The following is a 282,110-nucleotide window of genomic DNA, read 5'->3' on the forward strand; positions in this document are numbered from 1 at the left end:
TGGTAGGGCGGAATATGAAGGACAAAAAGGAAAATTCTAAAACTGACTATGAGGTAAAGGCAAAGAACCTTTAAGTGACAGCATCCTCATCAGCATAGACTTCATCAACAACATTATGTTAATGCATTGAGTTGAATCATTGTCAATCAAGAATTTTATATTAGGCTTAGTTACATGAAAATCAGGGTGAAAGGGTCTGCTGTGCGTTAGAATGTGATCACAGGTGATCTAGGGCCTCTCTGATCTGGTTGGATTCCTGCCTCGTGAGTCAATCCTGTGATTGTCGCGTACCTTCTTGAGGTTAGAGAGGAACCAGTCCCATTTAGGGTCATTTTCCTTTGAACTAAGTATGAGGATCTTGACCTCAGACAAAGAAAAGCTGGATACTCACATGTATCTTCCAAAATAAGGGAGGAAGAGAACGAGGTATTTTCAGAAGTCAAGGTCTTAGAAATTACCATCTTCAGTGAGTTAAGTTTTGTCATTTGCAAAGGGAAGAAACTAATTATCTGCCACAGGGCATTTTATGACCTGACTACAAAGGATCTCTGGATTTTAGTGATTAGAATTCAGGTCCGTCTGAATTCAATCTCACCCTCTTTGTACTACCCAATGCAGCCTTCCTGAGCTTGGAGGTTAAGTAGAAGCGTTTACTCCTCAGAGGCAACGTGACATTGTTATTGGAATGACAGCAGACCTGGAATTGCAAACACTGGGTCCCGACCTATAGGAACATATGACCATAGCTAATGGCTCACGGTGTTCCCAGAGGTTGGGGGGCATCTGCCAATGATAGTAGAGAACTGATTTTGTGTCCAAAAGCAGATTATCTTAGCAAAGCCATCCCAGTGAAAAATCATGATCAGTTTGGAGCTTAACAGATATCAGGCTCAGATCCAGTAGATTGAAAGGGAGATCCAGCTTCACGAGGAATCCTGCAACACGACAGCACGTGCACACCGTAGCGTATGCTTGTCCCCCAAAGCGACATGTAGTTATTTATCTCAGTAAAGGGGATAGTCAGATCTTCAAGACTGTTGAATAGTGTCTGAGCTGACTGTGTTGTCAGGGAACCCCATGACCCTATGTCCTCCTGTTGGTGAAGGGTCCTTTGGGGTCCAGTTAAGAAACGATGTCCTGTCCTAAGCCCAGCTCCTAGGGTGTGTGTGTCTGCATGAGTGAGTGATTGATTCTATACAATTTAATCACATTGCAGACTCCTGAATCCTTTACCACTGTCAAGAAACACAATGGTTCCATCATCAGAAAGGTCTGCTGTGTTGCCCTTTAAAAACCCCATCCACCTCCCCTCCCATCCAGCCCCTGTTCCTAAACGCTCGCGACCACTCATCTGCTCTCCATTTAAAAATTTTATCATAAAAAAGTCAGGTAAATGAAATAATAAATATGGAAACTTTGAAAACTGACTTTCTTCACTCAGTCTATTCCCTGGAGAGTCACCCAAGCTGTTGTAAATTTCAGGTGTCTGGACAGTCTTCCGTGCACACGGGTAACAGAGTTTATCTCACCATTCACCTTTTGGACATCTGGGCTGCTTCCAGTTTACAGCTATTACAAGTAAAGCTGCTATGAATGTTCATGTACAACGATAAAAACAGTAAAACTTTTATTCAAAGAAAATATAAAATAAAATTTTCAGGGAATATGGCTAGGCAAAGATTTCTTAGACCTGACAACAAAATCATGACCCATAAAAGGAAAAAAAAATAAATCAAGCAATCTTATATTTTTGGTAATGATTTGTAGTCACAAAATGGTGTTACATGTTTTCAAAACTATTGTCTACATCTGTAGAGATGATCATGTTTTCTTTATTAATTATGTTAGTGTGATGAATTATACTGATTGAATTTTGAGTGTTAATCCAGTTTGCTTTCCCAAAACATAAGCAACTTGATCATAAGAGAATGTTTCATTTAGTTATTTTGCATCTCAGTTTATGTGAGAATGAAGTATGGTTTTTGTCTCTTGAAATATACTTGTCAGGACTTCATACTAGCCTACTAAACATGTTGGAAAGTGTTAACTGTAGAAAAATGAGTGTATGAATTATGTTGTTTTTTTACGTGTTTGGAAGAACTCACCAGGGAAGCTTGTAGCTCAGGTTATTTTTTTTTGTGGAATAAATTTAATTTTCAGATTAATTCATGTAATAGAAGATCATTCAGATTTTCCAGTTTTCTTTAAGACCATGTTGGAAAATTGTATTTTGGAGATATTTGCTCATTTCCTCTAAATTGGGTAAACTTGTCATTAATGGCCACTCACTAGTATTAAACTCTGCAGGATCTGTAGTGATGTCCCATTTTGTTTCTGTATTGTCCATTGGTACCTTCTCTCTTTTATCTTGGTCAATGCTACAAGGAATTTATACAGTTTAAGAGTATTCAATAATAAAAATTTTGGCTTTATTTTTCTCTCATATTTTTTCTTATAATTCTGCTTTTATTCTAATATCCTTTCTGCTAAAGGGAATAACTTGATATTCTTTATCTAACTGCTTGAGAGGGTAGCTTAGGCCATTGCTATTCAGACTTTCTTTTTCTTTCCTAATATTTTCATACAGACAATTTCCCCATTCATAGATTTTTATGTGTAAGTATGCATTATCATTCAAGTAAAAAGGAATCTGGCTTCATTTGTGGTTTTCTCCACTAACCCACTGGTTATTTCGAAGCGAGTTGCTTTATTTACAAATGTACAGGGATGTTGTCCATCTTTGCAGATTTAGGTGATTTCAAAAGTCCCAGAATGTCTGGCATGCTGTAAAGTTCTCCAGGCCGGGCTTCACCACCAGGGTCACGGAAGCAGCTCCCCCGCTGCCTCGCTCCTCGGAGCCTGGGTCTCGTCCTGGGCTATTGCTTGGCCAGGACAGCGTACACGCTGGGCTCAGCGGGGGGTTCTCCTGCCTGGGAGGACGTGGCTGTGGATGTCTCCCCTCCAGGAGTCAAGTTGCTCAGCTGGGCGTAAGTCACGTCCTGAGGATCTTCAGTAGCAGCATCCTGGGGAGTTGGGGGACGGGAGAAGATGCGTAAGAGGCTGGGGTGAGGGAACTTCTGGGGTCCTGGAGAGGAGAGGACACACCTGACTGCCATCCCTCCTCTCGTCTGTCCTTCATGTCCAGCAATTCCATTCCCCCGAATGGCGGGAAGGAGGGACGGCTGCTCCCCGCCTGACTCCTGATTTGTTCACCTGGGTGAAGGTTGCTCTCTGTGGGTCTCCATCTTCAGAGCTTTGCTGGAGAAAGACTGCGAAAGCAAAACTGACCTCCTTGTTTCTACTTTCGTTTCTCCTCATTTAATTTTTCACAAAGAAGCCAGAGAGTTTATTTTAAAACAGAAATCAGATCATGTGACTTCCTTGCTCAAACCTTCTGGTGGCTTCTAAAAATGCTCATTATGTGTAAAAGACCATCTTCCTCCCTTTCTGACAACACTTCCTAATACGTGAACCCCTGCTCATTGTCCAGACACACACCATCTCGCTGCCCAAATGAGCTCCTGCCTCTGGACTCTCCCATGTGCTGTTTCTTCTGTCTGCATTTAGTCACCCATCAGTTATTTGTATTATTTTCTCTTCATTCTTATCTCAGGGAGACTTTTCCCTCACAAACACACCCTATTCCCTTATCTTGCTTTATTTTTCTTGATAGAATTTGTGGTGATACATTGTGTGTATTTGCTTATATCCCTTTTGCTCTGTAAAATATTCTCAGTGAGGGCATTGTTGCTTTCATTCGTGTTTATATTCCTGGGATTAAAATAGAGCCTGTTAAATAATAGATTCCAAATAAGTATTTGTAAGGAAGGAGAGAGAGGCTAGGAGTATTGAAGGATATTCACTTAGTTTTTATTCTCTCTCTCTGTCTACACACACACACACACACACACAAGCACACACACATGCACATAGAGATGGCTCACAGGTAGTTGGCTACATGAGACTGAGGCTAGGGAAAAAGTCAGAGCTGGAAATAATTATGGATCATGTGCATATAGATGGTTCAGGAAAAAGAAACCCCATTGCACTGCTGTATCTGGAATTAGGGAAATTTGGCCCCATAAAACAGAGTTGTCTCATGGTGAGGATAATGAATGGCTGGGGTGCGTTTAATGTGGGAGCAGGAGCCAATCACCAACTGTTACATACAGCACATGTTGTCATGTGGTTCTGCTGCATCTAAAGTCATGGAACTGGAGGGAAGAGAGTCGACAGAGGAAAGGGAGAGCAGCGGGTTCTGGGGCAGGGATGAACTAGTCTATAGGGTGCCTGCCTCAGAGCAAATATGGAAAAGGCAAGCCTCTCAGGGCCCACTAGAACCATCCCTTGATAGCTGTGGTGCAGTGCACGCACTGTAGCGCTGTACCTGCCAGTCCTGATGTTCTGAGACCAAGGACACACCAACCACTCTAAGGTCCCAGGTCAGGGGCCGAGAAGAAGGGGTCCAGGTGGAATCAGGAAAACCCACTGAGATTGAGGTCACAGCTGCCAAGAGAGCAGCATGAGTCAAGAGGAAGGGAGAGGACAGGCACTGCAGGGGGACGGAGCAGTATCCAGTGGGTTTGCTGATGACCAGAGTGCTGTGGGCAGCTGGGCAGGAACGGGAGGCTCACCTGACTGACCAGCTGTCTGTCCTCCTCAGGCTTGCAGTCTCCCACGGCAGCGTCTGGAGTGGACAGGGCGGGGAGGGTCTATCTCTAGACAAGATTCCTGGCACACCCCACCCATTACCAGGTGGGGGACTGAGGCCCTGAGAGGGCTGTGGTGTGCCTGGGTCACACAGACTTAGACTTTTCATGCTTCCTCACCCTAAGCCCAGAGCCCCTCCCGGCCAGCCCCTGCCCCACCCCCTCAGGCCGGCCCCTCCTCTCCACTTACACTGGTTCTCCTCCTGGAAGTCAGCAGTGCTGGATCTGAGGAGATGAAACGGGCACTGGGCAACAGCGAAGGAGCAGCGGGCAGAGGCGGAAGGGCTGGGCCTTCGGGGAGGACTTACCTTTTCTGCAAGTCTCTGGCCTCAGCTCCTGGATCTGCAGCCCCTGGACAGAGTTAGAAATTAGCCACTAAAGCACCCCAGAACTCGACCCCAGAAGTACACTGAGATCTAGAGAGAATCCACACCTTGAAAACTTTATACACACCTTCTCCATTTGGAACTTAAGATAAACAAGACTAAAATGTAATATTCAAAACTTGCACATATACTTTAAATATTTCTCAAAAGCTAAAAGAATATTAAAAACTCTATGTCTTTTCCTATTAAATTTCTTCTTTCTAGATTATTTTATAATGATTTAAGCCTTAAGAAAAAATGGCAAGAACTGTATAAAGAGTCCTGGCATTATCTAGAAGTAGATTCCTGAATTATTAATATTTTATCACACATGGTTGTATATATAGATAGATCTAGATAAGAGACATAGATTTACTATGTATTTATCTACATACATATATGTTTATGCATAAATATAGATAGATAGATGATACATGCACAAATGAAGGGAGGGAATTGCTTTCTGGTATCTTGCACTATCACCCTAAACACACCAGTATGTGCCTCCCATAAACAGGAACACTCACCCCCATAAACACCATACACACCCACCACACAGGACATCTACACTGATACACCCCTTTCATCAACTCCACAATTCATGGTTCTCCATCTGTCCTACCCATGTCTCCCTTTCTTACTGGTCCTGGATCCTATCCAGATATATGTGTTGCATTTAGTTGTCATGTCTCATCTGTCCCCTTCAGTCTGGACGAGCTCCTCAGGCTTCCACTGATCCTATGTCCTTGACTGTCTTAAAGAACACAGGCGTTGCGTTCTGTAGGATGGGCATTGACCCGGTTCCATCCAATGCCACCTCGTGACCTGACTTGGTTCGTGCGTTCTTGAAGGAACACCCCAGGAATGAGGCTGAGCTCCTCTCTGTCAACGTTAGAAGACAGATGACATTTCCTGTCCTATCCCTGGTGATGCCAACCCTGGTCAAGCAGGTAACTGCTGGATTTCTCATTTTCCAAGTCAACAGTTTTTCCTTAGTATTTAATTAGTGTTGTGTGGGGAGTTGTTCAGATATTAGCACAATGTCTTGCCTTTCATCACACCTCCAGATGCCAGCCTTGCATCCATTGATAACTTTGACTATATCACCCACTCCGATGGTTACTAAATGTTATCTACTTCCATTACTCCTTCTACATTTATTAGCTGCCATTCTACTCTAAAGTTTTCCCTTTCTCCCATTTATTATTTAATTATTTACTCAGTCATTTATTTATTTCTGTGAACTGATGCATTTCTGTTTTATTCAGTGCAATTGAACACTCTCATGATTTATTTTGATGCTGAGATTATTCTAAATTTGGCCCAAGGTAGCACCATCAAGTTGGCTTCTTGATCTCATCATTCTTTGAGAATTTTTCTACTTTCAGGCTCAAAAGGATGTTCCAGGATCATCTTGTACCTTGCCTGTCCCAGCCCTGGAATCAGGAATTCTCTGAGGAGCCCTAGATCTTTGAGTGGAGGATGATATTTAGGAACCAAGATCTGGATGATTGGATGCCCGTTGCTGCAATTGTCTCTGGGTGTCCTGAGTGGACACAGCTGGGAAATGTACGTACATATGTCTGTGCACACACACACATAAACATACACATGCACATATAATTACTTCTACATCAATGGATGTGCACTCAATCCTCATTATTTGCAGATTCCATATGTGTGAATTTGCCTACCCACTAAAATTTATTTATGAAGCCAAAAACCAATCTAGTGTATTCATGGTCATTTTTGGACATGGGCTGAGTGGCAAATAATTTGAGTTCTCAGCTAAGGTGGAGAAGGCAGTGCTCTGCCTTCTTGTTTCAGTTCTCATACTGTAAACAAGTGTCTTTTTCTCAGTATGTTTAGTGCTGTGCTTTTTGCATTTTGTGCATGTGTGGATGTGCGTGTGGTTCTGTTGTTTAAAACACAGTGCTGAAGTGCTGTTCCTGAGGGTGAGAAGACTGCCAAGGACTTACAGAAAATGTGTTGGATAAGCTTTGTTCAGGCATGAGATGGTGCTTTGGGCCACGAGTTCAATGTTAATGAATCATCAATATATAGCATATAAGACATCTTTAAATGGAAACACACAAAAACAAGTTCACGTTTTGACTGACTGACTAAAACCTTGTCACCAGAGGCCCAGGAACTACCCTAGGGACAGTGGTTCAGTATTCATGCATTCAGTGTCTGTGGCGACAGTAAAGAACAAACCATGGAAAATAATGAGAATCATCTGTACATGTGTATTGAAAATGGGATCACATTGACATTTCCAATTCCAAGAGAACAGCAGAGAGATTTTTCTAGCCTTCCACCTTTCAACATTTGTAAAGCCCTTCACAGTGAGCAAATTGTGTCCATTTATCCCCAATATATTACATGTTTGCTCAAAACAACAAATATTCCCATCACCCCTACAGCCTCTCCAACTTGTCTCCTCCGTGCACCCCCCAGGGACCTCCTTCCTGGGCAGTGGGCTGGCGTCCCCTTTGCCAACATCAGCACACTTCCTGAGGTGCTGGACACGTACAAGCACCTCCAGTCCACCACCCTGCTTCCAGGAATGAAAGACTATGGAAGGGAAGTTGTGGTGGAGGGCTTTCTAGATTTGGCGGGGGAGGGGGAGGGTACTTAATTTGGAGACTTTTCAAAATTGAACAGTTTTAATCTTCTTGATACCATTTTTTTGTCTGTCTGTCTGTCTGTCTGTTTGTTTGTTTGGCTGGGGTCCTAAGAATCCACATTGTCTGTCTTTAGAGTAAGGTATCACCTCTCGGGTAGACCAGATCTCCCTGTCTCCTACTCACCTGATTTCCTGCGTTTTCCCTGGCACTGGTGTCGGATAAGGAGGAAGAGGAAGAGGAAGATGAGCAGGGCAATGGCCACTGAGACCCCAATCAGAATGTTCAGGTACCTTTGGAGACCTTTAGGGTAACAGTAACATCATGAATGAGCAGTGAGGCCATTTAGTTGAGCACCGACTGTGTGCAAGACACATGCTGGGAACTTTGCATTCATTGTCCCCAACCCTCACAACAATCCTGCAACATGGGGTGGCTACTTCCCCCATTTTACACATGAAGAAACTGAGGCTCAGAGATGTAAATCTCATGACCCCAGTTATACAGCCAGGACGTGGCAGCGCTGGGATTTGAACCCAGGACTGTGGGTTCTCTTGTGCTTTCCTCCTTTTGCCCCACCAGCAGAGACATGCTACAGGCTTTGTGGGCTCCTTGCCATGTGCTCCAAAACCCTCCTTTAGCTAGAGCTGATGGTACGTCCTCACAATCTCTGTCATTCCTCAATCCAACAGGGACTTCTAGGGACTTAAAGGGAGAGCTCAGAGCTGGGTCTGCACAGAGAGCCCTCTGTGTCCTCCCCAATCCCACAGCCCAGACAAGATCTGTCTCCCCTTCTGCTGAGCCCTGACACCCTCACAAGGAGACTGTGTGGCCACTGGAGAGTGCATTGATCTTGGAAGGGGCAGTTGGGATGATCTGCCATTTTCTGAGCTCCTTGTTAGGACAGACCCTATGCCAAGGGCTTTCACCTTTGGGTCTCACCTAAATCTCTGCAAACCTCTGAGGGAGACAGTAGAAGGCAGGTTTTATAGACCATGAAACCAAGATGCAGAGACAGAATGTGACTTGTCCAAGTCCTACCATCAGGAAGTGGCTGAGCTGGGACTGGAACCCAAGAGAGTCTGACCTCCAAACCCTTTTGTTTATGGTTTGATTTTTTTTTCCCTACCAGAGCTGCTTGGATAAGATGTGGCTGAGTACTACTGGGTTGAGAGAAAAGGGTTCAGATGCCTGCTCTGTTATTGCTCTATGCTCCTCTGCTGCCCCCCAGACCCTAACATTGCCTGCACTTAACTTCGGAAGGCCTGGGGAGCTTCCCTGTAGAGTCAGGACTGAGATCTTTTTGAGCCAGGATCTCCTCTAACACGTGGGGACACTGAGGCCGGGTGGGAAGGGGAGTTGTCTATGTTCACCATCCCTGGGAGTCCCCCCCAGTGGATCCCACCCCACTCTTCCTAATCCAAGTCCCTTCCCCACCGACCTCCTGGACCTGGAGCAGGGGCTGGAGGAAGAAGTGTGGCCTCTGGGCAGCCAGGACCCCGGAGATGAGGGGCTGTAGCCAGCGGGGGGACTCCCAACGTAGCTCCCTGTCTTGACCACCTCACCCATCATCTGACCAGGGCCTTGGAGCACCTGGGAGCCCTCTTTCCACACCCTGAGTGTCTCCCCTGGGACACAAGCCAGAACCAGGATTTAGATCAGCTGAGGGATTCTTGAGACAGGCCTGGGGGAAATCATAAACCGACCAGATGCCTCTGTGACTTACTGGACGTAGAGTTGGGCTCTGCAGGTGGGGAGCTGGGGCTCCCAGGGGCTCCTGGGAATCAGAACAAAAGAAGGGTGAGAATAGGAGCTGCCCCTAGAGACCCCATCTCAGCTCAAAGTCTTCTCCTCCTATAATGTAAGCCCCAGTGGCCTCCACCCACCTAACACCTCCTGGTGATGGCGACAGGAGGTGGGCAGGGGTGATTGGGTCCCTCTTGGCCTCCATGACTCTTAGGGGTCATACCTCTCTGGATGACCCTCCCTTGGAGCCCCCTCACTTCCTTCCCATCCAGAGCCCTTCCTGGGATTGGGGCCCTAAACTAACGATTGGCACATACAAGGGATGTGGGCAGGGGCTCCTCACCTGAGACCACGAGCTCCAGGGGAGCACTGGGCCGAGACAACAGGTAGGGGTTGGAGCTGCGTGAGCCATAGCACCTGTAGGTGCCCCCATGGCCTGAGGTCACAGAGCTCAGGATGAAGTTGGCCAGGTACGGGGGAGCTTGGTGCCAGGATCTAAGTTGCAGGGGAGGATCAGCTTCCCCCTCCTTGGACAGAAGGAAACTGTCCATCAGGCTCCATGATTGACAGCACAGGGTCACGTTCTCTCCCGAGGACACGTTGGAGCCCGGCTGGGCAGAGAGGGAGGGTGTGGAAGGGAGCTCCCCTAGAGAGAAGAAGGAGGGTGAGGGGCTGCCAGCCTCCACCTCGGTGCTGGACTGAGATTTCTCCAGGTCCCTCTCCAAGGACCTCTCAGTCTCTCTCTCACTGTGTCTTTCCCCCTCCCATCTTTTCTCTTTATGTCTCCCCCTCTCCTGTGACCCCACACCCCTAGCTCCGACCGTCTCACCCTGGGGACCCCCACAGGGCCTTGCAGAGTCAGAGTCCCCGGATGGACCCAGCTGGGCCCCTCACCTGCAATGAGGACGTCCAGGGGCTCACTGGGGGCCGACCACTCGGAGGAGAGGTTGTGTCCACCGTAGCATCTGTACCTGCCCCCGTGGGTGCTGCTCACACGGCCCAGGGGGAAGTCGGCCTGAGAGAGCCCCCCCTGGGGCTGCCGGCCGAGGCGCTGGGTGGGGACACGAGCCCCCTCCTTGGACAGAGCGAATCTGTCATAGCTGACATCAGAGCGACACTGGAGGGTCAGGTTCTGTCCCGAGGCCACGATGGGGCCCGGCTGGGCCAGGAGGGACGGCTTCCTGGACACACCTGGGGGAGACACCGTGGACTGCAGGGGACGGTCCTCCAAGCACCTCCCGCCTCGTCCAGGGCTCCAGGTCTAGTGTCTCACACACTCTGTGTCTCTGGAGCCCTGGGCTCCCCTCACCCATCCTCCCACCCGGGGCTCCCTGAGGACAAGACTCCCCTTAACCTGTCTGGGCCCTGAAGACTTTATGGGGCAGGGATGGGGCTTCCTCACCTGAGACCAGGAGCTCCAGGGGGTCACTGGGCTCTGACCACACATGGGGTCTGTCCTTGCTGTATCCATAGCACCTGAACGTCCCCCTGTGGCTGGAGCTCATGGGGAACAGGGCCTGGGTCTCCCCATTGGAGTGTCGCTGTGCGTCCAGGGTCCAGGAGCCCTCGTGTTCTCCTTCCTCAGACAGAACAAACCCTTCATATCCCCTCCACGAGCCACACTGGAGGGTCACGTTTCCTCCTGAGGTCACCACAGGGCTTGGCCAGGCGGAGACGGTGGGTTTCCCATAGTATCCTAGGAGAGGAGGAGGAGCTGCATAAAGTGGGGCCCTCACCTCCCCATTTCCCCAGGTGGGCTGTGAGAGGAGACACCCCCTGAGAGCAGACCCCTCTCCTGGGGGCAGAGCCTGAGGCTGGGACCCCCGAGTGTCCTCTCACCTGTTGTCACCACCAGCTCCAGGGGGTCACTGGGTGCTGACCAGGCAGTGGGGCTGCGATAGTAGCAGAGATATCGCCCTGCATAGGTGTCTGCCATGTGTGGGATGGAGAACTTGGCCTTGTTCCTGGGCTCCTGTGGGTTCTGTCTGTCCCAGGGTGCTGATCTTCCATCTCTCTCCAGATGGTACTCCTCAGCCTCTGGGGTCCCCTGACACCAGATGGTCACAGGCCTCCCCCAGGAGATCACAGAGCCTGGCTCAGCCCAGAGGGTGGGTTTGGGGAAGGTCCCTGGAAGGGAATCAAAGTTTGTCTTTAAAGGGCTTCTTCACTAACCTCATTCCCCCAAGCTCCAAGGCTCCTGCCAGATTTGTCACTGTTATTCCAGATCAAGGAGGTTGGAAATTGTGGGGATCAACTCACCCGCCTGCACTCGGATCCTCTGTCCATAACTCAGCCCTGGAAGAGACTCCATGTGAGAGATTTGCACCCTGAAGCCTGAGCAGATCCTCCCCTTGAACACCCAAGCCCTGGGGCTCCTGGTAGACCAGGGCCCGGCTGTGGGTGGGACCCCTCCCAGGCTGGGGCTTCCCCTCCCCTCTCAGATCTCACCGAGGCAGAGCAGGGCCATGAGGGTGGGGGTCATGGTGTCTCCTCCCACTGGGTCCAGCTGAGCTAGATGAGACCTCGGTGCCTGGCAGGACAGACAGACACACAGAGTGTGGCTGCTGGGAGGCTGGTCCTACTGGTCATGAGGTTGTCACAGCAGCTCCACAGGAAGGGGAACTGCCCCTCCCCAGGAGGTGGTTCTCGTTTCCCCAGGGCGGGGCTGAGAGCTCCAGGCTCTCTGGAGATGTTTTTGGACACATGTGAGGCCTTATCTGACCCATAAGCTGCTGTACACGATTCCTGAGGTGCTTCTCTGAGCCAACCATCAGCGCACATTATTTGCAGTGTCCAAGCCCTGGAGATACATCACTGAACAAGAGAGATTCCCACTCTGAGACTGCAGAGCTCAGATCAGCATAAACAGATTCCCAGCGGATTAGTTTCCTCTCGCTGCTGAAACAAATTAGTACAAGCATATTGCTTAATACAAACATCATTTTGTTCTGAATGTCAGAAGTCTGAAAATGCCTCCCTGGGCTAAAATCAAGGCACAGCCCGGCTCTGTCCCTTCTGGAGGCTCCAGGGGAGGGTCGTTTCCTTGTCTCCTCAGCTTCTAGAGGCCGCCTGCCCTCACTCGTGGCCCTTCCTCCATCTACTGAACCAGCTGCATAACAACTTCACATCTCTCTGCCTCTCACTCTCCTGTCTGTGTTTTCTTGCACTTACAAGGATTCTTGTGATGACATTGGGCCCACCCAGATACTCCAGGATAATCTACCAATCTCAAGGTGCAGATAAATACTTGGTTACTACTGTGTTAATTGTTAAAAAGGAGAAATACAGGAAACATGAAAATGCACAACAGAAGGGCCTGACTGAGACTTGCTAAGCTTGGTGGGCCGGGGTGGGCAGCCGTTGGCCTGGTGAAGAGTGGAGTCGAGACAGGCTGGAGCAGGGAGAGGCGACGAGTTCTGAGAATGGGGAGGGGGAAGGGGGGCTGAAGGAAGGAGGGGAGGGGTGCAGGGGACCCACCAGGCAGAGCTTGTCCATCACGAGAGGACCTGGGATTTCATCTCTGATCAGTGGTTCTCACCAGGGGACAAGTTTGTCCTCCAGGGAGCACGGAGCCGTGACTGAAGACATTTGGGCCGTCTTGACTGGTTGGGTGGGCGGCTGCTGACTGCAAGAGGAGAGGGATGCCAGACATCCTACAATGTACGAAGCACATCCCCAACAGAGAATAATCCGGCCCCAAATGTCAATAGTGCTGAGGTGGAGACCTCCTTTAAGGTAACAGGATGATTTTAAGGATTGAAAATTAAGAACTTTTTTAAAAAATTTTTTACATCATTTATATAGATTTTCTTGCAACTAATACCAAAAATGATGTAAAAAAACAATTCCCCATGAGAGAAAGGAGAGTGCTAAGATTGCTAGGTTTTTGTTTTTGTCTGAAATTTTGAGAAGTTGTTCATTTCACACAAACTGGCAGCTAGAGCAGCTTCTGGAAAGGCACAAAAGGTTGAACGGCTGTGTTCGTGTGTTCATGTGTGTGCCTTGTGTGTCTCTGTGTGTGTTCATGTGTGTGCCTGTGTGCATGTGTGTGTGTGCCTGGGTGTGCCTGTGTGTACCTGTGTGTCTGTGTTCTGGGGTTAATGCAATCATTGCCTGGGGACAGGGAGCAGTGAGGGAAGGTGCCGGACAGGTGAGCCGAGACCATCCCAGGAACATCCGTGCAGGTGGACGGCGGAGCCTGGACTCATCCAGAGGACGATGGGACCCTGGATGCGTTTTAGTAAATTGAGAATAGACGTTGCTGAGGACCCCCTGGGGCCACTGTTGAGCATGTGCTGGGGTTGGGATGGGGGTGTCGGGCAGGGAAGCCAGAGAGTCCGATCAGTGGCTCAACGGAACAGCTGGGGGTGGGGCGATTGGCTGTGAGGGGTGAGCAGGCTGGACACTGGGGGTCACTTCCGTTTCCTTTCTTGGCTGGGAGGGGTCGGTGGTGCCAACACATTCATGGAGAGACTGTGGGATGGAGGAAGTCAGGGGTGAAGTCTGAAGGAAACAAGAGGGCGGGGGAGCTCCTGGGGGGCTAACGGTTTTTGTTTTCTTAATATGGTTGCTGATTACATGGCTGTTTAGTAAGTAAAAGCCAGCAAGCCATAGATGTTGAGATGTGCACTTTCCTTCGTGTATATTTTGCCAAAGAAGGAAGTTACAAATGCTCTCCTTGCAGCCTTCGGAGAGACGTGTTGTTGGACAATTTCCTGGTGAGGAAGTTAAGCCTCAGTGGTAGGAAATGACGAATCTAATGCCACACACCACAAGGGCCAGAGATGCCTGTTGCCACTGAGGAGGTCTCGTTACGACGTCCAGGCAGGACGGTCAGTCCACGGCCACAGGATCACGTGTGCTTCCTCCACTCCACTTGGCGCTGAGTCTTGAGCTCCCTGTTGGAGAGGGACAGAGGCAAGGCTGCATCTTATCGGGGAGAGGTCATGCTGGGGGCTCCTTCTCACAAGGTCAGACTAGTGAGGGAGGGTCACTGTAGGGACGAGGGACAGAGCTACTGAACATTACAACAGAATCGCCTGAATGCCTTGAACTTGGGCAACACCACACGTGGATGGGTGAAAACGCCACTGAGGGGCTCTTACACCCAGAGCTTCCCATTGGGATCAGGCCATGGTCCAGATAAGGCCAGATACCCCATTTCAAGGTCTCCCCTTCCATCACCCTTAATTCTCTGCTCCCTGGTCTTATTTTCCCAAGGATATTTCCCAATTTTCCTTTCAGAGCCCCTACCTTCTCTTTTGTGCCCCCCAAATACCAGAACACAGCAATGAGGCTATCACGTTTCCACAAAACTCTGTCTGCCCTAAAGGAGGAATGGACAGACACAGGTAGGGCACATGCACACATGTACACCTGCACACACATTCACACACGATATAGCGTGTATTTCCAACTGAGAAGTTAAACACACTCTCCCCAAATATGACTCAATGATCCAAACACTATCTCACCTCTGGGAACATCCTCAGTACAAATTTTTGGGACTCTTTTTGTAGGAGCTGCAAGCTCAGATCATAGCTTTGAAAGACAAAGCCCTCAGAAAAAGGGTAAAAGCGCAGGACTCAGACATGTGTCCATTTACAGTCACCCTTCACTGCTGCCTCTGGGGCCGGGGGCACGGTCAGAAAATGGTGCCTTCTTCTCTCATGGGAAACTTCTATTTCCACCTTCTCTTGACTCATGTCACGAAGAAGACAGAGAAAATTAGCAAGTGTATAAGCTGTGGTTCTGTCTTGGTATGGCCAACCCAGGACAGACAGAAGTGAGAATGGAGTTGGGCCATCTGCTTAAAGAGAAGTCATTTAAAACTTCATGATGAGAGCAGTAACTGCTTCTGCACACACACGGTTCTGGTCCAGTTCTAGACCTCAGCTGCCACCCCATTTGCTGCCTGCACAGCCTGAAGCACACAGCGCATATCTCCACAAATACAATTTTGAAAAATCAACAAAATCAAAGTCTTGGCAAGATTTCATTCCTTCTGGAACATCTTGGAGAAATGTGTTCCTTGCCTTTTGCAGCTTTCAGAGGTTGCCTGCATTCCTTGACTTGTGGTGCCTTCCATCCTCAAAGCCAGGTTTCTATTCCCTTCTGTTGTCACAGCTCCTTCTTTGAATCTGACTCTCCTGCCTCATTCTTTGTTGGTAAGGGCCCTTGTGATTATATTGGGCCCACCTGGATAATCCCAGATTATATGTATTGGATCATGTCCCCCCCAGGAAGACATGTTCAAGTCCTAACTCCTAGTCCTGTTGATGAAAAACAATTTATAAATAAGATATTTAAAGATGTTATTATTTAATTTGAGGACAAATTGAATTAGGATGGGTCTTAATACAGTAGGCCTAGAGTCCTTATAAAGAAGGGAAATTTGGCCATGATAGTAGGAGTGAGGAGGAGACAGAAGGTCATAGTGTCAGAGACAGAGGTTGAGTTCTGGATCACTGGCTAGGCACTACCACAATGCTACAGACTTCAGAGAAATTGTAGCCTGCTGACACCTTGATTTTGGACTTCTAGCCTTCAAATCTGTGGATAATAAATTCCTACTGTTTAAGTGAAACAGTCTGTGGTATTTGTTATAGCTGCCTTGGCAAACTGAGACACAGAAAATCTTCCCAACTCAAGGCTCTGAACTTAAACCCATCGTCAAAGTCCCTTTTACCATGTAAGGTAACTCATTCATAGGTTCAAGGAATTAACTCATGGACATCTTTGGAAGGTCATTATTCAGTCCAGTGCACGCCTCCGGATCTTCTTTGGTCAAATCTGATATAAGCCACTTCTATTTGATGATGGAGTGCTTCTGAGTGTGCTCAGCTTTATGCATTGGTTAGTCAGTCAACTCGCAGTCCCTGGTGGGCAGTTCAGCTCGTTTTGTCACTGGGTGGCTCATAACCAAGCGTTCAGTCTCTACTAGGGTGGGCCCCAGAGCAGTCTAGCAACTCACTGTTTCATGAAAGGAAAACAGACTTTATAGTGATCCCTATAGGATTATAAGCTCCTATTCTGTGACTTCCCATTTCAGAGCAGGCTTGAGCTTTGAGTCTGTCCATCATTTTGAAACTCCACTCCCATCACAGCTGTGACTCTGTCCTGGACATCCAGGGCCCAAAGCTCCCCTTCTCCTACAGATCCCAGCACGGTCTTCTGACATGGTCCAGAGCTTTCAAGGATGAGGCTGAGCTGGTTTTATGCTACCCACATATTCAGTGTCTCTCCATGCATAAATAAATCATTATCCCTGTGAAATTAGGGAGTGTATTTCAGAATTTGCTTTCATGATTTTCTAGACAAAGAAAACAGGTTCAGCAAAGAAAATGTCCCATCGAATTATAAGCACCATCTGTTGAGTCACCAATACATTCTCACACAAAGACAATAACATAAAGTTTACACAAGAAATGAATAAATACGTAATGAAATCAGATAAATATTAATAACTCAAATAATAATGATAACTTAATTCAAAATATTTATTAATAAATGAATAACACACCACGAAGACTAATTAGGGAGAATTACAACAGTGAAATTCAAGGTTCATTCTAAAAGCACAAATAGATAACAATAAAAATATGACTCATTTTCCTTCCCCTCAGAGGAAGGCAGCACAGGGTGGTGAGTTTCAGAACCTGCCCCTGGCTGTGGGATGGATGAGAGGACAGATCGAGAAAGACACACTTTAGGAGGATGTGGCTGGTGGACGCCTGTCACCCCCAGCCGGTGTTTCAACATCAAAGCACAGGAAACACAACACAAGGAACAAGACAGCTGTTTCCCCACAGGTTGGACCCTGCATGGTCATAAATATGGTTTATGACTTCTCCTTTCTCAGAAACCAATATATACCTGCGACAAACTCCCAACTCTATATTTGAGAAAATTTACAAATATCCTTTAATGTATAGACAGCCAAATGCTTGGTTTAGAGCTGGATGGCCAGAGGTTTTGTGGTATCTGCCCATGATGCTATATTCGTCATTTGTGTTAATCTCCACGTCTTCCAGTATCACGGAATCCTGTTTGGATAAATGAAGCTTAAAGCAAGAACACGAATGGGGACTTTGGAGGTGTTTTCCTCTCAACAGTTGGTCATGGCTGGGGTTGATGAAGGAGAGTCTTTCAAGAGGAGAGAACCATGAGTTACAGCAAAGCAAGGGGCTTATTCAGTGATACCCCGTGAGTAGATCCAGGTGAAGTGTTTTCATTTTCCATAGTCTAAAACACAGAATTAAATCATAAAAAATAATCAAAGCATGCCCAAACATGAATATAAAGAAGGAAAAATAAAGATAAACATATATCCAATTAATAACATAGCTCTAGGATAAAACAAAAAAAAAGTATATTAACTTGTAAGGGATTGGAGTTTTTATGCATAGAGATACAAACATAGCATAAAAAGGTAATATGAGAATAAATCCCCCTGGCAACCTGGAATATGACTCCCTGGGAGGAATGTAGACCTGGCATCGTGGGATGGAGAACATCTTCTTGACCAAAAGGGGGATGTGAAAGGTAATGAAATAAGCTTCAGTGGCAGAGAGATTCCAAAAGGAGCCGAGAGGTCACTCTGGTGGGCACTCTTACGCACAATATAGACAACACTTTTTAGGTTCTAATTGTTAGATCCCAGAAAGAAAGGAACTGACGTGTAGAAGGAGTTTCTAACCCAGAGGCCCCACAGGTTATCTCACAGAAAACAGGTGCCCCATAAACTAAAGAATGAAGGCTGTTTAAGGCTGTCCCTGCCACAGTGGTGCCCCAACCCCAAAAGGTGGGTAAAAGCAAGATCAGATATTTCTGTAGGACAAACTACTGAAAAGGCCTGCTCTCCCTAGATAGATAATGTAGCTGCTTTTCTGAGAAGAATAATGGGCTAGAATCCTAACAACCTATCAGCCTAGAAGTTGACAGACACCCACCCAATCGAGGCCCAGAACACACTCAGCAGGAGCCTTCTCCCCCAACACCCTTCTCTCCCCACGTGGGTTTTTCCTTTAAAAATGCTGCTCTCAGAGAGGGCCGGAGCCATTTTTCCTTTCTTTCTTTTCTGATGGCTCCCACCTGCTTTCTTCTGCTTTTTTCCTCTAATAAACCTTAAACTCTCTACTTAAACCATGACTCGCTGTGTTTGTGTGGATTCTTGAACAGCTCGGAACCTAACACTAATGAATTGGAATAGCTAGCAGTAAATACCTGAAACTATCAAACTACAACTGAGAACCCTTGAATCTTGAAGACGATTGTATAAAAATGTGGCTTATGAGGGGTGACAATGTGATTGGGAAAGCCATGTGGACCACACTCCCCTTTGTCCAGTGTATGGATGGATGAGTAGAAAAATGGGGGCAAAAAAAAAAAAAAAGGCACCCAGTGTTCTTTTTTACTTTAATTGTTCTTTTTCACTTCAATTTTTATTCTTATTATTTGGTGTGTGTGGTAATGAAAATGTTCAAAAATTAATTTTGGTGATGAATGCACAACTATATAATGGTACTGTGAACAATTGAATGCATGCTTTGCATGACTGCATGATATGTGAATATATGTCAATAAAATTGAATTAAAAAAAGTAATATGAACATTTAGTGTTACATTGGAGTTGGAAATATCTGAATGAATTCACACCTTTCAGAACTTGAATATTAAATGATCTGTTTTCCAGTCTTCTCTGCTCCTGGAGGCGGCTCCTGTCCTTGGTTTGTGGTCGCTTCCTCCATCTTCAAAGACAGAAATGGTGGGTCGAGCTCCTCTCACCTCAAATCTCTCTGACACTGATTCTCCTGCCTCCCACTTCCACATTTAAGGATGGACACACAGATAATCCAGGATACTCGCCCTATTTTGAGGTCAGCAGATAGACTAGCAACTTTAATTCCATCTGCAATGCCCTTGGCCATTTGACCTGACATAATCACAAATCGGATTGGGGCGTGGGCTTTCTGAGGGTCCCAGGACCCACCCTCACCGCTCACATCAATTCCAGGCCATTTCCGAGCTGTGACCGCAGGGTCTGCTCGTAAGAATGGCGGTGGAATTTCCCTGAGAGTTGACTGAGAGTCGGCGATGGGAAACACAGCCTCAGGTCAACTTCCCCAGAGAGGCCTCTCCAACTTCCGAGTGATGTGCACACGGGCTGAGCTTGCACCGGCCCAAGCAGGGACCGCTGCCCGGCCTGCCGGGGTGGCCACGAGCAATGGTGTGAAGGTCAACCCCTTGCCTGAGACTTTAGAGGAGCTGTGCCTGTTCACAGCATTTCCTCCATTTTACACGGAAATAGCCTCACTTCGCATCTGTGGTCTGGGAATGCAGCTGCCTGTGCTATTGAAAATGAGGGAATTGAAGGTTTCCTTCCAGTGTTTATTCCTTCTTGTTTTGACCAAATTTCCAGGTCATGCGAGAGGTGAGGGTGGGTCCCGGGACCCTCAGAATGCCCACGCCCTAATCCGATTTGTGATTATGTTAGGTCAAATGGCCAGGGAGTGTGAGGGGTAAAATATGTATTTGACTGCTTTCCTCAATTGCAGCACATACTGTTTCTTTCAGAGGGAAGCAGCAGGTGTCCTTCTATACGATTTAAGCAAAGAAGCACAAACATCACACAACCTCCTCTTACACAAGAAATGAAAGGAATCCTGTATTTCTATTTCACATGAGGGAAAGCCTGGGGCAGCAGCTCTGGAATGACCCGGAGCTGTCAGAGAGGCTGATCTGCACTGGGGCAGGAAGGAAGGGACCTCAGGGGACGGAAGGGGAAGGTCAGGACATCCTGAGTGAGGGTCCCTGCAGGGACGCCGGCCCCCAGTGAGGACAGCGGCTCTGTCATCACACAAGGCCGGCCCCTGCCCTCTGACCCGACATTCGTTAGGGGGTGTCAGCAGTGGCCTCCCACATACTGACCACAGCGGACAGGAGCCCAGGAGGAGGCCCGTCCTCCCCTCAGGACTGCGGGCTGGGGGTGCCCCTCCCCTCACCACACCCAAACTACGCGGGCACCAGCACAGCCCAGAGGAGTCGGTGCTCCGGGCCCCCGACACTGGGAAACAGGGACACGGACGGATGGACGGACAGCGGCCTTGCAGCGGGAGGGGCCTTGGGAGCCGTGAGGGCAGCAACAGGCGGGACAGGGCAGGGGGTTTATTGATCTAATCCATGAGCCCACTTCAAGGGGTTACACAAGAAAACGAGTGTTTTAAAAACACCGCCCAGTGAAGAGGGAGCTGGATTCAGAGAACAAAGTGAAGTTCATTACAAAATGTATCACAAAAATAAAGCTTTGACCCAATGTTTGGTTTGACGTGGGGTGATAACGTTAATATTTCATTGAAAGTCGCGCCATCACTGACTTCCAGTGACAGGGAGCAGGGTGGGGGTGACAGGAAAGGATCCCCTGGACTTCTGATCCCAGACAACCGGTGACGAGGAGGTGCAGATCCGAGAGAGAGAGAAACCGTTTCAGAAAGAGAAGAAACGGGGGCGCGCGAGGCCTCGGGGTGAGGCGGTGCAGGTGTCCGGGGCTGTGAAATCCAGGCCTGGGCGTCAGGTGCCGAGACCCGAGGGGGCTGGGGACGGGGGCTGGGAGGGAGGAAGTGGGGAAATCTGCCCCGTGAAGACGGGAGCCCCGGGCGCCGGGGTCAGGAAATGAAGAAACGCGCAGGCTGAGCCCGGGGCCTCCGACGGGCCGGAGGGGAGGCGGGAGGAAGGCAGAGCGGAGGGGAAGGGACCCGCGGGCAGGACCCCGACGGCAGGGAGATTCCGGGGGGAAGGGTCGAGAGCGGCGCTGTCAGAACCAGGCGGCAAACCCGCGGGGCCCCGGCGTTAGAGCCCGCGGGTGGGCACCACCTGTCTCCCCGCCTTGGGTCCTGGGTGGGCTCCGCGCCGGCTGCGCCAAGCTCCCGCCAGAATCGCCCCGAGGGTCAGTAGGAGTTCAGCAAGGTGCAGTCCCGGGGGGAGGGGGCTGGAAACAGCGCAGCGCGTCACTGACGGTGGAAAGACCCTTCCCTGGGGACCCTGAGATCCGGCTCCTCCCCAGGATCCCACCACGGCCTGATGCGCCAGCACTGCCCTCGGGCGGAGGCTCCGGGGCGTTCCCAGGTGGGGGCCTCCTCTGGGGTGAGGCTCTGGTGTCACTGGGGCCCGAGGACGCGGAAAGGGCTGGTGGGCGCGGGGCCGCCTTCCCTCCCCCTCCCCAGGCTGAGCCGGGAGTCCGAGCCCTCCCCGTGGCCTCCCCTAACCCCATGCCCGGGCTCTGCGGCTCACACTGGGCTCCCCACCTCCTGGAAGGCCAGAGAGGGAAGGCGGCTTGGAACCCAGTTTTGCAGCTGAAAATACCGAGAATCAGCGGGGAGGCCGCTTCACCCCTGAGACGCCACAGGGAGGCGGAACCAGTGGGAGAAACAGGAGGGGAACCCAGCTGGCCTCTACGCACCCACCTGTCCAAGCCCCTTCCCGACACGGTGACAACTTCCCCTTAGAGGGTCACGGAGCTTGTGCTCATATTGTCCTTATAGCTGTTACTGTATTTTAAACTATAGGTACATGTATGTAGGCCCATTGCTCCTGGATGCTCTTTCTCTCGCATTGTCATACTCTCTGTGTCTCCCCAGAAACCCTTTACTCCAGGGGTACACACATGCGGTTTTGCCCAGGACAGATGTGGGGTTCATGTGCTTTCCCTTTCTGATCAACATTGCCATCCTCCTTTACTCTCATGGATTTTAAGTTCCTGCTCTTGATGGCAGACAAGGGACAATAATAAGACCTTATCTTCTACGGAGGCAGCGGCGGTGGGTGACAGTAGTTAGAGCTTTGGGGGCAGCTGCCTCACTCTCTATGGGACATTTTTCAATCGTCTCATTTTCTTCTCACCAAAATTGAGTAAGAATAGCATCTGCCTAGTGGTGCTTCAGTCAGAAGGAAAAGCTTCCCCCAGTGTCGGGCATTGCATCAGGTGGCTGTTGGGGTGCTGGGGGCCCTGGGACTCGGAGGATGGCACTTCCAGGCCCACTGAGACCCAGCCACACCTCCAAGCAGGGCAGGGGCTGAGCTCCCAGCCCCCAGCTCACCCTGAGCTCAGAGCCCCCGAATTTGCACAGAGCAGCTGGTCCCTGCTCCCTGGAGAAGCAGGGCTGGGTGCAGCCTCCTCACCTGGCCACAGGGTCAGGGGTCGCTGGAGGTTGACCTCATATAGAGGCAGCTCTGTGCCACCCCTTCGGCCCCCATTTAGGGTTGCAGGATCAGGTTCAATTATGGGGGATCTACCCCGCACTGCATGAGGGTGCCGGCCCTGGATACGGTGCGTCTGTCCCAGCACGCCACCACCGTGGTCAGGAGAGGAAGGACAAGAGGGAGAAGAGATGCCCCAACTTACAGGGGCTGCCCCTCCCTCGCTGACCTCTGGGATCCTTGGCCCCTCCCTGGAGCAGGAGAACCCAGGGGAGCTGGGAACTCCCTCCCCACCCCCCAGCAGTGCCAGCCCAGTCCCATCCTGATGCTGGAGCTGAGCATCCAGGCTGACCAGGGGGTCCAGAGGGAACCAGGGCCTAATGGCAGAGGGACCACGTGTGCTGAGGGGGAGGGGCAGGGGGGTTAGTGAGTGGGGGAGCAAGGGGGAGGGGAGGATGGGGGAGGGAAGAGGGGGTCTGTGGGGAGGTGGGGACCATGGGGGACAGAGCTCAGGAACTGGAGACAAACCTGAGGGCAGAGCCTGGGATGTTGGGGGGCCCTGGGTGGTGCCCTCATCTGTCACCTTCAGCTCCAGGAATTTGCTGTGCTCAGACCACATGAATCTTTTATAATAGATGCAGCGATAATGTCCTGCGTGGTGTTCACTCGCTGAGGTGATGGGGAATATGGCCTCTGTCATACGGAGGTGAGACTCCTTTTCAGACATTGTCTCATTGAAGGACCCTTCCTCCTTCTGCAGGCGGAATGTGTCCACCCTGCGAGGGCCCCGGCACACGAAGGTCACCGAGCTCCCCCGGTGAACCACAGGGCCCGGCTCGGCCAAGATGAACGGTCTGTGAAGGTGCCCTGGGAGGGGATCAGAGCAGGGACCTCAGGGTCCACCTTGGAGAAATCACCCTCCCCTTTTTCTCTGCTGTGAGGGACAGGTGTGAAGAACTATGGAAAGCCCACTGGGTGCCACCCAAAATCCACACCCTTTTCTTGTTGTTTTTTTTTCCTAGAGCAACAATTTATAGCTGGAAAACTTAAAAGTTACATGTGTTCATTTCTGAGGCAATGATATGTAACTAGAATTGTTTTGTGGGACTTATGGAAGGAAGTTTAAAGTAGTCCTGGAGGAACCTTTCTACTTCTTGCCTTTTCTCCTATTATCTGCCTTTCCTCATCCTTCCAGGCTGCACTTAGATGTGGTAGCTGGAGCAGCAGCAGCCCTCTTAGACCAGGAGGTGACCTTAAGCGTGGTGGCCATGAACCAAGATTATAGAGCAGATTATAGAGCACCTGCATCCCCGGTGACATCCTGGAGCTGCTGCACAATCTCGGGCCACACTCCCAGGGACTGCATTTCTGTGCAAGAGAAATGAACTCCAGCAGGCTCTCTGCTCTGTGCAGCTGACGTGACTCCCAATTGATATAAAGAGGTTTTCCCTTTGTTGAACATTCAGCGTCTGCAAAGCCCTGGTCATGGTGTTCTACATACATCTTCATCCTCACTGCCACCCTATTATGATTCCATGTTACAGAAAAGGAGAGGAAGGCAGTAAAGTGATGGGCTTGCCAAGATCTCAGGGTTAGTAAGAGGCAGCGCCAGGCCCAGGTCCCAAATGCATCCCCTACAAAGCCAGGCCCGTCCTCCTCCCAAGCTGCCTCCAAGCGGGACCCAGAAGCAGGAGGAGGGTGGGGAAGCCGCAGAGCGGGAAGGAGTAGGGGGCCAGGCCAGGGCACTGAGGGGCAGGAGGGCTGTGGTGGGGTGATACAGAGCAACAACGCCTGGGTGGCAGTCACACCCAAGACAGGTGCCCTCAGGTGTAAGGAGGACAGGTGACAAGGCTGGGAGGCTCCATGGATACTTCCCCTGGGGAAGAGATATTGGGGCTGGGCCTGAAGGACGAGTGGACGTCCCCTACGCTGGGGGGACAGGGAAGGCTGCGGGCATTGGAGGAGGGAATTGATGTGCCCAACAGCCCTGAGTTGGGAGGGAACACGGAGTGTTTGAGAAACAGAAAGAAAGCCAAGTTACCTGGAGAAAAAAGAGGTGCCCAGAAAGCCTGGAAACTAGACATGGTCAGACAAATGTTTTGATGGGGGATGTGAGCTGATGTGAAATTAAACGATGGAAGGGTTTTAAGCTGGAAAGTAGAAGCATCGTATTATGTGTCTTCAATACACCTGTAGGTGGAGAACGGACCGGACACAGACAGGTGAGGCTTGGAGATGACGTGGGTATCACCTGTGGGGCTACTGTTCAGGAGGGAGACACAGAGCTTCAGATAGGGAAGGGGGAGAGCGCCCTGGGCAGAGGGAGAACATCCTGGGGGTGACATCAGCAGATTCCGCGATAGATGAAATAAGGGTGAGGTAAGGGGGGTGGGGGCTGAACACTCAGCGCCGGGCCCTGGAGCCCCCAAAACCACTGATGAGAAAGGAGGGAGCAGCAGGAGGAGCAGGTGTGGGGGGTGAGAGTGGGGTCTGGTTTGGAGGTGGAGAATCCGAGGCATCTGGGAACCAATTGCCCTTGACAGGCACTTGGAGATGCTCAGAAGACAGACAAGGGATCCGAATTTGGGTGGGGGATGTTTTAAGCATCTCCTAAGTCCCTCCAGGAATTGTAATCACTCCCATCCAGAGCTGCCCTTAGGGTGCAGGAGGGGAGTGTTCTGCCCAAAACACTCACCTGTCTGTGCTCGGATCACCTGTCCCCGGCAGAGCACTGGAAGAGAAGTTCTGGTGAGCAAAGCACCCACCTGCCCGATTCCCTTACACGGGGGGCTCCAGGGTTGTTTGATGCAGGGAAGGATTTATGCATCCATGACCTCCAACTCGCAGAAAAACAACTTCCTTCCTCAAGGCCAGGCTCAGGCAAGTCCCCAGGCACTTCCAGCCTTCCTGGTCAGACTCACCCGTCCCCGGGCCCATCCCGGACACAGTGGAGCTGCTGGTGCCCGTGTGCCCAGGCTCAGGCCTGGGTGAGACGGGGCAGTCCTGCAGGGTCACTTTCCTCCCAGGGCCCAGCACATCCCAGGCTGGAGGCCAGACTGAGCAGGGAACCAGACCCCGACCCAGGGTCTCCCAGACCCCTGCCCTCTAGTCCCCTCCCCTCCTTTGCGGACTCACTGGTTCCCAGGAGGGGGAGGCAGCTGGGGGGCATGGCACAGCCTGCACAGCCTGCTTGTTCTTGCCCGTGGGAACAGGACAGAGCCCGTGGCTCAGGGACAGGTGCAGGAGCCACGCCCAGGGTGCGGATGTCAGCAGCCTCGGGAAGGGGAAGTGACCCCCCCAACCCCACCCCAGGCCTTTCTCCAGCTTCCTCAAACCGAGGCAGAGGAGGGCCTGGGTGTGCAGAAGGTGTTTCTACAGGAGATATTTCCTAACCTCAAAGATGAGATCATCTCATCTCGAGGTCAAGCTCGAGGTCAAGATCGTTATTAACGATCCATAGAAATTGCCAATAAAGATGGATGATAGACAGACAGACAGCCATAGATAAGTAGTTGCTAGAAAGAGGGAGACAGACAGGGTAGAGCACGGCTTGGAAACCGTCTTGCACTCTGTCCTGACACCCTGACTGCTCTCGGGCAACACGTCAGCGAACCGTGAGATTTCCCGCGGGCCACAGGGACGCCCCTGGCGCCTCACCGACAGCCTCCTCCCGCCTTCTGCGCCCGAGCACGACCGGCCCCGGCCTGTGGCGACGACGCTCAGTGCGCGTTTCCTCCCCGGTCCCCACTGGCTGTTCTCTCCGCCCTGGGCTCCGAGGCCCGGCCACACCTCCGCGATCCGGCCCTGCTTTCCCGGCTCCGGGTCAGACTCCGCCTTCTGGGGCCCAGGAGGGAGGCCGAGCCTGCGGGGGGGCCGGGCAGGGCGGCTCCGCGGCCTCCAGGGTTGGAGCCCAGACGGGAAGCCCCCGGGTCTGAAGACGAAAGGCGCGGAGGAAACACGCGGCCCGAGCGCAAACCACCGCACACGCCGGGGGAGTGCCGGGATTCCCGCCCGAGGCCCTGGGCCTCCCGGGGTCCCAGCTGTCACCCAACCCCGGGAAAGGGGGTCCCAGACACCCCGTCCCTGACGCCGCCCAGTCCGCTGTCCTGCGTTCCTTCTGGCTGCGGACGTCTGCACGTCCCCCCCGGCCACGGGGACTCCAGGGCGCGCTGCGTTTCCGGGACTCTTAAGGCTTCTTTAGAGCGCTGAAGGCCTTTGAACCTGAGCGGAGCCCACAGTCCTCCACGCTGTCCGTTGCCGGGTCCATCTAGGCAGTGAAATGGCCGGATTCTGACACCCGAATGGCCTTTTCCCCCGCAGTCCCGCCTTCCACCGCAGCCGCTCGCACCGCGGAGGGAGAGGAGGGTCCCAGCCTCGCGGGGGCTTCTGAGGCTGGCAGCGACCCAGGCCCGAGGACTGCGGGTCATCAGGGTCCAGCGTTCCGGGATGGCATTTATTGAGCGCCTACTGCATGCCACTGCCACCGCGACAGGCCCGGCTCAAGCAGGACTGTCCTCAGGCGGGTTCTTCCCCCTGTTCTTGGCGCCCCCGGGAGGGTCTGGTCCAGGAGAGACAGGAGTGGTCTGCAGCGTCCGCCCCCCTGTCCTGGGGCGGGTGGTTCAGCCTCCCCAAGGGCGGAGACCCAGGGCTTTCCCAGACTCTCAACCAGGAGAGACCCAGGCCCAGGTCGGTTTACTGAAGAAGAGACTTGAGGTCCTGGGGTCTGTGAGTCCCTGGAAAGAAAGGCCTGTGTCGTTGGGGCCCTTGGCTTGAGCTCCCCCAGGAGCCCAGACCCCCAGCTGACCCGGGACCTCTGGGAAGTGGAAGGTCACGGCCCCTGGCTTCTGCCCGGGTCAGGACCCAGAAATGAGCCGCTGACCCTGACGGTCATGTCACAGCGGCTGGAGACCTTCACATGCACAGGATGAAGCAGGCTCTTTCTACTCGGGAGCGACCACCCTCAATTCCCAAAGAAAGAAGAAAAGGCAGTAATAGAATATTTGTTGAAACTCACACATATGCAAGGAAACTCAAATACAGCAGATATCAAACACCATTTATTGCCTGTCAAATAGTCAGATGGGCCTAAATCGTGTTTCCCCACGTAGGAAAAGCTGGGAGGGATGGGGAGAGGGAAGGAACATCATTAGACAACCAACGTTTGGGATGAGCGGATGTAAATAGAATATGCTACCAACCTATAAATTGTTGTAGAAAACATAGCTCATGAAAGAAATCCTTGATGGATTAAATAAAAAGCAGTTTACAAAAGGGCCTATAAATTGTTTTTTCATGTTGGGGAAGAAAAAAATGATATATATGCTAGAAAAAACTGGGAGAGATAAGAATCGCCAGCATTCGTCTAACATTTCCCCTTGCCCAGGTGCTGCCTCATCCCATCGAGGCGTCATTAAAAGCCCTGTAACGTGCATTCCATTCGTTAGGAAGTCAAACTTGGAGAAGTTAAGTAGTGCTGCGTGTTAGTGAAGGTGTCTTCATAGGTGTGTATTTAGGTGGTGTGTGTGTGTGTGTGTGTGCGTGTGGCAGTCGTGATACACTCAGTTCTGCATAGGAAATAACATTGTCTTTATTTTGCTATAGTTTATCTGACATTACTCATAAGTGTCCACACTGATGAACAGGTTATACACACGTGCACACACACACCCCGTGTGCATGCACACACACACATGCGTGTACACATATGCAAACATAACCACGTGCACACACGCGCACACTGGCACAGAGTCCCCGGGTTTACAGCGCAGCCCCTGAACACTCTTTAGATTGAACCCCGCCTTCGGGGTTTGCCCTGAGCTCCATCCAGGGTGCGGGGGCAGCTGACAGCAGCACCGCGGGGCGGGAGCCGATGGCTCTGCTGCACCTGCTGCTCCGGGGCCTGGGCTGACTGTGCCTCCCCGGGTGAGGTCGCCAGGCTGCTGGGCCCCCGCTAACCTCTGACCTGATGACCCCGGGTCCGTGTCTCTGTGTTCCCGTAGTGCGGGTAGCTGAGCTTGTACCTCGGCTTGCCAGGCCTGGGCCAGGGGACCTGATCACCCCCTGGGGAGGGTAGTAGGTACGGGCGTTAGTGCCCTCTGCAGCCCCCCCGAGCCTGAGGAGCGAGGTCAGGGCAGCTCCCTTTTCCTCACCCAAAATGTCACGGGCAGGGGAGGCTTGCCGGAGGAAACCGCCTTTCTCCCAACCGCCCTTTCCTCTCTTCCTTATCTTGCCCACACACTCCCTTGTGCCAAGGCCACTCCTGCCACCGCCAGCGCGCATGCACCGTGGCCAGAACAACCCCCGCCCGCTGCAACAGCTCCTGCGTCCTCTCAGAACCAATCCTAGCCTCTCTTCCTTCAGTATTGCCATTTAAGGCTACTTCACCTCCTTTCCAGCCCTGCCCTTCTTACCAGCCTATATAACCTGTGATCACCCCTGAATAAAGCCTCTTTTGGCGCATACTCCTACTGGATGAAGAGTGTCTTGTCCTTATCGCCGCCCTCCACACCTTGCACGCCTCCCGCCGAGGACCCGGCCAAGTCCTCCGCCTCCCCCTCGCCTCCGGGAAAGAGCCCCCGCCGCCGGTACCCTTTAAGCAGCCCCGAGAGCTGAGGGCTCAGCTACCGGCCGCTCCTCCCCCCAGAAGCAGTAACCCCGACCGCACCGTAGGGCCTGGGGACCTCCTGGCTGACTCAGTTTCCCCAGCCCAAGGGGCTCACTGGCCCCTCCGAGACTCCGCCCCACCGCCATCTGCCCGGGGGTTCTCCCCTCCCCACCGTGACGTCCACAGGGTTCGCCCACTGCTCAAGCCGCCGGGAACCACTGGGGAGGGTCGCAAGCAGGAGGAGACCCCGCCTTCCGGCCACAGGCACCCTTCACCGCCAGGTGTGGAGCGAGGCTCAGCCTCCAGGGGCGCCGGGGGCCACGGGGCAGGAGGATTCCCGCCAGGTGGGGGGTCCCGGACCCCGCTTCCCTGAGTCCGGCCCCACTGCAGGTGGTCGGAGGGTCGGGAGACGAGCCCCTGCTGCCCCTGCCCTGGCTGTTCTCCTCTTCCCACGACCCCGAGATGGAAACGGTCCTGTCCTTTTCTAATTTCCCAGAATCCTATCGTCTTCCCGCCAGCTCCCACCGCACTGCTGGACCCACTGCTGGAAGCGGGGACCCTCGATTCTCCTCAGCCTGGTCGCGACCCCGCTTACCCCAGAGTAAAATAACGCACAGATCCTCCCCACCGGCGCTGGACCCCACCCGAGTGATCACCAGAGTCCAGCAGCCGCCCTCTCCTCCTTTGGGTCAGACGGAAACAAACAGGATTTTAAGGGAAAATGAAAACTTTCCAGTAGTTGAAAAATAACACTGTATGTGAGAGAGAAGGAGAGAATGTGTCCTCCTGAAACAGAGAGAAATCGAGTACAGGATGTCGCAGAAGACCGCAAGGATGAAGTTGACAGGGCTGAGAACCAGCTCTCAGGGACAGTCATCTGGAGCCGAAACAGACCACTAAAATCAGCACAAATTGACATTGAGTAGAAAGTGCTGGACACTCGCCCCTTTGGGCCAGGACAGACTCATCCGAGACCAGGGTGGGCGGCATTTGGGGCCTGGGTCAGAGTCCGATTCCCCCACATGGGTCAGCACCCCCATCGCTGGAGAGCTGGGCAACCCCGGGCAACGTGATGTTCCAGCCCCAGTTTCTCAGAGTAGAAATGGGACTAAGAACAGAACATATGGTGGGGATCAGTAGGAGGATGGAATGTGTTAGTAGTTGGATAAAGACATAGTAGCAATCACCCCAAGCAAGAGTAATTATACTTTTGTTAATTTTTTTAAAAATACTATTCTTTCATGCATTATAACACGTTTTAAATACTGAGCCTGTAACATGCACGCAGATTCCTTTTCTTTCCTTTCATTTTTCATTTTTAAAAAGACACAGGGAAGTTAATCCAAATAAGAAGCCCTCATCCCCTAGTGGTTTCCGTAGTAATTTTCCCTTCTTATCAGTGTTGAACGCAGTTCTGACCCTAAAATGTCAGCCGGACACGGCCCCGCCCCACAGCTGGCTGGGGCACCCCCAGCATGGGCTCCAGCCCTCCCCACACCCTGTGGGGGCACATTTGGGGCAAGTCTGTGGACCCAGGTGTTCCACTGTGAAGACAGGGAGCAGTTGCAGGGTCTTCAAACACTCTGGAGATCACCGTCAGTACTGAAAAAAATTGGCAGTTACAAGAGGGGTCTAAATCCATTAGGAAAGCAGGACGGTGGGTGGGGAGGGGAGGAAGAGGCATGTCAAGGAGCTGACCTCGGGCCCAGCCCCCCTGGCTCTGTGGAGGGGTGGGGGTAAGGGGGAGACTGGAGGGGGGATGGCGTTCACCACCTACGTAACGGGGAACCGAGGCACAAAGCAGATCCAGGGAAAAACAGGGATCTGTACTCTGAAGGCCACCAGGCAGGGAGATGGGAAACAGCCTTCAGATGCAACCACACCCTTTCCGGGACGAGGGCCAGGCCAGCTTGATGTGGGAATGTGTGGTAGGTAGGAAGGGGTTAACTCTGCAGCCAGAGCCTCCAGGGTGAGTTAGGACTCGAGACAGCAGAAGGTAGCTTCTCATCCAGGAAAACGACCGACCGAGGCTGTGTCCGGGTCAGCAGAGAGGCGAAGGGGGTGGCAGTGGGCTCTGCCCTGCGGGAACTCAGGGAAACAGGTGAGAAAAATCCGCCACCTCCGCCAGGTGGCCTCCAAGGTCACCCTGGACATGGGCAGCCACCACCCAAAGGGGAAAGGACAGTTGGTACCATGTGCAGCAGGACTCGTCCCAGGGCCACACCGAGCCGGGCGGAGGCTGGGAGAGGGTGTCTCTGCTCCGGGAAGTGAGGACACACTCTGGGGGCCTGGGGTCCACTGGGGGACGGAGTGTCACTGTCCACTGCCCCCCACTCCACACCCTCTGGGTAAAGGCTCCAGGGACCCAGAAACGAGCCAGACTCTGTCCAACTGCAGTCACGGCACAGAATGGAGGGAGAAGGAAATGTTCACATAAGGAGACAGAATTCAGAGTGGAGCTTTGGGACACGCAGGGAGACGGGAACGGAGGCCACGGGGAGAAGGGACACACATCCACTGGACAGCAAAGATGCCACGTCCAATCCCCATTTCCCGTGAAGGTCACCTAACATGGGGGAAAAAAGGCTTTGCAGGTGTGATGAAGTTAAGCTTCTGAGACTGTGAGATTTTCCTGCCTCACCAGAGAAGGACCAGTATAACCACCGGGTTCCTTAGAAGAGGGAGGAAGAGGGTGAAGGATGGAGGGAAGGAGCTGGATGGTGGAGGCAGGAGTTGTGGCCAGAGAGAGAGATGTGAAGACTCAGGAAGGGGCCATGAGCCAAAGAATGCAGGCAGCTCCAGACGCTGGAAAAGGCCAGGCATCCAGTTACCCTGCACAGCCTCCAGAGGGAACACAGTCTCGCTGACACCTTAATTTCAGATCAGAGAGAAACATTTCAGACTCTGACCTCCCCTGCAAAATAGTAAATTCGTTCAGTTTTAAACCACTGTTGGTGGCTGGTTGTTGCAGCAGCAGTAGGAAACAAAGACACCCACTCTAGACGGAGGAGTCCCTGCAAGCTTATGGAAAGGCACCGCATCTACCCTAAACTTGAAGGAGCAAGAGGCCAGGCCAGTGTTCCGGGGTGGGACCGTCCCTGCTGTGTCTGGGAGATGGCGTGGGGACTGGTGAGGACGAAGCCTGGAGGACGTATGGGAAGTGGGGAACTCCCCGTCTCACTCTGAGGGAGCTGAGGACCTGACAGTGTTCCATGGGGACCCTCCCCCTGATCTCTGCCTCATCCAGCCCACCGTGGCCACAGGCCTCCGTGCTGCACCCGTGTGTGCCAAAGACCGTCCAGCCACTGCTGCGTCTCCCATCAGCCGAGGGGTCCCCTCTCCCCTCCTTGCCCCCGTCCCCCAGACCCAGCCAGGGCTCACCTGTCCTTCCTCACCCACCTGCCCCCACCCCCACGGACCGGGGACTTTCGTGGGCGAGGCCATGTCGGCTTCACCACCACATTCCTGGGGCGGACCACAGGCCTCACGGGAAGGAGATCTCGGGAAATACTGACTGACGACTCGACCGAGGGGGCGTGGGAGGGATGTAGTGGGCAGATCATCCGAGGAGGGGGGCGGGCGTGAGAAACAGTGCAGGTGGGGAAGCATCAGCCTGTCTGTCAACCAAGAGGCTGGAATGGGCAGGAGCCGCCCTGGGCCGGTCAGGAGGCCCCGGGTTCCAGGCTGATGCACAGGACTGGAGGCTGCAGAGGGTGCCGTGGGGGTCCTGGAGGAGACGCCCCAGGCTCCCAGAGCAGGGAACACCCTCCTCAGCCTGCAGCCCAGTTCCCTTCTCAAGTCCTGACCCGGGTCCTGGCCCCAGGTGGGTTCCGCTAATCCAGCCGTCTGTCCCCTGATGTGGGCTCAGCTGGACAGGGTAGCTGGGTGGTTTCTGGTTGGCCGTGTGTTGGTGTGTGTTTGTGCATGTGTGCATGCTTGTGTGCATGTGTATGGGTATGCATGCACGTTTGTGTGTGTGTGTGTGTGTGCATGGATGTGTACATGTCTGTGGGCATATTTATGTATGTGTGCATGGAGTGTGCATGCCTGTGTGTGCATGTGTGTGCATGCTTCTGTGTAAGTGCACATGTGCACGTCTGTCAGCATGCTTGTGTTTTTGTGTGCATGAATGTGTGAGTGTGTATGGTTGTGCATGCATGTTTATATGTGTGTGCACATGTGCACCTCTGTGTATGGGTGTGCATGTGTGCAGATGTCTGTGGCATGCTTGTGAGTGTGTGTGCATCTATATGTGTTATACGTGTGTGCATGCGTCTTGATCCTGGGGGCTGTCGTAAGTGAGGCCAAGCTCTTTGCCCTCACCCGGCCACCCAGCCCATCTGAGGCCTCATCATTCGCTGCTGACACACTCACTCGATCACAGAACACCAGAGCTAAGTGACTGCTGCTGTAGCTTGGGCCTCAGAAAATATTTATTGGTGGACAGAGGAAAGCATGGCCCAGGGATTGGGTCTCAGTTTCCAGTTGGATGAGGACAACACAGTCTCAAGACCAGTGGGTACACTCCAGGAAGCCCTCCAGGGTTGGCTGAGAACATAATTTACATGGAGTCTCGGGGGGCAGTCAGGAATGTATAGGGGACATCAGGCCCAATGGGTGGCTGTAGCTGGGTCTCTGGGAGCAGCTCCGCTCCTGTGACAGGTCAGTGGAAACAGCTGCCGCAGGGTCTCTCCAGAGAGCTCATCAGCTGGGGGAGGGATCCCCTGGTGGGTGGATCTCTTAGAGGTGGGTCAGGGGCCTCCAGGCTCCACCTCTGTCCCAGGAGATGTGGCTGCCGGCTTTCCAGGCAGGGATCATGCCACTGGGAAGGCTCCCCAAGGGTGACTTCCTGGGTCCCCAGGGAGCAGGTGCACGTGGGCCCAGGGTCAGCGTCTGGAAATGGCTGCGTATGTGCTGGACTCGGCTGGGGGCCCTGTGGGCTGTGGGGACACAGCTCGGGCTGCCCCCTGTGTGAGTGTCTGGTGGTTCAGCTGAGCATACATCACCTCCTGGGGGTCTCCTGCAGCTGGAGCCTGGGGGAGAGACCCAGGGTGAGGTGGGTCCCAAGGAGGAGAGAGGCTGGCTATGCAGGGAGGACTGTGGGAGCAGCCTGCAGCCTGGCCCCCGATGGTCTCCACCCCAGAACCACACTACTGGAGCCCCCCACATGGCCTCAGGGTTGGTTGGGGACCCCTAGAATTTGGCAAGGGGGAATGATGCCACGTCACCCCAAGGCCAGGTCATAGAAGACACTGCAGCCTCTGCCCTGCCCCCCTCCCCCAGCTCCCTCGTCCTGGGGGACCCCGCTGCCTGGGACAGGCCCCGTGGCAAGGATCCGAGGCCTCCTGCCCACAGCCCTAGGAGTCAGCCGACTCAGAGGTGGGTCCCAGCCCCGGCCAGGCCCTCAGCCCACGGCAGCCCTGCTCGCAGAAACCTCCTGGAGACCCGGATTTGGAACCACCCAGCTCAGCTGCACCCGAACTCCTGAACCAGGAAACTCAGACAACTTCGTTAAGCTGTAAACTTGGGCTCCTTTGTTAGGCAGCAGTAGGCAGCTGATGCAAGGACTCACTGGGGGGCCCGCCTCTCTGTCCTCAGGGAGTCTCTCCTCTGCGGCCGCACCTGGAGGTCGGAGGACAGGTGGGCAGCACTTGCGTGGACCTTAGCAGGCAAGTTTGCCTCAAGTTGCACAGCATCAGCTTTCACCCTCACCCCATCTGGAACACCCTAGAACGTTCCCAAACACCCCCTCCTTCCCTCCTAGCTTCCTGACTCTCCTGAATCCCCACCACTCCTCTCCCAGCCCTCTCCCTCCTCCTGGCCCCTTACCTGGTGCTCTCTGTAGGGCATCAACACCTGGGCTGAGCCTGACGGGAAAGGAGCATTAGGGCACCTGGAGGCAGAGGGCTGGGGTCCTCGCCCTCGTTCCCGGGGCCTCACCTCTCCTGCGGCTTCTGCTCCTCGCTCTCGCTGCTGGGGGTCCCTGGACAGCCAGGGGTCCAAGCTCAGGCAGAGGCCTTCTTGCAGCTCCCGCCCACCGTCCCACTCATCCCCTTCTCCCTGGACCTACTGCGCTTTCCACGACGCTGACGGTGGAGGAGGAAGAGGCCCAGGAGGAGGACGCAGAGCAGAAAGGCCACGGACACCCCAACGAGAATGTAAAGGTGCTCAGACTGCAGGCCTGACGGGCCAGGGGTGTCTAGGAAAGATGGAATCAGATGCTGGCCACTTGCATTTATTGAGCACCTACTGCATACCACGCACAGCTGGGAGCTTTTCAGGCACCTTCTTATACATATAAAGGATAAGTACATATACATGTACAGGTATGCTTATACATATGTATACATATATATTTCACCCACAGCAAAATCCCACCACGCAAGAATTGTCCCCATTCTGCAGACGGCAAAGCTGACATTCTGAGTTCTGAAGTCCCTGTCCAAGAGTATGCAGCTAATTTTGGTAGAACTGGAACTCGACCCACTCCGAAGGCTGTGGTCTTCCCTGGCCCCGAGAGGCAGCCCCGGCCCGCGCTGCAGGCGGCCGGTCCAGGAGGAGGAGGGGGAGGGGGAGGGGGGAGGGGAGGGGGAGGGGGGAGGGGCTGCCTCCCAGGGCCGGCCGAGCAGGACCCCCACCCCCACCCCCTCCCCCAGGGGCCTCTTAGCGCTGCCCAAATGGCCCACGGCGTTCTTGGGAATGAGGAATCTGGAAGGATCGGAGTCCAGGCTGGACAGAGAAGGCTCGAGTCCCCCACACCTGCCCACGAGGGTCTCCCTGGATCGCCAAGCCCGGGGCTGACTCCCCACGGCCCAGCGCACCCGGCAGGCTCCCCTGAGCTGGTGGAGATGCTCTGATCTGTGCGGTCCAATGTGCAGCCACACGCAGCTATGCAAATTTACATTTAACTAAAATTAAGGGAAATTTAAATGTAGTTTCTCAGGCACGGTAGCCGCATTCAAGGAGCTCAGTAACCAGTAGGGGTACTGACCTCCTATTGGACAGTATGGAGGGACACTGGCATCCTATTGGACAGCACAGAGTGATGCTGGCATCCTATTGGACAACACGGTTGTGGACCATTTCTTCACCCCGGAAGCTGTCCTGCACCCCTGCTCTCCACCCTTTGTGAATCTTTGTAGAGCCTGACAATTAGGAATGGGGGGCAGAAACCACCCCTTCCGGACGTCCTTCTGGGTGCCACGGTGAGGGCAAGATCCCCCATCCCCAAATGACTGCCCAGAAGCCTCTGATGGTGGAGCCGCCATCTCAGGGTAAAGAAACCGCGACCCCGGCGGACTCGTGTGGCCTGAAGCCCTGCAGACGGCGGGCGAGTACACTGGGCTCCACCAGAGGCCCGGCCTGTCCTTATGTCCTTATGTCCTTATGTCCTTCCATATTCACCCCGCCCAGGTACAGGGGGCAACACTGCCTCACAGGTGAAAAGTGAGCCCCTGGGGAGCTTTCCGGACACGGGGAGTCGGGTGGGGGGGCACAGCTGTTCCTCTGCCTGGAGCGCCACCCCCTCCCCTCCCTCCTGCAGCCCCAGGGGCGGAATCTTCAATATTTTTGAGGAAAACAAAAACGGCACCCTCTGGGGAATCCTTCCTTGACCAGTTATTCCAAGACCCCTCACATTCTACATCATTGCTGCCTAAGCTTCCTCTTATGCCCTTGCCGTAATTTAAAATTCTCTCTGTAATTGCATATATGTTCTTGAAAATTATGTATAATTTAAATTAGAGATTTATAATTTAATTTAAATATTATCTTAAATTACTTATTATATAAGTATGTTTAATATATAATCTATACTATACAATATATAGTATAGTATAGTATATACTACAAATATATATTTAAATATATAAATATATTACTATATAATATAGTTTTTACATATTAATTATAATAACATACAATAAGAACATTATAATATATGCTATGTATTATATATTGTAAATATAATACATTATATCAGATATGATGTATATAACAATAATATATACCAAATAATACAATATTAATATATTAGAGATATTACTTATATGTGATATATATGTATGAATTCTTATATATTATTTATATACTTACACTATCTAATATTTCTATCATAAGGTATACTCTATGTACATTGTATTTAATGTTATATATAACATATAATCTATAATGACATGGTTAATATATAATGTTATCTATTGATATATTAATTGTATCAAATATGTAATATAAATATATAAATTAAATGGTAGCTCCATGATTTGAATCACACATTTATACACATCTCTGCGTCTCTACTGTTCATTCTTTTCCGTCCCTCCCACTGAAGGTCAGGAGGGAAGGGGACAAACCCCTCACTCTCCGGCCGCAGTGGCTGCCCCCTCCCGGGAGAGAGGAAATTGCTGTGAGCGGTAGTGAGGGCGACTGGAATTCGGGTTTCCCCTCCGGCGGGCACCGACCCGAGAGCTGCGCGTCCCCGGAACAGCCCCGCCGTGGGTCCTCTGGTGCCCGCCCTGCGCGCGAGGACCCGGGACCGCGCCCCTGACCCCGCGGGCACAGCGCCGGGTGGGCGAGGGGAGCCGAGCAGGTGTCCTGCGCAGAGCCCGGGCTCCCGACCCCGATGCTGCGGGGCGCGGAAAGGGGGCGAGGGAGAGGACAGAGGGGGAGAGAGGGGGAGGCGACGGCGAGAGATCTGCCCGAACCAGACGGGGAACCGGAATCCGAGCCGGGATCCGAGCCCAGGTCCGCCCGGGCCCGCCCCGCAGACCAGGACCCGCCCCGGGGTCTCCGCAGCAAAGCCCCGCGCCGCCCCGCCTCCCCCACCTGCGGCTGTTGCCCCTGGCCCCTGCCTGGCTCAGAGCCCCCAGCCTCACGCGGGCCTGGCGCTCGGGGCCCAGGGCTGGGCTGGGGAAGGGTCCAGAGACGCCTCCCGCCGGGTCCCCGCCTGCTCCTGGGGGGATCCGGAGAGAGAGGGGAGGGGGCGCTGGAGCCTACTCACCGGGGGGTGGGGTGACCTGACCCCCGCACTGAGTCGGGGAGACCAGGGAGGCAGGGGGTGGACGGACAGAGGGACGGACGGGGTTGGCAGCAGCCCGCGGCCCCTCGCCCCCATTCCCTTCTCAAGCCCCGCGCCCCTCGCTGCGGGCGCGTCCTCCCGGCTGACCTGGCACCCTGCGTGCCCGAGGCCTTGCCGCCTGACCCTGGGGTGCGGGCCCCGTATAAAGAGGGGCCCCTGCCGCCCCCGGCCGCCCCCTCCGACCCTCGGCGGAAAGACCGCGCTCTGGGTCGAGGGCGGGTGGGCGCGAGGCCCTGCCCACCCCGGGCGGTGAAGAGCTGGGGTCTGGGGTCTGTCTGCACTGGCTGACTTCTGCCCTGTGACTTGGGGCAAGAAGCTGTCGTTTAATTTCTGCACATTAAAGGAAGAGGGGGTGGGGGACCAGACTCGCCCCTCCTCCTGGGCTTGCTGCTAGCAGCCCCAGCAGTGCCAGATCGGTCCCATCCCCATGCTGGAGCCGAGTGTCCAGAGGGGACCCAGGACCTGAAGGCAGACGGGCCGCGTGTGCTGAGGGGGAGGGGGCAGGGGAGGGGGGACAGGGGAGGGGGCAGGGGGTTCAGTGGGGAGGTGGGGGCCACGGGGGAGAGGACCCAGGTACCAGAGACCAACCTGAGGGCAGAGCCTGGGATGTGGGGGGGCCCTGGGTGGTGCCCTCATCTGTCACCTTCAGCTCCAGGAATTCGCTGCGCTCAGACCACACGGACCTTTTCAGATAGATGCAGCGATAACGTCCTGCGTGGTGTTCACTCGCTGAGGCGATGGGGAATATGGCCTCTGTCTCATTGTGATGAGACTCCTTTTCAAACATTGTCTCGTTGAAGGGCCCTCTCTCCTTCTCCAGGCGAAATGTGTCCACGCTGGAAGGGCCCCGGCACACGAAGGTCACCGAGCTCCCCCGGCGGACCACAGGGCCGGGCTTGGCTGAGATGGACGGTCTGTGAAGGTGCCCTAGGAGGGGATCAGAGCAGGGACCTCAGGGTCCACCTTGGAGAAATCACCAAACCTTGAAATGCACTTGTCTTAGGTGTACAATGCAGCGATTTTTAAACTTAAGTAAATTTACAGAGTCGGCAACCATCACCACAATCCACTTTTAGAACATTTCCATCCCCCAAAAGGCCCCTCCCGCCCCTTCTGTGCCTTCTAGTGTCATCACTGCAGGGAATTTCCCCGACCGGACAGTGTCTCCTCCTGGGTCCACTCAGGGTCACCCCACAAGGGCCAAGCCACAGGGACCTGGACTTGTCTGCGGCAGAGCCCAGCTGTGTCCCTGCCCAGGGCCGCCCTGCAGGGGATGGAGAGGGGTGGGAGGGGATGCAAAGGGTGGGAATGACCAGGTGATGCGGGGAGGCGGGGACTTCAAGCAAGGGAAGTGGGGAGGCTGGAGCTGGTGGCCTGAAGGGCAGTTGATAAGTGCCCGGGTGGGATTGGGGGGGCAGCAGGTCGGTGCCTCGGTGGGATTGGGGACAGCTGGTCAGAGCCCAGGGGGGCTGGGGGGCAGCTGGTCAAGTGCTGGGGGCTGGGAGAGGGGTGCGGTGCCCAGGGCTCTGTGCGAGTCCAGTGGGGGTCGTAAAGCCCCAGCACAGGCCTGGCAGCAGACGCCCCCTGCCCTAATGCAAGTCCTCTGCTGAGCAGCCGCCTCTGCGTTTGTGCCTCTGTCCCTCCCCATTTCCTCTCTTGAAAACCCCCAGCCTTCCCCAACTTGGCTGAGGGGGTCGGGGGAGAGCGGGTCTCCAAGCAGAGAGAGTTAACACATCCGGTGGGGAGGAGTCAAGGAGCCGGGGGAGGCTCCTCTCATCATTCATTCATTCATTCACGCATTCATTCACTCATCCGTCCAAGATGTGTCAGGTCATCTCTCTGTCCCTCGACAGATGCCTCCCGGCGCCCCTGGTTCTGCAAACACGACAAACTCAGCATCCCTGCCCTCGTGGAGCTGAGAGTCCAGGAGACAGGACAGACGTTCATCAACTAACTGTCCTAACCCGCAGCCGCAGGCCGAGGTAAGTGCCCGCGGGGGTGCGGGCAGGGCCGGGAGGCGCGAGGGGGCAGCCGGCCTCTGAGGGCTCCGAGCCGCAGTCTGAGCACAAGTCACCCTAGCCGGGCAGGCGGGGAGGGCTGGGCGCTCAGGACGGAGGAATCGGCGTGAGAGGAGGGTCCCAGCCGAGCCGGGAAGCTGCTGTCTGAGGACCTGACAGAAAGGAGCGGCTAAGGGGGCCGGACCGCAGCGGGCAGGATGAACAGGTCCGGGCAAGACAGGGATGCGTGGGTCTGATTCTACCTGAAGGCACACTATGGGAGGGCATCACGAAAAATAAAATTCGCTTTAAAATTTTTTAAAAAAAGGTGAAAATTTAAATAATAAATGAAAAAAGAATGAAAATTTTAAAATAAAGTACTTTTATGGAAAGTAAAGTGAGCATATGTGTTTTGAAGTGCAAATAACGTCGCTTCGGTGGTGAAGAGGGAGCGCGGAAAGCCGGCCGGGCGCGCGCGGGAGGCGGCGCAGCGGGGACGGGGTGGAGGGAAAGTGTGGGAACAGACAGAGGAGGCTTGAGAACAACGGGGGGAAAAGCCAACAGCAACTGGTGGTGCATTACGTACTCGGGGACAGAGAAGGCGCGGTTGGAAGAAGCTCAGATCCCGCCCTTCGTGCCTCTAACATGCCCCGCCGGGGGCGCCGGGGGCCTCGGGCTGACGCGGAAGGCTCGGGGTCACCTCGGCGGTGCTGGACGTGAGCTGAGTTTAGAGCATGGAGCGGAGCTAGAGACCTTGGTGGAGACGAGCGGGAGAACTGGACTAGGGGTTTGCATTGGGGTCGTCTGGAAGTGGGGTATATTTTGTATATTTAAGCCCCCCACCCCCACCCTTAGAGTCAACGTGACCCCGCCCAGGGCTGCGCTGGGTGCAGAGCGGGTTGGGACGTGGGAAGGAAAACTCACCCGTCTGCGCGGGGATCGTCGGGCCCAGACAGAGCACTGGAAGAGAAACCCCACTGAGGAAACGCCCAGCACCCCGTTTCCCTGCATGCTGCTCTGGGGGACGCCTGATGGTGGGGAGGGGCGACTGGGCCCCCCACCCCTAGGATTTCCAAAACCCCTTCCTCTATGAGAACTCACAGTATAATCCTTGTTGCTCTGAAGGTGTCAACAGGCGCCGCTACCCCCTCTAAAAGTCTGACCCGTCCCACCCCTGCTGCCGGCTCCCAGGACGGAGCCTCTGAGCTCAGGCAGGGCCCGGGATGACGGCTGAGTGAGCACAGACCCCGGGGAGGAGCCCCCTGCCACAGGCCCAGAGCGTCCGGGATGGCGACTGAAGAGGGAGCTGGACCCCCGCCCGGGGTCTCCCACCCGCTCTGTCCCTCTCCTCCTCGCCCTTCGTTCCCAGACTCACCGAGGCCCAGCAGGGCGGTGGGGTAGGGGGTCATGGTCCTGGGGTGGAAGGTCAGAGCCCCGCAGCAGAGACAAGTGGACAGGATGTGTGGGCGACGTGGGGTTTCTTCATCAACCGCCGCTGGGAAAGGGGAAGAGCTTCGCTCCAAACCTGCCCACTCCTGCCCCAGTGAGACAGGGGGAGGGCCCCAGCTTCAGAAAGATGTTTCTTATCCAGAGGCTTCCAACCAGACCACCTCGTCCATAATCAAATCCCCAAAGTGTTAGCTGCCACCTGAACACATGGGAAAGGGCCAGAAATTTACCATCTTGGATTTCAGTCCCTAATCTATCTGCTCTGTGCACAACACTTCTTCATGAAAGACTAACAGATTCTACAAATAATTGGGAAATCTTCCAAGAACTTACTTAGAATGTTAAAAATAATGAATGTGAGTTCCCTTTTCTATCTTCCTCCAATTCTGTTCCTATTTCAACCCAGAATGAAGGATGTAAATTATATATACTTATATGTAAAATCTAAGAGCAATTAAAGGATTCATCAGCAGATTAGAAACAGCTGATAGAAAAACGTTATAAAATGTATCTAAAGAGACAAAGAGTTGGAAAATATGAAGAACAGAATAGGAGGCATGGAAGATGAAGTGAAGAGGCTCAACATACATCCAGTAGGAATTGTAGAAAATAGAGAAAAGAAAATTGAGCAGACATAATAGCTGACAGTTTTCCAGAATTGATTTTTAAAATACTGATTTGTAGATACAAGTTTCCCAACATATCACAAGCTTCATTTTTTAAAAAATCTACAGATATGGGGGAAAATACACCCTAATGTAAACAATGGACCATAGTTAATAGTACAATTATAATATTCTTTCTTCAACTGTAACAGAGGTTTCACAGCAATTCAGTGTTAACTAATGCAAAGAAAAATAGACAAGATTTTTCTGCAAACATACAACTTCTCAAATTAAAAAATTCTTTTAATATTTAAAAAAATCTATAGCTATCACAGTATATATGCAGAACATCAAAAACAGCATTCAACTCCAGAAAGAAGAGGCAGGTTAACCTCACAGGAGCAATAATTTGTTGACTGACTTGTCAACAGCAAAAATAAAAACCAGAAGATAGTGTAATGATCTTTTCCATAGAAAAGAGAAAATAACTGCCATCCTAGAATTCAGTGTCTTATTCAAAGAGAATGATCAAATAAAGACATTTTTAATTAAGCAAAAACTAAAGAATTTTTACCCCAGCACACACTGAAGGAAATGCTCACAGGTTATGTAGATGGAAAGAAACTATTCTTATGCGAAAAAGGAAGGAAAGGCAAAAATACAATGGTAACTATGTAGATGAATCTAAACAAACATTGACTGAATAAACAAGAATAATAGTGTATTTTAGGGTTAAAATGACAATATAGATGTATGTTTAAAGCATCAGTAGTCACATATAAGTCGAGTGACAGAGAAAAGTAAATGCACGGATACTGCTAAAGTGGTGCTCCCGTTTGCTAAAGCTGCTAAAATGCAATATACCAGAAAAAGGATTGGCTTTTACCATGGGGGTTTATTAGCTCATAAATGTACAGTTCTACAGCCATGAAAATATCCCAAGTAAGGCATCAAGAGTAAGATACCTTCTCTGAGGAAAGGCTGATGGCATCTGGGGTTCCTCTGTTACATGGGAAGGGACGTGGCTGGAGTCTGCTGGGCCTCTCCCAGGTTTAGCTTCTGGTTTCTTTGGCTTTCTCCAAAATGTCTCTCTCAGATTCTCTCTCAGGCTCTGTGGGTTCTCACTCAGCTTCTCAGGAGCAAACTCTGGGCTTCACCTCTTAACTTAGCATCTCCAAATGTCTTTCTGTCTGCATCTCCAAGTATCTGGGTCTGTGTTGGCTCTGAGCTTGCTCTCTCTCCCTGAGCTCTCTTAAGTACTCCAGTAAACTAATTAAGACCCACCCTAAATGGGCAGAGTCACATCTCCATGGAAACAATCTAATCAAAATGTCCCACCCACAATTAGTCTGCACCTACAAGATTGGATTAAAAAAACATGACTTTTCTGGAGTACATAAGAGTTTCAAAACAGCACAAGTGGCAATTCTGCCAGTAAACGTGTGATTTAACAAGATGGTAATAAGAAGGAAGAACCATTTTTTTGAACATGGATTCCTGACAACACGACTAGCTGTGAATTACATACAACTATAAAGAATTATATTACATTTGCTACAAACTACACGTAATTTGGAGCAAAACTTTTGTCTAAGAGTATGACAAGAAAACACTGGAATAATTATCCCGATGCGGGAGTTTGGACCAGAATGTAAACCAGAGCTTCTCAGCCTTGGCATTATTGACACTTGGGCTGGATAATTTTTTGTTGTAGGGGCACCTGAGCATTGCAGGGTGTTTAGCTGCAACCCCAGCCCCCGCTTGCCAAATATCTGGAGCATCCCCAGTTGTGACAAGCAAAACTGTCTCCAGACTTTGCCAAATGTCCCTAGAGGCAACATAGCCCGAGGCTGAGAACAAGTGATGTAGATCAGTGCTTCCCTCATGGAAAAAGACTTGCATCAAACAAAACAGAACAAAACAAAAACAAAATCGTGAGCTGAACTAAAGGGTAAAATTACTGATATAGTAAAAAATTGTGAAATGAATAAAGGTTAATGCATTAAATTTTATATTCTTTTCTATATGATAATTTGGAAGCTAATCATAATGTGACAATTATTATTTGAACTACAGAACAAATGCAACATTTATGAAAGATAATTTTACAGGTTTTGTCCCAACTTATTTTTAATTCAATTTAATTTTATTTTATTCTGGTACAATAAATATAACATGAGATGTCTTTTAAACATATTTAAGTGAACAACTTGATATAGCTTGATTACATTCACAATGTCACCACTATTTCTACAACTTTTTCCTCTTCCCTAAGAGAAACTCTGCACCCATTAAGTAATAACTCCCTGTTCTTCCTTCTCCCAAGCCCCTGGTAACCTCTAAGCTACTTTCTATCTCAGTGAAGTTGACTATTCTCAATATGTCACATAAATCAAATCATACTGTACTGGTCCTTTTATATCTAGCTTATTTCAGCACAATGTTTTCAAGATTTATTCATGTTGCAGCATGTCTCAGAACTTCACACCTTACAGCTGAATAATATTTCATTGTGTTTATGTTCCATATTTCATTTATCCATTCATCTGTGGATGGATACTTGGCTTATTTCTACCTTTTGGCAGTTGTGAGCAGGTGCCATCGAACATTGTTGTATAAGTATCTGTTTGAGTCCCTGCTTTCAATGTGTTTCAGTGTATACCTAGGAATGGAATTTCCAGGTCACAGTGTAATGCTATGTTTAACTTTCTAAGGAACTCCCAAAATGTTTCCCACAGTGGCTGCACTATTTTACGTTCCCACCAGCAAAGCACAAGGGTTCTTGTTTCTCCACATCCTCTCCAACACCTGCTATTTTCCATTTTTTAAATAAGAGCCATCCTAGTGTATGTGAAATGTTATCTCATTGTGGTTTTGATTTGCATTTTCCTAATGCCTAATGATGTTAAGCATCTTTTCATGTGCTTATTGGCCATTTGTATGTCTTTTTTGTAGAAATGTCTATTCATTTCCTATGCCCATTATTTAAATGGATATTTGTCTATTTGTTGAAGACACTAATTAAATCATTATATTTGTTTTATCTTTGGTAGAAAGTGACTTTTTTTCCAAGGGAAGGTAAAACTAAAGGGAAAAATAAAAGAATTGAGTTTCTCTGATTTATTATGATCTGTTCCATAAAGTAATAACTAATGAATGAACTGGGGATGGTCTTGCACATCTGCAAAATGTTATAACCTAACAATTTATCAGTTTGGTAGAAGGCGCTGAATTTTATTTTCCATCAAAAGAAGATTCTCGAGGGTGGGGCAAGAAGGTGGCATAGGGAGGTGTGGAATTTAATTAGTCCTCTGGTACAACTAGCATATAGCCAGGAACAACTAGCAAATAGTCTGGAACAACTCTTGGGAGACATCTGTGACTGAACACGCATCATACACTGATCTTGAATAGTTGGCACAGTTGTGATTGCAGCATAAGAACTGTAAGTAAAGCTCCCCAAACTGCAGGGCTGGCACCCCTCCCCCACTGGCATGGCAGGCTGAGCTGAAACTTCCCTGTGGGAAAAAGAAGCAGTCCACTAGGAGGAAGGGAAGGTTGCTCAACAAAGCTCCAACAAATTTGTACTACTGAATACAAGTCACGAGCACAGATAAATCTGGAGCAAGCAGGAAAGGAGCCCAAAGCTTCTCCCAGCAGAGAGGAGGCAAGCCTGATGTGGAAAAATACATAAATAAATAGAAACAGAGGCTTTTGGAGTCTGCTGAGCTCAGAATACTGAATACTGTGCCAAGAAAAGGGTCACAGAGAACTGGACACTAGCTCTGTTTCTTGACTGGTAGCTGGGTGCCAGGGACTGGCTCTGAAAAGGGGATTTATTTATTTTTTTCCTCTGTTTCCTCTCATTCTAAGTAGCTCATTAGCGAGAACCTCAGGCATTTTCAATTGTCAGTGCTGACCCAGGTAAGGGTGAGTTAAGATAGAGAGATAAAGGAAGAAATCAAATGTAAGAGATAAATCACTAAAGGGCTTATCTTCCCTAAGAAAATGGGGAGGTGGGGCTAGCTCAAGTGGCTGCCCTCCCTCAGAGAACTCAGAACCTAGGGCCTGGGGGAAAAAAACAACCAGAAACATCTTAAGCTTGGCTTCTGACACCCTTGGTCCCTCGCCAGGACAGGGTCCACTGAGAATGAAAGGCAATGCATCTCTTTTTGCTGGTAGGGAGCTGCAGACTGACAAGCATCACCTGCTAGACAGGATAGGAAAATCACAGAGTCTAGAGGCCTCACAGGAAAGTGTGACAATCTTCTGGGTCTCACCATCAGGGAAACCTGATACTGACTATAGCCTTTTCCTGAGACCTGGGCTTGTCTGGTCTGGGAAAATCTGATTGGAGTAATCAAGGAAACCAGATGCTTGACAACAAAAAATTACAAATCACACTAGAAAAGAGAAGATATGGCCCAGTGAAAGGAGCAAACTTACACTTTAACTGAGATACAGGCATTGAAACAACCAATTATTTGTTAAACAGATCTCCTAAATCAATTCAAAAATCAAATCAACAAGTTGAGGGAAGATATGGAAAAAGAGATGAAGGACATAAAGAAAACATCAGGTGAACGTAAGGAAGAACTTGAAAGTTTGAAAAAACAATTGGCAGAACTTAAGGGAATGAAAGCCACAATAGAAGAGATGAAAAACACAATGGAGACATACAACAACTGGTTTGAAAAGGCAGAAGAAAGGATTCAGGAACTAGAAGACAGGATATCTGAAACCCTACACACAAAAGAACAGACAGGGAAAAGAATGGAAAAATATGAGCAGGGTCTCAGGGAATTGAATGACAATATAAAGCACATGAATATATGAGTCATGGGTGTCCCAGAAGGAGAAGAGAAGGAAAAGGGGGCAGAAACAATAATGGAGGAAATAATCACTGAAAATTTCATATCTCTTATGAAAGACATAAAATTGCAGATCCAAGAAGCACAGTGTATTCCAAACAGAATATATCTGAATAGACCTCCTCCAAGGCACTTAATATTCAGACTATCAAATGTCAAAGACAAAGAGAGACTTCTGAAAGCAGGAAGAGAAAAGTCATCTGTCATATATAAAGGAAGCTCGATAAGACTGTGTGCAGATTTCTCAGTAGAAACCATGGAAGTGAGAAGGCAGTGGCATGATATATTTAAGATACTGAAAGAGAAAAACTACCAACCAAGAATTCTTATCCAGCAAAACTGTCCTTCAAAAATGAGAAAGAGTTTAAAATATTTTCAGACAAACAGACTGTTCCAGTTTGCTAATGCTGCCATTATGCAAAATACCAGTTATGGATTGGCTTTTATAAAGGGGATTTATTTGGTTACAAAGTTACAGTCTTAAGGACATAAAAGTGTCCAAGATAAGGCATCAACAATAGGGTAACTTCGCTGAAGGATGGCTAATGGTGTCCAGAAAACCTGTTAGCTCTGGAGGCATGTGGCTGGCATCTGCTTGTTCCCAGGTTGCATTTCAAAATGGCGCTCTCCAAAATGTCAGCATCAGCTTTCAAACGCTGTCTTCAAAATGTCTCTGTAAGCTGCAGCCAACATCAGGGGTCCACAACTCTAAGTGCCTCTGAGCTAAGCCAGCTAGCATCCGGGTCTGTGTCAGCATTTTTAAAGGACTCCAGTGATTAAATCAAGACCCATGCTGAATGGGTTGGACCGTACCTCCATGAAAGTTATTCAATCAGTTATCACCTATAGTTGGGTGGGCCATATCTCCATGGAAACAACTTAATCCAAATATTCCAACCTAATCAATACTAATACTTCTGCCCCCACAAGATTGCATTAAAGAATATTACATTTTGGAGGGCATAATACATCCAAACCGGCACACAGACACTGATAGAGTTTGTGAACAAGAGACCTGCAGGCAGACAGGAAAAGACAAGAGAAAGAGGTTTGGAGAAGAGAGCAGACATGAAGACTATCAGTGAGAATAAAAAGAGATGGGGGGAATATAATAAAATAATATATGACATATAAATTACAATAGTCAAAATGGTAGACAGTAGACATTATGTTGAATGAAATTAGCCAGAAACAAAGGATGGGTACTCTATGGACTCACTAATATGAACTAACATTGATGAGGGAAATTTGAGAGTTAAAGTTGAGAATGCAGGGTATCAGGAGATAGAAAGAGTTTGGAAATTGGGCATTTGATGCTGAAAGAGTACATAAGGGTAAACAAGATTGATTGTATAGCTCCAGAAATGGATACCATAGTACTGTGTGATGGTAGCACAATATTGTAAGTACTCTGAACAAAGATGAGTGTGAGTACAGTTGAAAGAGGAAGGCCAGGGGCATGTATGACACCAGAAGGAGAGATAGAAGATAAAGACTGGGATTGTATAACCTAGTGAAACCTAGTGGTCAATAATGGTGATTAAATGTACAGATGTAAGAATGTTTTTAAAAGAGGGAGAACAAATGAATGTCAACATTGCAAGGTGTTGAAAATTGGATGGCACAAGGGAAAAAATACAATCAATGCAAACTAGAGTCTATAGTTAATGGCAACATTGTAAGATGCTTACACTGTAAAAAAAGCAATATACCAAAGTTAAGTGTGTATAAGAGGGGGTTATAAGAGAGTGATATGGGATTATTGGTGGTGGTATTGTTGTCTGACCTTTTCATTGTATTTTACTTTATTTTTATTTTTCCTCTATCTTTTATATTTTTATTCTTCATTTTTTTGCCTCTTTTTCCTCTTTCTTTGCAGAAGAAATGGAAATGTCCTCATATAGATTGTGGAGGTGAATGTATAACTATGTGACTATACTGGAAATCATTGATTGCTTACTTAGAATGGATTATATGGTGTGTGAATAAAACTGTTTAAAAAATACAAGTGCTGGAGAAAATGTGGAGAGAGGGATATATCTATTCACTGCTGGTAGAGAAGTAGAATGGTGCAGCCCATCTAGAGGGCAGTTTGGTGGTTCCACAGGAAGCTAAGAATGGGGTTTGCCATATGGTCCTGCAACCCCATTATTGGGTATATAGTTGGAAGAACTGAGAGCAGGGACATGAATGGACATTTGCACACTGGTGTTTATGGCTGTAGTATTCATGATTTGCAACAGATGGAGGTGACCTAAGGGTACATCAACCAATAAATGGAATGGTGAACTGTGGTGTATGCATTCAATGGAATATTGAGCAGAAGCAAGAAGAAATGAAGTTGAGGACAGTATGTTTAGTGAACTAAGTCAGAATCCAAAAGAAAAACATTATAATGCCTTACTAATATGGACTAACTATAATGTGCCAACTCTGAGAATTGAATCTGAGGGCATAGGTTATCAGAGAAAGGCTTATGCTTAAGGTTCCTAGATTGTAAGCTTTTTCAGCAGTCACATCTATCCATGAGCTGTAATGGTTATTTCTAAATTCTGAGATGCTGAGCTCTTTGTGTATTACCTGGTTGTTCTGTGGAACTTTGGGTATCTGTGTGACACTTGAGACTCAAAGCCAGAGTCCAGCAGCTATGAATGTCAGCATTACCCCATACAGCAAATGTTAAAGAAGTTGAAAAAGAGATCAGACTTCAATTAGAGATATGAACAAAATGGACTTGGTTAGGACTAAGGTAAACCAGACTAAAGAATAAAAGATGATATTGACTGGGTTTTAAAACTTTAACTTCCATGTGAGACCAAAGGAATTGATGTATATTTGGTGGAAATTCTGTATTTTCTGTAGCACACTATATAATGTAACTTGTATGGTCAGTTTATTCAAACACCATCATTACATGGAACCTTGAATAGGGGGTGAGATCTGGTTGTTTTTTACAGGTTACCATGAAGCCCTGAGACATCCCATTGTAATTTGGGCAGAGAATAAAATGTCTTTGCAAAGCTCCCTTGAGGGACAGGGGGGAAATATGGAAATATTAAACTTCCCCACCTGGGGAATTCCTGATATTCTCTGGGGACCATCTGTTTAGTAGGCTGAGCCCTCAATCTTGGGGCTTGTCCCTATGAAGCTTGTTACTGCAAAAGAGAGGCTAAGCCTACTTATAATGGTGCCCAAGGTCACCCCCAGAGAACCTCTTTTGTTGCTCATATGTGGCCTCTCTCTCTCTAAGCCCACTCAGCAGGTGAACTCATTGCCCTCCCCCTACATGGGACATGACTCCCAGGGGTGTAAATCTCCCTGGCAATGTGGGACATGACTCCCAGGGATCAGCCCTGACACAGCATTGGTGGGATTGAGAACATCTTCTTAACCAAAAAGGAGAGGAGAAATGAAACAAAATAAAATTTCAGTGGCTGCGAGATTTCAAATGGAGTCAAAAGGTCATTCTGGAGATTATTCTTATGTATTATACAGATATCCCTTTTTAGTTTTTAGTGTATTGGAATAGCTAGAAGAAAATATCTGAAACTGTTGAACTGCAACCAGTAGCCTTGATTCTTGAAAACGATTGTACAACTATATAGCTTATACTTAGAAGTGACTGTGTGATCGTGAAAACCTTGTGGCTCATACTCCCTTTATCCAGTGTGTGGACAGAGAAGTAGAAGAAAAGGGGACAAAAAGTAAATGAATAATATGGGGGACAGGAATATGAGATGTTTTGGGTGTTCTTTTATACTTTTATTTTTATTTTTATTCTTATTTCTTGGAGTAATGAAAATGTTCAAAAAATTGATTGTGGTGATGAATACACAACTATGTGATGATACTGTGTACACTTTAGATGATTGTATGGTATGTGAATATATCTCAATAAAATTGCATTAAAAAAGAAGATTCTCCCATAGGAAAGCCAGTTATCAAGAATACAGTTCTTTCATTGAAAGTTAATTTAAGTTTTATTATAACTTTACAGAATAAATGTTGGAACTGACTAGTGATAAAGGATCAAGGATACATTTTGGAAATACAGTATTACTTTTGCTTTATTTTGTAGCAAATGAAAAAGAAATACCCTGAACTTTCTAAAATTGCTTTAAAAATCTCTTCTTCCGTTCTTCTCAACATATGTTTGTGAGACTGGGTTCTATTCCATAAGTGTTATTAAAACAAAACAGAAGCCATTTTAGTTTCCATTATACTCTGAAAGTAGCACTGTCACCAATCAAACCTGATTGGATTAGTTAATAAGCAAGAAGCAAGTTCATCTGTCACATTAAAAAATGTATCAATATATACATTGCTCATTCAAAGTATTTGTATAAGCATTTAATAAGGGAAATTGCTATTTTTCTCAAGAGTTTTTGTTTATTTCACCCTCAGAATGATAAAAGGTTAATAAGTATAACAGCAATTCTCTATGCTTATTGCCTCTATACAACACTTTCATTAAATACACTCAGTTTTTATAATTAATTTTTCCCTATTATGTTTGTTCTGATTATATTTATTGACATGTAATGTTATGTCTTTGGAATCTAGTAATTAAAAATGCATTCTTCTTTGTCTTTGTTTTTTCATAATTTAATTTTTTCTAGTAATCTCTTTTTAATTTTATTTCATAGACGTATCAATTCACAACTAATTGGAGGAACAAATGACCTCTCACCACAATACCTTAATCCCATAGATAAAAAAGAATTATACCAGAAAGTAGGATATCTTTTGAACTGAATGGTAATCAAAGCACAGGATACTAAAAGTGTAAGATTTAACTAAATTGTGACTTAAATGAAAACAGTAAATGACATTGAAACATTGATGAATGAGAAATAATAAAAATAGAGATGATGAACAAAATCAGAAGTTAGTTATTTGAAAAGATAAATAAAAAATAATGTATAAACCCTGGAAAGACTAATATCACGTGTGAACATGTATGTAACAATCCTAAATTAAATACTAGTCAGTTTTTGTATTTAATGTATTTTTATTCTCCTTAAGTGAAGATGCCGTATGTCTCTTCATCCTTTTTTATTATTGATTTTTATTTGCAAACACTGTAAATCCAAAAATACTGGTTTGCCAGTTTGAATGTATTGTGTCCCCCAAACGCCATTATCTTTGATGTAGTCTTGTGGGGCAGATGTTTTGGTGGTGATTAGGTTTGCTTGGAATGTGCCCCACCCAGCTGTGGGTGATGACTCTGATGAGATATTCCCATGGAGGCATGGCCCCACCCATTCAGGGTGGGCCTTGATCAGTGGTGCCATATAAATGAGCTGACTCAAAGAGAAGGAACTCAGTGTAGCTGTGAGTGATGTTTTGAAGAGGAGCTACAGCCAAGAGGGACACTTTGAGGAAAGCACAGGAGCTGCAGATGAGAGAGAGTTTGAAAACGGCTGTTGAAAGCAGACTCTTGCTCTGGAGAAGCTGAGAGAGGGCAAATACCCCAAGTGCAACTGAGAGTGACATTTTTGAGGAACTGCAGCCTAGAGAGGAACGTCCTGGGAGAAAGCCATTTTGGAACCAGAACTTAGGAGCAGACACCAGCCAAGTGCTTTCCCAGCTAACAGAGGTTGTCCGGACGCCATTGGCCATCCTCCAGTGAAGGTACCTGATTACTGATGCATTACCTTGGACACTTTATGGCCTTAAGACTGTAACTGTGTAACCAAATAAACCCCCTTTTATAAAAGCCAATTCTTTTCTGGTGTTTTGCATTCCAGCAGCATTAGCAAACTAGAACAACTGGTAAATTTGGTATTTCTCATTTATTCTACATAAAAAAAAAATCAAGAGATTAAAGGAGGGAAAATATGCCATAGTAATGCATTCAGTACATGTGAACACTTACTTATGATTTAAAAAATCTTAATATACTGGGATCAGAAGGTAATATTGTAAATCTGGCAAAGGATCTCATGCAGTGAATCTACAGCAAGTATCAACACTTAACAGTAAAACTTTGATAAATTTCCATTACAATAAGAACAAAACAAGATTTAATGCTATCACCACTCCCATTCAATTTTCCACTGGGGCATACTACTGCTGCAATCGTATCAGTAAAAAGAAAAACAATTTTAAAAAATAAGAAGTGGAGGGTTTTTCTATATTTCTTTCATTATTTGCAGGCAATGTCATTTTCTACTTGGAAAATTTAGAGTTCAACAGGATTTCTGATAAAATAAAAACATAAAAGCAATCAATAACATTTCCATAAGGCAACAGTGGTTGGTTAGAAAATTTAACGGTAAAAATATTGTGCATGATTGCAACAACAAATGTAAAAGAAGAAGTTTGAGGTACAAGAACTAGCTTGTGCTGAGACACATGTGACTGAAAGAGAACGCTGGATTCATTCTAGAAGCACCAGGTATTTTTTCTGGCCACAGAATAGGTGGCTTGTGGGGTTTTGTTGCTGGAGATGAGTCTGGACAAGGAGTCAGGGCCAGACAGTGAAGGATATTGAATTGCTGGGCTGGGATCCTCCCTGACACTGCACTTTGCTTCTCTCCCTTGGGCTGGCTCTAATTTGTGTCCTTTCCCCATGGTAAAGTGACTGTGAGTACAGTAGCTTTCAGCGAGTTACATGAGCCTTTCTAGTGAATTGTCAAACCTGAGGCTGGTTTTGGGAAGCCCGCGAACTTGCAGTTGGTATCAGAGATCTTGGGCAGACTTGGCAGTCTGGAGGACTGGCCATTAACTTCAAAGTTTGGGTAACTGGTTAAAGGGGGGAAATGTGAAAGATGCAAAGAAGGCAGGATGCCTAGCAGGAGATGATTTCCTTTCAGCTGTGAGGTGAGGGAGGGAGGAAGTGAGGGTGTTTCTTAAGCCTCTGGCTTGGATAAAACTTGGTAGATGGTGACTCTCAACAAAATGAGAAATATGGAAGGAGAAATGTTGGGGGGAGAACTGCTACCATCTCCAGGGAGGAGCCCTTCCCCACAGAGGACAGCAGAGATGTCAACCCACCCCATACAGGTGTCAGGGTCACCAAGAAAGACACGACTCCCCAGGCCCCGGGTGGAACAACGTCTGTTCACACAGAGATGAGACAAAGCCAGGTCAGCGTCAACAGTGGGCTGGCTCCCATGGCCGGTGGACCTCACTGCACAGCAGAAGGAAGGAGATGGTCTACCTGCACCTTCCCTTGTGAGCTGTAGGGACCAGATACGCAGCAGAGATAAGCCAGGTGCCATAAAACACGATATGTAGCCAAACGCTCTCCAGTGAGTGTTGGCCCATGCTCAGGGAAAGGAGGAAGGAATGTGCCCACAGGCCAATAACTACTAAGGAATGAGTTTTCTCCCCAGGCACTCCTGAGAAGAGAGTCAGCCCACATTTATTATCCTGGCCTAGGATCAGACAGTTCCTTTCCAGAAAAAGCAAGCCTGGAAACCTAGAATGTGTTCCATTTGGCCACTTTGAATTTGCAATTTCTTTGGAATGCCCAGCTTCAAGACATCGAGTCAACAGCTGAAGGTATGGTTCAGTGGCTCAGAATGAAAGGTCTGAGCTGGAGACAAATTTAGGAGATACCAACTATAGATGTTTCCTGAGCACATGGAAGTGAGTAAGGGTACCTGGGAGAATATAAAGAAAAGAGAGTCAAGGACTGAAGAACCAAATGTAACTCATTACATACAAAACAAAAGAAAGATTAAGTGAGAAAGGTGGCTAAGGAAGTTTCAATTCTGAGAACTGGCTGTGACTGAAGAAAAAGGGAAATTCAGAAAAATGCATAACTGCAGGTTATCAATACAAATTACAGTTTCTTTTGCAGAATAGGAAGAGCAATTCCTATACTACCAAGTTATTTTAGAAGAGATGATGTATGTGATAATACATATGTATGAAACAATGAATAATCTATGTCAGTGATGTATTTTTATGTGTATAGGTATGCATGTATTTTGGGTATGGAAAGAGCCAACTACCATGCCTGTGACTTCACAGATTTTCAGAAAGGTAGTTTATTATTATGTATGATTAAGAGCAGAGTTCTGGGTTCAATAAACAGTTTCTACCTTCTTTAGTAATGGAAAAAACACAGATTCTGGGTCAAACCAATTTGAGTTTAAATCCAATGCTCTCCACTTACTGGCTTTGTAAACTTGAATCTAATTCCCCGCAACACACACTTAGACTCAAGATTCCATAGTTAAATTGACACCTATGGACCCACAACTTAAAGAGTTGCTGTGAAAATTTAATTGTGTGATATTTGTAAAGCACAGGGTTTGACATGATTACATGCACTCATAATGTGCAATCCTGGTGCATCCAGAGAAGAAAACGTTCTCAATAACAAGTCAAGTCCAGAATTCTTCAATTCTTGCTTTCCTTATTCCTGTTCCAGTGTAGAGTAGAAAGGAAACTGCCTTTTCCTGATGAGGATATTCTGGGGTCAATTTGGACTTCACCTGCAAGCTGAGCTTTCCCACCTCCGGTGAATTTCTGTTTCCTTCTCTGAGTGTACCCAACACTCCTGACCCCAAACCTAGACATCCTCCCTATTTCCCCAACCGGATCCAACCCCAGGAGGGTGGGTCCCACATTTGCTCTCCGCAGCACTGATTGGGATGTTTCCATTTGATTCTCATTTCAGCACCACGGCCAGAGTCTATGAGGCAACGATGCCATTTTCTGTTATCTCTACTTGGCAAGTTTGCATAAGCTGAGCCCCCATCTTTGGCCCCCCTAAATTGAATCTCCCTGGAATAGTGTAATAAATGAGAATCAGGCATAACATGAAGCTAAGTTGGAAAAGGACAAGAGGATGGCAGTAGTTGAAGGCAATTCAGAATTCACTCACACTCTATGGTTTCTGGATAGGGGTAGAATTCTGAAACTCAGGCTGTTGTCCCACATTCAATAGGGCAACCACTGGCATGGTCCAGGGATTACCCAGTGTTGGTTCTTCCCATCCATCTCAGGACATTCCAGATACCTGGCTATTGGGCATGACCACAAGAGAACAGACTTGAGGGTCACATCAAACTGGATCTGCTGCTGGCTGGCTGTGTGTCTTTGGAAAGTTGCTTCACCTCTGTGAGGCTCACTTTGCTTTTCTGTAAAATAACTATAATAATGGTGTCTGCTTTATGGGGATGTTTAGAAGATTGATGATTAGCGATTATTATGTTATGCTTCTCATAGGAACCAAGTAGTTCAGTTGAGGGTTAAGAAGATGAGCTCTGAAGTCAGGTGGCCCAGGCTTTTATCACAGCTCTGTCTCTCATTAACTGTGAGACTTGAGGAAAGTTACCCACACACTCTGTTTTGTTGTTCATGAAATTGGGATAATGTGAGTACCTATCTTGTGTTTCTGTGAGAAACTAAGTAATTAATGCATGTCATCTGCAGAGAAAAGTCCCTGATATATAGTTATCACTTGTTCTATAATGTGAGTTATTGTTACTATGATTATATTATCATCAATGTCATTGTTTTCCTAGACAGAGCATGAGAAACGTCGATGCTCAATAATGACAGCAGCTTTTATGAATCATTGTTAGGATCCCTGGTTAAGGTCTGCAGACATCTAACACATTCTCTGGCTTACTTTCAGCTCCATATCAGTTAATAGATGTCTTATCAGCCTTCAGGGATGGCTTCCACTCATCCCATTCTTTCATTCATATATTCATTCATCAAACATTTCCTGGGATGCCTGTGTGTCACATCCTACGCAGGGAAGATGGTAATACAGAGGTGAGCTATATGCATCCACTGCCCTTGACAGACTCTGACATAGGAAATCACAATTTAATGATTTGGCTGTGCCACCATAAACCCAGGTGCCATCAGAGCAAATATGAGTCACCAAAGTTTTTTCCTAAGATGTGAGCAAAGGTTCCCTGGAAATGTGAATTTCTCAGAAGGTATCTGAAGGAGAAACAATTGACCCAGAGAAGGAGAGAAAGGTGGGAGAGATTAGAAAGCATCCCAAAATGAGAGAGAACTTGGTGTATTCAGGGAGCATCGGATAGTAACACATGGCCAAAGTTTCGTACAAGAGGGAGATTGAAGAAGATACCTCTGGAGTGACTGGCAGTATATTTATGTTAAGGACTCTATGATTTACCATGGAAGGGAGCAGGTGTAGGGTGATTTGAGGGTGAGTCATGGATGTTCAGGGAAGAGACACAGCTCTATGCAGCAGAAGAAAGAAGGGGAGGAAGAAGTGGAAAGAAAGAGGCTCAAGCAATCAGCCCGATACATAATCCGTTATGTGCTTCATGCCTGTTGAACAAATAATTAGATCCCCAAGGGCCTTGAATCCATATGGAGAGGCCTTGGATTTCATCCTGTGAGTATTGGGGAGTCCTGGGAGAAATCTGAGGCTGGGATACCTGGGAAGCAGGAAAGTTTGGGGACAAGGGGAGAATGAACTTTGACTTCCATGGTGGGCTTGATGAGTAGGAAGGATAGGATATCTTCAAGGGAAGGTGTCAACGAGCAGCTGGGCTGGACTGGAAACGCAGTCCAAAGCATGATCAGTGGAGGAGAAAGGAAGGAAGGAGTCAAAGGTAGGGAACAAGGCAGAAAAATATGAGTCTCAGTAAGTCCAGAATCGCTCTTACTCAAGTGTCTGGGGTGGACACATGTCACTTCTTATCATTACTCTTGACCATCCAACACCTTTGGACATCTGGCCACATCTGGTGAAGTCCGCCCCTTTTGAAACACCTTGCAGAGAAGATATAGACCTGTGAACGAGACTGCCTATCAGATGCGCCCACGTGAGACATCAGTTCGAAAGTTAGTGACATGGAGCATTAAATGCCGTGCAGAATCTCTTTATGTCACATCTAAAGCTTTCAGAAGCTCGGTGGCTGGTTCTAGCTTAAACGTCCAGGGCTGAGCACCAGCAATGCAAACGGTGGTACCTCTGCCGATCAGTGTCCGTGGAGAGAACGTCAGCGTCTCGGCCCCATGGTGGCAGAGGCAGTGTGTCCCCGAGAGCAGTTCTGTGGGATAACAGGATTGTGCTCCCGCCTGTAGAGCCTCCTTTCTGAATCTCAGGTCCTCCAGAGATGCACTGAGCTCCCCCATGTCCTTTCACATGATTAAATTCTGCTTAAATGAGCAGAAAGGGATTCTGTTGCTTGCAACCAATAAATCTACTTGAAACTGGAGATATTGTATCCCTGATGACAAAGTTACTTGTAGATTCTCACCTGCTAGGGGGATGAAGTCCTTGGCCTTGGTCAGGGATGACTGAGGAGCAGAAGGTCTGTGTGGCACACTTGAAAAACACTTTATTATAGTAAAATACATACAGCACAAAATTTCCCATTTTAACCTCTATCATGTTTAGAAGTCAGTGATGTTAATTACATTCATAATATTGTGCTGCCAACACCACCCATGACCAAAACTTATTCATCACCTCAAACAGAAATACCCATCAAGCAACAATTGCCATACCCGTCCACCCCAGCTCCTGGAAACCTTTAATCTACTCTCTCTCTTGCTTTTTATGTACTTGCTTATTTTAGGTATTTCGTATCAGTGAAATGATGCAATATTTGTCATTTTGTGTCTGGCTTATTTCACTCAAACGTGTTGCTTTCCAGATTCATCCATGTTGTTGCATGCATCAGAACTTCATTCCTTGTTATGGGTAAATAATATTCTATTGTATGGGTATACTACATTTTATTTATCCGTTCATCTGTGGATGGTTACTTGGATCGTTTCCACCCTAGGCTGTTGTGAATTACACTGCTCTGAACAATTGTGTACAAGTACATTTCGAATTCCTTCATTCAGTTCTTTTGGGTATATACCAACGAGTAGAATTTCCTGGTCATGTTGTAATTCTATGTTTAACTTTCTGAGGGACCCCCACACTATTTTCCACAGTGCCTGCACCATTTCACATTCCCACTGGCAATGTACGAAGGTTCCTATTTTTCTGCTTCCTCACCAACACTTGTTATCTTTCATTTTTAAAAATAATAGGCTTCAAGTGAGTGTAAAGTGGTATCTCATTGTGGTTTAGATTTTCCTTTCCCTTATGGCTAATGATGTTGAGCTTCTTTTTATGTGCTTATTGACCATTTATATATGTTCTTTGCAGAATGCCTATTCAAGTCCTTTGCCTATTTTTTTAATTGGGTTTTTGTGTTACTGTAGTAGAGATGTAAGAGTTCTTTATGTATTCTGGACATTCAACCCTTATCAGATACATAATTTTCAAATATTTTCTCCCATTCTGTGGTTGTCTTCTTACTTTCTTTATAAGCTCTTTGATGTACAAAAGCTTTTAATTTTGATGAAATTCAATATATCTATTTTTTTCTTTTGTTGCTCATGCTTTCAGTCTCATATCTAAGAATCCATTGTGTGTGGCCCACTTTTTTTTTTATCTTCATTTTATTGAGATATATTCACATACCATGCAGTCACACAAAACAAATCGTACTTTTGATTGTTCACAGTACCATTACATAGTTGTACATCCATCACCTAAATCAATCCCTGACACCTTCATTAACACACACACAAAAACAACAAGAATAATAATTAGAGTGAAAAAGAGCAATTGAAGTAAAAAAGAACACTGGGTACCTTTGTCTGTTTCCTTCCCCTATTTTTCTCCTCATCCATCCATAAGCTAGAAAAAGTGGAGTGTGGTCCTTATGGCTTTCCCAATCCCATTGTCACCCCTCATAAGCTACATTTTTATACAACTGTCTTCGAGATTCATGGGTTCTGGGTTGTAGTTTGATAGTTTCAGGTATCCACCACCAGCTACCCCAATTCTTTAGAACCTAAAAAGGGTTGTCTAAAGTGTGCATAAGAGTGCCCACCAGAGTGACCTCTCGGCTCCTTTTGGAATCTCTCTGCCACTGAAGCTTATTTCATTTCCTTTCACATCCCCCTTTTGGTCAAGAAGATGTTCTCCGTCCCACGATGCCGGGTCTACATTCCTCCCCGGGAGTCATATTCCACGTTGCCAGGGAGATTCACTCCCCTGGGTGTCTGATCCCACGTAGGGGGGAGGGCAGTGATTTCACCTTTCAAGTTGGCTTAGCCAGAGAGAGAGGTGTGGCCCACTTTTAATGCATGGGATTTGGGTGATAGTTTCCAGGGAGAGTATGAAGTGAGAATGGAATGGAAAGGGACAGGAAAGGAGGGGAGAATAGCTGATGAGGCCATGGATGCACCTCTGAGAAATAAACATTTAAGGGGAAATAAAAGACTGGGAAGAAATAGCCAGAGATAAGGAACAAGGAATGGGGCCATCATGAGAACAGTGGAAAGAGTCCATTTCAAAAAAGAGGGAGTAGGGAAGAGGCTGCAGATGTCAAATGAATAATTGGAGGTGTTCTGATTTGCTAATGTTGCCGGAATGCAAAACACCAGGAATGGATTGGCTTTTATAAAGGGGGTTTATTTGGTTATGCAGTTACCATCTTAAGGCCGTAAAGTGTCCAAGGCAAGGCATCGACAGTTGGGTACCTTTGCTGGAGTCCAAAAACTTCTGTTAGCTGGGAAGGCACGTGGCTGCCATCTGCTTGCTCCCAGGTTGTGTTTTGAAACGGTGTTCTCCAAAATGTGTCAGCTTCCAATGGTCATCTTCAAAATGTGTCTCTCAGCTGCAACTGCTCTGTGTTCCTTCTGTTTGTCAGCTCCTTTACATGGCTCCAGTGATTTAATTAAGACCCACCCTGAATGGGTGGGGTAACACCTCCATGGAAATTACCCAATCAAAGATCTTGTCCACAGTTGATTGAGTCACATCTCCATGGAAACATTCAATCAATAGGTTCCAACCTAATCAACACTAATGTATCTGCCCCCCACAAGATTACATCAAAGATAATAGCATTTGGGGGGATATAATACATCCAAACTGGCACAGGAGGGTTAGAGCAGTGCTCTCAGCTGGGTCTGATTCCCACCCACCCCTACTTACCCCCAAGGGACACTGGGCAACATCTGAGGACATTTTTGGTCATTAAACCTGGGATGGTGAGGTGGATGCTGCTAAACATCCTTCGATGCACAGGACCACCCCCAGAACAAATAATTATCTGACTTAAAATGTCAATAGTGCCAATATTGAAAATCCCTGAGTTAAAGTGAGACTTGCCTGCTGCTATCATAGCTCCGATTAGAGCAGTGAAAACACAGGTTTTATGTGAAAATACAAGAAGTCCAGAGAGAGAAAGACTGGTCATCCAGCAGCTGCTGGAGACATTTGGAGACCCAGAGTCTTTTTCTGAGGTTCACTGTGGTTTGCTCCCACCTTCAAGATCATTTCATGATCTGAGGTGGCTGCTGGAGTTTTGTCTGTAAATCCATATTCTAAGCAGAGGAAAAAGGGAGAAGAGAAGGACTTGACACTCTCCCTTTAGAAGACTTTCCTGGAATTGTCACTCAAAGCTTCTTCTTATGTCTCACTGGCCGGAATTCAGTCACATGGTACATCTAGCTGCAAGGGGGTCTGATAGGTCCTATGGCCTCCAGAATAAAACCAGAGCTCCCTTGCTGAGAAGGAAAGGAGTACTGGATGTTTCAGTAGACGACTAACAGGTCCTACCCACTGGAAGTTGCTTCAGAGATAGACTCTGACTTTGCATAGACTCGTGTCCAAATTCCTAGCTTAACCACATCTTGATCGAGCAACTTCCTCTCTGTGCATATTAGTTGCAAAATAAGAATAGTAACAGCTTCTTCCTAGAATTGGGTGTGAAAGCAAATGAATTCTTGGTTGTAAAATTCCTAGCAACACAGCTGCTACATGGAAAGTATTCCGTTCACTGTTGCTGTGTAACAAATTACCCCAAAACTTAGCAACTTCAAACAACCATTTTGTTTTCTTCATGACTTTATGGGTTAGAAATTCAGGAGGTTCTCACTTGGGGTCTCTCATGCAGTTGCAGCAGATGCAGGCTTGGGCTGCAGTTATCTGAAAATCCAGCTGAGCTGGACATTGAAAATGGCTCACTCACATGGCTAACTGTTGATGCTGGCTGTCCAGCTGGGAGCTCAGCTGTGCCTTCGACTAGAGCTGAGCTCTCGGGCACTGCAGTCTCAGAACGAATTTACACGATGGCTGGCTGCACCCCAGCAAGTGTCCCAGGAGAACCACATCGAAGCCACACGGACTCAGATGTCCTAGCTTTACAAGTTATTCAGCGTCATTGCCAGTGTATTCTATTGGTGAAAGGGAGCACTAGATACATTATTAGTGGGGATGTAAAATGGGGAAGCCACTGTGGAAATCTATTTGATGATTCCTCAGAAAGTTGAGCGTAGAATTACCATATGATCTGGCAATCTCACTCCCGAGTATATACCTAAAAGAACTGAAAGCAGGGACTCAGATTATTTGTACACCAGCATTCATAGCTGTATTGTTCACAATTGCCAAAACGTGTAAACAACCCAAATGTCCATCAACAGATGAATGCATAAACAAATGTGGTCTATACACATAATGGAATATTATTCACCAATAAAAAACAATGAAGTCCTTCCTCACCTGGATGGTTGCTGATGTTCTCACAAACATTGGGGATTGATGGCTTGATGTGCTGAGCCCTCCGTCTTAGGGCTGGCCCCTATGAAGCTTATTGCTGCAAGGAGAGGCTAACCCTGCTTATAACTGTGCCTAAGAGTCTCCCCCTGAGTGCCTCTTTGTTGCTCAGATGTGGTCCTCTCTCTCTAACTAAGCCGCTTTAGCAGGTGATCTCACTGCCCTCTCCACTACATGGGACCTGACTCCCAAGGGTGTAAATCTCCCTGGCAATGCAGGATATGACTCCCGGGGATGAATCTGGACCTGGCATTGTGGGATTGAGAACATCTTCTTGACCAAAAGGGGGATGCGAAATGAAACGAAATGGAGCTTCAGTGGCTGAGAGATTTCAAATGGAGTCGAGACGTCACTCTGGTGGACATTCTTATGCACTATGCAGATAGCATTTTTGAGGTTTTAATATATTGGAATAGCTAGAAGTAAATACTTGAAACTACCAAACTCCAACCCAGTAGCCTTGACTCTTAAAGACGATTGTGTAACAATGTAGCTTACAATAGGTGACGGAGTGATTGTGAAAACCCTGTGGATTGCGCCCCCTTTATCCGGTGTATGGATGGATGAGTAGAAAAATGGGGACAAAACTTAAATGAAAAATAGAGTGGGATGGGGGAAGGTGATCTGGGTGTTTTTATTTTTTTATTTTTATTTTTTATTCTGATTCTGATTCTTTCTGGTGCAAGGAAAATGTTCAAAAGTAAATTGGGGTGATGAATGCACAACTATATTATGGTACTGCGAACAGTGGATTGTACACCATGGATGATTGTATGGTATGTGAATATTTCTCAATAAAACCAAATTTTAAAAACTCTAAAAAAAAAAAAAAAAAGAAAGCCCTGATAAGATCCACCCAGAATGGGAATGGTCACATTGCCACAGAAATGATTTAATCAAAGGTCTCACCCACAGTGTGGTGAGTCACATCTCCATGGAAACAGTCAATCGAAAGGTTCCACCCAACAAGATTGGAGCACAAGATCATGGCTCTTCTGGGGTCCACAACAGCTTCAAACCGGCACATGGTCCGGTTGCACCCAGGACCCAAACACAAAGCGCAGGGTATCAGCATTTTTTGAGGAGTTACATGTATCAGGTGCATTAGTTGTGTTAGTTATGTGTCTCCAGTAGTTTACCTCACTGAACCCTCACAACAAATCCTAAGAATTTGGTATTATTGTATCCCTCATTTTACAGAAGAGGAAACTGAACCTAAGATGAAAAATGAAGCTGGGGTGCAAAGCCAAGCCTGACTGATGCTAAGGTAGGGTTTTTGCCACAATCCCACCCTGCCCACATTTAAAGTCAAAGCAGAAAGGACCTCAGGCAACCCCCCAATCCACAAATGGAAAACAGAGGCTCAGAGAGAAGGCAGTTCATTAGCTGGAAGTTTTCAGCGATGATTTCTTAATCTTTTCTTCTCGGCTTTTCCAATCCCTCCCAAGATACTCCTTTTCTTTACAGAACTTGCAACCGGCTCCCAGGAACCCTGCCTGGTGGGATGGGTGGAGAAGAGGCAGGAGCTGCAGATGGTCCAAGCTGTAGCCAACAGGAGAGGCCCTGGGAGAACCTCAGCTGGAAGGAGGAAGGAGCCAAGGCTCGGGCAGGGAGGTGCAGCCCGCCCGGCAATTCAGACACAGAGCCTGGCCCGGCCTTGGCACAGAGCACCGCAGCCCGTGCCAAGGGTCCTGAGCGCGCCTCTCACGGCGTCCGCTGACAGCGCAGTCCTTTCTCCCTCTCCTTCCCACCCTCCCGCATCTCTGTGCCTGTCTCTTTCTCTTTCTCAGTCTCTCCCTGTGTCTATTCTCCCTTCTCTCGTCCTCCCTCCCTCCCCGCTCTCTTTCTCCACCCCACCTCTTTCTCTCCCTCACCCCCTGGGCCTTGCCCGCCTCTGTCTCCAGCTCTCTTCCCTGTGCTTATGCTGTGTGGATGCCTGTCTGTGTTTCTGTCCTTCCGGGGCCTCAGCTCGTCTCTCTGATCTGGACCTCTCGCTTTCTCTCTCTCTGCCCCGCTCCCCTGCCCTGCCTGGGTCTCCGCCTGCTCTCAGGATCCAGGGGTGCTCTGGCTCCCCGCTGACTCCTGCACGTGCGCCCTGAGCTCCTGGAGAAGCCCTGCGTGGGCTCCGAGTGCGTCTCCTCACCTGCCACGGGGGTCCTGACAGCACCGACCTCACCGGCTGTGGCGGAGATGGATGCGATCACGCGGGAGAAGGGTTTCCAGCAGCGCCCGGCCGGCAGCGCGCTCGACGGCCTCCTGGGACTGGACCGTGTCCGGCTGCCCCTGCTCCCCGCGCAGCGGATCCGAGCACGCATGGCTTCCCACCCCGTGTCTCCCGGCGGCCCAGCCTCTGCCCCTCCGAGAACCCCAGCCCTCCAGAGCCCCCACCTCTCCTACAAACCCGCCCAGCCTTTCCTCTGCGCCGTCAGCAGGCAGCCCCCCAAACCCTCCTTGGGCGCTGCGCCTGCGCCGTCCACCACGGCCACTGACCAACTGCGGCTGTTTAAATCGTTCAACATTAAGTAAAATTAAAATTTCAGCCCCTCGGTACCACGAGCCACATTTCAAGTGCTCAGTAGCCACTGTTTTGGACAGCGGAGAACAGGACGGTCCGTCGTCCCAGGAAGTTCTCCTGGGCAGCGCTCCCTCTTCCTTCCCCTGGGGTCCCCTCTGCTGCCTCACGCCTTCTCCCCGATCTTCCATCTCTCCCGCTGCTCCAGGGTTGGCCTGCCCGCCTCAAATTCCACCTGCACAACTTATTAGCTGTGTTTGCTAAGTGGCCTATCTCTCTGGGCCTCAGTTTCCCCATCGTAGAATGGTGATAATAACAAATACACCCCCCCACACACAAAATTGTTGTAAGGATTAAATGCAATCATATATGGAAAATCAACTCCTGGACAATCTTAAACACTCAAGAAGTGTTGGTGGCCATAATAATCATTATTATTATTTACCATCTTTGTGACACTGTAAATAAACTCAAGCTTTCTTCTCAAATCTCTGTTTGCTAACGGTAAATGATTCCCAAAACACATTGTCTAATGGAACAAAAAAGTTACCTTTCACTTTTTGGTAAAACGTTACCCAAAATTACCCAGTGGGATTTCCTTTGTGTCTTTAAAACATGCTATGTTTCTTTGGGCACCATCTGTATCAATCATTCCCAGTCAGGGGCGATTTTTCCCCAAATGCCAGAGACATTTGACAATGTCTGGAGACATTTTTGGTTCTCAAAACTTGGGGGGCTTAAGGGAAGCTACTGGCTTCTAACGGGCAGAGGCCTGGGAGGTGACTAAACATCCTGCAATGCACAGCACAGCTCCTCGAAATGAAGAATGACCCAACCGGAAACATCAGCAGTGTTGAGGTTCAGGGACACTGGTTTGTTTGTGCTTAAGAGCCCAGCTCAGGTCAGGAAGAGGACACCCCAAATTAATTATAGGGGATGCATGAATAGGGACTAGATTGGATGAGGTCATCCAAGCCCTATTAGCTACATTCTAGGTTTACAAGGTGAATGTGTTCATCTATCATTTGTGTAATTGAAAATTAAATTAAAAAAAATAAAAGAGTAGCAAGTTCATCAAAACACACAAAAAACCTCCCTTTGACCCCACATGTCCTATCCTTCTCCCCTGCCCCTCACAGCAGGCTCCCTGAGCTATCACCCCTGACTTCTCTGCACTTCCTCATCTGCTCATCACCCTGCCTCCCCCACAGCAATCTGGCTCCCCCGTCCCTGCCCTCTTGGACCTGCTCTCACCCTGGTCACCGGCAGTCTCTGGGTTGTTACTAAATCCAGTGGAATTTTTTTTTTTTTTTAAATCCTACTTGGCCTGCTTTCGAGATAGCAGGGAAGGGGACTGGGCCTCCTGCTCTGGTTTCTGGAACTCACCTCTCTTCCCCTTTCTTCTCTTTCTCTGGCTGTTGCCAGGATCTTATCCAACTTCTTTTCCCTCTTCTTATTTCTAAATGTGGCTGTTCTCAGACACTTTGCCCCAGAACCTCTGCTATTCCCACACTTCGATCTAGCTACATAATTTGCAGGACCCAGTGGAAAATGAAAATGTGGGGCTCCTTGTTCAAAAGCACCAAGAATTTCAAGATGATGACAGCAGAGCCCTCAGCCGAGTGCTGCAGTCTTCTGAGCCTGGAGCCGGGTGAGCCCATGAGGCTCGCCTGCCCCGACACCAGTCCTGCTTCGATCTCTCCAGGGCACAATGTCCAGCTTCTCTCTCCCTCCTGCCCTTCCCCCAGGAAGCTCACTGCAGTAGGCAGAACAGCGTCCCAAGGACGCCCACGCCCTAACCCCGGTCACTTTGCATGGTGTATTTTTCAGGGCTCTCCAGAGAAACAGAACCAACAGGATCTGTGTCCTTACATACAGGAGACTGATTTTAAGGAATTGGCTCATGTGATTGTGGAGACTGGAAAGTCCAAATTCTGTAGGACAGGTGGTGGGCTGGAAATTCCAGTAAGATTGAAGTTGAGGTCTTGAGTCTGAAATGCATAGAGGAGGCCAACAGGCTCAAAGAGAAGTAGATTAGTGGTGTAGTTTTGAGGCAGAAGTTCTTCATTTTTGGAAATCCCAGCTCCTTGCCCTTAAGACTTCCAACTGATTGGATGAAGCCCACACACATTATCTCCTTTATTTAAAGTCAACTGATTGTAGGAGCTGACCCCATCTACAAAACATACCTCCACAGAAACATCTAGGCTAGAGCATGACCCAACAACCAGACACAAGTTGACCCACAGCACTAACCATCACACATGGCAAAAGGGACTTTGCAGATGTGATTAAGGCCATAGAACTCAAGGTAGGGATGACCCCACGGGCACAGTCTAATCACATGAGCCCTGCAAAGCAGAGAACCTTCTCCAGCTGGAGTTACGGGTGTGTGGCTGGAGGAGAATTCCGTGAGAGTCAAACATGAGAGGGACTTGACCTGCCGTTGCTGGAGAGGACGGCATGGAAGGACTAAGAGGAATTCCAGAAGCAAGGAAGCGGGGACCTCTTCCAAAAGAGCACGGAAGTGACTCTTCCCCAGGGCCTCCAGGAAGGAATGCAGATGGCCCCATCATCACTTTGATTTCAGTCTTGTGAGAACCGAAGCAGAGGGCCCTGCGGGACCCCCCCAAACTGGTGACGTATCAAACTGTGACCTAATCAACGTGTGTTGTCTTAAACCACCGCATTTGTGGTAATTCCTCAGGGCAGCAATAGAGAATAATAGATAAAAGGTAACAGACAACTCTACCACCATCCCAAGACCAGGGGAACCCACCTCCTGAATCCCTCTGGGTCCATCTCTTCCTCTCCATCCTTGTGTCCCTGGCACCAACCCAGGTCTTATCTTCTCTTGCCCCCTCCCCATTTTCCCTGCACCCATCCTTGCCGCCTCCGGTCCAGGGTGAGATGAGACACTTGTCCCAAGCACAGAATTTAACGAAGCGTTGAAAGACCCAGGGCCAAAGTCTGCCCGAGCTGATTAACAAAATACCACAGACCAGCTGCTTTAGACGACAGGAATTTATCGGCTCACAATGGAGGCTAGGAATTCGAAGCCGGGAATCGCAGGCCATGCCTTCTCCACAGTCTGTGGTGTCCTGGTGGTGGCTTGCAGCCATTGGGCTCTGCCTCCTTCTGTCTCCTCCAGGGGCTTCCACTTCCGAGACCAAAATTCCTTTGCTTAGAGGGCCTCCACTCACCAGATTAAGGGCCACCCGGATTCAGTTTGGCTTCATCTTAATAGGATCTTTACAGATTCTATTTACAAATGAGTTCACGGACAAAGGACTTAGGCTTAAGACTTGAATACATCTCTGTAGGAGACATGATCTACCACACCAGGTAACCAAGACAAATAATATCTTAATGCAACCATTTAAAAATCATATTTAAAAATTCATGATGAACAGAGTATCAACATTTTAAATAAAGGTAGGATCAGTATTTGCTTATTTTTTCTTTTGGCCTCAGGATCCAATAACAGTTCATCACAGCACTGATCCTGCCTTTATTTGACCAGTTGATATTTTATTCAGCATGGATTGATTCATGTTTTTTAAAATATTGCATTAAAGTATTACTTATCTTAAACAAAACGTGGTATATCCATACTACAGAACATTATTCAGCCACAGGAAGGAATGAAGTTGTGATGCGTGCAACATGGATAAACCTTGAAAACATGATGTTGAGTAAAAGAAGTCAGACACAAAAGGACACATGTGTGATTCCATTTGTATGTTTTGGTTTGCTAAGGCTGATGAAATGCAATATACCAGAAATGGACTGGCTTTCAACACTGGGGAGTTAGTAGCTTCCAAGTTGATAGTTCTGAGGCCATGAAATTGCCCAAATTAAGGCATCAACAGGATGGTAGCTTCTGCATGAAGAATGGCCACTGGCAATCCCGGGCTCCTCTGTTACACGGCGTCTGCTCATCCTTCTCTCCTGGGTTTCGTTGCTTCCAGCCTCTGGCTTCAGTGGTTTCCTCTCTGAGCTTCTGTGTGGGTTTCTTCCTTTTAGCTTCTGTCTCTCTTAGCTTCTCTGGAGCTTTTTTCTGTGTTTTTTTATACTCGTGTAAAGGATTCCAGTAAGAGGATTAAGGTGGGTCATATCTCAATTGAAATAACCCAGTTATAAAGTCTCACCTACAGTAAGTCTACACCCACAGGAATGGACTAAGAGAACTTGATCTTTTCTGGGGTACATTCAGCTTCAAACCATCCCAATGAACTATCCAGAATAGGCAAATCCACAGGGAAAGGAAGTAGATTAGTGGCTGCCAGGGACTGGTGGGGAGGGGAGAATGGAGAGTGACTGCTAATGGATACAGGGTTTCCTTTGGGGGTGATGGAATGTTTTGGAACTAGGTAGCAGTGATGGTGGCACAACATTGTGAATGTACCAAATGCGATTTTAAACTGGTTAATTTTAAGTTATGTGAATTGTACCTCGATAATAAAGTTACTCAATAAAAACAGGTCATTAAAATATCATTTATCTTGATTATTGAGTTTTTTGGCACTGACTCCTCCATCCCCTCCTTAAATTTTGCTCTGGATGCTTTTCCTGGGCCTGCTCCACTCCAGACAGAGCCCAAAAGGAATCTTTCTAACACCAGCTCTGACCCCAGCCCTCCTCTGGGCTGCCCACCGCCTCCAGGACAAAGTCGAAGCTTGAAATGGCCTTCAAGCCCCTCCGTGATCTGACCTCTTTTCTTGCCCCCTGAGAGGCTCTCAGGGTGATGAAATGTCCTTTGTGAGGACTGGGTGAAGGCAGGGACACTAATCCAGGGCCCCTACCCCCACGCCGCCGCCCAAAGCTGGGCCTCTCACATCACCTCCGTCCTCTTGCTGATTTCTCTGCTCTCCTCCCTCTCCCTCTCTCTCAACTCTCCCACCCCCGACAGCTGCAATCTGGAAGAAATCACTCTTCTAAACAGCCGTACTTCCCCACTTTCAGGAAATTCCAGGCTGGGCAAGGGGAGGGGCCGGGCTGGGGGCGCGTCCCGTCCAGTCCCCACGGCCTCGGCGCGTCCTCTGCGCACACCCAGTCCCGGCCTCCTCCCGCCCCCACACGCAGCCCGAGGGGCCTCAGCTTTTCCACCAGTGCTTTCTGATCCTTGAGGCGAACTTTTAGGCGAGGAGGTGGAATAAGGAAGGCTGGGAGGTGCCTGCGCTCCAGCCCTCCCTGCCCGGGACCCAGCCGGACTGGGCAGTGATCCCGCGCCTGCTTCGGCTCCAACCATGGCCCCCGAGAGGGGCTGACACTTCAGTTCCCGCTGCAGGTAGGGAAGGGGCCCGTTGCCTGCGCCTGCCGGGAGCCTGCCTGGACCCCCGGGTCTGAGGGAGGAGGGGGCTGGGGGCCTGGACCCTGGGTCTGAGGGAGGAGGGGCTGGGGGCCCGGATCCCTGGGTCTGAGGGAGGAGGGGGCTGGGGGCTCGGACCCCCGGGTCTGAGGGAGGAGGGGCTGGGGGCCCGGATCCCTGGGTCTGAGGGAGGAGGGGGCTGGGGGCTTGGACCCCCGGGTCTGAGGGAGGAGGGGCTGGGGGCTGGACCCCCGGGTCTGAGGGAGGAGGGGCTGGGTCCCGAATCCCTGGGTCTGAGGGAGGAGGGGCTGGGGGCCTGGACCCTGGGTCTGAGGGAAACAGGGGTCCCGAATCCCTGGGTCTGAGGGAGGAGGGGGCTGGGGGCCTGGACCCCCGGGTCTGAGGGAGGAGGGGCTGGGGGCTGGACCCCCGGGTCTGAGGGAGGAGGGACTGGGGTCCCAGACCCCTGGGTCTGAGGGAGGAGGGGCTGGGTCCCGGACCCCTGGGTCTGAGGGAGGAGGGGCTGGGGGCCTGGACCCTGGGGCTGAGGGAAAACAGGGGACCTGGACCCCTGGATCTGAGGGAGGAGGGGCTGGGGGCCCGGATCCCCGGGTCTGAGGGAGGAGGGGGCTGGGGGCCTGGACCCCCGGGTCTGAGGGAGGAGGGACTGGGGGCCTGGACCCCCGGGTCTGAGGGAGGAGGGGCTGGGTCCCGGACCCCTGGGTCTGAGGGAGGAGGGGCTGGGGGCCTGGACTCCTGGGTCTGAGGGAGGAGGGGCTGGGGGCCTGGACCCTGGGGCTGAGGGAAAACAGGGGACCTGGACCCCCGGGTCTGAGGGAGGAGGGGCTGGGGGTCTGGACCCTGGATCTGAGGGAGGAGGGGCGGGGGGCCTGGATCCTGGGGCCCGAGGAGGTGGCCCTGAGGACCCGGTCGCCTGGGTCCTGGGTGCCATTCTAGGTGCCGCCTGGCGTTTCCTTTCCCAGGTGAGAGCCCACCCGGAGAAAGGAGGAAGGAGGCGCGAGCGCGGGATTCGGCGGCGGAGCCGACCCCCAGCCCCCGAGAGAGGGATCCCGGCTGGGGCGGGGGCCTGAGAGTGCGCCCGCCGCGATCAGCCAGAACCGCAAGGTAAGGGGAGCGGTGGGCACGGACCCTGGGTGCCAGCTGCAGAAAAGAGGGACAGACAGCCAAAGAGTCCGGACCCCTCCAGTCCGGGCGGCAGCCACGTGGCCTCAGGAAGCGCGCTCTGGAGCCCGAAGGGGGCCTGAGGTCGCCAAATCCCGGGCCCCTCCGCGCGGCCTCGGCCCCACCCGACTCCCCTGCTCTCCCACGGGGCTGAGAACCAGTTGGGCCGGATCTGGAGCGGGTTGTTATTTCCGTCCTGGCAAGGCTGAGAGAGGTCAGGGGTGAGCCAGCTGTGCCCCCCACCCCTGCAGCTGTGGCCACTGCCCTGCCCCTGCAGGAAAGAGAGGGGTGGGTGGATCGGCAGGAGGGCGTGGGTCAGCAAGCCCTGGGTTCCCATCGTGGCCTGCACTTTCTGCCCGTTCCACGTTGGTCACAAACAACAGCCCCTCTGTGCAGAGGGAGCCTTGGCTGTGTGACCGGCTCTTTCCCAGCCTGACCTAACACAGCACCCAGAGCTTAGAGCTGCCACTCAGGCACCGCGTGCCCAGGCTCCAAGGCCTGGAGTGACTTGTCCAAGGTTCAGAGGTAGCCAGGAGAAGGGGGCATTAAAAAACGATGGTGATGAATGCATAAAGAAAAAGAAAAAAGATTTCTAACTCACTGCTGTCCTCTGGAATGGTTAAAAAAAAAAAAAAGAAAGGAAAACAGAGACAGTCAAAGGTGTAAAGGAATCTCTGGCTTTTATATCAAATCAAAACATTATTCTTTCCACAGACTGCAGGCCTACATAATTATATGGGTGTGTGTATGTGTGCCATAAGCAATATATTATCGTCATTAGACTCTGGAGTTTGTCTGCAGGACTTGGGAAATAGAATGTTAGCCTCATGTGTGCCCTTTACAACCCCTAACAGGACTTCTGATTCCCGTTTCTCAGAGTAGTAAACCGAGATTTTGATGGAGAAAGTTCAGTTCAGGGTCACACACACAAAGGAAATGACAAAATAGGAGCCCATGTGTATTTGACACATCAGAAACAGAGCTCTGAACCTGCTGCCAAGTGCTGGGAAGAGGTGGTGATGCCTGCCTGGCAGGGCAACGGAAGGATGGAGGGATAAGCCGTGTGGGGTTAGCTCAAACAGTGCTCTCCACGAGGCTATTATTCCCATTTCACAGATGGGGAAACCGAGGCTCAGAGGCGCCCAAGGTCCCAGCTGCTTGACCCAAATGTAGGTCCGCCTTATTCCAAAATGCTCCTGGTCACCATGCTATGCTGATTCCCTGAAGAACTAACATTTGAGTCTTCCTGTAGGCAGGCCACAGCGACGTGCTTCCCACACCCTTCCAAGTGATTCTCTAACATGACTCAGAAAATTCCTGTTTCTCAAAGATGGAGACTCCCGGGTCCCTGTGAACACAGTGCTGGTCGCTTTTAGAGGCCCCCAGACATGTTTTAATTTCTTTTAATATCAGAAGGAAAAAAAATGAATATAATCCAGCCTGGATTTTATTTGTCTTTATACCAATGTAGTCATACAGTAGTTTTAATATTGTATATGAATGTTTGTAATAGGTATTAATATTTTATCTTAATATTTTATATCTTAATGTTTTTGAATGGAGGAAGGACCCACGTGGCTTTGCCAAGGGCCCATAGAAGTCCCAATGTGGGTCTGCCTGCTGATTACAATTCGGGAGGCTTAGGGTGGGCCTGGAACTCTATAGTCTTGTATAACATTTTGTGATTTGAATTCTCTGATTTGAAAGATACTGAAAATTGAAAATATCATGTTCAATTTTCTGAATAGAAGAAGAGGCATTAGTGAGAGCTGTCAGGGAGAGGTCCGCTCAAGAGGTAGCAGACAGTGGAAGGTGTTTGGCCTCTGGAGTCGGGCAGAGCTGGCTTCAACTCGGGTTCCAGCTGTGTGCCCTTGGGCAAGTCACATACCCTCTCTGAGTATCTGTTTCCTTCTCCGGAGAAGGATCCAAGCTGGGACTCAATTGAGCATTTATTAAACATTTACTATGCTAAGACTTCTACGGGCAATATCTCACCAATTCCTGCAAATTCCCCTATGTTAAAAAAATGACAAGAATGGCATAAATTCGAAGCCGGAAACTTGTGAATTGTAAACAAGGTAATCTATTGCCACCTGGCTACACCAGATTTGATGATGAATAGAAATGCCCGCTGCCCTCTGCCCATTTCCTGGAACTTGGCTGTTTTTTATGCAGCTTCTGGGAGGGACTTTGATGTCCACCCAGTTTTTGTTTTAACAGTCACTGTTGTTATAATGAAAAACCTTTACATTTGAAGCCCAGCGCTATCCCTTGTATGATCTTGGATAGATTACTTAATACACCTCTGTCTGTTTTCCTATTTGTAAAATGGATAAATTAACATCACTTTCCTAGCAGGGCACATAGGAAAGCTCAACCAAAGGGAACTCTGTTTATAATACCGCCAGCCAATTGGTAGTGCTAGTGCTGGGGGTAGGAAACGCATCCCAAACACATGAGGAAAACAAAGCAGCCAGCTTTGCTTTTACCAACTAGCACCCTTGGGAAGTATTGATGCTAATGTGGAGAAACATTAGACCCCAAAGGAGGTGAACTCGGAGGCCGGCCTGCAGGCGGCCCTGACCCCCGTGCCCTCCACAGATGCCCGTGCTGAAGCAGCTGGGATCCGCGCAGCCCAAGAAGCGCCCGGAGCGCGGCGCCCTGTCCATCTCCGCGCCGCTCGGCGACTTTCGGCACACGCTGCACGTGGGGCGCGGCGGTGACGCCTTCGGGGACACCTCCTTCCTGAGCCGCCACGGCAGCGGGCCGCCCCCCGCGGGGGCTCCGCGCGCTCCGCCGGCGCCCGCCGCTCCGCAGCTCCCGGCGCCTGCCCTCCGCGCGCCCGCGCCCGCAGACCCGCTGCTGTCCTTCCACCTGGACCTGGGCCCCTCCATGCTGGACGCGGTGCTGGGCGTCATGGACGCGGAGCGTCCGGGCGCAGCTGCCGCCAAGGCCGACCTGGACGCTGGCTCCGGGACTCAGCACCCCAGGGCCCGCTGCCACCTCGAGCTGGACGACGTCGTCGGCCTGTAGCCGCCCTCCCCGCGCGTCTCCCCACTTCTTTATACATAAATGGCCCAGGTCTGTGCCGTGGGCTCCGTCTGTTCACTCCGCAAGGGAATAGAGTGGGTGGGGGGGCGGTGGTAAGGATAGCGGGGACGATGGGGCCCGGGCGCCCAGGTCCCCGAGGACGGGTCCGGGGCGCGGAACCCGCCTGCCGGGCTGAGATGCGGCGCCTTGAAGGGGGCCCGAGACGTGGCCCGGCCACCCCGCCCCGCCGGGGCCACCGACCTGGCCGCCCGGGCAGCCTCACTCATCCATCAAATATTGACTGAGCGGCGACGCCGCCTGCCAGGCCCGGGCCTCCGCCCTCTGTCCTGGGAGCGGCCGCAGAAAGAAGTGGCTGGGAGCCCTCGCACAGCCCCCACGGCGAGGGGCCAGGGCCGGCGCGCCCCAAGCCGGCGCGGGGGAACTGGGGCTCTGCCCGCCGGGTGGCCTCCAGCGGCGCCGGGGGGCGTGGCCGCGCATGCAAATATGCGGGCTGGGGGCGGGGCTGGGCTCCTGAGCCCTTGCTGCAACCTCGGCGGGGGTGGGGCGGGAGAGGAGGGCGGAAGCCGACAGGAGGGCCCTTAGGGGGCGTGGCCACACATGTAAATATCTTGGGCTGGGATCGGTCTTAAGGGGCATGGAGCTTGGCTTCCTGGTACCGGCAGCGGGCGGGGCCATGGGTGGGTGAGGTAACGTATGCAAATATTTTCTGATAGGAGGCGGGGTCAGGTTCCACAAGCCTCGCAAAAACCCGCGACAGTACTCCCTAGGGGGCGGAGCTTGACTTCCGGCAGGGCGGGGGGCCGTCCGCGGGGCGCGGCAGTCGGCGTCGGGGTCCGGGTCCGGCCGCCCCTATGGCGGAGGCTCCGTCGAGCCCCGCGCCCGCGCCCCCGCCGGCCTGCCCCTTCTTCCTGCAGGGCCGCTGCCGCTTCGGCGCCCGCTGCCGCCAGCCGCACCCGGGGGCCGCCCAGCCCGAGCGGCCGCGCCGCGGGGCCCAGGCCGAGGCCGGCGCCAAGAAGCCGCCGCTGCGCACGGCCGCCGCCGTCATCCAGCGCATCCGCTGGGACCCGCGCCTCGACGCGGCCGACTTCTCGGTGGGCTACGCCGACCGCTTCCTGGGCGTGCGCGAGGAGCCCTTCTCCGCCTTCTGCTGGGACGAGCCGCTGGCGGCGCTCGGGCCGGGGGTCCTGGCCGTGCCGCAGCACCGCGTGCGCTACTTCCGCTTCCGCGGCCGCCTCGTCTGGGACCGCGCCTCGCGCACCGACCGCGTCTTCGGCTCGGGCTCGGCTGCCGGCCGCGGGCCCACCATCCTGGACGCGCTGGACGGCGACGGCGGCGACGGGCCCGCCCTTCTGGGCGCGCTGGGAGATAGCGACGACGAGGACGACGGACCCACCGGCCGAGACGCGCCCAGGGCTGTGGCCCCTGAGGCAACGTTGGCGCGAGATGGTGCGGGTGCGGGGGCACGTGGAGAACCGGCCTGCACTGGTCCCGGAGAAGCCAGTCCAGAAAAGGCATTGACCACCTTTGGGGTAGCGAATGCCGCGAGGGCAGAGCCGGCGGGGGGAACCCGAAGCCAGGATTTGAAGTTGGTAGCGCCTGAGACAGAGGCCAGCGCCCACGCGGCCCAGGAGTCAGACTTGGGTAAAAGTACCAAGCGAGGGCACACAGCACTGGAACGGAAACAGAAGTTAACAGAAGCATCTAGAACCACGGAGCAGGCAGTTGGCAAGGCACAGGCCTCCAACGACCCAGAGCAGCTCCCAGGAGCCTTCGTTGAGAGAGGACAGCCCACCGGGAAACCAGCAGAGTGGGGACTGGGGGCCTGGCCGTCTGCAGACGAAGAGGTGGCAGTCACAGCCGGGGCCCCTCGCCAACCCCGCCCCACACATTTTGTGGCTCTCATGGTGACAGAACCTGGGCTGCAAGCAGAGGTGGCCAAGGTCCAGGAACGCCTGGCAGAAGCGGCCCCGCCCTGTGCTGCCTTCATGGTGCCGACCCACGCCCTGCATGTGACGCTGGCCCTGCTGCGGCTGGCCGGCACTGGCCAGGAGGCAGCAGCTGCAGCGGCCCTGAGACACGTGCTGTCAGACCCAGGGCTTCCAGCACCCCCAAAGCTGAGCTTTAGGGACCTGGTGCTCCTGAATCACCATGTGCTTTGTGCTCCACCTTCCCCTACATTGGACAGCTTGGTACAGGTGCTGAACCAGAGGCTGGAGGCCAAAGGGCTGAGTGTGCTACAGCCTCCCGGGGGTCTGCACCCCCACCTCACCCTAGCAAAGGTGCCCCATGGCTCCCCAGTCTGCCTCCCTGAGCCTGAGCTCAGTCTGCACCGGGAGCTAGGGAGCCAGCCTGTGGGGCAGCTCTGGCTGTGCAGGCTGGGGAGAGCAGGCAGGGCAGGGGGCGCCTACCAGCCCGTGGCTGAGATCCCCTTGGAGAGGACTCCTGGACCCACTCTGGCAGAGGCAAATGGGACTTCAACCCCAAAAGAGATCAGCAGCCAGGGCCCAAACCACCAAAGGATGAGATAGGGTCCAAGCAGGAAGGACAAAAGCTCTCTCTCCTTTTTAATTTTGGTTTCTCTCAAGCTTCCAAATGGTGCTCAGTGCTCCAAGGAAAGAATGAAGGAAGAAAAGGGGAAGGGGAGAGGAGGGGAAGGGAAGGCAGAGGAGGAACATCTGGAAAAAAAGCAGCCTGACAGTCCAGCTGTTTGCAAACTCATTGCACATCATCCAGTTACATGGCAGAAGAGGGAGGGACCGAAAAGAAAAGGGGGAGGAAGAAGAAAAAATAACTTAAATAAACACACACACAAAGAAAAGAAGGAAAAATGACGTGAGCTGGTGATCCATGAAGGCAGAGGGAAGGGAGGGGAGGGGGCAACCATTTTACCTGTGCTGAACCAAGGGGAGAACTGGGAGATGAGGGAGGGAGGGAGAGGGGAAAAAAAAATCAGAAGAAACATTGGGGGTAAGGGAGGAGGAGAACACGAAGACAACTTAATACGACTTGAGTCGAGGCAGGCCGAGCCGGTGGGGTCCCGCGGTGGCCTCCGGAGTCCTCAGTGCGGTGTTGAGGCGACGGGTCTGGTGGTGGCAGTGGTGTCGGCTTTCTGGGTGGGGGGCCAAGGGTGGGGCAAAGTCTCTAAGCAGCTCCCCTCACCCCAAACACTGAGGCCCCGGAGGGGTGGGCAACAAGAGTCTCTGTGACAGGCAGGTGAGGCGGTGGGCGGCTTTGCTGGGCACCCCCCGCTGCGGGCGGCACGGGCTGGACGGCCTGTCTTCTTCCACTGGCCCCCCCAGCATGGGGTGGACCAGGGCGCCGGGTCAGGTACCGGAGTACAAGCTCGAAAGAGAGAGAGAAAAAACACTGAGACAGCATTAGTAGAGGTGAAAGGCAGGCACAGACGACCCTACAGACCCCCAGCCCTCCGCTGCCCCCTCCCCTCCTCCCCCAATCCCATCCTTCTGAGGCAAAAAATAAAAACGTAGAAAAAAAATCTCTGTACAGACTCCCCGGTGGGAAACGGGGGCAGGGACAGTGGCTCTTCCTGGAGCACACTCCCCACAAATTAATTTACAACCCAAGTCCATGGCTCAAAAACAAAATCCGCCAAGGTGGTGCTGGGGGGCTGCAGCCCCCACCCCCGCCCCCATCCTCGCTGGGTGCTCAGAAGGCTGACAGCTGTGCCAGGCTGAGGCGGCAGTCGATGCTGGAGTTGTCCGGGCCCGAGTAGGCCAGGCCCAGGGGCTCTAGGAAGGCCTGGCAGGCGGCCTCGCCCTCGAAGGCCAGCGCGGCCTGCAGGTAGGAGACTGGCAGCGCAGGGCGGAAGCTGGAGACAAGAGGAGAGAGCGATGAGGCGGGTGGGCGGGCATGGGGAGGGCCCCACAAGCGGGAAGTGGGTGCCCCCCCACTGTTCGGGCACCCAAAGGGCCTCCATTACTTCTAACTTCCCCACCTGCTCCCAGCCTCCCCACCTCAGGGGCTTGGGGGGGCCCGGGGTGGAGCTAGTGGCCCCAATCCCAGGTGTGCCCCCCCTCACCCCCACTTACCTGTGCAGGGGGACCAAGAAGGAGAGGGGCTAGGAGGGGAAGAGCCCAGCTGGCTCCTGCGATGGCTCGAGGGCCTGCTTGGGCTGAGGGGCAGGTGTGGGGTCACCACAGCTACCCAGCTACTCTGGCGGGGCGGGACCTCGCCACTCCCCTGCCCTGGGCAAGGCCCTGGGCCTACGTCAGACTGCCTGCGGGAGCGCCCCAGGCAGCAGGGTCAGCCAGGCCAGCAGCGTCTTACAACGACAATTTTTAGTTAAAAACATTGACATGCTATTTATCAGGCACTTGTTGCGGACCAGAGAACAGCTGTTTTAAGTGCGTCCATGACACATGGAATCCCCTCCTGTAAGTCACCCCATCCTCTATGGATGCCGAGACTGAGACTCAGGAAGCTCACCCAGAAAATAACAGAACCAGTACTTGGAACCGGGCAGCCAGCCTCCAAAGCCACATTAATCTCGCTTGGGAGCGAAATCCCAGCAGAGCCTGCGGTGGGGGGCAGGAGGGCCTGCGCTGCCTTCCACAGCTGAGCTGCCACCCTGCAGGGACCTGCTCTGGGACCTGGGGAGGGACGCCGTCTGCCAAGGGAGGGTGGAAGGGAACGAGGCCCCACCCACAGGTGCGTTCATGGCCAATTACGTCAAGTAAGGGGACACGGCCATCAGCCCAGCTGTAAGCCCAGAGAGCAGCACTGGCCTCTGACCGCTGGAGACAGGTCTCCCAGGCCTGAGGGTAGGCCCTGGAAAGTGTCACCAGGGGACACCCGGAGAGCCCCGGGCAACCTTGAAGGTGCTCTGCTCTCCAGGTCAGATGCCAGGGCAGCCTCCTTGCTGCCTCCTTCCTCATCCCTTCGTGAGCCAGGACCCTCTAGGCCTAGCCTCCTGGGCTTTCAGAATCTGCCCTTATGTCCTCGGTCCCTGCCCTGCCGCGGGCCTCTCCTTTGACCCCACACTTGGTCCTGGAAAGAGCTTCCTAATCTTCAGGCAGGACTGTCCCTCCGCAGCTCACACAACCCCATGGGCTCTCTGTCACCTTCGTAAGAAAGACCAAGAGGACTGGCCTGGCACTCACGGCCCTCGGACCCACCATCTCTGACCAGGGTCTCTCAGCCTCAGCACTGCTGGCCTTTGGGGCTGGGTCACTCTGCGATGACCGTCCCACAGAGCAGTGCTGGGAACCTGCCCAGCAGACGCTAACCGCACTGCAGCTCTGACAACCGGGAAGCCTCCTGACACTGCCCAGTGCCCCTGGGGGGTCGCAACCCCCCGCTCAGAACCACTGCTCTAAGCCCAGGTCAAGCATCGCTCCCTGGCACAGCTGAGCTTCAAGTCACACCCAGTGAACAAGGGACACACGCAACCACCACCACCACGCCTGTTCTTTCAAAGGGGAAACGGGGTCAAGAGCAGGCATCATCTTTCCTAGTTCTCTTTAGAGTCGGGGAGCAGAGTGACAGAAGCAGCAGGAAGTGGACAGAGACCTCAGACTGAACCCAGAGAAGAAACAAAACTAGAGTCAAAGGAGCTGTGAGCACGAGAAGAGAGACGCACTGAAGAGGGTGGAAAAAAGGGCCCCAGGCCAGCGAGAGAGAGCGCGTGGGAGGAGGACAGCCACAGACAGGAACCAGGACACAGAGGAGGGTGGAAAGGGGAGCCCGGGCCAGCGCGAGAGAGCGCGTGGGAGGAGGACGACAGCCACAGACAGGGACCAGGACACAGAGGAGGGTGGAAAAGGGAGCCTGGGCCAGCGCGAGAGAGCACGTGGGAGGAGGAGGACAGTCACAGACAGGGACCAGGACACAGAGGAGGGTGGAAAAGGGAGCCCGGGCCAGCGAGAGAGCACGTGGGAGGAGGAGGACAGTCACAGACAGGGACCAGGACACAGAGGAGGGTGGAAAGGGGAGCCCGGGCCAGCGAGAGAGCGCGTGGGAGATGGAGGACAGTCACAGACAGGGACCAGGACACAGAGGAGGGTGGAAAGGGGAGCCCGGGCCAGCGAGAGAGCGCGTGGGAGATGGAGGACAGTCACAGACAGGGACCAGGACACAGAGGAGGGTGGAAAGGGGAGCCCGGGCCAGCGAGAGAGCACGTGGGAGGAGGAGGACAGCCACAGACAGGGACCAGGACACAGAGGAGGGTGGAAAGGGGAGCCTGGGCCAGCGCGAGAGCGCGTGGGAGGAGGAGGACAGTCACAGACAGGGACCAGGACACAGAGGAGGGTGGAAAGGGGAGCCCGGGCCAGCGCGAGAGCGCGTGGGAGATGGAGGACAGCCACATGGAGACGGACCAGAACACACAAGCACCAGGAACACAGATAGAAGACTTGGGGGGTAAGGAACAGGCCAAGAGGGAGGGGAGAGGAGGAGAGGGGACAGAGGGCTCAGCGCCACATACGTTTTGATCATCGCCTTGAGGGCAGCCTTTCGCTCCCGGTCTGCAAACTTGTCCACGAGATAGCCGGACATGCAGGGTGCGTGACAGTAGAGCCGGAAGAACCGGTGGTAGTTGCCAAGGGCCCAGGCCGCCCTGAGCGCCAAGGCGTGGGCCACGCAAGGGTCCGCCTTCAGCTCCCGCGTCAGGTATGCCAGCTCCGTCGTGATGTCTGGGGGCCCAGGAGGCAGAGGGAGGTGAGACGGGCTCGAGGCCGGGGACCGCACCCACCACCTGGCCCGTCTCCCACCTCCTGAGTTCTTGGTGAAGATGTAGTAGAGGATCCGGTAGGCAGTGAACTCCCCGACATTGCCCGGCAGGTTCTCAGCATAAAGCGACTTGAGCTGCGTCTGGCACTGATTAAACTCTTCATGGTCGCCCTGAGACAGGGACAGGAAAGGCTGTGGCCATGGGAGGCAGACAGGGGCCTGGGAGGAGCCCAGAGGGTCCTGGCACCTGCTTACCTTTTCCAAGGCGATGCGAGCGTGGGTCTCGTACACCTCCACCGTGAACTCTGTGCGCACACCCTGGACCTGGGGAGAGCAGAGGGTCAAGCCAGGGCAGAGACCGGGCTGGCCGGTGGGGAGGAGCCCAGAGCCCACGGGAAGCACCTCTGCCGCCTGCCTCACCGTCAGATCCTGCCGGATCGACTTCATCTGCTCACAGGCAAACGCATAGTCCTGCTTCTCCTTCCAGTGGGACTTGACCATGGAGAGGGACTTCTTCAAAACCTGGGGGAGGGAGGAACGAGGTTCGGCATGACTTGGAAGGGGGAGCAAAACATGCCAACGCCTGCTCTAGACCCACTAAGCTCGTGTTTTTTAAACAACGATGGCAACATCAAACCATGCTACGATTTACTACCAACATTTAAAAAAATAATAAAAATAGCATCAGAAGCATAGGGTGAGGACAAATGCCTCCAAACAGGGCTGCCTCCCGGAGTGGGGCACTAATGCCGTTTCCACTGCGGGCCACAGCTGGGATGCTGAAGCACCCAGCACGCCACGGCCACAGACCACAAGCCTGCCTTGGGAAGGGCTTTACTATCCTGATTTTGGAAGTGAGGAGACTGAGGCTCAGAGAAATTAAATAACTTCCCAAACTCGGCCACAAGAACCTGAACCCCTTCCCCAAACCACAGGGCTCCAAGCACAGGCTCCACTTCAGTTCACGGCTCAGGATCCAGACCAGCCTAGCGGGCCCGACCATGAACTCACAGGACATTCCCAGTGCCAGCCACCCTCCTCCACGGGGCACTCACCGCCACGGGGCGCACAGTGGAGGGGTCAGGGGCACAGGTGAGACGCAGGTAGTGCTTGGTGATGTCAGGGCAGGTGCCCACGATCTGCAGCTCCTGCCAGTCGGGGTCGGCCCCGCCGCAGTCCAGGCTGCCCATGTGCAGAACCAGGGGCTCGAGCCGCAGGCGGCGGGCGTGGCCGTGCTGGAATCGGGCCGCCCGCTTCTGCTTCTTCAGCTCGCGCTCCGGGTCCTCACATTCCAGAGCCGCCATCTTTTTGCGACTGCGCTTGGTGGGTGCAAGGTCGTGCCTAGGCCGGGAGGAGGGAGGAGTGAGCGGCCGGGATTCTCGCTGCACCCCCAACCCCCACCTTTGGAGCAGGCATTCTGGAGCCCTGCACCTCCCAGCCCCCAGGGCCCAGACTCCTGGCACCCCCTTTTCCTGGGAGTCTGGCTCACAGCCTTCTCCCCACTCAACCCTAGAAGCCCCCAGTCTTACCTCTTCCCCCGCTGCGCCCTGCCTCGGCCCCGGTCCATGTGTGCCCCCCGACCACCCCGGCCCTTGGGGGGTGGGTTCCTGCGACCCACAGGGTGACACTCATTCCCTGAGCAGGAGCTGTCGGAGTCCGAGTGTGAGTCGCTGCAAGGGAGAACGGAAGGTCAGGCGGTGGCTGCTCCTCTCCACCCCATGCCCCTCTCACGCCCTCAGCCTCCCTACCTGCGGCGGAAGTGGCGGGTTGGAGACCGGGAGGAGGAGCGGGAGCGGGAGTCAGTGCTGGAGGAGGAGCTGTTGTCCTTCATGAAGACATTGCGATTGCCAAACTTGGTGAAGCCAGTGCCCCGGGCTCGGCCAGCACCCCCAGACCCTGGTGCCCCTCGCTGGGACTGGGCACCCCCGCCCCGTGTCGCCGAGCCTGCCCCCCTGGGAGGGTGAAGGCTGCTAGGGGCCTCCCACCGCTTCTTCTTGGGGCTCTCAGCCACAGGCTCCCGAGTCAGCCTGAGGATACAGCAGGGGAAGGGTATCACCGATCCAGGAGCCCACTCTGGCAGCTCAGTGCTCCCCATGCCAAAATCAACCAACCAACCCAGGGAAACAGCCTCAGGAAAGGAGAGGCACTTACCCTAGGCGGCCCAGCTAAGAGGCTGCAGAAATGGGATGCAAACCCAAGGCTTTGTTTCTGGAGGCTGCTCTTGACCCCTGGATGATAATCCTGCCCAGCTCGCACGGCCCTCACCCTGCTCCAGGATCCCAACCCTTGGCCACTGGCTCTCTGTTCTGCCCTCCTGGCACCCCTCCAACCAAAGACTTCATCCTCCAGGATCGTTTTCCAGGTCTCCAACCGCCGGACCCAGGTGCCATGTAGCATTGCCCTGACTATCACCACCCTGCCCAGCAAGCCCCTCACATCTCCCTCTCCCGGCCGAGACAAACCCAGGCAGAGGCTCCCGGCTCCAGTCAATGGTATAGGCCGAGCCGTCCTGGAGCCGGGCCTGCAGCACCTCCTTGAGCAACTTCTCAGTGCGGTCCTTGTCCTCCTCCGACTCGCAGGCCGTGAAGCAGCGCTCCACATACTCCTTCATGGCCTGTGGCCAGTCGTCGGGCCTCCCGGACAGGCCCCCTCGAGCTGAGGGCCCACTGTGGGCGAGACAGACACACTCGGCTGACACCACGTGCAGATGTAGTTAAAGTGCTTCCCTTCCCCCATCTCATTCAGTGCTCACAAGCACCCCGAGAGGGAGGGGGCACTGTCCCACCTTCCGGGGGGGAGGCCCCGGGTGGGAAAATGTGCTCCTCTGCGTGCAGCAGCTGAACAGGGTAGAAACACAGATGAGGGCAGAGGCCGGGGCTTGGGACGAGGGGCAGGTGGGCTGGGGCATCACCTGTGGTTCAGGGCTTTCTCGGTGCTGGGCTGGGGGCTGAAGCTGCTGTGCTGCACCTCAGAGCTGGAGCCAAAGTTCTGGTTGGTGACAGCAAAGGGCCGTTTCTGAATGTTGAACTTCAGACCACCAGTCCCAGGGGCCGCTATTAAGGTAGCAAAAGCTGGGGTTAGGCCCTTCCCTGGCACACTTGGAAAGGTAACCTGCCCCCAGGGAATGCGGGAGTGAAAACTTCAGAGACAGAAGAAAACAGGGATTCTGGCACAGCAGAAGCCAAATTCCAGAAACAGGCTCCAATGCCAAACTCTCTTCGTTCCTGAGCTGCCTGATTGAAGCCCTGGGGCCATCACGATAATCAAAACTAAGAACCAGCAGGGCCTCAAGGCAGCCTTCAAGCCCAAGCTCCAACGCCCACAACCCCCTTGTCCAGCCCAGGACCAACTCACGCTTCATGCGGTTCCATAGCTGTTGGCCCTTCTTGGGCTTGGCCGGCTCGGAATAGGCGTGCTGCCCATAGGCCTGGCCCGAGGCGGCCCCTGCCTGGCTGTGCTGTGCAGATGGAGCAGTCCCGGGCTGGGGGCCGCTGCTCAGAGGGTGTGCCCCATGCTGGGGGTTCGCAGGCTGAGGGGGCTGGGCTGCCGGCAGCGGCTGAGGGGGTCCCTGGTAGGCCATGCCTTCATCCATGCCAGGGACTGGGGGCTGTAAAAGGGAACAGGTGCTGAGGGTGGGAGTGGAAATTAGCAGGCCAGCTCTCACGACACTCTGCTCCCATAGTCACACCTTTCACTCAGCTCTCTCAGTTCTGTGCAGGGGCCTTTCGGCACCAGGTCACTCTACGTCCTCAGGAGACCTAAGGTACCTACTTTTTTCAGCTGAAAAGACCCCGGCTTAGAGGCCAAACCACGTTCCCAAGGTCCCCAGATCTTTAGGGGCAGTTGCCAGCACTTAGAGCTACAGAGTCTTTCCTAGTAAGAGCGACTACTGACGGTACACCCACCGCAACAGTGTGCGTGCGTTATGTGCCAGACGAGATGCAAGCAGGAACGCAAACACAGTGACCTGAAATCGAGTTACCACTATTCCCCCTTTGAAAAACTGACTGACAGAGATCACATGACTTCTAAGTCAGTTCACCACCAGGAAGAGGGTGAGCTGGGACTCAAACCCAGGTCTACCCCAACCACACCTTACAGCTGCACTTAAAGACAGGCTGTCACACTACAAACCATTCCCATCACCTCTGCCACACCCCAGCCCCTGGCCTTGCCCAAGCCCTAAACCCAGACTGGGTTTAAAGACTGCTTTCTGACCCTCATTCTTTCTTCTCAGATCACAACTTGTTTGGCAGGAGGGAAAAGTAAAAGGGGGACAAACATGAGTGTTGCTGAGTGGTACCTGGTTCAGGGTCCCTTGGTGCTGGGGTGCTGACGGCTGCTGCGGTGTGGCTGAGCCATAGGAGTTGGCCATCCCATACTGGGAGGGGGAGCTGTAGCTCTGGTACATGCTCTGCCGAAGCCACAGGAGGGAAGGGGTCAGTAGGCAGGGCCAGTTCCTTCTGTGGTCTATACCTTCTCCTGCTCCTGCATGCTCAGGAACCGCCCACAAACTATGAGCCTCAACTTACCCCCTCCCCATCACATTAACACACCAAATTGTCTCATGTATTACAAAAACAAAACAAAACCCCTATCAATCCCATCCTACTCCAGCTAGCTCTCAGAAAAATTTATTCAACTAACATTTACAGAAGATCAGCTCTTTTAAGCGCTAACAGAGAACACAAAAATAAAAAACAGGACCCTGTGCCCTGCTGGAGTTTGCTGAAGACCTCCACATAAAACACACCCAGCAGGAGTAAGTGCCCTAAGAGAACGACAGGAAGGGAACAGACAGGCAGGGAGGGAGGGGATGTGCCATTTCACACAGGCTTGTCAGGGCAGGGCTCTCTGACGATGCGAGGAGGCAGCAAGCAGTGGAAATGTGTCAAAGAAGAGCTCTGCCACGGAGAGCAAAGCATGAATGGACTTGGTACGTTCTAAATCAGTGTGGTCATCGTGGAAACAGCATGGGAGAGGACAGGCGGCCAGAGCCAAGTTACCTAGGATTGTGTGGGCTACAGGAGGGACCTTGGAACTTTCCTTGGAATTGTCACTTCTGTCCCCAATCCACTGACCACTCCAAGGGCAAACTCAGGCCCCGCCCACTGGCGACCCCCACTGTGGCCGGCTCTGCACTCACCATGGGGTAGTAGTAGCTGTAGGGGTAGGCGTAGCTGTACTGCTGGTACCACTGGTAGTACTGCTGCTGCTGCAGAGCCGAGGCCTCTGCCTGGGACACGTACTGTGCAAAGATAGGTCCGTGAGCCATCAGGGTCGGCAGCAGGAGCCCATGTCCCACAGCCCCCCAAAGGGCAGCCTCGCTATTGGTGCTTAACTGCTAAGGAATGGGAAGTTCTCCAGAAACTTCAAAGAGTCGTTTAGACTCAGGGCACCTTGGGGACCAGGGCACACCTCCTTCATCAGGATGGACTTCCAGTGGCAAGGACCATATCATGCTGACTCCTCAAGGGAGGAGCCCTTGTTTCCCCATCAAACAAGGGCCCCTAGAATGTCTTCATTTCCCCCTCAGAGCACCCCATGCTAGGGTGTGTCCCTCCCACCACAGCCCCCTAACCCCTGCTTGGGGTTCCCAAGCCCCAAGGGGCCTTCTCACCTGTGCACTGACAGGTCCACTGCCGCTGGCTTTGGCGGAGCTGCCGGCAGCTCCTGCTTTGCTGATGCTGGCCAGGGCCTGGCGGGCCTTCTCCCACTCCGGATTTTCGTGCATGGGGGTCTCCATGCCATTCTCTCGGCCTGCCCCAGCCACCATGCTGTACTGAGAGGGCCTGCACAGAAGGGACCAAGTCAGCCTGCCCTACCCACCACACAGGTGGTGCCTGGCACACAGCAGTTAAAAATCAAATAAAGAAAAGGATAACCAACATTCACCGACTGTAACATAAAACCTGGCACCTAGCAGTTCATCCCAAGTTATCAAGTTATCACAACTTGAGAAAAAATTAGGAATCGGCAGAAAGATAAATGAGTACTGAGGGTTGGAGGCTGCCACCTAACTATGATCCCTTGGGTGGATCATCACATTCTGTGACCCAAGCACTGGACTGTGAAAAACGAAAGCTGAGAGCCTGACCCACGCCACACTATGACCAGTTTTCTTTTGTCCACCTGGCAGATAAAGGCCTCACTCCCGCCCCTCCCACCCCCATAACTGGAAGTGCTGTATCACTTCTCCCTACCCTGTGTGAGGTCCCACCCCAGAGGACAACACTAATCTTGCTCCTCCATCTCTCCAGCCCCACTAACCAATCCGTGCTACGCTGATCACCCACGTTGGCCGCCATCTGGACCCTGGGGCGTTCGGGGTGGACCTCGGGAGCCAGGCTGCTTTTTTCACTGTTTATGAGAGAAAGAGGGAGTTAAGACTTCTCAAAAAGAAGCAAGAAACATGTCATGGATTGTGGAAGAGAAAACAGACTTAGGAAAACTCAGGCAAAAAAAGGGGAGTTTGAGAAAGAAGCCTCTGGGGTAAAGAATGTGAACAGCATTTGAAATCTGGGTGTGGAATAACAGGGTTGGTGTATGAGGGGAAGCCCACGAACTCCCCGAAATGCTCTCAGTGGAAAAGAAAGGATGTGAAAACAGGTCTGAGGGCTTTTCCCAAAGGGACAGAGAAGGGTCTGAAACCCTCATAGAGAAAAGAGAAGGGTGTGTGGGAAACACTGAGAGGAAGGTGGGAGGAACTTCTAAAGGATGCAGTGGGGACACGTCAGTCAAGTGTTCAAAGGAAGCAGAACTAAGGCCAATCTAACCAGAAAAATCTTGAGTGACCCCTTAGGGCCAAAGGCTTGGAAAGATTTGTGGAAGAACTCTGTAAACATAAGGAACTCTCTGAGGGAGCTTTGAGAAAAGAGGGGAAGAGCTGGGACAGGGAAGAGAAATTGAAAAGGAAAAGAGTATTTCTGGAAATTACCCCTAGAAGCAGAGAGAAGTGAGGGCACCCGAAGAGAACACCACGTGGAACAAAAGGTTCTGAGCAAGCTCTTAGAGACTGATTTCAAAAAGGCCCCCTAAGGGCAGAGAAGGAACCTAAAGAGGAGGTTTCGGAAGTAAGGTGGGCCTGGGAGAGAGATAAAGTTATGGAACCTCTGGCTGGGGTCTGGGGATAAAGCTTTGGGATTGCTGAAGAGACCCAAAACGTCTTTAGGAAATTACTACTAGAGTGGGGTGGAAACGGCCAAAGGGGTGAAGGGGTGTTAGGGGTAAAGACTGAGGGGCCTAATGTCCCCGAAGGTATAACTGGGAAGCTAGGGTGGGCTCAAAGGCGAGCCTGCAGGAGAACCCTAAAGCCCGACGAGAAGCGAGGGACAGGGACAGGAGTCCGGGGCTGGGCAAAGCCTAGCGAAGAGACAGAACCCCGGGTGGAAACAGGGGGTCACGAGTGGGGAGAGTCCGAGGAGCGGGGGACCTGGACGAGACCCGGGGTGTCCTCAAAAGCTGAGCCCGGAGCTGGGCGCGAGGCCGGAGAGCCGAGCAGCAGCTGTCCGTCCCGCAGGCCCGGGGAGGCGAAAAAGGACGCGGGGCAGAGGAAGAGGCCGCCGGGATCCCCGGGACCGGCCTGGGAGCCACCGCCCCGGGAACACCGCGCCTGCGTACCACGACCCCTGGGGAAGAACGCAGAGCGCTGGAAGCCGGTCGCCCAGGGGAACGCGGCCCTCGGGGTGGAACCGCCCGGTCACCGGGACCTGAGAATTCCGGAGGGGGAAGGTGAAGAGCGGAAGTCGAAGGCGCATGCGCGTTAGTCGCGCCCGCGTCCCCGGCCTGGCGCGCACGCGCAGTTGCCGCCCCTGCCCACCCCACCCTGCCGACACTCGCGCGCCGCGGCCGTTACTACGACGGCTGAGCAGGCCTCGGTGCCCTCGGGGCCTAAACTTGGAGGGAGAATACGCCCCCCGCCGCCCGCCGCCTACGCTACCAGCCTCGGCCGCTTGCTCCCGGGACTCGTAAACAGTGGCGTAAGGCGACAGCAACTCAGCTGCGAGGCTACTCGGCGACCCGGCCAGCTCTTGTCTTCCTTTGGCTTCGATGACCGGAGCGCGGCGTCCTGACGTCACGCGGAGGCCGCGCCCCTCCCCTCTCGCCCCCTGCACAGCCAATGGGCTCCGCGAGCCGGATTTGAGCCCGCCCTCCCGCCTACGCACAACAAACGCTGGGCGTTTGCGGGCCAGCGGTGAGGACGGGGACGGTGGCCCCGGAGGGACAGTCCGCGCGTGCCTGGGTCGTTGACGGGCTCTCCGTCCTTCCGGGCGGCCTTATTTGGGCTCAGTTAGTAGTGATCATCTTTATCCCTGCTACGAACTAGCTTCTTGAGCGTTGCTTACAAGCGGGAACCCAGGAGAGAATGCTTAAAGAGGGGATCAGGAGCAGCCACCTCCAGGCAATGGGGCACGTGGCGGCAGGTCCGCGTGGCTGGGGTTGGGGGGCCCTTGGCGGCAGGAGAGGAGGCGGTGGGGGCCTGGAGTGAAGAGAGGTCCGCAGAGCTTGGCCGAGCGTGTCAGGAAGGGGACTTTGGACCCTCTGGAGGCCCGCGAGCCCCCTACCCCCACAGCCCCTCCATTTCCTCTTTTGTGCCATTGCTGAGCCAGGGTTGGCGTCTTAGTGCTTATCAACATCTTCAGTATCCTGTTTCTAATGATAATTTTTAAAGGCCTTTCTAAGTCAGACTTCCTGCAACTGACTATGCTTGGTGTCCTTGTTTATAAAAACGAGGATCACAATAGGGCCTCGTGGGGTTGTGCGACGATCAAATGAGTCAGTCACCACATGTAATCATCGTCTAAGTAACAGCTGCGTTTTAAATTATTATTTAACCTTATGACCAACTTGTTTTTCTCACTTAACGTGTCACCGACATACTGTCAGGTCCACAAAGATTTATTTCGTTCTCCTTCATGGCTCAGTAATATTCCATAGAAAGCACTCCTTCATTGACTCGTTTGGTAAATATGTACTGCGTGCCTCCCATGTGTCAGACAGTTCAGGTATTGAGATCCTGGGTGTGAACAAGAGGGAGGAAAATCCCTGACTTCCTGGATACTCGAGTGGGGGAAACAGACAATACAAAAATAACACATGTATCCCTTGAAAGTGTAGTATTTAGATGATGGGAGGGCTGTGGGTGTGAGGGCAGCGGGGTGAAGTTTTAAAGGGAAGGTTGGAGAAGTTGGTGTATGAGCAGATTCTGCAGGAGGTGAGGGAGAGCCTTGTGACTGTCAGAGGGAAGAACTTTCCAGACCATGCACTGACCACTGCATGTCCCAGAAGAGTCCCTGCCTCAGTTTCTTCAGGGCCTAAAGATACCTCCTCTGAGGCCACCTAGCAGAGACCTGAGACGAGTACATTCAACCAGGATGGAGGGACCCCACCCCAGTAGGCCCATCTTAGGGTGCAGATATGAACGCCATCTCTTCTGTTATTGTGCCAGTTTGTCCGTTGTTTTTATTCTTAATTTTTCTTTCTCGCTCCTCCAGATCTGACCTCTGCCATCCTCTGCCCTGCTCTGGGCCCCGGTGGCTGACTTAAGAACTGCACTGTGACCCAGGCACCCTTGCCCTTTGCCTGCCCTTTGCGTTGGACCCGGGAAAAGGGGTCGTGAAATTCGAATCCCTGGCCCCCTCCCTGGCTACGTGCCTCTCCCTGTGGCCACAGCTCCTGTCTGGCTGCCCACCCCAACGCTTTGGCTTTCTGCAGGTGCCGGGGTTCGGGCAGCATTGCCCCCTGCCCTCTCCGTCGCGTGCCGTGGGGTGGAGGTAGCTCCCAGCTGTGACCAGTGCTCTGTGTTTCTCAACCGTGGTTGGTTCCCTTAACCCTTTCTCTAAACTCCTTGCCAGTAACTCTGCGTATGCCATCCCTTTTCCTGCTGCACCCTGACTGATACAATGTTCGGTCAAGTTCAGGGACAGTGGATGGTAGCAGACCATTCCAGAGGTGATTTCCTTCCCCTTTGCCATCATTGTGACCTTTTGTCTTGGTAAATGTGTATCATTTTGTTGGTGTTAGCGTGGCAGATCTTTTTCCAAGTTTGTATTGCCTTAACAGTGAGCTTTCTGTTTTATTTTAGATTTAGTTAATTTAGTTTAGATTTACAGAAAAATTGCAAAGATCTTAGAGATAGTTCCCATGTACCCTACATCCAGTTTCTCCTAATGTTATGATCTTACGTTGCTATCAGACTTTGTCAAAGCTAAGAAACCAAAATTGGTGCGTTATTAAGTAAACTCTGGATTTTATTTGGATTTCACTTTTCCCACGTATGTCCTTTTTATGTGCTGGAGTCCCTTTCAGGATACCAGGTTGCATTCAGCAGCCTTTCACTCTTAACTTTTACATTGAAAGTGTGTTTCTTGTTGGGTCTTGCTTTGTCCACCCAGTTTGACCACGTGTGCCTTCTCAATGGAGTGTTGAGAACACTACACTCTACCTGACTGTCGATGTGGTAAGATTTAAATGTGTCATCTTGCCATTTGGTTTCTATCTTACTGTGCCAGTTTGTATATATTATGTCCCCCAGAAAAAGCCATATTCTTTAATGCAGTCTTGTGGAGGGAAGATTGATTAATCTTTTTTTGGGGGTGTGGCCTCTTGGTTGGATGTTTCCATGGAGATTTGACTCTGCCCAGTCAGGTTAGGTCTTAATTAGTTTACTGGAATCCTTTAAAGGGCGCTTGCACAGAGCGCAGAGAGATGAAAATGCTCTGGGATATGCTAAGCCAAGACCCAGATGCTTGCTGATGCTTTAAGATGCGAGCCCGAGTTTGCTCCAGAGAAGCTAAGGGAGGACAAAATGCCCTGAGAGCAGCTGAGAGAGGCATTTTGGAGAAAGCCATTTTGAAACACAACCTGGGAGGACGGGCTTGGCAGACGCTAGACACATGCCTTCCCAGCTAACAGGTTTTCCAGAAGCCGTCAACCATTCTTCAGTGAAGGTATCATGTTGATGCCTCAGTTTGGACACGTTTAAGGCCTTAGGACTGTAAATTTGTAACCAAATTAACCCCCTTTATAAAAGCCAATCCGTTTCTTTTATATATTGCATAATGGTAGCATCAGCAAACTGGAACATTTACCCATCCACTCTGTGCTGGTTTGGATGTATTATGTCCCCTAAATGTCATGTTCTTTGATGCAGTCTTGTGGGGGCAGACGTATTAGTGTTGATTAAGTTGGAACCTTTGGATTAGGTTGTTTACATGGAGATGTGACCCACCCAATTGTAGGTGATGACTCTGAATAGATAATTTCCATGGAGGTGGGGCCCTGCCCATTCAGCATGGGTCTTGATTAGTTTACTAGAGGACTATCTATGTAAGAGCTCAGACAGAAGGAGCTTGCTGCTGCAATTTACAGAGACATTTTGAAGATGGCTGGTGAAAGCAGAGTTTCGCTGATGCTTTGGAGGTATTAGCCCAGAGTTGGCCCCGAGAAGCTGACACAGACATTTTGGAGAACGCCGTTTTGAAACAACCTGAGAGCAGCTAAGAGTGACATTTTGGAGAGCTGCTGCAGCCTAGAGAGGAACACTGTAGGAGAAAGCCCTTTTGAAACCATAACTCTGGAGCAGATGTCAGCCACGTGCCTTCCCAGCTAATAGAGGTTTTCCGGATGCCATTGGCCATCCTCCAGTGAAGGTACTCAATTTTTGGTGCCTTACATTAGACACTTTATAGCCTTAAGACTGTAACTGTGTAACCAAATAAACCCCCTTTATAAAAGCCAATCCATTTCTGGTGTTGTGCAAAATGGCAGCATTAGCAAACTGGAACACACTCTTTCTCCCTTTTCCTCTTTTCTCTGCCTTCTTTTGGTATGAGCGTTTTCTATGATACCATTCTGTCTTCTTTACTGGTTACTAGACACAACTCTGTTGGTTTAATGGTGGTGGTTTTAGTTTGCGAAAGCTGCCGGAATGCAATGTATCAGAGATGGGCTGGCTTTTAACACTGGAGATTTATTAGCTTACAAGTTTACAGTTCTGAGGCCATGAAAATGTCCAAATCAAGGCATCAACAGGACGGTACCTTCTCCCCGAAGACCAGCTACTGGTGATCCCCAGCTCCTCTGTCGCGTGGCCAGGCACTTGGCGGTGTCTGTTGGTCCTTCTCCCCCAGGTTTTGTTGCTCCCAGCTTCTGGCTTCAGTGGCTTCCTCTCTGAGCTTCTGTGTGTGTCCTTGTCTCTCAGCTTCCCTGGGGCTTTGTTCTGTCTTTTATCCTCTTATAAATCCAGTAAGAGGATTAAGACCCATCTTGAATGAGGTGGGTCACATCTCAACTGAAACAACCTAACCCAAAGGTCCCACCCACAATAGGTCTGCACCCACAGTGGATGCAGTGGGTTAAAAGAACATGGTCTTTTCTGGGGTACATCCAGCTCAAGCCATCACGATGGTTTTAAGGTTCATGGTGTGCATCTTTGACTCAGCGGCCTGCCTTCACACGCATTGCACTTCCATTTCTCCATTCCTGTTGTACATTTTATGTTTGTGTTTGCTGTAAACCCCACACCATGTTGTTATTATTTTTGTTCAGATACCCAATTATCTTTGTGTGCGTGTTTGGGCCACAGATTTTATTTTAGAAGAACGAATGTTGGCAGCACAATGAATGATATTTTGCGTTTTTATTTAGGTTTGTTCTCTTTAAGTTTAATGTTAATTCCATGCTGCATTTCAGTAAGAAAACACAGATTCTGTATCTGTGGCTCCTGTCGGTTGAAATTAGTAGTTAGCATTAGCTTCAAATTACAGGTACTGAACAGAGGTGGTTGAGGGAGCAAAGAAGGGCCCGAGTTCAGGGTAAGGGGGCAGGGCGGAGGGCAGAAGAAACAAAGAGCTGAGCACACCTGCAGGATTTCCAAACCATCTTCAGCTCCAACCCGCTTCACAGGGAGAGGAAAGTAACGTGGCAGAAAGGAGCAGCACCGCACTGTGCCCTTCAGCCACATTTCACTGGAGTTTGAAACACTTTTTACAGGAAAACCAATACAGTAAACTCCCAAAACAGTCTTCAACCACCTGAAGCTAACACTCAGTTAAACTTAAACATGGGTATGAAAATCAATTTAAATGTTTAGAAAAAGGGAAATTGTTGCTTCATGTGCTGCCATGGCATGATTATCCTCTTCTCAGACGTTTGCTCTCCCTGCAAGTCCGCTGGCTCATGAATCTAATTCCCCCGTCGGGTGGCAGTCCTGCCAAGGCACGGAGGTAGTGCGGTAACGCTGCAAAGCTCCGGTGCTGCCCCGTTAGTGTCTCAAAGAACCTAAACGTGCGGACCAGTAAAACCCACAAATTCACTTTTGCTTTTAAGAACTTCTAGAAATTGTTAAAAAATAATGAGAAGAAACCTAAATCCTGAGTGAGATTTGTTGGTTCTCCATGACAGTGAGGAATTTCCAGGAGGTGAGGATGGGGAAGTGTGGGGCTCTCAGAGGTGGTTTCTTTTGCTGGCTTGTACGTCTCGTCCTGCAGTGCTTCTTTATTCAGCTTTTCACCATCACCCTGCATGTCTGAAGTTCCTAGTATCAGGTTTTTACCTAACAACCTCATGATGAGTGGAGAGTCTTTATAGTTTTCTCTACCCAACATATCCAGTTCTGCAACTGCATCGTCAAGAGCTGCCTTTGTGGTGATGAATGCACAAATATGTGATGATACGGTGAGCCATTGTGTACTTCAGATGGATTGTATAGCATATGAACATATCTCAATGAAATTGCATTTTAAAAAGAAGCTGCTCTTGCCAGCCTGCAAGCATGGTTAGGGAAATTCATAGTAAAATATGAAAAAATCAAGGGCAAGACCTAAGCAAATGGAAGATGCATCGATGGAAGTTCTGTGATTGCAGAATTACTGGCAACCTTTAAACCACTAGGTTGTTCTCCACAGCCCCCTCCCTGTCATTTCTTGCAACGAATTCAGCCAAAACCTGTGGTTGTCCCTTTCCATTTTATAACAAAGCCTTGGGCTCCTCCGAGTTAGCTGCCACAATGAGGTGTTTGTCCATTACATCCAGAATATCATAACATAAAATTTAGCTCAGGTGCAACCATTTGCTGATGTTCCCAAATCACTTTACTTTGGCTTCTCCCTTGTTTTCTTTTTGTTCAGTGCTGCCAGTTCTTCTCTAGGAGGCTCTTGTAGCTCAATCACATTTTGTATTTAGGAGGTTTCTTTCCTCATCTGTCGACTCCACATCCACCCCTGCTATTTTCTTCATTGATTCCACCTTTTTGTCGTCTTAGCACGCTCACCCCACTTTGCCTGGTACAAAGGATCATCCTGAGTGGCGGTGGCTCTGGCCGGGCCCAGCTACGGGGGGCAGCAGACTCTCCCTCAATTATCTTTTTTTTCTCATGTTTATTTTGGTAACAATATATACAACATAAAATGTCCTATCTTTACCACCACTAATTCAGTAGTGTTAATTACATTCACAGTGTGTGCTCCCATCTTCACTGTGCTGATTTGAATCTGTTACATACTCCAGAAATCCAAGTTCTTTTGGTCCAGTCCTGTGGGGGCAGACCTGTTGTGGATGGGGCCTTTTGACTGGGTTGTTTCCATGGAGATGCGACCCTGCCCATTCAAGGTGGGTCTTAATCCTTTACTGGAGTCCTTTGAGAGAGCTCATGAGGAGAGAGAGCCCAGAGAAGCTAAGATATGTAGTCCAGAGCTTTCCCCCAGAAGAAGCTAAGAGAGAAGCTAAGACAGAAGCCCAGAGACATTTTGGAGAAAGCCATGGAAACATGAAGCTAAACTTGGGAGAGGACCAGCAGACTCCGGCCATGTGACAGAGGAACCCCAGATGCCATTGGCCTTTCTTCAGGGAAAGTATCATCCTGTTGATGCCTTAGTTGGGATATTTTCATGGCCGTGGAACTGTACATTGTGAACTAATAAACCTCCATTGTATAAGCATTGCATTTTGGCAGCTTTAGCAAACTGAAACAACCACCATCCATTATCAAAACTTTTCCATCTCCTCAAACAGCAACCCTTTACCCATTAACCATTAACTCTTCATTCCTCACCTCCACCCCTGCTCCTGCTAACCTATATTCTAATTTCTCACGTGATGAATTTGCATATTCTAATTATTTTATATAAGTAACATCATACAATATTTGTCCTCTGGGGTCTGGCTTATATCACTCAACGTGAGGTCTTCAGGGTTCATCCATGTTGCGTGTATCAGAACTTCATTCCTTTTCATAGTTAAATAATATTCCATTGTATGTATATATCACATTTTGTTTATTCATCCACTGATGGACACTTGGGTTGCTTCCCCCACGTGGCTGTTGTGAGTAGAGTTGCTAATTTGAGTTTGGATCATGTGGTAATTCTATACTTAGCTTTCTGAGAAACCACCCAACTGTTTTCCACACCAGCTGCACTATTTTACATTCCCCCCAACAATTTCTCCACTCTTAATTACCTTTTAAAGAGATTTAAAAAGTAAGAAAAAGATCTCGTATATTTATCCATTTCTGGTGCTATTCATTCTTTGTGTAGATCCAATTTCCATCTGGCTTCATTTTCCTTCTGTCTGTTGAATTTCCTTTCTCCTGTAAAACTTCATTACATCTTCATTTTTGAACAATACTTTCACTGGCTGTAGAATTTCAGGTTGACAGTCTTTTTCCTTTCAGTACTTTAAAACTGTTGATCTGCCGTCTTTTCACTTGCATTGGTTCCAGTGAAAAATCTGTCATCAACCTTATCATTTTTCTTCTGTATGTAATGTCTTTTCCCCGCTGTGGCTGTGCATAAGATTTTCTCCTTATCACTGCTTTTGAACAATTTGATTATAATGTGCCTTGGTGTACTTTTCTTCATGTTTCTTGTGCTTGGTGTCTGTTGAGCTTCTTGACTCCATGAGTTAATAATTCTCATCAAATTAAAAAAAAATCAGGTCCATTCAAATATTATTTTTCCCTGCTTAGGGACAGCAGTTACACATACATGAGGCCCTTTTTGTTATTTTTTTTTTCTTTTTGTTTCATTTTGAATAGTTTCTATCACTGTGTCTTTCAGTTCATGAATCCTTTCCTTCTTCAATGTCTAATCTGCGATCATTTCCATCCAGTCTGTTTTTCATCTCAGCCATGGTAGTTTTCATCTCTAGAATATAGATTTGGGTCTTTTCATATCTCAGAAGCCTCTAATTAACTTTTTGAACATGTGGATTACATGTTACAAAGTCCTTCTTTACTAAATTCACCAACTGGGTCAGTTCTGAGTTGGTCTCAACTGATTGATTTTCACCCTCATTATGTGTCAGATTTTCCTGCTTCATTGAATCTTGCAATCTCTACTTTGTTGGATGCTGGTTATTTATTCCTATAACTATTCTTGAGCCTTGTTCTGGTGTGCAGTTAAGTTACTTGAAGCTACTTTGATCTTTTTAGGTCTTTAAAGATTTGTACTGCTCTGCTTCTTCCTTACAAACCTTTAAAAGCAGTATTTTTTTGAAGACTAATTATTCCCCGTGACTCACATAAGACCCTTCCGAGTACTCTATCCAGTACCTCTTGAATTTGGGGGCTTCTGGTCTGGCTGGCGGGAGCGGGCCCTCTCCCAGCCTTATGTGGGCACCAGGTACTGTTCTCTCTACCCTTTCATGTGGTTCTTGCCCATCCTTGGGTGGGTTTTTCACATGTACTTGGCAATCTGTACTCTGTTGAACATTCGAGGGGACTCTCTTCAATTGCCAGAGACCTATCTTTCTGCATCCCTTTCCTCTCTGGTGCCCTGTCCTGCAAGCTCCAGCTGCCCCAGCCTCCCCAGGCTCCCAGCTTCTCTCCCTCAACTAAGGAGCCCACCCATCTCTGCCTCTGTCCCCCCTCCCTGTCCTGTAGCCAGGGAACTCTCCAGGCAGTAATCTGTGTAGTCATAGGGCTTGTCTTTTGTGCCAGTTTGAATGTATTATGTCCCCCAAAATGCCATTATCTTTGATGCAATCTTGTGTGGGCAGACATATTAGTGTTTATTAGACTGTAATTTTTTGATTGTTTCCATGGAAATGTGACCCACCCAACTATGGGTGATAACTCTGATTAGATAATTTCCATGGAGACGTGGCCCCGCCCATTCAGCATGGGCTTTGATTAGTTTACTAGAGCACTATATAAGCTCAGACAGAAGGAGGGAGCTTGTTACAGCCAAGAGGGACACTTTGAAGAATGCACAGGAGCTGACAGAGGAGCTGCAGCTGAGAGACAGTTTGAAGATGGCCGCTGAGAGCAGACTTTTGCTCTGGAGAAGCTAAGAGAGGAAAAATGCCCCAAGAGTGACATTTTGGAGAATGCATTTTGAAATGCAACCTGGGAACAAGCAGACACCAGCCACATTCTTTCTGAGCTAACAGAGGTTTTCCGGATGCCATTGGCCATCCTCCACTGAAGATACCTGATTGCTGATGTGTTACCTTGGACACTTTATGGCCTTAAGACTGTGTAACAAAATAAACCCCCTTTTATAAAAGCCAATCCATTTCTGGTGTTTTGCAAAATGGCAGCATTAGCAAACCGGAACACCTTTGTTTTCCATTTCTCATTTTACTCCTGGTTTCTAGAGTCTTGAAGACCATTGTTTCAGATATTTTGTCCAGTTTTTCAGCTGCTGCAGGTGGGAGCAAAAAGATGTTACTCCATCTTGGTTGGAAATGGAAGGCCACATATGTATCACTTTAACAACAGATTTGCCTTTTTTTAAAGTCAAGCCAGATGTCCTTTTTTATTGGTTAAAGCTTCCTGATTAAAGATCACTCCCTGGCTCAGGGACAGGAGAAGTCAAGTGGCCCGAGCCTCAGGGTCCTTCGTAAAGATCCAGCCCCTACTGCCAATTTGGAAGGCCGGACCCTCGATCTTGGGGCTTGACCTTATGAAGTTTGTTGCTGCAGAGGAGAGGCTAAGCCTACTTAACATAGTGCCTAAGAGTCACCCCTAGGGAACCCCTTTTTGCTCGGATGTGGCTTCTCTCTCTAAGCCAACTCTGCAGGTGAACTCACTGCCCTCCACCCTAAGTGGGACCTGACTCCCAGGAGTGTAAATCTCCCTGGCGACATAGGATATGACTCCCAGGGATGAGCCTGGACCTGACATGTGGGATTGAGAAAGCCTTCTTGGACCAAAAGGGGGAAGAGAAATGGAACAAAATAAAGTTTCAGTGGCTGAGAGATTTCAAATAGAGTTGAGAGGTCATTCTGGAGGTTATTCTTATGCATTATATAGATACCCCTTTTTAGTTTTTAGTGTATTGGAATAGCTGGAGGGAAATATCTGAAACTGTTGAAGTGCAACCCAGTAGCCTTTAATCTTGAAGAAGATTGTGTAACTATATAGCTTACACTGTGTGACTGTGTGATTGTAAACACTTTGTGGCTCCCATTCCCTTTATACAGTGTATGGACAGATGAATAGAAAAATAAGGACAAAAAGTAAATGAATAATAGGGACGGATGGGGGTATGGGATGTTTTGGGTGTTCTTTTTTTACTTTAATTCTTACTCTTTTTTTGTGTCTGGTAATGAAAATGTTCAAAAATTGATTGTGGTGATGAATGCACAATTACATAATGCTACTGTGAGCAATTGATTGTACACAGTGGATGATTGTATATGTGATTATAGCTCAATAAAATTGATTTAAAAAAAAATCCAACCCCTGAGCGAGTGGCCACAGCTTCCAGGCTGGGTTTGGAGTTGCTACAGGGCAGTGTTGAGATCAAGGACGCCAGAATTGCAGCAGTGCCTGGGTCCAGAGCCAACCTGGGGTCATCAGCCCCTGAGGTCGTGAGAGGACACGGATGTGATGCCCGTGGCCCCCACAGCCCCTCACTCCACATTGCAGTGGATGTCTCCCTCCCCCACCTAAAGCCACGGATCGAAAGCGTCCTCGTGGTGCGTGCAACAGAAAGGACTAACAAGCATGGAGCATGGGTTTCCGGACCTGGGATTTTTCCATGTTTGGAAAGCAACACAGTGCATATTCTGCACCAAACACAAACCCCCAGCAGGGTCCACTTTGAAGGAAATCCATCAAACAATCTTGCAGGGAAGTAAATGAACAGTCGCTGTGTTAGGAGAAACCTTCGCCTTTTCAGAGCTTGCTGGCTTTTGGAATTGCAGATGAGAGACTGGGGCACTGTTTCGTGATGAAAGGTGGGGCAAGCAAGACCGAGCGGGTCAAGTCACTTGCCCGTATCAGTCAAGAAAGGCAGCAGCAGAGTCGAGACTGGGGCCCTGGGGGTGTCTGGCTGCAAAGCCAAGATCTCAGCTGTGGCCCAGTCTACACCTGCCCACTCTGCTGCCACTTGTCTGTGTAACTCCTCTATCAGGTTTTCCCTAAAATTCCAAACTCAGCCAAGAGCTGTTGTCTTCTGGAAAACCCTGTTGGATGACTCCTCTTTTTATGGACCCTAAAGTCACTTCCCCGGGTTTATCTGATAGAGAAATGGTTGTACCAAACAGCCCTTAATATACATTCTTCAACACCTGTGCTTTCATTTCTGTGAATAGATTCCCCAAAATAGGATTTCCAGGTCAAAGAGTAAGGACAGCTTTTATGTAATCCCCTGTTCCCAGATTATTTTCTGTATGGGGGTAGCAGTCGTGACCCCGGCAGCAGTCTTGGGGGCCTCCTGTCGCTCATTCTCACCGGCACAGAATACTAGAACACCTTTTAAATTTCTGATAACTGATGGTGGAAGAAATAGTTTCTGGGTGTTTCAAATGGCATATTCCCTAATTATCAAAGAGCTCATTCATATGTGTATTGGCACCGAGATTTTCACTCCACTGAATGTTCATGTTGTTTGCTCATTTTTAAATTGGCTGGTTTGTCTTGTCCTTATTCTATGGAAGCTTTGTAGATTATAGTTAGGGATTAAGGATGATATACCTTCTTGCACATGTGTTAAGAAACATCTTCTCCCAGACTCGCAGTTTTCCTCTTGACCTTTATATTTTTCTCATTTCACAGTTAGTCAGAAGTTTTCTTTTCTTTTCTGGCCTTAGGAAATCTTGCATAATGTTGTCTTCCTCCCCAGCACATAGAATACGCAGATGTTCTGCTAGTTACTCATGAAATATTTCTGTCCCCTGTTATACGTTTAGATTTTTAACCAACCTTGTACATAGAGGGTTTTCTTCCAGATGGAGAGCCAATTATGTCAGTGTTGCTTCTCAACCAAACGGCCCTTTTCACACTGACTTGAAATCTGTCTTCTGTCATATATATATCTGCACTTAGATCTATTTCTAGGCTGTCTGTTCTGTTCTGGGGAAGCCTGCCTCTTCCTGCGTCAGGACACGTATGTGACTTCCAGAATCCGGGGGAAAAAAGTTATGCTTTGAAAGCAGCTCACCCCTTTTTGGAACCACTGTGGGGGCCTAGAAGGTCTGCCCCAACACAGGCAGAATCGAACCCGGACAGTGGAGAAATGAGAGGGATCCAGCAGCTTGTAAAATAAAGTCTTCCCTTTTATTTCAAATTAACCCATTTCCAAGTTAGTGCCGCAAGTTCCGACCAGAGGGCCTGAGCCCACTGGGATGTGGGGAGGGGAGATTCGTGCCCCCCCCAGTTCAGTCCCTTCGAGGGTGGGACTGGCAGCCAGGGAGGGGGTTGTGGGGCTGCTGTTGGCTCCCCGGCCAGCCCTGGTCCCTGCCTCCCGCCCTCCCACACTGACTCCCAGGGCTGGGGGCAGATGGAGGGAGGGCTGGGGGCTGCAGCAGGGAGGCAGAGTTGTTGGGGTGTCCGTGGCCAGGGATGTTAGTGGTCAGAGCCCAGCTGGGCTGGGTTAGTGGGGTCTTCTCCAGCAGGGAGACCAGAGGGGAGGACACAGTGCAGCGCCAGAGTGCATCAGGGCCGGCGGGCAGCAGTGGGGGGCCTGCCAGTGTCCTCCAGGAGGCAGGGGACAAGTCTGCCCGCCAGCCCCCAGATCCCTCTGCTGTGACGTGGGGACCCCAGTCCTACTGTGAAGGGTGGGTTAGAGGATGAGCCTGATGAAATGTTGGTGGGTTGGGGTGTTGGGGGTTACTTCTCAAGTCCCCTCTCCCCTTCTGAGACTCCACGCTGCTGGAGTTTGGGAGAGGAGGGCAGAGGCCAGGATTCAGGAGCTGGGGGCGGCTGTCTGGAAGCTCACCGAAGAGGGCGGGCAGACTCCAGGCTGGCGGGGAGGAGGGGCTCAGATAGATGACTGCCACTGCACGAAGCGCTTGGATTCCTGCTGGAGATTGGTGAGAAGGGGGCTGCAGAGAGGGCTCCTCCTCCCTCAGACCCAGGGGTCCAGGCCCTCAGTCCCTCCTCCCTCAGACCCGGGGGTCCAGGCCCCCAGCCCCTCCTCCCTCAGACCCAGGGGTCCAGGCCCCAGCCCCTCCTCCCTCAGACCCAGGGGTCCAGGCCCCCAGCCCCTCCTCCCTCAGACCCGGGGGTCCAGGCCCCCAGCCCCTCCTCCCTCAGACCCAGGGGTCCAGGCCCCCAGCCCCTCCTCCCTCAGACCCAGGGGTCCAGGCCCCAGCCCCTCCTCCCTCAGATCCAGGGGTCCAGGCCCCAGCCCCTCCTCCCTCAGATCCAGGGGTCCGGGCCCCCAGCCCCTCCTCCCTCAGACCCAGGGGTCCAGGGACCCAGCCCCTCCTCCCTCAGACCCAGGGGTCCAGGCCCCCAGCCCCTCCTCCCTCAGACCCGGGGGTCCAGGCCCCCAGCCCCTCCTCCCTCAGACCCAGGGGTCCAGGCCCCAGCCCCTCCTCCCTCAGATCCAGGGGTCCGGGCCCCCAGCCCCTCCGCCCTCAGACCCAGGGGTCTAGGCCCTCAGCCCCCTCCTCAGGGCAGGTACCTGAGGGTTGAAAGGATCGTCATCGTCCGTGTCATCATAGTCGTCACTGGGGTGCCAGGGGGGCAGTGGCAGAGAAACAGCACGGGGACCCATCAGGAGGCCGCCCCCCCAGCAGCGGCCCCGGGCGCCGCCCCTCCCCTGCCCCTCCTGACCTGGGCGGGAACAGGGCCCAGGCGCGGGGCAGGCTGCAGAGCGCGGCGGCCAGGGCCCCGGCGGCCAGCAGGGAGGAGAGCAGCAGGAAGAGCAGGCCCTCCAGGGCGTCCTCGCACACGCCTCGCAGGGCCGCGCCGTAGTCCTGGGGTGGGGGCCGGGAGTGGGGGCGTCAGCGGGCGGGGACCCGGACACCCGCTGCGCCTCCGGGGCTCGGTGTCCCCCGTGGGTGCCGGAGCCTGCGCCAGAGCCGGGACAAACACCGCGCGGCGGGCGGGCCCAGCGCCGGGCTTGTTGCCTCCCGGAGCCCGCGGCGTCCTCACCCGGGCTTCTCCCGGTCCTGCCCCTGGGTTCTCACTGACTCTGGATTCAGGTTAAGCCCCGCCGCCATTCAGTGTGGCCAAACCTTAACTAATAACGTCTTCACTGGGTCCCGTTTACAAACAGGTTCACACCCGCGGGACCGCCCGTGGGGTCTTGAACGTGTCTTTTGTGGGGCACACAGTTCAACCCCCAGCAGGCCTTAAACAGCTGTCCCGAGGATAACATGAGGCGATTGGGGTACAAGCACCCAGCGCGTGGGAAGCACAGTGCACAGTAGACGCCGGGGTCAGTTATAACCCGCAGGTTTGAACCGATGCCTCCTAACCTCGGCCTCCAGCCTGGCTGTAAACCCCCACCCCACCCCCGTGTCCCCGCAGCCCCTCACTACCCACCTCCTGAACCTGCCCGGCACCTCCACCCAGACTTGCCTCTCCTCCAGGTCCCCCTCGGCAACCATCCCACCACCCGCCCAGAACCTGAGAAGGGCCCTTGCCGCTGCCTTTTCCTCCAAGGGGTCACCCAGCCCCTTGCCCTCATCTATAACCCACCACTAGTTACCCCCCATCCTGCCACTGCACCACCTGGGGGGTTGTCATGTATTGGATGTATCCCCCCAAAATACATGCTTAAGTCTTAACCCTCATCCTGTCAATGTGAACCCACTCATGAATAAGAGCTCTGAAGATATTGTTAGCTAAAATGAGGTCAAACTGGACTAGGGTGAGCCGGAATCCAGTATGACAGGCATCCCTCTGAGAAGGGGGAGTTTGCACACGGTAAGAGAAGAGATGCCATGCGATGCAGGCAGAAGTTGTGTTTTGGATTTCCAGCAAACCACCCAGAAAGCTACCAACTTCAGAAGTTGCATGGCCCTGCCCACACTTGATTTCAGACTTCAGCCCCGAGAATAATAAATTTCCGTTGTTCAAGCCAAGGAGTTGGTGACACCTTGTTACAGCGAGTTGGTGAAACCTTGTTACAGCGGCCCTGGGAAACTCAGAGGCCATCCTGGGCACTGGAGACTGAGCAGCGTCCCCAGCCTAATCACCAGATGCTGATAGTATTTCCCAGTTAGGGCATCCAACAATGTCTCCAGATCCTGCCAAATGTCCACCGGAAGTAAAACCATCCCCAGTTGTGAATCCCTGGTTTAGAATAACACTTTGCACATAATTTGCTCTCATTAAGTGTTAGCACTTGTGTCCATCACTCCTGGAAATCAGCAGGGCTACCACTGACTGGGCACCCAGCAGGGCCTAGTGGGGATTTAACAAGAGCCTGTTCTTTCCCAAGCACCAGGGACACTTTGATCAACAAGACTGAGAAGGTCCTGGCTCCCCTGGAATCTGTGGTCAGGAAACAAATGAAGACACAGATGATTTCAGATGATGATGAGGTAACAAGGCAGTGCTGGAGTGGAGGCTGCATTAGATGGGATGGTCCCTGATGGCAGAGACTGGACCAACAAGAAGGAAGATACAACACTCGGGGAACAGAGCTCTCCAGGCAGGTGGAATTGCAAGTGCAAAGGCCCCAGGTGAGAAAGTGCAGTGGATTGCATCTGCAATCAACAAAGGAGATTGTCCTCACCAATGTGGGTAATCTCATCCACTCAGATGGTCTTAAAAGCCAGAACTGAGGGTTTCAGAGGTCAGAAAGAAGAATTCCTGTCTCAACTGCAGTATTGGCTCTTGCCCGAGTTTCCAGCCAACCAGCCTTCCCTAGGGAATTCACACTAAGGACATTGGCCAGCATCACCTGTATCACAGTTTCCAGCTTGTGACCTGCCCTACAGAGTTTGGACTTGCCAGCACCCATGGTTGCATGAGCCAATTCCTTATTTTATATACATATACATATACATATACATATACATATACATATACATATACATATACATACACATACACATATACATATAGGTTCTAGTTTTAGGTGAACCCTGACTGATACACCAGTACTACATGGGACATGCTTATAGTAAAAAAAAAGAAATGGTCCTTTGCTAAATCTTGCTCGATTCTCGAGCCCATGGGGAGGAGAGCCTGGAAGAGAGAGGTCAGGGAGGAGGCAGGTGTGATGGGCCAGGGGAGAGGATGAGGCCTGAGCTGCAGGGGGCACCTGGGAGTGGATGGATGGAGACCCAGGACCAGCAGGGACAAGACTGCCTGGCTATGGAGGCTGCGAGGAGGGAGAGGTGCAGATGACCCTCTATGAGGTCCCCTGTCCCTTGGTGTGCATCTGGGGGTGCCAGGAGGCTACAGTGTGGGGTATGCTCAGTGGGAGAGGCAGCTGTGCCCAAACTTGGATGGGCTGCCCTGGCGAGTGATGAGAAGTGACGGGGTGGGGCTTGAGAGTGGGGACCAGGGAGCCAGCCCCCCTGCCTGGGGTGGAGCCCGCCTGCTGGGGGCTGACTCTGAGGCCTTGGGGAGGCACTTCTCTCACCACTCCTCATGGTCCAAGTCTCCAATAGGGTAAGAATACTTCCCTCTTCATAGCATAGTTATGAGGATTTGATGAGTTATCATATGTGAAATACGACTGAGCCCAGCGCAGTACATAGTAAACCCTACGTGCAAACGAGGCATCACAAAGACGGGAAGACTGGGATGGGGAAAAGCATAGTCAGATCTCTATTTTAGAGCAACCTCCCTCCCTTTTTATATAAAGGTGATTTTCTTCTCATGCCTCACAACTGTGCAGTAAAGAAGGTAATCCTCGGCCTCATTTTCCAGGTGGGGGAAGCTGCAGTTTGAGGAGCCCTCCTGCCTCTGCAGGACACGAGGTTCTTTCTTCCCGCTGTGCCCTCCCTAACTCTCCCACATGATAGTGACAGCCCGTGGCCCAAAGCACTTACAATGGAAGGGCTTTACGGGTGTTCATTCTTGCAATCCCAGTTTTGTAAGTGAGGAAACTGAGGTACAGAGAAATTGAGTGAGTTGCCCAAGGTCAGGAGCTAGGACCGGAACCCAGGCTGTCTGGCTCCAGAATTCACGAGAATGCTCAGTCTCACGGAGGGAGGGAGAGAGGAGAGAGGGGAGAGGGGAAGAAAGGAGAGAGGGGCAGTGCGGGAAGGAGGGCGGCGGAGAGAGGGAGGTAGGAGGAAGCTATATGTTAAGTAGGAGGGAGATGGATAAATGATAGATGATATAGATGGTAGGACAGACAGAGGATAGACGACGGATGAGATAGATGGATGATAGACACATAGATGACAGGTGATACAGATAGATGATTGCTGGATACAGACAGACAGAGGGATTTCTCTTGAGCAATGGGAGAAGGCCTTGGGGTTTCCAGGAGTGGAAGTTTGCCGGGGGAGGTCTAGGCAAGGCCCTGGGGAGGGGGAACTCGGGGAGGGGAACGCGAGGAGGGGTTGGGGTCACCTTGTGGAGGCCGCGGCAGTGCAGCAGCGCCACCAGCTGGTGGAAGTTTCCCTCCGTCACGTTCAGCGTCTCCTCCAAGGACCACAGGGGCTTCTGCGCGGGGAAGCGGAGGCTGTCACCTCACCTGCCCCTCGGGCCCTTCCCGCAGGCCCCGCCCCCGCCCTGGGCTCCGCCCCTTCCCAGGGCCCCGCCCACCACCCATGAACCCCGCCCATTCTCTCGGGTCCCGCCCTCAGCCCCTGCCCATCCCCAAAGGCCCCGCTCACCGCCCTGGGTCCCACCCACAGGCCCCGCCCATTCCCGCCAGCCCCCGCCCACCGCCAGTGGGCCCCCGCCCCTTCCCCGGACCCCGCCCGCCACCCGCGCGACCCCGCCCATTCCCTCGGGTCCCGCCCACTGTCCTGGGCCCCGCCCATTCTCCCGCGTCCCGCCCCCGCCCACCGCCCTGGGTCCTGCCCACATGCTCCGCCCCTCCCCGGCCCGCCCCTCCCCAGCAGGCCCCGCCCACCGCCCTGGGTCCCGCCCATTCCCGTCGGCCCCGCCCCTCCCCCGCCGGCCCCGCCCCCAGACCTGCGCGTCGGGGAACTGCGGAGCTGCTTCTCTCTCCAGGCCCTGCAGCTGCGAGTGGATGGTGGCCAGAGCTCGCTGGGACAGAGTCAGCCTCTGGAGGAAGACAGCGGAGGGAGAGCCCAGAAGTCCACGCCCCCAGCCCCCTCCCCTCTCTCGGGCCCCTCGTGCCTTCATCCTCCCCCAGGACCGCGGTCCGCGCCGCCAGCCCTCCCTCCTCCCGTCAGGAGTCCAGATTCCTGGTCCCTCAACGTCCCTTGGCCCCCGCCCTAACCTGTTGAAAGGGGCTGGAGACGGCCTGGTGGCAGAGGAAATAATAGCTCAGGATATCTGGAGCGGGAGGGAGAGGCAGGAGGTCCTCAGCCCGCGCCCCCAACACCTCCCGGGGTCCTAACTCTCCGGCCACTCTCCCGCTCAAGAACCCTCCGTGGCCCCGGTGGCCTGGCGTTCAGAGACCCTCCAAGGCGCCCGGCCCCAAATCCCTTCTACTCCAGCCCCCTCCAAAGCACGCGCTGGTTTCCCCGCTCGCCCTGGGAGCCCCAAGTCCAACCTCTGCTTCTGCCGTCAGCTCCCTGAACAAAAAGTGAGACCCCCTTTTCCCCGAGTGGGCAAAGCCGCCCATCCCTGAAGGCTCGGCCCTTCTGCCCCTCCCGACGTCCATCAGGGTTTTCCATCCCCCTTTCCCATCCTGCCGGAGGAGGAGGCTGAGGGCTCGCCGGGTACCGGCCAGGCCTGGTTTATGGCACAGCACCCTCCCCACCCCAGGCCCTACAGGGCACAGTGGGGCCTGAGGGACCAGGGGCTTGTCGGAATCACCTGAACTGAGCCCCGTTTCCTCTTGGGTCAGGTTCAGGACATAGGCGTCAGGGTTGGAGCAGAAGTCGCTGAGTCCCTGAGTGAGGCCGGGGGAAAGGACGGCCTCAGAGAAGAACGTGCCCATTTCCAGACTCCCACCACCAAGGCCCAAAGAACTCAGGGGGCCGGCCTCCCCGTCTAGGCCCTGGGGACCAGGAAAGCAGCCCCAAGCTGGGATTTTTCTCCCTCAGTACGCGTGATCCTGGGTCCCAGACCCTGCCTATTGGGATCCAGCATCCAGCACCCAGGCTTGCTCCCTCACCCTACCCCCCACCCCAGAACTCACCACGGCGGCGGCTGCCTCCAGGCCCATGGAGCCCCAGCTCAGAACCAGAACCAGGAGACTCATCACCGTCATCCTGTGGTGGGGGAGAGGGGATCTCTGGTTTCTTAATCTCTCTGCCTCTTCCCTGCCCCCCACCCCAGCCTCTGGAGCCTGGAGGATCAGAATTAGGGACAGAGAGTTTGGGGGGCCCGTAGTTGCTGACGTCAAACTGAACATCTGGAACGAGCCCAGGAGGCCTGGGTGGTGTGTGGGGGGTGGCGGGGAGCCGTGGGGTAGAGGCCGGGAAGGGCCTTGGGCCCGCAGGCACCCTGCTTCCCAGCCCTGCTCTGCCCCTGCCCACTCTGGGACTCGGGGAGCAGCTCAATCCCTGGGCCTCAATTTCCTCTGCAGCCCAGTATTTCCCAAGCACCCCAGAATCAGGGTCACACCCGCAGTTTGGTCGGCCCCCAGCTCTGCCCCGTCTCCTCCTAGGAATGCGCAGTTCCAGGGCTGAAATGTGCTTCCTGATTTTCTGGTGGTGGGGGGGGGGGTGCCATTGGTAAGGTCAGCAAGCAAGGAAGGAGACCCACCTCTACCACCCAAACCAAAGGCCTGGGCTCAGATCCCACACCTGTGCCCAAGCCTCGGTCCAGGACCGAATGAGACAGCAGGGTCTCCCACCTCAAGGGAGCGTGGAGATGGGGGGCACAAGCCCAGCGCCCCCTCCCCAGGAGCAGGAAGGAGACAAGGGTTCTTCTGCATGTGCCAGGCTGGCCTGGTTCAAATCCCAGCTCCAGCACCTGCTAGCCGTGTGGTCTTTGGCAAGCAGCCTAACTAACCTCTCTGAGCTCCAGTCACCCCTCTGTTAAATGGTAATAACAAAAGTGCCTTCCTTGAAGGGTCAGCACAGGGGTCTATGATGTACCTGATAAAAACTGACCATTGAAAAGAGCATCTGGCCCAAAAAGTAGCTGCTGAATAAGAGTGTGGGTCTGTGATTCCGCCACACCTCCTAATAGCTGTGTGGCCTTGGGCTCTGTTGCCCTGTGATTAGGGGGACAGTAGGACCTCCCTGGGGGTGGTTGTGGCCGCTGAAAGAGTTAACATGCACAGAACTCAACAGACGTCAGTGGTGGTCTTCGTCATTGTTGCACGCATAGTTATTATTTTTCTGTGACTCCGGCCACTTCACCCTCCGGGGTCTGCCTGTTTCCAGGACCACACCCCTCCCTGTCCTGGGCTGGTCTCGGTCCGATTTCTCTCTGAGCCCAGCCCCTAGCACACACCCGGCACGGACTGGGAAGTGCATCGAGACTTGTGGAACAAATGAATGAAATCCGTGTGAGAGCTGTGCGGCTGGATGAGATCCCGCCTGCCAGGGAACGTGCTTGGGCCAGGGCCGGGTGGTGGGAAACCCAGCCAGTGGTCCCTGCCATCAGCGTCCTCTCGTGAAACGTGCTGGCGGGGACATGCGGGCTGGGGGAGGCGCCTAGACTTACACCATCACCAGCCACTTGCTCTGCTTTGCCAGGCCCAGGAGGGTGAAGAAACAAACCAGCAGCTCCAGGAGCAGCAGGAGGACGTAGGCCAGCCACCTGAGGAGGGGACAGGTGCAGGACTGAGGCAGCAAGCCCGGGCTCGGGCTGCCAGGACGCGGGCAGCCTCTCCAAGTGCACGGCCCGGCTCCTCCGGGTCTCACAGGGGCTGGCGGCAGCCCCACTTTCTTTTGCACCCCAGCTCCTCCTGGTGGAGTGACTTCCCATATGCCCTGCACCATAGCCCCTCTCATGGGTGGAATGGGGGGGGGGTGTGTTTCTGGAGTTGCAGCTCCTGGCACTGTACCCCAATTGTGCGCACAAGCTCAGGGACCCTGAACCAGTGTCCCGGCTGCTTTAAACCAAATTAAACTGGAGTCCTTTATAAGCAGAGTGAAAGACAGAGAGGGAAAAGCCACCGGAAGCAGCCAGAAGCTGGAAGTCAGTGGAACCCAGAAGAGAAAGGAGACACCGCCATGCTCATTGCCATGTGATAGAAAAGCTGAGGGACCCCCAAGATCGCCGGCCAGCCAGAAGATACTGATCCTGGGAGGAAGCCAACCTCCTAGCCTGACACCGTGAGCCAGTAAATTCCTATTGTTACACCAGCCCCCTTGTGTGGGGTCTGTTTTAGCAGGCGGAAAACTCAGACAACGACCTTATCACACAACTTCAGGGCTGGAGGCAGGGACTGCCTGGGTTCAAGTCCCAGCCCCTCCACTTCCCAGCCATGTAGCTTTGGGCCAGTGGCTTTACCTCCTGGGCCTCAGTTTCCTCACCTGTAACGCAGGGAGCACAAGAGAACCCACCTCCGAAGATGGTTGTGAGGCTAATGAGCGAACTCATGGTAAGGAGTTAGAAGAGGGCCAAGTACACAGACCTACTTAAACATCAGCTTAGATAGCAATAAGGGGAGATGAAATATTATTAAGTAATTAAGTGTGGATTAGTAATTAACTGATTAGAGTGGAGGATGCATGTGCGGCAACCACACATTCTAAGTGCTTAAATAATATTCTTCTTCTCAGCGACCCCCGCGTACATTTGCAGAGTCACCTCCCACCGGTGAGCCCCTCCCCCACCCCTGGCAGCCCCTTTTTGGACCCTGCAGGGGCTCCCTCTGCCCACTGTCCCCGGAGCAGCTGAGCACAGGCTTTCCCAGGGAAGGTGAGGCTGTCAGAGGAAGCTCTGACCCCCAGACTGTGGCTCTCAGGGTACCCACTGCCAGGCCCAGCTCCAACCCACTTGCATCGTCCCAGAGTTCCTCCCCCAGGGGCAGGGGCCATTCCTGCTTTAAGCCACTGGGGCTTCCCCCAGGAAACTGGAGGAAAACACTTCCCGGCCATGGTGGGTCTGCCCACCCTGCCTGTCCTCACAGCCCCCGCCCCCCACTCAGAAGGGAGCAGGCCCAGAGCGTGTGGCCCCTGAGCTTGGCTGCCATGCACAGTCTACCTGCACCCCGGCCTGCCCGCGGCTCTGTGATGGGATGGACAGACCGTCTCAGCTCCGGGGTGGCTCACTGTGTGTCGACATGGTGAGGCCACAGCACCATTATTTAAACAAACCCCCAACCCAGTGTCACTGTGACGCTCTGTTGTAGATGACATGGTTGACTTCAAGTAAAGGAGACGACCCTCAGTTACGTGGGTGGCTTTATCCAATTGACGGAAGGTCTCGAGAGCACAAACAGGTTTCCCAGAGAAGAAATTCTGTTTCAAGATGGCAAGTTCAACCCCTGAGTTTCCAGCCTGTGGGCCTGCCCTGCAGATTTCAGACATGTCAGCCCCCACAATCGCGTGCGCCAAATCCCTAAAATAAATCTAATTTATTTGAATATATATACTATATATATCCTATTATATAACATGTATTTATAAATATATATCCTGTTGGCTCTGTTTCTCTGGGGAACCCTGACTGCCACAAGCCCCAGCCTGCCCCCCCACTGGAAGGGGTGCTTCGTGAGCCCAGAATCGAGGACTGGCTCTCCCCTGTCTCTATCCTGCAGGATGGATGAAATAAATAGTTACTAGTGAAGGAAGCAATGCTGTGGTCACACCCACTTCCCCAGAGGCCTGCAGGGCTGTTCTCTCACGTCCAGCAGGTACTTAGCATCCAAAGGTCACCTTCCCAGGGCGACCCCCCTGACCCCCGGGTTCAAATCGCCACCCTCCCTCCCCAGCCTGGCCTCTTTCTCCTGCCTCATCTTCTCCAAAGCCCTAGTCACCACCTCCCAGACAATGCATTTCACTCGTGTATTTGTTCATTGTTGGTCCCCACTGCTAGAAAGCGAGGCCCCGGCGTGCAGGGCTTGCTGTCTGTTTCGTTTACTGCTCTGTCCCCACAACCTGCCGTGTCTGTATTGTACTAACTCCTCTATAACCAATGCTCGTTGTGCACTCATCAGTGTCCTAAGCACTTAACAGATGCTAATTCATTTACTCCTCAACAACCCAATGAGGAACACACTCCCATTTTTCCCACTTAACGATGGAAAGTAACTCGCTGAAGGCCATGTAGCTGGAAGGCAGCTGGCTGGTCTGGACTCGGGCAGTGTGGCTTTGCAGCTCACGCTCCTAACCGCTCGGGTGTGACGACTGTCTCGCCACGAGGTGCTAAGTAAATATTTGTCAAAAGAATACACATGTCAAATGGAAGGATGGATAAGTGATGAATGAGTGCATCAGACATGGGCTAGTTGAGTGAAAATGAATGACTGAGCCAAGGAATGAATGAGTGAGTGAATAAATGAGTGAAGTTACAACCAAGGGTGAGAGGGAGCAATGAATGAACACGTGAGAGGATGGGCACGGGGTCTCCTGTCTACATCGGGTTCTCGACCTTCCCTGCACCACTGACACCTGGGGCCGTCCCGGGCGCTGGAGGGCGTTGGGCAGCGTCCCCGGCCTCTGCCCACCTGAAGCCAGTAGCTCCTTCCACCCTCAGTTTTGACAACCAGCATCGTCTCCAGACCCTGCCCGGTGTCCGCTGGGGGCCGGCCTCTCACCTGTACTCCTCCACGAAGGACACATCCTCGGCCACCTGTAGGGGGCTCAGGGGCACCCCCTGCCAGAAGGCCAGGCCCTGTAGCTGCTGGGCCACCGCCTCCGCCTGCCTCCGAGCCCCCCGGGCCGCGGCCACCAGCTCCGTGCGCTGCGCGAGCACCTCCTCCAGCGTGGTCAGCTCTGTCCTCACCGCCTCACCCAGCCTCTCCACCGTCTCAGACACCTGCAGGGAGTGGAGGGGCTGAGCTCGGGAAGGGTGTTCTCGGGGAGCCTGGGGTTGGGAAAGGGGTCGTGGGGGTGGGGTAAGAGTGAGCAGTCATAAATCTGGGGTCCGGGACCTCTGAGGGTCAAGGACCAGAAGAGGTATGGGGGGGGGGTCTCCGAGGTCCAGCTCATGGAGTTCTAGCGCTTTTACAAAGACCCTGGGTGGTCTGCAGCTGCAGTCTCCGGTAGAGACTGGGGTTAAGTCTGGGGTCTGACATCTGAAGCCTGCATCTGCTTTCCTGAGTCTGGGGTCTCAAGTGTCGGTTCCAAGCTCCGAGGTCTGCTACTGGATGTGAAATCCAAGGTCTGAGGCTGGAATTCTGGGGCAGGGGGGTCGGAGCTGAATCTAATGTCTGGGTCCTAGCTCAGAGCCCCAAGTTCCAGATCTGGGCTAAGGCTCTGAGGGTCTCACATCTGATGGGCTCTCAGGGACAGAGGTTGGGTGTTCAGTCTCAAGTCTGCAAGTCTGAACCTCAAGTTCTTGGGTCTGGGGTCCCAAGTTTCAGGTCTGGGCTCTTGGCTCTGAGTCGGGCTCTCATTTCCCTGGGAGGGGCCCTGGCCTTTTAAACGTGACTGTGGAGTCCCAGGTCCCCGGGTGGGGAATCATTCCGGGCGTGGGTGGGTCTGGGGTCTCACCAGGTGGTCAATGGCACTGAGCGTGTGGTTGGCGTGCAGCAGGGCGGAGCCGAGCTGGGACACCCCATCACTGGTCTCGCTGTTGCCATAGAAACCGATGCCAATGCCTGCGCTGCAGGGAGGGAAGGGGGAGGGGAAATCTCAGTCAGTCCTGGGACCCTGGGGGCCATTGCTCCCCTGCCGCACAACCCACCCCACTGGTCCAGTCCATCCTGGGAAAGAAGCCGCTCTGCCCGGCCTCCAAGCGTTGCCAAGGTAACAGGCAGGCCCGACTCCCCCCCGGCTAGCAGGGACGTCATTGTGATGCTAATGGAGGGCGGAGAGGCGGAGGGGAGGGAGCCCCCAGATTTAACTCGCACCTCACCGGAGTGGAGCCCCCAGCCTCAAGAGGTCCTCCTCTCCCACGGAATGACTGACCCACATTCACCCACCCTGACCTTTTCCAAACACCTGCCCCTGCGGGACCCAGGAGTCCCCACCCCTGCCTCTGGGGGGCTCCTAAGGGTGCAGGTCCCCAGCCCCAAGCTCTGTTGCTTCCAGTCTCCCCCCATCCTCAGGACCCAGGCATCTAGCCAGCTGGGAGGGAAGCTGGGGAATGTGGGAGGGAGGGTGGGAGGATGGGCAAGAAGCAGGCGCCCCCACCTCACCCCAGGCAATACAGAGCTCCTTTGTGGGGCCTGAATGTGGGAGGGCCCCCCTTCCCCCACCCCTAGTGTGTCCAGGGTGGAGGGGGCTTGAGAGGAGGGAGGTAGCTGCCCTCCCAGTTCCCAGCCCCAGTTGCTGCAGGCCCCTGGGGCCCCCCACCCCCTCGGATCTGACACCAAGCCCCTGCGCCCCAGCCCCATTGTTCTGAGCCCCACAAAGCACCTCTTGTTCCCAGGCGGTGGGGGCAGGGGCCGAGGTGCTCCCCCACTGGGCCTTTGTCCACCCCCACTGGCGAGACCCTGAAGAGGAGGTGTCTCGGATCCAGGGCACCCAGCTCCTCCGACCCCACCCCCAGACACACACATTCTGCTTCTCCCTGCAGTCAGAGCCATGGGGGAGCCCAGCCTGGGGGGACCGGGCTCCCTGCTGCTCCTTGGTTCGGGGTCATCAGCTGAGACCGGGCCTCTGCCTGCTGGCTCTGGGGTCTGGGGCAGAACTCTGGGCCCTGGATCTGTGCTTTGTGGGAGCTGCTGGGGGCTGCTGGGGAGGGAGCTGTGCTCAGAGCCGTCTCCTGCTCCTCAAGTGTGGTTGTCCTCTCTCCTCTGGGGGTGTCAGCGGCCAAGGCCCCTGGACTTTGAGGGGCTCTGCCACCTTAGCCACGCAGCGGTGAAAAGTCCTCCTTTCTCCCTGAGCCTTCCTCTTTCCAAAAACGGGCATGACAGCCTTGCATCCAGCAGGGTTACTGTAGAGTACATGCCCTTGAATTTACGTGTCCGTGCATTGCCTATTTTCTGTCTAGAGCATCTGCTCCATGAAGGCAGGCACAGGTCTGGCTTGGCTCAGTGTCTCCTGACACACAGCTGGTACTCAACAAAGAGTTGTTGAATGAATGAATGAAGCAATGAATGAATGGCACCTCTAGCTAACATTTGCTGAGCACAACGGTGAGGCGGGCACCGCGCCCTGCCTCGTTTAGTCTCTCAGTGCTAAGCGGTGGGCGTTACCTGATGTCCATTTTACAGGGTGAGGACACTGAGATTGCCCTGCCCAGCGACAGAGCCACCTACCAGCCCCCGGGAAAGCCACTCACCCCTTTAACCTCGGTTTGAGCCTCATCAGATGGGACAACTCCCACTGCTGCAGGGCAGAGGGGGATTCGCTCCAGGAGCCTCCTCCTTCCTGCCTGCCCCCTCCCATGTCCCCACACTTGGGGAGACCCCCACCCACCCACCTCGGGGCCCCATTACCAGCCGACGAGAAGAGCAGCCACACAGCTCCAGGTGACACAGCCTGCTCCAGGTTGGGGGCTCTTGGGCCCGGGGGGCTCTGGGGGCCGGCAGCAGCAGAAGCGGATGAGGTAGACAGCGATGCCGATGAGGCTGAGGCCCAGGCCCAGGCCCGCCAAGGCCACCACCAGCAGCAGGGCCTGGGGGAGGGGACGACGTCAGACCCCGGAGGGCGCCTGTGTGTTCTGGACCCCAAGCACCCTCCCTGCAGGTCCTGGATCTGGGGTTGCAGAGTCCAGAAGGGAGGAGACCCTGGAGATGAGGGATCAGTCCCAACCTTTTGATATTCAGGTCGGTGGGGAGAGATGGGTCTCCCTGCCCCTCCCCAGCTGGCAGCTGGGGCTCCGGGATGAAGGCCTGGGTATCCAGAGGGAGCTTTCCACTGGGAGACTCAAGCCTTGGGTCCCAGTTCTGTTCTGTCCTTGATTGCTGTGTGACCTTTGGTGGGGGATAAACCTCTCTGAGCCTGTTTCCTCATCAGTGCAATGAGACTGCTGGATGAGGGCATGTCTGAGGCCCTGCTGAGGCTCCCCCAGAAATGCACGGGATCAGGGGCAGGCGGGCGTGACTGCTCCTGGGGGCGTCATTGCATGGTTGTCATGGCTTATCCCACCCTTCTCCCTGCTCCCTGCCCCCCACACCGCTCACTCTCTCCCCTGCTGCTGAGCTCTGCACACCCACTGCAGCTGTGAGTCTGTCACCAGGGGCTCACGGGGGGTGGGTGACGGTCTGTGCTTCTGTGACTCTGTGTGTGTGTGTGTATGTGCTCGCAAGATTCAGAGATGGAGACTGGGAGTGTGAAGATGGAGGGACGACTCAGAGGCAGAAAGCCATGGCAAAAGACATGAAGACAGAGACCAAAAGAGATTGAATTGGGTGCAGAGAACAGAGTGAGGGAGAGAGATGGAGAAAATCAGAGACTCACACACAGAGATGTAGAAAGGTTGGGAGGATAGAGACAGGGAGGAAAAGTGCATCTGTGGTGGGTGAGCCTTGCAGGATAACGGGGCTTTCTACATGGCAGGGGTTTTGCAGGTGATACCGTGCCAGCTGCACACCTTGTGGGTGTGAAACAGAGGCCAGAGGGGCAGACATCACCTTCAGGCTCACAGCAGGTAGAGCAGCGTCAGGACCAGCGGCCGCCTCCCTAAACCGGTGTCTCTGCCTTTTCCTTACAGTGGTGTGCGTGTGCACGTGCATATGTGTGCCTAAGTGGCAGAAGTGAGCAGTGTTTGTGTTTGTGGGAGTGCATGAGTGCATGAGAGTCTGAGTTCGTTTGTGCCAAGGTGAGTGAGTGTATGAGTGTGTGTGACTGAGTGTGTCAGAGTGTGGGTGTATGAGTATATGAGTGTCAGTGTGAATGTGTGAATGAGTGCGTTTGTCAGTGTGAGTGTACACGTGTGCGGCTGGGTGTGCCGGGGTCTGTTAGTGTATGAATGTGTAATGGAGTGTGCTCGAGTGTGTATGAATGTGTTAGTGTATACGTGTGTGTGAGTATTGAGTGTGTGGGTGCATGGGTGTGTGTGTCCATGTGATGAGTTTGTGAGTGTGAGTATATGCATGTGTGTATAGATGTGTGCGTGTGTTCGTGGCTGTGTGTGAGCAGCGCGCCGGTCTACGCGTGCGTTCCGCTCTGTGCCTCCAGCCCTGCCCACGGAGGGGTCTCCGCCTGGGGGAGCGCCCGCAGCCGGGGTGCGTGACTGCTTGCGTGCCCTGCCTGGGGACTCCGCCTGTGGGCGGGGGCGTGTAAGCGTCTCCGTGTGCGCGTGTGAGGGCCTCTGACTGCGACTCGGGCCGGGGACCCCGAGCGTGTCCCGGGCCACGAGGCTGGTTGCGTGGTTGTCCCTGTGCGGAGGTCTGGAAGGCGGTGAGGGTGTGAGTCTGAAACCGCACGGGAGGTCGTGGTTGTGTAACCGCGGGTGCTGGGCGTGAGGCTGGGGGCGGGGGCGGGGCGGTCGTGGGGTGGAGGAGGTGGGATCGTGGGGAGCGGGTGCGCGGAGTGGGCAGGGAGGGGCCGCTCACAGTTGTGCCAGCCGTGACCCAAATAGCTCGGAATAGAGCGCCTGTCCCCTCCCCGCTTTCCTGGGATCCTCCCCTCCTTCTGAGCTCTCGAGTCCCAGGCTCCCTTTCCCGGGAGCCCCCCCGGGACAGACCCCAGGAGCCCAGACCCCGCAGGCAGGGCCCGGGACCCATTCCAGCGCCCCAGCCGGGCGTCCAGTCCCCACCCCCATCCCCAGCGCGGCCAGGCTGTTCTGCTCATTAATCTCAAAGTCAAAGACTTGAATTAAACCGGGTCAGGGGACAGTTCTCTCGCCCCGATTGGAGCTGACCCAGGTGGGGCCCCTTTCCCCAGGGACCCCCGCTTCTGTCAGGTTCCCACACCAGCCCCGCCCTCCCGAATCCGGTTCTGCCATCCCCGGCTCCCGGAACCGAACCTCGCCCTCGCCCCCCACCCTCTCCCGCGCTCTGCCCACTCTGTCCTGGGACAGTCTGGAGCGCTGTCTTCCAACCCCTCCACCACACTCTCCCGGCCCCCTGCCCAAACCCCCTCCCCAGTTCAGGTCCCCAATCCCATCCCAGAACCGGGGCGTCCCCCAGCCTGTTTCTTTCCAACATTTTCACGTCTTCTCTTTCCTGGTTCCCTCCGTAACTGGAACATATTTACCTGCCCTGATTCTACGCGGGAAGGGTCATTTTTTAGGACGCTGGAGGGTGGACCCACGCCCCACGACGACCTGGAGGCGAGGTTTTCTGGGAGCCCCTCTTTCTCTCAGAGGTACCCCGGTTCCCTCGCTCTTCAAGGACTCGGGGGTCCAGGCCCCAGACCTCTCTCAGTCAAGGAGCTAGGGGTCCGGGGCCCCAGCTCCCGTCCCAGGGGACTCTCCAGGTGTGGGTGCCCCACGCTCCTCCTCCTTCACGTACCCCAAAGTCCCGGGCGGGCCCCCATTCCCAGGGAGCACAGGAGTCTGCGACCCAGTCTCTCCTCCCTGGGGACCCAGAAGCTCCGGCCGACCCCAGCCCCGGCCCCCAGGTCCCCGCGCCGGCCGCACCTGCTGGTAATCCTGCTCTCGGGGCGCGAAACCGCTGGGCACCGGGCGGAGCTGGAAGTCGGCGCGGGGCAGCTGGTGGAGGAGATGCACCCAAGCCGAGGGCCGGTAGCCCGGGGGCGTCCCCATGGCCCCCCGGGGGAGGGGGCAGCGGGGCCGGCGCTGGGGCTGCGGGAGCCTCCGGAGTCGAGCGGGGCGCGGGCGGCGCGGGGTCTGGCGGGGCTCGGGGGAGCCTGAGCTGGGGGAGGGAGGGGGTGGGGGGCGGAGATTTGGGGGGAGGCGCGGGCCGGGCGGGGACGGTGCTGCCCCTGGCGGCGGCAGGAGGAACTGCGGCGCCGGGGCCGGGTCCCCCGCCCTGCTCCCCGGGCTCCCGCTCCAGGCACCGCCCTCCCCTCGCCGCTCCCACCTGTGGCTCGCGCAGGTACCCGCTGCCCCCGTGGGATCAAGACCGCGCGACTGCAGAGCGACGCGAAAGTAGCAGTCTTCCTTGTCCTCATACTCGATCTCACCCTAAGAAATAATGATCCCTTTATCGTTATGGAGACCCTTCCAGCCCCTGCCAGCCTCCCTAGTATTTGTGCAGCATTTTTCAAAATCGTATCTCACCTGTAAAGGACGCCTCAGTTTGGATAAAAGCCCCTCCTCCAGCCTGTATAAGGACACAACTTCTATATACAAACTTCCCGTCGGTATAGACCGTTCCAGAATGTATTAAAAAACCCTGGTACCCTCATCTCCACGGTAAGGGCCCCCTTGTATCTGCACAGGGGCCCCTCCCATCTGCATAAAGACCCTTCCACCTGTGTAGAACGCCCATCTATAGAGGGCCCCTCCATCTTTATAAGGATAGTTTAAGAACCCCCCTAAAATGATTAAGGATTACATCATTGTATATAAGGATCCCACCCCTTGGCATTCATCTTACAGTTTTAAAAGCATTTTCCCAGCCATTGCCTAAGTTGAGTCTCACAGCAACTCACTGATGACTCCCTGACAGGTGGGGAAGTAGAGGCCCTGGGAGAGGATCCAGCCAGACTGTCCCCCAAGGACCCCAGAGGATGGATGGGAAGCAGAGGGAGTGGTGTAGTACTCCACCGACCCCTTTCTGATACTTTGCCCCAGATTCATAAGAAAGTACTCAGAGGGCAGCTGTCTATCCTATTAGCAGGGAGAAAAATGAAGATGGCAATGATGATGATGGTAATCATGACAATGAAGATGGTAAGAATGACAATGGTGTTGGTGGTGAGGATGATGAAGGTGGTGATAATGGTGGTGATGATGGTAGTGATGATGGTGGTAATGGTGGTGGAGATGATGACTGTGGTGATGTGATCATGGTGATGATAGTTGTGATGGTGATGATGATAATAGTGATGGTGGTGGTGATGATGGTGATGGTGGTGGAGATGAATGTGGTGCTGGTGATTACAGTGATGATAATTGTGGTGGTGATGATGATAATAGTGATGATGATGGTGGTGATGGTGGTGATGGTGGTGGAGATGACTGTGGTGCTGGTGATCACGGTGATGATAATTGCGATGGTGATGACAATGATGGTGATGGTGGCAACAGTGGTGATGAAGGTGATGGTGATGGCAAGGATGATGACAGTGCTGATGCTTAATGAGCACTTACCATGAGTCCATCACTCTTCTAAGAGTATCTCAATGTATCCTCACAAAAACCCCATGACGTAGGTACTATGATTATCCCCAGGTGTCTCCATTTGCCAGGGCTGCTATAACAAAATACCACAAACTGGATGGCTTAAAAAACTGGACTGTATTTAGAGGCTAGAAGTCCAAAATCAAGGTTTCTGAGAAGTCTGTAGCCTTCTGGTGGTGGCTTGCCAGCAGTCAGCCTCTGCCTCCTTCACGTGGCTGTCTTCCATCTCATCCTGTGGCTTCTGCTGACTGACTGTGTCTGAATCTTCTTTGCTCATTGGAACTTCATCATTTGGGATTAAAGCCCACCTTGATTCAATTTGGCCTCATCTTAATAGTATCTTCAAAGATTCTATTTACAGATGACTTCACGCCCACAGGACCAAGGGTTAGGACTGGAACATGTCTTATGGGGGGCGTGATTCACTCCCCAACTCCAGGTTATAGTTGAGGAAACTGTGTCCCAGACAAAGGTAGAGTTACTTGTCTGAGATCACACAACCTGGGAGAGCCACACCTATCCACTAGGGAAAACTGCCTCTCAACACCAGGGGAGAGAGAGATAGAAACAAAGGTGGAGAAACTAGGAGACAGAGTGAGATCTGGGAAGACAGACACCCAGGCGGCAAAGAGGTTCAGCAATTCAGAGAGAAGCAATAAAAATGTCGTGAACCTGCTGTGTGCCAGGAAATGTACTCAATGCTACACTTAATATAGCTTAGCCCTCACAACTCTGAGGGAGGTCCTCTTATTATCATTCACATTTTGCATGTAAGAAACCTGAGGCATGGATGGGGAAAGACTTTGTCCAAGGTTACGCAGAGCCAGTGAGGAGCAGGCTCAGGTCTGAGCCCAGGAAGTCTAGCGGGGGGTGGGGGTGGGGGGTCCACATTGCCAGCGTCTGTCCTTGACGGGATCCACCTGCAGGCCAGGAAGGACGACAAGGAGATCAAGACTGAGACGTGCACAGACACCAGGAAGCACAGACCCAGACACAGAGATTAGAGAGCAAGGGACAGACTACATCTGACGCAGGGGCAGAGCCGAAGATTAAAAAAAATAGGAAGAGGGAAATGTCTCAAGTGGTCATGGGTTGAGAGAGAGAAAAAACCCAGGGAGAGGAGACTGTGACAGACACAGGTAGGGTGAGTGGGGAAGCTGGAGAAAGAGCCTGCAACAGTGTTACGACAGTGAACACGTATGTGATGCTAATTATAACCGATGTCTGTTCTAAGTGTTTTCCACGTTTCAACTCACTCAACGCTTGCTACAACCCTTTGAGGTTACATAAGATGAAAATGATGAAGTGATGGTGGTGATGATGCTGACATCCTTATATTATGTGTGAAGAATCTGAGGCACAGAGAGGTCAAGTAACTTGGCTAAGGTTACGCAGCTGGTGAATGGTCAAGCCATGTGTCAAACACAGGCAGTCTGGCTCTAGAGCTCATGTTCCAAAAGGAGAGAATAAGTGGGCTTTGGGAGAGGCTTGGAGGCAGGGGAGAGTGGGGAGTTATTCACCATCGCTACCTGGGGGTCTTCTCTCCCAGCCCACCTCCAGTTCTAGATGGAGTCATATCCACCAACCCCAATGGCAAGACGGGCAGTTGTAGGGCATGTTAAGTCACCCCAGGCAAGTGATTTCACATCTTGGGGTCTCTGCTTCCCTATTTGTAAAACAAAGGAGAAGGGGCAAGAGCCATCTGTCCTAAAAGCCCCTGGTTGGATGTTCTCCTACATCACGTCCTCAGCCAATGCTTGTTGAACCAACAGGACGAGCCAAAAGGGGAAAGAATTCTAAATGCAATGATGTGCATGGCTGGGTGCATGTCAGCGAGGGTGGGGGATTGTCTGAGGTGCTCACCTTGACTCTGCAACTCAAGAGTGCTCAGTGGCTCCCCGTTGCCTGCAGGATCGAGTCAAACCGTATCCACCATCTGGTCCTGCTCTGCTCCTCTCCATGTGGGTAATGTTTGCGAGTGGTGGGTTTCCAACCTGCAGAACCACAACCCACAATGAGAATACATTTTACATGGTGATCCTGTTCCTGCACACACACACACACACACACACACACACGCACACACTTTTATACATCTCAGAAGAAGCAAATTACTCAAATGTCTCTTTCTGTCTTACTTTGCCTTTCTTTGTTTCTCCATCTCTCTGCCTCTGCCACATATGGACTGATCTGCATTCTAGCTTCTTTAGAAAATTGCTTTGGCATATTCTGATGAAGTGCAATACATCCATCCTAGTGCACGGAGACCTGCAAAGCTGATGGAAATTCTTTTGCCTGACATTATTCTGCCATTGTTCTCTGGGTACACGGAGGGTTACTCGGTTATTCTGGGGTGGTCCTCAGATATTTCCAGGTTTCTTGGCTGAATGCCATTCCAGTGCTCTCTCAAGCTCCCCGATGATGGTGGTGGTGCTGGTGCTGACTGATGGCTCGGGGTGGCGGGGAACGCTCCAAGGAGCAGAGGGGAGCAGACGATGGCAGGGAGCACGTGGCTGCTGCTATTTAGCTCCAGCCGAGGCTTGCCCATATGGGACGAGGGACCCAACATTGCCAGATGTTCCAGATTTCCAAGAGAAGGCAGAAATCCTGGTATTTTTAGAAGCAAAATCCCTCTGCTTTTAAATGTTAAAGCAAATTCAAATACAAAAAATACTCTGTGGGCCAAATAAAACCTGTCCGTGGGTTGGCTCTAGCTGGTTTGCGAGCTCTGATGTAGCCAGACGCGGAGCAACACTGGCATGAAAAGGGCAGGCAGAGAAAAAGGGATCCCAGAGAGACTGAGAAATAGCATCTGAGACTGGGGGTGGGGCCAAGAGAGAGCAAGGATACCTCCTCCTCCAGGAAGGCCTCCTGACCAGCCTCTCCTGACAGAAAGCAAGGGTGGGATCTGGCTAAGGGCCCAACGTGTATGTTCCATGACTCAGACTCTTGGACACTTGCTCCTTTAATGGGGTGGTTGTGAGAGGATGCAAGAGAGACCACAGGCTTAGCCCTATGCAGAGCACATCACAATGAATCATTAACTCATTCATTCCATACATGTTTATTGATTGTCTACTATGCCAGGCACTGCTTTAGGGTACGGAGATAGAGAAAGACCCAGGCACAGACAAAATCTACTATTTACGGATCTAACATTCCTGGAGGGGGATGACAGAAAATAAATGAATGAAGAGAGAAGCATAGTCTATGATTTCAGGTAACAGGAAACAGTAAGCAAAGCATACATATGGGGTTGTGCGCGTGTGTGGTGGTTGGGCTGCTAATTAAAGAAGTTCAGGAAATGCTTCTACCTCCGATTAGGTGGCTCTGGAGCAGAGACCCAAATTAAGTAAGCTCTTTAGTTTTATGACTAGCCTTATTAAGAGCTTGGATTTCACAGTCAAGCCGCCTGGTTTGAATCCTGGCTCTGTTAATTGCTGGCTGGGTGACTGCAGACAATTTCCTTAACCTCTCTGTGTCTCAGTTCATGCATCTGTAGAATGAAAACGGCAACAGGAACTACTCTATTGGGTTGTGAAAATTGAGTGAGTGAACACACATGAAGTGTTTAGTCACAGAGCAAGTGCTCAGTACACGTTAGCTAGGTATTAATATTACTGCTATTGCAATTATTGATTTTTTTATTGTTCGTATTGTGACATATCCTCCAAATAGGGGAGAATTAAGTAAGTGGATGAATCCACAGGTAAATAATAGAATGCATGGGAAGGGAATAAATAGGTGAAGCTACCCAGTCTTTGGCTGTCCACTCACTCACCCATTCATTCATTCAAATGTTAACTGAGCACCTACAATATGACACGCTCTGTGTTAAGTAACACCTGGGATCTATAAATGAAAAAAGAAAAAGAATCCCCACATCACTCACTCATTCATTCATTCAGGTATTTATTGGACACCTACCATGTGCCAAACATTGCCCCAGGCTCTGAGAATTCAGCAGTGAGCTAAACAGAGGGGAATCTCTGCTCTCATGGAGCTTTTAGGTCTGGTGGTCGAGAGAGACAACTCATTAGTAACTGAGCAAATATGTAAGCCATTTTATTAAATGGCGTTTCAGTTTCAAAGCACATATCTTGAAATGGGTTAGCTTTAAACAATGGGAATTTATTAGCTTAAAGTTTGAGGCCAGGAAAATGTCTGACTCAAGACATCATCAAGGCGATGCTTTCTTTCCAAAGACTGGCTGCAGGAGATCCTGGACTCCTCTGCCACATGGCAAGGCACCTGGTGGCGTCTGCTGGTCTCTCCCTTCTCCTCCGGGTTTCGTTAATTTCAGCTTCTTGCTTCCTTGGCTTTCTCTCTGTGTGTATTCTTTCCATTTATAAAGGACACCAGGAATAGATTAAGACCTATCCTGCATGAGGTGGGCCAAATCTTAACTGAAGGAGCCTCACCAAAAGATCCTACTTACAATGGAGTTTACATCGCAGGAATGGGTTAGATTTAAGAAGATGTTTTCTGGGGAGCAAACAGCTTCAAACCATCACAGATGGTTTGGGCTCAACCACAATGATATACCAACACAGCCATCAGGAAGCCTAAAGTATGATCGAAAACACCAAATTGGTGAGGATGGAACCCAAAGCTCTCATACATTACTGGAGAGAGTGTAAAATGGTACAAATACTTTAGAAAAAGGTCTGGAGTTTCTTTTAAATCTAAACATACATCTACCATATGAGCCAAACTTTTTACTTAGGTATTTACTCAAGAGAAATGAAAGCATATGCCCACACCAAGAATTGTACAAAAATGTTTTTAGTGGCTTAATTTCTAATAGCCCCAAACTGGAAACAGCCCAGGTTCTCATCATTAGAATAATGGATGAAAATCTGTGTCATAGCCATCAATGGAATACTACTCATTGATAAAAATGAACAAACTGTATTGCACGCAGTAACATAACATGGGTGAATCTCAAGACTGTGATGCTGTGTGAAAGCAGCCAGAAAGAGTGTATTCTGTATAATCATTTTTATATGACTTTCTAGAACAGACAAAACTAATCTCTGATGGCAAAAAAACATGCAAACAAACAATCAAAAACAACAAAAAAAAAACCACATGCAAACAATCAGAATAGTGGTTGCTTACAGGAAGATGGGGTGGGGGTTCAGTGGGAAAGGGGCTGAAGGAACTTTCTGGGGTGATGGCATTTTTCTGTCTCTTGAAAGGGTTTTGGGTTGCATGGGAATCTGTGGTACACTTAAGATTTGTGCATTCACTGTATGAAAATTTTACCTCAAAAGTAAAAATAAGACCTCTGGAATGGTATGTATGCTTAGGTATTGGAGGGACGTATAAGGTTGTAATTTCTTTTGAAATGAGTCAAAAAAGAAAATAAGATGAATTGGTGGATGGCTAGATGGATAGAGATGTAATAAAGCAAATTGAGCAAATATTGATGGTAGAAGCTAGGTGGTGGCTATAGGTGTTAATATTCTTTCAACTCCTCTGTATGTTTTAAATTTTGAATAATAAAATGTTGAGAAAAAAAAGGCTGAGCTATCATTTTAGTAAGAAAATAAGCCATGTAGTATTGGCATAGAACCAAAGTATAAAATTAATATTCATGAGTCCTTGCTGATATAAACAAATGATTGAATAAATGCATAAGTGGGGGAGAAGAAACAAATCTCCCATACAGAAGAATTCTAAATAATTTATGTAGCTACGCCCTGCAAGGAGATGGAGCCTATTTCCCTATTTCTTAAGTGCAGGCTATGCATATGGAGATTTCCTTCCAAAGCAAGTAAAGGAGGGTAAAAAGAGTAACTTTACAGTGGAGAAATCTGACAAATGCTACCTCAGTTGGGTGATAAAAGTCACCATCCACAGTGATAAATCACATTGATAGTACGTACCTGTAGTGTGTTGAATTACCCAACTCCCCCCGCCACGATATGTCCACCTGGAACCTGTTGAATGTGACCTTATTTGAGAAAAAGGGTCTTTTCATAGGTAATTAAATTAAGGATCTGGAGATGAGATTTAGGGGTTCAGCCAAGGGGGAGCCCCAGCAGGAGAGTGGATGGGGGAGGAAGGTGATCTTGAATGTATTTCCACAGCTCCGCCCGCCCCCCAAGAGTTGGCGTTGCCATTTGAAGACACTTCTCCTCATAACCCTCCATCCTGCCAAGAAGCCCCCTTCCTCACCCCTTCGGGTCCACAGGCAGTGACAACCCTGTCCTAGTCTGCCAGTGCTGCTGCAACAAACTCCAGTGGGTTGGCATAAACAAGAACGTCTTGTCTCACGGTTTTGAGGCTAGAAGTTCAACATCAAGACGTCGGCAAGGCTGTGCTTCTTCCCGGAATTGGTAGCATTTTGGTGAAGTCCGTCCTCCGTCGCACAATCTCTGTCTCTCCTCTCTGGCTTCTTCTGATTCTGGCTTCTACTGGCTGGGTCTGAATTTCCTCCCTTTATAACGTCTTCAGTCATCGGATAAGGCCCATTAAATTCAATTTATCCACACCTTAATTAATAATGACATCTTCACAGGCCCTATTTACAAATAGGCCACACCCACAGGAATGCAGATTAAGATTTGAGAGAGTCTTTTGTGGAGACACAATTCAATCCCCAACAGGGATGGAATCTTCTGTCATTAGTAGAAGCCAATGGTAGGGATCGCAGCTGTATTTTCCCTACACCCTGTCCACACTTTCGTAAATGACTCCTTTGCTAAAATCTCCACAAATTACCCAACTGGAGTGCGCCATGTTTTCCGGCCGGCTCCTCTACCAACTCCCCCTGCAGGAGGGAAAAGGAAACACCGGGCGCCTTCTGTTCTGTAAAGCGCATTTGAAAGGGTCCCTCCGTTTCAGGACTCGAGGTGAGAAAAGTGTGCACTTCAGGTGCTGCAGGGCAGCTTCGTGAGGACGTGTCCAAAGCCGCTCTTTAGAATGGGTGGGCATTTTATGTCCACTGACTTCATCTTGGGACTTCAACCATAGCTCAAGAAACGATGGGAAAAGTTCTTACATCTCATTACACCCTCTCCTGGGAAGGCTTTGGCCCCCTCACAAAAAATAATTATGCAGCCCTTTGTAACTTAACTTAGGTTTTTCAAAATCATTTTTTGTTAATTTGTATGTTTTACTTTTTTTATTTTAAATTCTTTATTTTGAAATAAGTTTAGATTTATAGAATAGTTGCAAAGACAGTGGAGAGTTCCCTTATACCTCTCACCCAGCTTCCCAATGTCAACCTGTTACCTAACCGTGGTACACGTCAAAACTAAACATGCAACATACACACAGAACTGTTGACTAAATCTCCCCAGTTTTCCCACTAATGTCCCTTTTCAGTCCCAGGTTCCCATATCGCATTTAGTCATCATGTCTCCTAAGTTTCTTCTTGACTGGGATGGTTTTTCGGTTTTTCCTTGCTTTTTAAGACCTTGACATTTTTGAAGGATCCTGGTGAGGTATTTTGTCGAACGTCCTCTGCTTCGGTTTTCTCTTGTGTTTTCTCATAATTAGACTGGGGTTAGGGGTCTTGGGAGGAATACCAGGTAGAGGTTGTGCCCTCCCACCCCTCCAGCTGTTTTTGCTTCTCTGCCACATTTTCACCTTTGATAATTTTTAATCTTCTTGTGGTGCCTCCAATGTAGCAAGATCTATGTGATTACAAGCTGCAAAAAGAGCTACGATGGAAAAAGATAAAGATCTATGATGGGGTATAATGAGGGATATTTTATTTGGGATGATCAGGGGAGTCTTTCAGAGGAAGAGATGCAAGATGGGGCCTGAAGGGTGAGAAGCAGCTGGGGGCAGAGAGTTCCAGCATCATCTGCAGGGCGTGCAAAGGCCCCAAGGCAGGGATGAGTGCAGAGCTGGAGGGACTGAGTGATAAACCATCTGTGGGGGATGCCTGGCGTAAGCACAGGGGTGTGTGCTAAAGGATGAGCCTGGAGAGGTGGGCAGGGCCCGGCTCACGCAGGGTCTTGAAGTCTGGGCAGGGGGTGTGGAGGAATTTAGAGCTTATTTGCAGGCAACAGAAGCCATTGGAGGGTTTTAAGCAATTCCAGCCATGGCAGTGAGGCTGTGAATGGAGTTTGGCAGGCGACGGTGTGTGGACCCAGATGCTGCAGATGTGTTTAGCTCTAGCAGGTATGACAAAAATAAAATGGTTTTATTTATAGCTGTTAGGCTCCTGGAGATTGGCCACCAACAAAGAAAAAGGCAGCACAGTCCTACAGACTTCTGGAAGCCTCTCTCTGCAATGCCTGACAGGTGCACCTTCCTCGGGCTGCAGCAAAGGGAGTGTTCAGGGATCTCAAATTTTATTTTATGTCTTTCCTCTCTTTTAATTTCTTTTGCTCTCAGTTTTCATGCTCACTCTCTTTTGTGGGGGTGGAAGATGTCAGAGCATCCGTGCATCATAGGAAATCTTGTTCAGAAGCCCAAGTATATAGAAGAGTGGTTACACAGCAGAGGAAGGGATGGGAATTTCCAAAGCCCTGAATAATTGATCCCTCCCTCTTCCCCTGGAGAATAATTTTTTTTAACGTAGGGGCTCCAGCTCCAGACGGACAGCCTGGGTTCAGATCCCAGATATGCCATTTGCCAGGCGTATGACCACGTGCCTTGGAGTGTCCATCTCCAAAAATGCATGAAGTTGCTATAAACATTCTTGTAGATGTTTTTGTGTCAATGCATGTTTTCATTTCTCTTGAATATCCCCGGGAGTGGAATTGTTGGTCAGTAGACTGGTATTTATACCCAAGTTTTCTGGACTCCAAATCCCATGTTTGGCAATGCTGGGTTGTCTCTTTTTTAAACATCCCATCCAACGGTGTCAGGGATGTGGAGTCAGGGAAGTGGAGTCTTACGAGTGCTGGCTCAGGAGTCACCCAGCCAAAGATCAAATTCCACTTCGTGGCTCATTATCTGGGAGATCACGGGCAGATGGTGATCTCGGTCTTCTCACTCACTGAACGGTAATAGGGACACTATCCGCCTCATGGGATTGGTGCCAAGATAAAATGAGCTCACAGTTGGGCACTTAGAACAATGCCTGACAAGTGCCTGATAAATGTTGCATTTATGGTGGAAGGCTAAATCCTTTGGAGGAAAATGGAGACAATAATATAGCGTCAGAGCTTGGTTGGGATTCTGATTGGATACAATGTATTGCAAAGTCCTTGATACAGAGCAGGCATCTGATGAACAGTAACTAATAATATCTCCTCCTTTCTTGCCTTCAGATTCTTCATTCCTAGAGTAGGGATGATTATCCCATTGGGAAGGAGCCGATGAAATTCCGTGTGGCAGGAAATGCAGGACGCAAAGTTAAATTTCCATTTTGGATCAACAGCAAATAGCTTTTTAGGATAAGTACGCCTTATGCCGATTGGAAGAAGCCAGAAACAAGAGTTCATGCAAGATTCCACTTTCATGAAGTTCCAAAACAGGCAAACTTAATCTATAGTGGAAAAAAATCAGAGCAGTGGTTGCCTCTAGGGGAGTTAGGGAGATGAGGGGACTTTCTGGGACAAAGGACGCATTCTATATCTTGAGAGGGATTTAGGTACACAATTGTCAAAACGCAACTAATGGTATGTTTAGTGTTGTGCATTTTATTGTATGCAAATTTTATCTGAATGGAAAAAGAAAAGACCTAGACAAATATCGAACTCTAGTTAAGGATGAGCTTGCTGAAGGGTTCAGGGTGAAGAGTACTTAAGTCTGCAACTTGCTGTGAAATGCACCAAAAACAAGGTGGGGGGGATTGATGGATGGGTAGAGGGATGGAAAGATACATGATGAAACAAGAAGAGTAAACTGCTAATGGGAGAGTCTAGCTGGTGTGTATTTTCACTGTAAAGTTCTTTCAACTCTTCTGTATACTCAAAATTTTTCATAATACAATCTTGGAGAAAAATTCAGCCTATAGAAAATCTCTCACCCATAGCAATTTTTCAGTCTTTTCAAGTTAAAAAAAAAAACAAACCAAAAAACCAACTTTGAACATCTGGCAGAAAGTGTGTGAGAAGAGAGGTTTTATAAGAGGACACTTGACTGGGATGCCTGGTATCATTTTTGTCATTTTTACAGTCTTTGGCTCTGGGCATGTGAACTGTTTTCCTGCTTGGAGAGAAGTTCCCATCACCTGAGTCTCGGTGGGAAGGCTGGTTTTGCCTCGCTCTGGAGCACTGTCTCTGTCCTTTGGACGTAAAGAGTGGACCTGGATCCTGGCTCAGTCAGTCAGATGTCCCCACATGTGATCTGTCCTTTTCAGGAAGTTGGGCCAAAGACGCTGAGGCCCCGTGGCCGGGGGTGCCTTCTCATCAGGCTGCCCCGGTGGTGCGTCTTTGGTGCTTCATCCTATCTCACTTCCATTGGTTCCTGCCCATGATTAGAGCTTGATTCTCTAGCCTTTCCTTAGATTCCATGAGCTACCCAATATCTTTGCAATAAATTCCTTTTCTGCCTAAATTAGCCAGGGTCATTTTTCTGTTGCTTGCAAACCAAGACTCTGAATCAGTACACTACTCATCCAACTATAATTACTACTACTTTCACCAGCTACCCTTCCTTAAGGGTTCTGTATGTATAAGATTTTTTCACACACTGACTGATCACACTGACCCAGTTTACACAGCTGGTGTGGCAGAGCTGGGATTTGAACCCAGGATGTTTGGAATGGGTTGACTACAGGAAGCACCAAGAATAGCTTCTGTCTTTTTACTGAGGCTCTTTGTGACATCTGCATCTTTTTTGCATCTCTTCATTTGTGTGCTCCGTCCTGGCCAAAACCCAGAGACGAAGAGTCTGATTGACTTAGATGATCATTTTGGACTCTTAGGGACAAGTTTTTCATTCCAGGGCGATGCATGGATGGCCAGCTGTGGCGGCCCCTCCTGGGATGTGAGCTGGTCAAGGAAAATCAGTTTCCTTTGTCCATCGCCATAGCCCCCACCCCAGGTCAAGACCCCCACACATCATCCCATCCCTCTTCTCCCCTCCCCTGCTGTAGCCCAGGGGTTCTCAGCATAGCAAGGTTGAACTCTATGGCTGGAAAATTCTTTGTTGGGGGGGGGGGGCTGACCTGTGCATTGTAGGATGTCCACTGGAGGTAGGAGTATCACCAACCCTGAGTTACAACAACCAAAAATGTCTGCAGATATTGTTGACTATCCCTTGGGTGGAAACATTGTCCACGGTTGAGAACCACTGAGTTAGAATCACTTTTCTCAGACATGTGTTACTCATCTGCTCAAATCCCTTGCTGTGGTATTGTTCTATCTCTTCACTGCTCCAAGTATGGTCCAGATCAGCAATACCAACTCTGCCAGAGCTTGTTGGAAATGCAGGAAGTTAGACCCAGCCCAGTCCTTCCCAGCCAGGTGATTTGTATGCACATTAAAGTTTGAGCAAACACTGCCCTACAAGGCCCTTGGCAGGCTCTTTTAGGGGTTGGGGTCTATGTCATTGTCCTTGATGTGACAATTCCTTCTTGGGACAAAAACACGGAATGAGTAAATTGTGACCATTTTCTTACAGCAAATCGCTGCAAAGCTTTATATGGCTCTTCCTACGAGGTAAATTACACACTCCGCAACAAGGAAAGAGAGCACATAATGCCTGCAAAACCCTGCTAGCAAACCTGTCTGTGCCTATACATGATGCTTATTTGATGTTTTAGGGTAATGCAGAGGATAGAGAAGGTCCTGCTCCACTGATTGCCTCACTTGAGGAAACAGACGGTGACTGCACAGCCCCAGGACCAATCATTTCTGCCTCGAGAGTGGTAATAAAATGCATTACAACCCTCTCTACTTTGAAGCAGTTGCCTGTAGAGCTTAGCTGTGGAATTCGGACAAATGCCTCCATCTCTGCTAAGAAGCAAGCCGCATCTGCTGGGGTGGATCCCAGACTGGGAGGGCTTTAAACAAGTCCAGTTTTTGGTGGAAAGCTGTAAGTAGCATATAGACACAAATATTCATAATATTGATCAGTATATTATGGTAGGCACTTTCCAAGATGGTCAAAATTATCCTCACCTCCTGGTATTTGCAGCCTTTGTAATCCCTGACTTTTGAGTAACTTGCTCAACATTGAGGGGTCTCCACTTGTATGAAGAAACTGCAAAAAGTTGTAACTTCCATCTTCAAAGGAGACTCTATGGCCCCCTCGGCTTGCACGCTTTGTTGAAGCGAGCTGGTGTGTTGGAGAAGTCCACATGGCAAGGAACTGTGGGTGGCCCGGGGCCAACAGCCGACAAGGAATTGAATCCTGCTGACACCGTGGAAGTTAGTCAGGTCTCGAGATGACCCAAGTCCAGTGGGTGCCACGGCTGCAGCCTCGGGAGACGCCCTGAGGGCAGAGGACCCTGCTCAGCTGTGCCCCGATTTCTGACCCACAGAAACTGTGAGATAATAACTCTGTTGTTCTAAGCCACTAAGTTTTGGGGCAACTTTGTTACTCAGCAATAGATAACTAAAACATATAGGAATAAAGAAAAAAGGAAACTTTTGGCCTCTGTCTTTTGATGTCTTGAAATATGACTTTACCAAACATTTATTGTACATTTTTGCACACATAGAAGAGCACCTACAAAACGTAAATGCAAACAGTAAAAGTAAAATGAACATGCTTAGCTCACCACCCAAATTAAAAGTGACAACCTTATCATGACCCCTTCATCTACCTAGATTCTCCTTCCCTCTTCTGTCCTGCTTTCCTCCCAGGCAGGGGTAACCACTATCCTGAATTTTGTGCTTATCATTCCTTATAGGTTTGAAATAGCGTCAACAATATGTTGTTTTGTTTGATAAATGGCAACAAACTATATGAAGTCTTTTATGACTTTTTTCACCCAACAATATTTCTAAGTTTCATCATGCTTTGTGCATTTTATAAATTCATTTTCAGTGCTGTATAATATTTCATTATGAGAGTATATTACAGTTCTTTTATTTCTGCTCCTATCGAAGGAAATGTGGGCTTCTTTCTTTTCTTGTAGTTTATTTCTTTTTCCTAGAATATAAACCTAGGAGTGGAATTACTGGGTCATATGGACTGCTAGTTTTCAGTTTCATGGAACTGTCAAATTGTTTCCTAAGATAGCTTCAGTAATTATTTATACTCCCACTGGTAATGTATGAGTTATTTTAGACCCAAGTTTCACCAAAACATTTTGATATTATTGGACTTTTGCATCTTTGCAAGTTGTGACGTGAGGGTGTAAATGGCAACTTGTTGAGGTCTTAATTTATATTTCTCTGATTATATTGAGGTTACACATCTTTTTCTGTTTGTGGGCCATTCATATTTTCTTTTCTCTGATTTTGCATTCATATCTTTTGCTCATTTCCCCCTGAGATTTCCTGAAGTTATCATGTTACTGCTTTATAATGACTTAAAGTAAAGGCCCAGACCAGAGAATGGAGTCGTTTCTGATTTTGACAGGGTTCTAAAGGACCCTCTCTTCTCTACCTGAAGCAGTGGTTCTCAAAGAGGAGTCTCCACAGGGCAGCACTAGTGGCAGGGGATTCATCAGAAACGCAAATTCCCCATCCCCACCCAGCCTCCTGACTCAGGTTGTCCCTCCAGGTGATTCTGGTGTGCCCTGAAGTTTGAGAACCACTGATTCGGGGGATAAAATCCCCAGAGTTCAGCCTAGTAGTGTGGTCGGCCAAACAGCATCCCCCAAAGGTGTCCACACCCTGGTCCCAGAGCCTGTGGGTGTCCTTCCTGACGAGGCAAAGGGGATTTGCAGATTTGATTCAGTTAAGGAGCTTGATGTGGGGAGATGATCCTGGATTACCTGGATGGGCTCCGAGTCATCACAGGGTCTTTAAAAGTGGGGGGCCGGAGGGCTAGAGCCAGAGAAGGAGGCGTGATGGCGGGGGCAGGGGTGGGGGACGCTTTGAAGACAGACTGGGCAGGGGGCGTAAGCCAAGGAAGCAGGGGGCCTCTGGAAGCTGGAAAGGCCGGGAAACGATTCTCCCCCAGAGCCACAGAGGGAACGCAGCCCTGCCAGCCTGTTTCGAGTGTCAGACCCTCAGGACTGTGAAAGAATCAGTCCGCGTTGCTCTGAGCCGTTAAGTCTGTGGCCATGTTGCAGCAGCTGCAGGAATGTCACACAGTGGCCAAGGCCCTGGTGCCTTCTGCGTCGCATCCTCCCACTCACTTGCCCAGCGGGATGGACGGCTCAGTGTCCCTCGGGGATTCCCCGTCTGCTTCGCTGTGCCACGTTCGACCCGGGCTGCACTTCAGCACCGTGGACTCTAGCCCCAGGGAAGGCAAGAATGTCCTGTCCCGTAGATCCCCATCACCCAGCAGCCTGCACTGTGGTGCTCAGTAAACATCTGTGTCCACGCCACTGAAATCCACATGTACAGTTCAACATCCAGTGCCCCCCCCAGGCACGCACCAAACCTGGTGGTAGCTCTACCAGGGCTCCCACTGTACCCAAGCGGTCTGCTTGTGCATCTGCCACTTCCCACCCGGAAGCTCCTGCGAGACGCCGTGGGGTCTGATTCACCTCTGTCTCAAGTGCTGGACACAGCGCCCAGGAGACTGGGGAAAATGGAGAAGAGGGGTGCTCGGAGCGAAGAAGCAGAGGAAGACAGTAGAGCAGCATCTAAGGGGCGTGGAGGCACAAAGGCATGGCCTACAATTTCCTCACACAGATAGGATGTTGGCCACTTGAAAAGGCACAGGAAAAATTCACTTGAAAATGTAACTCAACCAACCAAAGGATAAATCAGAACAAAGGACTCATAAATACAAGTGTGTGTCAGGACTGCTCTGCACTGCGATTCTGTTCCATGCCTGTCGCTCCACCACTGCTGTGTTCCTCAAGGGCTGAGATCCACAACCTTGGAGCTGTTGACACTCGGGGCTGGATCACCCTTCCTGTGGGGCTGTCCTGAACGTTGTCAGATGTTGAGTGGCATCCCTGATTCCAGGAACCCTACCATAGTCACCCTAGAACCATACCACAACCCCCCAGCAGATTCCAGTGACTCCAGACAATTACGGGCCAATTCCTAGAACTCTACCATAATGATCTGGCTTTTCATAGAAATCCAATCACAATTACCCAGGTAATTTGTTTAAGTAGAACATTATTGAGACTTCAAAAATTTCAGCACCTGTTCTGGATGCTGGGTACATGGACGGAACTTTGATTTTAGCTTGCACTCAAGGAGCTTACAGGCTGCTTGGAGGAGAGGAGAGGAGGTAAAACTATGTATCACCCAATTTGGGCTTCCTCTGTGAGCCCAGAGGAAGATGCTAGGACCACCATGTACAGCTGTGTAGGTCGTGCACTGCACAACCCTGGGATCACCATTCTACAGATCCCATGGCCCTTATGGGCACCTGGAGACTGAGTGTGATGCACACAGCCTCTCTCACCTGGCCGAGGATGGGCCCCGCCCCTGCCCTCCTCCCCAGACCCTCCTCCCCATGGCTCCCTGGAAGCATGCCAGCATTGGCTACTATAACCGTGAATGCTGCCCTCCCTGAGCACATCTGGTTTTGGGAAAAGAGCACAAACAAGATGTTTTCCCAACACTTGCACACAAGCCTCTGGTGCTCAGCCACCTTGGTTCCTCAAGCGTATAGAACCTCTAGAGTGGTTGCCGTACATGCAGACAGACTCAGATATTTTTCTTGCTGTCTCACTGTCTGTTGCAAGGCAGCTGCATGTTTCTGAAAGTAAGTTCCCTTGATAAAGGCATGACCAATCACCCTGGCGGTAGTGCCTCTTTCTTCGGAACTGCAACCAGCTCCATTGTGGGAGGTTTGGGCCCATCCTCACTGGGTCTCCCCCCTTTTCTTTTTTCGGTGTGAATCCTGCTGCTGGTTCAGATGGGACTTCTACAGAAGTCATCCTGTGGTCAGCCAGTTAAGGATAAGGAGCAGGAGGGAAGTGTCCCGACTCCTAGAAAGAGGCAGAAGAAGAGCTGAAGATGTTTGAAGGCTGAAAGGATGACTTGTCATCTGCTGGGTGAAAGTGGCTGTAGCTTCTAGTGGAGATTTAGGAGGGAGAATCTCTGATGAAAGAATGCTTTATTTGGGGTCATTCATGTCACTCTGCTGCTCCAAAACCTCCTCCCCCAATGACTTCTCATCTACTCAGGGTAAATGCAGGGGATCTACAAGGCTCTGCGTGATCCGTGGCCCCACCCTTACCCCTTGGATTCCCCCCTGCCATTTCCCCCTCCCACCCCTGCCTCTGCACCAGCCACACATGCTCCCACCTCCAGACCTTTGCTTCACCTGTCCCCTCTACCTGGTGCACCTTCCCCAGGGGGCCAGTTGACTAACTTCAGACCGCATTCTAGCTATTGCTTGAATGCCACATCCCCAAAGCCTTCTCTCGTCTCCTTATTAGCTCTGCAACCAGCCCCCACCCCCTCATGCATTATAGATCCCCCAGAATGCTGCTCCACTCTCTCTTCCCAAATCCCCTTTCACCTTCTGGTAGACCTTGAACTTACGTATTATGTTGAGCGTTTATTTTCTGGCTCCCTCTGTAGGAAGGTAAGCTCCTTGTGGGCAGGGACACTTGTCTATTTTGTTTATTGGTGAATCTCAAGAGCCTACAACAGTGTCTGGCATATAGTAGAGGACCAACAAATATTCAGTGACTGGAGAAATGAATTAATTGAATAAGAAAAAATTCCCGCAGTTTAGAAGGAAAGTTCTCCACTTTGACCACAAGAGGGAGCCAAAGATATGTGCTAAATCCTCCCAGCCCCGAACCTACGCGATTTGCCCCAAATCCTCACGCCACCTGGAAGCCATCAGAAGACTGGCTGGGCGAGTGCAGAAGGTAAGGGCTCTCGTCCAGCTTTTCTGTATTCTAAAGCAGTCCCAAAAAGTGGGTAAAATAGACTAGGAGGAAAAGTACAGTGGTTGTCTCAGGGGTAGAGGTGATGGGTAATTCTTGCTTTCTTTTGTATTGGTTCTGTATTTCCTGACTATTCCACGATAATCGTGAGTTTATTTAAAAAATTATTTACCAAAGAGAAAATTATGCATGCTGGCTGATTTATTCACTTAGACATTTAGCAGCCACTTTCCTGGCTCTGTGTTGGGTGCTGGGGACAGAGCTGAACCAGCCTTCAAGCGGCTTTCAATTTAGGGCGGAAGTTGGCGGTGACACCCAGGTGTGCTGTGATTTGTGCAAGGCAGGCAGAGGGCTCTGTGAAAGAATAAAACAGAAACCCTAACACAGGAGGAAAGGTCAGGGCTTGGGGAGCATCTGAAAAAATACTAGTCTTGGGTGAAGAAGTCTTGTAAACTTCTCCCCACCTTAGCCTGTACTCCCAGATCCTCACAGATAGCAGTTTTAATTAGTTTCTTGTTAATTCTTTCAGGGTTTCTTTAGGTAAATATAAGTAAGTATGAACTTACTTATTCTTATTACCTGAATTCCTTGCACAGAAATACATCATACTGTAGGCACTGTTGTGAGCTAGTTTTTATACTTAAGAATTCATTCTGGGATGCCTCCGTGTCAGTTCACAGATTTTTAAAGAAGCATTTCTCCATTGTCCTCTAACCCCCAAAGTGGTTGATGAGACATCTGATGTTATTATGGCAACTGAAACTTAGTGCAGTATGTTGTTTAAGTGTTTAAGATCTTTTCTTTCTCCTCTGATTTCTAAAAATGTCATGATAATGCACCTTGGTGAAGGTCTTAGGCATTTTCTTCTATTTCCTTTGTGTTCACTGCTTCTTTCTTTATTTCCTTTCCTTCTTTCTTTTCCTTCTGGCTCTAGGAGTTGCATGCTCAGCTGATTAATTTCTCAACCTTCAAATCTTCTAAAAAATGTGTTTAAGGTCATAAATAGTTCCCTCTAAGTATGATTTTTATTGCATCCAAATTTTGTTACAAACCACTCTGTTCATTTCTAAATATTTAGTAAGTGCTATTATTTTTCACTCCATGATTTATGAATTATGCAGAAACATTCTTTTAAGTTTTAAAACATGTTTTCACTTCTTTTTTAAAAATGGTTTTATTAAGATGCATTCACATACCCTACAATCATCCACAGTGTACAATCAACCATGCACAGCACCATCACATAGTTGTGCACTCATCACCAGAATCAACCCTCGAACATTTTCCTTACTCCAAAAAAAAAAGTAGAAAGGAACACCCCAAAACATTCCATCACCCCCCGAGCCCATCCTATTTTTCATTTAGTTTTTGTCCCCATTTTTCTACTCATCTGTCCATACACTGGACAAAGGGAACATGAGCCACAAAGTTTTCACAATCACACAGTCATACCATGTAAGCCACATAGTTATGCAATTGTGCTGGTTTGGATGTATTATGTCCCCCAAAATGCCATGTTCTTTGATGCATTCTTGTGGGGCAGGCATATTAGTGTTGATTAGGTTGGAACCCACTGATTGAGTGTTTCCATGGAGATGTGACTCAATCAACTGGGCAAGACCTTTGATTGGATGATTTCCATGGAGGTGTTGCCCCACCCATTCAGGGTGGGTCTTAATTAAATCATTGGAGTCATATAAAAGAGCTGACGCACAGAAGGAACTCCGAGGAGCTGCAGCCAAGAGAGACACTTTGAAGAACCACACAAGAGCTGAGAGTGGAGCTGGAACACAACCTAGGATCAGCAGATGCCAGCCATGTGCCTTCCCAGCTAACAGAGGTTTTCCGGATGCCATTGGCCTTCCTTCAGTGAAGGCATACTTGTGTTGATGCCTTCATTTGGACATTTTCATGCCCTTCAGACTGTAACTTTGTAAACACTTAAACCCACTTTATAAAAGCCAATCCATTTCTGGTATTTTGCATAATGACAGTATTAGCAAATCAGAACAGCCATTGTCTTCAAGAATCAAGGCCACTAGGTTGCAGTTCGACAGCTTCATATATTTTTTTCTAGCTATTCCAATACACTGAAAACTAAAAAGGAATATCTATATAGTGCACAAGAATGCCCTCCAGAGTGACCTCTCAACTCCATTTGGAATTTCTCAGCCACTGATACTTCATTTTGTTTAATTTCTCTTCCCCCTTTTGGTCAAGATTTTCTCAATCCCATGATGCTGGGTCCAGGCTCATCCCCAGGAGTCATGTCCCACGTTGCCAGGGAGATTTACACCCCTGGGAGTCAGGTCCCATGCAGAGGAGGGGGCAGTGAGTTCGCTTGCCGCATGGGCTTAGAGAGAGAGGTCACATCTGAGCACAAAGAGGTTCTCTGAGAGAGACCCTTAGGCTTAATTATAAGGAGGATCAGCTTCCCTTCTGTAGCAACAAGCTTCACAAGGGCATGCCCCAAGATCGAGGGCTCAGCATACCAAATTGTTAGTCCTCAATGTTTGTTTACAGGGCTCTTGATTTTTTTATTTCTAATGCAATTGTGTAGTCAGAGAATGTGGTTTGTTTTCATGGTAAATCTGGGCTTTTTGAGACCTCACTGGACTAAAAACTAGTCAATTTTTGTAAATGCTTCATGTGTTCCTGAGTAGTGTGTAGATCATCTATTGGTGCTTTTGTGCACATAAATAGAACAACAGACATAATAATAACAATCATTTAATAATCAATATTTGTCTATTGACACTGACTAATTGTCCAGCTCTGTCAACGTGTATTAACTCACTGAATACTCGCAAAAGCTCTATAAATTAGGTACCGTTGACTTTTTTTTATCTTACAGGGGAAGAACAGGCACAGAGAGATTAATTAACTTAGCAAAGTTACAGAGCTTTTACCTGGCATAGCCAGGATTCAAATCTAGGAATCTGGCCTCTGGAATTGTGTTCAGTGATATTGCACTATATACTTCCTTATGTTTCATATAAACTGTATAAATCTATTCATTTACCACTCATTCAAAAAATCTGTTGAAAACCTTTGTGGCAGACCGTGTTCTAGGTGCAGGGGCACAATAGCAAACACCACAGAAAAAGGTCCACGCCTTCCTAGGGATTGATTACATTCTAGTGTGGGGAGATAGATTTTAGAGAATATTGATAAATAAAATGTATGCAAGGTTAGTGACACTGAAGAGAAGAAAAATGCAATGAAAGGTAGCATAAGACTTGGAAGGAGTGCAGTGATTTTAGATAAGATGGTCCAAAAGGTCCCAGTGAGAAGGGGTCCTGGGAAGGAGGGGTGCTCCTTGTGCACATCAAGGCAGAGGGAACGGCCGGAGAAAGTTTCCTGGTGGATTCATGGCTGGAGTGTCTGAGAGACGGTGAAGATGACAGTGCAGTTTAAGCAGAATCAGCAGGGAGGAGAGTTGGGGGAGATTAAACCAAGAGGGGGACACATCTCCAGATGCTCGTGGACCTGACAGATGGAAAGCCCTTGAATGTTTCTGAGAAGAGCAGTGAATGACACAATGTAGCTTATGTATTTTATTGTCAATTTGTATTTTCTTATTGGCATGCCTTACTCGGTAGAATCAAGCTTGAACTTTGGAGCATCTGATTTTCGTGGAATCATGTGGCAATGAAGCCAACATGCTCAGGTGAGCTGCCTTCAGCCCCATGTCTTGGACACGTCCTGTGTGAACCCCCAGGTGTTATCCTTGCACTTCCATCCTGGGAGCTGGTATTTAGGGACTGGTGGCTCACAACTCAGACCTCCCCTCTCAATGGAGACGGGTTGGGGTCTCACTTGACACCCTCCTCCTGGCTCTGGGGATTGCTCAGCCTCAACTTGGACTTGGTGGTGCTTCTCTCACCTCCAGGTCTTTCTCCTTATACAGGGACCACTTTCCGACGACGAGCTCCCTTGCTCTCCTCAAAGGACAGCTCTGCCCAAGGCCACAGTCTTGCTTCATCTGAGAATTTCACAGGAATCAGCTCTTAGCTAGCATTTTCTGGTTGCTTGACAATATTTTCAGCCAATTGCTGCTTAATTTTTTTGTGGGATCTACCTCCTTCTTTGGAGGAAGTGCTGCCATCAGGGGAATAATTTCCTAGAATGACATCGTGACACTAGCCGGTCACTTTCTCTAATTTGGATCTGCCTAAACTCCAGAAGTGAGCTTGGCTGGTGCAGGGCATGGACATCCACCCTAGGGCTGTAGCAGCCATCGATGCACCTGCCCATCCCTGGTCTGCCAGGCTTGGCTTTAGTTCTTGAGAGAATTGTTCTGTTTTAACAGGATGACTCTGCTACTGTGTTGAGAATAGATGGGGGGAGGATAGAAACAGGAAGAGTGAGTAAGAAGCTCTTTCCATAATCCAGGTGACAGAGGACAGTGGTTCAGACCAGCAGGTATCGTGGAGGTGGTGAGAAGTGGCACAATTTTGGAGATATTTTCAAGGGCAAGCCTATATGATTGGCTGACTTAGTATGAAGTAGGAAGAAAATGCAGAAGTCAAGGATGACACTGACGTTTTCAACCTGAACAGGCAGATGGTCAGAATCCTCACAAACTGAGAAGGGGAAAACTGCAGGAGGAATATATTAGGGATGCGTATAAGTAAGGAACTCAGTTATGGACATGTTAAGTTTAACTGCCCACTGAACATGGACTCTGGGGCTAGATGTCTTTCATTAGTTTTAGGAAATTTTGGCCATTAACCCTTCAAATATTGCGTCTGCCTCATTCTCTCTCTCACTGAATCTCACATCTCTTTATAGGACTCCAGTTATACACGTGTTAGACCTTTCCACTATGTCCCATACATGTCTTGGGCCCTTTTCTGAATTTTCATTCTTTGGTCTCTCAGAGCCCCTGTCTGGATATTGTTCTCTGACCTATGTTTCAGTTCACTATTTCTCTTTTAGGATGAGTCCAATTTGCAGTTAACCTCATCTTTGAGTTCCTAATTTCAGTAACTACATTTTTTAATTCTAGAATTTCCATTTATTTGATTTAACATTTTCTATTTCTTTGTGGAAATTCTTCATCTCATCATTTCTTTGCTTATACTTGGTAATTATAGTTTTTCTCAAGTCTAATATTTATATTCCATGGGTCAGTTTTTATTACATTTTTCTCTATGTTTTTGGTCTAATCTTGAATTCATGTGTGCCTCATTGTTTTTATAACATTTTTTATTGTGAAATATATATACAGAAATGTGAAAATTTCAAAATACAGTTTAACAGGTGATTATAGAGCAAATTTCAAAGTATAGTATGGGTTACAGTTCCACAATTTCAGGTATTTCCTTCTGGCTGTTCTAACACACTAGAATTACTGTTTTTGATTATGTGCCAAAAATTGCATGTGAGGTTTTGGGGAAAATTTTGCACTCTAGATGTTGTTTCCTTCCTCCAGAGAGGATTTACCTTTGCTTCTGGGTGGTAGCTAGCTGGGGGACAGGCCACCTTAACTCAGAATGGAGTGTTCACACTTTTGAGGTCTTGTTTATACCCAGTTCACTTTCACTCCAGTCGGTGTCTCTTATGGGTTGACTTGTGTCCTCCAGAAAGATCTGTTCAAGCCCTAACCCCCAGTACCTGTAATATGACCTTATTTGGAAATAGGATCATTGCAGATGGAACTCGCTAGGTTAAAATGCATCATGCTGGAGTGGGGTGGCCCCTTAATACCATATCCTTATGAGAGGGAGAGAGAAAGAGAGAGAGAGAGAGAGAGAGAGAGAGAGAGAGAGAGAGAGAGAGAGAGAGAGAGAGAGAGAAGGGACAGCCAGGTGAAGGTAGTGCAGAGAGAGGAGTTACTCTCCACAAGTCAAAGGAGACCAATGTGGCTGGACGCCCCAGCAGCCAGAGAGTGGCATGGAACAGATTCTTCCTGAAAGACATCAGGGGGAACGTGGCCCTGCCAACACCTTGATTCCAGAGTTCTTGCTTCCAGAACAGAGAGACAATAGAGTTTTGTTGTTCTAAGCCCCCAGTTTGCAGTATTTGTTATAGCAGCACCAGGAACCTGAGACAGTGTCCTTCAGGGTCCCAGTCAGAGTCCTGGGATGTTTATGGGGCCCTTCATCCATGGTGGTCCCTTCAACCTTGATGCTTCCAATTTGCAAGTTTTTGTTCACAAGGCCAGTGAAACTGCAAAATTTCCATGCAGTGTTCCATCCTCTCAAATGCTAATTTCACTTTCAAAATCAACAAACCGTCAATGTTTAACTACCCCCAAATGACGGGTTCCCTCCTCGGCTTCCTTCCCCTTTTGCAGTTAAAACCCCCAAATTCTGTCTGCCTTTGTAGCTCTCCAAGGCCTACAAACAGATGTTTTCTGTATTTTGTCCAGTTTTCCTAGTTTTTTTATAGAGGGAAGTTGTTTTAGTTTGCTAAAGCTAATGAAATGCAATATACCAGCAATGGGTTGGCTTTTACAATGGAGATTTATTAACTTACAAGTTTACGACTCTGAGACCATGAAAAATGTCCAAATTAAGGCATCAACAGGACAATGCCTGGACTCTGAGGGCAGGCTGCTGGCACCCGGGTCTCCTCTGTCAGAGGAAAAGGCATGAGGTGCATCTGCTGGTGTCTCCGTTCTCCCCCGGGATTTGTTGCTTCCAGCCTCTGGCTTCAGTGGCGTCCTCGCTGAGCTTCTGCATGGGCTTCTCTCTTTCAGCTTCTGTCTTTCTTAGCTCTGTGTGTCCTTCTCTGTAAAGTTCTCTGGGACTTTTTTCTGTGTCTTCTCTCTGTCTTTTATCCTTTTATAAAGGCCTCCAGTAAGAGGATTAAGATCCACCTTGAATGGGGTGGTCACATCTCAACTGAAACAACCTAACCAGAAGATCCTACCTACAATAAGTCTACATACACAGGAACGGATTAAAAGAACATGATCTTCTCTAGGATACTTACAGCTTCAAACCATCACAGAAGTTTACTCTAAAAGAACCTACTTAGTCAGACATTTCTAGAAGCCAAACTTCCATCAGAATTTCTTTTTTTATATATATATAATTTTTTTTTAATTTTATGTAAGTGTCATCATTACCAGGTATATTGCTCAGTTTATACAACCTGTCTAGTTAGGCTATTTTTAAAATACATTTTCCATTGTGAAATCCACCATTCACACGTAACAGTGATAACCTTCAAAGCATGAATCGACAAGCAGTCAGCAAATCCCAAAGAATGCCACGGGCCACAGTTCCGCAACCTCAGCTACCCCCCTATTGTGAAACAGAACTTACATACAGAAAAGTGGTAACTCTCAAAGTACAATTCAGCACATATTATATAGGTAATTTCAAAGGATTTTAAAGGTTACAGCTCCACAACCCCAGCTCCCTCTCAGTGGTGAAATAGAAGATATAAACAGAAAGGCAATTTCTTTTAAGTCTACCTCTCAGTCATATATTCACACATTTATTTAAATTCCCACTGTCACCGTCCTAATCCAAGAAACTTTCATCTCTCAACTTGAGGGAAAGAGCTTCTTAACTGGTCTATCTACCCACTTTTATTTCTTTAATGAAGATAAATATATAGCAATAAAAGTTAAGAATATAAGGTCTGCCGAGGTTGAAATCCAGCTGCACATTTGATTTGATGCCCAATCTTGGTTGAAATATTTAACTCCCTGGGACTCAGTGTTCTCATCTATAAAATTGGGTCTAATAATGGAAATTCCTCAGGGTTGTGAAAATTAAATGAGCTGTCCACATGGAAGACTCAGAATAGATCCTGACATAGAATATGTGCTCAATAAATGTTAGCAGATATTTGTACAACCTCCTTCAATTCTGTCCCCATGGGTGGCCACACAGACATACGTTAGACAAAATTGTGGTTATGCCATGCTTATGTTTAAAGCCTTTTCACTATCTTAGAGGTAAAATCTAAATCTTTCCTTGGATTTTTAGAAAGCCCTATGCAATATATACCCAAGCTCCTTCTCGTTATTTTTCCGTCTCCAACTCTTTTGTATTTGGCTCAACTTCGTAGAACAGGCAAAACTATTTCTTGACTCAAGGCCCTCACGAAAGCTGTTTCCTCTTCCCAGCCCCAACTCTGCTTTCCCCTGGTGATGACTGATCTGTCCCACAATCCACTAAACTGAACATTTTCAGGATGGACTTCCATGAGACCTGCATCTAAAGTCAAGTCCCCTTTTTACAGAGGGTCATATGCCTTTCTTCTTTAGTGCAATTTCTACATCAGCATCTGTGACTAACCGTGCACCAACATTTCGTGGTTTCTCTTATAATAAGAAGAGTTGTCATTGGAGGCAGCCGCCCCACCAGAAACCATATTTCCCGCCGTTCTTGCACCCAGCTGTGTGCCCGTGACTAGTTCTCACCATTGGAAAGTGAGCAGAAATTATGCGTGCTTCTTCAGGATATTTGAAAAGAAATGGATGTACCAATTTTGTCTTCTCTTCCTCTTCCCTCTTGCTGGAAATAGAGTACTCCAGGGTCCAAGGGGATGTTGGAGCCAAAAGTTGGAAGAATTCTGGGTGCAGGGATCACTCCATGGACAAACCCCAACTGCAACCATATTGGATGTTCCCACAAGTGAGAAAGAAACATTTCATTGTGATGAACAACACCATTTTGAGGTTTATTCATTAAAAATACAGTGTTACATTGGGTTACACATTACCACTGTAATTATGTAAATTTTTGAAGCGTTTGGTTAGACCTTGTTAGACTATGAACTCCACTGATTGGTGGACCTCACATTTACTAAGTTTCACTGGGGAGGTGCCTCATTCAAAGTCCCATTTTCTATGTAGGGAAGAGCCAGCTTTGCAGAATCATCTAAGTCTGGTGTCTAAATCAGTGTGCATGTCCCTCTCCACCCCCGAGGGTCAAGGTTGCTATTTTAGTTTCCAGTGCCATGCAGTGGGTAGGCCTAAGCCATGGGAACTTATTTGCTCACGGTTTTGAGGCCAGGAAAGTGTCCAAACCAAGGCATCATCGAGGTGATGCTTCTCTCCCCGAAGGCTGTGGCATTCTGGGGCCAGCTGCCGGTGATTCTGGGCTCCTCTGTCACATGGCAAGGCACATGGCAGTGTCTCTTGGTCTTTTCCTTCCCTTCCAGGTTTCATATCAGTTTCTTGCTCCCTGTGGCTTTCTCTCTGTGTGTGTGTGTCTGAATTTCCTTCTCTTATAAAGACTCTAGTAATAGGATTGAGACCCACCCTGATTGAGTGGGCCACTCCTTAACTGAAGTAACCTCATCCCAAGGTTCTACTTACTGTGGGTCCACACCCACAGGAATGGATTAGATTTAAGAACGTGCTTTTTTCTGGGGAACATATAGCTTCAAACCACCAAGGCTGCCAACTGGGATTTGAAGTTGGGTCAGAGGTGACATTCAGAGGACTGGAGTAAATGAAGAGGGAGCTCTCTCCTTGACTCTTCAAGGGAAGGAGGAACTAAGCCTCTCTGAAATATTTGGCAAGAAAATCACAAGATGATTGAGCCTGAGTCTCTGACCGCTGCATCCTGTACATCTGTCTGTTTTCACAGCTGGGGCTGGGGCAGGCCATGCAATGCCTGACACGTTTGCTGCCCTGATTTCCTTGGTGAGTCCTGACACGGTGGGAGGGGACCTGTGGGCTGGGAGCCTAGAAGGCTGGAGAGCTCGGTCTCCTTCCAACCCCTGGTTGGAGCAATGCTCTGGGACCTTGGTGATCCAAGGGGGAGTGGAAACAAATGAAGGAAGTCACTGTCAACCCAACATCAGCTTCCCTGCCCCAGGCTTAACCTAGCACTTTGAGGCTTAATCAAATGTAGATTCTGAGTGAAATGAGGAACCTTTTAAGCCTGGCTTTCTCTTTTTTGGGCTGGGTCTGGACTACAAGATCTGAGTGCAAGAGGGTAAGTCTTCCTCATGAAGTGCCAATGTCCTTCTTGAACCAGCACAATTGACTTCCACCAAGAGAACTGACCTTAGGAAACAGGAAGGGCTGAGTTGGCAGGGTTAGTTTGGGAGTGATTTGGAGGATAAACTCTGGATCCCAGGAGGCTCTAAAGTCTGATTAGTTTCTAGAGAACCTCTCCAGAGCCAGCATTATAGCTGGTCCAGACCGAGCAGAGGAAAATTGCAACCTGCTGAGGCTGGAAGTGTTCGGGGTTTGACAAGTACTGTTTGAATAGAGAAGTAAATCCTGGATCCTGGGATAAACGGCTCATTTAAGCCCAGGAACATTTCCAAGTTATCCATCTTACCCATGACAGCAGACAACACAGGACTTGCCATGATTATTATGGCAGCCAAAACCATAATTGGTGATTTTGGATCAGAAGCATGCCCAGAGGTTGCCCAGCCTCGGGTTCTGCCTCTCTGCTCAGAGGACAGGGAAGTGAAGGAGCCATTTGGAGCCCTTCCTTCATCAAAGCCCAGAACTAAAGGAATGGGGAGGGGGGAGCCACCATCTTTTCACACAGCCACCTCCCTTTCTTCTAGTAGTTTGTACAAATATCTTCAGGTAGGCTGAGACTCATGTTAGTTTCTGGAGAGAACATGGGAATGCGTCCCTTTGATGTTATGTAGAACTCCAACTGGACAGGGTCCTTCTAGAGACAGATTTGTTGATCACTCCAGACAGTGCATTGGTTGTTTATATGTGGGGAGGGGGCAGTAATATTAACAAGCATCTTTGCTTTACACACTCGTGTGTATTTCTTCTTTAGATCACGCTCTACTTGAGGCAGAAATGTCTGGCTGCTCGCCAGAAAAGTGTGTTTCCCCTTTCACAATGCAATATTATCTCTAGGAAGTGGCTGCCCCACCAGGGACTTTATTTTATAATCTTCTTTGCAGCCACATGTGACCATAATGATTATTTATAGCCAAGGAATTTAAGCAGAAGTGATGGGTGTCACTTCTGGGCCAGCAGCTTCTACAAGTGGATGTAATTTATTTGTTCTGTCTTTCTTTTCCTGTCAGTCAGAAGCAGAAGGATGGTGGAGCCACAAAAGAGAAGAAGATGAGGTTCCTCTTTCCATAGAGAGGAAATCCAAATCTTTTCTCAGAAAAACCCTCATTGGTTATTTACATAAGTGAGAAACAAATTCCCTCTGTGCTAAGCCATTAGTATTTTGGGATTTGTTGCAGCAACAACTGTTACCCTAATTCATATCACAATAGTAATTTAAAAATTTGTGATTAGCTGTTTGAGGGAGGGACTATATTTTTTTCCATTCCTGTACTCCAAACACCAAGCACACAATAGACAACTGATTGCCTATATTTGTTGATTGGCTTCTGAAGTAAGGAATTTCACAAATTCACATTTATGAAAGTTCGCAGGGAAAATGACTTGTCTGAGGTCACCGAGGCTGTGGGAAGCAGAGTCATAGGAGGGACTCCTTCTGTCTGACGTCCAAGTGCTTTGTTCCTCTTCCAGTATTGTAAGGGCAAAGTTGCTCATCTGAGTTTGCTGCTTGGGTCGTGGACGGTGTTTAGGTTGGTGAGCCACGGTTTGGGATCTGTGACTGTGTGAAACACCCCTCACTCCTAATGAGTTCAGAGCTGAGAAGAACCAAGTCCAAGGAAAGGAGTTATTTTCCTTTTTTTTTTTGGTGAGAATATCAGTGAGAAAACCACAAATAGCTTGGGGCTGAGCTTCTGAACATCACCTCCTGCATATCTGCCTGTCCTGTTGGGTTTGTAGATTCCACCATTTGCACCGCTTGGCTCCAAAGAATAGTGGCGCAGTGCACGCCGGTCTCTGCCCTGCTCTCCCTTGGCTTGGTGGGGAGGGAACACCTAAGCGTGGAGGCCAGGTCCCTCCCAAGACCCCAGGTCAGGTTGAGAGGGAGGTCCCCGACTCGGGTGATGCCAAAGGGAGCTGAGACAGTCAGGGAGAGACACATCTACCCAAGCGTCATGCTTCCCTGCCCCAGGTGTGCATCTAGAGTTTAGAGGCTCAATCAAGTATATATTCTGAGTAACGCAGGGTGCATTTCACCCAGAAGTCTCCTCCTGGGCTGTGTCTGGATCACTCAGGAGGCTCCAGGTCAAAGTGAGACTCTGAGAGTAGGAGGTAGTCCCCAGGCGTCAGGCTTGCTGGCTGCAGACCTAAACCTGGATCCGGGTGAGGTGAGGAGCACCTCCCTGGACTCTCACCGAGGCTGTGTCTGGCTCAGCATCTCTGCGCAAAGAGCAGTTAATCCTTCTTCTAAACTCTCAGCACAAAGACGTCTGCCAGTGTTGATTAACAGAGAGGACTGGGGTGATTGGGGTTTTTCCGGGAGTGATATTGGCACTAAAATCTCGAAAGACATGATTTATTTCCAGAGACTTTCCCTGAACCCCCTCTCCAAGCTGAGCCAGACCCCGTGTTCAACACAAAAGGCCTGAGTCCACTGGGTGCGGGGGGCTTTTGGGGTCTGAGTGCCATCTGGGTGAAGAGCAGAAGGCCTTCACCTGGCACAGGCAGGTCCCGTCAGCCTCCCTGGGCGTGAGTTAGGAAACAAGGCGGGAACTTGACATCATCATCTTTATGACATTGTGTTCGAGATTCCAGCTAGTGCCAGAAGGCAAGACAAAGGTGAAAAGGCATAAGTGTGGAAAATAAAATAATGTGCCAATTTGAATATATTGTGTCCATATTCTTTAATGCAATCTTGTGGGTGCAGATGTATTAGTGTTGATTAGGTTGGAATCTTTTGATTGTTTCCATGGAGACATGACTCAATCAACTGTGGGTGAAACATTTGATTAAATTATTTCCATGGTGTTATGGGCCCTGCCCATTCAGGGTGTGTGGGCAGCCAGCTCAGCACCCGGCAGTGGGCCTCGTGGCACGGTCCCTGGGCCTTCAGTACATGTCGTGGTGACCGTTCCGCAAGGCAGAGCGTCGAGTGGCACCTATGACTCCTGCCTAAAAGGAATTTGTTTCTTATGCTGTTTCTTATACTCATACTGTCTCTTTTTCTCATTTGGCGTCTTCTGGGCTCTGTGGGAGTGAAATGCTCCCACACCTAGCTACATTAATGAGCCAGCAGCTTACCCTGCATTAGCGTCAGCGTAGTGACAATGCCTGCTCCTTTCTTAGAAGACAATAGGTCACCCTTTCTGCTCAAAATCCCCCTTCCCAAGCTTTGAAAGAGTTAGTTAGAAGATACAAAAAGGTAATGATTAACAGACTCTAAAACATGAACACAAAAAATAGTTATAGGTTGCTTGGTACTCAATAACAGGAACCGCTATGCCTGTGCCGAACACTGTGTCTTGCTGCGCTCCAGGGAGTCTGTCCCTGCAAACCCATTGATCACTGTGTAAGAATAAATAATGTCTGAAATTTAGCCAAACTCTTCTAGTATTGCATGCCCGAATGCTAGTGTGTATGTTACAGAAAATTATAAAAATAAAGCTCTGATGCTCTGCTTGGTCGGAGATTTCATCTTCGTACCCGGACACAACAAGGTGTCTGTCTCATTTCTTCGCCGACTCCAGCCCCCCATCAGGACCCTGCCCGTTGCTGAGGGTTAGGCCAGCCCTTGGCAAGCGGCGCCCAATGTGGGGCCCAAACCCACGACCCTGGGATTGGGAGTCCCGTGCTCCACCGACTGAGGGCCTGAAAGGTAGTCAGAACACATTTTTGTTTCAGCAAGAGCGACGGGCTGGACAGGTTTCTCACTCAGGGTTTCGCGAGCCCCTCCGCGGAGACGTTGGAGCAAGGATGGGTGAGTAATCCCCTCAGAACTTGAGAAGTATGAGCCACACTGGGTCTAAAGACAGAGGACTCTTTGTAGAAATTTTGCTTCAGCTACTGAAGCGAGGGGCTGTGTAGTCACCAAAACACAGCTTTCTAAGTTTTTACATTTTGTGCAGGAGTGTTGTCCGTGGTTCCCCGAGGAAGGAACTGTAAGTCTTGAGACATGGGCTAAAGTAGGAATGCAAATGAAGAAGCATTATTGCCTTTATGGTCCAACTAACGTTCCTGTCGATGCTTTTGCGTTATGGAACATTATTAGAGATGCATTAGATCCTGAGCCAGAGTGTGAACGTCCACTGTTTACTGATGGTGACCCTTCCCCTCTGCTGAGTTCTCTCTCTTCCCCTTCTCATGCACCCATAGAGACTGATAAAACCTCCACATACGGCAGTTTTCATGCAACTCCTCCTGCACCACCGCCATCACAAACATTGGACGACGCTGCCTTGCAGCATGATTGCGGGTCGCTGGAAAATTTATCCCCAGATGAGGTTGATTGCTGTATTTCCACTAATCCCCCGCTCACACCTTCAGCACCCCCAACTGATTCAGCTCAGGCTATGCTAAAAGAGCTGACTTTGCAGGGACAGCCCTTGAGGCATACTGCTGTCATAACTACTGATGAACATGGTAACACTTCAACACGTCTTCCTTCTTGGCTCAAGTTTCCTTTACATGTTCCCCCGCCAGGCTATTTTGAAAAACTTGAACCCTCTCCGCATCTCCCTGTTTCTATGGCGTTAAAGCAGAAGTCTAGAAAGACTCCTTTGCAAAAGGCAGTTATGATAGCTCGTGAAAAAGGAGAGGAGTGTCTAAATTTTTGCTTTCCAGTTTGTTTTTCAGATGATGATTTTCCTGAATACAATCCCTTATGTTTGGAACTTTTAAAAGAGCTAAAACATGCTTGTCAAGTTTATGGTGCCTCCTCTTATTATACACTTACTCTTCTAGATCAATTTGCTGCCTCTCTCATGCTTCCATATGACTGGACACAGATCGCTAAATCTTGTCTATCAGGGGGAGATTTTTTACTATGGCTATCGGATTTCCATGATAAATGTTCCCAGAGAGTGGTGGAGCTTAAAAAAAAATAAAAGTGGTATTACATGGGATATGTTGACTGGTTCTAATGAATTTGCTGACCCTAGTGATCAATTAGACCTTGAGCCTTTCTCATTAAGAATTACAGCTGAATGTGATATTGGAGCATGGCGAGAACTCCCACAGCTCTCTGGCTCCTCTTCTCCTTTGTCTACAATTAAGCAAGGACCTGATGCGCCTTATCAAGATTTTGTCTCCCATCTTATTTCTGCCATTGAAAAAATAATACCTAGCCAGGGAGCGGCAGAGATAGTCATTAAGCAGCTGGTGTTTGAAAATGCTAATCCCACCTGTCAGAATATTTTGAGACCCATCAAGCGCACCGGTAAATTGGAAGACTATTTGAAACAATGTGCTGATGTGGGAACCTCATTTTTGCAAGGCATAGCCATGGCTGCTGCTCTTAACGGGTAGATGGTCTCTCAGTTTATGAATCAATCATCAAGGGTGCCTACAAAGGTTGTTACTACCCAGCCTAAACCCGTCTGCTTCACTTGTGGTCAAGAAGGTCATTTTAGTTGCTCCTGTCCTACTAATTCAACCAGTCAATCTGTGCCTAATCTTAACGTGACTAATATGACTCAAGGGCACCCACAGACACCCTGCCCTCGCTGCCAAAAGGGCTATCATTGGTTAAAGGATTGTAAATCTAAATTTCATAAGGATGGGTATTTGCTACCCCCTAACAATAATAATGCAAACAATCATCTGCAAAGTGGTGAACAGTTGGGAAACTTGAGGAGGGGCCAGGCCCGAGCCCCTGTAATCGGAGCCACAGTAAACCCTTTCCTCCAGCCCTTCGTTCCATCTCAGAGCTTTACCGAGCGCCCCAAGGGAGTGCAGGATTGGACCTCAGTTCCACCGCCTCAACAATATTAACCCCTGATATGTCAGTAATAGCTCCTCCCACAGGGGTACGAGGCCCCCTTCCCGGAGGGGACTATGGGGCTGATCATAGGTAGAAGTTCCTCATCTTTGTCAGGAATCTCCATAATTCCAGTAGTTATAGATTCAGACTATGAAGGAGAGCTTAAGATATTGATATCTCCTCTGAAAAAGGTGATTCGAGTTGAGGAAGGGCAAAGAATAGCTCAGTTACTCTTACTTCCTCTTTCTTCCGGAGGTAAGGTTTGGTCAGATCAACCAAGGGGAACTAAGGGTTTTGGTTCTAGTGATCAGGTGTTGCTTATGGAAGAAATCAAAAAGTCGAGACCTTTAAAAACTCTCTTAGTGGAAGGAAAGCCTATACAAGGCCTGCTCGATAAAGGGGCAGATTTCTCCTGTATTGCAGGATTTGACTGGCCTAGGTCTTGGCCGTTCACCACCACTACCAATACATTGGTGGGGCTTGGAGAGCCCTCTAATGTGGTAGTAAGCTCTAAAATTTTACACTGGAAATCTGATGATTCTGAAGGAACGTTTCAACCTTATGTCATATCTTCCTTATCGTTTACTTTATGGGGAAGAGATGTTTTGTCTCAGATGGGATTGTTCTTATGTAGTCCTAATGACTTAGTCACCCATCAAATGTCTAAAATGAGTTTTGATCCAGAAAAAGGATTGGGAAAACAACAACAGGGAGTAAAAGAACCTATTTCCCCTACTCCAAATCACCACCGCTTTGGGCTAGGTTATGCTCCTTTTTAGGTGGGGCCATTGCCCTTGCAGCCGACCCGATCAGTTGGAAACATGATAAACCTGTTTGGGTTGAGCAATGGCCCTTACCTTTTGAGAAATTACAGGCTGCCACAGAACTAGTTTTGGAACAGTTGCGTTTAGGGCACATAGAACCTAGCAACAGCCCTTGGAACTCTCCTATTTTTGTTATTAAGAAAAAATCTGGCAAATGGAGATTGCTTCAGGATTTGAAGGCTATAAATGCTACTATGGAAGTTATGGGGGCTCTGCAACCTGGTCTCCCTTCCCCAGTAGCTATTCCAAAAAATCAACCTGTGATTGTTATTGATTTGCAGGATTGTTTCTTCTCTATTCCTCTTCATCCTAGTGATAAGAAACATTTTGTTTTTAGTTTGTCTTCTGTTAATAATTCCTCCCCTTATAAAAGATTTCAGTGGAAGGTTCTCCCCCAAGGAATGGCAAACAGCCCTACCTTGTGTCAAAAGTTTGTGGATATGGCTATAAAACCTGTTCATTCTAAAGACCCTAAAGCTTATATTCTTCATTACATGGAGGATATATTACTTTCATATTCAGATAGAACTGAGTTACAATCTATACTGCAGTCACTTCTTTATGAATTGTCAGCCCTAGGACTCAAAGTGGCAGAGGACAAGATTCAAACTGATCCTCCGTTTTCCTATATTGGACGACTCATTAAGAGTTCTGTTATCACTCCTCAAAATTTACAGTTGAGAATTGACAAATTAGACACCTTAAATGATTATCAGAAATTATTGGGAGATATAAATTGGATCAGACCCTACCTGAAATTAACTACAGGGGACTTGAAGCCTTTGTTTGATATTTTACAAGGAGATCCCAATCCTACTTCTTCTAGGACATTGTCTCTTGCAGGTCTAAAGGCTATCCAGAAAGTGGAGGAGGCTTTAAACAATGCCCAAGTGTACAGATTTGACCCTTTGTGTTCTTGGAATTTAATTCTTTTACCAACCCTGTATACTCCCACAGGTCTCCTCTGGCAAGATGGGCCTTTGGAATGGATTCACTTGCCATCTACTCCTAAAAAGGCAGTGGTTTCTTATCCCACCTTATTGGCTTCACTAATTATTAAAGGCAGACAGAGAAGTATTGAATTATTTGGCAGGGAAGTTGCCACTATTCAAATTCCATTAACTAAAGATCAGATGGACTTTTTATACCAGAATGACATGCAATGGCAGGTTGCCTTAGCAGCTTTTGCTGGTGAAATTCTTTTCCATTTAACTTCTCATCCTCTATTGAATTTTTTTACAAAGAAATGAATTTATTTTTCCAAATAATTATTCTCACAAGCCTTTAACAAAAGCCTCTTTAGTGTTTACAGATGGATCTTCAAATGGTATGGCTGTAGCGGTGGTTAATGGTAATATTGAAAAAACTCAAACAAAAGAAACATCAGCTCAGAGAACAGAATTGTTTGCAGTTATTCGAGTTTTCAGTATACTTAAGAATGAAGCTTTTAATTTATATTCTGACTCACAATATGTTACCCATTTATTTCCTGATATTGAAACAGCAGTTCTTTCTCCTTCTTCCTCAAAAATCCATACACTTTTATTTCAGTTACAAGAGGCAGTTCGATATCGTAATCATCCATATTTTATAGGATATATTAGAGCTCATTCTTCTCTCCCAGGACCATTGCATGAGGGTAATGCCCTAGCTGATCTACATACTCAAGCTTTGGTCACCTTGTCTGCTGTTGAAAATGCTCAGAGTTCTCATGCCCTTCATCATCAAAATGCAACTGCTCTGCGCATTCAATTCAAAATCTCTAGAGAAGCAGCTAGGCAGATTGTCAAGAATTGTTCTACTTGCCCTAATTTCTTACCTATTCCTCATACTGGTGTTAACCCTCGAGGACTACTGCTTAATCATCTCTGGCAGATGGATGTTACTCATTTTCCTTCCTTTGGGAAATTGGCCTTTGTTCATGTATGTGTAGATACTCAATCACATTTCCTCGTAGCTACTGCTAGAACAGGGGAAGCCGTTAAGGATGTCACTCAACATCTTATGCATTGTTTTAGTATGTTAGGGATCCCTAAAGCACTCAAAACTGATAATGCTCCAGCATATACTTCAAAGGCATTTACAAAATTCTGCTCTGTTTTTGGTATCGCTCATTCTACTGGTATTCCTTATAATCCTTGAGGACAGGCCATAATTGAACGATCCCACCAAATATTAAAAAATCAGTTAACAAAACTAAAGGCTTCAGATTGGGCCCACAGTTCTCCTCATCAGATCCTAAATCATGCTTTATTTGTTTTAAATTTTATTATTCTAAATGATCAGGGCTGTTCTGCCGCTGAACGGCATTGGCATTTCAAAAGAAAACCTACAGTCTGGGTAAAATGGAAGGATTTAATGACTAACCAATGGAAAGGACCCGACCCACTAATTACGTGGGGACGAGGTTATGCTTGTGTTTTTCCTCAGGACGCAACATCACCCTTGTGGGTCCCAGAGCGCGCGGTGCGTCATGTCCAGCCGATCGAATCCGAATCGACTCCCCACGGCCCGGAGGAAATCGATCACAGTCCCTCCCCGGTGCTTTCTTCCGAAGACAGAAATCTTGCAGAACCACTCGGAACCTGATTGCTTAATTCCTCACATGAAGAGAATGAAAATCACTTCTGACGGTCAATCTCCTCATCGCCGCAGGCCTCCTGCACGGTAGACGGCAAAAGGACCCATTCCTACTTGGGGACAAGTCAAGGCCTTAACTGGTCAAGCTGAAAATCTGGTTATTCAACAGGGTGGAGTAGTGACTCCCTCATTGTTTGTTGCCATCTTAGCTATATTATCATGTCAGGTGGGTTTTGCGTCTCGCACTATGTATTGGGCTTATTTAGCTGAACCCCCTTTATTACAACCTGAGACATGGGAAGACTCAAATATTCCAATCTTTGTAAATGACACTGCTTTATTAGGTGGTTCATCTTCATCACACATCAGGAAGCAAGTGAATGCCAGTTTCACTTTCTTGGGCAAGTCTGATACACTCCCCCTCTGCTTTACGAGGAGCCCTTCTCACTTCCCCAGAGCAGGATGTATTATGATGCAAGCTAGGCCCAAGTATACTGACTCTCCACATGAAAGCTCTGTTTCCAAGCCTCCCCTAATGTCGGTCCGCAATCCTAATCGTGACTTGTGGACCATGTCCGTGCTAGCACCTGGTGTTCCGAATGCCATTTTAGAAACCCCAATTTCATCTAATTCACCCCCAGCTTTCTTATCTCCTTGTCCCCTGGCTACAGATGTTTTATGGAAGTTTGTAGACCCTGACCATGGTTTTCCCCCATGGATGACTTGTGTCTTCCCTGTGGGAGTTGCATACAGACCTTTACAGACCAATGAAGAAATTACTGATTGGTCTATCCCTGCTCCCAAAATGAGAGACTTGCCCATGGATTTTGGGCAAACGGAATATGGGCACCCAGACTGCCGCCCCGCTAAACCCAGGGAAAATTCAGTTGCCTTTCAATATTCCTCAGGATGGGTGGATGGAATCCTAACCTGGTGAAAAAACCAAGTGTTTTTTCCTCAGCAATTTCTGTGGCAATTATTAGCTGCCGCTGGACCCATTACCCTTATTAGGCCACCATCACCCAACTCAGAATCTCAACATTTCTATGTACAGGCTTGTGTGCAAGCCCCTTTTGTTCTTTTAGTGGATTCATCAGACAGTCATTTAACTATGCTGTATGAAAATAATGTATATACAATTTCTTGCATGCATTGTCTCCTTACTAATTGCATAAGTAATATTGGTCATAATGCAACAATTTTAGTTTTAAAGCAGCCACCTTTTGTCATGTTACCTGTAAAAATTGATGGACCTTGGTATGACAGCCCAGGCCTCCAGGCATTACAGGAAGTTAATTATGCACTCAAACGTCAAAAAAGAATTATTGGAGCAATAATTGTAGGTATCACAGCTTTAATTAGCATTATAGGGGCGGTTGCGGCCGCGACCACTGCCCTAGTTCAGGAAGTTCACACTGCCCAATATGTAGATGCCTTATCAAGAAATGTGACATTAGCACTAGCTGCACAGGAAAGTATAGATAAAAAGCTTGAGGCCAAAGTAAATGCATTAGAAGAAGCAGTTGAAACCTTGGGTAATCAGCTTCTTGGCCTGAAAGTAAGATTATTACTTAGATGTCATATTGAATATCAATGGATTTGTGTTACACCTAAAGAATATAATGAATCTTTGCATGCTTGGCATAACATTCAAATGCATCTGCAAGGAGTTTGGAACAATAGTGATACACGTTTAGATCTTTCAACCTTGCATAAAGAAATTCAAGATATATCACAGTCAGGCTCTGCTTTGTTACCTGCCTCTGCAGTGGCCTCTGATTTCCTCTCTCAGATAACTTCACATATCTCTAATTCTTCATTAGTCTCTACTCTATATTCTTATATAGGAATTGCTGCACTTGTTCTAATCTTGTTAATTTTTCTTCCTATAGTCATCAAGCTCCTCTCCCGAGGAATCCAACAGGTTCGCATCAAGCTTGCAACCTTACGACTAAAAAATAAAAAAGGGGGAGATGTGGGCAGCCAACTCAGCACCCGGCAGTCGGCCTAGTGGACGGTCCCTGGGCCTTCAGTACATGTCGTGGTGACCGTTCCGCAAGGCAGAGCACCGAGTGGCACCTATGACTCCTGCCTAAAAGGAATTTGTTTCTTGCTGCTGTTTCTTATATTCTTACTGCCTCTTTTTCTCAGTTGGCGTCTTCTGGGCCCTGTGGTGGTGGAATGCTCCCACACCTAGCTACATTAATGAGCCAGCGGCTTACCCTGCATTAGCGTCAGCGTAGTGACAATGCCTGCTCCTTTCTTAGAAGACAATAGGTCACCCTTTCTGCTCAAAATCCCCCTTCCCAAGCTTTGAAAGAGTTAGTTAGAAGATACAAAAAGGTAATGATTAACAGACTCTAAAACATGAACACAAAAAATAGTTATAGGTTGCTTGGTACTAAATAATAGGAACTGTTAGGCCTGTGCCCAGACACTGTGTCTTGCTACGCTTCAAGCAATCTGTCCCTGCTGGCCCATTGATCACTGTGTAAGAATAAATAATGTCTGAGATTTAGCCAAACTATTCTAGTATTGTATGCCTGAATGCTAGTGTGTATGTTATAGAAAATTATAAAAATAAAGCTCTGATGCTCTGCTTGGTTGGAGATTTCATCTTCATACCCAGACACAACAAGGTGTCTGTCTCATTTCTTCGCCGACTCCAGCCCCCCTATCAGGCCAGCCCTCGGCAAGGGTGGGTGTTGATTTAATCACTGGAGTCCTATAAAAGAGCTTACAAACAGAAGTTGCTCAGAGCAGCTGAGCAGGACATTTTAGAGAAAAGCTAAGAGCTGACACTTGGATATGCTTGGAGACATATGGAGATGCTGGCCCAGAATTTGCACAGGAGCTGAAGAAGCTGAGAGAGACAAGCCCAGAGACATTTTGGAGAAAGTCATTTTGGAAACCAGAACCTTAGAGCAAAGAATCATCAAATGCCAGCCCTGTGCCTTCCCAGCTAACAGAGGTTTTCCAGACACCATCAGCCATTCTTCAGTAAAGGTAGCCTATTGTTGATACCTTAGTTTGGACACTTTTATGGCCTTAGGACTGTAACTTTGTAACCAAATAAACCCCCTTTATAAAAGCCAATCCATTTCTGGTATTTTGCATAATGGCAGCATTAGCAAACTGGAACAAGTAATAAAAACTATCACTGATCACAAAATACAATTGTGCACATATGAAATCCAAAATAATTTACAAGCAAGCTATTAAAATCAGTAAAATAATTTCACCAGGCTGCTGGATAGAAAGTCAACAAAAACCCAATCATCTTTCTACATACTGGTAGAAAATGAAATAAAAAAGAAACCTATGACTAAGGCAAATCAGACCAAAGGGTAAAGGATGATACCTTTATCATGTTTTAAAACTTCAACTTCTGTGTGAAACCAAGAGAAGAGATGTGTATTTAGTGCAGGATCTATATTTTCTGTAGTATACTAAATAATTTAACTTGTACAGTCAGTTTATTCAAACACCACAATTACATGGAACTTTGAATAGGAAGTTAGATCTGGTAGGGTTGTATAGGTTAGAGTGAAATAGCAACACATCCCAAAGTAATCTGGGCAAAGAATAAAACTATCTATGCAGGGCCCCCCTGAGGAGCTGGGGGAAAATGAGGAAATGTTGGACTTTCCCACCTTGCTTGTTGCTGATGTTTTCACGAACACTGAGGACAGGTGGTTTGATGTGCTGAGTCCTCCATCTTGGGCTTGCCCTTATGAAGCTCATTACTACAAAGGAGAGGCTAAACCTGCTTATAATTGTGCCTAAGAGTCTCCCCCTGAATGCCTCTTTGTTGCTCAGATGTGACCCTCTCTCTCTCTAACTAAGCCACCTTGACAGGTGAACTCACTGCCCTTCCCCCCACATGGGACCTGACTCCCAGGGGTGTAAATCTCCCTGGCAATGCAGGATATGACTCCCGGGGATGAACCTGCACCTGGCATCCTGGGGTTGAGAACATCTTCTTGACCAAAGGGGGAAGTGAAATGAAACAAAATAAGGCTTCAGTGACTGAAAGATTTCAAAAGGAGTCGAGAGGTCACTCTGGAGGGCATTCTTATGCACTAAATAGATATTCCTTTTTAGGTTTTAGTGTATTAGAATAGCTAGAAGTAAATATCTGAAACTATCAAACTGCACCCCAGTAGCCTTGACTCTTGAAGACGACTATATAAAATGTAGCTTACAAGGGGTGACAGTGTGATTGTGAAAGACTTGTGGATTGCATCCCCTCTATCCAGTGTATGAATGGATGAGTAGAAAAATGGGGAGAAAGACTAAATGAAAAATAGCGTGGGAAGGGTGGACGATTTGGGTGTTCTTTATTACTTTTATTTTTTATTCCTATTTTCTTTCTTTCTGGTATAAGGAAAATGTTCAAAAATTGATTGGGGTGATGAATGCACAATTATATAATGGTACTGTGAACAGTTGATTGTACACCAAGAATGATTGTATGGTACGTGAATATATCTCAAAAAAAACTGAATTTAAACAAACAAACAAAACAAAAACAAACAAGCAAAAAAAGAAACCTATGCCATTCACAATAGCATGAAATATCAAATATCTTGGAATAAATCTAACAAAAATGTGCAAGACTGCCACATGAACTACAAAATGTTGAAAGAAATTCCAAAGTCCTAAATAAATGGAAGATGAGGGATATACCTGTCAATGGGTTAGAAAACTCAATATTATAAAGATGTTGTTACTCTCCTAAATAATTTGTAGATTGATGCAACTTCAATAAAAACTCAAGGAGGTACTTTTCCAGACATGTAGAGGGCCATAATTATTTAATGCCATCTTGAAAAAGAAGAACACAGCTGTAAGACTCATACTACCAGATGTAAAGATCTATTTTTAAGCTACACTTACTGATTCTGTGTATTATTGGCACAAGGATAGGCCACCTAAATATTACCACAGAACAGAAAGTCTAATGACAGACTGTTGGTGACCCATGAGTGCAATGGGAAAAAAGATAGTTTTCTAATAAATTGTGCTGTATCAGTTAGATATCCATATGGAAAAATGTATTTGGACTCCTAACACATCTCTCCCTCTCTGTCTCTCTGTCTCTCTCTCTCTCTCTCATTATTTTCAGAGGACTGAAGAGCCATGTCTGAAAAGAACATCTTAAGATTTGGGAGGAATCGATAAGAGAAGCTGTTTAAACTTTAGAGCAGGCAAGCACTTTTAAATAAGGATACAAGAAAGCACTAAATATAAGAGAAAACATAGATAAACTGGACTATGCTAAGATTCAGAAATTCTGTTCTTCAAAATACACCATTAAGAGAATGAAAATTCAACCAGAGAGGAGGTAGATACTCACAATGCATATTTCTGACAAATAACTCAAAAAAAAAGAAAAAAAAGAAAGAAAAAAGACTTCCTAGAATTCAATAAAAAAAGACATTCAATTCAATTTTTTAAAGTGAGTAAATGAGAAAAAGACTTGAATAGACACTTCCCCCAAACAAAAAGGATATCCAAATGACCAAAACCAAATGAAAATGTTCTTAACTGCATTGGTCATCAGAGACTTGCCAACGAAAACCACAATGAAATGCCTCTCCACATAACCATGGGGCTAAAATGGAAAAGAGCTGGTGAGTATGTGGGGCAACGTGAACACTCAATTGTACAACTGCTTTGAAAGGTGTTTGGCAGTACCCACCCTACCCCTGCCCTGTGACTTAACAATTACACCCCTAGGTCAGCACTGTCAGGCCTGGGCCCCTCCCCTCTCTCCCTGTTTTGCAAAACCAGGCTGGAGATCAGACCCTGCCTCACGTAGCTGCCACTTCCCTTCCCCCATTTTTGCCCACTTTCTTTGTTCTCACCCATCACTGCACCCCTCCCTTTCCCTCACAAATTTATTCCCTCCCTCTCCTCTCCTGTACAAATGCACAAACCAGGCACTGCCAAAGTTACAAGATAAACTACGTGTAACCCCCTATTGGCCACAGTTCACATTCCTTACACCATGTAACCTCCTGGTCTGCAAAAACCCTATAAAAAGAAATCCCACCATCCGACTGTGCTTTCCCCTCTGAGCAGCATTTCTGCCAGTGGGGGCTGCCCTGAGGCTTCTTTCAAATACAACTTTTCTTTGTTACCTGCCCATTTGGCTTTGTTGCCTGTCTTTCAAACCAAACTACCTTACATTTGGTGCCCAAGCCTGGGAAGAAGAGGTAATACGCCTTTCCTTTGTCATTTAAACCCCAACACCAACTAATTATCCAGCCTGGAGGTAAGTAATTTGCATATGCCCTGAATTTCTCTTTCCTGCTGCACTGAGCATCCTAATGTTAGGTAGAGAAATTCACTGCATGGCTGCTGGGCCACGGCACCAGGAGGCAGTGGGGACACTTCTCCTCCGGGTTCCGTCCTGGAACAATTCCCTTCTCTGGACCTCCAGGATGACTCACAGGGATGCCCGGGTTGTTCACATCATGTCCACTGGGCTTTAAAGCTCATTCTTTCCCTCAGGTCTCCCTATGGGCACCACATCGTCCGTCCCACCACGGAATTCCCCCTTACGTTGCCTCATGAATGCATGGGGTCAATTAAGCATCAGCTTTAAGCCCAAATGGCTCATTTATTACTGCAATACTGTCTGGCCCTAATACAAATTAAACAGTAGCTCCAAGTGGCCTGAAAATGGGGTCTTTGATCCCCAAATTATCACAGATTCTGTCAATGGAATGGCAAAGTTCCAAATGTCCAAGTTTGCTTTGAGAAAAGTCTGAGACCTTCCCTACCCTCCTCTGCTTCTTCTGCATCACCTTCAAATTTCTACTTCTCTGATCTGCCCTTCCCCAAAAGCCTCTCCTCTAACCCCTCACCTGTTTCAAGCCTCCTTGAGAACTCATCAGCCTGTCTTCCCTTTCTGAAAAGTGTCTGGACTGGAGGGACCCCTCTGTATCCATGTTCCCTTCTCTCTTTCTAACCTTTCCCAAATTAAAGAGTGTCTAGGCTCATATTCTACTAACCCTACCCAATTTCTTAACAAATTTCAATACCTCACTGTGTCCTATACCTGGTAAGATCTCTATGTCATCCTCTCTACCCACTTCTCCCCCAAAGAGAAGGAACGAGTATAACTAGCAGCTCAAACTGATGCAGACACCGTAAGTAAACAGGACCCTAATAATAGACTGGTGGAAGCCACTGCAGGGCCCTGAGAGAATGTAAATGGCCCAGCAGGAAACCCCACTAATCAAAGAGCGCTAATTGATCTAGGCTTTAAGGTCTTTAACAATAAACATGTAAAAAGGCCCTGGAGCCTGTTTTAAATGCAAGCAGGCAAGTGGTGGCAGAAAACTGAAGGTGCCTAAAAACCTCACAAGGCCGTGGGACAGTCTGTCGCAGGAAACCTCAGGTAACTCTCTCAGTAGCAGGTAAGCCAAATCCGTTTCTATACACACAAGGACCACTTACTGTCTTCACCCACTTCCACCCTGCTCACTTAACAACTACGTATTTACCCACTCATTCCTTATCCTTCCACACTGCCCCATGCCAATCCTAAAAAACATACTGAATTAGAAGCCCATATACTCATTCCTTCTCCCAAAACTCTATCAAGCATCTTCTTCCTGTCTTTAGTCAATAAAACCTCTTCAACAAACCCTACCAACCCCCCTTCTTTCCCTTTCTCTCCCTCTCTTGGCAACCCTAAAATACACAACACAAAAATCCCCTCACCAAAAACTCTTCTATCTACTAATAAAAACTCAACTTATATATTTTTAGACCACTCAGACATCCAGTCAATGTTTACACGTGCTACCAATTCTTGTTAAAAATTGTGTATTACTATTTTGATAATGCATGAACTGAAATGTTTTAAATGTTTAACATTATTCTAACAAGTTTAATTTTCATGGTGATAGTATGCTCTAAAATGTTTGCTTAACAACACTTTCCAAAATTGTTTTGGTAACTTAAGTTTAAAAGGTATAAGAAATGCTTTTATTAAAAGAAAAAGGAAAGTAATTTTGCCTTTAACTAATTGTTTAAAAGAAAATGTGGTAGCATGTTGTGGAATGTTTGCTTAAAAACAGCTTCCAAAATTATTTTGATAACCTAAGTATGAAAAGTGTAAAAGATGTGTATTAGAAGGAAAGGAAAGATGGTTTTGTCCTAGATGACTTGTTTCAGAACGGAAAAATGTGAAATGAAATGTAAGGGTGAAGGCAGAGAGCTGCAAAAATTTGCAGAAAAATAAGTTTGTTTCCCTGGTCAAAGTTGGGGAATGATGGAAACTAGCAATGTCGTGGCTTAATAATAAAACATCACAGCTTGGGGGGTGGTCTTGCAAAATAAAATGGCCCTGAATGTTTTAACTGCCACTCAGGGTGGAACCTATACTAAAGCAGGACTAAGAAAATTGCATTAAAAAAAAAGCTACTAGGCTTTTGCAGCAGTAACCTGACCATTTTTAAAAGCTGTGTGTTCAGCTACAAAAAGCCTTAACAGCTGATGTGGCAGTCTGCCAAACAGCAAGTTAAATATATCCTAGCTTCCCCTAACTGAAACCCTAAAATGTAAACCCCTGTCTAACTAAAAAATTAAAACTGAAAAAAGTACACATGTTCAACCTCTGATCCAACAAAGGGTTAAAACAGAGAAAACTCAATACCTAATCCCCCAAAAGGGAAAAAGTCTGAGCAGTTGCCACTGCCCTAGCAAAACCTCCTCATCAAAAGTGCCTTCCCCCAAATGTGCTGTGAATGTATATCAATGTAAACTATCGGAGCCGTTTAATAGCCCTGTCTGGCCAATAAAAGAAAAAAAACCTAATAGTACCTGGCAAATAACCATTAATTATAGTGAACTTAATGTAGTTACTCCTTCTTTATTTGTGCTGTACCAGATGTAATTACCTTCTTGCAGGATATAAGTACTCAATTAAGCCAATTTAACTTTATGTTAAAGCTTGCTAAAATGTTATTTAGCATATCTTTAAATCCCTTCAACCAAACTGCAACCACTTTCATTTGGGAAAAACAGCAATGAACATTTGCTATGCTTCAAAATTTAAAAATGTAAAAACCTCCAACAGATCCTGACTACTCTATCAAGTTCTTGGGTATTGTCTGGTTAAGTAAAACTAAGGCTATTCCTTCAGCTGTTGTTGTTAAAATACAAAATTATCCCACACTGCTTATTTCTAAACAATTAATAGCTTTTATTAGTTTATTAAGTTATTAAAAAAACTGTTTATACTCTATTTAGTATGAATTTAAAAACCTCTATACACCCTAATTAAAAAAGGAAAATCATGAAAATGAAATTTTCCACAGCAGGCTGTGGGCTGCCTCTTTATTGTAACAATGTTTAGCCCCAGTGCAAATTAAAACGGAGAAAAATGACCACAAAACAGCACTCCTACCTTTAATACCATATACCAATTAAATTTTTTTTACCAAAAAAGGGAAATAGTCTAAAATTACGTAGGTCCAACTTTTATAATCCTCTATCAAGACAGAACCATATGAGAAGCTTGTAAAGTATATTATCTTAAAGGCAAAATATAGAAAAAATCCCTTTTATCTCAGGAAAAACAAGCAAATATTTTAAATAATCTGTTGTTAGTCAAACCTCCACAGCTTAAAACATCAAAAGACTCAGAAATAAAAATCCCCTAAACCTGGCCTCTGTGTCCACCAAAACTTTAGCAAACAAAAACATAAAAACTTAAAGAATCTATGTCCCTTTTTCTATGACAGACTTGGCAAGTGTAAAAAACAACTGGAAAAAATTTCTGAAAACCCCTCCAAATTTATAGAAAAGTTAAAAGTCTAGTCTTAACTTACAAGTTTGCTTGGAAAAACATTCAAATTATTCTTTCCTCCTGCTGCACTCCTGAGGAAAAGCAAAGAATCTGGGTAAAAGCCCCCAAACATGCAAATAAATTGCAAGAGAAAGAGCCCACATGGTATAGAGCTGGGACTGAAGCTGTTCCTGGCACAGACCCTGTCTAGAACCATCAGAGGGGACAATAAAACCTGAAAGCAAAAAACCATATAATTACTCACCTAATAGAAGGTAAAAACAAGTCATGTTAAAACCTACTTTATAGTATGTCAGCCTCGGGACCACAAACACCTATGAAAAGCTTTATAAATACTGCCTTTTCTGTCTTTAATAATTGGGACCAGACTGCAGAGGAGGAGAGAGCAAGATGGGGCCGGAATAAGGCAGGGCTCATAGCTTTAGCTGTAAAAGGTAATCAGCCATTTCAGGGTCACTCAAGGGCAGAAGCCACCAGAAACCTGTCACTAATGCAGATAGAGCACTGGAAACAAGAGTGTCCCCAAGGATGAAAGGAGCCCTGAGAACGGAGAGCCTCCTGGGCCCTGTTCACAGTGCAGAAAGCCAGAACACTGAGCCCAAGAGTGCATTGAGCCCCTGAGGGGGAGTGAGGCCTCTCCAAAAGCCCTGCTGGCCGCCCCTGACCAGGGCTGAAGGGGTCTGGGACAAATGACTCCCTGCATCTCACCAAGAAACATCACGATCATCAAGCCCCGGGTGTCTCTTGACGTGGCAAGTAAGACCGATAATTTTTTTTTAATTAATATGGAGCCATCTATTCTGTCTTAACCTCTCACTCTGGCCCTCTCTCATCTAAAACCTGTCCCATAGTGGGAATAAATAAAAAGTCTCAAACTCAAGCATTAGGTGCTCAAATCCAAGAAATAAGCTGTCTTCCCAAGCAAAAGCATAAAAGTCCCATTAAAAATATAGTACAATTAAGTATAGCTACAAAAAATCCATAAAAACCAAAAAAAGTCCATAGACAGTCTAGCAGGCCTGGCTCTACAAAACAAATGAGTCTTAAATATTCTTGCAGCTAAAACAGGAGAACCTGTGCTTTGCTTAATAAAACTTGCTGTTTTTACATAAGTACAACTGGCCAGGTAGTTAAAAGTCTCACAACTTTAAAACAAAGTATAGACATCATAAAGTGAGCCAAAAAATGCAGTAAATAATCCATCTGAGCTTAAAAGTTTCTTTTCTTACTTCTCTTCACTGTTCTACACTATCCTTATACCCCTTTTAACTCCTTTAATGGTAATCTTATATAAAAGAAAGACAAAAAAGAAAAAACTAATCTTATTATTTCACTTGTGGGCCCCTGCCTCGTATGGCTCTTAGTAAATTTCATTTGCAGAACCATCCAGGCCACTGTTGGAGATGTGCTCCTCGTGCAATAAGCTCATTACTTATTGCTACAAGATCACGGCTAGGAACATCTCTACACCCCTGGTCAGCACGAAGCAGATACGGAAAACAGATCCTCATCCCAGGCCCCTCCCTCATCTCCCTGTTTTGCAAAACCAGACTGCAGATCAGACCCTGCCTCACGTAGCTGCCACTTCCCTTCCCCTATTTTCACACCACTTTGTTCTCACCCATCACTGTCCCCCTCCCTTTTCCTAACAAATTTATTCCCTCCGCACCACCTCTCCTGTTCAAATGCACAAACCAGACATTGCCAAAGTTACAAGATAAACTATGTTTAACCCCCTATTCACCAAAGTTCACATACCTTACACCATGTAACCTCCTGGTCTGCAAAAAACCCAATAAAAAGAAATCTCACCACCCAACTGCACACTTTCCCCTCCAAGCAGCATTTCTGCTGGTGGGGGATGTCCTGAGGCGTCTCTCAAATAAAACTTTTCTTTGTTACCTGCCCATTTGGCTTCACTGCCCATCTTTCAAACCAAACTACCTTACAAATACCAGCATAAATGCATTAAATGTATATGTATTAAAATGTTCTAAGCAGAACTTTCTATATAGCCTGAACTCTAAACTAGAAACTAAAAAATGATCATTAACACTAGAATGGATAAATGAAATTGTGGTTATTTAACAATTGATGATTTACAACTACAAGCACTATTCTGTTTAAATCTGACAAACATTTGGTTATGCAAAACAAGCCAGACAGGGACAGAACACAGAGCACTTTCACATCTCTAGAAAGAACTCAAGCAGGCAAACTTAATCCTTGCTTTTAGAAGTCGTGATAGTCATTGCCCTTGGAGAGAAGTTACTAGCAAGCAGAATAAAGAGACTTATAAGGAGCTAGTTCTGTTGATTGATCAGGTTGGTGATGACATGATGGTGTTCAATTTGTGAAAATCCATCAAGCTGTGCATGTCATATGTGCACATTTTTGTGTATTTACTTAGATAAAAGTAAAACATGCACACACACACGCATATCCTGAGAGTCATCATAGTAAAACTGCTGAAACACGAAGACAAAGAGGAAATCTTAGAAGTATTGAAGTAAAAAGAACACATTATTTCTAAAGGAGCAACAATAAGATTGACGGCTTATTCTCAACAGAAATGATGAATTCTGGCAACAATGGAATACTGACATATTTAAAGTGTTGAAAGAAAATAACTTCCAATCTAAAATTCTAGAACAAGAGAAAATGCTTTTCAAAATTGGAGGTGAACTAAAGACATTTCAGACAATGAAAGGCTGATTGTATTCATTACTGATGGATGGGTACCCAAAGAATAAAAGTTTCAGGCAAAAGAAAAAAAATCCCAGTGGAAACTAAGAAATGTATGAAGGAATGAACAATGGGAAGGATAAATATTTGGATAATATAGGAATTTTGAACCATTTCCTCATCATTAATGAATTAATAAAACATTGACATATGCTCACAGTATTTTTGATGAGGTTTTAAAAATCACTTTCAAAATTATTCTTTGTCACAAACTTAAAAATGGCAATTTACATATGTACACACAAGTAGATATATATGTGATGAAACTTTATTTGCAAAAATGCAAGGGAAATTTGAAAAGATTTAGGATGTTTGTTACTTCAAGTGATGAAGGAAGGATGGGGTAAGCCAGAGAAATAGATTTGATTTCATGGGTTTTTTCTTTTACTTGTTCTGGTTAATTTCCTTTTAATTGGCCTCTGGAGATATGGCTTAGTGTAGCCAGTGATATGCTGGTAAATGTTTAATAATCAGCTGTCTGAGGGAAAATACCTGAATCGAGTGTTTGCCAATTTCCATGGTGTAAATATTGACACCATGACGGATTTCAAGCTACCAATGTGATGTCACTGAACGTGGATTTGGGAAGAGATGCCCACAGTCAGTCTTCAGAGTTGGGATGGGCTGGCTCCAGCCTACCACTGAGTATAGCATTAAGTAAATTGAAATTTGTAGTAATCCAGGGGCCTAGGATTATAGGGCTATCTTTAAGAGAGATAAGAATAAGGAAGAGGGAGGAGAGAGAGAGAGAGAGAGAGGCAGAGAGAGAGAGAGAGAGAGGGAGAGCGAGCTTGCATGGGAGAGGAATCTTAATTTGGAACATTAATCATGAGTATTTAGATAAGTCCCCCCCAAAACACCTTTTACATGTATCATACTTTGCTAGTTTTGTGGAATTCCAAGATATTCTCAATAATTGGTTGACTTTTGTGAAGGAAAGTTTATGACTTTATGAGTGGTATTAAGTTAAAATTCTAGTTGTAATAGTCATTTGAATATATGCTTCAAATGTTTTTATGAGAATAATGTACTAACATATTCAGTTGGTAAAAGAATATTGTATACTGTGATAATAAGAAGACCTTGTAGTTAATAGATCAAGGCAAGTTTTTAAAAAGCTTTGATGAGTTCAGCATTTGGAAAAACCAAGTTGTGACCACATTGGACATGAGGTTTGGAAGAGAGACGTGATTCTTGTCAAACACTATAGCTTTGGGTCTCATGTAAAAAAATTTCTAGGAAGCTATGTTCCTTCTTCAGCCCCAACCTGGGGAAAATCAGAGAACTATACATGGTAGGAAGAAATGGTTCATTTTTCTATGTGGTTATCAGCTGGTAAACTATTTGAACTGTGGTGCTTGTTCATAGTCACTACATCCTGTGCATTTTTCAGTTTTGCTGGGCTCCTCCTTCCTATGCAGCAGAAGCAGTTCTGTGCTCCCACGCCCATCATCTGTCATGTCTTGGTAAGTCCTGGCATGGAAGGGAGGAGAGGGTCATGTGGAAAATCTTGGCCTGAAGATCATAGCATTGGGTTGGAGGTCAGAGCCCATGGGAAGCTGAGGTCATCCACCCCCGAGACTCAGCTGAATTCATATGGAGATGGGTCACCAATTATGAACCCTTCTGCCTAGTTTCATTGGGGCCAGAAGATCTTGGCACAAATAGTGAGCTGCCCGCCACCCCCAGCACCCTTAGGTTGCTTTATTGGCTGAACACAAAGGATTTTCCCAGACAGGAGAGGTGGATCTCAGAGAGATGGGCTAAGGCAGATGATTTGGGGAGAGTTTTGCATTTGTGTCTTCTGGAAATAGGAGACCAGGGGACACTCTGGGCTCATGTTCCCTTCTGGATACCCCCATCTGAGAAACTCTTCTCTGGCTGAGCCAAAATGGGGACATGCAAAAACTGGAGTCTTTGGGATTTGATTAGATAATCTGTACAATGGAGGAAAGACTAGGGGCTGAGGACCAGGATCTAGGCCAGGTTCTCCAGTCTATCCATGAAATCCCAGATGCGGGTCAAAGCTACCTCACAGTCCTGGGAGGGCTGGTGAGCCGGCAGTGACCATGGACTACTGCTTGAGTATTTGGAATATTCTGATGCAACCCCACCTTTCAATAAAATATCATGCCTCATTTTATGCCGTGTTATTTATGTAGATTTTGCCTTTATGGTTGGGTTTTGCTTTTATTTAATTTGTAAATATTATTCATGTATCAGAATCTATTAAGAGAATCACAATTCCATTCTTGTGCTGCCCTTCAAGTAAAATTTTTGTTTGAGGAGGGTGCACCATTTTTACCCTATGTGAAGTGCTTTCCTGCTATACCAAGATGCTTTGGGTGTGAATGTCCTACAGTTGGGAGATGAAGATCTTTGAAGGATACAAAAGAGAAGAGACCTGAGAACAGTGGAGAGGGGATATCTCCAAAATAACCTCTGATTCAGTCAGAGTTCTCCAGAGAAACAGAGCCTACAGGAGATTACACATATGTATGATTTATTTTTAAGGAATTGGCTCACACAATTATGAGAGTGGGTGAGTCCAAAATCTGTAGGCCAGGCTGGCAGGAAAGAAGTTCCAGAAAGAGTTGAAGTTGCAGCCTTGAGTCCAGAATCCATGGGGGAGGCCACAGGCTGGAAACTCTGAGAGGAGTAGAAGGTGTCGTCTTGAGGGAGAATTTCTTCTTCACCAGGAAACCTTGGTTTTTGATGTTAAGATCTCCAGTTGAGTAGATGGGGCCCATGCACATTATCAAGAGTCAGCTCCTTTACGTAAAGTCAACTGATTGCAGATGCTGATCACAGCTGCCGAGTACCTTCACAACAACTTCTAGGCTAGAGTTTGACCCAACCACTGGACACAACAACCCGGCCAGGTTGACACAGAGAATTAACCATCACAACGTCCTTAAGGGGAAACCCAGAATAACTGCTGCAATGGGTCCCTGACTTTAGTTTGTGGTGGAACAAATAAATGTTGAGTCTTTCTGTCCTTCTTTCTTTAAGTAGTGAGCACATAGCCCATCCCCAAGTCTTTCCTGCATCAGAGAATACATACAGTATTTAGGTATGAGGGGACTACCAATCAGCACCCAACCAAGAAAACAAAAACTCTTCTATGTATTTAAAATGGAGGTAACTAAATGCAATGTGCTACTCTGAATTGGATCCTGAGACAGGAAAAGGACATTAGTGGAAAAACTAGTATTGTGATAATTTCATGTGTCAACTTGGCTGGATTATAGAGTCCAGATGTTTGAACAAGCACTGGCCCGATTGCCACTGTGGGGATATTTCCTGGATTTAAGTCATTGGCTGGATGGTAACATCTATGGCTGATGACATCTACAATCAACAAATGGCCTTCAGCAATGAGAGAAGTCCATCAAATCAGTTGGAGGCCTTAACAGAGAACTGGAGTTTTCAGTAGGCAGAAAGAAGAATTTCTACCTCTACTCCAGCCAGCCAGCTTCTCCTGGGAAATTCATTGTCACCTTCATAGGATTTCCAACTTGTGGCTTCTCCTGGGGAATTCAATATCACTTCAGTAAGTTTCCAGCTTGCTGCTTGCCCTGTGGAATTTGGATTTGCCTATTGCCATGCTTGCATGAGCCAATTCCTATTACACATCTTTTAATATCCCTATCTATCTATCATCTATCTATCTATGTATCTATGTATCTATCTATCTATCTATCTATCATCTACTGTAGGTTCTTTTTCTCTGGAGAATCCTGACTAATGCACTGATGAAATCCAAATGAAGTCTGTACTTTAGTTAAATACTGTACCAATGTTAGCTTATTGGTTTTGACCAGTGTACCATAGTTATAGACACTTGTCTTGTGTGGTTACATGGTTACATAATGTGGTTATGTTCCACATTAGTGGAACATTTGTAGGGGTTTTGCATTATCTTAACAACTTGTCTGCAAATCTAAAGTTATTCTAAGATAAGGTATTTATTTAAAAAATAAATTAGCAAAGAAATATTTTCTAAAAAGAAAAAATTACCAGTGGTTGCCTGGAGGCAAAGGGGCAAAAAGAATTTTTTGGAAATGATGGAAAGCTTAAATATGATGATGGTTTCACATGTATATACACAGTCAAATTAATTGAATTGCACTTATTTAATAGATGCACTTATTGTTCATAAATTATTCTTTAATAAAGCTGATTAAAAACCACTAATGAATTTACTGATTCTGTTCATTTCATATGAGTGGAATCCTTACAATATTTATCCTTTTGCATCTGTCTTTTTTCACTCAACATGGTGTCTTTGAGGTTCATTCATGTTGTAGCATGAAGCAGAACTTCATTCCTTTTCATGGCTGAATAATATTCCATTGTATGGATAAACCACATTTTGTTTATCCGTTAATCAGTTGATGGACACTTGGGTTATTTTAACTCTTTGACTATTGGAGAAGGGGGAATGTGGAGTTATTGTATAATCTGTACAGATTTCTGTTTGGGGTGATGGAAAAGTATTGGTAATAGATGGTGGTGATGATAGCACCTGAATGCTACTGAATTTTATACTTAAAAATGATCAAAATGGCAAATTTTATGTTATATATATGTTATGACAATAATGATGTAAAAATATGGGTAAAATTATACAAAATTATATTTTGAAAATTACTAATGAAAACCTGAGAGAGACAGAGAGTAGGATAATTTAATACTTGGATACTACTGTCGGTTGGAAAGAGGAGCTGAGAAGCAAAATGGGAATGACACTAGGGAAAGATGTGAAGGGAACTTATTATTGGTTGGCTATTTTAATGCACTAATCCTTGTTGGGAATTGAACATGTATAATAATATTAAAGACTTTGAAAAAGATTTTATGGCCCCCATTTTAAATATGAGAAAATGTAGGCTTCAAGTGGCCTAATGACATGTCCAAGAACAGACATTCATTCGTACCTGGAGTTGACACTCAATTTCACAACCTGTGTCCTACTCGCCAGGGATTTAGAGGGAGTTTAACATTTCACGGGTTTCACCTACAGATGAGTTCAGTCTTATTCAAAGCCTCTGGATAAGAAACATCTATCTGAAGCTGGGGCCCTCCCCCTGTCTGGCTGGGGCAGGAGTGGGCAGGATTGGAGGCCAAGCTCTTCCGCTTTCCCAGCGGCGGTTGATGCAGAAACCCCACGTCGCCCACACATCCTGTGCACTTGTCTCTGCTGCGGGGCTCTGACCTTCCACCGCAGGACCATGACCCCCCATCCCACCGCCCTGCTGGGCCTCGGTGAGTCTGGGAACGAAGGGGGAGGAGGAGAGGGACAGAGCGGGTGGGAGACCCCGGGCGGGGATCCAGCTCCCTCTTCAGTCGCCATCCAGGACGCTCTGGGCCTGTGGCAGGGGTCTCCTCCCCGGGGTCTGTGCTCACTCAGCCGTCATCCCGGGCCCTGCCTGAGCTCAGAGGCTCCGTCCTGGGAGCCGGCAGCAGGGGTGGGACGGGTCAGACTTTTAGAGGGGGTAGGGGCGCCTGTTGACACCTTCAGAGTAACAAGGATTATACTTTGAGTTCTCATAGAGGAAGGGGTTTTGGAAATCCTGGGCGGGGTTCCCAGTCGCCCCTCCCCACCATCAGGCGTCCCCCAGAGCAGCGTGCAGGGAAACGGGGTGCTGGGCGTTTCCTCAGTGGGGTTTCTCTTCCAGTGCTCTGTCTGGGCCCGACGATCCCCGCGCAGAGGGGTGAGTTTTCCTTCCCACGTCCCAACCCGCTCTGCACCCAGCGCAGCCCTGGGCGGGGTCACGTTGACTCTAAGGGTGGGGGTGGGGGGCTTAAATATACAAAATATACCCCACTTCCAGACGACCCCAATGCAAACCCCTAGTCCAGTTCTCCCGCTCGTCTCCACCAAGGTCTCTAGCTCCGCTCCATGCTCTAAACTCAGCTCACGTCCAGCACCGCCGAGGTGACCCCGAGCCTTCCGCGTCAGCCTGAGGCCCCCGGCGCCCCCGGCGGGGCATGTTAGAGGCACGAAGGGCGGGATCTGAGCTTCTTCCAACCGCGCCTTCTCTGTCCCCGAGTACGTAATGCACCACCAGTTGCTGTTGGCTTTTCCCCCCGTTGTTCTCAAGCCTCCTCTGTCTGTTCCCACACTTTCCCTCCACCCCGTCCCCGCTGCGCCGCCTCCCGCGCGCGCCCGGCCGGCTTTCCGCGCTCCCTCTTCTCCACCAAAGCGACGTTATTTGCACTTCAAAACACATATGCTCACTTTACTTTCCATGAAAGTACTTTATTTTAAAAATTTCATTCTTTTTTCATTTATTATTTAAATTTTCACCTTTTTAAAAAAAATTTTAAAGCGAATTTTATTTTTCGTGATGCCCTCGCATAGTGTGCCTTCAGGTAGAATCAGACCCACGCATCCCTGTCTTGCCCGGACCTGTTCATCCTGCCCGCTGCGGTCCGGCCCCCTTAGCCGCTCCTTTCTGTCAGGTCCTCAGACAGCAGCTTCCCGGCTCGGCTGGGACCCTCCTCTCACGCCGATTCCTCCGTCCTGAGCGCCCAGCCCTCCCCGCCTGCCCGGCTCGGGTGACTTGTGTTCAGACCGCGGCTCGGAGCCCTCAGAGGCCGGCTGCCCCCTCGCGCCTCCCGGCCCTGCCCGCACCCCCGCGGGCACTTACCTCGGCCTGCGGCTGCGGGTTAGGAGAGTTAGTTGATGAACGTCTGTCCTGTCTCTGGACTCTCAGCTCCACGAGGGCAGGGATGCTGGGTTTGTCGTGTTTGCAGAACCAGGGGCGCCGGGAGGCATCTGTCGAGGGACAGAGAGATGACCCGACACATCTTGGACGGATGAGTGAATGAATGCGTGAATGAATGAATGAACGGTGAGAGGAGCCTCCCCCGGCTCCTTGACTCCTCCCCACCGGATGTGTTAACTCTCTCTGCTCGGAGACCCGCTCTCCCCCGACCCCCTCAGCCAAGTTGGGGAAGGCTGGGGGTTTTCAAGAGAGGAAATGGGGAGGGACAGAGGCACAAACGCAGAGGCGGCTGCTCAGCAGAGGACTTGCATTAGGGCAGGGGGCGTCTGCTGCCAGGCCTGTGCTGGGGCTTTACGACCCCCCACTGGACTCGCACAGAGCCCTGGGCACCGCACCCCTCTCCCAGCCCCCAGCACTGACCAGCTGCCCCCCAGCCCCCCTGGGCTCTGACCAGCTGTCCCCAATCCCACCGAGGCAGCGACCTGCTGCCCCCCCAATCCCACCCGGGCACTTATCAACTGCCCTTCAGGCCACCAGCTCCAGCCTCCCCACTTCCCTTGCTTGAAGTCCCCCCTCCCCACATGACCTGGGCATCCCTGCCCTTTGGTCTCCTCCCACCCCTCTCTGTCCCCTGGAGGGCGGCCGTGGGCAGGGACACAGCTGGGCTCTGCTGTGGACTTGTCCTGGCCCCTGTGGCTCGGTGTTTTTGGGTGACGCTGTATGGACCCCAGGAGGGGACACTAACTGTTGGGAAAATTCCCTGTGGTGATGACACTAGGACACACAGAAGGGGCACAAGTGGCCTTTTGGGAGACAGAAATGTTGTGAGAGTGGATTGTGGTGATGGTTGCCCAACTCTGTAAATTTGCTAAATATCGCTGCATTGTACACCTAAGACGAGTGCCTTTCAAGGTTTGGTGATTTCTCCAAGGTGGACCCTGAGGTCCCTGCTCTGATCTCCTCCCAGGGCACCTTCACAGACCGTCCATCTCAGCCAAGCCCGGCCCTGTGGTCCGCCGGGGGAGCTCGGTGACCTTCGTGTGCCGGGGCCCTTCCAGCGTGGACACATTTCGCCTGGAGAAGGAGAGAGGGCCCTTCAACGAGACAGTGTGTGGAAAGGAGACTCCTCACAATGAGACAGAGGCCAGATTCCCCATCGCCTCAGCGAGTGAACACGACGCAGGACGTTATCGCTGCATCTATCTGAAAAGGTCCGTGTGGTCTGAGCGCAGCGAATTCCTGGAGCTGAAGGTGACAGATGAGGGCACCACCCAGGGCCCCCCCACATCCCAGGCTCTGCCCTCAGGTTGGTTTCTGGTACCTGGGTCCTGTTCCCCGTGGCCCCCACCTCCCCACTGAACCCCCGGCCCCCTCCCCTGCCCCCCCTCCCCTGCCCCCTCCCCCTCAGCACACGCGGCCCGTCTGCCTTCAGGTCCTGGGTCCCCTCTGGACACTCGGCTCCAGCATGGGGATGGGACCGATCTGGCACTGCTGCGGCTGCTAGCAGCAAGCCCAGGAGGAGGGGCGAGTCTGGTCCCCCACCCCCTCTTCCTTTAATGTGCAGAAATTAAACGACAGCTTCTTGCCCCAAGTCACAGGGCAGAAGTCAGCCAGTGCAGACAGACTCCAGACCCCAGCTCTTCACCGCCCGGGGTGAGCAGGGCCTCGCGCCCACCCGCCCTCGACCCAGAGCGCGGTCTTTCCGCCGAGGGTCGGAGGGGGCGGCCGGGGGCGGCAGGGGCCCCTCTTTATACGGGGCCCGCACCCCAGGGTCAGGCGGCAAGGCCTCGGGCACGCAGGGTGCCAGGTCAGCCGGGAGGACGCGCCCGCAGCGAGGCGCGCGGGGCTTGAGAAGGGAATGGGGGCGAGGGGCCGCGGGCTGCTGCCAACCCCGTCCGTCCCTCTGTCCGTCCACCCCCTGCCTCCCTGGTCTCCCCGACTCAGTGCGGGGGTCAGGTCACCCCACCCCCCGGTGAGTAGGCTCCAGCGCCCCCTCCCCTCTCTCTCCGGATCCCCCCAGGAGCAGGCGGGGACCCGGCGGGAGGCGTCTCTGGACCCTTCCCCAGCCCAGCCCTGGGCCCCGAGCGCCAGGCCCGCGTGAGGCTGGGGGCTCTGAGCCAGGCAGGGGCCAGGGGCAACAGCCGCAGGTGGGGGAGGCGGGGGCGGCGCGGGGCTTTGCTGCGGAGACCCCGGGGCGGGTCCTGGTCTGCGGGGCGGGCCCGGGCGGACCTGGGCTCGGATCCCGGCTCGGATTCCGGTTCCCCGTCTGGTTCGGGCAGATCTCTCGCCGTCGCCTCCCCCTCTCTCCCCCTCTGTCCTCTCCCTCGCCCCCTTTCCGCGCCCCGCAGCATCGGGGTCGGGAGCCCGGGCTCTGCGCAGGACACCTGCTCGGCTCCCCTCGCCCACCCGGCGCTGTGCCCGCGGGGTCAGGGGCGCGGTCCCGGGTCCTCGCGCGCAGGGCGGGCACCAGAGGACCCACGGCGGGGCTGTTCCGGGGACGCGCAGCTCTCGGGTCGGTGCCCGCCGGAGGGGAAACCCGAATTCCAGTCGCCCTCACTACCGCTCACAGCAATTTCCTCTCTCCCGGGAGGGGGCAGCCACTGCGGGCCGGAGAGTGAGGGGTTTGGCCCCTTCCCTCCTGACCTTCAGTGGGAGGGACGGAAAAGAATGAACAGTAGAGACGCAGAGATGTGTATAAATGTGTGATTCAAATCATGGAGCTACCATTTAATTTATATATTTATATTACATATTTGATACAATTAATATATCAATAGATAACATTATCTATTAACCATGTCATTATAGATTATATATTATATATAACATTAAATACAATGTAGAGTATACCTTATGATAGAAATATTAGACAGTGTAAGTATACAAATAATATATAAGAATTCATACATATATATCACATATAAGTAATATCTCTAATATATTAATATTGTATTATTTGGTATATATTATTGTTATATACATCATATCTGATATAATGTATTATATTTACAATATATAATACATAGCATATATTATAATGTTCTTATTGTATGTTATTATAATTAATATGTAAAAACTATATTATATAGTAATATATTTATATATTTAAATATATATTTGTAGTATATACTATACTATACTATATATTGTATAGTATAGATTATATATTAAACATACTTATATAATAAGTAATTTAAGATAATATTTAAATTAAATTATAAATCTCTAATTTAAATTATACATAATTTTCAAGAACATATATGCAATTACAGACAGAATTTTAAATTACGGCAAGGGCTATAAGAGGAAGCTTAGGCAGCAATGATGTAGAATGTGAGGGGTCTTGGAATAACTGGTCAAGGAAGGATTCCCCAGAGGGTGCTGTTTTTGTTTTCCTCAAAAATATTGAAGATTCCGCCCCTGGGGCTGCAGGAGGGAGGGGAGAGGGTGGCGCTCCAGGCAGAGGAACAGCTGTGCCCCCCCCCCCGACTCCCCGTGTCCGGAAAGCTCCCCAGGGGCTCACTTTTCACCTGTGACGTGAGGCAGTGTTGCCCCCTGTACCTGGGCGGGGTGAATATGGAAGGACATAAGGACAGGCCGGGCCTCTGGTGGAGCCCAGTGTACTCGCCCGCCGTCTGCAGGGCTTCAGAAAACGCGAGCCCGCCGGGGTCGCGGTTTGTTCACCCGGAGAAGGGCGGCTCCACCTTCAGAGGCTGCTGCGCCGGAATTCGAGGTCGGGAATCTTGCCCTCAGCGTGGGCACCCAGATGGAAGTCTGCAAGGGGTGGTTTCTGCCCCCCATTCCTACCTGTCAGTCTCTGCAAGGATCCGCAGAGGGTGGGGAGCAGGGCTGCAGGACTTCCGGGTGAAGAAGCGTTCCACAGCCGTGCTGTTCAATAGGTCAGGAGCCACACCCTTCTGTCCAATAGGAAGGCAGTGTCCCCCTGTGCTGTCCAATAGGATGCCAGCATCCCTCTGTGCTGTCCAATAGGATACCAGTACCCCGACGGGCTACTGAGCACTTTGAATGTGGCCGCTGCAGCTGAGAATCTGACGTTTAAATTTCCCTTAATTTTAGTTAAATGTAAATTTGCATAGCTGCGTGTGGCTGCACATTGGACCGCACAGATCAGAGCATCTCCACCAGCTCAGGGGAGCCTGCCGGGTGCGCTGGGCCGTGGGGAGTCAGCCCCGGGCTTGGCGATCCAGGGAGACCCTCGTGGGCAGGTGTGGGGGACTCGAGCCTTCTCTGTCTAGCCTGGACTCCGATCCTTCCAGATTCCTCATTCCCAGGAACGCCGTGGGCCATTTGGGCAGCGCTAAGAGGCCCCTGGGGGAGGGGTGGGGGTGGGGGGTCCTGCTCGGCCGGCCCTGGGAGGCAGCCCCTCCCCCTCCCCTCCCCTCCCCCTCCCCTCCCCCTCCCCTCCTCCTCCCCTTCCTCCTCCTGGACCGGCCGCCTGCAGCGCGGGCCGGGGCTGCCTCTCGGGGCCAGGGAAGACCACAGCCTTCGGAGTGGGTCGAGTTCCAGTTCTACCAAAATTAGCTGCATACTCTTGGACAGGGACTTCAGAACTCAGAATGTCAGCTTTGCCGTCTGCAGAATGGGGACAATTCTTGCGTGGTGGGATTTTGCTGTGGGTGAAATATATATGTATACATATGTATAAGCATACCTGTACATGTATATGTACTTATCCTTTATATGTATAAGAAGGTGCCTGAAAAGCTCCCAGCTGTGCGTGGTATGCAGTAGGTGCTCAATAAATCCAAGCGGCCAGCATCTGATTCCATCTTTCCTAGACACCCCTGGCCCGTCAGGCCTGCAGTCTGAGCACCTTTACATTCTCGTTGGGGTGTCCGTGGCCTTTCTGCTCTGCGTCCTCCTCCTGGGCCTCTTCCTCCTCCACCGTCAGCGTCGCGGAAAGCGCAGTAGGTCCAGGGAGAAGGGGGTGAGCGGGACGGTGGGCGGGAGCTGCAAGAAGGCCTCTGCCTGAGCTTGGACCCCTGGCTGTCCAGGGACCCCCGGCAGTGAGAGCGAGGAGCAGAAGCCGCAGGAGAGGTGAGGCCCCCGGGAACGAGGGCGAGGACCCCAGCCCTCTGCCTCCAGGTGCCCTAATGCTCCTTTCCCCTCAGGCTCAGCCCAGGTGTTGATGCCCTACAGAGAGCGCCAGGTAAGGGGCCAGGAGGAGGGAGAGGGCTGGGAGAGGAGTGGTGGGGATTCAGGAGAGTCAGGAAGCTAGGAGGGAAGGAGGAGGTGTTTGGGAACATTCTAGGGTGTTCCAGATGGAGTGAGGGTGAAAGCTGATGCTGTGCAACTTGAGGCAAACTTGCCTGCTAAGGTCCACGCAAGTGCTGCCCACCTGTCCTCCGACCTCCAGGTGCGGCCGCAGAGGAGAGACTCCCTGAGGACAGAGAGGCGGGCCCCCCAGTGAGTCCTTGCATCAGCTGCCTACTGCTGCCTAACAAAGGAGCCCAAGTTTACAGCTTAACGAAGTTGTCTGAGTTTCCTCGTTCAGGAGTTCAGGTGCAGCTGAGCTGGGTGGTTCCACTCCGGGTCTCCAGGAGGTTTCTGCGAGCAGGGCTGCCATGGGCTGAGGCCTGGCCGGGGCTGGGACCCACCTCTGAGTCGGCTGACTCCCAGGGCTGTGGGCAGGAGGCCTCGGATCCTTGCCACGGGGCCTCTCCCAGGCAGCGGGGTCCCCCAGGGCGAGGGAGCTGGGTGAGGGGGGCAGGGCAGAGGCTGCAGTGTCTCCTATGACCTGGCCTTGGGGTGATGTGGCATCACTCCCCTTTGCTAAATTCTAGGGGTCCCTGACCAACCCTGAGGCCATGTGGGGGGCTCCAGTGGCGTGGTTCTGAGCTGGGGATCATTGGGGGCCAGGCTGCAGGCTGCCTCCCACAGTCCTCCCCACACAGCCAGCCCCTGTCCTCCTTGGGACCCACCTCACCCTGGGTCTCTCCCCCAGGTTCCAGCTGCAGGAGACCCCCAGGAAGTGACGTATGCTCAGCTGAACCACCAGACACTCACACAAGGGGCAGCCCGAGCTGTGTCCCCACAGCCCACGGGGCCCCCAGCCGAGTCCAGCATGTACGCAGTCATTTCCAGATGCTGACCCTGGGCCCACCTGCACCTGCACCCTGGGGACCCAGGAAGTCACCCTTGGGGAGCTTTCCCAGTGGCATGATCCCTGCCTGGAAAGCCGGCAGCCACATCTCCTGGGACAGAGGTGGAGCCTGGAAGCCCCTGACCCACCTCTAAGAGATCCACCCACCAGGGGATCCCTCCCCCAGCTGATGGGCTCTCTGGAGAGACCCTGCGGCAGCTGTTTCCACTGACCTGTCACAGGAGCGGAGCTGCTCCCAGAGACCCAGCTACAGCCACCCATTGGGCCTGATGTCCCCTATACATTCCTGACTGCCCCCCGAGACTCCACTTAAATTATGTTCCCAGCCAACCCTAGAGTTTCCTGGAGTTTCCTTGCCAGCCTCAAGACACAGTCTTCTTCCAGCTGGAAACTCAGAACTGATCCGTGCATCGTGCTTTCCTCTGTCCACCAATAAATATTTTCTGAGGCCTGACTTGTGACTGCTACCACACACATGCATGCACACACTTACAGAAGCGTGTACACACACGGCCAACCAGAAACTTCCCAGCTGAGCCCACATCAAGGGACAGACGGCTGGATTAGCGGGACCCACCTGGAGCCAGGATCTGGCTCAGGACTTGAGAAGGGAAGTGGGCTGCAGGCTGAGGCGGGCGTTCCCTGCTCTGGGAGCCTGGGGCGTCTCCTCCAGGACCCCCATGGCACCCCCTGCAGCCTCCAGTCCCGTGCATCAGCCTGGAATCCGGGGCCTCCTGACCCGCCCAGGGCAGCTCCTGCCCGTTCCAGCCTCTTGGTTGACAGACAGGCTGATGCTTCCCCGCCTGCACTGTTTCTCACGCCCGCCCCCCTCCTCGGATGATCTGCCCACTACATCCCTCCCATGCCCCCTCTGTCGAGTCGTCAGTCAGTATTTCCCGAGATCTCCTTCCCGTGAGGCCTGTGGTCCGCCCCAGGAATGTGGGGGTGAAGCCGACATGGGCCTCGCCCTCGAGAGTCCCCAGCCTGTGGGGGCAGGTGGGTGAGGGAGGACGTGTGAGTCCTGGCTGGGTCTGGGGGACGGGGGCAAGGAGGGGAGAGGGGACCCCTCGGCTGACGGGAGACACAGCAGTGGCTGGATGGTCTTTGGCACACACGGGTGCAGCACAGAGGCCTGTGGCCACGGTGGGCTGGATGAGGCAGAGATCAGGGGGAGGGTCCCCACGGACCACTGTCAGGTCCTCAGCTCCCCTCAGAGTGAGACGGGGAGTTCCCCACTTCCCATACGTCCTCCAGGCTTCGTCTTCACCAGTCCCCACGCCATCTCCCAGACACAGCAGGGACCTGGCCTGGCCTCCTGCTCCTTCAAGTTTAGGGTAGATGCTGTGCCTGTCTGTAAACCTGCAGGGACTCCTCCGTCTAGAGTGGGTGTCTTCGTTTCCTACTGCTGCTGCAACAACCAGCCACCAACAGTGGTTTAAAACTGAACGAATTTACTATTTTGCAGGGGAGGTCAGAGTCTGAAATGTTTCTCTCTGATCTGAAATTAAGGTGTCAGTGAGACTGTGTTCCCTCTGGAGGCTGTGCAGGGTAACTGGATGCCTGGCCTTTTCCAGCATCTGGAGCCCCGTGCATTCTTTGGCTCATGGCCCCTTCCTCTGTCCTCAAATCCAGCAGTGGCATCTTCACATCTCTCTGTCTGGCCACAACTGCTGCCTCCACCATCCAGCTCCTTCCCTCCATCCTTCACCCTCTTCCTCCCTCTTCTAAGGAACCCGGTGGTTATACTGGTCCTTCTCTGGTAAGGCAGGAAAATCTCACAGTCTCAGAAGCTTAACTTCATCACACCTGCAAAGCCTTTTTTCCCCCATGTTAGGTGACCTTCACGGGAAATGGGGATTGGACGTGGCATCTTTGCTGTCCAGTGGATGTGTGTCCCTTCTCCCCGTGGCCTCCGTTCCCGGCTCCCTGCATGTCCCAAAGCTCCACTCTGAATTCTGTCTCCTTATGTGAACATTTCCTTCTCCCTCCATTCTCTGCTGTGACTGCAGTTGGAGAGATTCTGGCTCGTTTCTGGGTCCCTGGAGCCTTTACCCAGAGGGTGTGGAGTGGGGGGCAGTGGACAGTGACACTCCGTCCCCCAGTGGACCCCAGGCCCCCAGAGTGTGTCCTCACTTCCCGGAGCAGAGACGCCCTCTCCCAGCCTCCGCCCGGCTCGCTGTGGCCCTGGGACGAGTCCTGCTGCACATGGTACTAACTGTCTTTTCCCCTTTGGGTGGTGGCTGCCCATGTCCAGGGTGACCTTGGAGGCCACCTGGCGGAGGTGGCGGATTTTTCTCAGCCCATTTCCCTGAGTTCCCGCAGGGCAGAGCCCGCTGCCGCCCCCTTCCCCTCTCTGCTGACCCGGAGGCAGCCTGGGTCGTTTTCCTGGATGAGAAGCTACCTTCTGCTGCCTCGAGTCCTAACTCACCCTGGAGGCTCTGGCTGCAGAGTTAACCCCTTCCTACCTACCACACATTCCCACATCAAGCTGGCCTGGCCCTCGTCCCAGAAAGGGGTGTGGTTGCATCTGAAGGCTGTTTCCCATCTCCCTGCCTGGTGGCCTTCAGAGTACAGATCCCTGTTTTTCCCTGGATCTGCTTTGTGCCTCTGTTTCCCGTTACGTAGGTGGTGAACGCCATCCCCCCTCCAGTCTCCCCCTTACCCCCACCCCTCCACGGAGCCAGGGGGGCTGGGCCTGAGGTCAGCTCCTTGACATGCCTCTTCCTCCCCTCCCCACCCACCGTCCTACTTTCCTAATGGATTTAGACCCCTCTCGTAACTACCAATTTTTTTCAGTACTGACGGTGATCTCCAGAATGTTTGAAGACCCTGCAACTGCTCCCCATCTTCACAGTGGAACACCTGGGTCTGTGGGCAGCCAACTCAGCACCCGGCAGTGGGCCTAGTGGCACGGTCCCTGGGCCTTCACTACATGTCGTGGTGACTGTTCTGCAAGGCAGAGCGTCGAGTGGCATCTATGACTCCTGCCTAAAAGGAATTTGTTTCTTATGCTGTTTCTTATATTCATACTGCCTTTTTTTCTCATTTGGCCTCTTTTGGGCTCTGTGGTGGTGGAATGCTCCCACACCTAGCTACATTAATAAGCCAGCGGCTTACCCTGCATTAGCTTCAGTGTAAGTGACAATGCCTGCTCCTTTCTTAGAAGACAATAGGTCACCCTTTCTGCTTACTCCCACTGGCCACCTGTCAACTAGGCGGAAATCCCCCTTCCCAAGCTTTGAAAGAGTTAGCTAGAAGAAACAAAAAGGTAATGATTAACAGACTCTAAAACATGAACACAAAAAATAGTTACAGGTTGCTTGGTGCTAAATAACAGGAACCGCTATGCCTGTGCCAAACACTGTGTCTTGCTGCGCTCCAGGGAGTCTGTCCCTGCAAACCCACTGATCACTGTGTGAGAATAAATAATGTCTGAGATTTAGCCAAAATATTCTAGTATTGCATGCCTGAATGCTAGTGTGTATGTTACAGAAAATTATAAAAATGAAGCTCTGATGCTCTGCTTGGTCGGAGATTTCATCTTCGTACCCGGACACAATAAGGTGTCTGTCTCCTTCCTTCGCTGACTCCAGCCCCCCCATCAGGACCCTGCCCGTTGCTGAGGCCGGCCCTCGGCATGGGTCCACAGACTTGCCCCAAATGTGCCCCCACAGGGTGTGGGGACGGCGGGAGCCCACGCTGGGGGTGCCCCAGCCCACTGTGGGGCAGGGCCGTGTCCGTAGTCTCTGCCCTGCTGACGTTTTAGGGTGAGAACTGCGTTCAGCACTGATAAGAAGGGAAAATTACTTCGCAAACCACTAGGGGATGAGGGCTTCTTATTTGGATTAACTTCCCTGTGTCTTTTTAAAAATGAAAAATGAAAGGAAAGAAAAGATAAGGAATCTGCATACATGTTACAGGCTCAGTATTTAAAACATGTTATAATGCATGAAAGAATAGTATTTAAAAAAAATTAACAAAAATATAATTACTCTTGCTTGGGGTGATTGCTACTATTTCTTTATCCAACTATTAACACATTCCATCCTCCTACCGACCCCCACCCTGTGTTCTGTTCTTATTCCCATTTCTACTCGGAGAAACTGGGGCTGGAACATCACGTTGCCCGGGGCCGCCCAGCTCTCCAGCGATGGGGGTGCTGACCCATGTGGGGGAATCGGACTCTGCCCCAGGCCCCAAATGCCGCCCACCCTGGTCTCGGATGAGTCTGTCCTGGCCCAAAGGGGCGAGTGTCCAGTACTTTCTACTCAATGTCAATTTGTGCTGATTTTAATGGTCTGTTTCGGCTCCAGCTGACTGTCCCTGAGAGCTGGTTCTCAGCCCTGTCAACTTCATCCTTGCGGTCTTCTGCGACATCCTGTATTCGATTTCTCTCTGTTTCAGGAGGACACATTCTCTCCTTCTCTCTCACATACAGTGTTATTTTTCAACTACTGGAAAGTTTTCATTTTCCCTTAAAATCCTGTTTGTTTCCGTTTGACCCAAAGGAGGAGAGGGTGGCTGCTGGACTCTGGTGATCAGTGGGGTGGGGTCCAGCGCCGGTGGGGAGGATCTGTGCGTTATTTTACTCTGGGGTAAGCGGGGTTGCGACCAGGCTGAGGAGAATCGAGGGTCCCCGCTTCCAGCAGTGGGTCCAGCAGTGCGGTGGGAGCTGGCGGGAAGAAGATAGGATTCAGGGAAATTAGAAAAGGACAGGACCGTTTCCATCTCGGGGTCATGGGAAGAGGAGAGCAGCCAGGGCAGGGGCAGCAGGGGCTCGTCTCCCGACCCTCGGACCACCTGCAGCGGGGCCGGACTCAGGGAATCGGGGTCGAGGACCCCCCACCTGGCGGGAATCCTCCTGCCCCGCGGCCCCCGGCGCCCCTGGAGGCCGAGCCTCGCTCCACACCTGGCGGTGAAGGGTGCCCGTGGCCGGAAGGCGGGGTCTCCTCCTGCTCGCGACCCTCCCCAGTGGTTCCCGGCGGCTTGAGCAGTGGGCGAACCCCGTGGACGTCACGGTGGGGAGGGGAGACCCCCCGGGCAGATGGCGGCAGGGCGGAGTCTCGGAGGGGCCACTGAGCCCCTTGGGCCAGGGAAACTGAGTCAGCCAGGAGGTCCCCAGGCCCTACGGGAACAGAGAGACACGGACCCGGGGTCATCAGGTCAGAGGTCAGCGGGGGCCCAGCAGCCTGGCGACCTCACCCGGGGAGGCACAGTCAGCCCAGGCCCCGGAGCAGCAGGTGCAGCAGAGCCATCGGCTCCCGCCCCGCGGTGCTGCTGTCAGCTGCCCCCGCACCCTGGACGGAGCTCAGGGGGGCAAACCCCGAAGGCGGGGTTCAATCTAAAGAGTGTTCAGGGGCTGCGCTGTAAACCCGGGGACTCTGTGCCAGTGTGCGCGTGTGTGCATGTGGTTATGTTTGCATACGTGTACACGCATGTGTGTGTGTGCATGCACACGGGGTGTGTGTGTGCACGTGTGTATAACCTGTTCATCAGTGTGGACGCTTATGAGTAAAGTCAGATAAACTATAGCAAAATAAAGACAATGTTATTTCCTATGCAGAACTGAGTGTATCACGACTGCCACACGCACACACACACACACACCACCTAAATACACACCTATGAAGACACCTTCACTAACACGCAGCACTACTTAACTTCTCCAAGTTTGACTTCCTAACGAATGGAATGCACGTCACAGGGCTTTTAATGACGCCTCGATGGGATGAGGCAGCACCTGGGCAAGGGGAAATGTTAGACGAATGCTGGCGATTCTTATCTCTCCCAGTTTTTTCTAGCATATATATCATTTTTTTCTTCCCCAACATGAAAAAACAATTTATAGGCCCTTTTGTAAACTGCTTTTTATTTAATCCATCAAGGATTTCTTCCATGAGCTGTGTTTTCTATGACAATTTATAGGTTAGTAGCATATTTTATTTACATCCGCTCATCCCAAACGTTGGTTCTCTAATGATGTTCCTTCCCTCTCCCCATCCCTCCCAGCTTTTCCTACGTGGGGAAACACGATTTAGGCCCATCTGACTATTTGACAGGCAATAAACGGTGTTTGATATCTGCTGTGTTTGAGTTTCCTTGCATATGTGTGAGTTTCAACAAATATTCTATTACTGCCTTTTCTTCTTTCTTTGGGAATTGAGGGTGGTCGCTCCCGAGTAGAAAGAGCCTGCTTCATCCTGTGCATGTGAAGGTCTCCAGCCGCTGTGACATGACCGTCAGGGTCAGCGGCTCATTTCTGGGTCCTGACCCGGGCAGAAGCCAGGGGCCGTGACCTTCCACTTCCTAGAGGTCCCGGGTCAGCTGGGGGTCTGGGCTCCTGGGGGAGCTCAAGCCAAGGGCCCCAACGACACAGGCCTTTCTTTCCAGGGACTCACAGACCCCAGGACCTCAAGTCTCTTCTTCAGTAAACCGACCTGGGCCTGGATCTCTCCTGGTTGAGAGTCTGGGAAAGCCCTGGGTCTCTGCCCTTGGGGAGGCTGAACCACCCGCCCCAGGACAGGGGGGCGGACGCTGCAGACCACTCCTGTCTCTCCTGGACCAGACCCTCCCGGGGGCGCCAAGAACAGGGGGGAAGAACCCGCCTGAGGACAGTCCTGCTTGAGCCGGGCCTGTTGCGGTGGCAGTGGCATGCAGTAGGCGCTCAATAAATGCCATCCCTGAACGCTGGACCCTAATGACCCGCAGTTCTCGGGCCTGGGTCGCTGCCAGCCTCAGAAGCCCCCGCGAGGGCTGGGACCCTCCTCTCCCTCCGCGGTGCCAGCGGCTGCGGTGGAAGGCGGGACTGCGCGGGGGAAAAGGCCATTCGGGTGTCAGAATCCGGCCATTTCACTGCCTAGATGGACCCGGCAACGGACAGCGTGGAGGACTGTGGGCTCCGCTCAGGTTCAAAGGCCTTCAGCGCTCTAAAGAAGCCTTAAGAGTCCAGGAAACGCAGCGCGCCCTGGAGTCCCCCGTGGCCCGGGGGGGACGTGCAGACGTCCGCAGCCAGAAGAGACGCAGGACAGCGGACTGGGCGGCGTCAGGGACGGGGTGTCTGGGACCCCCTTTCCCGGGGTTGGGTGACAGCTGGGACCCCGGGAGGCCCAGGGCCTCGGGCGGGAATCCCGGCACTTCCCCGGCGTGTGCGGTGGTTTGCGCTCGGGCCGCGTGTTTCCTCCGCGCCTTTCGTCTTCAGACCCATGGGCTTCCCGTCTGGGCTCCAACCCTGGAGGCCGCGGAGCCGCCCTGCCCGGCCCCCCCGCAGGCTCGGCCTCCCTCCTGGGCCCCAGAAGGCGGAGTCTGACCCGGAGCCGGGAAAGCAGGGCCGGATTGCGGAGGTGTGGCCGGGCCTCGGAGCCCAGGGCGGAGAGAACAGCCAGTGGGGACCGGGGAGGAAACGCGCACTGAGCGTCGTCGCCACAGTCCGGGGCGGTCGTGCTCGGGCACAGAAGGCGGGAGGAGGCTGTCGGTGAGGCGCCAAGGGCGTCCCTGCGGCCCGCGGGAAATCTCATGGTTCGCTGACGTGTTGCCCGAGAGCAGTCAGGGTGTCAGGACAGAGTGCAAGACGGTTTCCAAGCCGTGCTCTACCCTGTCTGTCTCCCTCTTTCTAGCAACTACTTATCTATGGCTGTCTGTCTGTCTATCATCCATCTTTATTGGCAATTCTCTATGCAGCGTGAATAACCTGGGGCTTGACCTCGAGATGAGATGATGTCATCTTTGAGGTTATGAAATCCCTCCTGTAGAAACACCTTCTGCACACCCAGGCCCTCCTCTGCCTAGGTTTGAGGAAGCTGGGGAAAGGCCTGGGGCGGGGGTGGGGTGGGGGTCACTTCCCCTTCCCGAGGCTGCTGACATCCGCACCCTGGGCGTGGCTCCTGCACCTGTCCCTGAGCTTCGGGCTCTGTCCTGTTCCCACGGGCAAGGAGGAGCAGGCTGTGCAGGCTGTGCCATGCCCCCCAGCTGCCTCCCCCTCCTGGGAACCGGTGAGTCCGCAAAGGAGGGGAGGGGACTAGAGGGCAGGGGGCTGGGAGACCCTGGGTCAGGGTCCGGTTCCCTGCTCAGTCCGGCCTCCAGCCTGGGACGTGCTGGGCCGTGGGAGGAAAGTGACCCTGCAGGACTGCCCCGTCTCACCCAGGCCTGAGCCTGGGCACATGGGCACCAGCAGCTCCAGTGTGTCCAGGATGGGCCCGGGGACGGGTGAGTCTGACCAGGAAGGCTGGACGGTGCCTGGGGACTTGCCTGATCCTGGTCTTGAGGAAGGAAGTTGTTTTTCTGTGAGTTAATGTTGACTAAGGATGGTTGGAGGTCGTGGATGCTTAAATCCTTCCCTGCGTCAAACAACCCTGGAGGCCCCCGTGTAATGGAATCGGGCAGGTGGGTGCTTTGCTCACCAGAACTTCTCTTCCAGTGCTTTGCCTGGGACAGGTGATCGGAGCACAGACAGGTCATTTGGGCAGAACTCCCGCTCCCCTCCTGCACCCTAAGGGCAGCTCTGGATGGGAGTGATTACAATTCCTGGAGGGACTTAGGAAACCCTTAAAACACTCCCCCACCCCCCCACCCCCAAATTCGGAGACAGATATCCCTCGTCTGTCTTCTGAGCTTCTCCAAGTGCCTGTCGAGGGTAATTCGTTCTCAGATGCCTCGGATTCTCCACCTCCAAACCAGACCCCACAATCGCCCCCCACACCTGCTCCTCCTGCTGCTCCCTCCTTTCTCATCAGTGGTTTTGGGGGCTCCAGGGCCCGGCGCTCAGTGTTCACCCCTCACTCCCCTTACCTCACCCTTATTTCATCTATCGCGGAATCTGCTGATGTCACCCCCAAGATGTTCTCCATCTGCCCAGGGTGCTCTCCCCCTTCCCCATCTGAAGCTCTGCATCTCCCTTGTGAACAGTAGGCTTTGCAGCCCCACAGGGCACCCACCTCATCTCCAAGTGTCACCTTTCTGTCCCTGGTCTGTTCTCCACGTACAGGTATATTGAAGACACGCAATACGATGCTTCCACTTTCCAGCTTAAAACCCTTCCATTGTTTAATTTCACAACTCCGATCCCCCATCAAAACATTTTTCTGATCCGTTCTAGCTTTCCAGGCTTTCTGGGCACCTCTTTTTTCTCCAAGTAACTTGGCTTTCTTTCTGTTTCTCAAACACTCCGTGTTCCCTCCCAACTCAGGGCCACCGGGCACATCGATTCCTTCCTCCAATGCCCGCAGCCTTCCCTGTCCCCCCAGTGTAGGGGACGTCCACTCATCCTTCAGGCCCAGCCCCAATATCTGTTCCCCTGGGGAAGTCTCCCTCAAGCCTTCCAGCCTTGTCACCTGTCCTCCTTACACCTGAGGGCACCTGTCTTGGGTGTGACTGCCACCCAGGCGTTGTCACTCTGTATCACCCCACCACAGCCCTCCTGCCCCTCAGTGCCCTGGCCCAGCCCCCTACTCCCTCCCGCTCTGCGGCTTCCCCACCCCCCTCCTGCTTCTGGGTCCCGCTTGGAGGCAGCTTTGGAGGAGGACGGGCCTGGCTTTGTAGGGGATGCATTTGGGAGCTGGGCCTGGTGCTGCCTCTTACTAACCCTGAGATCTTGGCAAGCCCATCACTTTACTGTCTCCCTCTCCTTTTCTGTAACATGGAATCATAATAGGGTGGCAGTGAGGATGAAGATGTATGTAGAACACCATGACCAGGGCTTTGCAGACGCTGCATGTTCAACAAAGGGAAAACCTCTTTATATCAATTAGGAGTCAGGTCAGCTGCACAGAGCAGAGAGCCTGCTGGAGTTCATTTCTCTTGCACAGAAATGCAGTCCCTGGGAGTGTGGCCAGAGATTGTGGAGCAGCTCCGGGATGTCACCGGGGATGCAGGTGCTCTATAATCTGCTCTATAATCTTGGTTCATGGCCACCACGCTTAGGGTCACCTCCTGTTCTAAGAGGGCTGCTGCTGCTCCAGCCACCACATCTAAGTGCAGCCTGGAAGGATGAGGAGAGGCAGATAATAGGAGAAAAGTAAAAAAGCTCCCCCAGGACTACTCAATACCTTTAAACTTCCTTTCATAAGTCCCATAAAACAATTCTGGTTACATATCATTGCCTCAAAAATGAACATATATAACTTTTAAGTTTTCCAGGTATAAATTGTTGCTCTGGAAAAAAAAAAAGACAAGAAAAGTATGTGGATTTTGGGTGGCACCCAGTGGGCTTTCCATAGTTCTTCACACCTGTCCCTCACAGCAGAGAAAAAGGGGAGGGTGATTTCTCCAAGGTGGACCCTGAGGTCCCTGCTCTGATCCCCTCCCAGGGCACCTTCACAGACCGTTCATCTCGGCCGAGCCGGGCCCTGTGGTTCGCTGGGGGAGCTTGGTGACCTTCGTGTGCCGGGGCCCTCGCAGGGTGGACACATTCCGCCTGCAGAAGGAGGGAGGGTCCTTCAATGAGACAATGTACGAAAAGGAGTCTCATCACAATGAGACAGAGGCCATATTCCCCATTGCCTCAGCTAGTGAACATGATGCAGGACGTTATCACTGCATCTATTATAAAAGGTCCGTGTGGTCTGAGCGCAGCGAATTCCTGGAGCTGAAAGTGACAGATGAGGGCACCACCCAGGGCCCCCCCACATCCCAGGCTCTGCCCTCAGGTTTGTGTCCAGTTCCTGAGCTCTGTCCCCCATGGTCCCCACCTCCCCACAGACCCCTCTTCCCTCCCCCATCCTCCCTTCTCCAACCTTCCTGCCCCCTCCCCCTCAGCACACGTGGCCCCTCTGCCTTCAGGTCCTGGTTCCCTCTGGACCCCATCGGCAGCCTGGACGCTCAGCTCCAGCATCAGGATGGGACCAGGCTGGCACTGCTGGGGGGTGGGGAGGGAGTTCCAAGCTCCCTTGGGTTCCTCTGCTCCAGGAGGAGCCGAAGATCCTAGGGGTCAGGGAGGGACGGGCAGCCCCTGTAAGGTGGGGTGTCTCTTCTCCCTCTTGTCCTTCCTCTGGTGACCCCTGAGGTGAGATTCAGACACATGATGGAACAGATGCACCGTATCCAGAGTTGGACCCCTCGTGTTGGGCGGGGTGGATCCCACATAATTGAACCTGATCCTGCAACCCTAATTGGGGGCCGAAGGGGTGGCACAGAGCTGCCCATATATGAGGTCAGCTTCCAGTGACCCCTGACCCTGTGGCCAGGTGAGGAGGCTGCTCCCCAGCCCTGCTTCTCCACAGAGCAGGGACCAGTTGCTCTGTGCTAAGTTGGGGGCTCTGAGCTCAGGGTGAGCTGGGGGCTGGGAGCTCAACCCCTGCCCTGCTTGGAGGTGCCATCTTCCAAGTCCCAGGGCCCCCAGCACCCCAACAGCCACCTGATGCAATGCCCGACACTGGGAGAAGCTTTTCCTTCTGACTGAAGCACCACGAGGCAGATGCTATTCTTACTCAATTTTGGTGAGAAGAAAGTGAGACAATGATTGAAAAAAGTCCCATAGAGAGTGAGGCAGCTGCCCCCAGAGCTCCGACTACTGTCGTCCACCGCTGCCTCCAGAGAAGATAAGGTCTTATTATTGTCCCTTGTCTACCAAGACAATATGAGCACAAGCTCCGTGACCCTCTAAGGGGAAGTTGTCACCGTGTTGGGAAGGGGCTTGGACAGGTGTCGGGTGCGCTGTGGCCAGCTGGGTTCCCCTCCTGTTTCTCCCACTGGCTCCGCCTCCCTGTGGTGTCTCAGGGGAAGCCGCCTCCCTGCCCATTCTCAGTATTTTCAGCTGCAGAACTGGGTTCCAAGCCGCTTTCCCTCTCTGGCCTTCCAGGAGGTGGGGAGCCCAGTGTGAGCCGCAGAGCCCGGGCATGGGGTTAGGGGAGGCCACGAGGAGGGCTCGGACGCCCGGCTCAGCCTGGGGAGGGGGAGGGAAGGCGGCCCCGCGCCCACCAGCCCTTTCCGCGTCCTCGGGCCCCAGTGACACCAGAGCCTCACCCCAGAGGAGGCTCCCACCTGGGAACGCCCCGGGGCCTCCGCCCGAGGGCAGTGCTGGCGCGGCAGGCCGTGGTGGGATCGTGGGGAGGAGCCGGATCTCAGGGTCCCCAGGGAAGGGTCTTTCCACCGTCAGTGACGCGCTGCGCTGTTTCCAGCCCCCTCCCCCCGGGACTGCACCGTGTTGAACTGCGTGCGGCTCGGCTTGGCCGGCGCGCTCCTGCTGACCCTCGGGGCGATTCTGGCAGAAGCTTGGCGCAGCGGGCGCGGAGCCCACCCGGGACCCAAGGCGGGGAGACAGGTGGCGCCCACCCGCGGGCTCTGACGCCGGGGCCCCGCGGGTTTGCCGCCTGGTTCTGACAGCGCCGCCCTCGACCCTTCCCCCCGGAATCTCCCTGCCGTCGGGGTCCTGCCAGCGGGTCCCTTCCCCTCCGCTCTGCCTTCCTCCCGCCTCCCCTCCGCCCCGTCGGAGGCCCCGGGCTCAGCCTGCGCGTTTCTCCATTTCCTGACCCCGGCGCCCGGGGCTCCCGTCCTCACGGGGCAGATTTCCCCACTTTCCTCCCCACCAGCCCCCGTCCCCAGCCCCCTCGGGTCTCGGCACCTGACGCCCAGGCCTGGATTTCACAGCCCCGGACACCTGCACCGCCTCACCCCGAGGCCTCGCGCGCCCCCGTTTCTTCTCTTTCTGAAACGGTCTCTCTCTCTCTCTCTCTCTCTCTCTCTCTCTCTCTCTCTCTCTCTCTCTCTCTCTCTCTCTCTCGGATCTGCACGTCCTCGTCACCGGCTGTCTGGGATCAAAAGTCCAGGGGATCCTCTCCCGTCACCCCCACCCTGCTCCCTGTCACTGGAAGTCAGTGATGGCGCGACTTTCAATGAAATATTAACGTTATCACCCAACGTCAAACCAAACATTGGGTCAAAGCTTTATTTTTGTGATACATTTTGTAATGAACTTCACTTTGTTCTCTGAATCCAGCTCCCTCTTCACTGGGCGGTGTTTTTAAAACACTCGTTTTCTTGTGTAACCCCTTGAAGCGGGCTCATGGATTAGATCAATAAACCCCCTGCCCTGTCCCGCCTGTTGCTGCCCTCACGGCTCCCAAGGCCCCTCCCGCTGCAAGGCCGCTGTCCGTCCATCCGTCCGTGTCCCTGTTTCCCAGTGTCTGGGGCCCGGAGCACCGACTCCTCTGGGCTGTGCTGGTGTCGGCGTAGTTTGGGTGTGGTGAGGGGAGGGGCACCCCCAGCCCGCGGTCCTGAGGGGAGGACGGGCCTCCTCCTGGGCTCCTGTCCTCTGTGGTCAGTGTGTGTGGGGGCCGCTGCTGACACCCCCTAACGAATGTCGGGTCAGAGGGCAGGGGCCGGCCTTGTGTGATGACAGAGCCGCTGTCCTCACTGGGGGCCGGCGTCCCTGCAGGGACCCTCACTCAGAATGTCCTGACCTTCCCCTTCCGTCCCCTGAGGTCCCTTCCTTCCTGCCCCAGTGCAGATCAGCCTCTCTGACAGCTCCGGGTCATTCCAGAGCTGCTGCCCCAGGCTTTCCCTCATGTGAAATAGAAATACAGGATTCCTTTCATTTCTTGAATAGGCTGAGGCAGTTTGGTGTTTGCTCTTCTTTATATAAAATCATATGAATGAAATAAGTTTCAGTGGCTGAGAGCTCCCAAAAGGAGCCAAGAGGTCACTCTGGTGGGCACTCTTAGGTACAATATAGATAACCCTTTTTAGGTTATAATGACTTGGAATAGCTAGCAGTAAATACCTGAAACTGTCATACTACAACCCAGAACCCTTGACTCGTGCGGACAATTGTATAGCAATGTACCTTATAAGGGGTGACAATGGGATTGGGAAAGCCATGTGGATCACACTCCCCTTTGTCCAATGTATGGATGGATGAGTAGGAAAATGTGGGGAGAGGACACCCAGTGTTCTTTTTTACTTTAATTGTTCTTTTTCACTTTAGTTTTTATTCTTATAACTTTTGTGTGTTGGTAATGAAAATGTTCAAAAATTAATTTTGGTGATGAATGCACAACTATATAATGGTACTGTGAACAATTGATTGTATGCTTTGTATGACTGCATGGTATGTGAATATATCTCAATAAAATTGAATTAAAAAATCATATGGAGGGGATGCTCCACACTCCTCTCATTAAAAATTAGAATGTATTTTTTTCTAATTAAGGGGAGTGGTTTAATATGTTTTACCACCATAGTCTCTAGAAATTTAATGAAAATAAAAAAGTAAAAATTTGAAGGGAGACCTTTCATCTTTAATAGCACAAATGGCCATGTTGACAGATGAAGAATGAAGTTGTATGGCTGTACAGTGTAGCAAATATTATGAATAAGCAGAGACATTTCTGAAATTCAGTTAAGGGATCAAATTTTATAAAATCAATTGTGGCAGCCTGGAAAGATCATTCAGCAGCCCTTCCGTGGACCTCATGTGCATCACTGCAGGCAGGGGGAAGACTACCTGGGGACCAAGTTGTACAGCCCAAGTCACGGAGGGATAGAGGTGAAAGTGCTGCTAATGGATGGTGGTGATGGCAGCACAACGTTGTGAATTAACAGCACTGAATTATATATTTGAACGTGGTTAAAAGGAGAAATTTTAGGTTGTGTTCATGTTGAGTAAAAATTTAAAAAACACATAGGACTGTTTAACAGAAACATTGAAACCTTAACGTAAATGATGGACCATAGTTAACACTATAATTATAAAAATGTTCTTTCATGAACTGTAAGAACTGTAACACACTAATGCAGTTTACTAATGTGGTAGTATTTGGGAACTCTGTATTTTATGTATGACTTTTCTGTAAACCTGCAATTCTATAACAACAAAAAACCCTTGTACCATAGAAGTGCTAATGCACTTCTGCTCCACACCAACAGAGTTTACCATTTTAATGTATTTTCATATGCATTTAATCCTTTTTATTCTTGTAGAATATACATGTATCCACAGAACGCGTTTTTGGTTTTATTTGTATAAATGTTAGACTATACACATCTTTGTTGTAACTTTTTTACTCAACGGTGCTATGTTTTTCAAACAATAGTTTTGGTATATAACCAGTTTTCAATTTATCACAATTGCTGCAATAAAATAAAAAAAAATTTTCTTATCCTGAAATGACAAATATTGAGAAACCCTTAGGCAAAAGTTATGCAAAACCTTATGGACACAACTGAGGACTTCGGGTCAACCAAGACAGTGGCGTAAGACATTCAGGATGTCCATCTCCCCTGCAGTATGTTTGAACAACAAGCAAAAAATTGCATAACCATTTTCCTCAGAACTCCAGAAAACAGTTAAAGGGTAGCCGCAACTGGACAAGTTCCAAATCAAGAAAAAACAATTTAAAATGGTAGGAGAAGCTCGTGGTAACCTGTTGGGTTTGCTCTCATCCCCTCCTCAGCATGATGTGGAGCCAGCCTGCACTCTCTGTATGGGTACCTGGTCCTGTTCTAGACGGAGCAGAGTAACTAATTCTAAGCACACAGTGGGACCCTCTATGTCAGTGCCCATCTATCTGGTGGAAGCCTGAGGGACTGAACCAGGACCCTAGTCTCTGGCTTGCTATCCCAGAACCTGCCACTAGGTGGCACCAAAAGCACAATCAAAAGAAAAAAATGATCAAATTTTCCTAAAATATAAAAACCTTTGTGCAACAAAGGACATTCTCAAGAAAGTTAAAAGACAGCCTAGAGATCTAAGATGGTGGCATAGAGAGGAGTGGAAGCTCGTTAGTCCCCCTGGAACAACTAATAAACAACCAGAAACAAGTAGTAAATAATCCGGAATAACTGGGGGAGGGGGGACAAACGTGACCATCCACTCATTATACACCAACCTGAATTGGGAGGAATGCCCGAGATTGCAGCATAAAATCTGTAAGTAAAAACTTCAGATCCAAGCTGGGAGCCCTCTCCCCCAAAGCCTGAGCTGCAAAGCCTCATGGTGCTAGAGAGAAGCTCTCTCCCAGCAAGCGAATACAGCTCAGCTAAGCTCCAACTGGGGTTTTAATTAACAAATGGGGACTGCTTGCTATGAGCTATGAATCCCCAACAAGCAGACAGAGGCTTTGGGTGATGACTGACCTTGGAGAGCTGGAGGGTGGCCGTGGACTAGCCCTGATGGGGACTTTCTGTCCCTGTTTCATCTCAGTGGTGAAAGCCTTAGCCTTTTTCAGTTCCCAGTGCTCTGACCCAGACAAGGGTGGAGATGGCACAGGCAGAGAGAGAGATCATTGAAATGCTAATGATCTTTCCCTAAGGGGTCTATCTTCTCTAAGAGGAAAGGGGTGGGGCCCAGCTCTACTACCTGCCTTCCATTCAGAACCAGACCCCAGAGCCTGGGGGAAAACAGTCATGGGTCACACCTCCTTACACCAGTCTGGAATCACAGGCTGACAGGTGCCACCTGCTAGGCAGAAAAGCACAGTGACCTGAGGCATCACAGCATGTACCAGTTTTCTAAGACACACCCTCAGGGAAACCAAATACTGAATATTTCTTCCTTCTGGGACCACAGCCCGTTCTGGTCTGGGAAAACCTGATTGGGGTAACTAAGGAAACCATGCCTAGACAACAGAAAACTACAACCTACGCTAAGAAAAACAAAGTTATGGCCCAGTCAAAGGAACAAACTTACATTTCAATTGAGATACAGGAATTTAAACAACTAACACTAAGTTAATTCAAAAAGTTTAGGGAAGATACAGCAAAAGAGATGAACCATATAATGAAAACACTGGGTGTACATAAGGTAGAAATTGAAAGTTTGAAAAACAAACTGGCAGAATCTATGGAAATGAAAGGCACAACACAAGAGATGAAAGACACAATGGAAACATACAACAGCAGATCTCAAGAGGCAGAAGAAAACACTCAGGAACTGGAGAACAAGGCACCTGAAACCCTACACACAAAAGAACAGATAGGGAAAAGAACAGAAAAATATGAGCAATGTCTCTGGGAACTTAGAGACAAAACAAAAATCAGGAATGTTCATGCCACTGGTATCCCAGAAGAAGAAGAGAAGGGAAAAGGGGCAGACCCGAGAAGTGCAGCATACCCCAAAACAGAATAAATCTGAATAGGCCTACACCAAGACACTTAATAATCAGATTATCAAACATCAAAGATAAAGAGAGAATCCTGAAAACAACAAGAAAAAAGCAAACCATCACATATAAAGGAAGCTTGATAAGACTATGTGCGGATTTCTCAATAGAAACCATAGAGGCAAGAAGGAAGTGGGGTGATATATTTAAGATACTGAAAGAGAAAAACCACCAACCAAGAATCCTATATCGGGCAAAACTGTCCTTCAAATATGAGGGAGAGCTTACAATATTCTCTGACTGACAGACAATGACAGAGTTTGTGAACAAGATACCTACTCTACGGGAAACACTAAAGGAAGCACTGCAGATAGAAAGGAAAAGATTTTCCTTTCCCAATTTTGGGAGACAGTAGAACAGCAATGTAAGTACACTGAACAAAGATGACTGTGAGTATGCTTGAAAGAGGAAGGTTGGGACCATGTGGGACACCAGAACAAAAGACGAAGGATAAAGACTGGGACTGTGTAACTCAGGGAAACCTAGGGTGCTCAACAATTGTAATAAAAGGTACCAATATGTTTTCACATGAGATAGAACAAATGAATGTCAACATTGCAAGGTGTTAAAAATAGGGTGGGATTGGGGGGAAAATACAACTATTGCAAACTAGAGACAATAATTAATGTAAACATTATTTATGCTTCCTTTAATTATAATAAAGGCAATATACCAAAGCTAAATTCATATGGGGGAGGGGGGTGGATAGGGGAAGGGTATGGGACTCCTGGCATTGGTGATGTTGTCTGACTCTTTATTCTACTTTAGGTTAATGCTATCTTTCCTTTTGCTGCTTTCTAGCTGTCATGTTTTTTGTTGTTGTTTTTCTCTCTCTTTTCTTTTTCTTTTGTCTCTTTTCCTTCTTTGACTCTTCCTCCTTCTTTGTGGAATAAATGGAGATGTCCTTATATAGATAGCAGTGATGGTGCTGAATACATAAATACGTGAGTATACCGGGAACCAACAATTGTTTACTCAGGGTGGAATGTATGGTGTGTGAACAAAACCGTCTTAAAAGAAAGGGGTTGATGAAGAAACCCTGAGGGCTCTATACTGAGTGAAATAAGACAGACACATAAAGGCAAATATTGCAGGGTCTCACTGATATGAACTAACTGTAATATGTAAACTCATGGACATGAAATATAAGTTACCAAGATATAGAATGAGGCTAAAGAATGGGGAGTGGTTGCTTATTATGAGCAGAATGTTCAACTAGGGTGAACTTAAACATTTGGAAATGGACAGGGGTGACGGTAGCATGTCGTGAGAATAAGTAACAGTGCTGAAAGGTGTGTGAAGGGTGAGCTCAGAGTCACATATGTCACCAGAAGGAAAGTTGGAGGTTAAAAGATGGGAATGTATAAAATAGTGAATCTTGTGGTGGACAATGTCCATGATTAACTGTACAAATATTAGAAATCTCTCTCACAAACTAGAACAAATGTATGACACTATAACTAGAAGTTAATAATAGGGAGGCATATAGGAAAAATATATAGCTATTGCAAACTACATACTACAGTCAGTAGTATTTTAACATTCTTTCATCAACAGTAATGAATGTACTATACCAAAACTATGAATCAATAATGGAGGGGGGGTGTGGTTAGGGGTATGGGAGGATTTGAGTTTCCTTTTTTGTCTTTATTTCTTTTTTGGAGTAATGAAAATGTTCCAAAAATTGAAAAAAAGATTAATAATAGTTATGGATGCACAGCTCTATGATGGTATTATGGGTAATTTGTTGTACACTTTGGATCTCTGGATAGTTTTATGGTATGTGAACAATCTCAATTAAATATACATCTATCTATCTATCTATCTATCTATATATATATATATATATATGACAACCTAGAGAATAGGAGAAAATATTTGGAATGGAATCATGTCTCATAAGGTTTTAAAATCCAGGACATATAAAGGACTCCTCCAAACAACAACAAACCTAAGTTTTAAATGGGCAAAGATCTTCAGTAGACATTTCTCAAAAGAATGTATAGACTTGGCCAAAAGCAAGTGAAAAGATACTCAATATCATTCAATTTTAGAAAAATGCAAATCGGACTACAATGAGATGCCAATCCACACACACAAGCATGGATATTATTTAAAAAAACAGAAAATAATAAATGTTAGTGAGGATGCAGAGAAATAGGAACCCTTCTGCATTGCTGGTGGGAATTTAAAATGGTGCTCCTGCTGAGGGAAGCACTTTGGTGGTTCCTCAGAAAGTATGAATTAACCGTATGACCTGGCAATTTCATTTCTAGGTACATATCCAAAGGAATTGAAAACTGAGACTCGAACAAATAGTTGCACATTGATGTTCTTTGTTGCATTATCTACCACAGTCAAAAGGTGGAAGCAAACCAAGTGTCCACCAATAGGTGAATGGATAAACACAATGTGGTCTAGCCACACCATGGAATACTGTTCAGCCATAAAAAGAACGAAGTTTTGATACATGTGACAATGTGGATGAAACCTGAAAACATTATGTTAAGTGAAATAAGCCAGAAGCAAAGGAACAAATATTGCTTGATTTCACTTACATGAAATACATAGAATAAGCAAATACATAGAGACAGAGTGGACCCCAGGTTACCAGGGGCTGTTAGGGCCCCGGGGGAATAGGGAGTTACTGCCTAATGAGTACACGTTTCTGTTGGGAGTGATAAAAACGTTTTGGTAATGAATGGTGGTGATGGCAGCACAGCATTGTGAATGTAACTAATAAAACTGAAGTGTGCACATGATGGTGGCTAAACTGGGAAATTTCGTGTTGTATAAATGTTAGCACAGTAAAAATGTTTATAAAAAGAAGCATTACATTAAAATTTATTTTTAGGATTTTGATGTAGGTTATGAGGAATTTGTCAGTGTTGTTGGGTTTCAAGTCAGGCTTTAGTTGGGGACTCTGTCAGTTAGTCTGAAAATTATTCCCCTGCAACCCACACCCCCGTATTTAGGGTGAGAAGAAGGTGGTTGCCAAGGCCGCCCAGTCCACTCAATTGGGATAGAGCTGCCTCTTCGACAAGTGGTGCTGTGAGAACTGGACATCCATGTGCAAAAGGACGAAGGAGGACCCCTACCTCACACCTTATACAAAAATTAACTCAAAATGGATCAAAGACCTAAATATAATAACCAGGACCATAAAACTCCGAAAAGAAAATGCAGGGAAACTTATTCAAGATCTTGTATTAGGCAACGGTTTCTTAGATTTTTATACAGAAAGCACAAACAATGTAAGAAAAAATAGATAAATGGGATCTTCTAAAAATTATAAACTTTTGTGCTTCAAAGGACTTTGTCAAAAAAGTAAAGAGGCAACCTACTTATTGAGAGAAAATATTAGTAAACTACATATTCAATAAAGGTTTAATATCCAGAATATATAAAGAAATCCTATAACTCAACAATAAAAAGACAAATAACCCAGTTAAAAATGGGCAGAAGACTTGAACAGATATTTTTTCAAAGTGGAAAAACAAATTGCTAAAAAACACATGAAAAGAAGCTCAGCATCACTAGCTCTTCGGGAAATGCAAATCAAAACCAAATGAGATATCATTTTACACCCACTAGAATGGCCGCTATTAAAAAAAAAACTATGAGTGTTGGGGAGGATGTGGAGAAATAAGAATACTCATCACCTGCTGGTGGGAATGTAAATGGTGCAGCCGCTGTGGAAGACGGTTTGGAGGTTCCTTGGGAAGCTAAGTATAGAATTGCCATACGATTCGGCAGTCCCGCTACTGGGTATAGACCCAGAAGAACTGAAAGCAGGGTATTGAACAGACATTTGCACTCCGATGTTCATAGCGGCATCATTCACAATTGCCAAAAGATGGCAGCAACCCAAATGTCCATCAATCCATGAATGGATAAACAAAATGTGGTGTACACATATGGTGGAATATTATTCAACTGTAAGAGGGAATGAAGTCCTGATGCATGCAACAAACATGAATGAACCTCGAATGAAATAAGCCAGACACAAAAGGACAAATATTGTATGATGTCACTGATATAAACTGTTTACTGTAGCAACCTGGAACCAAGAGTTCCTATTTCTTCCCACTTGCATATTTAAGTCTGTGATTAATTATATTAAGTAAACTCGTAGAGTTAGAATCTAAAACACAGGACAGGGACAGAATGGGGTTAGAGACTGGGGAGCTGATGCTTAATTTGTGCAGAATTTTTAATTAGGTTGATTGTCAATGTTTGGAGACGGATAGAGGTGATGGTAGTACATTATTGTGAGTGTAATTAGCAGCAATGAATTACGCTGGTGAATGTGGATGAAAGGGGAAGTGTTGGGTAGTGTATGTCACTAGAAGGAAAGTTAGAAAGTAAAACATATGACTGTATAGCACAGTGAACCCTGTTCTGGATGATGGACTGGGGTTAATAGTACAAATATAAGAACGTTCTTTCATGAATTATAACAAATGTATGATACTGTTACAAGGTGTTGATAACAGGGTAGTACATGGGAAAAATATACCTATTGTAAACTGTGAACTATCATTAGTAATATTTTAGCATTCTTTCATCAATTGTAACAAGGGTACCACACTAATGCAAAGTGTTAACAATAGTGGGGTAGATGGGGATGTTGCGCTTTTGACATGACTTTTCTGTAAACCTACAACTTCTCTAAAAAAGAATAATTTTAAAAAATTACACTAAGTGAAAGAAACCGGACACAATGTTAAAAACAAAAAGAAGCTGGTCATCTTCCTGTGTGGTTAGCACCCATAAACTGTATAAGCTGTAAAACGAACATCCTGTTTGTTTTTCAATTTTTCTGGGCTCCTACACTGTAACAGAAGCAGCAAAATGTCCCCCAGATTCGTCAGCGTCCTGTGTGTTGGTAAGTCCTGGATGGGGAGGGGGAGAGGGGTATGGGGAAGACCTGGCCTCTCCACAGAGCAGGACTGGGGGTGGGGTCCCGTGGGAGACCGTCCATCCACCTTCCAAGCCCAGGTTAAGCTGCCAAGTCTCATATCCAAGACATGGCACGATGACTGTGAGATTGCGAGTCACACAGGGACAAGTCATCTCTAATGTGATTTTCCTTCCAGGATTTTCTCTGGGGCAGAGGACCTGGGCCCAAGTGGGTGAGTCCTTCCCGGGTCCCGGGTGACTGCACTGGTCCAACACTAAGGGTTCATCCGGGAAGCAGGGGCGAGTCACAGCTGTGAGGGCTGATGCAGAGGAATCGGGAAGGGATTTGTGTTGACTCTCATGGGAGCATAAGAAGAGGGGGCCTGTGGAAACCCTGTGCTCTCATTTGGTCCTAGAGATCCTCTCCTGAGCCCCTTCTGTGCTGAGCCAAACTCTGCGTCTCCTGAGGGTGTCTGTGGTGTGCAGAAACTGGGGTCTTGGGGATGGATTAGCTTAATCTCTGTGATGAGGGAAGGACCCAGTGCTGGTGTCCACACACTCTGAGGACAAGAAACCAACTCAAACTCTGCAGACTGTCGATGACAGGTGAACAGGAGGGATTCCCTGCTCCTGGAGCCCGAGAAGGGACTGCTCAGCAGGCAGTGACCTCATCAACACCGTGGTATATTTTAAAAATCAGTCTCATGTTTTCTCTTATGTTGCTCAAATCAAGTAGAGGATGCCCTTCTATTTCATGTATATTTTACATTGTTATAGGAAATTGTAATTTAAAGGAATATTTGTTAAACAACTTCTCAACCCTCTAAGTAAAATTGTTGTTCTGGAAGTCCCTATGTCCACCTTGGGATGGGCTGTGTCCCTGGCACAATACCAGGCATCCTGGAGCAGCAGGTTAACACAGCTGTGTGTGGGGGTGGGTGGGGGTTGGGGAGGACGGGAAGAACGTAAAGGAGAAAAGTCCCCTAAGAGAGGTGAGGGGAGGGGCAGCTCCACACTTCCTCTGTAAGGCCAGTGCCTTCCTCTTGCCCAGATGGTCGGAAAAAGCCAAACATTCAGCCCAACTGAGCCCCTGTGGTTCCCTTGGAAGAGAAAGTGACTCTTTGTTTCATTCCCATCTTGGGGTTGCTATTTTCAAACTGCTTAAAAGAGATGTGCCCAATCTCCCTTAGTTCCAGAAGGGACTTTTCAAAAATAACTTCACCACGATCCCTGTGACCACATCACATGTGGAGACCTACAGATGCTCTAAACATCACAGTTGCACCCCTGTGTGGTCAGCAGAAAGGGATCTCCTGGGGATCATGGTTATAGGGAAGAGGATTCCAGCCCAGCTATATGTACACTTGTGTCCTGATATCCTCACCCAGAGTCCATATCCCAGTGGAGCTCAGACTTTTATTGTACGAATCTTTGTCAGGACCTAAATATGAAAAAAGAAACCACTGTAAGAATTTAAAGGGTGTTTAATACATGGAATTGGGTGTCCACATGAAGAAGGAAGCAAGGATCATATAAAGAGAACAGTCAACTAAAGGGTCAGTAAGAGCCGGATGCTGCCACCACCTGCAGGCAGGTGGACAACGAGTGAAACAGTTTACCTGATTCCAGCATAGAGTTCTCACTGTTGAACTTGCAGCCCCATCTTGGTGGGGGGGGGGGGAGGCTTGAAGAAGACATGACCACATCAGGAGATGTCTCTAGAGGCCTGGTGGAGCACGAGTTGGGGAGCACCCTCCTTCCTCCTCTTCTCCTTCTCTCTGATCTCCTGTCAGTCATCCTCTCTGTTCTAAGAGGTGTGTGTGCAGGGAGCCTGGGACATCCATCCTACAGGGTTATTTCCACCCTGCCTCACCATATAGAGCAGGGAGGGGAAAGAGAAGGGAGTGGAGCCAGCAGCCAAAGAGCCAAGAATAAACACTAAGAGGATTTGGGGCTTTGAACTAGGAGAAATAGAAATGCATGCAGAGGAGAATGTGACCCTGAGGTGCTGATCTGATTTATTGCTTGAAATATTCATCCTGCTGAAGGAGAGGGATTCAGCAGTCCCAGAACCACGATGTGAGGCATGCCCAGGCTGGCTTTCCATGGCCCTAGGACATCTGCCCACATGGGGGTCTACAGATGTCATGGATCTCACAGCCATTCCCCATGTGAGCTGCCAGACCCCCATGAATGCCTGGAGCTTGTCATCATGGGTGGGTATAGTCAGTCAAGTCCCTGGTCTTTCTCTCCCCTGCTTGTCTCAGGGGTGATGTGGTTGTTGATCAAGCTGTTATGACAGAGGGAGAGAGACAGGCACATAGAGAGACAACAAACACAGGAGAGAACAAAAAAGGGACAGAGAGAAAACAGATGAAACAGAGAACTTGTTGTACACCAAAGAGACATAAACACACGGTGACAAAGAGATAGAGAATGTGCAAACGGACTGAAGGGTATGTAAGTATAGGGACGAGGGTTGGTTTCCCCAGTTCAGGCACCCACTGACATATGAGAGTTGGTTTCCCACATTAACCCCACACACTTCTTCCTCTGTTATGAGAACACAATGATGCACCGACATCAGCAGACATCAAGGACTCTTGAAGATGTGAGTAGAGATTGTGACCCTCAGGTGCAGCTCAGCAACTTACTAAACAAGTCCTTTCTGTGCAAAGAGGAAGGAGTGGTCACTTCTAACCTTTCACCACCAAGTGGACACTTGAAAGTCCTTGAGTTGCAGGGCAATGCTGACGAGGTCTACACTGCCTCTCAAGGATCTTGATGCATTAGCCTACAAGATATGTGCAGCTCCTATAGTGATTATAGCCCCTTTTGCTTATAATTTTGACTCTTATCATAAAGTCACATCTGAGAGGTAACCTGCTATGATCAACAGATCTTGGGGATTATGGAGAGAATGAAGCATTGAGAAATGCAGAAAGGAAAAGAGAGGCCGAGCATGTGAGGGGGTGTCTGGGTGTAGGATGGTAGAGAGGGCACCTCCCAAAACCTCCTCTGATGTGGATGCCCACACTATGGTTCTATGAATACAGGCAGGTAAAGAAAGAGCTCAGGGGAGACCCAGGGGGAGGCTCAGTTTGGGAAGAACAAATGTAGCACCAGCCCCTCACCATTTCCCATTTCCCAGAAGCTCCTGCTGGCCTCTCCCTCACAGTCAGAGATGTCCCACATGGTGAGCACAGAGCCCACTCACCCTGGGAGGAGGAGGGGTAATGTTTCATGGTAATGGGTATCATGCATCCCACATAGCACCTGCTCCCTCACTGGACTGCCACATCTCGGGGATGGAGTCATATGCCTTGAGTGGTGGGATCCCAGGACCCCATCAGCCCCGAGGTGATGACAAGAGTAAGGGGTGGGCAGGAACCAGCCTTTCTGCAGGAATGGTCCCACTTGCCTGGGGCAGAGGTAGGAACCTCGCTCACACCTTCACTGTCCTGTTTCTTAGGAATCCTTACAGGTACTTGCTCGTCACTCATAAACCAGCTTCAAAACTGGTGAGCAAAGGCCTTCTAGTTCGTGGGTCCCTGGGGAGATGGAAGTCTCAGGCAAGAGTGAGAGCTTTGCCTCCTCCCAGCTCTGTGACCATGAGCTAGTCACCTCTGCTTTCTAATCTCCAGATTCCCCATCAGCATTTGACACTTTGGCCAGCACTGGAATCAGAGGAGACTTTTGCCCTCCAGTACTCTTGGGCTGAGGCCCCTTCCAAAAGGAAAGAAGGAGTCAGAGTGAATCTGATTCTCTGCCCTAGAGTGATGCTTGTCCTGTCTCTATCCGGGTCTCTATCAGGATGATTGTACTGGGTGGTAGGGGAATGGAAGGGAGTGTCATAAATATTTATTGCCCACCTGTATATATTCTTTGAGCTGAATACGAAACCATTGAGAAAATAGACCCCGTCCTTAAGAAGATCATATTCCAGTGGCATGTAGAGGAAGGGGAAGAGGTAAAATAACACATAAAGAAAATGATCTGTGCAAAATTAAAATAGGTCTGTGTGATAAATATTTTAAATTATGTCACATCATAAAGCTTAAGTAGATAACTCATAGTAAGTGGTAAGACGGACCAACTGAGGAGGTGACATTTAAGGTGTGATGTTAATGACAAGGAGAGTCAGTATAGAGACTGCTGGAATTATATCCCCAAGAGATGGAACAGTGAACACACCAGCTGGCAAAAGTCCTGGCATGTTCAAGCACCAGCACGTTTAACATGTGGTTAATGAAGTGGAGTTGAGAGCTAAATTAGGTAAAGATTTATAAGCAATGACAAGGAATTTGGATTTTATTCTGAATGAGATGTGAAGTCATTAAAAGGTTTTAATCATAAAAATATCACCTGTCTGATATTGTAGAAATAGCACATAGGGAGATGTGAACAGAATTGATATATGGGGGCGTGAGTGGAAGCCGAGAGCCCGGTGGGAAGCTTTGGCAGTCCTGGTGGAGAAAATCTTGGCAGCTTGCTCATGAAGGTGGTGGAGAAGGAACTGAGTGGATGGATTCAGGACATACTCACAGGTAGATTAGTTACCAAGACTTCAAAACATAGTTCTAGTATTTCCTGGATACACCCATTTCCCTTTGAGCCTCTGTTTCACTGGGTGGAAACTTATACTTGAGTGGTAAGAGGAAGGCAGGAGCTGAGCCTAGTGATGGAGCAAGGTAGAGTCTGTAAAATATGATATCTTTGGCGTCAGAATTTTGGGCTCAAACCATGGCTCAGGTAATTCTAGTTACTAAACATTCTGACTTCCGTTTTGTTGATGAGCACATTAGGCTAGAGCTGCTTCCCTCCCATACTTTGAGGATATGAAAATCCCCTTACCTCCAGGATGGGGACTGGCACAAAGAAGGTAATAAATGGATGGTGATCCCCTTGCCCATTCGCCTTCCATCACCTGAATACCCCAACCCACCCCACTCCTAGGCATTCTAGGGAGAGAGTATCAAGATTCCTCAAACAGTTTTCAAACCTTGGCCTCAGGGACTGGGGGCACCTCCAACCTCTGTCCTCCTACCTCTCAGTTTCAGGATGTACAGTCATGGTGGGGTGAGGAGGGACAATAGAAAGGGTGCTCAGGTATATTTGATGCAGAGGGTTTCCCTTTAATGCAAAAACATAATGCCTTGTCTTACAGCGAAGTAGTGAAAAAGAACATTGGAGCCTGGTGGATGGAGGCTCAGACCTCTGATTCTCACTTACTGGCTGCTTGGTTCAGACAACTTATTTCACTTCTCTTGGTTTGATTGTACATGGTGGAAAATGGAAATCGTAGTTTCTCTGATTTAGGGTTTGGGGACAAAATCAAAATAATATAGTTAATGACTCTAGTAGGTATTGGCACAAAATCAATGAATGGGAGCTGCTATCATTTGCTTACTGACAGAGTCACATTTTCCTCAGGACACTACAGAGAGCTGAACATTCTCAGTGGACTCTCGGTAGTCTTCATCACCATTGGCATTCTCCTCTTTTTGCTTATCTGTCACTGGTGTTCCACCAAAAATCGTAAGTCTGAAGAAGGAAAGGGCAGTGTTATCTGAGCCAAGTGGGGAGGTGTGAGTGAGGCATAGAGGTATGTGTGACACTTCCTTTATGTGAATGTGTGGTTCTTTGTGGAGGCCCATGAAGTGGAGCTTTCCAGAGAGACCCCTGGGACTCCTGCCCCTTCCCTCATCTCAGTAACCTACCCCTACCCCTCTCCTGTCTCCTTCTCAGCAATAGAGATGCACTGACGTCTCAATGGAGGAGGTCTGTAAGAGAGAAAATATTAGGGGACAATGGAGCAATGTCCACGGGGACCTCATGGCAGTAAATGTGGGGCTGGAGTTGTCGATGGGATGGTTTTCTGTATTAGTGGGATAGACTGGCTGAGTAACCTCAGGTATACACTGCTCCTTTCTGGCTTTGGTTTAGGAAGACTCTTGGCTTTTTCACCAACAAATGCTGCCACCATAGGTAAAGACCCCAAGGAAGACCAAAAAATGGATGGCAATGTGAGTTCTCCTCAGCCCAAACCCTCACGTCAGCTTCAGTCTGTCCAAGTATCCAAAGATTCCATCATCAATCATTGAATCTCACCCCTTATTCTCCACCTTCCATTTTTAGGACCCTGCAGCAGAAGGGCCCCCTGAGGTGATCTATGCCCAGTTGAACCACTGGGCCCTCACACAGAGAGGACTCACACCCACTTTCCAGGGTCCCCAGGATTCCTCAGACGAGCCCAGTATCTACATAGAGCTTCCCACACACCAAGTCCTCGCTGATGTCAGACCTGTTCCCAAGGCCCTGAGCACAGACAGCGACCAAGGAGGGACCTGGATTCATCCCTAGGAGGTGTTCTTTCACGACCCTCTTCCTCTGCTCAAACATAGTCCGACATCTTGAAGATGCAACCTGGAGACTCGTATCATCTTTAAAATCCAAGAAAACTTTAGTAAGCACCCAGATTTTCTAAGACTCGATTATGACTTTCCAGACATTTCCGGAGATTTTACTACACTCATCCAAGCATTCTAAGAATGTAACCAAAATTATCACACTTCATTCTGAAGTTCTACTGAAGTGATTCCAGAAGCTTAATATATTTACCTTGGTGATTTATGCCTAAAATTATTCAATAAAATTTTTTGGAGTGAAAGTATGTTCCCCATATCTCTGCTATCCTATATGCTCAAAAGTAGCCATATGTGACTATTGAAACTTAAATTGATTAAAATTAAATTAAATTTGTAAAACTCAGCCATTTTCACTAGCCATATTTTGAGTGCTCAATAACCAAATGTTATTGTCTGCCATAATGGACAGCACAAAATATAGAATATTTCCATTATTGCAAAAGGTTCTATAGGGTAAACTAGTTTATTTTGATTATATAAACTTAAAGACATGTAGTCCATATCTCATTGAGTTCAGTCCAATGGGGCATACCCACAATGAATGATAATGCATAATACCTATGTACAAGAGGGTAAAATCTAATGGAATGTGGATAAAATGTAGAATCCCTTCCTGGAAAGCCTTATCATATTTACTCTTCATTGAAATTTATATCAGAGGGATATATTTCTATGCAACACAGATTCTGAGAATGCCATGCTTTAAGGGGCCCATAAAAAAGATAATTGATACAGAGATTGTAATGTATTCACAATATGGACTGCTACTCAGTGATTAAAAGAAGCAGTACAGATACTTGAAAACATGAATGACTTTTAGAAAGTATACTAAGTGAAGGAAATTTTACACAGGAGATATAGTACATTACTTCAATTAGATAAATTAGGAAAAAGGCATAACTAACCTATGATGAATAATATCAGGACTGTTTGCCTTGGGGTGGGGTTGGAACTGTGATTGTTTGGGAGGTGGCATGAGTGAACTTTCTGGGATGATGGCAATGCTCTTTCTCTTGCTAGAAGTTTGAGTTTCACAGATGTATGTATTTGCCAAAACTCATTAAATGTTGCAATTAAGATTCATGCATCTAATTTAATGCAAATTTTATTTCATAATAGAAATGTAAACATATATTGAACTCTCATGAACGTATGCATGCTGAGGTACTTGTGGGTGGAGGAAATGTACTGGTTCCTGTAATTTACATTGAAGCACACTAAAAACACAGTGGTTTGATGCATGGAGGATACATACATCGAAAAATCATAAAGCAAATATAGGAAAATATCAACCAATCCTCCACATATCTTTATTTTGCCTGGGTTTTCAATTTACTGAACATCATTGTGCCTGCTGGTTTGGATATGTTATGTTCCCCAGTGCCATGTTCTTTAATGCAATCTTGTGAGGGCAGACATTAGTCTCTTGATTGAGTGTTGCCATGGAGATGTGACTCAATCAGCTGTGGGCTAGAACTTTGATTAAATTATCTCCATGGAGATATGGCCTCCACCCATTCGGGGTGGGTTTTAATTAAATCACTGGAGTCCTATAAGGGAGAGACATTTTGGAGAAGGCTGTGGAAAGCTGATGCTTGGAGATGCTAAGCTAAGAGATGCTAGCCCAGACTTTGTTCCAGAGAACTAAGAGAGGACCCTCAGACAGTTAGATGAACAGGAGCTGAAGAGGCTAAGAGAGACCAGCCCAGAGACATTCTAGAGAATGCCAGCCAAACAAGGAAGGAAGGAAGTGAAGGTAGCCCTCTGTTCCTCATCCTCTAAACCCTGAAACCAATCACCAAATGAAAATTATTCTGATTCCTGATACCTCTGACCCCTCTTGTCTTCTCCATCCCAATAGTCCACCCTGGAGCCCACACCTTGTATTCTCCTGCAGGAAATATGTCTTTCCCTACCATCCTGATCTCCAAGCACCAGACCCACACTCTTTTCTCCACATACCCTCCATATTTAAACCTTTATAATTCCATTTCAGAGTCTCTCGCCTTTCTTCAAAACAATCCCATAGTGTAGCTATACTAATATCAGTCAAAAAAGACTTAGAGTCAAAATCTTTTACAAGAGTAAAATAAGGAAATTAAATATTAATAAAAGGGTCAATCCACCAAAAAGAAATAAACAATCCTAAGCATTTATGCATGTAAACATGGTGCCCCAAAATACACGAGGCAAACACTGACAAAATGAAGGGAGAAATAGACTCTTTACAATAATTGTTGGAGACTTCATACACCACTCCCATCAGTGGATAGAATATCTAGATAGACATCAGTTAAGAAACAGAGAACTTGAATAATATGAAAATGAACTAGATCAAACAGATATATACAGAATATTGCACACCAAAACAGCAGAATATACATTTTACTCAAGTGCACATGGATTATTCTCCAGGATAGATCATATATTAGGTCACAAAACAAGTCTCAATAAATTTTAAAAAGATTGAAATTAAACAGAGCATCTTCTCTGGCCACAATGGAATGAAGCTGTAAATCAATAACAGGCAGAGAACTGGAAAATCAGCAAATATTATGGAAGTTAAATAACATTCTCTTAAGCAATCAATGGGTCAAAGAAGAAATTACAAGGGAAATCAGTAAAAATTATGAAAATAATGAAAATGAGAACACAATATATAAAAAATCATGGGATGCAGTGAAGGCAGTACTGTAAGTAAAATTTATAGTCCTAAATGCTTCTATTAAAAAGGAAGGAAGATCTAAAGTCAAAGACCTAATTGTACACCTGGAGGAATCAGTAAAAGAACAGCAACCTAAATCCAAAGCAAGCACAAGGAAAGAAATAACAAAGATTAGAGTAGAATTAGATGAAATGGAGAATAAGAAACAATAGACAACATTAATGAAACTGAAAGTTTGTCCTTGAAATGACTGATAAAATTGACAGTCCTTTAGCAAGATGGTTATTCTAGTTTGCTAATGCTGCCTTTTTGCAAAACACCAGCAATGGATCAGCTTTTATAAAGGGGGTTTATTTGGTTACAAAGTTAGTCTTAAGGCCATAAAGTGTCCAAGGTAAGTCATCAACAATTGGGTACCTTCACTGGAGGATGGCCAATGGCATCTAGAAAACTTCTATTAGCTAGGAAGGCATGTGGTTGGTGTCTGCTCCAAGTTCTGGTTTCAAAATGACTTTCTCCCAGGACTTTCCTCTCTCAGCTCCTGTGCATTCTTCACAGTGTCCCTCTTGGCTGTAGCAAGCCTGCTCCTTCTGTCTGAGCTTATATAGTGCATCAGTAAACTAATCAAGGCCCATGCTGAATGGGCAGGGCCACACCTCCATGGAAATTATCTAATCAGGGTTATCACTACAATTGGGTGGGTCGCATCTCCATAGAAACACTCAAATAATTACAATCTAATGAACACTAATACATCTGCACCCACAAGATTGCATCAAATCATATGGCTTTTCCTGGGGGACATAATATATACAAACCAGCACAACTGAGAAAGAAACAAAGAGAGAAGATGCAAGTAAATAACAGAAGTGAAACGGTGGGCAATACTACTGACCCCATAGAAATAAAAAGGATCATATGAGGGTACTATGAACAACTGTATGCCAATAAATTAGGGAACCTAAATGAAATGGACTAATTCCTAGAAACACACAAGCAACCGACACTGATTCTGGAATAAATAGAAGAGCTCAACAGACCAATTACAAGTAAAGAAGTGAATCAGTTATCAAAAACTTCCCAACAAAGAAAAGCTCAGGACCAGATTGCTTCACAGGTGAATTCTACCACACACTCCAAGAAGAATGAATGCCAATCCTTCTTAAACTCTTTCCAAAATTTGAAGAGGAAAGAACACTACCTAACTCATTCTATGAGGGCAGTATCACAGATAAAGACAGATAAAGATACTATAAGAAAAGAAAATTACACACCATTATCTCTAATGCAGATATCCTCAACAAAATACTTAAAAATTGAATCCAACACATTAAATGAGTTATACAGCATTATCAAGTGGGATCCGTCCTAGGTATGTAAGGGTGGTTCAACACAAGAAAATCAATTAATGCAACGTATCACATTAAAAATCAAAGGAAAAAACTCATATGGTCATCTCATTTGACACAGAAAATGCATTTAACAAAATCCAGCTTCATTTCTTTATAAAAACACTCTGAAAAATAGCAACGGAAGGAAACTTCCTCAGCATGATAAAGGGCATATATGAAAAACCCACTGCTAACATCATACTCAGTGGTGAAATACTGAAAGCTTTCCGTCTAAGATCTGGAACAAGACAAGGATACCCATTGTCACCACTGTTATTCAACATTCTATGGAAATTCTAGCCAGAACAATTAGGCAAGAAAAAGAAATTAAAGGCATCCAAATTAGAAAGGAAGAAGTAAAATTTCCCTTATTTACAGATGATAGAGAAAGCATTCCCACCCCTCAAAAACAAACAAACAAACAAAAAACTACAGAAAGCTACTAAAGCTAATAAATGAATTCAGCAAAGCAAAGTGGTGGGGTATAATATCAACATACAAAAATCAGTAGTGTTTCTATACTCTAGTAGTGAGAAATCTGAGGAGGAAATTTAAAAAATCAATTTACAATAGCAACTGAAAAAATCAAATATCCCAGAATAAATTTAACCAAGTATGTAAAGGACTTACACACAGAAAACAACAAAATGCTGTTAAAAGAAATAAAAAATCTAAATAAATAGAAGGATATTCTATGCTCTTGGATGAGAAGACTAAATATTGTCAAGATGTCTACTTTACCCAAAGTGATTTACAGATTCAATAAAATCCCAATCAAAATTCCAACAGCCTATTTTTCAGAAATGGAAAAGCCAATCATCCAATTTATTTGGATGAGTGAGGAGCCCTGAGTAGCAAAAAAATCTTGAAAAAGAAGAGTGAAGTTGGAAGACACAGTTCCTGACTTTAAAACTTATTACAAAGCCATAGTGGTCAAAACAGCATGATGATGGCACAAGGAGAGATACATAGACCAGTGGAACAGAATTAAAAGTTCAGGAATAGACCCTCACATCTATGGCCAATGGATTTTTGGAAAAGGCTGCCATGTCCACTCAATTGGGATAGAATATTCTTCAACAAATGCTGGGAGAACTGGATATCCATATGCAAGAGAATTAAGGAAAACCCCTACCTCACACCTTATACAAAAATTATCTCAAAATGGATCACAGATCTAAATAGAAGAACCAGGACCATAAAATTCCTAAAAGAAAACTTAGGCAAGCATCTTCAGGATCTTGCGGTAGTCAATGGTTTCTTAGACTTCACACTCAAAGCACAAGCCACAAAAGAAAAAATAGATAGATGGGACCTCTTGAAAATTAAAAACTTTTGTGCATTAAAGGACTTTATCATGAAAGTGAAAAGAAAGCCATTCTCAATGGGAGAAAATATTTGGAAACCACAAATCTGATAAAGGTTTAATATCCAGAATATATAAAGAAAACCTACAACTTAACAATAAAAAGACAAAAAACCCAATTAAAAAATGGGCCAAAGGCTTGAATAGACATTCCTCCAGAGAGGATATACAAATGGCTAAAACGCACATGAAATGGTGCTCAACATCATTAGCCATTAGGGAAATGCAAATGAAATCACAAGGAGATAACATTTCAAACCCACTAGAATGGCTACTATTAAAGAATTATAAGTGTTGGAGAGCGTGTGGAGAAATAGGAACACTCATTCATTACTGGTGGGACTATCAAATGATGCAGCACTGTGGAAGACCATTTAGCAGTTACTCAGAAAGCTAAGTAAAGGATTACCATGTGACCGGGCAATCCCACTACTAGATACATACCCAAAAGAATTAAAAGCAGGGACTAGAACAGATACTTGCACACTGATATTCATAGTGGCATTATTCACAATTTCCAAAAGATGAAAACAACTTTCATCTGATGAATGGATAAACAAAGTGTGGTATACATTTACAATGGAATGTTTTTCAGTATTAAAAGCAATGAAGTTCTGATTCATGTGACAACATGGATGAACCTTGAAGACATTATGCTGGATGAAATAAGTCAAACACAAAAGGACAATTATTGTATGATTTCACTGAATATGAAATTAGAATATGTAAACTCATAGACTCAGAATCTGGAATATAAGTTACCAGAGACTAGGTAGGGGGTAGGGAATGGGAGTTGATCTTTAAATTGTGCAGAATTTCTATTGCAGTTGATTGTAAAGTTTTGGTAATGGATAGTGTTGATGGACACACTATGAAATGAATGTAATTACATATGTGAATGTGGTTAAAAGGGGAAGTTTTAAGTTATATATATATATTACTAGAATAAAAATTAACAAAATTAGGACTATACAACATAATGAATCCTACTGTAAATCATGGACTGTAGTATGAATATAAAAGAGCTCTTTCATGAATTACACAGAATATACCTCACAATGCAAGATATTGTTAATCAGGTGATATTTGGGAACTCTGTATTTTATACATTTTATGCATGACATTTCTCTGAACTCACAATTTCTCTAACAAAAAATTGTTGGTTTAAAAAGAAAAGCCTAGGGGAGCTTGGGCAAGATGGTGGCATAGAGAGGAGTGGAAACTAAGTAGTCCCCCTGGAACAACTAAAAAAAAAACCAGAAACAACTAGTAAATGATCCAGAATAACTGCGGGGGGACAAACGAGACCATCCACTCATCATACACCAACCTGAATTGGGAGGAATGCCCAAGATCCCAGCATAAAATCTGTAAGTAAAACCTGCGGATCCAAGTTGCAAGACCCCCTCCCCCATAGCCCGAGCTGCAAAGCCTCCTGGTGCCAGAGAGAAGCTCTCTCCCAGCAAGCAAATATAGCTCAGCTGAGCTCCAACTGGGGTTTTAAGTAGTGAGTGTGAACTGCTCACTGCAGGTACGAATCCCCAAAAAACAGACAGAGGCTTTGGGTGATGACTGACCTTAGAGAGCCAGAGGGTTGCCTTGGACTAGGTCTGAAGGGGACTATCTGTTTCTTTTTTGGCTCAGTGGAGAAAGCCCCAGTCATTTTCAGTTTCCAGGGCTGTGACTCGGGGAAGGGTGGAGACAGCACAAGCAGAGAGAGAGACCATTGAAATGCTGATGACCTCCACCTGGGGGGTCTGTCTTCTCTAGGAGGAAAGGGGTGGGGCCCTTTCCATTCAGAACCAAACCCCAGAGCCTGGGGGAACACGGCCATACCTCCTCACACCAGTCAAGAATTATAGGCTAACAGGCATCACCTGCTGGGCAGAAAAGCACAGTGACCTGAGGCATCACAGGGTGGGGCAATTTTCTAAGACACACCCTCAGGGAAACCAGATACTGAATATTTCTTCCGTCTGGGACCTGAGCCTGTTCTGGTCTGGGAAAACCTGATTTGGATAACCAATGAAACCATGCCTAGACAACAGAAAATTACAACCTACACTAAGAAAAACAAAGTTATGGCCCAGTCAAAGGAACAAACATACACTTCAACTGAGATACAAGAATTTAAACAACTAATGCTAAATCAATTCAAAAAGTTTAGAGAAGATATTGCAAAAGAGATAGAGGCTGTAAAGAAAACACTGGGCATACATAAGGCAGAAATCGAAAGTTCAAAAAAACAATCTATGGAAATGAAAGGCACAACACAAGAGATGAAAGACACAATGGAAACATACAACAGCAGATCTCAGGAGGCAGAAGAAAACACTCAGGAACTGGAGAACAAAACACCTGAAAGCCTACACACAAAGGAGCAGATGGAGAAAAGAATGAAAAAGTATGAGCAATGTCACTGGGAACTTAAGGATGAAACAAAGTACAATAATGTATGTATCATTGGTGTCCCAGAAGGAGAAGAGAAGGGAAAAGGGGCAGAAGCAATAACAGAGGAGATTATTAATGAAAATTTCCCATCTCTTTTGAAAGACATAAAATTACAGATCCAAGAAGCGCAGCATACTCCAAACAGAAGAGATATGAATAGGCCTACGCCAAGACACTTAATAATCAGATTATCAAATGTCAAAGACAAAGAGAGAATCCTGAAAGCAGCAAGAGAAAAGCGATCCATTACATACAAAGGAAGCTTAATAAGACTATGTGTGGATCTCTCAGCAGAAACCATGGAGGCAAGAAGAAAGTGGTGTGATATATTCAAGACACTGAAAGAGAAAAACTGCTAACCAAGAATCCTGTATCCAGCAAAGCTGTCCTTCAAACATGAGGGAGAGCTCAAAATATTGTCTGACAAACAGACAATGAGAGACTTTGTGAACAAGACACCCGCCCTACAGGAAATACTAAAGGGAGCACTACAGGGTGATAGAAGACAGGAGTGCGTGGTTTGGAACACAATTTTGGGAGATGGTAGCACAACAATGTAAGTACACTGAACAAAGGTAACTATGAATACGGTTGAGAGAGGAAGGTTGGGAGCATGTGAGACACCAGAAGAGGAGGAAAGATAAAGACTGGGACTGTGTAACTTGGTGAAATCTAGAATGTTCAACAATTGTGATAAAATGTACAAATATGTTCTTTTACGAGGGAGAAAAAGCAAATGTCAACCTTGCAAGGTGTTAAAAATGGGGAGGCATTGGGGGGAGGGATGCAATCAACATAAACTAGAGACTGTAACTAATAGAATCATTGTATTATGCTTCCTTTAATGTAACAAAGGTGATATACCAAGGTGAATGCAGATAAGAGGGGGGATGGGGAGGCATGTTAGACACTTGACTTTGGTGATATTGTCTGATTCTTTATTCTACTTTGATTTAAAGTTATTTTTCCTTTTGCTGCTTCCTAGCTGTCATTTTTTTCCTCTTTCTTTTGCCTCTCTACCTTCTTTGACTCTCCCTCCTGCCTTGTGGAAGAAATGTAGATGCCCTTATATAGATAGTGGTGAAGGTGGTGAGCACATAAATATATGACTATACAGAGGATCGTCAATTATTTACTTAGGATGGAATGTATGGTGAGTGAACAAAACCATATTAAAAAAGATGGGTTGATGACAAAACGTTGAGACAATATACTGAGTGAAATAAGCCAGATACATAAGGACAATTATTGCAGGGTCTCACCGATAGGAACTAATTATAATATGTAAACTCATAGACATGAAAGGTAAGGTACCAAGATATAGGACGAGGCTTAAGAATGGGGAGTGGTTGCTTAGTACGAGCAGAATGTTTAACTAGGATGAACTTAAATGTTTGGAAATGAACAGACATGTCGATAGCAAGATGTGAGAATAACTAACAGTGCCGAATGGTGTGTGAATGAGGTGGAAAGGGGAAGCTCAGAGTCATCTATGTCACCAGAAGGAAAGTTGGAGGTCAAAAGATGGGAATGTATAAAACTGAATCCTATGGTGGGCAATGTCCATGATCAACTGTACAAATACTAGAAATCACTTCCATGAACCAGAACAAATGTCTGACAATACAATTAGAAGTTAACAATAGAGGGGCATATAGGGAAGAAATATATACCCATTGCAAACTATATACTACAGTTAGTAGTATTTTAACATTTTTTCATAAACAGTAACAAATGTACTGTACCAACACTACAAGTCAAAAATTGAGGGGGGTTGGTTAGGGATAGGGGAGGGTTCGAGTTTCCTTTTCTTTTTTTCTTTTTTTCATCTTTCACTTTATTTCTTGTCTGGAGTAATGAAAAGTTTCTAAAAATTGAACAAAAATTAAGTGTGGTGATGGATGCACAGCTGTATGAGGGTACCCAGGCGCAAGTGATTGTACATTTTGGATCTTTGGATAATTGTATGGTATCTGAACAATCCCAATAAAAATTAAAAAGGAAAAAATTTACAAAAAAAGAAAAGCCTACATATATTGGACTTCAACAAAATTAAATTTTTGTGCTTCAGTGGATAACATCAAGATAGTGAAAAGATAACTCACAGAATGGGAGAAAATATTTGCAAATTATTGTATGATTTCACTGAACATGAAATTAGAATAAGCAAACTCATAGATTCAGAATTTAGAATATAAATTACCAGGGATTAGGTTGGGGGTAGGGAATGGGAGTTGATCTTTAAATTGTGCAGAATTTCTATTGCAGTTGATTGTAAAGTTTTGGCAATGTATAGGGTTGATGGAAAATTTTTATTCAGAATATATAAATAATTCTTACAACTCAACAGAAGTAAAACAGGAAAAAGATCTGAGTGGATATTCCTCCAAAGAAAATGTACACGTGGCCAAACAAGCCACATCAGCATCATTAGCCATCAAATCAAAAGCATAATGTGAAATTGCTTTGCATACATTAGGACAGTTACAATAAAAAATACGGGTATAACAAGTGTTGTAGAGGGTGTGAAGAAATTGAAAACCCTCAAATGCTCTAGGTGGGAATGTAAAATGGTGCAGCTGCTTTGGAAAACAGCCTGACAGTTCCTCAAAAGGTTAGCTATAGGGTTCCCACATGGCCCAGAATTTGCACTCAAGGGAAATGAAAATATAAACCCACCCAAAAACCTTCATGAATGTTCATAGCAGCTCTACTCATAATAGCTCCAAAGTGGAAACAACCCAAATGTCTGTCAACTGATGAATGGATAAATAAAAATTGTATGTTCTATACAATGGAATGTTATTCTGCAATAAAAGGACTAAAGTGCTAATACATGCTACAACACGGATGAACCTTGAAAACATCAGGCTATGTGAACAAAGTCAGTCACAAAAGACCACATACTGTATGATTCCATTTATATGAAATGTCCACGATGGGCAAATCTGTAGGACGAGAAAGTGGAGTAGTGGTTGCCTAGGCAAGAGTGGTTGTGGGGAAATGGGGGTTGACTGCTAACAGGTATGGGGTTTATTTCTGGGGTGATGATAATGTTCTAAAGTTTCCCATGGTGATGCTTGTATGACTTGGGGATAAACTAAAAACAATCAAAATTTATACTTTAAATGGGTGAATTATATAGTATGGGAATTATATCTCAATAAAGTGGTTATATTAAAAAAAAAAACACAACACATCCCATAGGTCCTCATTGTCTTCAGGACCAACTCCAAACCCTTCTATGAGAATTCTAGGAATTCTGGCCTCTCCAAACTTAGTCTCACTTCTCTTTTCCCTGCAAACCAAATTGGTTATAGTCATCCCAATAACACATGCACACATGGGCAGACACCCAGAAACACAAGACCTGTTGGTATGTCTGTTTCCCTATATTAATTCTCTTAGAGCCATTTCATCCCAGAAAATACCTTCCCAAGCTCCCATTGAAAAATACGTCAAGAAGTTATCTCTGTAAATGTGTTTGTGACTTGTAAGGGTTGCGTGAGGGTGATATGAGAAATCTATACAAATCATTTAGAATATTGACCGGCACACAAAATTGGAGTTCAATTATTGTTGAAATTTTCTCTTTTTATTTACAAATATTGCACTTCTCCAGTTGGTTTGTTACAGAGAAGCCAATGTGAGCTTCATAAAATATCTGAAAAGGCAAAGTACCCCTGGCTTGTATATTCATTTTATGTCCTAAGACAAAATCCTATGTCCTTGCACGGTGGGCAGCAGGCTGTGTGTACAGCATCTGCCTTCCACTATGTTCCTCCCTTTCAGGCTCTGCCTATGTCATTACCTTCTGGAATATGTTAAGCCCTTCCCTCCCTAGAATCCTACCACTCCCACCCCTCTCTGGACTCCCAGGTGCCCATGCCTTGTGCCTCTGTCTCTTCGGTAAGCCATTCCCTCAACTGCAGTCTTGGCCATGGATGCCCATTGTTCTTTGTAAGTACCTTGATTATAAAATTAGCCATTGGATGTCTGTCTCCTGCTTACCTGCATCCTCAAAGTGTAGCAAATGGGTGTCTCATGCATCATGGATGCATTTCTGGTGCGTGGCTCTAAGCCTGACACATGGTAAATCATCAACATTTGTTGATTGACTGGTCAAGAAAGGAAAATAAAATCCCCCTGTGGAGGCTCTGCGAGAGGAAGTGATATGTCCTCAGTCACCAAGGGCCTATAAGAGGCCAACTCAGGATGGAACCTGGGTCCTCAACCTTTCCTGGGAGGAGTTCAGGCCAACAGTCTGGGAAATCAGGTGAGAACTCAGATCCCACTGAAGTGATTTCATCAATGTATATATCTGAAAGCACTGAATGGGAGTCCCCTTGAACCCAGATCTCACCAACAACTGGAAATATCAGACTTTTCCAGACAGTTTGCCAGTCTGACACATACAAACTTGTATCTTAAAACTCGATATTTACATCTGGCTCTCAACCCTACTATGAAAAAGAATAAGACTATCTTCAAATTCGTGACTGTTTCCATGTTCATCAGAGAGTTGAGTTCCCAGAGAAAATCACTGGTCCAAAATCTAAGGAGATAAAGAGCAAGATGTGGCCAGAGCATATGTGGAATAATCCATGAAGGCTTGCAAGTCAAGAGGGGGCTCGCACAACAATGTGAAGCTCCGGGGGTGCCTGGAAAAATAGGCCTTCCACAATCTCTCACCCAACATATGAAGTGGTATAGTATTGTTTGAAGGTAGATTCTGACTCATTAAAGATGTGTTTTGTAAACCCAAGGGTCACCACTAATATATATATATAAATTATGTCAATGGAGGAGTTATAAGGAATCATTAAATTTCTCAATTAACCTAAGAGAAGGCAGACAAAGAAGCAAAAAGACAAAAAGAACAGATGGAGCAAACAGAAAAGACCCAGCAGGATGCTATGTTTCAATCCAACCATATCACAGTGGATGTGAATGTTCTAAGCAACACCAGTTAAATGAGATTTTCAGTCTGGATAAAACATCAAGACCCAAATATAAGCTGGATCTAAAAACTCCATTTTAAATGTAAACATGGAAATAGGTTAGAAGAAAAAGGATGGAGAGAGATAAATTACTTAAAATCTATGTTAATGGTACCAAAGTAGACTTCAGAACAAGGAATATAATCATGGAAAAAGAGGGGTGTGAAATAATGAAAAAGAGGTCAAAGTCTTCAAAAGGCACAAGGAAGCTAAAAATATGGATGCACTTCACAATTATTGACATAAGCTGATGGACTGAAAGAGAAAGAGACAAATCCATGACCATATTTGGAGAATTCGACACTCTTCACTTAGTGATTAATAAAATAAAAAGGCATCAGAGAGGAGGACACAGATGGCCTGAATGACACTATCGACCAGCATGACCTACTCCACATTTCTACAACACTCCACCCAACCACAGCTGAAAAAATTGATACAACTCTAGCAAGACTGACAAAGAAAAATAATAAGGGAATAATATGAGCAACTACAGTCACATAAATTCAACAACTTAGATGAAATGGACCAGAGTTTTGAAAAAAAAAAACTCACCTGAGATGAAACAGATACCCTGAACAACTCTTTTTCTAGCAGAAATTGAATTCATTGCTTACAGTCTTCCCAGAAAATCATCAGGCCCAGGTGGTTTCACTAGCGACTCCTACCAAACTTTCACAAAGTAATAATGCCAATTCTATACAATCTCATCTAGAAAATAGATGGGGAGAAAACACTTCCCAGCTCAATTTATGAGGCCAGAGTCATTCTGATTAAAAAAAAAAAAAGACACATACAGGGGCAAGATGGCAGACTGGTGAGCTGTATGTTTTAGTTACTCCTCCAGGAAAGTAGGTAGAAAGCCAGGAACTGCTTGGACTGGACACCACAGAGCAATCTGACTTCGGGCATACTTCATACAACACTCATGAAAATGTGGAACTGCTGAGATCAGCGAAATCTGTAAGTTTTTGCGGCCAGGGGACCCGCGCCCCTCCCTGCCAGGCTCAGTCCTGTGGGAGGAGGGGCTGTCAGCTCCGGGAAGGAGAAGGGAGAACTGCAGTGGCAGCCCTTATCAGAAACTCATTCTACTGATCCAAACTCCAACCATAGATAGACTGAGACCAGACACCAGAGAATCTGAGAGCAGCCAGCCCAGCAGAGAGGAGACAGGCATAGAAAAAAAACAACACGAAAAACTCCAAAATAAAAGCGGAGGATTTTTGGAGTTCTGGTGAACATAGAAAGGGGAAGGGCCCTGAGGCGCATATGCAAATCCCGAAGAAAAGCTGATCTCTCTGCTCTGTGGACCTTTCCTTAATGGCCCTGGTTGCTTTGTCTCTTAGCATTTCAATAAACCATTAGATCTCTGAGGAGGGCCCTTTTTTTTTTTTTTTTTTTTTTAAATCCTTTTTTCTTTTTCTAAAACAATTACTCTAAGAAGCCCAATACAGAAAGTTTCAAAGACTTGCAATTTGGGCAGGTCAAGTCAAGAGCAGAAGTAGGAGAGCTCTGAGACAAAACGCAATAATCCAGTGGCTGAGAAAATTCAGTAAACACCACAACTTCCCAAGAAAAGGGGGGTGTCCGCTCACAGCCATCATCCTGGTGGACAGGAAACACTCCTGCCCATTGCCAGCCCCATAGCCCAGAACTGCCCCAGACAACCCAGTGTGACGGAAGTGCTTCAACTAACAGGCACACACCACAAAACTGGGCGTGGACATTAGCCTTCCCTGCAACCTCAGCTGATTGTCCCAGAGTTGGGAAGGTAGAGCAGTGTGAATTAACAAAGCCCCATTCAGCCATCATTTCAGCACACTGGGAGCCTCCCTACACATCCCAGCAGCCCAGAACTGCCCTGGGGGGACGGCACTCACCTGTGACATAGCGCAGTCATCCCTCAACAGAGGACCCGGGGTGCACGGCCTGGAAGAGGGGCCCACTTGCAAGTCTCAGGAGCCATACGCCAATACCAAGGACTTGTGGGTCAGTGGCAGAGACAAACTGTGGCAGGACTGAACTGAAGGATTAGACTATTGCAGCAGCTTTAAAACTCTAGGATCACCAGGGAGATTTGATTGTTAGAGCCACCCCCCCCCCCTTGACTGCCCAGAAACACGCCCCATATACAGGGCAGGCAACACCAACTACACACGCAAGCTTGGTACACCAATTGGACCCCACAAGACTCACTCCCCCACTCACCAAAAAGGCTAAGCAGGGGAGAACTGGCTTGTGGAGAACAGGTGGCTCGTGGACGCCACCTGCTGGTTAGATAGAGAAAGTGTACTCTACGAAGCTGTAGATCTGATAAATTAGAGATAAGGACTTCAATTGGTCTACAAATCCTAAAAGAACCCTATCAAGTTCAGCAAATGCCACGAGGCCAAAAACAACGGAAAATTATAAAGCATATGAAAAAACCAGACGATATGGATAACCCAAGCCCAAGCACCCAAATCAAAAGATCAGAAGAGACACAGCACCTAGAGCAGCTACTCAAAGAACTAAAGATGAACAATGAGACCATAGTACGGGAGACAAAGGAAATCAAGAAGACCCTAGAAGAGCATAAAGAAGACATTGCAAGACTAAATAAAAAAAATGGATGATCTTATGGAAATTAAAGAAACTGTTGGCCAAATTAAAAAGATTCTGGACACTCATACTACAAGACTAGAGGAAGTTGAACAACGAATCAGTGACCTGGAAGATGACAGAATGGAAAATGAAAGCATAAAAGAAAGAATGGGGAAAAAAATTGAAAAAATCGAAATGGACCTCAGGGATATGATAGATAATATGAAACGTCCAAATATAAGACTCATTGGTGTCACAGAAGGGGAAGAAAAGGGTAAAGGTCTAGGAAGAGTATTCAAAGAAATTGTTGGGGAAAACTTCCCAAATCTTCTAAACAACATAAATACACAAATCATAAATGCTCAGCGAACCCCAAATAGAATAAATCCAAATAAACCCACTCCGAGACATATACTGATCACACTGTCAAACACAGAAGAGAAGGAGCAAGTTCTGAAAGCAGCAAGAGAAAAGCAATTCACCACATACAAAGGAAACAGCATAAGACTAAGTAGTGACTACTCAGCAGCCACCATGGAGGCAAGAAGGCAGTGGCACGATATATTTAAAATTCTGAGTGAGAAAAATTTCCAGCCAAGAATACTTTATCCAGCAAAGCTCTCCTTCAAATTTGAGGGAGAGGTTAAATTTTTCACAGACAAACAAATGCTGAGAGAATTTGCTAACAAGAGACCTGCCCTACTGGAGATACTCAAGGGAGCCCTACAGACAGAGAAACAAAGAAAGGACAGAGAGACTTGGAGAAAGGTTCAGTACTAAAGAGATTCGGTATGGGTACAATAAAGGATATTAATAGACAGAGGGGAAAAATATGACAAACATAAACCAAAGGATAAGATGGCTGATTCAAGAAATGCCTTCACGGTTATAACGTTGAATGTAAATGGATTAAACTCCCCAATTAAAAGATATAGATTCGCAGAATGGATCAAAAAAAATGAACCATCAATATGCTGCATACAAGAGACTCATCTTAGACACAGGGACACAAAGAAACTGAAAGTGAAAGGATGGAAAAAAATATTTCATGCAAGCTACAGCCAAAAGAAAGCAGGTGTAGCAATATTAATCTCAGATAAAATAGACTTCAAATGCAGGGATGTTTTGAGAGACAAAGAAGGCCACGACGTACTAATAAAAGGGGCAATTCAGCAAGAAGAAATAACAATCGTAAATGTCTATGCACCCAATCAAGGTGCCACAAAATACATGAGAGAAACACTGGCAAAACTAAAGGAAGCAATTGATGTTTCCACAATAATTGTGGGAGACTTCAACACATCACTCTCTCCTATAGATAGATCAACCAGACAGAAGACCAATAAGGAAATTGAAAACCTAAACAATCTGATAAATGAATTAGATTTAACAGACATATACAGGACATTACATCCCAAATCACCAGGATACACATACTTTTCTAGTGCTCATGGAACTTTCTCCAGAATAGATCATATGCTGGGACATAAAACAAGGCTCAATAAATTTAAAAAGATTGAAATTATTCAAAGCACATTCTCTGACCACAATGGAATACAATTAGAAGTCAATAACCATCAGAGAATTAGAAAATTCACAAATACCTGGAGGTTAAACAACACACTCCTAAACAATCAGTGGGTTAAAGAAGAAATAGCAAGAGAAATTGCTAAATATATAGAGACGAATGAAAATGAGAACAGAAAATACCAAAACCTATGGGATGCAGCAAAAGCAGTGCTAAGGGGGAAATTTATAGCACTAAACGCATATATTAAAAAGGAAGAAAGAGCCAAAATCAAAGAACTAATGGATCAACTGAAGCAGCTAGAAAATGAACAGCAAACCAATCCTAAACCAAGTAGAAGAAAAGAAATAACAAGGATTAAAGCAGAAATAAATGACATAGAGAACAAAAAAACAATAGAGAGGATAAATATCACCAAAAGTTGGTTCTTTGAGAAGATCAACAAGATTGACAAGCCCCTAGCTAGACTGACAAAATCAAAAAGAGAGAAGACCCATATAAACAAAATAATGAATGAAAAAGGTGACATAACTGCAGATCCTGAAGAAATTAAAAAAATTATAAGAGGATACTATGAACAACTGTATGGCAACAAACTGGAGAATGTAGAGGAAATGGACAATTTCCTGGAAACATATGAACAACCTAGACTGACAAGAGAAGAAATAGAAGACCTCAACCAACCCATCACAAGCAAAGAGATCCAATCAGTCATCAAAAATCTTCCCACAAATAAATGCCCAGGGCCAGATGGCTTCACAGGGGAATTCTACCAAACTTTCCAGAAAGAACTGACACCAATCTTACTCAAACTCTCTCAAAACATTGAAGAAAATGGAACACTACCTAACTCATTTTATGAAGCTAACGTCAATCTAATACCAAAACCAGGCAAAGATGCTACAAAAAAGGAAAACTACCGGCCAATCTCCCTAATGAATATAGATGCAAAAATCCTCAACAAAATACTTGCAAATCAAATCCAAAGACACATTAAAAAAATCATACACCATGACCAAGTGGGGTTTATTCCAGGCATGCAAGGATGGTTCAACATAAGAAAATCAATCAATGTATTACAACACATTAACAAGTCAAAAGGGAAAAATCAATTGATCATCTCAATAGATGCTGAAAAAGCATTTGACAAAATCCAACATCCCTTTTTGATAAAAAAACTTCAAAAGGTAGGAATTGAAGGAAACTTCCTCAACATGATAAAGAGTATATATGAAAAACCCACAGCCAGCATAGTACTCAATGGTGAGAGACTGAAAGCCTTCCCTCTAAGATCAGGAACAAGACAAGGATGCCCGCTGTCACCACTGTTATTCAACATTGTGCTGGAAGTGCTAGCCAGGGCAATCCGGCAAGACAAAGAAATAAAAGGCATCCAAATTGGAAAAGAAGAAGTAAAACTGTCATTGTTTGCAGATGATATGATCTTATATCTAGAAAACCCTGAGAAATCGACGATACAGCTACTAGAGCTAATAAACAAATTTAGCAAAGTAGTGGGATACAAGATTAATGCACATAAGTCAGTAATGTTTCTATATGCTAGAAATGAACAAACTGAAGAGACACTCAAGAAAAAGATACCATTTTCAATAGCAACTAAAAAAATCAAGTACCTAGGAATCAACTTAACCAAAGATGTAAAAGACCTATACAAAGAAAACTACATAACTCTACTAAAAGAAATAGAAGGGGACCTTAAAAGATGGAAACATATTCCATGTTCATGGATAGGAAGACTAAATGTCATTAAGATGTCAATTCTACCCAAACTCATCTACAGATTCAATGCAATCCCAATCAAAATTCCAACAACCTACTTTGCAGACTTGGAAAAGCTAGTTATCAAATTTATTTGGAAAGGGAAGATGCCTCGAATTGCTAAAGACACTCTAAAAAAGAAAAACGAAGTGGGAGGACTTACACTCCCTGACTTTGAAGCTTATTATAAAGCCACAGTTGCCAAAACAGCATGGTACTGGCACAAAGATAGACATATAGATCAATGGAATCGAATTGAGAATTCGGAGATAGACCCTCAGATCTATGGCCGACTGATCTTTGATAAGGCCCCCAAAGTCACTGAACTGAGTCATAATGGTCTTTTCAACAAATGGGGCTGGGAGAGTTGGATATCCATATCCAAAAGAATGAAAGAGGACCCCTACCTCACCCCCTACACAAAAATTAACTCAAAATGGACCAAAGATCTCAATATAAAAGAAAGTACCATAAAACTCCTAGAAGATAATGTAGGAAAACATCTTCAAGACCTTGTATTAGGCGGCCACTTCCTAGACTTTACACCCAAAGCACAAGCAACAAAAGAGAAAATAGATAAATGGGTACTCCTCAAGCTTAGAAGTTTCTGCACCTCAAAGGAATTTCTCAAAAAGGTAAAGAGGCAGCCAACTCAATGGGAAAAAATTTTTGGAAACCATGTATCTGACAAAAGACTGATATCTTGCATATATAAAGAAATCCTACAACTCAATGGCAATAGTACAGTCGGCCCAATTATAAAATGGGCAAAAGATATGAAAAGACAGTTCTCTGAAGAGGAAATACAAATGGCCAAGAAACACATGAAAAAATGTTCAGCTTCACTAGCTATTAGAGAGATGCAAATTAAGACCACAATGAGATACCATCTAACACCGGTTAGAATGGCTGCCATTAAACAAACAGGAAACTACAAATGCTGGAGGGGATGTGGAGAAATTGGAACTCTTATTCACTGTTGGTGGGACTGTATAATGGTTCAGCCACTCTGGAAGTCAGTCTGGCAGTTCCTTAGAAAACTAGATATAGAGTTACCATTCGATCCAGCGATTGCACTTCTCGGTATATACCCGGAAGATCGGAAAGCAGTGACACGAACAGATATCTGCACGCCAATGTTCATAGCAGCATTATTCACAATTGCCAAGAGATGGAAACAACCCAAATGTCCTTCAACAGATGAGTGGATAAATAAAATGTGGTATATACACACGATGGAATACTACATGGCAGTGAGAAGGAACGATCTCGTGAAACATATGACAACATGGATGAACCTTGAAGACATAATGCTGAGCGAAATAAGCCAGGCACAAAAAGAGAAATATTATATGCTACCACTAATGTGAACTTTGAAAAATGTAAAACAAATGGCTTATAATGTAGAATGTAGGGGAACTAGCAATGGAGAGCAATTAAGGAAGGGGGAACAATAATCCAAGAAGAACAGATAAGCTATTTAACGTTCTGGGGATGCCCAGGAATGACTATGGTCTGTTAATTTCTGATGGATATAGTAGGAGCAAGTTCACAGAAATGTTGCTATATTATGTAACTTTCTTGGGGTAAAGTAGGAACATGTTGGAAGTTAAGCAGTTATCTTAGGTTAGTTGTCTTTTTCTTACTCCCTTGTTATGGTCTCTTTGAAATGTTCTTTTATTGTATGTTTGTTTTCTTTTTAACTTTTTTTTCATACAGTTGATTTAAAAAAGAAGGGAAAGTTAAAAAAAAAAAAAAAAAGAAAAACAAGGAAAAAAAAAAGATGTAGTGCCCCCTTGGGGAGCCTGTGGAGAATGCAGGGGTGTTCGCCTACCCCACCTCCATGGTTGCTAACATGACCACAGACATAGGGGACTGGTGGTTTGATGGGTTGAGCCCTCTACCACAGGTTTTACCCTTGGGAAGATGGTTGCTGCAAAGGAGAGGCTAGCCCACCCTATGGTTGTGCCTAAGAGCCTCCTCCCGAATGCCTCTTTGTTGCTCAGATGTGGCCCTCTCTCTCTGGCTAAGCCAACTTGAAAGGTGAAATCACTGCCCTCCCCCCTACGTGGGATCAGACACCCAGGGGAGTGAATCTCCCTGGCAACGTGGAATATGACTCCCGGGGAGGAATGTAGACCTGGCATCGTGGGACGGAGAACATCTTCTTGACCAAAAGGGGGATGTGAAAGGAAATGAAATAAGCTTCAGTGGCAGAGAGATTCCAAAAGGAGCCGAGAGGTCACTCTGGTGGGCACTCTTATGCACACTTTAGACGGCCCTTTTTGGGTTCTAAAGAATTGGGGTGGCTGGTGGTGGATGCCTGAAACTATCAAACTACAACCCAGAACCCATGAATCTCGAAGACAGTTGTATAAAAATGTAGCTTATGAGGGGTGACAATGGGATTGGGAAAGCCATAGGGACCACACTCCACTTTGTCTAGTTTGTGGATGGATGAGTAGAAAAATGGGGGAAGGAAACAAACAGACAAAGGTACCCAGTGTTCTTTTTTACTTCAATTGCTCTTTTTTACTTTAATTATTATTCTTGTTATTTTTGTGTGTGTGCTAATGAAGGTGTCAGGGATTGATTTGGGTGATGAATGTACCACTATGTAATGGTACTGTGAACAATCAAAAGTACGATTTGTTTTGTATGACTGCGTGGTATGTGAATATATCTCAATAAAATGAAGATTAAAAAAAAAAAGACAAAGGCAGTACAAAAACATAAAATGCTAGAATGATATCCCTCGTGAACAATAGATACATTTTCAACAATATATCAGCCAATTGAGTACAACAATATATTAAAAAAAAATACTATACCACCTCCAAGTGTGGCAAATTCAGGAATACAATGGTGGCATGATATTTGAAAATCAAACAACCACATTAATGGGCTATAGAATAAAATCCACAGGATCATACCAGTAAATGCAGAGAAATCATTTGTGAAAATTCAATACCCATTCATGATTAAAAAAAACAGTACTCAGCAAACTAGGAATTGAAGATTAATTCCTCAAAGAGCATGTACAAAAACCTACAGTTAAGATAATGCTTAATGGCAAAATCCTGACTGTAGATGGGATATGTAGAGGAGGCGCTGGGGAGAGAAAATTCTGGAATGATATCCCTTGTGAACATACATGCAAAAAATTTCATCAAAATATTAGCCGTGGAGCTTCAGCATGGAGCCATCACCCCTGTGGCCACAAGAAGGCACATAAATGACACAACAAAGACACTGCCCCTAGACTAAGAGGCTGCTCAAATTTAGACACAAGCAAGGTGAATTAGTTCACCCAACTGAGTGTCCTGCCTTCAAAAGAGGCCACTTGTGGCAACCCGTGACCTGAGCAAAACAGGCCTGCAGATCTTTGGTGCACAGCAGTCTGCGTGGCCTAGGCAGCTAAATGTTTAACCTATTGTCTTTCTAAGCCAGTAAAGAGAAAAAGGGTAAAATTGACCTTAAAGTGTAACTTTATGGAAGCAGGCAGGAAGTGAGAGGCTCTTAGTCTCACAAAAAGAGCAAAATGTAATTGTTCACGTGTTATTCTAGTCCTTCCTGCACCACCCCCCAGGTCAGAATGACCTATTCCTGTATCTATGCTCCCCCCACCCTTAGGAAGGCCTTTGTCTTAAACCCTTATAAAAGGCTTCCTGTCCTTTTTGCATCGTTCAGTCATCTTCCCTGTGAATGCAATGCCCGTCTGGCCTGAGAGAGCTGTCATGATCTCTCCATGACTTCTCACCCTGTAAGTAAGCCCTGAATGAAAGTTCATGTATCGGAAAATGCTCATTGTCTTCTTTGGCCTTTGGACTGGCATGGCCCTCTTGGGCTGCGACACCACTTGAGTTCAAAGGAGGCTGTACATCCATTTAGCCCAAAAGACTCTCCAGTAGAGCAGATGGCTCACACTCAGTGCTCCCCTTAAACTCTTTCCTCGTTAAATGCCCCTTCCACACAAACCACTAACTCCCATATTTCTGTCATCTCATAACTTCAGGGACCTCACAATGGGAGATTTGGGTGGAAAGAGTATGGTCCCGGGAGCCCGAGCCACCAAGGCCCATCCATGATAATTACATGCCGACTGGTTGAATGCAGATACACCACTTTCCTTTCTAAAACACACTATTTGCATTTGTTAAAAAGGCAAATATTATTCCACTAGCAGTTGTGGTTCCCTCCTGACATGATGCATGGGTTATAGAATATGAACTGTAATTTCTATGTTAGATATTGGCATCTCTTGGGATTTGGGGGATAGGAGACAATTGCCATCAAGGATGAGGGGCTTTAATGGATATCCATTCCCCAAATAGAGATCCTCAAAGGGCTACATACTCCCTGTGAGGCCAATGAGAAACAAATGAGCCCACCAATATAAACTCAGGCAAAATATAAAATAAATCAGGATTGACCCAGCATCTCCCATGGTACCAGGTGCTGATGTGGCCACCGTCAGAGCTGCCAACTTGTGGGAGTGAAACCAACGCCTGGCTCGGAGCAGCAGCAGCCGCCGCCGTGGCTGCCGAGGGGTTTTTCTGGCCACTGTTGCTTACACCAGCCTGCAAGCATGGGGTATATTTTTGCTAATCTCTTCAAGGGCCTTTTTGGCAAAAAAGAAATGTGCATTCTCATGGTTGGCCTGGATGCTGCTGGAAAGACTATTTTGTACAAACTGAAACTTGGTGAAATAGTAACTACTATTCCCACTATAGGTTTCAAAGTGGAAACTGTAGAGTACAAAAACATCAGCTTCACTGTGTGGGACGTGGGTGGCCAGGATAAGATCCGGCCTCTGTGGCGCCACTACTTCCAGAACACACAAGGTCTGATCTTTGTGGTCGACAGCAATGAACAAGAGCGTGTGAACGAGGCCCGTGAGGAGCTCGTGAGGATGTTGGCCGAAGATGAGCTCAGGGATGCTGTCTTACTGGTGTTTGCTAACAAGCAGGATCTCCCCAATGCCATGAACGCTGCTGAAATCACAGAGAAACTGGGATTGCATTCTCCTTGCCACAGAAACTGGTACATTCAGGCCACCTGTGCCACCAGTAGGGACGGGCTGTACGAAGGACTGGACTGGCTGTCCAATCAGCTCTGAAACCAGAAGTGAACCAAGACCGTGTCCTCCCCACCTCCTTCCTCTCCCTCTTCCTTCCTCCTCTTCGCCCTCCACTTTACTCTCATGTGGCAAACTGTGCTGCTCTGTGGTATTGAGTGCCAGAAGCTGTTTCCATGGGTTTTGGCCACAGTATGTATTGCATCATGCTGTAAATATGGCAGACACAGCCTGCAGACAGGTTTTTTATTTAATGTAAATAGTTTTTGTTTCCAATGAGGCAGTTTCTGGTACTCCTATGCAATATTACTCAGCTTTTTTTACTGAAAAAAAAAAAAAAAGGAAAATCAACCCACTGTTTAGTACTGAGAAGGGATTTCAGGTGCCCTGGCACCTGGGCTTCTGGGGGTTACTGTGTCAGAAGAGCTGAGAGCGCCTCTGCTCGGCTTTAGATCTATGTTGAGATCAATTTTGGAGGTTGGTTTTTAACCCAAACTCAGTGCATTTTTTAAACTAGTTAAAAATAAAAGATAAGGAGAACACTTGAGCACACAGAAGGGAGAAAAATGCCTAGTGTAGGTTTTGCAGTAACAACCTGAATACTAGTCCATCTGATCGTCTGTGTTTCCCTTTGGGAACGTGAGAGAAGGTGATGCAAATCAAACCCATGATCAAATTTTGCATGGTCACAATAGAGATCCCTGTAATTATGCTTTTCCTTTGGATCATCCTGTATTTCATAGAGTTTGTGCTTGTACTTGTGGTCACTCGGTTACCTAGGAAACAAGCTTTGAGGCTGTGCAAGGCCCCGGCCACTGTGAGACCAGCGGCCCCTCTGCAGGTCTCTGGGGCCCTAGATGTCCCCCTCGAGGACCCGCAGGAGGGCCTGTGCACTGGCCATGGGCATGGCAGCGGCCTCTGGCTCTCAGTTGAGAAGAAAGCAAGGAGCCACCATCCTTTTATTTTGGTCAGCTGTGTGGTGCTTTTGTTGGAAACCACTTGTCAGAGCCGAGAGCCTGTTACTCCCAGCATTTACTCAGCAGATCTCTCGGGGGCCCTGGGGTCTCACCTCCAGAAACGCATGCAAGCTGGGAGAGTCATTCCATTCTAGGACGCACAGCCCGTCTCGGAGTGCCCGTCTGTATATGTGTGAAGGAGCTTTCACTCCCTCCTCCTGCCAGGGTCAGCTTTGCCATTGGAAAAAGATGATCTCTATTCTTTTTTTCTTCTGTATTTTGATAAACACTGAAGAAGTGGGAGCTGTTAAACTTTATCTTGGGGAAAAACAACCTCAGAACTGGTTTATTTGGTGTTGTGGAACCTCTTACTGCTTTCAATACACAATTAGTAATCAACTGTTTTGTATGCTTGTTTTCAGTTTTCATTTCAACAAACAAGCACTGTAATTATAGCTATTATAATAAAATCTCTTAACTAAAAAAAAAAAAAGTCAGGATTACAACTTTGGTTTTGAGAGAAGAGAGTAAACTATCCCTGAAAATACCCAAACACAGTCTGCAATTATTGGCAAATATGGAGCCCAAATTTACTCTAACTTAGTAGAAAAAATACTCTAAAGCAGATATTTGACTTTGATGTGATCCTGCATTTGACATGCCCCCAGGCACCTGCTAGAAGTTAGTGCAAATCTCCACTGAAGGAACCACCTTTATCAAAGACTTCAATGAAGCATCACAAATAAATTTCCAAGGAAAATGAGTGAGTTAGAGTCCAAAATTTCTAAACATCAGAAAAAAAAAATCCCCAGCTGAATCAAACAAATGGAGTAATGACACCCAGCATAAAAATAATGATGTGTAGTATGTTTTAAAAAATGAAACACTTTCTTCATTCTATGGGGATACTCTTGTGGTTGACCTTTTCTAGCTTATTGATTTGAACATAAGATGTATTTTCAGTTTTTCTTCTGTTAAAATCAGTCAAAGCTTTAAATTCTTGCCAATAACTAGTTTGGACATATAATTTTTTAAACATTCATTCATTCATTCATTTATTCAACAAATATTGAATGCCTATGACACGTCAGGCACGACTGCTATTACTTATAATAACAAAACATTGGGGGAAATAGAACTGAACATATAATTTTTAAGTGAAAATATGTTAATGTATAATTTGTATAATATTAAAATGTGCCACTTCAATTAATTCAGCAAATGTATACCCCAGATAACAACTCCATAGTCAGGATTAGATTATCATCTTCATCCTGAAATGTTCCCTCACTGCCTTTTCAGAAAATCTCCTTCTCCCACCATCAGCCTCTGGTAACAATTCATCTATGCTTTGTCCTTTTTTCTAGAATGTCATGATATTGAAATCTTATAGCCGGCAGTGTTGAATATAATAAAAATAATATCTTTTTTTTTTTGGGTAGTATTCCGTGGTAGGGATACACCTCAAATGGTTTATTCATTCACAGCTGGTGGGTATCAGAGTTTTGCCAGGTGTGATTGGTCCAGTACAAGTCTCACACCCGTGTGTGGGAGAGGGTCCTATGTCTGGAGATCCTACAGTGAATGTTTCACACACACACGGGGATGGGGGTTCAGTGTGGTCATGGGCTCAGGTCAGTGAGCAGAGACAGCCAGAGCTCATCCACAGACATAGGGAGGGAAAGCCACAGCCTGACATCACCCAGAGCCCAGCACATAATCCCTGTTCCTCTTTTGGGGTTCCTGTCTTGCACCCACGCAGAGTATAAACCACTTCCCTGGTGACCCCTCACTGATCCCAGTGGTCACTCAGTTAGCCTCTGTTCTTTGCTGTGGTTACCCCTCCATTTCAGTCAGTCTCATTTCTAACAGAAACCCCATATCCTTTAGCTATCACCTTCCCACAAGCCCCTTCTCAGCCCTAAGCAGCCACTGTCTATATAGATTTCCCTGTTCTGGACATTTCCTTTGAATGGAATCATATAATATATGCTCTTTTCCTTCTGGATTCTTTCATTTAACACAACTCTTTCAAGGTTCACCCTTGTTGTTACATGTGTCAGAACTTCATTCCTTTTTATGGAATTTAAAGATTCTTCTTGCACACCCAGGAATGCGAGTGAACTGGCTGAGGTTGATCAAAGTCTGGTGGTCCCAGATTTTCACCTTCTTGCATTTCTGACACTCAGGAGCCTTTGTGCACTCAACTTCTCAGACATGGGTCTTGGATCACAGATGATGACTAAGTCAGGACTGTCCTTTCCAGGGAATTTAGCTTAGGTTGGCTTATTGCTCCAAACTGAAAAGGGAGTCCCAAAGAGCAAAAATACAAGGATTTTCAAATCTATTTATTCTCAACTTGTGTATGGGGCAGAGCAAAATCTTTTTGTCAATAAGACCCAGAAGCAAGGTCTAAATGCATAGAAACCAAACACTACAGAAATGCCAACTCACTTAAGCTGAAAAAGGGGGCCATTGTGAAAACAGATAGAAATGCTGACATGAGTAAGGAGATGGAACCATGCAGATCCTTGGGGGAATGTTTAGCTGAGATGTTTTCAGCTCCTCACTCTTCCTGCTAACCTGATTACCAGGGGCTCCTGTTACCCTCACCCCATCTGGGAAGATCCCAGACTCCAAGAGTGATAAGTAACTTAATGCATTCAGCCTGGGGTTGGGGTACCAGAAGGCACATGATCTGTTCAAGGGATGGGAATCTAAACCTCCATTCAGGGCTGCAGTGTTGATTATGACCTCTCTTACCTTCTATGCGCTCTCTGCCCCATTGCCCGCAGGTCTTCCACTCCCAGATTACATTGTGCTGCCTCTCATCCACATGTGGATCCTGAGCATGTTGGTGTTTTAAGCCTGACACAGCCAGAGCAGATCCCAAGAGGTTACCAAGATGTAAACTGAGGATAGAGCTACAGACACTCTTGGGGTTTCTGGAATTTTGGAAATTCCAGCATACAAGGTTGTAATGACAAAGAAAGTTCTCAAGAGTTATGTTTCAGCCAGGTGAACGCTGTGCTGAGGATCTGGAGACAAGGACACAACATCTTCAGAAGAGGCAGGAACTGAGGGCTGGGATTGCTCTCGGGGGGTGGCTCCTCCACCATGAGCCTGCCCTACTTCTCCACTGCCTTGCTGACACCTCAGTGTCTGCCTTCTCCTCTTCCCCTACCCCAATGGCACGATACTACATCCCACAGGAACAGTATGTGTCCACACCTCCATCCTGCCTCAACTTCTGCTCCAACATTGTGCATTGCAAATGTCCAATTTATAATTCACACACTCCCCAATGTGAGTTGCCGAGCCTCTGTCTTCAGCTCCAAGTGCAGGCACCCAGGTAATGTGGTTGAATAGCTCAATCAATGTACACTTTATGTGCTGCCTGGAATGTGCACCCCAGAATGCTACCCACCCGCTGTATGGATTCTGGAGGTTCCCCTCTCTTCACTGGGTGCTGTTCCCATCAGCAGCATGTGGGATCAATACTCTGCCATGAGACTGTGTGCAATGAGCCATCTGTGAACCTCCGGGCCTTCCTGTGTAACTGGTAGTGATGATGGCACCTTAGACACAGTGGTGCCAATTAAATGAAATTGTGATTTCCAAGACAATGGAATTGTTCTTGTTTGTTTTCATTTCCATATCAAATGTTGGAGAGAATATGGAGTAAGTAGAATCTTAAACCCTACTGGTCAGGGTGTAAATCCCTTCAGTTAATGTGGGAAGTAGTTTGGAAATTTCTGGTTAAGGGACGAGGTGCACAGCAATGAACAAGCCATCTCTCCCTTAGAGATACACCGCAGGAAAACCCATGCACATGTGTCCAAGTATACACACACGGGACACGAGAGAGGAACACTGTACCTATAAGCCAAAAATCTGTGAACAACAGAAACCTCTCAACTGAAAAATGAATAAATATTTAGTGCTGGATTTATATCATAGAATATTACACAGCAATGACAATGACATAAACTGGAACTACAAACAAAAATACAGATAAATCTTGAAAACATCATGAGGAGTGAAAGAAGGAAGACAAAAAGAATGCATGCAATTTTGCATTTAGATTAAGAGAGATAACATATTTTATTAGAGGAGACATACAAAGGTGTGAAAATTCTATGTTTAGAAGAATTAAATGATTACCTTAAAATCATGATGATGGTTACATACACAGATCATGAAGGAAACTAAAAAGGCTTCAGGAAGGCAGAGGGGTCTGTGAGAAGTGACAACAGAAGAGGCAGGAGAGATTCACAATGTGAGAGGAGCTTGCCCGCCATGGCTGACCTTGAGGATGGAGAGATGGGCCATGAACCAAGGATGCAGGGAGCCTCTAGAAACTGGAAATGACCTTCAGCTGGCAGCCAGCAAGGACACGGGGATGTCAGTGCTACCAGTGCAGGGAATTGAATTCTGCCCGTAAACTGAAATGGATTTCTTTCAGGGGCTCCAAAAGGAGGACTCTGATACCTTGATTTTAGCCTGGTGAGACTGGTTTAGATTGAACATCTTTTAGCCATCCTTTTCTTGAGCAAGTTCCAGTAAAAAAACAATCTTGCCCAGTTGCAGTCCCCAGGTATGCTGGTTCTTTCTCTGGAAGGTCCTGTGGCAGCTCTCCATTGTATCTATTTCTCTCTCCACCATCCCTTGCAGATATGCAGCATTTTCAGGAAGAAAATGTATCTTCCCTCCCACTGGGCCCTCCCAACTATCTACATTTATCCAAATATTGTGCCAGTACTATTCGCAGGAACTCTTCCTGTGACAGGGATGACTTTGTTTTGGTTCCACTCAACATCTCGTCAGACCACTCATACGAGATACCAGTGAGAACTGCCGGCAGACATGCTTCAGATGAATCCTTGGTGTGTGGAGGGCAATGCCAGCCTACTGTGTCACCACACAGCAAGAGGGCACCCATTCCAGTTCCCACTCAGAAAGGAACTATCAACCCCCAGAGCAGAACCTTACCTCTACTGCCAGCTCTGGCACAAGTCTACGTGGTCCTCCAAGATCTGCAGTGGTTTGAAGGTCTAGCGCCAGCCCTATGGGTTTCCTCTGCCTGGGATCCTGCCAGCAGGCACAGTGTAAATGGTTGGATGAAGTCTCTCTACTTCATCTTCTGGGCCTTACTCTCCTTATCCTTTGGTGGGTGCTGTTCCAGAGCAGTTTGCACAGTGCTGCTGGGGGCATCCTCAGGGCCATGGATACAGGAGTGGGAACTCCCCAGGTCCTCTGATGCCACAGGCTCAGTCGCCAAAGTCTCTTATTGGGTGCTAGACTGCAGAGTGCCCCCACCCTCACCGACATCTACTGGAACAAGCAGAGGCTCAGAAAGCAGCACCCTGACCCTGTGGGCCCATCCCATCCTGGGCCCGGGCATAGCTACCTCGCTCAGGTCAGTCAGCCTGGCAGCCTTGGAACTTCTCCCACCAAGCACCTGGGACCCTCTCCATGCAGTTCTGGCTGGTTCCTTAAAACTCCTTGACCAGCAATCATTGGCTCTCAAAGTAAGGCTACAACTCCTTCCAAAATCCCTAAAATGCAAATGTCTTCCAACGTGTCAGCCTTGGTTACCCATCGGGGGCCAGCTGAAGGGCAGTCCAAGTATGAATGACTATGGAATGTTCCCATTGTCTCTTAGCACAAGGAGTTGAGAGGCAGTGATCTGAGCAGCACAACAAGGCAGTCTTTGGCAGATCTGTCAGTACTGGGAAATTATCAGATCAACGAGTAAAGACATCCTTAGGTGGTCAGTTACATCAGGGTAGCCTGGACAGTTTAAATACAGAGTGATCAATGGATATAGCTTTTTTTTTACTGACTTCCAATGAGCATCCAAAGGAGAAAATATCTGAGCCAGGAAAATATTTGATTGAACATGGATTTTATTCCAAAGGGAAAACTGAGGACTCAACAGATGACAAGAAGAAAGTTTATTCCAGTGTATGGCTTATTTTAACATGGGATCTTTAATAATTGTGTGCATTATCCATTAGCTCTTAAAAGAAAGCAACCTTTTAGCCAATTTCCCCAAAATAAAATTATTCTTTACTTTTTTTTTAAAGACTTCAGGAATGCTAGTCATGTTTAAAAAATTAACTATTTTTAATTGTGGCAAAATATACATGACATAAAAAAATTTTTAACCATTTTATGTGGGTAATTCCTTGACATTAAGTACATTAATGATACTATGTAACTTTCTTCATATTTTTGGACTGTTTTCATCATCCCAAACCAAAACCCATACTCATTTAGCAATAACTCCCCAGTGCTCCCTCCCCTTCACCTGGTAACCAAGTATCCATGAATTTGCTTATTCCAAGTATTTAATAAACAAGAAATCATACAATTTTTGTCCCTTTGTGTCTGGCTTTTCCACTCAACGTGCTGTGTTCAAGTTTCATTCCTGTTTTTGTTCCTTTTTATAGCTGAATAATATTCCAGTATATGGATATACCACATTTTGTTCATCCATGCATCTGTTGACAAACAGTAGGGTTTGTTCTACCTTTTGGCTAATGTGAATAATGCTGCGATGAACATTGGTATACAAAAACCAGTCTGAGTGCCTGCTTTCCATTCTTTGGGGTATATACCCAGGAGCAGAATTGCCAGGTTATATGGTAATTCTATGTTGAACTACCTAAGGAACTGCCATATTGCTTTCCATAATGGCTACATAATTTTATATTGCATCCAACAATGTACTGGACTCCAATATTTCCATACACTTTCCAAAACTTGCCTTTTCCATTTTTTAAATAATAGCCATCCTTTTTGGTGTGAAGTCATATGTCATTGTGATTTTGATTTGCATTTCCCTAATGGCTAATGATGCTGAGCATCTTTTCATATTCTTATTGTCAATTTGCATATTGTCTTTGTAAAAATGTCTCTTCAGCTCCTTTGCCCATATTTTAATTGTGTTCTTTGCCTTTTTGTTATTGCATTGCAAAAGTTCTTTAACTATTTTCTCCCATTCTGAAGGTTGTGTTTTCACTTTCTTGATAATGTCCTTTGATGGACAAAAGCATTTAATTTTGATGAAATCCACTTGACCTATTTTCCTTTTGTTGCTTATGCTTTTTCTAAATGCAATTTTATTGAGATATAATCACATAACATACAATCATTCAAAGTGTACAATCAGTTGTTCATGATATTGTAATATAGTTGTGCTTTCATCACCACAATCAAACTTTGAACATTTTCATTACTTCAAAAAATAAAATAAAAATTAAGATAAAAAAGAACATCCAAAACATCCCATTCCCCTCCTACCCCCATTGTTCATTTACTTTTTTTTTTTTTACTTTGTGGGCCACCATTTTTATTTGTTGCTTATGCTTTTGATGTGAAGTCTAAAAATACGTTGCCTACTACAAGATCTGGAAGATATTTCTCTATGTTTTCTTATGAATTTTAGATTATTAGCTCTTATTTTTAAGTCATTAATCCATTTTGAACCAATTTTTGTATATAGTGGAGAGGTAAGGATTCACATTCAATTTTATGCCTGTGGATATCCAGTTGTCCCAGTACCATTTGTTGATGAGACTGTTCTTTCCCAATTGACTGGATTTGGCACCCTTGCCAAAAGTCAGTAGGCTGTTGATGTGAGGGTTTATTTCTAAACTCTTGATTCTATTCCATTGGTCTATATTTCTGTCCTTGTGCAGGTACCATGCTGTTTTGATTACTGTTAATTTGTAGTAAGTTTAAAAATTGGGAAATGCGAGTCCTCCAACTTCATTCTTCTTTTTCGAGATGGCGTTGGCAATTCAAGGCCCACATAAATTTGATGATCGGCTTTTCCATTTTTGCAAAGAAGTCCATTGGAATTTTGATTGGGGTTGCATTGAGTACATAAATTGCCTTTGGTAGGCTTGACATCTTAACAATATTTAGTCTTCCAATCCATCATTATGGAATGTCTTTCCATTTATTTGGATCTTCTTTGATTTCTTTAAGCATGTTTTGAGGTTTCTGTGTACAAGCCTTTTACATTGTTGGTTAGATTTATCCTAAATATTTGATTCTTTTAGTGGCTATTGTAAGTGAAATACTTTTCTTCATTTCCTGTTCAGATTGTTCATTACTAGTGTGTAGAAATACTACTGTTTAACTGTTGATCTTATACCCTGACACTTTGCTGAATTCATTTATTAACTCTAGTAGCCTTGTTGTGAATTTTTCAGGATTTTCTGTATATAGGATCATGTCATCTGCAAATAGGGAAAATTTTACTTCTTCCTTCCCAATTTAATGCCCTTTATTTCTTTTTCTTGCAAAATTGCTCTGGCTAGAACTTCCAGTACAATGCTGAATAACAGTAGTGACAGTGGGCATCTTTGTTTTGCTCCAGATCTTAGAGGGAAAGGTTTCAGTATTTCACCATTGAGCATGATGTTAGCAATGGGTTTTTCATATATGCCTTCTACCAAGTTGAGGAAGTATCATTCTATTCCTAGTTTTCAAAGTGTTTTTATCAAGAAGATGTACTGGATTTTGTCGAGTGTCATACTTGCATCAATTGAGATGATTACTGCTTTTGTCTTTTGCTCTGTTAATGTAGTGTATTACATTAATTAATTTTCTTATGTTGAACCACCCTTGCATGCCTGGGATAAATTGCCCTTGACCATGTTGTATAATTGTTTTCATGTGCTGTTGGATTTGGTTTGCAAGTATTGTGTTGAGGATTTTTGAATCTATATTCACAACAGATTTTGGTCTATAATTTTCTTTCCTTGTGGTATATTTATCTTGCTTTGGTATGAGAGTGATGTTGGCCTCATAGAATGAGTTAGGGATTTTCAAATTTGGAAGAGTTTGGGCAGGATTGGTGTTAATTCTTCTTGGAATGCTTGGTAAAACTCACCTGGGTAGCCATCTGGTCCTGGAGTCTTTTTTTGGGGGAGGTTTTTGATTACTTATTCTAACTCTTTACTGATTATTTGTCTGTTGATATCTTGTATTTCTTCTTGAATCAGTATAGGTAGTTTGTGTGTTTCTAGGAATTTGTCCATTTCACCTAGGCTATCTAATTTTTTGGTGTACAGTTGTTCATAGTATCCTTTTATAATCCATTTCATTTCTGTTGGGTTGGTGGTAATGCCCCCCATTTCATTTCTGATTTTATTTCTATGTTCTCTCTGTTTTTCTGTCATTCTAGTTAAAGGTTAGCAGATTTTAATGATCTTTTCAAAGAACAAACTTTTGTTTCATTGATTCTCTCTATTTTTTATTCTCCATTTCTGTACTCTCTAATTTTTGCTATTTCCTCCCTTCTTCTTGCTTTGGGCTTAGTTTGCTTCTCTGTTTCTAGATTCTGTAGATGTGAGGTTAAGTCTCTGATTTGAGATCTTTCTTCTCTTTTAATGCAAGCATTTAGAGCCATAAATTTCCCTATTATCACTGCCTTTACTGTATCACATAAGTATTGGTAGACTGAGTTTTCATTTTCATTCTCATCAGGGTATTTTCTAATTTTCCTTGTGAGTTTGTCTTTGACCTATTGATTGTTTCTGAAAAAGGAGAAGTCATAAATCTTATTTGCATTGAGTATATAAATTGCTTTGGGTAGGCTTGACATCTTAACAATATTTAGTTTTCCAATCCATGAATATGGAATGTCCTTCCATTTATTTGGATCTTCTTTGATTTCTCTAAACATGTTTTGATGTTTCTGTGTACAAGGCTTTTACATTGTTAGTTAGATTTATTTGATACCACTACAGAATCCAATCTGTGAGGAAATAGCTCTTCTTTCTGTGAAAACTTCAGTGTTGAAACAACTGAGTGGGGTGATGGACTCCTGCCCACCACATCCTGTTAGTCAGTGTTTCTTTCCAGGCTCTGTCCCCTCATCCCTTCACACAGCTGTAGGCAGATTTTGAAACTCTCCACCCTGTTCTTACTTTGAAGGGAAGAACAATGAGTCATATTTCTATCATTTTAGAATGAATCTTGAATTTCACTGTTGTTATTCTCCCTGGTCATCATGATGGAGTATTATTGATTTATTATTTATTAATAAATACTTAAATTAAAGTCTGTCATTATATGCCAGTTACACTTAATTATTTGTTTTAATTATGCATTTACTCTTTTGGGATAAATATAAATTATTGCCTTTAGGTGCTGGATAACAATGTGACAGGTGCTGGTGATTCAACAGTGAGAAAGATGGGGCTTATTCTAGAAAATAACTATAACTAATTCTGAAACTATATTCCCTATTTATTTATTTATGCATGGAGAGACACTGAATGTGCTGGTTGTATAAAATTGTTTGAAATATAGTTTTAGACTCTTCCATGAAGGTGCTAGATAACAGGTGAGAAGATCATGCTGGGATCTATAGAAGAAGAGCTTTGGACAGTGGGTGCCCAAGAGAGTGTCATGGTTGTGGAGATTCAAAGTGAGAGGAAGATGCAAACCTCAGGCCTGCTCTGAAACTGGAATTCACAGAGTAGGACCTTATACTCTTACAGGGATTAGATGTGCTCCCTCCATTAAAGCCTGTCTCCACAGAAGAGAAAAATTATGGTGTGTGTCTCATTGCACATTCATTTTTTGGAAAATACACTGGAATTTAAGAGTGGGGGTACTGTCACAATTTCCTTTGTCCAGGCTTCAGGTTCTGAACATTTTGTCTCCATTATTTAGAAATAATGTTATAACCTTCTTTATGTTAGGTAAAATAGTAGCATATTGTCTCTTGCTGATTTTTTCCATTAAAATGCTCATTGTTAACCTTATCATTTTGTTAAATATCCTATTACCTCTGGTGACCCCCAAACCACTGTGGCCTCTAAGGTTCCCTCAGAGTAGGGACTTACGGAGTTAGGGTGATAAATGGTCATATAAGCTAACGGTCCCTGAACTCACCTTGCAGTTTTTTGTCTAGTCCTGGAATGCTCAAAGGATACAGACATCCTCAGCAATTGGCATTGGTTCCCTAACCATGGAGCAATGGACATTTTGAAAGGAAAGGCCAAGCAGAAGGTAACACAACTGCCCCTCTCTACCTATATAATGAAGCAAAATTGACACTGCAATGCAGGACAATTGCACAGGTCAGTGCCACCACCCAGGAACTGAGAGTTGCAGGGTCAACTACAACTTGCCTATTTGTCTTGTGCAGAGACACATGGATCTTGGAGGATGACAGTGGATTCTTGTAAATCAGTTGATAATTCCAATTTTACTTCCTGCTTCAGATGAGTTTCATTACTAGAGAAAATCAGTACATCCTCTGGCACTTGGTATGTAGCTATTGATCTGGCAAAAGCATATTTTCTCTGGGTCTATTTGTAAACATTATCAGATTCAGTTTGATTTCTTCCAGCATGGCCAGCAGTACTTCCTCAGTGTCCCGCTTCAGGTCCACATCACCTCTCCAGTCCTGTTTTCCAGTCTGCAGGGAACTTGATCATTCTCCATTGCACAGAGCACCATACTGTCCCATTAGGTTGATGATATCATGATGCCTGCACCTGCTAAACAGGAAATTGCAACCATTCTATGCATATTGGTAAGAAAATTGTGCCCCAAAGTGTGTATAACCCCCACTCCCCCAAATTCAGCTTCTTGCCACCTTGATGAAATTTTTGGGAGTGCATTTTTCTGGGACATGTTAAGATATCCCATCCAAGGTGAAGAGAAGTTGCTCCATCTGATGATCCTACTAATGAGAAAGTTGGCCAATGCCTAGTTGGCCTCCTTTGGAATTTGGAGACAACATATACCTCCTTGAGCATGCAACCTGGAAATATTTATCAAGTAACCTTGAAATGCTGCCAGTTTTGAATGAGGCCCAGAACGAGAGAAGTCTTTGCTATAGGTCAGGCTGCAGTGAAGATTTGGTGGTGCTTGAAGCGAGTGTAACAGATAAGGTCATTTTACAAAACCTATGGCAGGAGCCTGTAGATGAATTACCTCACAGACATTTAAGGCTTTGGAGTCATATTATGCCACTTCTGCAGCTACCTATTCTCCTTTTGTGGAGCAGGAAAATGCTGATGACAAAGAATTATCTGACTCCAAATATCAGTAGTGCCAAGGTTGAGAAACCATGACCCAGAATAAAGGCATACACAGACTTCGGGATGACTCCTTTCTCTGAGTAGTCTTTGTTATACTCATGATGATAGTGATGATTAGTGTGTAAATACTGATGACTAAAGGAGGAGAAGCTTCTATGAGGAAGTGTCCCATGAAGTATGTGCAGTGATGGGGCAGAAAGCATAAGGGTCTCCTTCCCTGACTATATGGTCAAGATATGCTTCAACACATGCCCCAGTAAGACCTAGGGTAGCAGAGCAGATGCAGTTTTCTTAGGGTCAATCTGGTAGTTATTTACCCAAAGACAAATATGCTAACTACCTAAGTTGAACAGTCAGAAGCTTATGAGGGAAGGGTGGACTCACGTGGTGTTGGCAATTAAGAGATCTTTTGAGAGACAGGAGTTTGAAGCATAGATAAGATTTATGGAAAAGAGAAGATATTATCATCCACTGAAAGATAAACTCTCATTAATTGAATGCCTTTTCATGCCAGACTCTGTGTTGAGCATTTGTCATTGGGGTATGCTGAATAATGATCCCCCTCAAAAGATATCCACATCTTAATCCCTGGAACTTGTGAATGTTATTGTATATGGCCAAAGGGATTTCATGAACATGAGTAAGTGAAGGATATTGACGTGGGGACATTACCTTGGACTATCCAGATTGAATCACAAGAGCCCTTATGGGAGAGAAGACAAGGAAGATTTGATCACAGAAGAGGGGACAGTCATGTGATGGGAACAGCAGGTGTTATATTTGTGGTCATTTATTATGAAGCAAAAAACACTCACACAGACCTAGATCCCTCAGACCCTTCCTTAGTTCTGACAAAGGAGCAGTGGGAAATGAGGGCATCCTTCCTTATCACAGTGTCCTTCTTCTTTCCCAGAAAATTATGAAAGTGTCTCCTTGGATGAAGCCAACTTCATGGTAGACTCAGGAAAAATCTTGCCTCTAGAAGTGCTCAAAACTCCAGTATGTCACATTCCCTCTTTCTAAAAGAAGAGGATTTGACTGCACAATGTGGGGGCTAAAGACCTCCGGATGAGTGGTACCAGGCCAACATCCCATGGCCCCACCCACTGATGTCATGAATCCACAACTGGTCACGGATGTGTAGTCATCTCCCAGTGATTATGAGGTCAGAGACCTCCACATTCCAGCAGGAAGCAGAATGACAATTGCTCAGTGTCTGCACTTAGGTTGTCTCCAGAATGTGATGAGGAAGGGCAGTACAGAGGTGGGGATGGACAATGAGAGAACCATCTTCTTAGGGAGCAGACAGTAGTGGGACCCCTGCCTTTCACACCTCTTCTGTGCCCTTTCTCAGGAATCCTTATGGAAGCACAGTGGACAAAAGGTTAGACCACCGTCCGGAGACCAGCAGTAGACCAGGAGGAGGAATTGGAAGGTTTCTGCTATGGGTGAGAGTGGTCACAGCCCAGGTCCTCACCCAAATTTCTGTTTCATTTGTCAAGAGCCCTTGAAGTCAGTCTCTTGTCCAGAATATTCAACTTTCCATCAGGGAAGTGATAAAAGCTGCTACATTCAAAGTGTTCATGGTGAAGGAAACCTGAAAATCTTTGTTCTTATTTATGGGCCTCAGTGACTCAGTGATCCTATCAATAAAAATCTTATAATGCATGCATTGGGTTTTTAAGAGTAAACTTTTAATTTTGGAATAATCTGTGATTAACAGAGGAAGTTGCAAAGATAATACAGAGAATTCGATATGCCCTTCACTTACTTTCTCTTAATGTTAACATCTTATACCACCACGGTTTATTTGTTAAAGCTGAGAAACCAACATTTAATAATTAAACTCCAAGTTTTATTTGGATTTCACCAATTTGTACATCAATGTACCTTTTCAGTTCCAAGATGCCACCCAGGATGTAACATTGCATTTAGTCACTGTGTCCCTTTGGTGTCCACCGCTCTATGACAGTTTCCCTGTCTTACCTTGTTTGACATGAGCTTAGCAGTTTTGAGGAGATCTGCTCAGGTATTTTGTAGAACATCTCCCAATTCCGTTTTGTCTCATATTTTCCTCATGATTACACTGGAGTTATGGATTTTGAGAGACATTGCTTTTTCATTTTTTATAGTATTTTTTGTTATTACAGAAGTCATAGCTTTACAGAAATATCATGCATAAGATATATAAAATAAAGTTTCCATATACCATTTTATTATTAACACCTTGCATTAGTGAGATACATTTGTTATAATTCACAAAAGAACATTTTCATAATTTTACTATTAACTAGAGACCATCATATACAATAGGATCCATTGTATTGTACAGTCCTATGTTTATTCTGTTCAATTTTATTCTAGCAACATATATATGACCTAAAATTTCCCCCTTTTAATGACATTCAAATATATAATTCAGTGCTGTTGATTACATTCAGAATGTTGTGCTAACATCACCATCATCCATTGTCAAAACTTTACAATCAACCCTAATAGAAATTCTAAACAATTTAAGCATTAATTCCACATTTCTTACCTCAAACCTAGCCCGTAATTCTAGATTCTTACTCTATGACTTTGCTTATTCTAATTATTTCATATCAGTGAGATCACACAATATTTACCTTTTGTTTCTGGCTTTTTTTTCGCTGAGCATGATGTCTTCAAGTTTCACCCATGTTGTCGCATGTATCAGGACTTCATTCCCTTTTAATACTGAGTAATATTCCATTGTATGTATATACCACATTTTGCTTATCTGTTCATCAGTTGATGGACATTTGGGTTGCTTCCATCTTTTGGCAATTGTGAATAATGCAGCTATGAATATTGATGTGCAAATATCTGTTTGAGTCCCTAATTCCGATCCTTTTGGGTACATATCTAGTAGTGGGATTGCTGGGTCATATGGTATAACTCTATACTAATTTTCTGAGGAACTGTCAAATGTCTGTCACAGTAGCTGCACCATTTTATATTCCTACCAGTTGCTATTTCTCCACGTCCTCTCCAACACTTGTAATTTTCTGCATTTTTAATAGTTCTAGTGGGTATGAAATGGTATCTCATTGTGGTTTTGATTTGCATTTCCCTAAGAGCTAATATTGTTGAGCATCTTTTCATATGCTTTTTTGCTATTTGTATATTCCCTTTGAGAAATGTCTTTTTAAGTCTTTTGCCCATTTTTGAGTTGGGTTGTTTGTCTTTTTATTGTTGAATTGTGGGATTTTGTTTTATATTTGGGTATTAACAAATATGTGGTTTCCAAACATTTTGGAAAATTGAAAAGCTTTTTATTTTCATGATGAAGTACTTTGAGGCACAAAAGTTTTTTAACTCTGATGAGGTCTTATCTATTTTTTTCCCTTGTTGATTGTGCTTTGGGTGTAAAGTATAAGAAAACATTGCCTAACACAAGATCCTAAAGATGCTTTCATACATTTACTTTTAGGAGTTTTATAGACCTAATTCTTATATTTAGGTGTTTGTTCCATTTTGAATTGCATTTTGTGTCTGTTGTGAGATAGGGGCCCTCCTTCATTCTGTTGCATATGGATATCCAGTTCTCCCTGCACCATTTGTTGAAGAGACTATTATTTCCCAATAGAAAGGACTTGGAAGACTTGTCAAATATCAATTTCTCATAGATGTGAGGGTATACTTCTATCCTTGTGTCAGTAGCATGCTATTTTGACCACTGTAGTTTTGTAATAAGTTATAAAGTCAGGAAGTGTGAGTCCTCCAACTTCATTCTTCTTTTTCAAGATGTTTTATGGCTATTCAGGGCCCCTTACCTTCCAAATAAATCAGATGATTGGCTTTTCCATTTCTGAAAAGTAGGCTATTGGAATTTTTATTGGGATTGTGTTGAATCATAAATAGCTTTGGGTAGATTTGATATTTTGACAATATTTTGTCTTCGAATCCATGGGCATGGAAAATCCTTCTATGTATTTAGATATTCTTTAATTTCTTTTAGCAAAATTTTGTAGTTTTCCATGGATAAGTCCTTTATATACCTGGTTAAATTTATTCTGAGACATTTGATTCTTTTCATTGCTATTGTAAATGGGTATTTTCTTGATTTCATCCTCAGATTGCTCATTACAAGAGTATAGAAACTCTACTGATTTTTATGTGTTGATATTGTTCCCTGCCACATTGTTGAATTCACTTATTTGCTCTTGGAGCTTTGTTGTAGATTTTTAGGGACTTTCTATATATAGGATTATGTCATCTGTAAATAGGGAAAGTTTTACTTCTTCCTTTCTAATTTCGATACCTTTTGTTTCTTTTTCTTGCCTAATTGCTCTGTCTAGAACTTCCAGTACAATGTTAAATAACAGTAGTAATAGTGGACATCCTCATCTTGCTCCATCATAGAGGCAAAGCTTGCACTTTCACCACTGAGTATGATATTAGTGAGTTTTTCATATATGCCCTTTATCATGCTGAGGAAGTTTTCTCTGTCCCTAGTTTTCTAAGTGTTTGTATTAAAAAAAGGAAACTGGATTTTGTCAAGTGCCTTTCTCTGTGACAATTGAGATATCATGTATTTTTCGCCTTAGTTTTGCTAATGTGGTGTATTACATGAATTGATTTTCTTATATTGAACCTCCCTTACATACCTGGGATAAATCCCACTTGATCATGATTTATAATTCTTTTAATCTGCTGTCAGATTCGATTTGTTAGTATTTTGTTGAGGATTTTTGCATCTATATTCATAAGGGAAATTGGTCTGCAACTTTCTCTTCTTACAGTATCTTTATCTGGCTATAGAATTAGGGTGATATTATTCTCATAGAATGAGTTGGAGAGTGTTCCTGCCACTTCAATTTTTGGAAGAGTTTGAGCAGGATTAGAATTAATTCTTCTTGGAAAGTCTGGTGGAATTCACCTGTCAGACCATCTGGTCCTGAGCTTTGCTTTGTTGTGGGGTTTTGGATGACTGGTTCAGTCTCTTTATTTGTAATTGGTCTGTTATATTCTTTTATTTCTTCTAAAGTTGATGCGTGTGGTTCATGTGTTTCTAGGAATTTGTTCATTTCATTTAGGTTGTCTAATTTGTTGACATAAAGTTGTTCATAGAATCTTCTTATGATCCTTTGTTTTCTGTGGGGTCAGTAGTAATGTCCCCCCTCTCATTTCTGATTTTACTTATTTGTGTCTTCTCTCTTCTTTTCTTTGTTAGTGATGTTAAATGTTTATCAATCTTTTCAAAGAACCAACTTTTGGTTTTGTTGATGCTCTTTGTTTTCTAATTTTCTGTCATCTATTTCTGCTCTAATCTTTGTTATTCCTTTCCTTCTGCTTGATTTGGATTTAGTTTGCTGTTCTTTTTCTCGTTCCTCCAGTTGTGCAGTTAGGTCTTTGATTTTAGTTCTTTCTTTTTTTTAATATAAGCATTTAGGGCTATAGATTTCTCTTTCAGCACTGCTTTCACTGCATCCCATAATTTTTTATATGTTATGTTCTTATTTTCATCAGTCTCATGATTTTACTGATTTTCTTTGTGATTTCTTCTTTGACCCATTGATTAGTTTGAGAGTTTTTTCTTTTTTTTTAAGTCTAACTTCCATTTATTTGTTGATTTTCCAGCTTTGTTCCATTGTGGTCAGAGGAAATGCTCTGTAAAATGTCAATCTTTAAAAATTCATTGGAACTTGTTTTGTGACTTAACACATGGTCTATCCTGGAGAATAATCCATGTGCACTTGAGAAGAATGTCTATCATGCTGTTTTGGGGTGCAATATTCTGTATATGTCTTTTAGGCTAGGTCATTTATCATATTATTCAAGTTCTCTGTTTCCTGGGTCATCTTCTGTCTAGATGTTCTGAATATTAATGAGATTTTTGTATTGACTTCTCCAACAATTATTGTAGAGGTGTCTCTTTCTCTCTTCAGTTTTGTCAGTGTTTGCCTCATGTATTTTGGGGCACCATATGTAGGTGCATAAATATTTATGATTGTTATTTCTTCCTGGTGGATTGACCCTTTTATTAATAGATAATGTCTTTTTATTTTGTTGTAGCTTTTTATTAATCCAAGAAGTTGAATTCTATTTGCTCTTTTGAAATGAATCAGACAAGAACATCCAGTGAAGCATCGATGGATGCGGCATACCTTGACAAAATCTCTGAGTTGGAGTCAGTGATGTCAGGGTTGGACAACAGCGAGAGCCCCTGATTTTTGGTCAGTGGATTTGGGTGGGTTGTCAAAGGCAGTGAATTTCTTCATACAACTGAGAAGTTGGAGGAAAGAACTAAGCAAAGCATCCCAAAAGTTCTCTAACTACTAATCAGTTAGAAAATAGAAATGAATGACAAGCCACTTCTTTTTTCCTCCTCTCTCCATCTGACCAAGAAACGAGTGAAGATGTTTCACTCCATCCCAGTTCCAATCCAGGAACTAATGAACTCAAACCCCTAGCTGTTTCTTTCTGACTGAGTTTTCCCAAGGTGTTTGTTAAGCAGTACACAATGGTATTTGAAGATCAAAGGTTTGGGTCATCTTTGTTTAAGATGTCCTAAGAGATGCATGGTCTTCACAACCACCTTCAGTCCCCTTGATCTACTTCCTGTGTTCTGCAATAGGTAGCAAGTTGTGGACAAAGTGACATCCTTGGAAATCAGCAGCACTAAAAGGTGGCAGGTCACAAATCTGATGATGGAGGGTATGATTTATAGTAAGGCCCATTTGCTGTGGCATCACATTCAAGGACAAAAGGAGGAAAGTAGATCTGTTCTGTGGATATGACCAAAAATAGCTGGTGGAAGCTGTCCACATGGTGGATTTTGTCTTTCACTCCTGAGAGACAAAAGCTGGTAAAAAACCATGTTGATACCTTTGGATGAAATGTTGGATGAATAAAATATACAGTCTTCAAATTCCTCTTCTACTTGACATCAACAAAAACAGAGTTTCTTCAGGAAGCCAGAGTCCAGGTGATTGTATTCACTGGTGACAGTGTGAAAATACACTGTCACATATTCTTTCACAGCAATGTGATCCATTACGTGGATAAAATATGAAAGCCTTGTCCATATCTATTAATGTTATGGGAATGTTTCTTCCAACTACTACCATCACTGTGCCACCACATTTATCAACACCAGCTTGGGATAAGGCTTTTAGAGAAGCAGTATCAGATAGATCCTCAGATCTTGCTTGACACAACCAACGATTATAATTTCTTGGATGCTGCTTCTGAAAACTGTCTCTGTAGGATCAGTCTTCTTTGCTTCTCAATATCTCCTTCCATTTGAGCAAAAGCATGAGAGCCAATGAAAGAGAGATCAACCCCCAGGCCTTCATCCCCCTCTTCTTGGTCATCCTTGGGAGCGCTAGTTTTTTTCACTTATTCTAATCTGCCTTTCTGGTTCCACAGGCTTCCCTTCTGAATTTCCAGTATCTGCAGGAAGGTATGCCAATGACAGACTTTCCTCTTTCAATGATTTTGGGAAATACAGAAATAAAAAGCAGTTTTTGGTAGACATCCTCTTCAAGTTCAGAGACAGCAAATACTACGTTTTCAATGGTCTCCCCATAAATCTCTAGGAACTTCCTTACAGTGCAAAGTGTGATGTGTGTTTCATCCTCCAAAGGATAACCTCATTTGCAGAATTGATGACACAGAATCCAACAGAAGACATTGACTGCTCTTTTGCCAGCTGAGGTACATTTCTGTAGCAGCTGAATAGGGAACTCTCAGCTGCTGTGCAGTAGTGGCTCCCGTACTTAGGTCCCACTGAGTGAATGATGAACCCCGCAACTAGATTAAATCCTTTTATCAATTTTGCTTCACCTGTCTGGCAGCCTTTAAGTTTCTGAAGGTCCTTCTTCAAATCCGGCCCTGCAAGCATGAGGATACTTTCTGACACAGGATTTCCATCTGTAAGAGTCTCATAGCTGGTATTCACGATAACTACTTCAGTAATGCCACATCTCCTTTCCAAAGAACCACATTTCCACTGATATCCTTATTATAAAGAACAGGTGATAAAACTGTGTCTTCCAGAAATTTTTCAACTGCAGTGTCAGAAGTATCTAATTCATTTTCACAGGAGTCACCCCAGCTTGGTAGTGTATTTACATCCACAAACTGGGAAGGGGCACCCAAGGAGTCCACAGAATGGAAACTTCAGTTCATCTTTACCCACATTCTCCAGCAATTCAGTATTCACTGGACACTTTAGCACACTCTGATGGTCCCAGCCGGATGGTGGGTAAGACGAGTTAAGCGCCCCAAAGAAGGCAGTCGAGCAGCATTCCTGTACGCCCCTGGCCAGCAACATGGCGGGTGAGGAGAGTCAAAGTCCTAGTGAGGCTGGAACGAGTAGCCTTGTAGCAGCTTTTGACTTAAAGTCTTGTTTGTGCAATATTGGTATGGCTACCTCAGCTCTTTTTTGGTTACTATTTGCGTAGAGTATCTTTTCCCATCCTTTCACTTTCAACCTATTGTGTCTTTGGTTCTAAGGTACGTCTCTTGTAAACAACAAATGGTCAGATATTCCATTTTTATTCATTCTTCCAATCTGTGTCTTTTGATTGGGGAGTTTAATCCATTAACATTCAGTGTTATTACTGTGAAGGCAGTACTTACTTCAGGCATTTTGTCCTTTGGTTTTATGTCATAATTTTTGTGTCTTTTTTCCTTTATTGAAACCTCCTTTTCTGTATAGTTATCTTTTGTGTTGTAACTGTCTGATCCCTTTCTCATCTCTGTTTCTGTATATTTTTAAAATACTTTCTTTGTGGTTACCCTGGGGCTTATATTACACAACTAATATCTATAACCTACTAACTTGAAAAGATACCAACTTAGCTAAAAAAGCACACATGTTCTCCACTCCCATATCCCTCCATTTCACCTCTGTATATTGTTTTTGTAACACATTATCTCTCTATATTTTGCATGTCCATTATTAGGAAATATGACCTTTTCCTGTTCAATTGTATTCTGGCTCTTATAGGAATTAAATAGTAGAATTATATACCGACAATGTAGTACTAATGGGTTTTACATTTACCCTTTTAGTTATCTTTACCAAAGATTTTCACTTCTTCACACTACTCTAAGTCACTCTCTCCTGTCTTTCCCTTTCAACCCTAAGAACCTCCTATAGTAATTCCTGTAATGCAGATCTTTTGTTGATGAACTCTCTCAATTTGTGTTTCTTTGTGAATATTTTAAAATCTCCCTAATTTTTGATGGACAGTTTAGCTGGATAAAGAATTTGGGGCTGGCTATTTTCCTCTTTCAGTACCTTAAATATATCATACCACTCCCTCCATGCCTTCATGGTTTCTGATTAGAAGTTGGAAATTAGTCTTATTGAGAATAACCTGTATATGATGAATGGCTTTTCTCTTGCTGCTTTCAGAATTCTCTCTTTATTTTTGGCATTAGACATTCTGATTAGTATGTGTTTGGAGTAGACATATTAGGGTTTATTCTTTTTGGAGTATGTTGCACTTCTTGGACATGTATATTTGTTTCTTTCATAAGGGCTGGGAAGTTTTTGGCCATTATTTCCTTAAATATTCTTTCTGACCCTTTCCCCTTCTCTTCTCCTCCAGGGACAACCACGATGTATGTGTTTGTATGCTTCATGCTGTCAGACAAGTCCCTGAACCACTCCTCAATATTTTCTATTCTTTTCTCTATCTGTTCTTCTGACAGTATGATTTCAATTTTCCTGTCTTCTAGTTTGATGATTCTTAATTTTGCTTGTTGAAATCTGCTGTTGTATGAGTCCAGTGCTTTTTAATCTCCATTATTGTGACTTTTATCCTAAAATTTCTGTTGTTTCTTTTTAAGCCTTTGAATTCTTCTCTGTGCTCACACATTGCATTCTTAATATCCTTTAGCTCTATAAACACCATTAGTTTATTTTCCTTCATCTCCTTGAATTCATTTAAGAAATTTGTTTGAACTTCTTTGATTAGTTGTTCCAAATTCTCTGTCTCTTCTGAAGTTTGAATTTGTTCCTTTGACTGAGCCATACCTTCCTGTTTCTTAGTATGGCTTGTAATTTTTGGCTGATATCTGGACATATGATTATTTTGATATATTAACTTTGAAGATCAGTTTCTCTACCTTGCCCAGGGTTTTATTGTTGATTGGCTTTGTATTAAGGTTCTTTGATGATTGGTACAATTTATTCTGGACTTTGTAGTAGCTCTGTTTAACTGTTAATATTTTCTCAGCTCTTCTGCACCTGATTCTTGCTCTCGATATGTGGTACAATTTTTTAGATTACCCTTTTTGTGAAATTGTCCAAGAATTGTCTAAGAATATATTGCTGCACCTCCATGAGAAAGCTTCCTTTCCTCTGTTCCTTCTCTGGGAATCTTCATCTGTTCTGTTTGGTTTTGTGCAGAATTTTCTACTCTATTATTTGTTTAAATTCCCTCCCTTTAATTTTCAGTTCTGGGATTCATCCTCTCTTACAGTGGTTCAGTTTTCTTTTTCTTTTCTTTTTTTTTTTTTTTTTGTCATAAGGCTTCTCTGTCTCCCGTTTCTTCCTCATTAGACTATCCCAACCTAGGGAACCAGGTGGGGGTCAATCCAGAAAGGTTCATTTTGTGTTTAGGTGGTCCAACAAACAGAGACTGAATTGAGATGTACACTCCTGCCAACATTCTGTGGCAGTCTCTTTCATTCCTGGGTTATTTTTTATAATTTTTTGATTTTCATTAATTTTTTAAATTCAGTTTTATTGAGATATATTCACATACCATACAATCATCCATGGTGTACAATCAGCTGTTCACAGTACCATCATATAGTTGTGCATTCATCACTCCAATCTATTTTTGAACATTTGCCTTATACCAGAAAGAATAAAAAAAAGAATAAAAATAAAAGTAAAAAAGAACACCCAAATCACCCCCCCATCCCACCCTATTTTTCATTTAGTGTTTGTTCCCATTTTTCTACTCATCCATCCATACACTGGGTAAAAGGAGTATGATCCTCAAGGCTTTCACCATCACACTGTCACCCCTTGTAATCTACATAGTTATACAGTCATCTTCAAGAGTCAGGGCTACTGGGTTGGAGTTTGATAGTTTCAGGTGTTTACTTCTAGCTATTCCAATACATTAAAACCTAAGAAGGGATACTTATACAGTGTGTAAGAATGTCCACCAGAGTGACCTCTCGACTCCGTTTGAAATCTCTCAGCCACTGAAGCTTTATTTTGTTTCATCTCACATCCCCTGTTTGGTCAAGAAGATGTTCTCAATCCCATGATGCCGGGTCCAGATTCATCTCCTGGGTACTTTTACATGTGGCACTCCTCACTCGCTTGTGTTTTGCCCTGGGTCTCTGTGCACTGGTTCCCTGTGCCTACATAGGCATGTGGTTTTAATTCGCTGCTGTGAGTGTCTCTATGGTCTACATCCGTGGCCGGAGGGGCCTGGGCAGTGCTGCCCCTGTGCGACTCTTAAGCTGCACAGGACGGAGTGAGGGAGATGGGTCTGTACTGGCCGGGACTGGGACATAAATCTCCTACCTGAAATTGGTGTTTCTTCTCATTTTTCTTTCAGTCAGCATTTGTGGAGTCCTCCAGTCACTATCATACTCCAGAAATCCAAGTTAGTGGGATTTGTTTTTTTATTGTTAATTCTGAGGGAAGATTTTCCAGGGGCTGTCTTACATGGCCATGTTGATGACATTCTCCTTCCTTTTTGTTTTTGCATTGTAAAATTTCTTTATATACTCTGAATATTAATCTGTTATCAGATATATGGCTTGCAACTATTTTCTCCCATTCTGTAGGTTGTCCTTCCTTTCACTTTTTGATAATGACCATTGATGCACAAATGTGTTTAATTTTTATGAAGTCCAGTTTATCTATTTTTTGTTGTTCATGATTTTGGTGTCATATCTATGAATATATTGCTGCATCCAAGGTCATGAGGATTTGTTCCTGTGTTATCTTCTAAGAGTTTAATGGTTTTACCTTCTACATTCAGGTCCTTGATCCATTTTGAGTGAATTTTTGTATACGGTGTGAGATAGGAATCCAAGTGCACTTGTTTGCTTGTGGATTTCCAGTTTTCTACGAATGTTTGTTGAAGAAAATATTCTTTCTCCATTGCAGGTTCTTGACACCCTTGCCGAAAATCATTGGCCACAGATGTGTGGGTTTGAATCTTCACTCTGCATTCTGTTCCATAGCTGTTTTGATTACTGTAGCTTTGTAGTAAGTTCTGAAATCCAATAAAGTGAGTCTCCAACTTTATTTTTCATTTTCCAAATTATGTTGGCTATTTGGACCCCTTGCAGTCCATATGAATTTGGAGATGAGCTTTTCCATTTTGGCAATAAACACTCCTGGAATTTGATAGGGATTGCATTGTCTCTGAAGATTGCTTTGGATATTATTGATATCTTAATTATATGAAATCTTCTGATCTATGAACATGGGGTGTATTGCCATTTATTTACTTAAAGAAGTTTTCAGTGTATATGTCTTTCACATCCTTAGTTAAATTTGTTCCTAGACATTTTATTCTTTTAGACAATGGAGTAAGCGGAATTGCTTTCTTAATTTCCTTTTTAGATTGTTCATTGCTAGTGTACAGAAACACAATTGATTTTTGTATGTTGCTCTTGTACACTGCCATTTTGTTGAATGTGTTTATTAGCTCTTGTGGTTTTCTTGTGGATTCCTTTGGATTTTCTATGTATGAGATCATGTCATCTGCATATAGAAAAAGCTTTACTTCTTCATTTCTAATTCAGATACTTTTGATTTTCTTGCCTAATTGTTCTGGTTGGAATTTTCAGTGCAATATTGAATAGCAGTGGTGAAAACAAGCATCCTTGTCTTTTCCTAAGCTTAGGGGAAAAGCTTTCAGTCTTTCACCTTTGAGTATGATGTTACCTTTATGATTTTCATATATGATCTTTATCATGTTGAGAAAGTTCCCTTTTATTCCTGGTTTTCTGAGAGTTTTTATCAAGAAAGTGCACTGGATTTTGTCAAATGCTTTTTTTCATCAATTGACATGATGGCTTTTTTTTCCCCTTTAGAAGCATTGGTTTGTAAAGAGACTTCTTGTCTCTGACTTGTGTGTCATCTGGGGAAGAAGCAGCCCTTGCTCACTCGATCAGTTCCAGGGAGATGAGAGTGGTTTGTAAAGAGAAAGAGCAGGGCAGAGAGCACAGGATCTGCCCTAGTTCCTACAGTGACCCTTCCTAACAATTTTGACCTTGTAGGAAGGAGCCCCCACTATGTACTTTCTCTGATCATAGGATATAGCATTGCCTCTATCCCATCTCCACCAGGGACTTCAAGACCCAGAGACGAATGGAGTGGAATGAACACATGTGATATTGTGACCACAGACTGACCATCCCACCTACACATTGTAATGAGACCCCCTCAGTGGCAAGAGGCATCTCTGCCCCCTGTGATGTGTGTGGCATTGGACTCATCATTTCCTAACTCTGAGGCTTAAAGTCCTCACAAGGAAATGGCCAAATAATACCTCCCACCCAAGGCTGCAAGGAAATTGTTTTCAATTTTTTGTTAAACTACAATGTATATGAAAGAAAGTGCACTTATCAAAGTATATGGCTCATTGGTGTTACGTACAAAACATAGCTATCTAATCAGCATTCATGTCAGGAAACAGAAAAATATTATCTCCCCAGAAGCTCCAGCCCCTGCCCTCGTGTTTCCTTCTGCCTTTCACCTCTAACCATGGTCTCTCTGTGAATGTGTTGGCATCACTGACCTCTCCCAGCCAAGAAAGGAAAAACATAACTGACCCTTAATGTCCTCCCCTTTCACATTTAGCAGGCAATCGCCAATTCCACACCTCCTTAAAAACACCTGCATTTCACCACTCTCACAATCTGTTTCCTGCTGGGCTGTCACATCGGATTCCATGGACTCCCTGCTCCATGCCCCCATCCCGACTCTACATATGCTCAATGGTAGCCCCAGAGGGTCCTCAATATCTATGTCTGAGTTTCCTCAAAAGGCATCCATGTGTCCCATCATCCTCAGGTCCAGAATCTGCAGTTCAAAATTCAAGGTTGTTTCTGAAATGGTCTGAGCTCACATGTCCAGCAACATCAGTCACTGTTACTCCAGCCTCAACCAAATGGTACAGTTAACACCCCAAAGTGCACAGATGCACACACACATACACATGAGCAAATTCATGAGTACACACGTACTCTTACACACTGCAAAAAAAATCTAGATAAACAAATTAAAAATAATAAAGGAAAAATTGTTCCTTAAAATCTTCCTCTTACCTTAAAGAAGGATTTATCAAACTCAGCAGTATTGACACTTGCGACTGGATCATTCTTCGTTGGGATGGGGTGGGGCGTGCTGTGCTTTGTAGGATGTTTAGCAGCCTCCCTGGCATCTACCCACTAGATGCCAGTGTGAAATCCCCCTACCAGTTTTGACAATCAAAAATATTTCCACATATTGCTACATGTCCTCTGGGGAGCAATTTTGCCCCCTGTTTGAGAGCCACTGGTCAAAAATGAAAACTGGGTCCTCTCATGATGGACAAGCTCTGCCTGGTGGGTCCCCTGCACCCCTCCCCTCTTTCCTTCAGCCCCCCTTCCCCCTCCCCATTCTCAGAACTCGTCGCCTCTCCCTGCTCCAGCCTGTCTCGCCTCCACTCTTCACCAGGCCAACAGTTGTCCACCCCGGCCCACTGAGCTTAGCGAGTCTCGGTCAGGCCCCTCTGTTGTGCATTTTCATGTTCCCTGTATTTCTCCTTTTTAACAATTAACACAGTAGTAACCAAGTATTTATCTGTACCTTGAGATTGGTAGATTATCCTGGAGTATCTGGGTGGGCCCAATGTCATCACAAGAATCCTTGTAAGTGCAAGAAAACACAGACAGGAGAGTGAGAGGCAGAGAGATGTGAAGTTGTTATGCAGCTGGTTCAGTAGATGGAGGAAGGGCCACGAGTGAGGGCAGGCGGCCTCTAGAAGCTGAGGAGACAAGGAAACGACCCTCCCCTGGAGCCTCCAGAAGGGACAGAGCTGGGCTGTGCCTTGATTTTAGCCCAGGGAGGCACTTTCAGACTTCTGACATTCAGAACAAAATGATGTTTGTATTAAGCAATATGCTTCTACTAATTTGTTTCAGCAATGAGAGGAAACTAATTCATTGGGAATCTGTTTTTTGAAAACTATAAATATGTGTTGACGGTTGGCCCAAGGAAGCACTTCAGCCAGGCAGACAGTGGCTTATGAGCAAGTAAGACCTCAGATGTGGCCAGAAATTTCCACAGAAAGTCTGGGCTCTCAGCCCCACCCTGGGGAAACGAGAACCAGCTTCCTGGGGAGGGGCAGTTCCCCTTCCTGTGGGGCTGCTGTGATAACCCCGTGATGGTAGGACCAGCCTCCCAGCGGCCACATCCTGTGTGTCTGTCTGTCCTGCTGGGCATTGAGGTCTCATCCAGCTCAGCTGGACCTGGTGGGAGGAGACGCCATGATCCCCAACCTCACGGCCCTGCTCTGCCTCGGTGAGATCTGAGAGGGGAGGGAAAGCTCCAGCCTGGGAGGGTTCCCACCCACAGCCAGGCCCTGGTCTACCAGGAGACCCCAGGGCTTGGGTGTTCAAGGGGAGGAGAGGATCTGCTCAGGCTTCAGGGTGCAAATCTCTCATGTGGACTCTCTTCCAGGGCTGAGTTATGGACAGAGGATCCGAGTGCCGGCAGGTGAGTTGACCCCCAGAATTTTCAATCTCCTTGATCTGGGGTAACAGTGACAAATCTGGCAGGGGCCTTGTAGCTGAGGGTGGAGGAACTGAGGTTAGTGAAGGATCCCCTTAAAGGCAAAATTTGATTCCCTTCCAGGGACCCTCCCCAAACCTGCCATCTGGGCTGAGCCAGGCTCTGTGATCGCCTGGGGGAGGCCCGTGACCATCTGGTGTCAGGGGACCCTGGAGGCCGAGGAGTACCGTATGGACAGAGAGGGAAGCCCAGCACCCTGGGACAGACAGAAGCCCCTGGACCCCAGGAAAAAGGCCAAGTTCTCCATCCCACGCATGACAGAGACCTATGCGGGGCGATACCTCTGCTACTATGGCAGTTCCACTGACTGGTCAGCACGCAGTGACCCCCTGGAGCTGGTGATGATAACAGGTGAGAGGACACTTGGGGTCCCAGCCTCAGGCTCTGCCCCCAGGAGGGGGTCTGCTTTCAGGGGGTGTCTCCTCTCACAGCCCACCTGGGGAAATGGGGAGGTGAGGGCCCCATTTAACACAGCTCCTCCTTCTCTCCTAGGATCCTACAGCAAACCCACCCTCTCTGCCCTGCCAAGCCCTGTGGTGACCTCAGGAAGAAACGTGACCCTCCAGTGTAGCTCACAGAGGGGATTTGGAAGGTTCGTTCTGTCTGAAGAAGGAGAACACAAGGGCTCCTGGACCCAGGAAACAGAGCTAAACTCCTATGCGGAGTCCCAGGCCCTGTTCCCCATGAGCTCCAGCCACAGGGGGATGCTCAGGTGCTTTGGCTACTACAGGAACAGACCCCACGTGTGGTCAGAACCTAGTGACCCCCTGGAGCTCCTGGTCCCAGGTGAGGAAGCCCCGTCCCTGCCCCATAAAGTCTTCAGGGCCCAGACAGGCTAAGGGGAGTCTTGTCCTCAGGGAGCCCCGGGTGGGAGGATGGGAGAGGGGAGCCCAGGGCTGCAGAGACACAGAGTGTGTGAGACACTAGACCTGGAGCCCTGGACGAGGCGGGAGATGCTTGGAGGACCGTCCCCTGCAGTCCACGGTGTCTCCCCAGGTGTGTCCAGGAAGCCATCCCTCCTGGCCCAGTCGGGCCCCATCGTGGCCTTGGGACAGAGCCTGAACCTCCAGTGTCGCTCTGACGTCAGCTATGACAGATTCGCTCTGTACAAGGAGGGGGCTCGTGACCCCACCCAGCGCCTCGGCCGGCAGCCCCAGGGGGGGCTCTCTCAGGCCGATTTCCCCCTGGTCCATGTGAGCAGCACCCATGGGGGCAGTTACAGATGCTACGGTGGACACAACCTCTCCTCCAAGTGGTCGGCCCCCAGTGAGCCCCTGGACATCTTCATTGCAGGTGAGGGGCCCAGCTGGGTCCATCCAGGGAACCTGACTCTGCAAGGCCCTGTGGGGGGACCCCAGGGTGAGACAGTCGGGGCTAGGGGTGTGGGGTCACAGGAGAAGGGGAGACACAGAGAGAGAGAGGATGGGAAGGGGAAAAAGATGCAGAGACAGAGAGACTGAGAGACAGAGAGTCTGAGAGGTCCTCAGAGAGGGGCTGGTGAAATCTCAGCCCCTCAGTCCAGCACCGAGGTGGAGGCTGGCAGCCCCTCACCCTCCTCCTTCTCTCTAGGGGAGCTCCCTTCCACACCCTCCCTCTCTGCCCAGCCGGGCCCCAATGTGTCCTCAGGAGACAACGTGACCCTGCGCTGTCAATCACGGAACCAGATGGACAGTTTCCTTCTGTCCAAGGAGGGGGGAGCCAGCCCCACCTTGCATCTTAGATCCTGGCACCGAGCCCAGATGTTCCTGGTCGACTTCACTGTGAGCTCCGTGACCTCAGGCCATGGGGGCACCTACAGGTGCTACGGCTCACGCAGCTCCAAACCCTACCTGTTGTCTTGGCCCAGTGCCCCCCTGGAGCTCGTGGTGTCAGGTGAGGAGCCCTCACCTGTGGTCCTCGACTGTGCCAATCATGAGTTTAGGGCCCTGATCCCAGCAAAGGTTCTAAGCTGATATGGATGTGAGGGGCTCTGGGTGGGGTGGGGTGGGGTGGGTCATCCAGATGGGTATGAGCCCCTAAGAATGATAGAGGCCAACAGGGACCCAATCACCCCTGCTCACCTCACATCACCATCACCAGGAGATGTTAGGTGGGTGGAGGCCACTGGGGCTTGCATGGGGCCATTATAAGAGGAGAAGACTTTGAGCTGAGATGAGGTCTCTAGGGGAAGCTCCTATTCTCACCCTTCTTTTGTCCTGATTCCCAGGAGCCCCTGGGAGCCCCAGATCCTCACCTGCAGAGCCCAACTCAACACCTGGTGAGTCACAGAGGCATCTAGCCAGAATTTACAGTTTCCCCCAGGCATCTCTCAAGAGTCTCTCAGCCTGGTGGTCCCGAGCCAACTTCTTACTTTAGCAGCTCTACTGGAAAAAGAAACAAAACATCAAACCATAAACAAGGGTTTGGAGGTCAGACTCTCCTGGTTTTAATTCCCAGCTCAGCCACTTCCTGGTGGTGGGCCTTGGACAAGTCACATCCCATCTCTGAGTCTCAGTTTCATGGTCTATGAAACATGCTTCACTGTCTCCCTCGCAGGTTTACAGAGATTTAGGTGAGACCCAAAGGTGAAAGCCTTCGGCATAGGGTCTGTCCCAACAGGGAGCTCAGAAAATGTCAGATCCATCCCTACTGCCCCTTCCAAGACCAATACACTCCCCAGTGGCCACACAGTCTCCATGTGGGGGTGTCAGGGCTTGGCAGAGGGGAGATGGGTCTTTTCTGGGCTGTGGGATTGGGGAGGACACAGAGGGCTCCCTATGCAGACCCAGCTCTGAGCTCTCTCTTTAAGACCTAGAGGGCCTTGTTTGGTTGGGGAGTGTGAGGGATTGTGAAGAAGCACCATCAGCTCTAGCTAAAGGTGAGAGTTAGGGCGCAGGGGCTGGGGGACAGCATACTCTAATCACATAATGCATGAAGCAGCTCTGTCTTGGTGGGGCATCATGAAGAAAGCACAAGGATCCACAGTCCTGGATTCAAATCCCAGCCCTGTCGCCTCCTGGTAGGGTGACTGGGGGCATGTGATTTACCTCCCTGAGCTTGTTTCCTCACCTGTAAAGTGGGTGGGGTGGGGTGGAATCCCTTGTTGCAGGATTGCTGTGAAAGATGGAGATGGTGAGGACAAAGGTCACAGTGTGTGTCTTGCACACAGTAGGCGCTCAATTATGTGGCATCATGGTTCATTCACGATGTCACTTGTACTCTGAAGGTCTCAGAAGGTACCTGAACATTCTGATCGGGGTCTCAGTGGCCATTGCCCTGCTCATCTTCCTCTTCCTCTTCCTCTTCCTCCTCATCCGACACCAGCACCAGAGAAAACACAGGAAGACAGGTGAGTAGGAGACGGGGAGATCTGGTCTACCTGAGAGGGGATACCTTACTCTAAAGACAGACAAAGTGGATTCTTAGGACCCCAGCCAAAAAACGGCATCAAAGAGATGAAAAAAAAAGTCCAGATTTTAAAAGTCTCCAGATTTAACATATTGAAAAAAATCTATAAATCCTTTCCATCCCAACTTCCCTTCCAGAATCTTCCTGGGACAGTCGGATTCCAAGAAGTGGGGTGGTGAGGGGTTTGAGGTGCTCCTGGAGACAGGAGTTTGGTGATGGGGAAGGCAATGCCACATGAAAGCGTTAATGTGAGAGCCTGCAACCATGGAGGCAAGGCAGCAGGGAGTGGACACGGTGGCGATGAGATGGGTAGGCTGTCGGAGCCATTGGGAAATTGATTGCCTTGAGCAAAATGTAAATAAATTGGGAACAATGGAAGCTAAATTATCACTGTCTGTGAAGGGAATTTTGAGTGTTGAAAGGTGGAAAGCAAGAAAAAAGTCTCAGGTATTCTATTAGAAAGGGAAAAGTACATATGACATCATTTGAAATGTATAGATAGATGGATAGATAAGTATAGATATATCAACTGATACAGAAATAGCTACAGGACTCATGTATACTTTGTGTGTGTGTGCATTTAGATGTGTGTGTGTGTGTGTGTGTGTGTGTGTGTGTGTACTCTAGCTGTGTCCACTCAGAAGACCTTAAATAAAGACAACCCTGTAGCAAAGGAAACCCCATGCATCCGGATCTTGGTTTTAAATACCACACCCCACTAAAAGATCTAGGCTCCTCAGAAAATTCCTGATTCTAGGGCTGGAACAGGTACAGTATAAAATAAGCCTGGAATGTCTTATTGTTCCCGAAAATAGAAAAAAATGTCCCAGTAATGACGGGAACAAATCAAAACACTGAAGCCAGCTTGGAGGGGGTCCTCTGGCCACATCTAGTATGATCTGAACAACCAGATAAATACTGTGAATATTGAATTACAATCCACTGAATTCAACAGAAATATTTTTGTTTATAGCTTATATAAATAAACGAATGAGTAAATAAACAGGAGGAAAGGGAAAACTTTTGATTAGAATGCAAACTAATGTAGAAGAACAATGGAAATAGATCATCATGGTGGATGATCCAGTGGGTCTTCCATGGATACTAAGTCTGGCGGTTGGAGGTTTTATGAGGATCGGGATATTGCACAAAGATCTAAATATCTCCCCTCAAAATGGTAACCAAATACTAAGGGAAATTTGGCAACTTCACAATAAGAAATTTGGCAGATACCAACTTGACAAGGTGATCAAAGTTAACATCACCAGGGATAGGATAGGTAGATGTCATATGTCCCCAAAAGTCAAAAAGAAGAGCTCAGCCTCATTTCTGGGGTGTTCCGCCGAGAACGCATGACCCAAGACTGGCATTAAGACAAAACTGGATGGAACCAGGTTGATTGCTGTCCTACGAATGGAAAGTCTGAATCTTTAAGATGCTCAAGGACATGAAGGGCAGTAAAAGACAGAACTCTTCCAGACTGGAGGAGACACATGAGACATGGCAACTAAATGCACTGGTTCCCAGAGAGGCTCCTGGACCAGAAGGAAAATGACACACTGTCAGGCAGTCGGAGACACATGAATGGGGACTGTGGATTTGATAACAGTGTTGTATCCGTGTAGATTTCCTGTATACTGGGTTGGTATAAGGGTTATGTAGGTGAGTGTCCTTGTAGATGGGAGGCACATGTGTTATATTTAGGGGTGATGGTGCATCATGTTCCAAAAATTCTCTCTATCTGCATGTATAAGTATATGTATGTGGATATGCATATGTATGTGTATAGACTGATACAAAATAGATCTATCTATCTGGCCTATATCTGTCTGTCTGTCTATCTAAATATCTGTCTTCCTATCTATCATTTTATCTGTGGTAAAATATGAAAAATTGATTCTAGGTCAAAATGATGCCAGAATTTTTCATACAATTCTCAAAATTTTTCCTTAGGCCTAAAGCTATTATAAAATAATCTAGAAAGAAGAGGCTTAGTGTGAATTGACGGAATATTTCAAATGTTCTTTCAGCTTTATAAAAATATATTTCAATCATATATGCAAATTCTGCTATGGTTAACCTTGTTTATCATGAATTCCAAGTAGAGAAGGTGTGTATAAACTTTTCAAGGTGTGGGTTCTCTCTAGATCTCAGTGCACCTCTGGGGCCGAGTTCTGGGGTGCTTTAGGGGCTAATTTCTAACTCTGTCCAGGGGCTGCAGATTCAGAAGCTGAGGCCAGAGACTTGCAGAAAAGGTAAGTCCTCCCCGAAGGCCCAGCCCTTCCGCCTCTGCCCGCTGCTCCTTCGCTGTTGCCCAGTGCCCGTTTCATCTCCTCAGATCCAGCACTGCTGACTTCCAGGAGGAGAACCAGTGTAAGTGGAGAGGAGGGGCCGGCCTGAGGGGGTGGGGCAGGGGCTGGCCAGGAGGGGCTCTGGGCTTAGGGTGAGGAAGCATGAAAAGTCTAAGTCTGTGTGACCCAGGCACACCACAGCCCTCTCGGGGCCTCGGTCCCCCACCTGGTAATGGGTGGGGTGTGCCAGGAATCTTGTCGAGAGATAGACCCTCCCCGCCCTGTCCACTCCAGATGCTGCTGTGGGAGACTGCAAGCCTGAGGAGGACAGACAGCTGGTCAGTCGGGTGAGCCTCCCGTTCCTGCCCAGCTGCCCACAGCACTCTGGTCATCAGCAAACCCACTGGATACTGCTCCGTCCCCCTGCAGTGCCTGCCCTCTCCCTTCCTCTTGAGTCATGCTGCTTTCTTGGTGGCTGTGACCTCACTCTCAGTGGGTTTTCCTGATACCACCTGGACCCCTTCATCTCGGCCCCTGACCTGGGACCTTAGAGTGGTTGGTGTGTCCTTGGTCTCAGAACATCAGGACTGGCAGGTACAGCTCTACAGTGTGTGCACTGCACCACAGCTATCAAGGGATGGTTCTAGTGGGCCCGGAGAGGCTTGCCTTTTCCATATTTGCACTGAGGCAGGCACCCTATAGACTAGTTCATCCCTGCCCCAGAATCCGCTGCTCTCCCTTTCCTCTGTCGACTCTCTTCCCTCCAGTTCCATGACTTTAGATGCAGCAGAACCACATGACAACATGTGCTGTATGTAACAGTTGGTGACTGGCTCCTGCTCCCACATTAAATGCACCCCAGCCATTAACCTCACCATGAGACAACCCTGTATTTTAAGGAGCCAAGCTTCTTTCATCCTAGGTGCAGGGGGATAATAGTGCTTTGCCTGCCCATCTATATATATATGCACAGAAGTGTGCACACACGTACACACACATATTCATATACACATGTTGAGTCCATGTTGCTTACACCCATGTTGTATATGTATATACATTGAGTGGATGAAAGAAGACTAAGTGGATGTTCTTCAAGACTCTAAGTCCCCCTTCATTCATTCATTCAGTAGGTGACAATATTTTGGGAATGCATGATTTTCCAGGCCCTGTTTTAATCCTGGATATGAGACCATGGGTGAATCTTTCCCTGCCATCATTCATGGCATCTTAGAGGGCTAGGGAGATATGAGCAAACGTATGTGCAATGTTGGCTTGAAGAGCTATCAAGAAAAAATTAGCAAGATAAGGAAATAGACTTTTCTTGGGAGGGGACAGGCTGTCTGTGGTATGAAAAAAGAGAAAATAACATGAATGAAGGATGAGCCAAGGCAGGCAGAAGAAACAGCAAGTGGAAGGGTCCTGAGACAAGAAGATATTTAACCAACGTGGTGGGTGTTGCATTCAGAGACAAATGAGCGAGGGTAACATATTAGGAAATGTCGTCAGAGAAGCAGGATCTGCAGAGCCTTTTGTGCTATAGTGAGAACTTTTAGAATCCACTAGAAGGTACTGACCCAGGAAGAAACATGATGTGATTTGTCTTAAAATAAACTCTCTTGTCTCTGTGTGGAAAATTAACTGAAGATGAACCCAAGATCAGTTTCACTCTCTTGCTGTGTTTCTCCATCAGGGTTCTGAAGATCAAGACCCACAGAGAGCAACGTATGCCCAGGTGAACAAAAAAAGAGTTAGACAGCAAGTGGCCCCCCTTCCTTCCCTCCATTTGGGAGAATTGCTGGATGTGAAAGACACACAAGTGGAAGAGGACAGGCAGAAAGACAGTCAGGTCTGTCCTTTCTTCTTTAGGCTCCCCACCCCAGTCTCTTCCCTGTCTCCTCACTCTCCCCCCACTCCCCAGGCTGCTGCAGGTGAAGACCCCAAGGACGTGACTTATGCCCAGCTGAGCAACTTGACTCCTGGAGGGGAGACACCCACACCCTCTTCCTACCAAGCAGGGGATCTCCCTGCTCAGCCCAGTGTGTATGCCGTGCTGGCCAACCGATAGCCCCGGACAAGACCCAGACACCCACACTCCAAGGAAGAGATGTCAGGGTCTCCCACATTCATTCGTTCACCTGGAAAACAGTGGAGCTGCCTCCATGGATCTCAGCTAATGAATCCCAGTCAGGACCCTTTAAATGCAAGAAGGATATTCTGGAATTGTTGAAATAATTCTACAGACAAAGATAAATAATATCCCTATATTTTTGGAAATAGACAATGCACTTATAAAGCTCACAAATGAAGTTGTAATGTTTCTTATTTGAGTTATAATGCAAATCGGATACAACAAAACCTATGAAATGGGGAAATTAGGTGCCAAAATTAAAGTATTAGAAACAAGAGGAAAGCCTGAAAATAAATACTAAGCTTCCATCTCAAGAAACTAGAAAAGAATAACAAATTAATACCAGGATAATAGAAGAAAGGGTATAATAATGATAACAGAATTTATATATAAAGAAAGACCAAAAAGAGAGAAAAATCAATAAAGACATAAATCTTTATTCTAGAATACTCTTAAAAATGTATGAAAGCTGTGGACAGTGGATTGTATACCATGGATGATTGTATGATGTGTGAATGTATTTCAATAAAACTGAATTTAATAAAAAAAATGTATGAAAGTCTTATAAAAACTGATCAAAAATAAAAAAGAAGGCAAAAATTAACAAAATAAATGAAAATGGGTTATCACTACAGATCCTAAGACTGTACTAGTTAGTAAGTGGCTATTATTCACTTTATCCAATTTAGATGAAAATTACAAACATTTCAAAAATAAAACTTACCAATATATTCTTAAGGATTAATAAAAAATCTGAATTATCTTCTATTACATAAACTGAATCTGGAAATTAAAATCACCCCACAAAATAAACTCCACAACTATCAAGTTTCTCCTCCTTTAAAGAAGAAACACTATTCACACACAAATGTTTCTGGAGTTTACACTACCAAAATATTATATTAGGCCATTATAAAAATCTCAAAAGGATATTTCAAGAGAGTAAATTACACTTCAGTCTCTCACATAAATTTAGATGAAAAATAACAAAACAAAATACTGGCAAAAATGTATATCATGACCAAGTTATGGAAATCCAAGATGGCTTAATATTCCCAAAATCAATCAATAGGATTCTCCACATTAATCTAATTAATAGAAAAAGCATGATCATCTCAATAGATGTAGACAGTGGATTTGAAAAACATGTCTATGACTAAAAATACTTATCAAAAACAGAGAGGGATCCAATATATTACTTTTTCCCTTTCTGGATCATACTTTTGAAGTTAAATCTCTTTGCTTACTTCTAGATCCTTAAGATTTTCTCATATTTTATCTAAATGTTTATAGTTTTTGTATTTGCACACCAATGCTCATAGGAAGTTGATTTGTAATATCCAAAAACTGGAAACAGCCCAGATGTCCTTCAGTGGATGAAGGTTAGGCAAACCATGATACATATGTGTATGGAGTACTGCTCGGCAACCAAAGGAATGTACCATTGAGACACACAACAACTTGGATGAATCTCCAGGGCATTACGCTGAGTGAAGAAAGCCAATACCAACAGGTTATGCACTGAAAGATTTCATTGGCATAATAGTTTTGAAATGACAAAGTTTTAGACATGGAGAACAGACTAGTGGTTGCCAGGGTTTAGGAATGGGGCAGCAAGGGGAGGGAGATGGGTTCAGTTATAAAAAGACAACACATGGATTCCTTGTGGTGATGGAGCTGTTATGGATCCTGATAGTAGTGGTTGGTTCAGGTATCGGCACACATGATAAAACCGTACAGAACTAATCACGCACACACGCACACGCACACATGCACACACACACATAGAAACACACACACACTAAGTGTTGGGCTTAGTTCAGAAGTTCATTTATTAACTGGACTCCACTTGACCCTACACCAACAGGAGGACACACTGGAACCAGGATCTTGTGACAAAAAAATCTGCAAAGACCCTATATCCAACAGCCCATAACTCAATGAAGATGTTAATTTCCAAGACATCAGACTCATAAAAATTCCTTAATATCTTCCTCACCTATTTCAGAGGGTGCATAAGAGTAGCCAGCCTTTATTTATCTGAGGTATTGGGAATAATCCTAATGCTTAGAACAAATGAAATACAGGCTCCTGAATGGGACTGGTTTCCCTCTAACTTCTGCATACCTCAGGAAGTTACACACCGATCCCGGGATTGACACGAGGCAGGGGTCCAGCCAGATCAGAGAGGCCCTAGACCACCTGGGCTCAGTTCTAACCTGCAGCTGAATGTTTCACCCTGATTTTCATATAATAACTGGGCTGAATATAAAATTCTTGATTGACAATGATTCAATTCAATGCATTAACATAGTATTCTCGATGAAATCTATTCTGACGTGGATATTGTCATTTAAAAGTTCTTTACCTTTGCCTCATAGTCAGCTTTAGAATTTCTTTTTGTCCTTGATACTCTGCACTATAAGTATCACTATAATATGCCAAGTTATGGATTCTATTTTTTAAAACATCCTATTTGGGACTTTAATGTGTATTCCATCTCATAATATTCCCCACTTCATTTCTGGAAATGTATTGGCTTTTGCCACTTTCACCAGTGCCAGTTCATAAAACATTTTCCCTTTTGAAATTCATAGATTTATGCTAAAGTCTTGAATTCTGTTATCCATGCCTCTAAATTTTTTTTCCCTATATTTTCTATTTCCTCATCTTTTTCGAATTCTGGAAAATTCTTCATGTTGTCCTCACTAATTCCCTCATGGTGACTCCAAGTCTATTTTGAAATGAATCCTTTGAAGCTCTTAAATGCAATCATTGTCTTTTTTATTCTCTATATTTTTACTCAGAGTAGTCAAATTTCAAAACAATCTGTTTTTATAATGCACTTCTTTATTTTGTAAGGATTTGGAACACGTTAACTTTGAAGTCATTTCTTGATTTTGCTATTTTCTCTGTCTCCCTGGCTTTCATTTCCTAGAATTATAGTGCACTTAAAATGTTTTTCATGGCACTGCTTGCTCTTATGTATTTTGCAATTCTTCCCTTGCAATAATCTTCTGTGTAATTTTTTACCAACAGTGTAGTGGGAGGTTAGTAGGTCCCCTGTTGGCAGAGGCCGTTGTTTATAAGACAACGTTGTCTATATATCAGCTCCAAAAGCAACTTTCTCCAAAAGCAACTTTCGATATCAGCTCCAAAAGCAACTTTTCTGATGAGGATTTGCACTGTGTTGGTTACACACATCTGGGACCCCCTCCACATGGGTGACGGAGACACATTTCCCCTTGCTGGAAAAAATATTTTTCATCCATATTCAGGGGAAGGCACCTGATTTCTGGTCAGGACCCTAATTCCATTCACCAACAGGCAGCTGGTTCAGAGCTCCAGCTTCACGCCAGGAGCCCAGTGTCGCTCCTGCAGCTCCGTCTCCTGTCACCACACAGATGGAGAACCTCAGATGCTTCCAGCTGAAGCTGGGTCCAGAGAATCACAGAGCACTCAAATTCACAGTTGATTGTGTCAGAGTCACCTTAACTTTTGGAAGTTTCCTTTATATCATTTTTTCTTTTGATTGTGCCTGCCTATTTTATAATTTTTATGCAGGCTTTTTCTTAGTTTGGAAACTTGCATATGCACTCAATTTGCTAACTTTATCATGAAATCTGACATCATAATTCTCTCAGTGACTCCACCCAACATTGTGTGTTAATATGATGCAAGATACTACCTGATATTGACCTCCTTCTAAGTGCCAGGCAACAGTGAACCCTCACAATGAAGTAAGATCATTATTATTTTTTGACATATGAAGAAGAGAAAGCTCAGAGGGAAAGGTGAACTTTGCAAGGTCCCACAACCAGAAGGTGGGAAATCAGTGCATTTCCCCCAAGCCAATGCTCTTTCCCAGTGTGTGAAGACAGATTCCACAGGACAGGGTAAAATGTTCCACCCAGATAAAGAGAAGACAGAAGGGAATCAAGATTTGACCCTTGGTGCTTACAAGAACTGTTTGAAAGAAAGAAAATCTGAAATCCCTGTCCAGAAGGGAAGATGTGTTTTCTTTCAAGATAGGATGACAGTCTCATGACCGTCTCTCCATGCCTTCTCCCCCAGGGTCATCTTCCCTGAGATGGCCCCACTGGATGCTCCAGTCAATCTTCAGAGAGTGGAACGGTCCTCGATTCTTCACTCTCTTTTGCTTCTCTCCAGTCAACAAACCCAAACAGTCTTTCCCTCTTGGATCCTTCTATTTTGTGTTCCCCTGTCAGTCCCCACATTCCACGTCAAGATGAAACTCAGGAGGTGTTTCTTGCACCACCAGCCAGCCTCCCTCCTGGTCCCTCTGCCTCCTCCAGTCCTTCCTCGCAAAACCTCCAGAGGGCTCATCCAACAGCCCTGTCTCTGACACTCCCCTCATCAAACTCGTGCAACAAACTAAGATCCGAGCTCCTCCCCCTGGCACTCAAGGCTGTCGATGGTCCACTAGGCTAACCTCTCCAGCCACAGCAAACCCCCGTCTCCCGCCCCAGTCAAACTGGTTACAGGAAATCCTCTCCATCACTATTTTAAGCCTTCCCACTGGATGCTGTCTCAGCCAGTTTGTGCCTAGAAAATCCTGCAAAGATGCTTCTACAGTAAAGACCAAATATCATGTCTGTCTTGTTTCCCTCACCATAAATATCTCTCTGTGATAGGATTTATGTGACAGTTACATGAGCAATCCACGGAAACTCTTAGGATGCTGGTTGGCACGTCAAATAGCAGATCAGATAAGATCGAGATTTCATTATTATTTATATAAATAGAGCCATCCTCTATTCTGTTCTCTACCCAGTAGAGATATCATTAAAAAAAAAATCTGTACTAACATTTCCCTTGCTTAAAATCTTCACAGTAAGATCTGAAAGAAGGGACTCGAAGAGACATCTGCACACTGATGTTCATAACGGTATTTTTCACAACTGCCAAAACTTGGAAACAACCCACGTGTCCATCAGCAGATGAATGAATAAATGCAATGTGGTTTATATGTACTGTGGGATATCATTCAGCAGTAAGAAGGGATGAAACCCCGAAGCATGCAACAACATGGAAGAACCTTGCAGACATTATGTTAAGTGAATTAAGTCAGACACAAAAGGACAAATATTGTATGACCTCACTGATATGATCTAATTATAATATGTAAACTCACAGACATAGACATAGAATATAGGTTACCAGGATATAGAATGAGGCTAAAGAATGAGGAGTGGCTGGTTAATTAGTGTAGAATGTTTAACTTGGATGAACTTAGATGTTTGGAAATGGGCAGTGGTGATGGTAGCACAGTATTGTGAGAATAATTAACATTGCTAAATGGTGTGTGAATGTGTTGGAAAGGGGGTGTTTAGAGAAGAAATCTCCGAAAGGACTGTTGAAGATTAAAACATGGGAATGTATAACACAGTGAATCTTGTGGTGGACAATACCTGTGATTATCTATACAAATATAAAAAAGTTCTTTCAGGAGCTAGAAGAAATGTATGACATTATAACAAAGTGTTTATAATAGAGGGGTTTATGGGGGAAAATATACTTATTAAAAACTGTGGATTATAGTTAAGTATACTATTTTAATACTCTTTCATCAACAGTAACAAATGTACTACACCAATACTAACAGGTCAGTAACGGTCGGGGAGGATATAGGGTATGGGAAGATTTGGGTTTTCTTTTTCTTTTTATTTCTTTTCTGGAGTAATGAAAATGTTCTAAAATTGATCATGGAGCTGTATGCACAACTATGTGATGATACTGTGAACCAGGGATTGTATATTTTGGATGGTTGTATGGTGTGTGAATATATCTCAATAAAACTGCATTAAAAAATATTCTCATTGTCTAGTACCACTCAAATTTACCAAAAATAATTGGGTTGTACACTTGAAATGCACAAATTTTATGACACCTAAAATGTACCTCAATAATGTTGCTTAAACATCTTTCCATTGCTTAAAGGTAAAATCAGAGTCCTTTCATCGTGCTCAGGGCCAGCCCTCACCTTCTCCCTCTCTGTCCTTTTGGGTTTCTCTCATTCCTGGATCAGCTCACACACCTTCTTGTATAGGAAGCTCTTTCCCTGTCTCTCACCAGGACATCTACACCTGCTTTAAGTCTCTAGTTTCTGCATAAGGTCTTCCTTCTCTCCCATGGATCCCTTTATATGCAATCCCATTGTCTTTGTTTTTCTCCATTTTTACAACCTCCCACAGCTGTAATTATATTTTTCATTCTGTAATTACTTTAAAGGCTGTGTCCGTTCATCTCCACTCATGCACCTAGGGACCAGGGATCAATCTGGCTCACTGACATATCCCCAGGGCCTGGCTTATTTTAAGGGATCAATATGTATTTGCTGATTGAAGGGTTAAGTGAAGAAGACAATTTACATTTTTGGAGGGTCAAGAAAGGGAAGTGAGTTAATCTAGGTCATACAACTTCTAAAAAAGGCAGAATGCTGTGGAGCCTAAATCTGCTCTGCAAAGTCTCCAGGACGATGGGTTCTCTCCTCAGCACCTAAAAGGGAAATGACAGCATGACACAAGGGAGGAGCTGTTTCCCTTCCTGTGAGGCCACTGACGTGGCAACCCCATTTAGGAGAATTGCATCTTGTCGCATCTTGTGTGTCTGTCTGTCTGTCTGGCCTCCCTGGACTGTGGGCAGCAGGGCTGTGACTCTGAGATCCACTGCCCTTCTCTGCCTTGTGAGTTTTGAGAAAAAGGGAGAGGTCCTGAAGCTGGAATGTGGGTCCCATACACACCTAAATCCTCATTACTGTGGAGACCCCAGAAGTTTTGAGGCTCAAGGGGAGAGCTGAGCCTCTGGAGAGCAGAGAATGTGCTCATCCCCAGGTCTGACTCGTCCCGCAGGGGCACAGACCATGAAAGGAGCTTCCTCGTGGGTGGGAGGGACGAGCCCCTCACAGGTAACTCTCCTCCAGGGCTGCGCCCGGGCCGGTGGGAACACGTCCAGGCAGGTGAGTGCTCCCCAGACCTCCCAGCCCCAACCTCCTGGCTCAGCACAATGGTCCCCTGGGCAGCTCGGGAGGGGGCTCAGCAGGTCTGGGCTGAGGGGGACCAGTCTGGGAGGGGCCTTCGGGTGACAGCTGGGAAAACCGAGGGACAAGGGAACCCCTGGTGTCTCCAGCTCTGAATCCTTTCCAGGGATCCTCCCCAAACCCTCCCTCTGGGCTGACCCAGGCTCCACGATCCCATCGGGGAGCCCCGTGACCCTCTGGTGTCAGGGGTCACCGCAGGCTGACCTCTACCATCTGAATAAAGACGGAGCCTCCAAACCCTGGGACACGCAGACCCCACTGGCCTCCGGGGACAAGGTCAGATTCTCCATCGAATCCGTGAGCGCACACACTACAGGGAGATTCCAGTGTGAATATAGCAGCCCGGAGGGCTGGTCAGCGCCCAGTGACCCCCTGCACCTGGTGGTGACAGGTAAGCGGGAGGAGCCAGGCCCCCTCCTCCCTGATCCCCTCCCCATGGGCAGAAGGAAAGGGAGCATGGCCTCATGGGGAACTCAGCTCAACAGGCCACACAGGGGTTATGTGGGGAGACCACAGCCCCCCTTTAATGCAGCTCCCTCCCTCTCTCTCAGGAGCCCACAGCAAACCCTCCCTCTCAGCCCATCCAAGCCCCGTGGTGTGGCTCTCACAACCTAACAGGCACTTTCTATCTGCTGAAAGAGGGAGGAACTGCCCCACCCTCCCTCATGAAGTGAACCCACAGATCTCTGCCCTCTTCCCTGTAGGCCCTGTGTCCAACCCCAATGTGGGGCTATGGCTCATCCAGCTTCTACCCTGAGAGCTGGTCACTGCCCAGTGACCCTGTGGTCATCGAGGTCACAGGTGAGGGTGCCCCAGCCAGGCCCCATCCCTTTTAGGGTCCCCACAAAGGGTGATCTATGCTGGGTGCCCAGGGAAGCCCTGGTGGAGAAGGGGGGTCAGGGGAACCGGGCCCCAGGTCCAGATTCACAGGGGTAAGAGCTTGGGAAGTGGATCAGTGTGTCCCCTGTGATGTCACACAGAGAGGGTCAGCTAGGTGGGGTTCTCCCCCTCCGTGCTATGGGAGAAGACAGGAAACTCCCACACTCTCTTCGCTCCTTCACCCCACCCTACGTTCCAAGGCAGTGCCAGGTGAGAGGAGGGCAGGTGCTGGCGGGTACGGGGGGCTGGCCTAGGAGGAAAAGAGCTTGGCTGAGGAAGGCAATGACACGCTGCCACAGCCACGCATCCTCCTCCTGCCATGGTACAAATGGCATCAGGGCCAGCAGCCCCTCACCCACGTGGGTGAGCTTCATGGTTGTTGAGGGGTAGAGTCCTCTTAGCCCAGAGGAAGCAGTCTCCCAGACCTGGAGGCTTCTCAACTTCTCCTTTTCTTTTAAACTTTCCAGAAGGCGTTGTTCCCGGGAGCTGGGAAGGAAGAAGGAGATTAAGGGAAGGGGCCTCAAGTCTTAGGGGCCCTGAGGTCGTGGTGCTCTTGCCTGTTCAGAGGGAGTGGAATGCAGAAGGGAGAAGAGGCCCAGCAGGTGCTGGAGAGAAGAGCAGACCCAGGCCCTCGGCCCTCTCCTTGGTCCTGATTCTTAATGACCCAAATGCTGGGGAAAATACCGGGCCCAACCCCACGTCCCTCTCATGGTTCTGATTTCTAGGGGTCTGTAAGGGTCATCCCAGGCACCCATGGAGTGAGACACGCATTACGAAGAGCAAAGAAGACCTCTTATTTGGGGGACATTTCACTGGGAATTAAAAACTGAAGTAGAGTTATCCCAGTCACTCTTGGCATGGAGACCATTGATGAAACTCTGTCCAGCTCTGGGCCTTTATTCTCCCATCTGGGTAAGTGTAGAATCCCATCTGGGCTTTCAAAAGGTCCAGTCCATTCTGGTCTTGTGTGCAACTGGCTTCCTGGGAAAGGAAGTGTCAGAATTCACCTGTCCAGGAACTTTAGTCTGGGCATGTCCCATCTCCACCAGTAGCTGTGGTCATTGTCTTGGAAGATAAGGAAAGTGCTGGAAAGTTACTTGTGAGACTTACTGCACCAATTTCCTTAAGGACCGTGATTTCAGATTAGAAGGGATAGCTTGATGTTATGGGGAAAAAAGAAGTTGAAAGTTAGTGTCTCTTGGATATGAAAACTCCGCTCTGCTAAGTGCTCCAGCAGAGTTCTCACATTCCTCCTCGAAGAATGATCAATCCCAGGCTTACCCACCAGCTAGGTTTTTGTGGATATGCAAAAAGGAAAAGTTCCATAAATACAAACCAATGTAACTGACATCTTCCATTTCATTGTTGTCAACAAATTTTGGCCACACTGGGATCCCTTATGTATTTTCTCATATCATAACTTTTCAGTTAGATTAACATCAGCAAGAGTGGATTGACCAACATTTAGTTGTTTCATTTAGTTGAACCAAACAGCTGGGAAGTTATACATTCTACAACTAATTTTAGGTAATTAACTCCATTTCTAACATAGGTATTTACGTTTAAATTTGTGAATACTCTACAACTCTTGATACAAGGAACTAAGCATTGCTTTCAGTGTGGGTAGGAAGAGTAAACCATCTAAGATATTGGATTTATGAAAATGCTTTCTTTTCACTCACAATTTAGTCTAAAACCTTTTCTTCGATCAATTAAGGGATAAAATCTAACAACTAGGAGGAGTAAATCATCCTAGGTTTAAGGGTCTGCCCTCCAATGCCATCCTTAACCCTCATGAAAATGCAGCCTGACCTGGTGGGTTTGACATGGGAGACACGAGTCCCAGTGGATCAGATGTGCCCGAGGCTCCTCACACTTAGGGACTTATCCTCTGCTGACCCTTTTACCTTTTCCTCTTCACAATAATTGGACATAGTACAGAATCCTCTACTCACCAGGAATTTCTTAAAGACATTTTCCAGTATCCTCTGGCACCCATTTTTTATATTGGGAAGTCAGGTCCCATTGATTTCCTTCACTTTACAGTGAACTATCAACCTACAGATTCCAGTTTTGTATATATACATCCTAGCACTTACATGGCTCTTGCACATCTCTGTAAAATGTGAAACCGTTTGCCTCTGGGATGGTGGCCAGACATCCTTCTCACTGATTTCCTTCTGAAACTCACAATAGATACATTTTGGCTCTTCTCATGCTATTCCCCATGTATCATAATTTAATAAATCATGTCGCTCCATACTACATTCTGGGGGATTTCCAGTATTGGCTGTTCATCACAGTGGAATGAATATTGCAATGCACATTTTTTGACCTCCAAGATTTCTGTATAGTTTGTTAAAATAATTGGCTATTCTTTTGTAAAATAAGTACTATTGTTTGTTTCAAGCATTCAAAATCTTCCTTTATCAAAAATTTCTTTCTAGTTTGTAATTATTTTTATTTCCTGGCTGTGACAACCGCAATAGTGATGCTATAGAAGGTCGTCCAAGCAGAGTTCAGCTTTGCTGTCATGGCCCCTTTGTACCCATGTCTCTGGACTGCTCCTCTCCCACTGGTGTGACAGTCCATAGGGGGGTTCTCCCTTGCCCATCCTGGGAGTGTCCTCCCCTGGGGTATACTGTCCCCAAAGTAGCGTCTGTCAGGATGGTGAGTCGCATGGATGGTTCCAACGTGAGCTCACACTCATTCATGATGGAGACATAATGTGTGACAGTGTGGGGGAGTCTGTCACACACATGTAGGGAAAGGGGGCTCACAGTGGGCGTGGGCCTGGGTCAGTGAGCAGA

At 47.6% G+C, this 282,110-nt stretch overlaps 12 protein-coding genes, 1 long non-coding RNA gene and 2 pseudogenes across 46 annotated transcripts in view; 8 read left to right on the forward strand and 7 right to left on the reverse strand.

Moving 5' to 3' along the window:
- Nucleotides 1-2,659: 2,659 nt before the first annotated feature.
- LOC119521060 (leukocyte immunoglobulin-like receptor subfamily A member 6) lies at nucleotides 2,660-12,943 on the reverse strand. Of its 3 annotated transcripts, none has more exons than XM_037819070.1 (13): nucleotides 12,925-12,942; nucleotides 11,896-11,977; nucleotides 11,707-11,742; nucleotides 11,287-11,574; nucleotides 10,850-11,143; nucleotides 10,342-10,638; nucleotides 9,791-10,093; nucleotides 9,428-9,478; nucleotides 7,888-8,004; nucleotides 5,018-5,060; nucleotides 4,900-4,934; nucleotides 4,635-4,687; nucleotides 2,660-3,023 (listed from the first exon to the last, which is right to left on the reverse strand). In XM_037819070.1, the coding sequence occupies exons 1-13, from the start codon at nucleotides 12,940-12,942 to the stop codon at nucleotides 2,877-2,879; spliced, it is 1,764 nt and encodes a 587-aa protein (XP_037674998.1). In that variant the 3' UTR covers nucleotides 2,660-2,876. The 3 variants fall into 3 exon arrangements, with proteins under 3 accessions (XP_037674998.1, XP_037674999.1, XP_037674997.1); XM_037819071.1 differs by lacking the exon at nucleotides 2,660-3,023 and adding an exon at nucleotides 3,077-3,269 and having other exon boundaries at nucleotides 12,925-12,943; XM_037819069.1 differs by lacking the exon at nucleotides 2,660-3,023 and having other exon boundaries at nucleotides 3,323-4,687; nucleotides 12,925-12,943.
- Nucleotides 12,944-13,974: 1,031 nt separating this feature from the next.
- LOC119521079 (leukocyte-associated immunoglobulin-like receptor 2) lies at nucleotides 13,975-26,346 on the reverse strand. Of its 6 annotated transcripts, XM_037819115.1 has the most exons (5): nucleotides 25,777-26,333; nucleotides 25,337-25,372; nucleotides 23,170-23,508; nucleotides 19,105-19,196; nucleotides 15,750-17,691 (listed from the first exon to the last, which is right to left on the reverse strand). In XM_037819115.1, the coding sequence occupies exons 1-4, from the start codon at nucleotides 25,808-25,810 to the stop codon at nucleotides 19,108-19,110; spliced, it is 498 nt and encodes a 165-aa protein (XP_037675043.1). In that variant the 5' UTR covers nucleotides 25,811-26,333; the 3' UTR covers nucleotides 15,750-17,691; nucleotides 19,105-19,107. The 6 variants fall into 6 exon arrangements, 3 of the variants coding, with proteins under 3 accessions (XP_037675041.1, XP_037675043.1, XP_037675042.1); XR_005214301.1 differs by lacking the exon at nucleotides 23,170-23,508 and adding an exon at nucleotides 13,975-14,345 and having other exon boundaries at nucleotides 14,922-17,691; nucleotides 25,337-26,340; XM_037819113.1 differs by lacking the exons at nucleotides 15,750-17,691; nucleotides 19,105-19,196 and adding exons at nucleotides 13,975-14,345; nucleotides 23,944-24,163 and having other exon boundaries at nucleotides 24,683-26,334.
- A 7,092-nt stretch (nucleotides 26,347-33,438) lies between these two features.
- On the reverse strand, nucleotides 33,439-41,997 carry LOC119521074 (leukocyte-associated immunoglobulin-like receptor 1). Of its 5 annotated transcripts, none has more exons than XM_037819104.1 (9): nucleotides 41,694-41,997; nucleotides 41,243-41,278; nucleotides 40,905-41,039; nucleotides 38,965-39,248; nucleotides 35,316-35,444; nucleotides 35,186-35,228; nucleotides 35,075-35,112; nucleotides 34,818-34,867; nucleotides 33,439-34,278 (listed from the first exon to the last, which is right to left on the reverse strand). In XM_037819104.1, exons 1-9 carry the CDS (start codon nucleotides 41,725-41,727, stop codon nucleotides 34,248-34,250), a joined length of 780 nt encoding a protein of 259 aa, XP_037675032.1. In that variant the 5' UTR covers nucleotides 41,728-41,997; the 3' UTR covers nucleotides 33,439-34,247. The 5 variants fall into 5 exon arrangements, with proteins under 5 accessions (XP_037675032.1, XP_037675029.1, XP_037675028.1 ...); XM_037819101.1 differs by having other exon boundaries at nucleotides 33,477-34,278; nucleotides 38,910-39,248; nucleotides 41,694-41,950; XM_037819100.1 differs by having other exon boundaries at nucleotides 34,140-34,867; nucleotides 38,910-39,248; nucleotides 41,694-41,978.
- A 28,325-nt stretch (nucleotides 41,998-70,322) lies between these two features.
- Nucleotides 70,323-74,924, forward strand: CDC42EP5 (CDC42 effector protein 5). Its single transcript, XM_037819120.1, has 3 exons — nucleotides 70,323-70,628; nucleotides 71,633-71,774; nucleotides 74,433-74,924. The coding sequence occupies exon 3, from the start codon at nucleotides 74,433-74,435 to the stop codon at nucleotides 74,862-74,864; it is 432 nt and encodes a 143-aa protein (XP_037675048.1). The 5' UTR covers nucleotides 70,323-70,628; nucleotides 71,633-71,774; the 3' UTR covers nucleotides 74,865-74,924.
- A 732-nt stretch (nucleotides 74,925-75,656) lies between these two features.
- Nucleotides 75,657-77,737, forward strand: LENG9 (leukocyte receptor cluster member 9). Its single transcript, XM_037819072.1, has one exon. The coding sequence runs from the start codon at nucleotides 75,734-75,736 to the stop codon at nucleotides 77,408-77,410; it is 1,677 nt and encodes a 558-aa protein (XP_037675000.1). The 5' UTR covers nucleotides 75,657-75,733; the 3' UTR covers nucleotides 77,411-77,737.
- Nucleotides 77,422-89,659, reverse strand: LENG8 (leukocyte receptor cluster member 8). 4 transcript variants are annotated; one of them, XM_037819062.1, is made up of 16 exons: nucleotides 89,509-89,659; nucleotides 87,840-87,929; nucleotides 87,190-87,361; nucleotides 86,716-86,817; nucleotides 85,873-85,983; nucleotides 84,924-85,176; nucleotides 84,481-84,622; nucleotides 84,032-84,235; nucleotides 83,318-83,596; nucleotides 83,099-83,239; nucleotides 82,625-82,910; nucleotides 81,990-82,091; nucleotides 81,825-81,893; nucleotides 81,611-81,740; nucleotides 81,325-81,532; nucleotides 77,422-78,711 (listed from the first exon to the last, which is right to left on the reverse strand). In XM_037819062.1, exons 2-16 carry the CDS (start codon nucleotides 87,875-87,877, stop codon nucleotides 78,549-78,551), a joined length of 2,400 nt encoding a protein of 799 aa, XP_037674990.1. In that variant the 5' UTR covers nucleotides 87,878-87,929; nucleotides 89,509-89,659; the 3' UTR covers nucleotides 77,422-78,548. The 4 variants fall into 4 exon arrangements, with proteins under 4 accessions (XP_037674990.1, XP_037674988.1, XP_037674987.1 ...); XM_037819060.1 differs by adding an exon at nucleotides 89,190-89,278 and having other exon boundaries at nucleotides 78,569-81,532; nucleotides 89,509-89,632; XM_037819059.1 differs by having other exon boundaries at nucleotides 78,569-81,532.
- Nucleotides 89,660-102,053: 12,394 nt separating this feature from the next.
- TTYH1 (tweety family member 1) lies at nucleotides 102,054-119,612 on the reverse strand. Of its 8 annotated transcripts, none has more exons than XM_037819080.1 (13): nucleotides 119,395-119,612; nucleotides 116,306-116,484; nucleotides 114,414-114,525; nucleotides 113,516-113,736; nucleotides 110,473-110,568; nucleotides 108,995-109,067; nucleotides 108,670-108,745; nucleotides 108,128-108,183; nucleotides 107,857-107,949; nucleotides 107,287-107,379; nucleotides 103,579-103,721; nucleotides 103,427-103,472; nucleotides 102,054-102,817 (listed from the first exon to the last, which is right to left on the reverse strand). In XM_037819080.1, exons 1-13 carry the CDS (start codon nucleotides 119,518-119,520, stop codon nucleotides 102,779-102,781), a joined length of 1,353 nt encoding a protein of 450 aa, XP_037675008.1. In that variant the 5' UTR covers nucleotides 119,521-119,612; the 3' UTR covers nucleotides 102,054-102,778. The 8 variants fall into 8 exon arrangements, with proteins under 8 accessions (XP_037675008.1, XP_037675006.1, XP_037675009.1 ...); XM_037819078.1 differs by having other exon boundaries at nucleotides 102,054-102,820; XM_037819081.1 differs by lacking the exon at nucleotides 103,427-103,472.
- A 210-nt stretch (nucleotides 119,613-119,822) lies between these two features.
- LOC119521086 lies at nucleotides 119,823-176,493 on the reverse strand. 2 transcript variants are annotated; one of them, XR_005214303.1, is made up of 3 exons: nucleotides 176,265-176,493; nucleotides 122,926-123,056; nucleotides 119,823-119,901 (listed from the first exon to the last, which is right to left on the reverse strand). It is a non-coding gene; the product is annotated as an uncharacterized LOC119521086 (long non-coding RNA). The 2 variants fall into 2 exon arrangements; XR_005214302.1 differs by lacking the exon at nucleotides 119,823-119,901 and adding an exon at nucleotides 121,835-121,982.
- Nucleotides 164,320-182,920, forward strand: LAIR1 (leukocyte associated immunoglobulin like receptor 1). 9 transcript variants are annotated; one of them, XM_037819110.1, is made up of 11 exons: nucleotides 164,352-164,464; nucleotides 171,002-171,074; nucleotides 174,635-174,876; nucleotides 175,290-175,325; nucleotides 177,310-177,648; nucleotides 177,907-177,995; nucleotides 181,142-181,270; nucleotides 181,358-181,400; nucleotides 181,475-181,512; nucleotides 181,720-181,769; nucleotides 182,308-182,920. In XM_037819110.1, the coding sequence occupies exons 3-11, from the start codon at nucleotides 174,843-174,845 to the stop codon at nucleotides 182,336-182,338; spliced, it is 789 nt and encodes a 262-aa protein (XP_037675038.1). In that variant the 5' UTR covers nucleotides 164,352-164,464; nucleotides 171,002-171,074; nucleotides 174,635-174,842; the 3' UTR covers nucleotides 182,339-182,920. The 9 variants fall into 9 exon arrangements, 7 of the variants coding, with proteins under 7 accessions (XP_037675038.1, XP_037675039.1, XP_037675037.1 ...); XR_005214298.1 differs by having other exon boundaries at nucleotides 164,390-164,464; nucleotides 181,720-181,865; nucleotides 182,308-182,444; XM_037819109.1 differs by having other exon boundaries at nucleotides 164,397-164,464; nucleotides 177,310-177,593; nucleotides 177,935-177,995.
- Nucleotides 182,921-190,365: 7,445 nt separating this feature from the next.
- Nucleotides 190,366-211,852, forward strand: LOC119521081 (killer cell immunoglobulin-like receptor 2DL3). The gene is made up of 6 exons (XM_037819119.1): nucleotides 190,366-190,454; nucleotides 204,401-204,444; nucleotides 204,656-204,691; nucleotides 209,892-209,996; nucleotides 210,405-210,484; nucleotides 210,597-211,852. The coding sequence occupies exons 2-6, from the start codon at nucleotides 204,411-204,413 to the stop codon at nucleotides 210,819-210,821; spliced, it is 480 nt and encodes a 159-aa protein (XP_037675047.1). The 5' UTR covers nucleotides 190,366-190,454; nucleotides 204,401-204,410; the 3' UTR covers nucleotides 210,822-211,852.
- A 22,385-nt stretch (nucleotides 211,853-234,237) lies between these two features.
- On the forward strand, nucleotides 234,238-234,768 carry LOC119521080 (ADP-ribosylation factor 1-like). Of its 2 annotated transcripts, XM_037819118.1 has the most exons (2): nucleotides 234,238-234,567; nucleotides 234,643-234,768. In XM_037819118.1, the coding sequence occupies exons 1-2, from the start codon at nucleotides 234,238-234,240 to the stop codon at nucleotides 234,766-234,768; spliced, it is 456 nt and encodes a 151-aa protein (XP_037675046.1). The 2 variants fall into 2 exon arrangements, with proteins under 2 accessions (XP_037675046.1, XP_037675045.1); XM_037819117.1 differs by having other exon boundaries at nucleotides 234,238-234,768.
- Nucleotides 234,769-240,012: 5,244 nt separating this feature from the next.
- LOC119521851 lies at nucleotides 240,013-249,173 on the forward strand (annotated as a pseudogene).
- A 5,246-nt stretch (nucleotides 249,174-254,419) lies between these two features.
- On the reverse strand, nucleotides 254,420-261,698 carry LOC119521852 (annotated as a pseudogene).
- Nucleotides 261,699-263,137: 1,439 nt separating this feature from the next.
- Nucleotides 263,138-271,539, forward strand: LOC119521057 (leukocyte immunoglobulin-like receptor subfamily B member 3). Of its 3 annotated transcripts, XM_037819065.1 has the most exons (13): nucleotides 263,138-263,285; nucleotides 263,445-263,480; nucleotides 263,619-263,906; nucleotides 264,048-264,341; nucleotides 264,552-264,848; nucleotides 265,125-265,427; nucleotides 265,762-265,812; nucleotides 266,761-266,883; nucleotides 269,155-269,197; nucleotides 269,281-269,315; nucleotides 269,528-269,580; nucleotides 270,924-271,079; nucleotides 271,152-271,539. In XM_037819065.1, exons 1-13 carry the CDS (start codon nucleotides 263,252-263,254, stop codon nucleotides 271,296-271,298), a joined length of 1,860 nt encoding a protein of 619 aa, XP_037674993.1. In that variant the 5' UTR covers nucleotides 263,138-263,251; the 3' UTR covers nucleotides 271,299-271,539. The 3 variants fall into 3 exon arrangements, with proteins under 3 accessions (XP_037674993.1, XP_037674991.1, XP_037674992.1); XM_037819063.1 differs by having other exon boundaries at nucleotides 270,924-271,539; XM_037819064.1 differs by having other exon boundaries at nucleotides 265,182-265,427; nucleotides 270,924-271,539.
- Nucleotides 271,540-276,964: 5,425 nt separating this feature from the next.
- The window catches only part of LOC119521854 (leukocyte immunoglobulin-like receptor subfamily A member 6), a 6,427-nt gene continuing 1,281 nt past the window's right edge, over nucleotides 276,965-282,110 (forward strand). The window contains exons 1-5 of the mRNA XM_037820523.1: nucleotides 276,965-276,987; nucleotides 278,216-278,340; nucleotides 278,528-278,812; nucleotides 278,973-279,016; nucleotides 279,126-279,222. Of these exons, the coding sequence (XP_037676451.1) occupies nucleotides 276,965-276,987; nucleotides 278,216-278,340; nucleotides 278,528-278,812; nucleotides 278,973-279,016; nucleotides 279,126-279,222 (574 nt within the window). The remainder of the gene's footprint in view (nucleotides 276,988-278,215; nucleotides 278,341-278,527; nucleotides 278,813-278,972; nucleotides 279,017-279,125; nucleotides 279,223-282,110) is intronic.

The sequence above is a fragment of the Choloepus didactylus genome, chromosome 27, assembly GCF_015220235.1.
Source record: "Choloepus didactylus isolate mChoDid1 chromosome 27, mChoDid1.pri, whole genome shotgun sequence".
Taxonomy (NCBI): Eukaryota; Metazoa; Chordata; class Mammalia; order Pilosa; family Megalonychidae; genus Choloepus; species Choloepus didactylus.

What these genes read in the sequence shown, in the direction of transcription:
- LOC119521060 (XM_037819069.1), bottom strand. An exon ending in GGAGCTGGTGGTGACAACAG is followed by an intron (nt 11,144 to 11,286) that starts GTGAGAGGACAC and finishes CTCCTCTCCTAG; the next exon opens with GATACTATGGGAAACCCACC. An exon ending in AGAGCCCAACTCTACGTCCA is followed by an intron (nt 8,005 to 9,427) that starts GTAAGTCACAGA and finishes GTTACCCTAAAG; the next exon opens with GTCTCCAAAGGTACCTGAAC.
- LOC119521079 (XM_037819113.1), bottom strand. Translation starts at nt 24,103, where the DNA reads ATGTTCAACAAAGGGAAAACCTCTTTATATCAATTGGGAGTCACGTCA. An exon ending in GGATGTCACCGGGGATGCAG is followed by an intron (nt 23,509 to 23,943) that starts GTGCTCTATAAT and finishes ATCCCCTCCCAG; the next exon opens with GGCACCTTCACAGACCGTTC. An exon ending in ATCCCAGGCTCTGCCCTCAG is followed by an intron (nt 14,346 to 23,169) that starts GTTTGTCTCCAG and finishes CCTCTCCAACAG; the next exon opens with GGAGCTCAAGACTCAGCGCC.
- LOC119521074 (XM_037819100.1), bottom strand. Translation starts at nt 41,727, where the DNA reads ATGACCCCCTACCCCACCGCCCTGCTGGGCCTCG. An exon ending in GACGATCCCCGCGCAGACGG is followed by an intron (nt 41,040 to 41,242) that starts GTGAGTTTTCCT and finishes CTCTAAACTCAG; the next exon opens with CTCACGTCCAGCACCGCCGA. An exon ending in GAGCAGAAGCCGCAGGAGAG is followed by an intron (nt 35,113 to 35,185) that starts GTGAGGCCCCGG and finishes CTTTCCCGTCAG; the next exon opens with GCTCAGCCCAGGTGTTGATG.
- CDC42EP5 (XM_037819120.1), top strand. Translation starts at nt 74,433, where the DNA reads ATGCCCGTGCTGAAGCAGCTGGGATCCGCGCAGCCCAAGAAGCGCCCG.
- LENG9 (XM_037819072.1), top strand. Translation starts at nt 75,734, where the DNA reads ATGGCGGAGGCTCCGTCGAGCCCCGCGCCCGCGCCCCCGCCGGCCTGC.
- LENG8 (XM_037819059.1), bottom strand. Translation starts at nt 87,877, where the DNA reads ATGGCGGCCAACGTGGGTGATCAGCGTAGCACGGATTG. An exon ending in ACCAAGGGACCCTGAACCAG is followed by an intron (nt 85,177 to 85,872) that starts GTACCACTCAGC and finishes TCCCTTTTACAG; the next exon opens with CCCCCAGTCCCTGGCATGGA. An exon ending in AGCCGGGAGCCTCTGCCTGG is followed by an intron (nt 83,597 to 84,031) that starts GTTTGTCTCGGC and finishes CTGTATCCTCAG; the next exon opens with GCTGACTCGGGAGCCTGTGG.
- TTYH1 (XM_037819079.1), bottom strand. Translation starts at nt 119,520, where the DNA reads ATGGGGACGCCCCCGGGCTACCGGCCCTCGGCTTGGGTGCATCTCCTC. An exon ending in TGGAGGCAGCCGCCGCCGTG is followed by an intron (nt 108,746 to 108,994) that starts GTGAGTTCTGGG and finishes GGCCTCACTCAG; the next exon opens with GGACTCAGCGACTTCTGCTC. An exon ending in CGCAGTTCCCCGACGCGCAG is followed by an intron (nt 107,380 to 107,856) that starts GTCTGGGGGCGG and finishes TTCCCCGCGCAG; the next exon opens with AAGCCCCTGTGGTCCTTGGA.
- LAIR1 (XM_037819105.1), top strand. Translation starts at nt 174,843, where the DNA reads ATGACCCCCCATCCCACCGCCCTGCTGGGCCTCG. An exon ending in CACCGCCCTGCTGGGCCTCG is followed by an intron (nt 174,877 to 175,289) that starts GTGAGTCTGGGA and finishes TTTCTCTTCCAG; the next exon opens with TGCTCTGTCTGGGCCCGACG. An exon ending in TCAGCGTCGCGGAAAGCGCA is followed by an intron (nt 181,271 to 181,357) that starts GTAGGTCCAGGG and finishes CTGGCTGTCCAG; the next exon opens with GGACCCCCGGCAGTGAGAGC.
- LOC119521081 (XM_037819119.1), top strand. Translation starts at nt 204,411, where the DNA reads ATGTCCCCCAGATTCGTCAGCGTCCTGTGTGTTG. An exon ending in CTGGTGTTCCACCAAAAATC is followed by an intron (nt 209,997 to 210,404) that starts GTAAGTCTGAAG and finishes GCTTTGGTTTAG; the next exon opens with GAAGACTCTTGGCTTTTTCA. An exon ending in ACCAAAAAATGGATGGCAAT is followed by an intron (nt 210,485 to 210,596) that starts GTGAGTTCTCCT and finishes TTCCATTTTTAG; the next exon opens with GACCCTGCAGCAGAAGGGCC.
- LOC119521080 (XM_037819117.1), top strand. Translation starts at nt 234,238, where the DNA reads ATGGGGTATATTTTTGCTAATCTCTTCAAGGGCCTTTTTGGCAAAAAA.
- LOC119521057 (XM_037819063.1), top strand. Translation starts at nt 263,252, where the DNA reads ATGATCCCCAACCTCACGGCCCTGCTCTGCCTCG. An exon ending in GGAGCTGGTGATGATAACAG is followed by an intron (nt 263,907 to 264,047) that starts GTGAGAGGACAC and finishes CTTCTCTCCTAG; the next exon opens with GATCCTACAGCAAACCCACC. An exon ending in GCCAGAGACTTGCAGAAAAG is followed by an intron (nt 269,198 to 269,280) that starts GTAAGTCCTCCC and finishes TCATCTCCTCAG; the next exon opens with ATCCAGCACTGCTGACTTCC.